This window comes from Eulemur rufifrons, chromosome 8 (genome assembly GCF_041146395.1).
Source record: "Eulemur rufifrons isolate Redbay chromosome 8, OSU_ERuf_1, whole genome shotgun sequence".
NCBI lineage: Eukaryota > Metazoa > Chordata > Mammalia > Primates > Lemuridae > Eulemur > Eulemur rufifrons.
The window spans coordinates 123,971,783-124,260,140 of record NC_090990.1 but is presented as its reverse complement, the minus strand read 5'-3'; the positions used below and the strand labels follow the sequence as shown (position 1 = coordinate 124,260,140).

General features: G+C 48.0%; 2 protein-coding genes across 2 annotated transcripts; both read right to left on the bottom strand.

The window, feature by feature from the left end:
* Positions 1-53,731: 53,731 nt before the first annotated feature.
* On the bottom strand, positions 53,732-202,222 carry LMX1A (LIM homeobox transcription factor 1 alpha). The gene is made up of 8 exons (XM_069479119.1): positions 202,147-202,222; positions 199,747-199,933; positions 96,367-96,599; positions 63,680-63,852; positions 60,734-60,811; positions 58,461-58,530; positions 55,759-55,932; positions 53,732-53,892 (listed from the first exon to the last, which is right to left on the bottom strand). Exons 1-8 carry the CDS (start codon positions 202,220-202,222, stop codon positions 53,732-53,734), a joined length of 1,152 nt encoding a protein of 383 aa, XP_069335220.1.
* A 41,763-nt stretch (positions 202,223-243,985) lies between these two features.
* RXRG (retinoid X receptor gamma) lies at positions 243,986-287,555 on the bottom strand. The gene is made up of 10 exons (XM_069479118.1): positions 287,280-287,555; positions 270,669-270,916; positions 262,372-262,516; positions 260,006-260,185; positions 253,308-253,468; positions 253,067-253,196; positions 251,846-251,978; positions 250,536-250,627; positions 249,214-249,319; positions 243,986-244,479 (listed from the first exon to the last, which is right to left on the bottom strand). Exons 1-10 carry the CDS (start codon positions 287,326-287,328, stop codon positions 244,332-244,334), a joined length of 1,392 nt encoding a protein of 463 aa, XP_069335219.1. The 5' UTR covers positions 287,329-287,555; the 3' UTR covers positions 243,986-244,331.
* Positions 287,556-288,358: the final 803 nt, after the last annotated feature.

Genomic DNA, 288,358 nt, shown 5'->3' with positions numbered 1-288,358 from the left:
GGAGGTCCACGACGCATTTTCTGGGCTGTCGCAGAGACCACGCACAGGGAACAGGTGATGAGGGCACAACTTCCAAAGGGAAAGTTATAACAAGAAGTTGCATTTCCTGAGCACCACTGTGTGCTCAGCACTGGACTGAGCACATGGAGAGGCTCTCCTATACACAGTGTCTACACCACAACTCCAGGAAAGGAAGAGCTTTGAGAATAATGACAACTGGGACAGGGACAGAGAGGAGGACGGTGGTGAAACGGCTTGTATTTAAGACAGAGGCTCAGGGAAGGCCTCCCTGGTAAGGCGACATTTGAGCAGAGACCTGGATGAAGGACAGGAGGGAACCGTTCAGATATCTTTGGAAAAAACATCCTGAACAGACAGAGCAACAAGTGAAAAAGGTGCTTGGCACCTGTGGTCTTCAGGAAGACCAAGAAGGCCACTGTTGCTGAAGCAGAGAACAGGAGGAGAATGGTGGGAGGTGAGGGTGGAGAAGTTGCCAGAGCACATGGGTACGGGGATTGGAAGCCACAGTGCGGCTCTTGGGTGGTAAGTGTGATGAGGATGTGTCTGGTTGCCGGGGAAAAGGAGACTGTAAGTGGACAATGGTGGGAGCAGTTGGTGGGGTTGGGAGGGCACACTGGTGTTTGGAATAAAAACCATGCACCAGGGGGTGATGACAGAGGTAACTGGTTTGATTCATGTTATATCTGACCGTACGACCAATAGGATTTGGCTTAGGACACAGTGAAGCCTAAATTTAAAACCAGGCAAGTTGACGGCAGCCGCATCCACCCAGCCTCTGGCCAACACCCTTGAGTAGGTCTAGACTCACTGCAGCGGCCCCCTGGATCCTCCTGCCCTGTGCTCTCTGCTGCCACCTGGTGCCCATATGCTGCCTCGGACTCTTCCCAGCCCCTACCCTGAGTGCCGGGCTCATCAAATATTTATGAAGAACATGTCTCCTCTCTGGGCCTCAGTTTCTTCATCTATAAAACCTCTTCCCTATAATGTGGGACGGGGGAGTAGGATTATGTCATGTATTTTTTTCCTGTAGAAATACATTTTTTTTAAATGTTGCCTTGAGAGTTCTTGAGCCCCCGGCTCTAGTGTTCAGAAAGAATGAAGGTGCTCTAGAACCATTAGGTCTTGTTGCAAAGTTGAGATGAAACAAATTAAAATTATATAAAATTAAAAATTGAGTTCCTTGGAAAACAGCTCGACAGTTCCTCAAAAAGCTAAATGCGGAATTTCCGTGTGAACTAGCAACTCCATTCCCAGGTGTGCATTCAAAAGAATGGAAAACAGGTGCTCAAACAGATCCTTGTGCACGAACGTTCATAGCAGCACTCTCTGGAATAGCCAAAAGTTGGAACAATCCAAATGTCCACCAACAGATGAATCGATAAACAAAATGTGGCATATCAGTATATCCATGTGACGAAACATGACTCAGCTATAAAAAGGAATAAAGTATTGACATGTTCTATAATGTGGATGAACCTCAAAACTTTATGCTAAATGAAGGCAGCCAGACACACAGGGCCACGTACTGAGTGGTTCCGTTTGTATGGATTACCCAGAATGACTAACCATAGAGATGGAAAGCAGGTCGGTGGCTGCCAGGAACTGAGGGAGGGTGGGGACGGGAAGTGGCTGCCTGACAGGTGTGGGATTTTCTCTGGGGGTAATGAAAAGGTTTGGGAACTTGATAGACAGCTAGCTGGTTGCACAGCAACGCAAATGTGCTAAATACCACTAAATCGCACAATTGAAATGGCTAATTTTATGTTATGTGAATTTCATTTCACTATAAAAAATTCACTTCCTCACTCTCCCTAGCCACATTTCCATGCTCAGTAGCTAGTGGCTAACACATTGGCCAGCACAAATGTGGGAATTTGCACCACTGTAGAAAGTTCTATTGCACAGTGCTGACTCAGTCAGTGCGTGGCCTCTGACACTACTGCGGGGAGGATGCCGGGTGAGCAGGAATGGAGAGGCTCGGATCCGTGTTCGCTGTGGTCCCGCTCTCCACAGAGGCTCCATGTGCCCGGTTGCATGTCCTGTCCTCCGTGCAAAGAGAGGGGCATCCTCAGCGCCACCTTTCCAACCAAATGTCCACCAGAGGGCACTCTCACACCCCAGAAAACAGAAAACCCAAAGGGAAGTCAGAGAGCAAAGACTCCTGATGTATTTTTAGCATCCAGAGCCGAACCAGTGGTAACAGAAGTACATGGAAAGCGAACAGTAATATGACAAGCTCCATGTAAACTCTCCCACTCTTACTTGTGAAATTGTTCATTATTTGGAGAAATTTTCCTTCTTGGCTATATTGGGTCTCAGCCCAAAGTGAATTTGATGAAGGTTTGAGCTAAAGTGGGACGATAGGTTGTATGTCAGCGAGAGGAAATAGAGGCACACTGTTTTCATAGACGCATGCCCTGCAGTGTACCCAGACACACACAGACAGCAGAATGACATGCACGTGTAGAGCCACACACAAGTGCGCAAGCTGATGGCCAAAGTCCTGTGGCCCAGGGACGAAGCTGTCCATCCCTGCCCTGACGCTTTCTTTGCACCTTTTCCCCAAAGCTGTTGTTGACAGCTTGGTGGCGGGTGGCCGTGCTACCATGAAATACCCAGGGGAAACTAAAAGTCTTCACAGGAGTTAGCATTTCCGAGTGCTAACCTTCTAACTGAGGCAGTAGGCCTTTACTAAAAAAGAATTGTCTGCTTCCAGGATAGGAAATATACCAAAAACAGAATGAAAACATTTGAAAACCATCGTCTCTTCTGGGACTTTAGCCAGGGTGAGCATTTACATTTCATTGCTTGAGTTTTTGCGTACATCACCTCACAAAGCTGTTGTCATCAGAAAGTTGGCCGGGATCACAATCTGGCTCTGACACTGCTGTCATTGTGCAAATCTAAGTGTGAAAAACCAACCTGTCGGTTTTACACTTGCAGAGTAACGTTGTGCAGGATTCAGTATCGCCTCTACCACTTGGCGCATGGGGAACTAAGATATTTTTCCTTCTTTTCTGAATTTGGAAATATTTGGGGTTAAAAAAAATATAAACTCACAGTCCCCTAGACCTGGAAGAGCCGTTTCTGCCAGCTCCTCAGGACAAGGTACCAATGTCGCCTGCCCTTAGAGTGGCAGTCGATCGCTCTCATGGACATGAATGATAGGTTTTCCTTCTTCCCTTTCTCCTATCGTCCCCCCTTCCCACTTTCTCTCCCTTATCTGAGATCGATTTACTACATTTGGAGCGTTCTTTCCCAATTCTCAGCTCCCTGGAAAAAGTGGACAAAGCCAGGCATTGGCCTTGGGTTAATGGCTGCCAGAGGTTTTACAAAGAGAGAAAATTACTAGACTGAATAGTTAGAAAGGCTATATCTTAAAATTGTCCTTTGTAAATTTTTGTAGATATAAAAAATTCATATTTACTTATTTTGTTGCTACACATGCTCTTTAGCTCCCTGAAATACAAAAGCGAAGTGCCATCCAGGTAACATCAAATATCTTCCACTCTCAAAAGCATTTCATCAAATCAGCCATATCCAGGCCAATCGGCTGGAATGTGCTGGAAATCAGGGAATTATTGGCCAACTCATACCCACTTATACAATTTTAATGTATGTCTTCTTAAAACACTTAAAACAAAATTTTCAAGAGAGAGCAAAATGTAAGCATCATTTACCAAAGAATGTTTCTCTCTCTCTCTCTTTCTCTCTCTCTCACGCGCGCGCGCACACACACACACACACACACACAGACAAAACAGCTGAGAAGTATTGAAGGAAAAAAATGTATTCAGTGGCCAAATAAATTTAGAGCACACTAAGTGTTTGCTTTTACTCTTGACCATTCCCGACTTACATCAGTGGAGTAAAGGCTTTGAGAAGCTGTCTGCAGCAGAAGTTAGAATGCTCTGTCCGGATCCTTAGAGTCTCTTTACAGTACCTTGTGCTCATCCCAAGCTTTTGCGTCCTTCCCAGATTTCTTCAGAGAACTGGTGGAGGCACAGAAAGCATGAGGTACCTCTAAGTTCAGGTTCCCCCAGGAAGTTCATGGCCAATGATGATGATGGGCTGGAATTTGGAAGCCTCACCCCTTGCCTGGAAGTGGGGTAAACTGTGAGATGCGTAAGCCCAGAGCTTCCTGGGACTGAGACTTCACCCGAAATTGAGTCCTGTCTTGGCTTCCCTTTCCTGTCCTATTTCACGTCTCCCTTACTGGCTTCTGCTGGGAGCTCTTCTTTCATAACCCCCTTGCCCGTAAGTTCTCACGCCAGGGTTTGCTTTTAGAGAACTTGACCCACCATTCAACAAAGAACCCCATGCAACTTTGTTTAACCTGGGGGTTTGTTTACTGATGCACTCATTCAACAAATGTTTACTGAGCTCCTATTATGTGCTAGCGTATCCTATGGATGGCTAATGGTTGGCTGGCTGGTCCCTCCCAGCATGAATGGGCGAGTTTTCTCTCCCATGTACGGCCTGTCAAATTTGGAGGAAACTAAAATGCCCAGGAACTTACTTTAGGAATTGCTGACATACAGAATTATATGTGGCACACAGAAGTCTCACTCCCAAACCGTGTCGTACATTCCTCAAGGCAGAACTGTAGGATGCATTTCTTTGTATCCACATTATTACTGCTCAACACTGCGTTGCACCCTGAATAGCAGCTCAAGCCGTCGTAGTGCAAAGTGCCCTAGACATGGATTCAGAAGCCCTGAGTTCTCGTTCACCCTCATGAAGGGAGGCGAAACTAGAAGAGTCAACCTGGTGATTAAGTTGTGACACTGGTAAACATGGGGGGGGGGGGGCTAAAGTCAATTATGTGAGATGAATACAATTTTGGCCACCTGGTAATTCTGGAAAAGATTTGCAAAAGAATATTGGGTAATAATGTCCCCAAGAAGCTCAAAGTTCATTCCCAGATGTGGTGCAATCCATCTCCAAACATCCCCATGAAGCAGAAAGCATTGTAGAAGCTCACAGTGTGGGTTTTAAAGGTATGTCTGCCCAGTATTAACACATTTAATCAACTCATTTAACTTGGCAGTCAGCTCCGATGTTTGGAATCCCCGCGAAAAATCATCCAGGTGTTTTGAGGCTGGACCGACTGGTGGAAAACAATCCGGAGGTGTGGAGGGGGATGCGGAGTCAGGGGGCATGCTGTCTGTCCCTGCGTTTTCTCACTTCCACAAGTGAGCAGACTTCCTACAGCGTGTTGCACGGACGTCTGATGTGATGGGATTACAGCTCGACCAGGGTCTCTCAAAAACCAAGCGTGGTCGGGGAGAGGCGTAAGAGAGAGGCATGCTGGCTGCTACCAAGGAGGGCACGGTGCACATGGTGCTTCCTGCTGCTGCCTGAAGTCAAGCATTTGGACGCTGTGCGTAGTCCAGTAGGATGGCTGAAGACAAAACCAAACCACACCAAAACAGAACAAAACACCTGCTCCTAATACTTTTAATCAAGAGGATTAAGAGAAAGGAGTGACTGAAATTGTAGGTAAAATGGTGTCTACGTGCATGTCTGCATTCTGGTCATACCCTCAGAGGTTAGAAATGCCTGCTCTAGCTTAATGGAGGAGGGAGAAGACTGAGAATAGGTCTTTGGAGTTGGTGGCCAATCGGAGGACAGTTCCAGCAAAGTAGAAGCCTACCTGCCAGGCTAAGGAGTGAGAGGGGGTGTGTGCAAAGCCCCGAACAGCTACAAACAGGACGCTGTGTGATCAGAATCAAACGAAGGGGGCACATGACCAGAGGGTTACGGATTCAGAGCAGGAAAAACATGGTGGAAATGGCAGGGCCACAAGAGTCTATAAAGAAACATGAAGGCTTGCCATGGGCCTGGAGGTAGATCTGAGGAGCTTTGCTTACAAATTTTAAGTCTCATCCCAGGAAATTCCCTGGCCATTGGCTCTGAGGAGAAGAAGGCCCCCTGGAATTCTAACCTTAAGTCTGCTCAGTCAAAGAGCTGGCGCTGTGAGCAGTTCTAAGACCTACACCGTAGACCAATCACGGTGGCCTGTTGTTGACTTTCCTATTACCTGATTTTTGCCTTATTTCCTGTCCATCCCATAACAGCTTTTCACTCGCCCATGACCCCTTCCTCAGTGGTGGACTTTCATTATCTGGGATTGAAAAATTTGAAGGCAAGGAGCTATAGAACTTAAGAGGCTGCATGTAGCCCAAGCCGACGGGCTTTTCCTTGATAAACATAGTCAAAAGTTGTGGGCATGTGCCTTGGTCTGTCTGGGCTGTTGTGACAAAATACCATGAACTGGGTAGTTTATAAACAACAGAAATTTATTTCTTGTCGTTCTAGAGGTTGGAAAGTCCAAGGTCAAGGTTTCCTGCTTCGCAGACGATGCCTTCTCACTGCATCCTTGCATGGTGGAAGGTGCGAGGCAGCTCTCTGGGGCCTCTATCATCAGGGCACTAATCCCATTCGCAAGGGCAGCGTCAGTCCTATAACCTAGTCACCACCCAAAGGCCCCACCTCCTAATACCATCACCTTGGGGGTAGGATTTCAACATAAAAATTTTGGGCAAACATAAACATGCAGATCATAGCAGCCTGTGTGAGGGAAAAGGGGTCTGAGTCTGCGTGTATAGTACTGTCTGGGCAGTGACGCTGGTGTGACCACCACCGCGAGACAAATACTAAACAGGGCAATGCCGATGACACTTTTCTAGAAGGCTACACTGCAGGAGGGTAGAATCCAAGACAGGCACGTGACAGAACATGTCAGCTGCACTCACAGAGCATGCAGACATCACCGCGCTCCAGTCAATGTCCTCAGCACCCGATGGTGGGGACACACAGGCTGCAGAGGTCCAAGACGTGACCTTGGTGCAAGGAGGGGAGCTGGGTACTAAAAGTGAGATGGCCCAGGTTGTGTTCTGACCTTATCACTTGTTAGGTCTGTGACTTTGAGAAAGGGGCTTAAGTTGTCTCACCTTGAGGTTCCAATAAAACACCCACCTTATTCACTTCAAAAAGCTATCATGAGAATTAAATGAGATGATGAATGTGAAAGTATGTTGCACTTTCTGAAACAGTATACAAATGAAAGTTCCTTTAACATAATTGATGTTTAATTCTTCCCAAAACAGGCCGGGCGCGGTGGCTCACGCCTGTAATCCTAGCACTCTGGGAGGCCGAGGTGGGCGGATCGTTTGAGCTCAGGAGTTCGAGACCAGCCTGAGCAAGAGCGAGACCCCACCTCTACTAAAAATAGAAAGAAATTATATGGACAGCTAAAAATATATATAGAAAAAATTAGCCGGGCATGGTGGCGCATGCCTGTAGTCCCAGCTACTTGGGAGGCTGAGACAGGAGGATCGCTTGAGCTCAGGAGTTTGAGGTTGCTGTGAGCTAGGCTGATGCCACGGCACTCACTCTAGCCTGGGCAACAGAGTGAGACTCTGTCTCAAAAAAAAAAAAAAAAAAAATTCTTCCCAAAACAGTACAAGAGGGGACAAGAATAATCATAATCATTAGCTATATTTTTCTCTCTTTTATCTTGTATTAATGACTTTTTAATTTGATATTATTTCAAACTATGGAAAAGATGTAAGAAAGTACCAAGAAAGCCTGTGGGTCCTTTATCCAGATGAATCAGATGCAGGAGTTGGCAACAATTTGCCCTGTTTCCTTAATCGTATTCCCTCTCTCTCTCTCTTTTTTTGATTGCACACATCATATTCCTTCATCCCTATATACCTTAGTATATATTTCCCAAGAACAAGAACATTTTCTTATATCATCCTAGTATGATTATCAAAATCTGCAAATTTAACATTGATATAATGCTATAATTTAACCCATAGTACATATTCAGGTTTTGTTAATACCTATCCTTTATAGCTATTTTTTCCCATTCCAGGATCCAATCTAGAATGATGCATTGCATTTATTATAATGATTTTTTTAGTCTTCTTTTACCTGGAACAGTTCTTTAGCCTTTCTTTGTCCTTCATGATTTTGGAATTTCTGAGGAGTATAGGCCAGATGCTTTACAGAACTTTCCTCATTTTGGGTTTGCCTGATGTTTCTTCATGATTAAATTCAGGTTGTGGAACTTTGAATGAAATACCACAGAAGAAATGCTACATCCTTCTCTGTGCTTTATGTGAGAGGCACATCACGTTGTGTAGCCTTGACATTGGCAAAGTTAACTCTGACCGCTTGGATAAGGTGATGCCCACCACATTTCTCCACTGCAGAGTTACTATTTCCCCCTTTGTAATTAATAAGGTATTTTGGGGGAGATCCTTTAAGATGATGTAAATATTCTGTCCTTCATAAAACTAGCACCCACTAATTTTAGTATTTGTTGGCAATTCTTGGCTGGATGAATTATTACTCTAACAGCTGCAAATGGTAATTTGTTAACTCCATCTTTTCTTCTACTTTTTTAAGCGGAATCCTATTCTAAGGTGTAACTATTACTTCTCCCCCATTTAGCTAGTTAGTTATACCATTATGGACTCATGGATTCTTATTTTACTCAGTAGGTTTTAATCCATTACTATCATTACTTGTTTAGATTCTCAAATGTCTCAGACTTGGCCAGTGAGCACCACTTCCATCCAGATCCTCATCATTTTGACGTGCTTCCCTCATTTTTACTTTTATCATTTTCTTACTTCCTGGCACAACAAGCTGGTCCAGGCTCCTCTTGTACCTTCTCTGCCCTGTAATTCTCCATTTCCCTAAAGAGCCCTGGTCAGGGGCTTGTTGTGCAGAAAGGCCTTTGGAAGTCAAGATCTGGGCCATGAGCTGTACTCATTGGTACTGGGATATCATTGTTCCTAGGCCCTCTAGTGAACAGATATCACTCTAAAAGGTTTTCCAACAATGATTGATGAATATATAGATAAACTCATTGTCCTATGACAGCTCCTACGTATTTAAACATACTATATACACATCATGTTAAACATACATATTAGACATACTATACACATAAAGAAAACATGAGTTTGTACTTTCGCTTCCATTTAAACCAATTCGACCAGCTCATCCCAGCCCTTCCCCTTTCCATATTTGCACCTCCCTTCTCTACCAGTGAAAACCCTGGCTCCCATATCCGACATACTAATCTGCGCAGTCCTAGAACACCCACACGGTAGATTCAGAATTGCTCACCCATAGCACTATGAAAAGCAAACCACTAAGTAGAGTCCAAAATCTGTTTAGAGTTCTTTTTCTCCTTAGATTTGAGGTTATATAGTGAAAATACGGGGTTCAGAAGTTACTGGGATTAGTTTCATTTCTTCCTTCAGTGAGATTATATTTTTCACATGAAACGCAAATGAATCCAATTGTTCCTGTTTATATTCCATTTTATGATTTTTTCCCATTTTATGGATTTGACTTTTGGTGAATAGTAAAACATCAACATGGTTCCAAAAGTTAAAATTATACAAAAAGGTATTTTTAAAGAAGTATCACTCTCCCTGCTCCCAATTCCTTGCACCCTCTTCCCATCATCCCCTATAAATAACCAACCTCACTAGATTTTGGTTTATGGCTCCTTTGTTTCTTTTGGCAAAAAATAAGTAGATGCATGTGTATTTCCTCCTAATAGTTAATATTGGGATAATTAGTGGCTTAGAGAAAAGGCACAACGTGTGCACACCACCTAAGTCCACCGGATCACGTTGCATCTCCTCCTGACCCGGAGGAGGCCGCAGGGGTAACCAGGGGACGCAGAGCCAGCTCTCAGGAGCTGAGTAGATATTACAAGTTCACTGCAGCCTGAACCCACATCCATCAGCTGGCTGCTAATCCTTCTTGACAGACATCCCAGAAGAAACTAGACGTGTTAACTAGTTCCAGAGTTTAACGAGTGTGAAAGCCAGGGTTTGTATTGTGGAGGCTGGAAGTAAAGTGACTTACTCCTGCGTTTGTCTGACCATGAGAAGGCACCAAGCAAGTGGCTGGACTCAGTTGCCTAAACCCTCTCTTTTCTCCCCAGAGGAAAAGCCTGCCTTTTTAAGATTTCTTCATTTCTTCCCTATAAGTCTGTTCTCAGGAGACCCAGGAGCCTCCAAGCCTCGAGTCCTTCTTAAGGTGCATTTGATACACCACCCCAGGCAGGGCGACAATAGCAGGTCTGTCTGCCCGCCTGTCAGTGGGGCCTCTCAGCCCCGCAGGTGAAGAGAAAGGATGGTGGCCCCACCCGAGCGCACCTGTGCTCACCTGAGCAGAGTCAAGAATGTGAACAATTCCAGTGTTCTCCAGCCGAGAAACTCAGCTGTGATGACTGAGAGAGGCTGGACGCACTTTTCTCTTTAGGTGTTTCTCCTTTGTCCCCACTGCTGTCTTGGCAGAAGGGTGCAGTCTGCACTGGATGGCAGACGGGAGCCTCAGATGGCGGCCTGGGCTCAGGCAGACAGGGCTACACAAAGGAGGCAGCTTCAGCTGTTCTGCACAGCCAGGCGCAAGAGGAGCCCACCTGGACGCACAGGAACACCCTGTCCTGACTCTGCCGAGTGTGGAGAGCAGTGAAGCTGTCTCTTCCAGCCCCAACTCCCAGTGCTTTTTCCTAAAGTCCATCTTACCTTCCCCCTTTTGTACAGTCAGTTGAGAAGTGTAAGGGGATACTCACCCTCAGGGCAAAGAAAAGATAAATTCTCCCCTTTCCTGATCCCAGCTTAAACCCTCTGCAGGTTGACAGCAGCCCCCTTTTGCCCCATGAGGCAGAGAACTGGGAGTACCGTGTTGATAGATGGTAATACATACGCCAGTACAATAACGTCCCACGACTGTGGCTCTTTTATGGGATCTTGAGTTTGGAAAGGTTTTAGAGGTCACCTACATTCCCAGTCTCCCACCTCCTCCGTAGTCCCTCTGCAACCCCTTTGTCGGGTGGCCATTCAGTCTGTGTCTGAACACTTCCAGTGATAAGGAACTCCACACCACTGAACAGCAGGCTCCTACTCATCCTTCAAGACCCTGATCAAATGTCACGCTCTGTGCAGATCAGTTACTTGATAATCTGTGGTCCCTCAGCACTTTACCCTCACTCCACAAGAGCACATCATATTGGAGTTTACCCTTTTACATCTATGTCTGTCTCTCCTATCGGTCTCTGAGCATTTCGAGGGAAAAAGCTACACATTACTCACCTTTGTATCCTCAACTCTTAATACAACACCTGGCACTTCGATGCTATTCCAGTCATGATTGTTGAATGTGCAGGTGAGTGCATTCTCCCAAGACAGTTCGTACCATATTTAAACAAATATAATTATTAGAAAAATCTATCCTTACATTGAGCATATGTTTTCTTTCCTGCAATTTTCACATAGTGGTCCTTATTCTGCCCTTGAGCAGAGAGACAAAAGGACACTGTAACATGTCACATGTCCACTATTTGCTAGACACTGTGCTTAACACATTTACATAAGGTCCATTTACTCTTCAGTTAATTGTTCTTCCGATAGTCGCCGTCCCCATGACCCCATGATCCTCTCCCGTGCAGGCTAACTTTCCCTGGTTCCGTCCACAATTTCTCAGTGGATACGGCTCCAGGACCTCAGTTTTCCATCCAGCCTGTTCTGGAGGGGGTTATCTTGGAGAATCTAAGGACACTCAGAACCATGTGCTCGGCTCCACTGTCTGCCCTTGGGGTGCAATGGTTTCTGGGCTCACCTGTGACAGCTGCTCGTTCTCAGAGAGGGCACACACTGAGGCTCAGGGAAACCGTGACCACGTCCCCTAAGCGCCAGGTGCAGCACTGGGGTTGGCCGGTGTCTCCTGGTTTACCTCCAGGCCAACGTTAACGGGAGCTCCTGTTCCGCATCCCAGCTACTAAACACTAAACCTGAGAGCAAAAGACGCCCCACGCACCCTCCCAAGGTTTTTGTAGTAGTGTCGAATCCTCAGGCCCAGCCTTTTATTTATAGCTCAATCAGCAACAGTTAACTTCTTGCCTGGACCTACGATCGGTCATAGTTTTAGTTATTTTCGAGCAGGAAATTTCTTTGCAAATGCTGCCAGAAGATGAATATATTTATGTATCTTAGCTTACCAGGTCTCTTTCCTCTGGAGAACACCAAGAGTACTCGGGGGAGAGAGGAAAAGGGGGAGAATGACCCAGAAGGCAAAGATACGGATGTCGAAATCACACTGCATTGCCAGGACCCGGCCCCTCCCCGCACACCCCCCAAAGCACACCCGTCCAGCCGAGCCTTCTCTTCCTCGTTATCTGCAAAGACAAATCCCTGATGATGATATATTCGATTTAATCACTCTCTCTTCACAGCTGAAAATCCTTCCTAGCGATTCCTTAATCATGTGACTTTCTTTCCAAAGTCCACCCCAGGACTTCTCTTTATCAGACGTCACATCAGGCTCTTGTTAGTTACACTGGCTTTCAAAACGGACCTGTTCACATCAGCTTAACCTCAGTGCCTTTCTGTACCCCAACTGGCTGCTTGTGCTTTGGTCCCCCCTGTATCTTATAGAGGCTTCCTTCCTAAAATTGACCGAAATTATTTATTTATACAAATGTCTCCCACAATAATAATCTATGAGTTTCTGAGAGCAGGAACTTTATTTTGTCTTGGTCTTTGCAGGCTCCAGTATAATTTCTGACGTGTAGGAAAAACGCAGTCAGCACTGATGAACTTCTTGTACTAATCCAGAAACTGCTGAGTCGATGTTTTTGACCTTACCCACTCCCGGCACAAGTGGCCTTGGTACACGTCGGACTCACCTGGAGAGCTTTTAGAAATGTATCCCACAGATCTATTGGCTCTACGGTATCGGGGGGACCTAGAAACTTGCACTTTGAAATAAGCGCCCCAGATGATTCTGATGTGGGTGTTCTTCACAGCACATTGCGGTAAACAGCGACTGACCCACAGCCTTCTTTCCCACTGTGCTCTGGGTTTAGGGTAATTTACCATGTCACACCCACAAAATGATTCACCTGGCAAATCAGTAACAAGTTGTAAATCTAGTATATCTGGTATTAAGCAAGGCAAGTGAGAAAGTCTCCCATGAAGTAGGTGCAATCAAGTAAATTAATCACTGCTTAGACACTATCAGTCAGAGTAGGAGAGGCTACACTGCAGTACAGTCAACCACAAAGTCCCAGTGGCTTCGTGGAGCAGAAGTGTACTTCTCACTCAGAGGACTCAGGGTATGTGTGGTCACGCGGGCAGCCGGGCTGATAGCAGCTCCATAGCAACGTGTGTTTCCAGAGCACACATCAGAGCAAAGAGAATGTGGCACGTCTCACACCAGTTCACACCGGTTCCCAGGCTTCAGCCTAGAGGTGACACATGCTCACATTCCATCAGCCGAAGCAAGTCCTGCCACCACACCCAAACTCCAAGGGGAAATATAATCCCAACGTGTGCCTGGACAGAGAGGACACACATGAACAGCAAGAATGACCACCAACACTCACACCCAATAGGTGTCAGAGAGCCTGGCACAGTAGGTGCTCAATAAATATTTATCAGATAACTGAAATGAGAAAACCTAGCACTCATGTCGGGAATCAGCTATCACTATCTTTCTGCTTGCAAAGCTGTTTATATTCTGTTTTAACGTGTGTTACAATGCATGTTCTTTGCTATACAGTGGAAACACAGATTACAGAACATCTGTTGCTATGATTAGGAACTCAATTAGGCAAAGTTATGGATGTACCCATACAAACAAGGCACAGTTATAGGTTATATGGAAAGAAAGAAATATCTGGAAGGGTGTTCCACCAACAGTTATTAGTGGATTATTTCAGCCTGGTGGGCTTTCATGTAACTTTTAAAATTTTGTTTTCCCATATTGTTTGATATACTTTCAGTAAGCATGATAATCAAAACAAACAATAAAGTAGCTTCTGTTTTCAAAAAAAGAATATACAGATCCCCATTATGAGAGCATGAAGTAGTCAGTGCTAATAAAAACATGCATGGCAGAAAAAAAAATAGTCAGCATATGTTCAGAAATAAAAGCAAGTTTAGAAAGTGACCTAAGATAAAAAACTGTCCATCTTCCCAAGGACAGTCTATGGGTCTTAATCTGTTTAGGTCCCTGATTTATTACAAAGGGCCACATAGTAAACATTCAATAAAATGTGTTGAATGAAATATTGACATTAAAAGTTATCCGTTATATATTGTTATGGGGAAAAGGCAATTACAAAACCATAAAAACAAAATGATGTTATTTTTTGGAAAAAAAAATAGTATCTATAGAAGAGAATATACACAATAGTATGGACGAACAAACAGCAAAATGTTTACCGTGGCTTTCTCTGGGTGATGGGTTCCTAAATAATTTCTGTTACCTGCTTTTAGTCTTTTGGATTTGCTTTTCAAAAAGCATAAATATTCTACATGTATTAATTTTACAGTCAAAAAAAAAAAAGAAATGCCTTTATCTTTCTTTTTACTGAAAAAACTATAAAAATAAAATGTCAGCCAGGAGCCTACAGAGATTAGCAAAGAAATCTAACGTACGCTTCTGACAAATTCCTACCAGGCAAGAGGTCAGTGAGGGTGCCATAGCATCATAGTTACAAATTTGGGGTTTGGAACAGACAGACCAAGGTATAACTTCTAGCTCTACCAGTCATTCTGGCCTTAAGTGGGTCCCTCATCTATAAAATCCGTAATTCACAATTTAAAATGACAAACCCATCTAAAGCATGTAGCCCAGTACCCAAATCAGTAGGATAAATGCTAGCTATTATTACTTATCTCTTTTACTCCTCCCAAGAAGATTGATAGGAAGACATCTTTATGCCCATTTTCCAGACGAGAAAGGCAAGTGTAAGGGATGTTAGGTTTCTTGTGCCCGACGAGAGGTGAATCTAAGACTTTTATCCGAGTCAGCCCGACACGAGAGCCCACGCTCGTGACACCGTGCCCACCTCAACTGCAGCTGGTGCAACCACCGTGAATGTCCTGGTCTGTCCGTGGGCATGGAAGAATGGCAAACATTAGGGCATTTCTGCCCTGCTTTTCTTTTTAAGAGAGAGGAAGAGGATGTCTAGAGCTGCAGAGACATGGAGCTGTGAGAGTGTGTAGAACCCTTAGGGAGAAGGAAATTGAGATCCGGGGAGGTGAATGGACTTGGCTAAAGCTGCACCACTGACCTAGCCCCTTGGTTCGGCGCTGATTCTACCGCACCCGCCCAGGCCAAGGCCTCTTCACGTCCTTCCCCGTGGGTCTGCGCACCCGGTCGGACCACCTCCTTTCAGCTACCCTTGCCCCAGGGCAAAGATTACCAATCCGTGCAGTTTTCTTCTAGGGCACTTGTCCAAGCCTTTAATCATTTCCACAGGCCTTTCTTCGTTTTTTTTTTTTTTTTTTAATCTTTAGTGTCTGAAGCCCAACTAAAAAGCACTTTCACATAAAGAATGGTGCTTGAAGTAGGAAAGAAAGAAACGCATTCGTGGGCAGCGGCGGTGATGTAAGAGGTACAGTACGATCACTGCCTCCCCCGGGCCGTCCCGTCTGGCCAGGGCCAGTGGGCACGAGGGCTGGACAGCCAGGGGGAGTGGAAGGAAAAATGAAATCTTAATTTCTACAGAGCCTGGGGAATAAAGCTGGTTGGGAAAAAATGTGATCTTTGCAAAGATAAGATGGACAGAGAGGATTCAATAAAACTACCAGTTCACTATGGAAACATGTGGTCTGTTTTCTGCAGTTTCCTCCCAACACATTTCGTACATGTCCCCGCACCTTGTGCACCCATGTGTGTGTGGGCACACACACGCACACACACACACACACATGCTATCAGCTGCTCTTGTTATCATCATAACAACACGTTCTAACTCAAGGTCTTTAAAATTGCTCCCTGTGCTCTGAGTTTAGCTGGGCATCTCTTCTCGTCGGATGAACACCTCCCTACATATTCCTCACGACCCCTCCAGCTTCCTTGTCTCACCCCAGTGGAAAATCCCTTGGTAGTGATGGTGTAGAGTTCAGTTCAACACTACACCTACACCAAAGAGAAACTGATGCAACCATCCAATGGTTGGTAGAAAGGTCCTTGAAATGGAAATCATGAGATTCAAGCTTCATTCGCTCACCTCCCCAAACACTGTGACTTCAGGCAATCACTCCACCTCCTTAGCTGTCACCTGCCTCTACTATAAAACTTTGCCTACCTGACGGCAGGTGGCCAGGTCAAATAAATGGTTTCGTGACTTCCCTTTCAGTGCCATGGTTCATTTACTTAGTCAAAAATATTTACCAAGCTCTACTAGGTGCCGGGGATGCTGGGAATGCATCAGTGAGCAATCCGGACAATGGCAGGGGGTGGGGTATTGGGAGGAAAAACTGAGTCAGGGAAGAGGGCGGAGAGCAGTAAGGGCGTGCTGTGCTCAGCAGGGTGGTCGGGAAAGGCTGCCCTGATACAGGTCACTCTTGAGCCATGGACATACTTGGAGGGAAAGCACTCCAAGGAGCAGAAAAAACAAGTACATTCTCTGAGTATATGAACTCCATTATGCGCAATTTCCAAGGACACAAGATGTCTCCCCAAAACCTGCTTCCTTTGGAGATGCTAGAAGTGCGAGGGCCTGGCCAGCTCTGTCATGAAAGGGCCAAGTGTTGAGAACGAGGAGGAAGGGACAGCATTTTCCTCCTCACTTCCTCCAGGACCAGCTGGGACGTGGCCGTCAGCCTGTGGGCAGGGATGTTCCCAGAGCCCAGCTTGCAGCGAGCGCTCTTGTTCCAGGAAGGAAACCTTCTCACTGGTTGCTCCCGTCTTGGTGCAGGGACCACGTCCCTGTACTGTCAGGCAGACTTGGAGCTCACCTCCCCGAGTGGCACTCGGAAGGCAGAGCACGAGGTGTGACTGGAAAGAAAATAAACAAGCAGAAAGTCCCGCTCCAATTCAGGGCCCGCCTACAAGGATGCCCTAGATTTCCACTATGGATTCTTCTTTGGAGTTAAAACTGAAGTTCCATTCTAAAAAATGCAAATATGGCACATTGTTGAGAACACATAGGAATGTTATCTGCTTTTAACACTCGTACTGGGTTGACTCACAGCCCCCCCAAAAGAACATGTTCACGTCCTATCCCCAAACCTGTGACTGTGTGACCAGTGCTCTTACAAGTGAGACAAGAGGAGAAAACACGCACACAATGGTTGAGGCCGGTGTAGACGGAGGCAGAGACCGGGGTTGGCAGCCGTGAACCGAGTATTGCCTGCAGCCACCGGAGGCAGGAAGAGCAAGAAAAGCTTCTCCCCAGGAGCCTTCAGAGCGTCCTCCAGCATCTTGATGTCCGACTCTTGCCCTCCAGCCCTGCGAGGGAATAAATGTCTGTTGTTTTAAGACATCGAGTTTGTGGGCGTTTGTTACGGCAGCCCCAGGAAAAACACAACACGTTAGTATTTACCGTATTATAATCATTTACTCTGTTAGCTACCGCTCTTCCCTGGACCCCAAAGCCCTGGGCCCTGGCACCGACCCGTGTCGTCAGGAGGGAAAGGAGCGGTAGGAAATGTTGGAGGAGGAAAGAGGAGAGCAGACCCAGGCGGGACACGTGACGTGGCAGAGAGGCCACACCGGAGCACTGCGGGGAGCAGGAGGATGTGGCACCGGGGCGAGTGGGCCCAGAGGGAGTGGCAGGACCAGCAACGGGGCACCGAGGGCTGAGAACACCAACCCCGCAGGCCGCACCCTGGCCTGACAGTCTGCGGTTTGATGTCACTTCGGGTTCCAGCCCAAGGCGCAGAGTCAGACTCTTCCCCAGCGTGGACTCCACCGTTCTCCGGGGGGCAGCTGAGGCAACACAGTCTCATCGGCAAAGGCTCTGGGCTGCGCAAAAAGACTGGTTCGAAGCCTGCTCCGCCTGCGTGTCTCGGAAGTGCAAGCCTGGAGAACCCGCTGACCGTGCTCCAAGGCGAAGTCACGGCGGTTGGCTGCAGATGGACAAGTGGCAGGAACCCAATCCAGCTTTGGAAGACGGTTCGCCTGTGATTTGTCACACACAGAACGCCCCGGGGACCGAGGAGAAGTGTCTGAACCAGCAGGCTGGCCCACGTCCAGCTGTGAGCAGGAACACACACACAGACCCAGGGCAGCTGACGGTGGAAACGTCCTGCCCGAATTCCTTTTCTTTGCCGAGTTTGATGGCAGTGATGGAGCAGCCTCCTTGGGAAGCACCTTGAGGATACAGGGGAAAAAGAAAGCTTCCTTTGGGGTTTCCAAAACACTCCCCTTTCATGCTTGTTTTTACTTAGTCATCGCCTCCCTCCTGGCCTCCGGCACCGGAGCCTGTGTCCCGCCTGCCCCAGGAAACCGGAGCCCTGAGTGCCCACAAAGCGCCACTGTGCTGCAGTGATGTTATCGGGCAGGTGAGGCCGCGGCCGAGCCAGGGTGGCCGGGCTCAGCGCCGAAACAGGACTCCCGTGCTGCCGGCCGAGGACAGAGTGGCCTTTGTGAGGGACAAATCATATTTAGGCTCGCTCCTTATTAACATTGGAGTCATCAGACCATTTTCTTTCCTGCCTTCCAGCTCCACAACCCCGGCTAGGCTTCTGCAGGCTGCGATCGGCCTTGGAGTTGACATTGGATGGAAAGGGCGATGGGGTTGCCTCGGCTTCAGACTGTGGGGTCCCCCGGGACCCTGAGTGTGCTGCGCCGTGCGAGCTCGTGGCCAAACCACAAAACCTGATTGGTAGCTTGACATAGAGCAGAAAAGATTCGGTCATCCGAGAGGGAAACAGTGTCTTTTATAGGAGAGACTGCAGATTTTTGCAACCCTATGACCTCGAATACATATTTGCACCCTACCACAAATAAGCTGTGTGGCTTTGGGAAAGTCTCTTGACCTGTCTGAGCCTTGGTGTTGTCATCTGTGAAATGCAGACAATAGTGCCTACTTGGTAGAGTTAGTGCGATGATTACAGAGAGTAATGCAGACAAAGTGGTACCTTGCAGATGCTCAACAAACAGCTTTAATATTAAATAGATTCTCCACACCCGCCCACCCACGCACCCCCCAAAATACTAGCATAAGTATCAAAAGCTCTATCACACAGGTAGATGCACATCTTAAGGTTTTAGCATGGTGCAGTGTAGAATTTGGCACAAATCAGGAGAAAATCAGCAAATAAAACAGGGTATTTATTTAAGTGTATTAAAAGCCAGAAGATGAATACCACAGCCCTTTCAATGAGGCGACCCAGTAAAACGTGGCCACACCCATGTTTCATGAGAGGGCCAGGCCTAGATAGATCGCTGCCGTGTAAAAGGGAGAAAATCTGGCCTTGGAGGTTTCCAGTCTCCCACCTGCAGCTGGAATGACGGCCCTATGGACTGTGCCCCCCCTTAGGCAATGCCTGGGGGGAGGGGCTGAAGGTGCAGCCATCAGGGAGCTCCGTGTGACGTGCAGTGCCGTGAGGCAGGACGGCACAGCGGTGAAGAGCTCAGCCTGGGAAACCAGCCCGCGTCAGCCCTGCCTTGCTCCACTCACCAGCCGTGTGATTTGGGGCATGTCGTGTCACCTCTCTAGACTTCAGAGTCCTTATCAATAAAGTGACAATAGCAAGAGAACCTCTCGCATGAATAGAGGTAAGTAGGCAAAAGCCTGGTGTGTAGAGCTCAATAAATATTTGCTGGATTAATGACTTACTGGTGAGAATGTTAGGCTAGAAAGGAGAGAGGCCAACGCAGGGCACAATTAGAGGCACGTCCGTGGCACCCTTTGGCCGTGCTGGGTGGGCGGGAGGCAGCCCCTAACCAGCCCTCTGTGCACTCTGGAGAGGAAGGAGGCGGCTCAAAGTCTGGGTGAGCAGTGGAAGCTCGTTACGCTGGAGAAAAGGAGATGGAACACAAGTAACATTTATGTATTGCCTGCTGTGATCCAGCAAGTGCTTGGAGCTCTACCTGTGCTGTAATGTTTAATTCTCACTACAACCCTACTTACCCCATTAAATCCCCATCAAAAGATAGAAAAAGTGAGTTGCAGAGATATTACATAATACTCACAAATCATTGCCGAGCATATTGTTGTGCACGCTATTGATTATGTTACAAGCATTATTTCTTTTATGGAGCCCAATGGTTTGATAAGTTAGATATTTTCATCCCCATTTTAGAAACAAAGACTTTCTTGGAGCACAAAAAAGTTAAGTAACCTACCCCGGATCATTCGGCTAATAAGAGAGAGCCAAGATGCAAACCCAGAGCTGCCCGGACGCGGTTTCCAATCCCTTCCAGCCCACACGCGTGAAACCACTGGTTCTCCATACTTGACACGCCCCAGAGTTACCTGCGGAGTGTTCTGGAAACTCAGGTGATCCCCCGTAACACTCACCGACTCAGAATCTCAGGCGTCTGGGCTCAAGCCAGTGTGTTTTGCAAAAGTTCCACAGGGCGTTTTGTACCTGGCAAGGATGGAGACTCACTTCACACACTGTGGAGTTTCCGTACACTCTCTGGTTTCCTTACGCTCTCCTGGGGCACTTCCTGAGGGAAACAGTTCCCACACCTGTGCTCACCAGGTGGGCTGCAGGCTTGACAGGGCAAGTCTGTCCCAGCTGAACCCTGGGGGAGGCCGGCTGGGCATCCGAACCTGCCCCCTGCTCCTTTCGTCACACCCGTGGCTTTCCTTGAAGAAATAACGTAGCAAGAAATAAATGGAGGTGGTAGTGGGGAAAGATCCACAGCTATTTTTATGTGTTCTCGTACAGTCTCTCTGCACGGGCTCTGTTGTTATGCAGTCAAAATCCCAGGGCAGATATCACTTTATGACAAGGTTTCCTGTATTTTAGCTTTTCCCCATGTCTTTTCATAAGCTTTATAATTATTTTCACTTGTAAAATATTCCTTTTAATGGAAGGGCCATAGTGTATTTAACCTTTTTTTTTTTTTCTTTTATTAGCCATGTAGGGTGTTTCTAATTTTTTAGTGTTACGGATAATATTGCTATGATTATCTACCCAGGCCATTTCAGTTTCCTGCTTCTTTCTTTCCTTCCTTTTTCCTTCCTCCCATTAACAACATCTATTTAACATCTACTAACAGATTCTACACTAGACATTGGAAAAAAGATGAAAAAAACCAACCCTAGCCTTAAAAAAAGGTTCATCGTCTAGAGGAAAATGTCTGGAGAAAACAGCTAAATATTAAGAGTTCTTAATGCCCACGCACACTAGAAGATGTTTGGCGAAACGACGATGGCCAGGCGAGAGGGACCACGCTAGCCGATCTGGGGTGCTGGGGGTGGCCCAGGATGAACTCCCAAAGGAGAGGGCTGTTGGCTGGGTCCTGGGCGAGCCTGTGGTCGGGGAAGGTGGACTAAGTGGTGGTTCGGGTTTGGTTTCGTTTCAGATGAGCCTTTAGGCCACTTTCCCGTCTGTGCTAGAGCTGGGCTCCCACTGGCCAAGACTGCGGGCAGGAGGCTCCACGCTCTCTGCTCAGAAATCCTCAGCTTTCCCATCACATCACACGCGGGTAAAACCCCCCCCACCATCCCCTCAGGGCTGTGTTGGACCCTTACAGCCGTGGGATCCCCTCCTTGCTGTGGAGGAGCCGCTTGTGCTTCTATAAAACTATCTCATGGCCGAAATTCACTGGTACGTCACGGGTTAGGACACTTAACAGAGAATCTCATCCTCTGCTAAAGCCCAGCTCAAATCAGACCTCCTCAGCCAAACCTTCTTCAACCCCACTGGACTATAAAAACGCAGTGTTTTACACGATGCACATGGCTGGAACAGACCTCAGTGGACTGAGATTAAGTTTATTCAATTTAGAGGAGGTGGAGGGGAGGAATTTTTAAAAGAAACACAAAAGTATAATTCAAATTTGATAGAAAAGCAAATATTTATTTATGATAAAAAAAATTATAAAATTTTAAAAGAAGGCAAGTACAATAAATATCACATAATGCAGAAAATTGTGTTTTTATGAATTAGCCACCTAATTATATTTTTAACATTTTTCTTTACACTTTTAGCTACCTACTATTTTGTATGCATACATGCTTTTGTAACATTTTCTACCAAAGAGAACAAAAGGATCTAGTCTTTATTTCAGCTTGGTAAGTTAAAATTTGTTTGTTCCTATTGATACTTGAGATGCCTTAAAACATGGAAACACACACAGATTGTTTTCACTTTACTACAGATTTGCTCCTACAAACACAGGGATCAAGCACTCTAATAATTCTCTGTCATGCAATTCCCACTACACATACCTACAAACACGTGCATATTCTACATGTGAATGTCCAGTTGGTGCAGATGTTTACATTGGATAATTTTATGTTAAGTATATTCCTGACCTGAGAAAAGTTCCATTTTCACTAGTCATCCGCAAGAGCCAAATCCTCCACATGCAATTTGATGTTTGAAAGAAGTTTCCAAAGACTAGCGTCTGGCTCCATTTATTTCAAAGCATTTTTCCTTCTCGTGACCTACACCTTTCTGGTGCCAAACATGATATGCCCTCTGGTCCTGTTGTGTCTTTGTTCCACTGATGAATTGGAATCCCAGTGGTGGGAGTATTCCCGGAGCCAATTCGTGCCCGCTTGGCTAGCAATAGCTTAGCTATACACAGAAATGACTGTGGAAAACACTAATTCCCTGAATAAGTGTAATCTCAACTGAACTGCCCCTTAACCAAATCTCAAAACTGCTCATAGCTCTTCCAGTTCTACCTAACACCAGAGGAAATGGGATAAAGAGAAAGTCACAGTGGAAAGAGAGGGTCTCAACTTATTGTCATATGAATATCTTACTTATGCAAATTTTACAAAAACCCACGACCAGACAAACACACGGCCAGGAACTCTCCAAAGGTCTTTGAAGGACCCGTGGAAATAAGTGTCCTGAGATTCAAGCTTTATTAGTAACTCTGCCTCTTTCTGGTTTTGATTCACCTATTACGTTGTTATATATCATTATCCTGCATTTATGTCCTATCTTTACCACGTGCTGCCTATGTGACTTGAGTCCAGTCTGTTAACCTTGCTGAGTTTGAAAACCTGTAAAATGGGGATAAACTAGAGAACAGCCTCTCTGTTCCTGGGGCTCTCGGGAGCAGGGTGTGAGGTTACGGAAGGTTCTCAGAAGCCAGCAGATGGTTCCCATGCCCATGGTGGATCTGGTGACGAAGGGGCGATGGAGGTGGCCTTCATACACCTGTGGGTTATGACACAGGGACACGGAATCGAGTGACGACTGGAACTGACTTTAGATCGCCCTTGGGATAATGATCAACTTTTTAACAACATTGCATGGCCTGGCTCTGCTAACTCCTCCCGCTCCTCCCATCTCTCAACCCCTTTCTCCAACGCACCCCGATCCCTTCTTGCTGCCAAGCTCCTAGGAATTTCTCCATCATGCGACTTTTCTCCAGGCTCTGGGCCTTTTCACAGGGTGGTTGCTATGTCTGGAGGACTCGTATCCCACACTCCTTCCTTTGCAGCACACGGCTGAGCTGACACCTCCTTCAGGAAGTTGTCTCTGACTCCCTTGCCCGGGTAAGTTACGCTGCCCCGCCTCCATGCGTCCCACAGCATCCTGCCCTTCCTCCCCCTCTGCACACAGCACACTAGATTATACTTGCCTGTCCACCCATCTGTCTCCCCCACTAGCCTGCGGGCTCCTTGTGGACCCCCGGTACTTAGTATAGTGACCGGCAAACACCAGTGTTCAATCATTATTTGTCAATGAATGCATAAGGGAAAATCGGAAAAAGCGTCGACACTCCAATCCCTCGGTGGCATCTAGAAGAGACAGCATAGAAGCGGGAAGCCTCCTGGGTTTATCTTCGGGGCAGCTGGTGGGCTCACGGGAGAAACAAACTTTCTCCTATCAGGTGACAGAGGGGGGAAGGCTCACTCCCTCAGGACGCCTCTTCAAGGAGCGTGGACACCGCGTGCTGGAGTCATTGACCCCAGACCTCAGAGGGCTTGCAGAGGTTGTTGAACTGAATGGAAGAAACTTGTACAGGTCAGGGCGGCGTCCCTGATAAGACAGGCCTCCCCCCTGCTGGGTGACCCCGCCCCACAAAGCAGCGGCAGGTGGCTGTTAGAGGTGCGGTGTTCACTCGGTGACCAGCCCTGGGGCCACTCTGCTCAGGAAGGGGACTCTGCCTGCTGGAAGGACGCAGGCATAGGAGTGAAGAGGAAAGAAGAGGTCATTAATCAGAAGACAATGGCCTGAGCTCTGCTCTCTTTCAACCTCAGAATACTTCTCTGAGGTTCAGGATGTGGCCCACAAATCAACCTGTCCCCTGGAAAACTGTCTAACCTATGAGTGGATAATGTCCTGCTCTCCTCTGTAGTAGGTGAGAGTAGGGAAGGAAGCCTCTTAGATCACGGGATTGTTTTCTTATTCTTTTTTTTTAATTAATTAATTTATTTATTTATTTATTTTTATTTCAGCTTATGATGGGGGTACAAAAGTTCAGGTTATGTATATTGCCCATGTTCCCCCCATCCCCCCGAGTCAGAGCTTCAAGCGTGTCCGTTCCCCAGACAGTGCACATCATACTCATCATGCAGGTATGCACCCATCCCCTCCCCCCACCACCCACCTCTGTCCGACACCCAGTTGGTGTGATTTCCAGATGTGCACTTAGGTGAGGACCAGGGAAAGCAATTTGCTGGTGAGTACATGTGTGCAATGGGGAGGCCACGTTAGCCGCTCCTAACTGTCAATTGTGGTCTGAAATTCCACATGCATTCCTTTAGCTTCGCGTTTTCTTCCCCGTTGGAGCACAAGCGTTCCTGGCAGCCTGTGCTTTGAACCGTATCTGTCATTTACACTTTATGTCAGTTGATACAATGCACCTCAGGATTTCCTATCTGAGTCAGAAGAGTTGAGAGTGCTCTGAAGAGAATTTCCAATCCTAAAATCAATCTCGTCTCCTCAGTTTTTCTACATGTGTTTGGCCCCGCCTAGAGTGGTATCTGTGTTAAATATCAGCAATCCTACGATACGCTTTGCCATGGATACTCCTTTGTTTTTTTTCTTTCCCTGCATTTTCTGCCTCTCCCCCTCCATTATTTCTCTTCTTTCGTCCAATTTCTTCGCTGTTTCTCTTTCTATTCCATCCTGCCCCAGCCTGCAGGAGCATCCATGCACACGCTCACAGGCGGCGTTTCACACAGAGGCACTGTGGCATCTCACAAACAGCAAGAAGGCTTTGAAGCCCAAAAGGTCTGGCTTCAAATCTTGCTTCTATCGTTCAGTAGCCGTGTGACCTTGGATAAGTCTCTAGTCTTATTTTCCTCCTTTGGAAAACTGGGGATACGTTATACTAACACAGCAGGGAGCTATGCAGATTAGAAATAGTTCCTCCAGTGTGTTTGGGTCCCACCAACCCCTTCCTCCTGTCTCCTCTATGTCCCCCTGACCCTGACAGGAGTGCCCGGGGAACCCTGTGAGCATCGTTTAGCTGTGGGGGCTGGAGATCATTGATCTCTCTCATGGGCCAATCTTATTTTTTTTTCCTTTTCCCTGGCTTTGATGTTCCCCCTATAATAGTGTTCTCAATTAAGCTGCAATAAGCCTGCAACATGGCAGCCCGATCTTGAAAATACAGATGGCTTTTCTGATCCATTTGCCAAAGTTGAATGGAAATCCTGCACCTTCTAAACAATGCTTCCAAAAGTGTGGTGTCCAGTTTAGCTACATCAGAATCTCTAGGAGTGTCTGTGAAACTGCAGATTCCTGGGCCCTGTCCCAGAGCTCCTAAACAGGGATCTCTGGGAATGTGGCCTGAAATCCAAATGTCTGCAAAGCATTCCAGGTGATTCTGATGTGCTGTAGAGTTTATCTGTTGCCCTACAGGTTAAGCTAATGACCAACACTGACTACTGAAATAACGGTTAGGAAAACATTCATCAGTCCTTACTGACCTCACAGTAAGGTGACTTTTTCCCATGGGCCATTGAGACCCAAGGAAAGGGCTTGCCTGAGTGCTCTTAGCTGGTTGGTTGCAGAGACAGAAGGAAACGCAAGAGCTTCCAGGTCCAGCCCTCTCTCCAACTTCCCTCCATCCTTCCCTTCGAAGAGTTCTCACTAGCTAACAAAGGACCCACAAGAGTCCTAGAATCTGCAGGCAAAAAAGTAAAATGTGTGTGTGTGAGAGAGAGAGAGAGAGAGAGAGGGGCACAGGGAGAGACAATGACGAGAGATCTATCTCTTTTCTTTCGTTTATTACATTTTCTCTTATTTTCAAATTCATCGTAGAGGTTAGATGCCTGATATGTTCTTTCTAAATTCCTGAAAACACAACTTCAGGTGAGTATAATCGTAATTAAATTCCATTGCAGGGATGGAATTTAGATGACTCATGGCATTATTTGTTTTTAATACTGAGATTCGATCTACATGTCCATTTGGGTATCTTACGTGCTTCCTTATAGCTGGGACCTGTTCTATCGAGTTTCATGCTTCTACCCGATAAGAGATTTTTGGATTGAGGTAATCATTTAAAACATTAGCTATCATCTGGCAGAGAAATGAATGTAATGCTGCCTCAGGAAGAGTGTTCTGAACGTCAGCAGACTTGAGGTTCCAGCCCAGAGAATGAGCTGCGGGACCGGGGGTCAACTGCTTTTCCTCTCCAGACCTCAGTTTCCTCACTGAAAAAATAACACAGAAAATTTGAGTGCTGCTCGGAGGGTGCAGCTGTGTTCCTTGGTATGCCAGGATTCCCTCGCGGGAAATGCTCAGTACAACACAGCTTCCTGGAGAGTATTGACACGTATTCTCATAATAAAGGCTCTGAGAGGTTCTGAAGGGAATAATCAAGTTTAATTTCTCTGAACACTTCTTTTCCCAAGCCCATGTCACTTTCTCATTTAAAAGGTATTTATTGAGCACGTACTTTGTTCCAAGCATTGTTCCAGGAGATGGGATTCAGCAGGGAGCAAAACACAGAGAATTCTATTCCTGTAAGGAACTCACTACTTCTTAGTGGGGAAGACATACCACAAGCAAAATAAAAAATTAAAATATACTGCATATAAAATGATGGTAAGGGGTATGGTATACAATTAATTAGGGAATGTTGTTGCACTAAAAGGGAGGTATGAGTGGCCCATATTCTTTAAGAATAATTTCCGTTAATATCTCTGGACCTGACATTGTGCAAAAATATGACCTCGGAAACCCTATAACGAAATATGTCTGAAAGCCTGTGTAAAAACATCTGCTTCCCTGGGAAGGATCACACCAGGTATCTTGCTGGTGACTAGGGGGAGGCAGAGATTGTCTTTGGCACCATAACTGGGCATAGTCAGATCACTCCCATAATGTCACAAGCCCACTCATCCTTTGTTTGCCCAGCACTACGCTGGGTGCTACTAGGGGCACTAAAGTAGGAGCATTGCCCTTGCCCCAAGCAGCTGGGAGTCTTGCTGCAAAGGTGACTAAGAAGATAATTCTAGGTCAATGTCTTCAGCACAGTGAGATGCAGTGAAAGATATTAGACAGAGAATCATGAGATTTGTCCTCCAGTGCTGTTCTGCTCCTAGTTGGTGACCTTGCTCTGTCGCCACCAAACTGGGACTCAATTTTGTTACACTTAAAAAAGCATGATGTTGACCTAGATGACTTCCAAAGTTGCATATCGTGGTGAAATGTTATGTTATCTATTTGTATGAGACAGATTTATTCATTCACTTAACAAACAAAATTTCCCAGTGGTACTTGGCTCTACAGCCAAGATAAATAATCTGAGAACTCTTCTCTGAAAAAAAAAAAAAAAAAAAAAAACCTCTACTGTGCCTTTGGCTGAAGTTTTCTGAACATGTGTTATGTGCAAAGAACTATTTTGAACCCTTGTCATGTATAATCACAGCCCTTTTTGTTAGCCCTATGTGGGAGGCTGAATTCTAAGATGACACCCAATGACTTTTATCCCCTCTGTTGAAAGTAGATTAAACCTGTGAATTTGATGAGACGTCGCTTCTGTGATTATGTTATGTTATATGGCAAAACGGGTTTTGCAGATGTAATCAAGGTCCCTAAACAGTTGGTCTTCAGAAAGGAAGATGGTCTAGGGTGAGCCTCACCTAGTCAGATGAGACCCTAAGGGGGACTGGGCTCCTCCTGAAGAGATTCAAAGCATGAGAGAGATTTGAGAGGGGGACAGTCCCCATTGCTGGCTTTGAAGATGGAGGGGACCACACAGTGAGGGGTGGCAAGCAGCGTCAACAACTCCTGGCCAGGGGCCAGGAGGAAGGCGAGGACCTCAGCCCGAGAGCCTCAAGGACTGGGACTCCACCAACAACCTGAACGAGTCTGGACGCAGATTCTTCTTTAGTTAAACCTCTAGAGGAGAACACAGCCTGTTGGCCACCTTGATTTCAGCCTCGTGAGACCCTGAGCAAAGAGCCCAGCCACACTGTGCCCAGACTTCTGACCTACAGAACCACTAGCTTATAAATAGGTGCTGTTTAAAGCTTCTAAGTTCCTGGTGATTTGTTGCACAGTAATAGAAAACTAATATGCTCATTTCCTAGATTGGAAAACAGGCACAGAGAGCTAGGGAGCTTGAGCAAGCTCACACAGCCAGCACGTGCCGGGACCGGGATTGTGAACCTAGGCTGTTGTGTTCCAGAGCCTGTGCTCTTACTTTAAGCTCTGTTCTTCAGCAGGGAACTAGACCAGAAATCACACACACACAGAGCAGTTTACTAAGCGCAATGATTAAAGTTAGTGGTTAAAAAGTGTAGTGATCAACTCCGTCCCGGCAATAAATCAGTGTCCTCTGCAGAGAGCCCACTGTCAAATATTCAGGGATTTTGCAAACCGGTTGTTAAACTGTTGCTTGAAATAGGCTGTGGTGGGAATATTTACCCCATGGAAAGTGGCGAATGGTACAAGTCAGGGTTTCCTTTTATAAATGGGAGAGCAGGTTTACCAGCACAACACCAGGATTAAAGATTCCTCAGATACAGTGTATGCAGACTTAGCACAGATCAAGTGTTGTTGCAATTCTGAGACGAGGAAGAATCATTGTGCAGCAGGATTGGTGTAGAACAGCACGAAAAGTAAGAGTTTGCAGGGATCCGTGAAATACAACGGCGTGTGGGAAGAGCATTTCGGGGGGGGGGGGGCCGGGCAGCCCTTTGTAGAGCGGCGCAGAGGTGGGAGGAACGTCATGTGTGTGAGCACCTGGGACAGAGGCGTGTGCTGGGCACATCATTCTCCATCATGAGATGCTGGCACAACGCCGTGTCGTGAGAGCTCAGTGTGCTCTGCGTGGGAGGGGTCTGGAGGGGTCCCAGCAACATACCAGATGGGGCGGGGAGGGGGGCGCTGGCAGCTGTCCGTCAAGTGCAGCCCAGAGGCCCAGGGCACACGGCACCGGAGTGGGCAGGTGGGGTCAGGGCGCCGTCAGAAACGCTAATACGAACCCAGCTTGAAACCCAGCTCGTGTCAGCTGATGCTGGACTGAGTGCAGCTGCTTAAGGTAACAGATGCTTTAACTGGGCAGCGGAGGTGAGAACTGCCTTAAGGAGTTTGCTTTAGCTTCAGCTCTAAGCTCACTAGTGGAAAAACTACAAAGTCATCAACATGTATTTGCGTGCTGCTTCTCGGAGCCCTGTCAAGCAGCATCAGAGCAACTGGTTAGAAAGAAAACCTTTCAACCTTTTGCCCAGGTATGTTGTGTACAAACGTTAACTGGTGCGTTTTTTGACGTCCTCTGTTGAAAATCCCTCGTGCACCTCTTCAGATCCTCCTGGCATAACCGCTGCAACAGCCTCGCACAGGTATGCGCGACAGAGCCTCAGCTCAGACCTTCTCTCCTCGTCTCCCGCCTCTGGCCTTCTCTGTTGACACTGTGGCTTCGGGGCACCTCAGACGCCCACCGGGGCCCTCACCGGCACAGCCCTGAAGTGCAAGGGAATTAATACCCCATGGGGCAAAACTCTGACCACTGGCAGACAGTAGTGAATAAACGCTTCCTTTTCAGACCCCCCTGGATGGTCTTGAGACACACTTCATAGGGCTTCTCTGCCAGTCCGTGGGATCGAGCAGTCCGTCACCTGCGGGACTGGCCAGCTCACTCCTCCCACGCTCCGTTCCACCTGTGCCTCCCTCCTGCTCCCGTGAGGCTGCTCGTCCCAGTTCTGCTTTCCGGGACAGCCACCGTGGACGCTGCTCACTGGATGTGTTATTTTCTTGTAGATGTAAATAAGAACAGAGACCTTAATGGCAAATCTTCTTACCAGGAACAGAGGTTGCCTAGATAGGAAAATCTTGGCAAACTTTCCAGGTGAAAAGCTAAATGTAGCCGGTTGTTCTTGATCCTCAGATTTTTCAATTCCCCTAACCCAGACGCATATGATAAAGTTTGGATAACATGCAGCGCACTCGCCAAACTTTTAATGTTTTGTGGGTTAATTAAACTGGATTTTCCTATTATATTAGTGGATATAAGAAATATCTTGTGTGGGATGTATTGGTAACCATGTGCTCAGAGCTGAGGTGCCAATACCATTGGAAAGAGAGAAATAGGTACTTTATCAATAATGCCTGGAAATCTCTGACATCGTGAGTCTAAGAATTACCTGTTCATTTCGAGTTGCTCTCTGTGGGTAATCTATTTTCCTCACTGCTTCAAAAGTATACACATTTAAAGCTTCGTAACTAGCTTTCTTGGAGGGTGCTTTTTAAGTTCCCTGCTCTATTCTAAGTTCTTTATATGCATTATCACTTCTAATATTCACAATAGCTCTGGGATGAGTATAGTAGTATTATTATTGCCCATCTCACACATAGGGAATGTGATCCCCAGAAAGTTCCTGAGAACCACGTAGCCCAGAAGCACTACAGACAGAGCTGGGATTTAGACCCAGCTGGGGCTGACTCCAAAGCCTGTACTGTTTAACCCAGACAACTGCCTGATGCTTTGATGCCCTGTCGTGTTCAGATAAAAAAGTGAGATTGGGCGAACATTTGGTGAATTGGGAATGTGATAAAACATCAATGAACAGAGCCCTATCAGAGTCAGGCAGACATGACATCTAATTAATAATCGAAAATGAGAAAGAAAATCAAAGTACTTCACTGTTCGATACCCAGATGTTTGATGGGCTTTTCACTGAGTTCACATGAATCAGTTCCACTTTGTTTTGTTTCTTATTGATCGAAATGTCTGGGGCTGTATCAATACCAACCAATTCAGTCTAAAAATGTGCTAGCCGAACTGATAAGTCCATTTATGAACGTTTCTGACCAACCTTTTGGCATTTTAACCAACTATTTGTCTTAAATAGGGCACAGGCATAGACCAGTTACGATGTATCATTTGTCTCAGTTTCCTCTCCAAACTGCTCTAAAATGATTGCTTAATGACATGAGCTACACGGAACTGAGAAAAAGAGTCCAACATCTTTTGCCTAAATCACATTAATTTCAGCTAGCTTACTTTTGGAAATTAATTTTTTTTCTTCTTTCAGAAACTACAGCCTTTAGAAAATTGGCTTCCTAGGCAAATCATGTTCTACTTCTGCAATTGTACTGCAACTACCTGGGACCACATACACGTGAAAAGGTCAAAGGTTAGCCTTGAGGTATTTATGGAAAATCCATCTCTTTTCTATATGTAAGAGCAGGAGAACTAAGGATTTCATAATCCCTTTTTCTTAATCTGCCCAAAGAGCAGAGAACCAAGAACCTGTCATTTTTCTTAGTTCTGAGCACCAGCAGTATTTGAGCACTGAGTTTGTCACACCATGGCTCTCGTGGGGGAAGGGTCCACTGGCTGCAAACCTGTTTGCTCACTGTAGGATAGAGGGGTGGGCCCTGGACTCAGCTACAAGATTCTTGACTTAATTGCACAATGAGCCAACCACTTAACGTCTCTAACTAAGCACTGCTTGGGTTGACAAGGGGCTGGGATGAGATGATACACGTGAACAGTGTGCAAGAGGGAGGTTTCATAATATCCTCCCATGCCCAGCAGAGGATAACACACCACGGTAAGAGACTTAATAATCGCCCCCAAAGGTACCCACGTCCTAACACCTGGAACCTGAGAGTGTTACCTTATCTGGCAAAAGGGACTGTGATTAAGTTCAGGATTTTGAGACGAGGAGATTATCCTGGATTATGCAGGTGAGCCCTAAATGCAATCACAAGTGTTCTCATAAGAGGAAGCCAAGGGAGATTTACCACAGCAGTGGAAGATATGACGACAGAGGTGAGGGAACGGAGTGCTGTGACGAGCCCAGGAAGGCCAAGGAACACAGCAGCCTCCAGAAGGCGGAATGAGGTAAGGAACAGATTCTCCCCTGGGGCCTCCAGAAGGAGCTATCCCCATTGACACCTTGATTTTAGCCCAGGGCGACTCATTTCAGACTTTTGATTTCCAGAACTGTAAGAGAACAAACTCGTGTCGTTTTTAAGCCACTGAGTTTTTGGTCGTGTATGACAACAGCTACAGGAAGCTCACACAGAGTGCTTGTGAGCTGGTTCCCTGTTCCCGATGTCACTTTCCTATACGCCTGCTAATGTCCTTCAAACGTGGATCTCACGTCGTGCTTCAAAGCAGGCCTTCTTTCTGGATATTGTACGGTTTTTCTAGTGAAAGTTGTGATTCCACTTAACACAGTGAATGCTAGAATCCAGTCCAGTTTCTCTCGGTCAAAAGGAATTTGCAACAGGAGTAAAGAGAAAAGACAGTTGAGAAAAACCCTAAAATGATGCCAGTAATTCAGTTAGCTGGACCCCAAAACCAACCAATTCATCGTCTGTTGGTCAACACATGTGAGCAGTTGGTGTATGTATAGCAGTCACGGTGCAGGCTGAGAAACGGGTACACAGCTTTTCTGAACAAGGAACCAGTGCAGGGATGTGTGAGCCAGCAGTAAGAATATAGGGGAAAAAAGTCTTGCTTCCCACCAACCACGTGGCTTTGGGCAAGTCACAACCTCTCTGGGTTTTGGTTTCCTCTTTTAAAAGTAGGAGTGATGCTGGCGATGATGTTTGCATTGATACTTTTGAAGTGTCTTGCTTGCTATGTGAATTCCCTTAATACCCACAACGATGCTACAAGTGATACTGTTATTTCCATTTGTTAAGTGAGGATCTGAGTCCCGAATCACTGAGCCCTGCCAAAGTCCCTTCTGCTCAGACTGCAGACTCCACGCTGCTCCTGCTGCGTCAGAGCACATAATGGCACCTTCCTCCAAGGCCCCTCCCACCTCTAGAGCCCCCCTGCATTTGTCTGGGCTGTCTGTTCCCTCTGCCTGGAAGGCACGTCCCTAACCTCCGCACGTCCATCGTTCAAGACCTAGTTGAAATACCAGCCTCTCAACGGAAGATAATCCCCCCACTGTGCCATCTCATAAAAACTTGCTTGAATCTTTTTTATGGTGCTTGTTTACGTCTATTTTGTGGAGAAACATTGCGCATGTGTTTAACTTCCCAAGCACACTATGAGATTGGAGGGGGATTCTCCTTCGACCCTCCCAGCACAAATGCAGTACTGCCCACACGGTGTACACTCACTATCCGTTTAACGAACGTGCAGCCTTTGGGAGCAGGAGTCTGAGCGCCTAATTGCTAGACCACCGTGTCGCATGACTGCGTATAGGGTGTTACGCCGCTCAGTGTATTCACGGACTTCTCCAATCCCTTCCCTGGCCCCAAAGCCCCCATTTTATTGATTTCCTTCGGAGAACGGTGTGTGTGTGTGTGGTGTGTGTGGTGTATGGGTGTGTGTACACACGTGTATGAGCTGAATGGGTCAGGGGAGAATCAAGGGCAGCATATGGCAAATAAGATGACTCTATGGGAATACAAGAGAATATCTAACTAAAGACTTATTTCTATAATGTTCCGGTTGTGAAGCTAAGAACTGGTTCTTTTCTTCTCTAAGAGCATTTTTACAGAGGGCCCATGGACTCACTGGAAATGAGTGAAGTAAGATCAAGCTTTATCAGTTCGCACATCCCCGTCATGTTAACAGTGCCAGGCACATCCACGGTGGGGACAGGTGCCAGGCACATCCACAGTGGGGACAGGTACCAGGCACATCCACGGTGGGGACAGGTGCCAGGCACATCCACGGTGGGGACAGGTACCAGGCACATCCACGGTGGGGACAGTGCCAGGCACATCCACGGTGGGGACAGGTACCAGGCACATCCACGGTGGGGACAGGTGCCAGGCACATCCACGGTGGGGACAGGTGCCAGGCACATCCACGGTGGGGACAGGTGCCAGGCACATCCACGGTGGGGACAGGTGCCAGGCACATCCACGGTGGGGACAGGTGCCGTGCACATCCACGGTGGGGACAGGTGCCAGGCACATCCATGGTGGGGACAGGTGCGCGGGAGGCAAGTGTCCTTCCAGGAGCCAGAGGATCCCAAGGAACTGGCACATCTCTTCCAGACAGATGAGGAAAAGTCCCTACCAGGGACTGCAGGTGATATGGCAGTAAGGACTGGGTACATGTCTTGTCACTCAGGGGTTCCCCGTGTGGACCTGGTAGCTCCATCTTTTATAGAGATCACCCGATATTCCGATGACCCTTACTGAGAATGGGCAGGGTGTATCCATTTCTGAGAGTGTGATGTACCCGGTAACTTGGACAACCTACTGTAATGCATTCAAGAACACAGTCGAAAGTGAGGATGGCCCAGAAGTCAGAACCTACGGGGCGAACGGGGAAAGAGACAAGCAAAGCCCTGAAGCTGGTATTCCTTCCGAGACCCTTCGCCTAAACCAGGTAATCATGAGTTTTAGTTTTTTTACTTCTCAGGACAGGCAGGACAGGAGACAGGCCAGGGAGTGCCCAAGTTGGGGAGACTAATAGAAGACTCTAAATAAAGTTGGAATTCCAAAGGGTTACAGCCTCAGCAAAGAATGAAATAGCAATCCCCCCACCTAGGAAGAGGAAGGAAAAGTAATGGTCTCAAACCTGGAAGGTGAGTAAAAGAAAACCACTCCTTTAGAAATTTGTAACCATTAGCCAGCCCTCGTAAATGAGGTTTAAATTTGTATTACCAGAGTTGGCTGAAAAGTCTTAAGTCAAAAATTTTTAGTGCAGGTGGCTCATGTCTGTAATCCCAGCACTTTGGGAGGCCAAAGTGGGAGGATCACCTAAGGCTAGGAGTTTGAGACTAGCCTAACATAGTGAGACCACGTCTCTAAAAAAAAAATAAAATAAAATTAGCTGGATGTGGTGGCACATGCCTGTTATCCCAGCTATTCAGGAGGCCGAGGTAGGAGGATCTCTTGAGCCTAGGAGTTGGAGGCTACAGTGACCTGTGAGCACATCACTATACTTCAGGCTAGACAGCAGAGCAAGATTCTGTCTCCAAAAGAAAAAAAAAATATTTCATGTACCCTATCACCTGGCAGAAGAATATTCATATCCTCTCTGAAGATACCCATCTTCAGCCTAGGCCGCAAATAATACCATAGATATGTTCCAAGGAGTATGAGCTCAGAGTGAAAATTAAAAAAAAAAAAATCACAAAATACCAAGAGAAAACAAGGCACTATGAGTGAGAGCCAATAGAAACAATAGATCAGTGAGACCTGTCAGGACTTCAGATGCTAGAATTATCAGTCACAGATTATTTTTATAGGTATGCTTTTTAGATATGCTAAATACGATTACAGAAATAAAAGTGAGAATTGAAAATGTGAGCTCGGTAATGAAAATTACCAAACAGACCTGAGAAAGAATAAAATAGAATTTCTAGAAATAAAATATAATTGATACTTTTAAATAGCTTTCATTTCCAGCAGCACGGTGGACTACAAACATACAGGAGTCTATCCTCCTATTAAATAAAATTTAAAATGCCAGATGAATTTTTCCAAGCCTCTTAAATGCATCCATGAACTGGTAAAAATTTAAAGAACAGTCAGGTCAATATCTAAGTGAAAGAGTGAACCCAGAAGAGTAAGTGGAGACCAAACCAGTTTTGTGAATTTGAGCGTCAGTTTTCTCAGCTTTTAGGATTGAGAAGCAGTTACAAGTTAAGTTGTCTAAAGAAGTCTTTCTGCATAGTGTCAGGACCCCAGAGAGCCATATGCTCGACATGAAATAAAGTCAATTGTATCAAACTTTGGACATGAGTGGAAGTGGGGGATCATCTCCACTAAACATCAGAGCTCAAGCAGGCTCGCATACTACCTGGATGGTTCAAAAACCTCAAGCCTAAAACTCAAAACGGTCCCACACTGGCAGAAGTAAATGCAAATCCACTCCAAAGAAGCCTACATCCATCCCAAGCATCAGATTTTCAAAGATAAAATGCCAAAGAGGAAAAACCTTTCAGTTAAAAACTATTAAATTAACATGGAAGCATGAACCATGAGCCAAATCCTGCATTGATAGCAGGCAGCAAGATACAATTTGCAAAGACGTTACAAATTAGAATTATCATATGAGAATATAAAATATAAGTAATAAGGTTTCAGTAACCAAAACCTGAAAACCCAAGGACAGATTGAAAAATGAACTAAGTAGAACTCCTAGAAGTAAAAAATACTTTCAAATGAATTATAGACTTAAATGTGAAAGGAAAACCTCTTTTTATAACCCCAGTGTTATAAAAATTTACTTAAACAGTTACAAAAAGTTTCAACCATAAAAAGGATAGATATATTTATGTTAAAATTAAAAATTTCTGTTTATTAGTAGCATTAAGAAAATGAAAAGAAAACCAAAATTAAGAAAAAATATTTGCAACATATATAAACAAAGGATTATATCCAGAATAGTTACACTACTCTACATAGCAATACAAAATAATAGAAAAATGATCAAAAACTCACCCAGGCACTTCACAGAAGAAATATGAATGACTGACACACGTATGAAAATTATGCTTAAGCGTGTTAGTAATCAGAGAAATGAAAATTAAAATCATAACAAGAAATGTTTTTATTATTGGCCAATTGGAAAAAAATTAGCCCACTGAATAAGATAAAAGCAAACTGTAACATGTCAATGTAAATGGCATGTATGACCACAGTGGAAAATAAGTTCACATTAGTAAAGCTGAAAATAAATTTCCTACGATTTTGCAATTCCATTCGCATGTAGTCAAGGATTTCAAAGTCTCTGCAGCTTCACCCACAGTGTAAAGAAAACCAAATGCATTGTACGGGACCCAGCACTCGTGCACTCTCACACACACTCGCTGGAGTATGCGGTGTTGCCACGCCACACAGCTGTGGGAGCTGCTATTCACATTGCAGCTACAGCTCGAAATGTATGTGATGCGAGGAGTGGGGTGTGGGTCTGCGTGTGCACTGCACACATACATGGGCACGAACATAGACCTACAGATAACTGAAACATTTCAGAAAACAATACTTGTCCATTTTTTAAAAAACATATTCTTTCCATATGAGGCACATTCTGACACATTCGACATTATTTAATTCCATTATTTTCAAATGCTAATTGGGAAGTGAGCCGCCATTCACAGTTTGCAAAACACTCTTGTACATGTGCACCAGAAAACACATACAGAAATGTTCACGGCGGCGGCACTGCTTCCTGAGGGCCCCAAATCAGAAACAACCTAAATGTCCATCAATAGAATGGATAAAAATACCAGGGTCTGCCTTTATTGTGCAACACTCTTCAGCAGTGGAAATGAATAAACTACAGCTACGTGTGGCCATAGGGATGAATCTCAGGAAGATAAATGTGGAGTGAAAACAAGTTTTAGAAAAACACATATACAGGATATCTACATACAGTGCAGTATCTCACCGTCTATGCTGAATTATTTTAAAGTGAGTTCTAAATGTCATGACGTGGTCTGTGCTTAATTTAAAGCCTATTGGCTGCAAATAATTTAGGGTCATAGGAAGGCCACTAAATGGAGACTGTTCTGTGTACACAGTAGCAGATGCATGAGGAACTAAGATCCCCAAAAGAAATTTTCCAGTGAAAGTTCTGCAGGATAAACGCCATAACAGGGATGTTTTTTTTTCCTCCCCATTATATCCTCAGCACCTACAATACCTGGCACTTCGCACATACTTACTATTAAATAAATATTGGAAGGAAGGGAGGGAGGGGCAGACCGAGAGAGCACAGATCACGTCCAGGTGCCTGCCTATCCGGGGCTTTTAAACCCCTGCGGGTAGCCTGTGGAGGTGCAAGCCTTAAGCATTATGACTTTAAGCTAGTCAATGAAGTGCTGGGAATCTGTTTTCGGGGGTCTGAAGGGGGCAGGCCCTGTAACTGCAGTCAAAGCTTGATAAGTGTCCGGTCACCTGTTAAAGCCTTATGCAAACGTCAGCTACCATCTAACTACCGTTGGCCCCAAGGTCTTAGCCTCCCTGTAAACAAGTTTCTGGATCAGTGGCCTCCAGAGGCCCCTAGGGCTCTAGAGCCCTCCCCCTCCTGCTGGCTGCCTGAAAGCCCTTGAGTGGCAGACAGTCTTTCTCCTGCAATTGGAGATAAGGACACAGACAGGGTGTTGACAATAAGTTTCACCTGCCTTGAGGAGCAGCCGGGTCGGTGCTGCTGAGTGAGTGTGAGTGAAGACTGGGATGGGGCCAAGACGACCTGCTTCCCTCAGGGGGCACGGCCGGGTCAGGAAGGGGCTCAGGTCAAGAAACTGAGAGGGCCCCAGGGGCGAGGGGGCAGGCTGAAATCCAAACCGCTTCGTCACCCTGGGAGAAAGGCCGTCCCTGTGCCACTCACCTGTTCCTGGCCAGCCTCTCCCACCTCCCAACCTTCCCACCAATCCCCCTCCCGCACCACCCCTGCCCCAAGAGGTTAGGGGTTTAGGAATAGGATCCAACCTGAGCCCAGCTCCGGTCAGCAGACAGGTGGACCACTGGGACACGGGGACTTAGAAGAGCCATCTGTGTGGCTCGAGTCCTTCCCTCCATACACCAGCGCCCAGGTCAGAAGCCTTGGAGCAGCCCTCCGAAGGCCACACCTGCAGGAGAAGCCCATGTGCCCCCCAGGGGTCCGGCCGAGACCAGCTCCTGGGCAGGAACACTGCTGGGGGCTCCAGCCCCGACACCCTCCCCCTGCCGGCCAGCACCCGCCCCAGGTCAGCACTGGCACTGCACACCCCAAGGGCCGGGAGTTGGGACACCACTGAGAGGCTGCTAGGACAGTGAGACTCCAGCTGCAGCTGTTGTCACTGCTGCCACCAGAAGTCCCCGGGAGTGTAGGTTCTAGGGCTATTCAGAGGGTAGAGGTAACACTGACCACGCTGAAGGGTCAAAGAGAGACAGTGGTGAGAGATAACAGTCACAGTATAAAATAATAAGAGCCATATTTTCTTCTACGATCATTAAGTGCCAGGTGCTTTACATGCAGGATGTCTTTCAATTCTTGTGACTGTTGTAGGTACAGGTATGGTATTATCTCCATTGTGCTGAGGCACAAGGAGCTCCACACAGAGAGTGAGGTGCAGAGCTGGCCTTGGGAACTCAGTGTGTCTGACTCTAGAACCTATTGTCCTAACCACTCTGCTCTTCTGCCCGCTGAGAGCAGCCGTCTGTGCTTTCTGTCCTGGCCCGAGACCACAGGGTGTCAGGCCTTGGGCTCTCAGGAAGCCAAGAGCAAAGCAGGGCCAGCACAGACGCGCCAAGCCTCTCACATTAGCAGCCATTAGTGCCTGTGCGAGCCTGGCGCTGGCTGGGAGCCGGGCATAGAAAAGACAGCAAGACAGACCCAGCCCCACCCTCCCGTAGCCCATGATGCTGTCGGTGGGAGCCCCGCAAGCCCCTAAGAAGGGCAGGCGCCCTGGACATGGGAGGGGGCCGGCAGACTTCTTGGAGGAAACGGTATCTTATCTGAAACAGGAAGGACGAGTACGTTGGTTAGAGGTGTGTCTGTGTGTGTGTGTGTGTGTGTGTGTGTGTATGGAAATGCCTGGAGGCAGGAGACAGGCTGGTAAGGCTGGAGGAAGTGGTGATCTGGGGACTGGAACTTGGACTGCAAGGGGAAGTGGGACAGGTGGCAGAAGACGAGGTGCGGCTCTTAAAGCCGGCAGTGACTCTACCAAATTTGCCTTCAGAAAGGTCACGGTGGCTTCAGGTGCACAGGAAACAAGAGTAGCTTTACCCCACCTTGCGGTGGACAATGGGGGAAATAGCACCATTATTGTGGATGCAGGGACAGGACTTCAAACACGTGTCCAGAGAAGGGTCCGGAGGGGGCTGGCAGAACCTCCCTGTCCTGCGCTAGGCGACCCGGCGAGGCCGCAGCGGCATGCCGTCAAGGAAAGGCGGACCGGGGGTTCGGCGGGAGACTCGCGAGGCGTTAACCCACTTCCTGCCTTGCACTGATCCATGGGCCCCAACAGAGGTATCCACGGTGGCATCCACCGGGTGCCAGGCGGGCCCCGCTCTGCCCTGGCCAAAGAGCAAGCCCAGGGCAGGTGGCCGCAGAGCGTCTGCCCGTCTTGGTGTTCACCATCCCTTCCGGGGACGACGGCAACCCATCCCTCTGCCCCCAGGCTCTTCCCCTCTGATCCATCCTCCCCATGGCTGCTGGCGGGCGGCTGGTGTAAGACACATCTTACCATGTCACTGCCTGCTTAACATTCTTCAGAGCGATGGCTGGTGAGCTCCTGGGGCCTTAAGCATGAACCAAGGCAGGAGCACAAAACCGTGCTGGCTGTCCTTGTGTTCCTCACTTCCACGTGCTCCCGTTAAAAAAAAAAAAAGCCATTTTCACTTAAGAATGTAATAGATGAACCAGTACAAATTATTCATTGTAGTAAATCTCAACCCGTGAGTACACATCTTTTTAATATTCAACGTGATAATACGGACAGCACTTTTTAATATTCAGCATGCTGATACGGGCGATATGCACACAGCACCAAGGTCTGACAGTTGTGTTCAAAGCACCTATGTGATCTTTCAAGTTCAGAGCTGAACTAGCTGCCCTTTTCATGGAACACCACTTGGAAAAAAAAACACCTGCCAAGCTGTGGTTATGCACACTTACATTCTTGGTAGACGTTTTCCCAAAAATGAGCAAACTGGGCCTGTCAATTCAAGGGAAGAAAACTGTTTCCTTTGCCAGTGACAAAATTTGAACATTCAAAAGAAATTAGAATTTTGCAGCACTTGTATTTGTTTGTGAGCTTGACAACTCCTCAATACTTAAAGACTTTTCTGATGAGATCAATGGTGATATTAACACATTTTTTAAAATACGGTGTAATGAAATGTGTCAACCCTGGGCAGGGCTGCCTAAGGCAGTGAACTGTATTTTCCAGAAGACCAATGAACGCTGTTACAAAGTCAAGCATGGTTTGACCAGTGGGTTTTTAAAAATAAACTTTATTTTGTAGAACAGTTTTAGATCTGGAGAAAAATTGCAAAGATAGTACAGAGAGTTTCCATATAACCCACACCCAGTTTCCGCTACTGTTAACATATTACATTGGTATGGTACCTTTGTTACAATTAATGAACCAATATCGATACATTGTTATTAACTACAATTCATATTTTTTCATATTTCCCTGGTTTTTATCTCATTTCCTTTTTCTGCTCCAGGAAACAACCTTATACATAGTCTTCACATCTCCCTCAGGCTCCTTTTCATCTGACAATTCCTCAGACTCTCTTTATTTTGACAGTTTTGAGGAGTCCTGGTCAGGTATTTTGCAGAACGTCCCTTCATTGGGATTTGTCTGGTGTTTTTCTCATGATTAGACCGGGGTTGTGGTTTTTGTGCTGAAGATCACAGAAGTAAAGGGCCATTTCCTCACCCCGCATCAAAGGTACGTGCTGTCTGCCTGAGTTATGACTGCTGATACAGGTTCCAGCCACCTGGCCGGGGTAGCCTTGGTTAGTTGCCTCCACTGTAAGTGACTTTTCCCTCCATGTTTTGTACTGTGCTCTTTGGAAGGAAGTCACTATCGACAGTGGACACTTAAAGAGCAAGGAGTTAAGCTACGCCTATTGAGGGTGGAGTATGCATATAAATTATTTGAAATTCTTCACACAGGAGATTTCTCTCTTTTCTCCCATTTATTTATTCCATCATTCATTTATGCCAATATGGATTTACAGATATTTATTGTATACTTTGGGTTATAATCCAGTACAACTTTACTAACTTTGTCACGTAAATTGTTCAAGCTTTGACCATTGGCAGCTCATTCAGTTGATTCCTGTGTCCCTCAGACATACCCCCAAGGAGATAAAAAGAAGAAAAGAGAGAAAGAGACGATGCAAGAAAGAGAATTCAATTTATGGTGCGCTTGGCCAGTAAAAGGCACGTAAAATGCTAATAAATTGTAGTTGCCATTGTTCACAAATTTGTTCAGATATTTCAAGCTAAAACTACAACAAATTACTTTTTGCCCCTGACCCAGTGTTTGAAATTCTTTTTTGGCCCAAATTGTCTAAATGTGCCCTGTGCAACACGGTAGCCACTACCCACACGTGGCTATTGAGCACTTGAAATGTGGCTAGTGGTACATGTTGAAAAATGGTATTTGGGACATATTGGATTTAATAAAATATATTATTAAAATTAATGTCACCCATTTCTTTTTAACACAGCTATTGGAAAATTATAAATTACATAGTGTCTGATGTCTTATTCATGCTGGACAGTGCAGGGCTAGACCACGGCCTCAGTTCACCTTCCAGCATCCAGGTTAGCAGAGTGACTGGCTGCAGCCATCCCCCTGCCCCCCTCTCCTGTTCACTTGGGCAGAAATCCCTCTACTTAATGCCAAGCTGTGGGTCTCTGCCTGCCTTTGCAAAGCGAAGTAATTAACGTAAGCTCACTCAGAGCAAGCTCTTTCCCTCTCCTGATAACATCACGTGGAGCTCCTCACCTGAAAGGCAATCTCCCAGCAAATCTCAGGCTGGCCTTCAGGCCAGATCTGAGGACAAAGGAGGGGTTGTTCATGGAGGGTCCCAATCCCTACAGGAAGGTCAATCCCCATCCAGCCTTTCTCCTCTCCTCGCCCTCCTGTACTCGAGCAGACCTTCAATCGCCCTGCAAAGCTCTTCACAAAAAAGACCGGCATCTCCGAGCCTCCCGGCTTCCCGCTTTGCCAGAGTTCTCCTCGGCAGCCCCGGAATAACGGCAGGTGTGGAGCCGCCTCCCTGGGAAACGCTCTCTGAGGGGCTCACTCCTCCAGGCTGAATTCCAGACGCATCCTGGCATCCCGCAAGGGCTGGTCCAAACCCGCTTCCATGTTCTGTGTTCCTATTTGTCCAAGGAGGACAGGATGCAGCAGGATTTACTCAGTTTTGCCTATTTTTAAAGGCACCGCGGTAGGCCCAGTTACTCAGGCTCAAAAGGTCTTTTAACTAACTCTCCTCTCTCTCTTCCTCCCTCATCTGACCAGTGATCAAGTCCTGTGACTTTCACCACTAAGTGATTCCGGAAATTAGTGCCCTTTTGTCTCCACTTTCATTCCCATGCCCTACGCCGGGCCACGGCTTCGCATCCAGGGTGACCACAGTAACTGCCGCCACAGTGCAGGCAGCTACTGATCTTGCACTTGTACTCATACCAGCCTGGCAAGGAGGCATCTTTACCCACATTCACCGATAAGCAAACAAGGATTTGAGGGGGAAAAGAACGTGTGGCCTTAACTGGCAGGGTTATACCTCAAGCATGTCTGAGTCCAGAGCTTGTGTCTTTCCACGCTGGTTTCCTATCCTGATGTCATGAGAAGAACAACCGAAGCCCTTTCTGTCTAAGCGGTGTCAGTTTACTCCCTGGCCAATGTCTGAATGCAGAGCCGTCCAGACATCTGACTGCTGGGGTTGTACCACCCCGCCGGCTCCCACGTTAGAGTCCCGACCTGTTGGGATTTATTCTTAGGTCTTTGTTCCACTGCTGACTATATTTTGTTTTATATTTATTGTGTCTTATATAGATTGTTAAATAAATTGTTTTGTACATTTTGTTAAATAAATATGCTATAAGTATTTAATAGTATGCCTCTTCTCCTTACTGACCTTTCAGCAGCTTTATAGGGGTAGAAGCTGTGTCTTTGTCTTACTGCATCCCATGGTAGGGTAGGGCCTACGTCTGGCACATGCTCAGTAAAGGTTTGTTGAATTGAGTAACCTCGGATGCCCAGTAGGTAAAGTCCAATCTGTCAGGCAGTCATCTGAGTTCCTGCCCAATCAACGTGGCCCTAATTTCACAGCTTGCACCCGCCACTTCTCAACCCTGCCTCCCCAGGCCTCCAGTGTTCCAGCCACAATGGCTGTCTTCCCCCAAACGGGATATTTTGCCCAAGCTCTAATTTCCTCTTTCTGGATTGTCCTTCTCCATCCTGTATTCCCGGTGTTCCCCTCATCTGTCAAGGCTCGGGTTAAATACCACCCCCACCATGACATCACTCCTAACCCTCCTTCTCCACCTACCTCTTTGCAACTCTGCGTAAATCTTTGTTAAAAGCCCAATTCTATCCTAATGATCTGTTTAGAAATCTTTTCTCACCAGCTAGAATTATAGTCGGTAAGATTTATTATTTCCAGAACCTAGTGTGGCAGGCAAACATACGCCTCTAAAATATTACTTTATAACAGGAGAATTAAACAAAGATAAAAGAGTAAGGATTCAGGATAGGGACAGAATGTCTCGATCAGGAATATAATGAGGAAAAGCTTTCCCCAGACTAAAAAGGGATTCCTGGACTGATTAGGGGAGAAGGAGAGAGGGCGGGAGACGGCTCAGGCTTCCTCGTAAGGCTCTCAGAAGGCCCAGGAGAAATTACTCCAAGGTGTGCCGAGGTCGGTGGCGGGACCACGGCAGCTGTGTAGAAAGATTTCGCTGGCACTGCCTACTGTGGTGGGCACCGCAGGGTGAGGGCAGAGCGCGGGCACCAGACGGGACCCTCCTCTCACTCCTTTGCCACCTGGGCCCTGCACAGACCCAAGACTGCAAAGTGGCCATGGAGGTGCAGAGGGAAACCCAGCCTGGTGGGGAAAGGATTAAAATCAGACACACTAGGTTGCCATAAAGAAAATAAACAGAGATATATTTTTCATATATGCATTTTTTATAAAGTTGAGTTTTCAAGCTGAAATCCATACTCCTAGTGATTGGCACACAGAGAGCTCCTAAAAAGTTTGTCTTGGATGTTGATTGGTTGAATGAAAAAACATAGACTTGCTACATCATTGCTGAACTTTTTATGGTAGGCCTAGTGGGTATTTATGGTTTAGGGGAACAGAAATAACGTCTTTGTCTTTGCTTCTCAAGATTGCGACTAACTGGCAAATATTACAAAGGAATCAGCCAAATCAGTATTTTTTTTTTAAATCAGCTTTATTGGTAATTCTTAAGGATGAAGCTCAGATCTACAGCCACAGTCAGGATCCCTGACGCAACCCCCTGAAATGGAACTCACCCCCAAACTGCACTTGTGCCTCATAACCTTCCACACGGATGGAGCAGGACGCCCACACGTGGAGTCTGGGTCACAGAGTGACACCAGTGACCCACACACCCAGCAGGGCCGAGCCACGCCTGCTCCTTTTCCCAAACCGTCAGTCAGATACTTCGTCCTCTTCCCATGAGGGGAAGCAAGTCAGGGGTGAGGAGAAAGTCCAGGAGTGTTTCTCCAGTAGAATTTTCCTCATAGAAACGTGAGACCCGAAGAATGAAGCCTCCTCTCTAAAATCACTAAACAGCTGGTTATTGGCACGACGTAGGAGTCTGTGATGACTTCAACTCCACCTGGCTTCCCAATGCCTTACCCCTTCCCTAACTCTATTCAATTGGTCCCAGGCCCATCTGTCCAAGGTGGAACGGGGTAGGCCAGGTGCTTTTGGTGTCTTGAAGTCCTTGTCCCTACTTCAGAATAAGAGCAAACTTCCTTAGGGTAATATTTAACATTTCAGTCTCCTTTCTGCTCTCATTCCCAAATTATAGCAGATGTTGGAAGAAGCATTCTTCATTCTACAGGAGACAGAAAGCATTTGGAGTCTCTTTAACTCCATCTCTTCGGGGTCCCCAACACAAACATACAACAAACCATTCTCAGGCTTCATTCAAATTACAATTTATAGCTGGGATTAAGGAAAAATAACTGGCCAGCCATGGCAGTGTGACTTCTAGCGAAACCTCCTTTTAAGTATGCGAGGATGTATGCATACAAAGGTATATACAAACATATGTGTGCATACATATACATATGTGTGTATGAATATTTTGGTTTTTAAAGTTGCACTGGTGGCTAGAAGTTGGGTATGTGGGAAACAGTGTATAGAATTGCCTGTTCATTCTCCTGCAGGAGGCTACCTACGTAATCTGATGAAATTCCGCATTAGTTGTAGATTCCCTAAGACGGGTATTTAGAGAAGTTTGTTGAGATGGGTGGGCAAGAAAACAAACCGCCTTGACCTCCCTTTCTTTAGGGGCTAAGAGGACCCAGCTCTAAAGTCTGTGCTTTTCAGATCATCTCTGTACTCTAAAGTCACAAGATAATCAATCATCCCATCCTCTATCTGCCCTGCCTCAGTTGACTCCCACTACCCAAGAATCTATTGTCTGAACCTTTCACTCTTTATCTCAGTAGCATAAGGCAAAATGGGCTTAGATTTCTTCTTAACTGGGTTTGGCTTTGTGTATCAGTTAGGATTAGGTTCGACAGTAAGTCAAAGAAGCATTAGAAACAATAACTTAAAAAAAGAAAGAAATTTATCTCTTAGAATCAATAGAGATTGGTTCCAAGACTGCCCACCAACACCAAAACCTGTGGATGCTCAAGTCCCTTATATAACATGGTGTTGTATTTGCATATAGCCTATGCACATCCTCCTGCATACTTTAAATCATCTCTAAATTACTTATAATACCTAACACAATGTAAATGCTATGTAAATAGTTGTATTGTTTAGGGAATAATGACAAGAAAGAGAGTCTGCACATGTTCAGTACAGATGCTTTTTTCCCCAAATATTTTCAATCTGCAGTTAGTGAATCCATGAATGCAGGACTCGTGGATACAGAGGGCCAATTGTACATATAAGTCAAAACATAGATAGTCCAGGGCTGGACTAGCAGCTTGGCCTCCAGGAGTCCTCAGGAGCCCAAGCTCCGTCTACCTTGTTGTTTCACCACGTGTGACCTTCATTCACAAGATTAACTCACGGCCTAATATAGTTGTTCCAGCTCCAGTCATCACATCTGCATTCCATCAAGGAAAACAGAAGTGACATAGAAGAAAAGGACACAAGCCAGTTGTCTTTTAACGAAGGTAGCTAAGAGATGATATATGACACCTTTTCTTATTTCACTAGTCAGAACACATTTAGCTGCAATGGAGATGGAGAAATGTAGGCTTTATTCCAAGTAACCATGTGCCAGCTAAAAATGGAGGGTACTATTTCAAAGGAGAATAGGTTATGATGAATGGTTAGCAGCCTTGGCCACACCCTGAAACAGGGTACCTTTGCTCTGTGTTAGGAATTACTAGTAACACGCTCCTGTTACCAACACCTCCCCTATCAACCTCACTCAATGCCTCAAATTCCACCATTAGCCAACCCACCACTCCAACCAGAATGGTTTCTATGCATTCACACAGGAACATGCCTTGTAACCTTTCTTCCATACGTTCACCCACTCTGGCCGTTTTGTTTAGAACACCCTCCCTCCTGCTCTCTAGCTATGGAAACTCTACTCACCTTTGAAGGCTTGGTTCAAGCTCCACCTTCTTGGACAAGCCTCTTCTTCCCTTCCTTTCCCTTCCCTTGTCCCAGTAACCTCCCTCTTTTCTGAACTCCCACAGCACACATTATCTATACTAGTAATCTGACCGTTGGTGCATACATATATATATATGCAGACACATATAAAGTTCATATGCTTGCCTTTCATCTTCAGCTAGATCTTAAGTTACTTTCAGACAGGAAAGATATGACTTCTTTGTACGTTTTACAGTACCTGGGCATGCATGTGCTCCTAAGATTTGTATGTACCTTGCCCCTTAGAGATCAGGGTTAACGGAATAAGCATAAGACATAGAGCCATTAAATGAATCAGAATCTCAGCTCTGACCCTAACTAGTTCTATAACCTTGGGCAAGGAACTTAACTAATCTGAGCTTCAGGTTTCTCAACCACAAAATAAAGGAATACCTGCCTACCCTAATCCAGAGGGTTGTCATAAGGAACACACACACACACCCTTTGTACAATGCTAAACACCACAAACATTGTAAGTATACAGCTTCTGTCAGGGTTTTCTTTGACTGCAAGCAACAGAAACCAACAACTCTGGCTGGTTTGAGCAAAAGGAGGTCTTTACTGGAATAGCAGAGCAGATCGCTCACAGAATTAAAAGGTGTCTGGAGACAAGTCTTGGAAACAGATGGGGTGCAGGGCAGCTCCGGGGTCCGGGCAGCAGGAACTGTTTGACCAGCTCATCAGGTGCATCTCCAGAAATAAACTAGCTCTAACCTAGTCTCCAAATTTGTACCCCTCCATCAGATTCACGTCCTGGGAGAGAGTGGTTGGCTGAGCTTTGAGTATGTGCCCCTTGGTTCTAGCAGGGCAGGTCACCTTGGTTTGCAGTTTCACAAGGACTACGCACAATGGAGGAAGGTCATGTCCCCAAAGGAAATCGGGGTGATGTTATCAGAACTAAGGTGAATGGACGCTGGGTAGCCAGAAAGCAGCAAATGTCCACCACAAGGCTTAATAAACACGTGTTGATTGAGTGATTGTGGCCCATTCCTTTGATTCTGAAGACACCTTGCACTAAAAGAAACTATAAGCTACTTCTTTCAGCCTTATCAGTGAACACCTTGGAGAGCACCAGTTTATCAGCTTCTTCCTACCCCTGGCAGCCGGAACAGGACCTTATAGGAAGGAAAACAGAATTGCTACTGGCTGCAGGGAGGGCGCCAGGAGAGAGAAATAAACTCTCAGCTCGGGCACCACTTGCTCAGAGAAACCTTCCCTGACCTCCCTGACTAGGTGGAGCCCCCCCACCTTCTACTCTCTTCCAGCTCCACGTCTTTTCCTTTGTGGCACTTAATACGGTGCAAGTTACATTTACCAGGGTTTTGATGAGTGACCACTTCTCCCATAAGTTGTCACCTCTATGAGGGCAGCCACAAGGTCTTTCTGCCAGCCCTGCACTCCTATTACCAGTCCCAGAACCTGGCATGTTCCAGGTGTTTAGCAAATACTTACTGGATGAATGAAATGAGTGAATAAATGAAGGAATAAGGTGCTATTTTAGGCCAAGTAAATCGACCAGCTGCGGAACTGGCCGGGGTTGGTCCTCCCCACCACAAGGCAGGGCAGGTGCTACCTTTCCCTTCCCAGGCACGTGGGGTGGCGGGAGGGAGGTTAAAAGTAGCGCCAAGGTAGCTCATGCACCATCCAGTAGGGGCTGGGCCACTCTGGTCTCTTTTCCAGAATCTTCTCTTGGAGGGGAGAAGGCCCATCAGGTAGGGGCAGCAGTAATCCCCAGCTGCTGGGGTGGGAGGTGAGTTATTCGCACCATGATGTGCGGTGCACCCTCCTTGCTGTGGGCCCCCATCCACACAAGAGCATCACGTATGTGGATGTTATGGGCCCCCAGAGGCCAGTCTGCATGGGCCTCCCGAGACAAAATGCTAGAAAGCCCTCCAATCTGTATTGCACTTCACAGGCTACAATTATTTCCTTTGATGCTTGCAACAACCAACCTGGAAAACAGGCACATGACATTGGCCCCATTTTACAGATGAGGAAATGAAGGCTCAGAGTCTCACTCAAGGTCATACATCTAGGGAACTTCAGGCCCAGATAATCTCCAATTCTCCATACCATCCACGTGTAGAGGGACTATCTTTTAGCATAAAAGAAAATCTCAAGACCTTCTTTCGAGCCCTAAAGGCAGCTCTCACCTTCTTGCCGTTGAACGTAAGGTTGCAACGTGGTAAACAAAGGGATTCAGGAAAACGATGTATTAATTTGGCTCTGATTCAGCTGCAATTCTTGATGGGACAGTTTTATTCTAGTTAAATCACATTAGCTTTCATCCCAGTTTGGATTGATTTAGAGGGAGAAAGAAAGAGACAGACAGTCAAACTTTGATTTCATTTGCAGTTCAGGTAAAAATTTATTTTGTCTTTGAGTTCGGAATTGACAAAACAACTTCATTCTCTTCCAGTTTTTGATTCACGTTAGGTTAACTCAAGTTTCTCCGAGGCAGTGGAGGCTCAGCTTAGGGCCCCAGTCTCCCTCTCTGATCCCAGCCCTAACTCTTCTTCCTCCCTGACACAGGTCATGAAAAGCAGGTGACAGTGGCTGGAGGGAGAAATCTCCTGCGACCTGATGGCTCCTCCTTGGGACCAAAGTTCTGAATGTGTCTCTACAATTGGAGTTTTAGCTGCATGTTTTAAAACAAAACAAAGCACAAATCACACACACCCCCACCCGCCCCATTCTGGCCCAGGCTGTATACGGTCCACACTGGGATTTAAGGAAGTTATGGTGAGAAGCCATGGGGAGCCCCCCCAGCTCAGGTGAATGAGGCTGCATTCTTTCCCCTCCCACAAGCCCTCCAGCCATGACCAAGCCCCGGGAGCAGGGCTGGCCCCCAGCACAGCAGCCAGCACGCCTCTCTGCCCCTGCCACTCGCCCAGTGCAGGGCGGAGTGGCTCCCACGCACTCTCGCCTGTCCTCGCGACCCTCTGAGGTGATGACAAGCACCACCCCTGCACTACACATGAGCAGTCAGCTCCCCGGAGTGCAGCAACCGTCCCGAGGCCGCGCAGCTGGTGAGTAGGGAGCTGGGTCTGCAGTCCAGATGTAGCCACTTCCAGCTGGAAGGGGAAAAGAAGAACCAAGACAGCAATCCCCAGAGAAAGCCCGGAAGCCATGAGCACGGCCTTCAATTTGCATGGAAGAGAAGTGTCTTCTAACCCAAACTCCCCCCCAGGTCTTTTACGTTTACTTGAGTGAAAACCAGAACTTTCTCTCGTGTTTGAGTCATTATAAAATTTGGGGAGTTATTTGTTGCAGCAGGTAGCATTAGCCTGTGCTCCACATGGGCACCCAACCCACCTTTGCAGGCTTTGTCAAGAAGGCCTAGTACCCTGATTCTGATGCATGAGTCGCTGCCAGCCAGGCAGACATACAGGGTGGAGGTCCTGTGCCCAGGCTGTCTTTGGAAGCTGGAGTTGGAACCAAGGCCAGCCCAGTGAAAGCCAGTGTGACATAAGGCTTCCTTGCTGGGCTCCCCCTGCCAGCGTGGCATTAGACATCTCCCTCCCTCCAGGCCCTCAGCACGAGGCAGAGCCAGCTTCCAGCACGGGGCGGGTAAGCCAGAGCTGGGTGTCGCAGGGTTCAAATAATTGCAGGTGGGGGAGAAGACAGACAAACAATGACGCCACCCTTTGAGTATGTCTCCTGGTCTTACATTCATTCCTTTCTCCTTTCTCCATGGTCATAACTGCCTAGCCACATATCGCACTAAAATTGCTGAGGACTTGGGGAGAGTGTCAGGGAGCAAATGTCTACCGCTCTGCTCTCCCTCCCGGACAGCCACCTGCCTGCAGCCCCGCGTGAGGAGTCTCCCTCCTGCCCCGTGACTCTGCTCGGGTTTCCAGGCAAACATTCACCCAACGGATATCACAGACCGCTCTGCCATGAGTGGCCTTGGTGGAAGGTTCCCAGTGCCTCCTTCCGTGAGGGTTTTTGTACAGACTGAGGTCTTCATCCACTTTGACCGGAGGTGGACGACACTTCTCTCTGGATGTCTTGCTGTAGTTACTCCTCTCATGCACGCAAAGCTCCGCCACACACTCACCCTACGGCTCTGTGCACAACACCCCCAGGCGCCCTCCATCCCTGCCCCCCATCCCACCCCTGAATAAACAACAGCTGATTTGTAAGAGGTTTTTAATTGCATCTTGGTCTGCCATGAAGGAGTGGAATAAGGATCTCTGTTTGTTTTCACTCACATAGGATCTGCCACATTCTCCAACCGGTCTTTACCACACAGCATCTGCATAATTTTCACGCCCCAGACTTGTTTGGGTTTCCTGGCCGTTTGCATAAATTATAAACAAGAGCACAAAAATCACACGACATAGACTCTACCATAAGAGGACGTGCTCCCTCCGGTTCTGCAGAGAGCGATGGGGACATGTCGCTGTGTTCCAGTCTCTGGTGGCGTCCCCAGGAGTGAGGCCGGCCCGTCGCGGCCCCTCCCAGAGCCCTCCTGGCACAGAAGGACCCATCCTAGCACCACAACTGGGGACCAGGGTGTGGAACTGTCCCCATGCACAATGGCTGCTGGGTCCTCTGTGCTGAGGGTCAGAAAAGTGAGCCGGAAGGAAGAGTCCTGGGTTTTCACCCAGACTTTCTGCCTCAACAAGCTCCAAGAGGCTCCTTAGAAACAGACCCTCTGAAATGGGGGGCCCCGACTTTTTCTATAGAGAGCCAGACAATACAGATAGCAAATATTTTAGGCTTTCTGGGCCACATACAGCCTGTCATATAGTCTTCTTCTTTTTTTAATGACCTTTAAAAATGTAAAAACCATTCTTAGCTGGCAAGCCATAAAAATATAGGCCTGCAGGCAGTAGTTGGCCCATTCCTGCTCAGAACACCACCATGGCCTCCTTCGTCCTCTCAGCCTTAGCCTCCCCCACACTGAAGGACTCTGGCTTCCTTCTGAGCCACCCTGAGCTGGTATCTCTCCCGTCCGGGTTTTGCAGAGGGAGCTGGGCAGGCAGCGTGGCCCCAGGAATCCAAGTGCCGAGCCCTCCTGCGGCAGCCCTGGGTGCCCTCCTCCGCCACATGAGGGGTCTGGTTGCATTTGAAACAAATGTCAGATATTAGTCTCAGCCCTGCTCATGTGTCCCGGGGGCGGATTAGCCTTGGTGTTTCCCAGTGAGGTAGGTGCACGCGATCAGCCTCATCCACACGTGCAGATGCCAAAGCTTCCGAGCAGAACCGACCTTCCTAGCGCTGCCCGACAACCACATGTCGGAATTTAAAAGAAAGCCCCAAAGTCTGGGCTTTACGTTTTCTAAGAACATGTCCCACCCGAGCCCAGTGATTCAACCCCGAAGAGAGCAAGAATCCACGAGAGAACACTGTCAGCCACACAGAGTTGCTTTCCAGACCTCGGGGACACTCTGAAAACAGAATGAACTCAAGCACTCGAGGCCACAGGGCCAGGTGGGGCGGCCCTCTCTGCCCTGCCGACAAGTCTCTTCAAACTAAAAATAAAGTTTATAAAAGTAAATTATCTCATTTTATAACTTAAGTGCATCAAGCATTTCCTTAAATATAGTTCACACTGAAAATAAAGTTACTTTTGCTGTACAGTGGTGTCTGTTATAATTAGGAATAAACTTTGATGATAAAGTATGAAAGGTTACACACTCACACACGCACATCTATCTGTCTGTCTGTCTGTCTATGGTGTACAGGTGGAAAGACATATGCACCTCTTGAACAAAAGCTTCCCCAAAACGGTGGGAAGTTGTTGGGGGTCCCTAGGTATCTAGTTTGCATGAGAATGTCTAGATTAGAAGTCCCTGTCCTTAATGATAAACACATCTTCACGTCTAACGCTAAGACTCTTATTAGAAACATTAAACTATGCAATCCGTAATGTATTCAGTCTTTGGAAATGCCCAGCTACACTGTATCGTTATACAACAGCATCCCCAACAAAAGTCCCTCCCCAGCCCACCTCTTCCCTGGCCTCCCCGTCCTAAAGCCAGCGACCCCTCACATAACGTGGTTGTTCTGCATGGGAGCCCAGCCACAGAGCACCAGGGGAAGACTCAAGAGGTGAAGTACGAATTCTGCATGGAGTACAGGTGGTCAATGGGGTTTCCCACTCTGGACTGCAGGGGCCCGGCTTCTGAGGTTGCTAGGAAACAGTCACCCAGGTTACTGAGGGAGGTGTCGTCGCTATCCAGGTCATGGAAAAGGGGCTCTGCACCTGAAATGGAGAAGAAACACTGGCATAAGGGTCTGGAAAAAAGGACTGATTTCAGCCTGCGAAAATTTAGCTGAATTCAACAAGTATTGTCTGAGCACCCCTCCCCCCACCCATGAACCTTTCTACTGGGTGCTGGGAAAAGAGTGGGGGTGGGGTTGAACAGCACAGAAAAGTAGGAGGGGGTGTAGTCCCTGCCCACAAAACGTCTATAGTCTCTGTAGGGGTCTCATGTCCAAAGTGCAACAAGTTAACACAATATGAACTAGGATATGACAAAGCGCTGCGTTGAGTGCAGCGTAAGCAAATGTCAGAGTGTCTGGACAGGGAGTGTGAGGAGCAGGCAGGACATGTCGCCAGAGGCTAGAGGGACAGAGGCAGGGCTGCTATGGGACTTGGGCCTCAAAAATGGTGCTTGAAGGAGGGAAAGTGAAAAAACAAACATCAGCTCTTGGAGTGAGGAAGAAACCTCCCATGTAACATTTGTCTTTTCAAACAGCAGGCAGACACTCGGTGTACGCTGTTCCCCAAATCTGCACTGCAAAGAGAAGGAGGGTTAGGAGGCTGCCCTCAGCTGATTTACAGGCTAGACGGGGAAGTCGGCAAGGCACACTGGGGCAGCTGAGGGACGGCTGTAACCAGCACGCTTTGCCTCCCCTGCAAGTCAAAACTGGGAGACGTGAAAACTGGAGTTTATGGAACTTGTCATGGGCTTTAACTAAAGGACTCGTCACAGGCATCCTTTATGTAACAAGACCCCCGAGACTCCGAACATTTAGGAATCTGCAAAACATTCATTTGCTCTGTTTTCCCATAGCTCTGGAGGAAAGAATGATACGGACGTGACCCGTGTCTTATTTATATATGTGTGCGTGTATATATACACATATATATCTACAAATGCATCCGTGAATGACGTTGGCCACTGAAGGGCCAGATCTTAGTAAACGCTTGCTGAATATGTGACATGGGAAGGTAGGGGTGATTTTAGCAACTGAATTCTTTTAATGAAGGCAAAAAGAAGTTGTTTGACAAAACCTGTGAGCTCAGGCATGTCTCTCTGATGCCGGTGTTTGGAAGGCTTGCTGAATAAAACTCCGTTTTTTCACTATCAGGATAAATTTGTCACACATTACACATAGATCAATGCATTACATACACCACTGGCCTTCTCTGTTTACAAAGGGAGTAGCCTGTATTTGGCCCTGAGGGTGAACTTGAGATTCGCTCCAGAGCTCACCCCATCCCACCAGGATCCCCGGCCCCCAGCTTGTCCATTGACTTAAGCAGCAGGCTGGGCAGGTGGGGAGGCTCAGCCATCCAGATCACCCCCAGTTTGGGTGAGGTGGGTAGAAGGGAGATACTACAAGTCAGTTTATGTTTTATGGAATAAATTAGAGCACCTACTAGTATCCACAGGAGGATAGTCCAATTAGAAAATTAGTTTTCTGTGCTTTTTATGCATTTTCTTTCTTTACATAAATGTTTGCTTACTTAAGGCCTTCTGCTTGGATAAGCACTGATAGTGTTTGCAAATATGTCAGTGTGGTATCTGGCATGAAACGCAAGACTGTGGAATCCAGTCACAACAAACAGGTCCACAAGGAAAGTGCAATATTCCATTTAAAAGTGACAAACGAGAAGCTTTGAAAACAAGAATAAATGGAAGCATCACTAATGGATATGCCACGTGGGCCTTTCTTCTGCAGGCATTGGCCAGGTCTGCTAGGTGATTCAGGTGGTATTTTGTGGGCACTTATTCTGCTTTGGAGCCTCAGCGAGCATCTAGGGACTGCGCAGGTGTGCTTGGGAGCGAATGAGAAACCCACACGGTCTGTGAGGAGCCTGGGGGGCTTGAGCCCCTCTTACCATAGGGGTGCATGTGGTCTCCGGGCATCTGGGGTGGGGTGAGGCCCTGCCGGAAGGGATCCGAGCTGTAGACACTCTGCTCGATGGCCAGGAGCTGCTGCGGGGTGGGCAGGGCTGTGTAGGGGTTCATGATGCCTTCCAACCCCCCACTCCCGCCGCCGCCGCTCGACTGAGCTGTGGGACGGAGAGCAAGGCAGGTCATTCTCAATGTACAGCCCCGAGTGTTACTTCCCTGGGTCCTGGTTTCCTCACTTATGAAATGGAAGGGGGTGAGGGGACACGAGTGGGTGCCAGCCTGGGCCCACCGAAGGCCGCAGGGATCACCTTGGAGGAAAGGAGGGGGGTGGGGACCGAGCAGGTGAACTCTGAGAACATCTTTGAAAGGTATCATTTAAGCAAAGGGCTGTGACACCGTGCCCAGGTTTGGCAGCCCCTGGGGGGGATGAATCTGAAGATCCTTCCTGCAATAACCCCCTAGGAGCCCCCCAGTCAATCGTGGAAATCATGACGCCGGTCCCGCTGACCTCAACGGCTGATCTGAAGATTCCATGAGAGTGTGTGGACGTGCTTTGGAACTACACCTTGCTGCACGTGTGCACAGAGGGCTATTAGAAAAGGAGCACTCAGCTGTTGCCTCCACATCTTTCTCTGGGTCTCTAAACATGGGGAGAACAGAGACTCTGTCTCCCACCAGCCTCTGCTTCCTTAAGTCCACCTTAGGAGCTGCCCTTAGAGTTCTCCTCGATGGCTGAGTTCGGGGGCATATCTTTTTAAGAATGGCATTGTTCTAATGTAGTTATTTGTTTGTTTTTTCTTGTAACTTCCTTAAAGACTCCCACAACCTGTCCTTCTTCACCCCCTCCCCAGTCTTCACACTACCCCTATTTATTTACTTATTTTTTTAAAAAGGGTCCGTCTGGGTAGAGGTGAGTTAAGGGAGCGCAGCCTAGTGGAACGCAGAGTCGGAGTTCTGGTCCCGGCTCCGTCCTTACTGATACAGGAAGGTACTGGGTCTTGCGGAGCCTTTGTTTGCCCCTCTGTGTGGTGGGGGTGATAATACTTCTCCACTCGCCTCAGAAGGTGGGTGCTGTCCGAGTCGAGTGAGCATGTGTGATAACACTGTGTGAGCTATAATCATGCTCCACAAAGGAGAGGATTATTATTTTACTATCATCATTTTTGCTATTTTATATTATTTTGGAAAGGGGTAAGTCACAGAGCAATCTCTCTTTTTTTTTTGGTAATTCTTTTTAGAGACAGAGTCTCACTCTGCGTTGGAGTGCAGTGGTGTGATCATAGCTCACTGCAGCCTTGAACTTCTGGGCTCAAAGGATCCTCTTGTCTCCACCTCCCCAGTAGCTGGGACTACAGGTGCACACCACCACGCCTGGCTAATTTTTTATTTTCTGTGGAGACAGGGTCCTGCTTTGTTCCCCAGGCTGGCTTTGAACTCCCGGCCTCAAGCAGTCCTCCTATCTCGGCCTCCCAAAGTGCTAGGATTATAGGCGTGAGCCACTGTGCCCGGCCAAGTGGTGTCTTCTATTAAACTGATAAGCCTTCAAGTAGGACTGAGCAGGGTGAGAAATCGGACATGTCTATGGCCGCACATAGTCTTGACACCTGACCCATCCCCTGACACTGTGGGGGGATCCAGGCACGGGGGCTCCCTCAATCGGCAGCCCAGGTGCCCCCACCCTCCCACGAGTTTCTCACGGCTCAGTCCCCACGTGAAGGCCTCATCCCTCCAGTGGGAGTGAACGGGACCTCCAGACATGTCATTCAAAGAGCTGGCTGCTCTGTGGCCGGAGCGGCCTGGACCCCCGCAAGGCCCAGCGGGGGGAGTAGCGGGGGGGAGCAGGGGGAGGAGCAGCAGGGGGAGCAGCAGGGGGAGCAGCGGGAGGAGCAGGGGGAGGAGCAGGGGGAGGCCCAGCGGGGGGAGCAGGGGGAGGAGCAGGGGGAGGAGCAGCAGGGGGAGCAGCAGGGGGAGCAGGGGGAGGAGCAGGGGGAGGAGCAGGGGGAGGAGCAGCGGGGGGAGCAGCGGGGGGAGCAGGGGGAGGAGCAGCGGGAGGAGCAGCGGGAGGAGCAGCGGGGTGAGCAGGGGGAGGAGCAGCGGGAGGAGCAAGGGGGGAGCAGTGAGGGGAGCAGCGGGAGGAGCAGGGGGAGGCGCAGCGGGAGGAGCAGGGGGAGGAGCAGGGGGAGGCCCAGCGGGAGGAGCAGGGGGAGGAGCAGAGGGAGGAGCAGCGGGAGGAGCAGGGGGAGCAGCGGGGGGGGGAGCAGGGGGAGGAGCAGCGGGAGGAGCAGCGGGAGGGGGGGGAGCAGGGGGAGGAGCAGCGGGAGGAGCAGGGGGAGCAGGGGGGGGAGCAGGGGGAGGCCCAGCGGGAGGAGCAGGGGGAGGAGCGGGGGGAGGAGCAGCAGGGGGAGCAGCGGGAGGAGCACAGGGAGGAGCAGCGGGAGGAGCAAGTGGGGGAGCAGTGAGGGGAGCAGCGGGAGGAGCAGGGGGAGGAGCAGCAGGGGGAGCAGGGGGAGGAGCAGGGGGAGGCCCAGCGAGGAGCAGGGGGAGGAGCAGAGGGAGGAGCAGCGGGAGGAGCAGGGGGAGCAGCGGGGGGGGGGGAGCAGGGGGAGGCCCAGCGGGAGGAGCAGGGGGAGGAGCAGGGGGGGAGCAGCGGGAGGCCCAGCGGCGGGGGCGGGGAGCTGCCGCTCACCAGAGCTCAGCCTCTGCGTGTTCTGCTGGTCCTGCTGCTGCTGCTGCTGCCGCCGGGCCAGCTTCTTCATCTGGCGAGGAGAGGACCACAGAGTTAGAAGTCAGATGACCTGTGGCAGGTGCACCTGGGAACGGGGAAGCCGGGAGTGACATCTCCCCGTGAGGGGGCTTGTGTGTAAAGCAGGGGGACCATGTCCCGGCTCTTGCTCAGTCAGGGAGCCGCAGCTGCGCGGGGCCGGTGTGCAGCATCTCAGCTGACGGCTCCTCCGCTGCGGTGGGGCAGCGCATCTTAGCAGCAACAGGGAGTTCCTTCCCCCAGCAGGTAAAACTTGCTGCTTGTGGGGGGCAATTCTACGTGAGGGGATAAGTGTGCGACTGTGGGGTCTGCAGCCCGGCCCAGACACAGGGAGCTGCCAGCAGGGTGTGATGTAGGATAAGCCAGGAGGCCGTGCCCTGCCCCTCCCCTGTCTGCCTCTGGGTGGGGAGCTCGCCTCCCAGGCCACCCTGCTAACACACAAACCTCCTTGAAGGAACGTTTTAACCCAACGTTTCTCAAACTGTGTTCTGTGGAACACTGGGGTTCCATGAGCTGTTAACATATATTTTGAGTGCATGTGTGTGTAGGAGATTTTTTCTTAAATTTCTTTATGGCAAGATATCTCAGAGCTATAGATGTGCTCCTCTACTGTATGATTCCACAGGCCAAAAGGTCTCTCAAACTTATTGTACCACGGAGTCTTTTTCTGATGGAATAACACATCAGTAGCCCTATTCTGAGGAATTCAGTTAGGGAAACGCTACCTTAGCCAATCATGATCAAACAATGAGATAGTAATTTGTCACCTGTACTATTATAAAATATATATTTGGTCTTTAACCCTGTTTCCTGGCATTCAACTCCTAAAATTTTTGGAATCTCCAAAGTGATGTTTTCTTGTATGCTAATGATCAACTGGTGGCTGGCAGCCCCTGGATAGCTTAAGGATGGGGGCCGGTCACCAGAAAGACCAAGGCAGGATTAGAGGACTGGAACTTTCAGCCCCACCCCCCAACCTCCGGGGAGGGGAGAGAGGCCGAAGGTTAAGTTGATCACCGATGGCCAATGGTTTAATTAATCATGCCTGTGTAACAGAGTCTCCATAAAAACCCGAAAGGACGGGGGTCAGAGAGCTTCCGGGTAGCGGAACACATGGAGGTTCCTGGAGGATTGTTCACGGAGGGAGGGCGTGGAAGCTCTGCACCCCTCCCCCGACTTCTCACCTAATGCACCTCTTCATCCCAGTCCTTTGTCATGTCCCTTATAACAACCCAGCAAGTGTAAGTGTTTCCTGAGTTCTGGGAGCAGCTCTATCAAATTAATGGAACCTTAGGAGCGGGTTGTAGGATCCGGATTTATAGCTGGTCTGTGAGCAGCACAGGCCACAGCCTGGGTCTTGCGAGTGCCAGTTGGGGTTGGGGGGAAAGTCTTGGGGACTGAGCCCTCAACCTGTGGGATGTGACGCTGTCCCAGGTAGACGGTGTCAGAATTGAACTGAGTTAGACAAAAGCCGGCTGGTGTCCAGGGCAAAACTGACCGCTTGCTTGGCGTGTGGGGAAAGACACCCCATTTGGTCACAGAAGTGTTCTGTGTTGATTGCTGTGCTATGAAAACAGAGGAAAAATACTGTTTGTCTTTCCCCTCATCATCCACTAAAGAGCAGGGCCCTAGAGAAACAGGCCACAGGACACATGTATTTTTAGAGGGAGGAAGAAAAATGGGTAAAAATTCTAAAACAAAGACTGTGCTGCAGGAATACAGCCCGGGGTAGGGGCCAGAGGGCAATACAACAGCGGGCCCAGGTCGGAGGGGGCTGGCCTGGGAGACACGAGGGAGGCTTTCACTGCACCGTGTCATGATGCTGTCTGAGACCAGTCCTGCTTGGGTTTCTCTTTGAAACTTTAAAAAAACTTTGGTATCTGGATTAAAGAAATGTATGTTACAGAACATGCTTTAACCAAAAGACACAGAAAGACATTTATTCATACAGATGGCTGGCCAGATTCACAGCCATGGCCACTGGGGGGGAAAAAAAGCCATTTCATTAAAACAAATGCCTGGTGTCTCCCCTTCTGCAGGGCGGCTGTGGCTGAAATGATTGTTGATAACAGAATTTTTGAATCAAGAGAACTATTCTATGTAAAGGGTTCAGGTTAGAAAACCTAGCAACGAGTACAATGTCCTGCTGCAATATCCTCAGCAGCAAAGGGACAGACAGAAAAGTAATAAGCGGTTACCTTAGCTCTCTGGTTCTGGAACCACACCTGGACGACACGGACGCTCAGCCCTGTCTCTGCAGCCAGCGTCTCCCTCACCTTGAAAACATCGAACGTTAGAAATTCGGAAACGTTGCCAGCCCAGGGCAGGGGGCAGAACATTTTCTGTACAGGGCATGGGGAGGCCGACAGGCTGTGTCTTACGTAGGAGCTGGCAAGTGTTTAACGTCCAGCATAAACTCAAACACAAGAACGTGCTTCCCTTCCAGTAGAGAGTCTTTCACCAGGTAAACAAAGAAAAGAAACGCTCATTAATTTAGATGCTCATGACCAAAAGGTATTTATTTCTAGATTTCTCTTACTCTGGAAATTAGGCTTTCGAGCAGTTCTTAGACCTCAGGGAAGTCTATGGCTGTGCTTTAGCTGTAGGCCATGCATAACCAGTAACCTGCTCAAGGAGAAATGAGAATGAAAATGATGTCGCAAAAAACAAATGGTTCCCTCTTGCTCTCTTCTCTTGCCTAATTGCATTGACCTGCAGTTTTGGTTTTGTCTCTAGGTGACTTTGGGCGTTTCAGGAGTATTCATATTCACTGCTATCCTGAGGAAGCCCTGCCCAAGGAGAATAAGACGAGAGCAATCGGGAACGTGGCAGAGCCGGGCAGGCAGGTCTGACGCAGGCAGGTGCGCCGGGGCGGGCGGAGACGGGACAAGTGAGAGCCAGCTAGTAAAGAGATGTGCTCAAACGCCTGCCCACCACACTGGCCCTAGTGAGGGGCTGGCAAGGTGTCAAGAAGAGACAGTGCAAGAAGCACAGATTTTCAGAGTGGGCCTAAGAGACTCTGCCCCCTTTTGATTAGATTCTGGGGAGAAGACGGGATTGAAAGAGCGCCTTGAATAAACACGTGGGCAGAGCAAACTGGAGGCCTTGGGAAATATGTCACCTTTATCATGACACTTGGGCTGAGGCTTAGGAGAAGTAGGATGATTAGAGCAGGTTTTGAAAGCACATCCCTCTGCTAAGCCAACGAAAACAGGAGGGCGCACAGGCCCGCCTCCACCTGCTGAAACCCTATCTGGGCCTCAGAGGCCCGGCTCAAAAGCCACCTGCTCCACAAAGCCTGGCCTGATTCCCCAGACCAAAGTGACCTTTCCCTTCCCCATGGCTCCCAGCTGTCCCTCTGCTGTGGTCCCCAGAGCTCTCTCTCTGGTGTCACAGTAAGCGTATGCCTGCGTCTCCTCCTTGCTGGCGGCCTGGAAGCTGCCTGGAGACGAGCCCCCAGCACAAGCCCATGCGGGGGCTGGGAGTTCAGAACACATGGAATAAGGAAGCGAATGAGGAAGGTTATAATTTGTCCCGCGGCAAGGCCACCTTGGAGTATTTCATTTCACTTTCTACCAGTACCTCCCTTGGAGCACAGAGAGCTGCAAGGGCAGGGAAGGAAAGAGTTTACAGGTGAATCTTTCCAAAGGTCAGAAGTTGTAGCAGACTGTACTATTGTTCAACAGGTATCTACCCTTCCCTCCTCTGCTCCACGGAGGGTGCATGCTTCGCCACTGCACCCACGGTGGGCTAAGCCCACGCCTTGCTCTGGCCCATGGAACGCGATGTGTGTGGTATCCAGCGAAGGTTTCCAGTGGGCTTCCTGCTTTGGCCTGGCCTCTCGCCTCTGCCGTCCCCAGGGGAGCAGCAGGCACCAGGAGGGCGCTGCTCTCTCAGCCTGGGCCTTTGACAGAGAGGCCGGTGGGGCAGGCCTGAACCGGAGCCCTGCTGGGCCAGGGCCAAGGCACAGTCCCAGGGAAGGGAATAAATGTTTGTTGGGAGCCACTAAGACCTTGGGTTGTTTTTTAATCACAGCCAAAGCTGACTAATACAAATAGGGACGCAGGCAATGCTAAAAAAATTTTACAATGTATTTCCTTTATGAATTTCAATAAAGAATATTCTTTCTTTTCTTTTTACTGTGTAAAAGGTAGTACCCAGCACATGGCAGGCAGTCAATAAATGGCAAGTACTCAATAAATGGGCACAGCTATGTGTGGCAGAGATGGCTAATTGTCCCCAATATCCATTCTCTCCTTCCTCCAATCAGCAAGTGAATCCCTAAGTATTAGCAGGGCATGTGGTCACCCAGACAGACTCATTTCCCAGCTTCCCTTGCAGGGAGTGTGTCTGCAGGACTAACTTTTGGCCAACACATATGAGTAGAAGTGATTTGAGCAACCCCTGGGTATGCCTCTAAAAAAGCCGCTGCCCTCCACTTCCTCTTTTTACACCCTGGTGACAACTGGAGCAGTCCTTTGGACCCATGTGAGGGATAACAGAGCCACCCCACCAGTCTTGGCTTGCTCACCTCTGGACTATGACATCAGAGAAGAATAAACTCCCATCTAATTGAGCCACTGTATTTTTTTTTTACACAAATGTTCATAGCAGCCCTATTTTGAACAGCCCCAAATGGATGCAACCCAAACGCCCATCAACAGGTGAGGGGAGAAGCCAACCACGGCATGTCCCTACAGCGCAATACCCTTCAACAACAAAAAGGAATGAACCACAGCTTGGATGAATCCCAAAATCACTCCACCAAGTGGAACAAGCCAGACCAAAAAAAGAGTACATACTGCAAGCCACTGTACTTTTATACTCTTTGGTACAGCGTCTTGGTCTGCAGCACGACTGGTACCTATTATTATCATTATGATTGTTCCCACTGCTCTCCAGGAAATGAAAGGTGCAAGCCGGGGCCATTTGGAGTTGGGATTCATGCATGGAAAACATGAGGAGACTCCAGTACATCCCCGGCCATAGATTAACGATCCCCGAGTCTCCAAAGGGCTCAAGGCCACATGCACAGGGTCCATCTGAACGGCCTTCCTTACTGCTCTGACCCCCCAACTCCGTGCCCCCCGAGATCCCAGAGGAGAAGTGGGCCCAGTCCCTCCCTCCCCTCCTCCCTCCTGTACCTTCCTGCAGGGCTTGGAGGATACTTCAAACGAGGCCTTGAAAGCTCTCCTCTGCTGGGTTGTCAAGATGGTCCTAGGACGTTTGGGGCGTTTATGGTCCTTGCCGTCCTCAGCAGCTCCTTTCCCCGCCCCGTGGGCCGACTTGCAAAGACTTTCTTCATCGTCACTTTTCCCTAGAAGGAGCAAAAAGCGATGCTGTGAGTCCCCAGGAGCCACTTCCTAGAGCTACATTTTATTCCGCAACAAGGCCCTTGGGTCCACATTCCCGGGGTGGCTTTAGGTATGAGCGCATCAACCTACATGCATTGGTTTGGAAGCTTCCAGGAAGGCACTTAGAACAGGCTCCTAAAACCCAAAGGCAGGAACCAGAACACCCACATTACACCTCAGGGCTTCATCACAGTGTGACATCCCGGCTCGACATTTACTAGCTGTGTGGCCTTGTGCAAGTTACTTACCTCTCTGATTCAGTTTACTCATCTGCAGAATAGCGATACAGGAGAACCCACTGCATTGGGGTTGCGGTGAGGACTGAATGAGTTTATACCAATAAGACACTCAGAGTGCTGCTTGGCATATAGTAAGTGCTCAGTAATTATCGGTTATCAATATCATTTCTTAGATTATCATTTTTCAGGACTAGACCTGGAGAAGTTACTTATAACTTCCTAGCTACTGTGTCTGAAATTCTGGCCACTGCCAGGTGGTAGAAAATACTGCTGTTTAAAAGGCCACAGAGAACCAGCATTAGAGTCCCTACGGGTGCAGACAACTGAGTATGGACAGGTAACTCTAATAATCAGTCAAAATTTCTTATCTATAAAGTAAATAACGCTCTATGAAAGTAACTACAACTATGTGAATTACTTCAACTCTATAAGCAGTGTCGGGGTAACATCTAAGGAAACAAAGCCTCCAATGGGCATCACGTTCTTTTCCAGGGTATCTCGTGCATCCGCAGACGTCACGCCCCTGAGGAGGAGCTTTTGGGGTCTGGGAAATACCCCAGTGAGAGAGACTTCTTTTTCCCTTTGGCATTAAAAGCCGTAGGTAGCTGTATGCCCAAGTGATCCTAAGAAGAACCTCGTTTATCTCTGGGTCCTCACAGAGCTCAGCTGTCCTTCCTGCAGTGAAAACCTTTGCCCCAGGCCTTGCCCCCGTGCCAGCCCCTCCTGGCCACTCTGCGAAAGCCCAGAGGAGGGACCCAGAGCGTGCGAGCCACACATCCTCTTCCTTGGCTCCCACCTCCTCTGGAAAGGCTGCTCCTTCGCATATGCTCTTTTAGTTTTGACATTAGCTGAGTTCTGATTTTTGGCTCCGCCAGAGCCCGAAAGCTTATTTTATCTGAAAGGACAATGGTTTCTTCTTTCTAGGAACATGTAAACATGCAAGTTTGAAGGTGAAGGGAACACCACATTGTGAGTTCTTGACGACACGACCCTTTTAATGTAACTGAAAAGGGACTGCGGTCGGCAGACCGAGGTTTCCATCCCGGTTCTGCCCCCTCGTTGTAAGTACAGCCCTATGCGAGTCACGGCATGTCACTCTGACCCTCGGTTTCCTCATCTGCACGAAGAAGACAGGGACACCCGGCCCGCGGGTGTCACAGAAGTAGCGCTGTCACGTGCAAAAGCAGCTAGCACGGTCCTGGCACGCAGGCGGCTTGCAATCGAGGTTGGGAAAAGGGTGTCTTTTCCCTCTGCCCCATCCTTCTCAATAGTACAAATGAAAAACCCCAAAAGATTAAAGAAGAGAGTTAAACAAGAGTCCCCTTGATGAGGCCTGGCTGCTCAGGCATCTTCCTGAGGGTGGTCTTCCCCAGGGGTGATGCAGTACGAGGATCTCAGTCTCACCTGGGTATCAAGGCCTGTAAAATCTTTCTAGAAGGAGGTTTCCAGAATGGCCAGGAAAAAGCAAGCACTTCAGAACTAAAAGCCTCAGGAAAATAAGAAGATCCCACAGGAGGATAAAATGTAGAAAAAAGAAAGCCCCAGCTAGGCCCTTGGTAGGCCCACTCACCCCACTGCTGGGAGACCCCCCAAATCCCGGTGTGAGACCAAGGATTCTCAACAAGGGGGACTCCCCAGAGTCAAAAGCATGTTCCTCTGGCCCTGGTGATGCCTTCAGGGACATTTCTGAGGAAATGGGGCTACACCCCACCGGAGGATCACGCAGGTCTCGGGCGAGGCAGGCCGTACACAGGGACTGAGTCCGCGGGCCAGGCCTGCAAGGGCTGAGCAATGCACAGTACAGAACACTCTTGCAATGCAAATGTAAAATGCAATTTTATTATCTTCAAAAACCTCATGTCTTATGCCAGTTTTGTCAATAAAATGGTACTTGCAAATGTCTTACGGAGCCAGTCTGATTCTCTGACAGTCATTCCTCCAATAGTTTGATGCAAATGTATAGGCACGAGTGGGATAATGTAACTGACGAAAAGGTAAAGTCTGAAAGGATGATCATGGTTCGGACGTGCTGACACTATCCAGGAAAGCCATGTCACATGGTACTTACAAGCGTGAGCTTTGGAGTCATACAAACTCAAGTTTAAATTCTGGTTCCAGCAGTTATGATGTGTGATTTGGAACACATTCTCAAAACTCAATCTTCTCATCAGGGAAAATAGCAGTGTTATTGGAATTATCAAATGAGATGATGTATATAAAGGGTTTAGCACCATCCAGAAGGGACTGGTGCTGAATCAATAACAATAATCGTCATTAATATTCTTCCAACATAAGAGATGAATACATGTTTTAGTTAACAGCAACCTCCCATCAGTGGGGATCTGAGTTAAGGTTTAACACTACAAGTGCTCATTTCTCTCTCTTTGCAGACATGACCCCAGCTGATACAGACAGCCAGTGGCATGTGAGCATGTGAGTGCTTGTGAGAAGGGAGAGAAAGAGAGGGAGCTAGGGCTTGTTCTAGAAGGAAGCTGCGATTTCTGAAGTTTGTTCAGAGCCCCAGAGGAGGATGGCTGAGGGCCACCTGGGGCCCTCCTGCGCTGTCACTGTACTCAGCCTTGCCTGGGACACGTGCGCATCCCCAAAGAGCTGCTGTCCCATCATGAACCGATGGAGAAGGGGGGGAAGAGACCACCTCCGAGGCCGCCATTGGTGCGCATTTTTGGAGGACACAGCCAGCTGCTCATTCATCCTCTCCAAACCCTTGTAAGAAGAGAGAGAGGAAAGTGTGTTTGTTTTTAGAAGGAGGCAGAGGAGGAGGAGGAGGCAGAGAGGGAAAGAAGAAGGGGAAGGAGGAAGAAAAGAAGGAGAAGGAGAAGTGGTAGCAGTCGTGGTTTGTTTAGGAGAGTTTCTGTCATTTTCGTGGTGCATTTTCTCCCTCTGATTCCTCCTTTCTGCGGTTCGATATCTCACGCTCTCTTCTTTCCTCAGGTCCCCCATTTTGCCTTCTAGGAAGCACTTCATGCTCTACAGCAGGAGCCTACAAGCTTGCTCTGTAAAATGCCAGAGAGTTAACGGTTTAGTGTTCGCAGGGCTTTAGGTCTGCAGCGCAGCTACTCAACTCTGCCACTCCTTGTAGCACAAAAGCAGCCGCAGACAAAATGAATGGGCATGGCCGTGTTCCAAAAAAACTGTATTTCAAAAACAGGCACCGAGCCAGATTTGGCCTGCATACCGTAGTTTGCTCACCCCTGCCCTGGACCTCCCCTGACCTCCTGTTCTCCATCAAAACTTACACGTCCCAAGTCCCCCTCTTCCCGGCCCTGACCGCAGGCAGGAAGCTCTGCTCATCTGATACACCGTGGAGTCCGTGGTGAGCACGGTTTGATGTGTTCTCCCCCACGGTCAATAGCATATAAATATTTAATAAGAAATGCATCTGCCCTCACAGTCACCAGTGTGGAATTTGGGGTGTCCCGGCCCATCTGAGCGAGAGAGATTCTGAAGAGAGAGGGGCAGGGGGCCTCTTGACACCTCTCAAAGTGCAGACAGGGGCCCCCAGCCAGCTGCCACCAGGCATGCGGACCATCACTATCACCCAGCTTCCGACCTCTGCGTTGTCAACATCGTGGGCAGAATGGTGTCCTCGGACTCTCTCGGGAGTTTCCAAGCTGTTCCCGGAACGTTCCCTGAGGCTCCCATCCTCTCCCTCGGAGACGGCAGACCTGCCTGACTGGGATCCCGGCTTCTGCATGAAAACACGCAGCGCCTAAGACAGGCACGTATCAGTTTGCCCAAGGGGAAGGAACATTCTAAAAGAGCTGGGAGATTTCTCTCAGAATCAGCAGAACTGGAGGGAAGAGGAAAAACCCTGAAAGAGCAGAGATGCACAGCGGAGGGAGAGGCGGCCCCGCTGCTGCAGAGACTCCCACACCCAGAGGCAGGCCCAGCGATCCCTCATAATTTAAGCTGACACCCCTCAGCGGAGATGAAAGGAACGCGGCTCGCTGCTCTCTGACAACAAATGTCGGCATCCCTGGGGGCCACTTAGGCACAGACTCGGCATCCATCTGACCGTAGCGGGGAAGTCCAGTGATTGAGCCTCCACACACAGCCTACCAGAGTGGGATGAATCCGCTCGGTGCAAAGTTCGGACATGTTTCTTAGGGCCTTTTTTTCCCCCTTTCTTGTAAAAAAGAAAAAATCTGGAATGGTTCAGGGCCGTTCCTCCCACTCGTGTATGACATAAGCAACGCCAGATGAAAGACCCAGCCGTGGTTTATGGCCTCGGGACGGAGCGGCACTACCTGTGGGGCCTTGGAGATTCGTCTCAGGTTGTTGGAAACATCCCAGCAGCCCATAAACGGGGCAAGAGATATCTGCGCTCGGCCCAGGAGGCCAGGGCGAGGGAGGGGGACGAGAGACCCTCATGCTAGGGGAGGGAGGGGCGGGAATGGGCCTCAGATGCTTCCCCAGTGACGAGCCTCATAAATGCCTTTCAGATTCGGAGAGGAGAGGAAGGGTCTGGGGTTTGTTGTGGGTGGAGGGAGGAGGCAAAGATAGAAGGGAGGAATTTGTGAAGACGGGATGCAGAGGAAGCTGTTTCAGCCACTGCCCTGCACTACAGGCCTGGAATCCATGCTCCCCGAGAACAGCAGTGGCCAGCTCTGGACGCAGTGAACTCAAAGCAGCACCGAAAATCCCAGAGGCAGTAAGTGCAGCTCTTCAGAGAAGCAAAGTCCATGCAGCCACTGTTTTGCAACTGCCGTACACATAGTTCTTCGAGGAGATCCCAACTCAGAACAAAAACTGTTTCCAGTAAAAGATGGGACTTGGAACTTGTTCCCCTCATCTTGCGCTCAATAAGTATTTACTGCAGGCTCTTGCGTGGGGCTCTGCACAAGGACGATGCTGGGATCCGGAGATGATGACGACGCAGCCTCTGCTCTCCCAGAGATCTCGGATTCGCAGAGGAGAAAGACCCAGCACCAAAATAATGATAGCTCGGAACAGAGGAGTCAGGGGAGGGGACTAAGGACGGGCACACGGCGCCAGATGTCCCCTGGGCTAAAACGGAATAACACAAAAGATGAGCAGAAGTTGCTGGGTAGACAAGGAGAGAAAGGGCATTTTACGGCACGGGAGCCAGCCGCTGATCCGGGAAGGGAGGCTCACGATGCAAACTCTCCCCGCCTGCCACTGTACGCCCGGCACTGCCCTGCGTACCGCCAGGGATCATAAAGATCATAATGAAGGATAGAAGAATAAACCCCTTGCTCTTAAGGAACAGAAAACAGAGTCAGAGTTAGCATTTAGGAGCAATAAAGAATATAAAATAGTTAAGTTCTTCAGGCATAGTAAAAACTGGAAATAAAAATGCGAGCATTTAGGAAAGAGGAGCGTCAATTAGCCAGAGAAGTTAGTGAACGAAGGGGGCTCACAGGTCAGGGAAGAGTGGGCTTGGAAAGCCCGGGGGGAGGAGGCAGGTGTTCAGACCTGTGGCCTGGAGGGAGGGCCAGAGAGTGAGTGCGTCAGCAAACCACAGTCACCCGTGCACGCCTCGGCCCAAGCATGGGGAAAATCAGATGCTCTGCCTCTCACCAACCACTGGGAGATCATTCTTCATACGGGAAGGGCACGCGGAGTGGTGGAAAGTAACTCTGAGCACAAAGTGGGAGACCTGGATTCTAGTCCCAATTTTGCTACTAAACTGTGTATCCTTGAATAAAACTCCTCACATCTCTAAAACTCAGTTTCTTTATCTACAAGATGATATAAAAATTCCTTCTACTTACCTGATACGTGGCATGGCATTGTTTTACAGTTGCATTGTTTCACTGTTTCTACTACCACCCTAGAAGGCAGGAAATGCATTGCTATCATTTTTTTTTTTTACAGACGAGTAAACTGAGGCCCAGGAAGAAAGTGAGGAGACCTTTTGCCCAAAGGCACACAGCTGGGAAGCTCTTTCTCCTACCCCCACTCCGCCTCTGCCTGCCTGGCCTGCCTGGCAGGGCTGTTGTGAAGATCCAGGGATGCCTGGTTGTTGCAGAAGAGCAGGTGCTATCCACTGCGGTGTGGCTGTTATTAAAGAGTGAGGAAAGAAAGGGAGGGAGGCGGGGTATAAACACGGAACCTGAGCGCCGGCTGGAAAAGCCATTCTTTTCAGTCCAGTAGGGACAGAGCTTATTTTAAATCCCCATGTCTCCCCAGACCCTCTCTTCTCCCTCCCTGCCCACACTGCCCAGGCTCCAGCAGGGCAAGCTCAGGGAAGGTCCCCATCGATCACAGTGTGCTAAGCATTTCAAGAGAGGAGCAGACAGAAGCCAAGCTGCACCCCTGAGTCAGGCCGTAGGTGAAGTGTCCCAAGAAAGACACCTGTGTTGGGAGATGTCCACTGCAGAGGGGGGTTTCTGCGCCATGCAGAGGGAGGGGCCGGGCAGGTCAGGGGCAGGGCATTCCAGCTCAGACGGCCAGGCAGGCCCCGAAGGGCAGCCGGGTGTCTCCACTCTGTGAGCGCTGGCAGCCGGCCACGGCCTGGGTGCCTCTCCTTTCGCTTTCCCCAGCTGGCTGGTGCCCGTGAAGGGGGACCTTTGCGTGGGAGGCGTGCAGGGAAACAGCACAGGACCGGTGCTGACTGGTGGAGTTGCTGTTGCGTTGCATCGGTTTCAGGCCTCTTCACTTTGAATAGATCTTAAGCTAACACTACCCTGCCTCTCCCCCTCCCCCTACACACACACACACACACACACACACACACACACTTCCTCTCCATCTTTCCCTCTCTGAATTTTCCCATCCCTCTCTCCTTCCTGTCCAATAAAAGCACAGCCACATGCAGGCCAACTGATGAGCACAGGTGTAAATGCGGAGTGTGCCTATGCGGAGAGGGTCAGGCACTGCAAATACTGACAGTCGGAATAGCGGGAGATTCCTCTATGGCCACGTCACCGCTCTCCAATCCAGCACGGCTAAATATACTAAATGAGAAGCCTAACGTGTTCTGCTTTGCTTTGGCTGGCCTCTGAGAGGGAGCCCGTGAAGCTCGTAACAAGCCGATTCAGATATTTGGGGCTCGGAGCCCAGTCTAGATAAAAGCTCATTAATCCAGCTGCCCTGTGGTTCACCAGGCCTGGAGTATTACGTGCATGGCATTGCATTAGGTTTATATTAATAAGGTTTGACTGTGTGTGCTCCCATTTAGGAAGTGACTTAAGTGGGTTGAATACCATCTCTCTTCAGAGTAGTCCAATTTGGCTGTATTAATTACTAGTCTTTTGGAGGTTAAATTATCTGAGAAAATTAAATTGTTTCTAGGCAGAATTGGAAGACAAAGGGTTAATTATCCCTCAATATTGAAAAATACCAGGATAACAATCCTCTAGGTGGCTGGGGAGTTGGGGTGACTGACTAACACTCTAAATGTTCTCATTGTAAAGTGAATCCTCCCTGGTCACATTCACTGTGGCCATAAGGACAGAGAGAGGTGGCCTGGATGCCCACAGCTGATCAGACTGCTTGAGCTTTTGGCCTAGACACCCCCGCTCTAATCAGGCCTTCTGCTGGTCTGGAGAGGTAAACTGAGGCCAATACCCAGCCGGGTCTGTTCCTTCACACTCCACCCAGTCCGTTCCACAAACCACTGACAGGCAATCTGAAAAGAGCAGGGAGAAGCGGGGTCAGACACCTAGCCTTTGTTCTTACCTCCACTACTCACCAGCTGTGTGACCTAAGGTAAATGACCTACCCTCTCTGAGCCCTACCTTCCTCATTTGTAAAACCAGGGGAATAAAGACCTGCCAAGCTACCCTGATAGGACTGTTATGAATTCAATACAAATAGAGTAGTTAAAAACACTTTGAAAAAAATTGTAATGGAAATGTAATATATTTTATACATTTTTATCATGCTTCTTGGCGGTCCATGAACTTACCACATCTCCTCACTGTCTATAAAACTCAAACTCCTCATAGGGAAATTTTCATCATTCAGCAACTCCATCCAGAGTGTGCCTAGTGTGTGCAGCTACTCTTCTAGACACAGGATAAGGAGAGGCCAAGATCGGTGAAGGCTCTGCCTTCCTACATCTAGTAGGAGAAGACAGTGAATAAATAAAGAAAAACATAGTCTAGTCTTTGGCAACGTTAAATGCCAGGAAGAAACGAAAATAGAGCAATGGGCTAAAGAATGACTGGGGGAGCGAGGAAGCCCCTTTGGTGGGTTCATAACTCTGTGCCAACTCAAACGTCCAACTCTACCTTCTCCTTGAAGCCTCCCTCAGTTCCCTTTCTGAATATCCACAGCACACGTTTGTCTAATGTTTGTCTATCTCAAATACTTTATTCAAGTACATTAAAATTAGAAGACAATCGGATATGTTGTCCTACCTTATTCTCCAACCATTTCAGAAGAAAACAATATTATAAGCTCCAAGGCACATTTTTCAAAACAAACAATAGTGCACGAGACTAATATACAGATTCTGTTATGACATACCACTAGAGAATGGCAGAGTGATCACAAGCAGTGGTTTGGACTCAAATATTTGGCTCCATCATTTACTAACTAATGGTCTTGACCAAGTTCCCTCTGCATTGAGTCTTGATGTTCCCATCTTTACAATGGGGTTGAAAGCACCTACCCAACAAGATGATGATAAGAATTAAATGAGACAATTTGTGTACAGTGTTTATGGCACCTATGGCTCATGGTAAGAACTTCAATGCTGGCTAACTATCATCGTCATTATAATTTTATGGATCTTTCATATAAATAGAATAAGCTTCTAGAAAACAGAAATCAAATCTAAGTGATCTTTTTATCCTCCACAACACAGCACCACACGGAGCACTCAGGAGATTACTAATTAGCTATTAAATAGTTTATGTTCAATTAATACAGAACGAACAGAAATAAGCCAAAGGTCACGCTGACTATGCAAGCACACTGCAAAGTCCTGTCTTTCCATTTTTTCACAAATGTGTTCACCAACATCAACCAACTTATTGCAACTATAGAAATTACTGAAGAATTATTGGCTACCCCCATAGCTGAGGCTCAGCTGGAGTGAAATTTATTTCCCTTGAACTCCAATCTGAATTTCCCTTTTCACGTGGATATTGATCCTACCGACGGTCCACTGCTTCATTGGTCCCTACCCAGTTACGTTTCCACAGGAAGATAGAGGAGCAGGTCATGAAAATAGAGAAACCCAAAATTACGATAATTAGGGTTAGAGAGAGGAAGGAGGAAGACTGGAGAGAAAATGGAAACTGGGCCCAGAGGGAGGACAGCCCCGTGCGTGGAGCACGTGCAATGGACAATTTGTTGTCCAGCCAGTCCTCCCGCGACTGGAACACGTGGTCTCCAAGGTCGGCCTGCAGGAAGGAAGGAGGGGAGTGCTTGGCCAGGGGGCCTGAGCCCTGGCAGGCTGGGCTGCCCCCATCACTGAGAGATCTTCAGTAGACTTTCCCACAGCCACGGTTCTTCACGGGTGAGAACACAAGATTAGGCAAGGAAAGCATAAATGTCTTTTGTGAGGGGAGCTTGCTCTAAATTAACTGTAAACTGAGTATACTTGTGTGCGGTGAACTCCATTACAACCATTTGGAAAGTACTTATGGTTATTACCCTTAATTGAAACTGGGTGTCCCAAGATGCTCTTGATGTTGATGAAATCATTGCTAACGGTGCCATCTCAAACATTTCATGTACTATGTTAGCCTTGAATTTCTAACAGTAAAGACTCTTTTTCCCAATCCTGTCATTACTTGTATAGAGTTTATTGTTGAAATAGGAGTTGGAAGAAAAATACTATTACCCCGAACATAAGACCACCGTAATTATAGTCTAGACCCTAAAGCAGTGGTTCTTAAATTAAGCATGCCCCCAAATCACCTGGAGGGCTAGTTAAAACACAGATTGCTGGGCCCACCCCAGAGCTTCTGATTCCGTGGGTCCAGGAGGGGGTCTGTTGCTCCCCATTTCTAATAATCTCCCAGATGATGCTGATGCTGCTAGTCCAGAAACCACACTTTGAGATAAGCGGTCCAGAATGTTCCTCCCTCCCTCTTTCCCCACCCCAGCCCTGCAGGCACACACAAGGAGGTCTGCAGGAGCTTCTGGAGAGGGGTGAACAACCGCAGCACATTCTTACTTTCAGTGAACAGAGAATTTCATACCTTTTCAACTATTTCAACCAACTCTTCAGATTGATTCCTGCTAGTTTTGACAATTAGGGGAGAATGGAAACTATGTTTTAAAAAGCATGTTTTCCTCTTTAAAAATTATGGCATAGGCTGGGTGCAGTGGCTCATGCTTATAATCCCAGCACTTTGGGAGGCTGAAGTGGGAGGACTGCTTGAGGCCAGGAGTTCAAGATGACCCTGAGCAAGAGCGAGACCCCACCTCTACCAAAAACAGAAAAAATTAGCCAAGCATGGTGGTGTGCACCTGTAGTCCCAGCTACTTGGGAGGCTGAGGCAGGAGGATCCCTTGAGCCCAGGAGTTTGGGGTTGCTGTGAGCTGTGATGATGCCACTGCATTCTAGCCTGGGTGACAGCACAAGACCGTGTCTCAAAAAAAGAAAATAAAATCATGGTATGCCTGGAGGAAAAGGTGAGGATAAGTTCATGGTAACCTAAGACGGTCATGAACAGGGCTGGCCCTCGGTGTGCAAGGTGGTGAAGTACACTGCCAAGCTCTAGAGTTCTCCCCTCCTTTGTCAGGTGGAACAGCTACTAGGCACTGGAGCCAGGGGTACCCCAGCTGGTAAGTGAGCCCCCCTGAAAGGACTCTGCATCCTAATTCATCCCTCCTATACCCTCACACTCAAGTTGCTCTCTTCCACCTCTATTCATTATCGCCTCCTCCAGGATTGAGGCAAAGTGCTGAGCAGTCCTTCTGTTGCAAGACTCAGATGACTGCAAAGCCATGCATCTTTCACAAAGCACAAATGTCATCAAATGCACCTGCTTAGCTTAGCGTCCTAGATCAAGTCTTTAAACGAGTCCTCCCTCCTGGTCAGCTGTTTCATTTCCACCTACGCCAGTAAGAGCTGGAGCAAAAGATTATCAGGAACCTTGGCAAAGGAGAAAGAACTTGCCATCGCAGGTGCCACAGAGCTTTGGGAGGTGTAGGTGGCTGAGGTGCTAGGACAGCAGCTGCTCAAGAGGGGTTGGGTGTGGCCTTGCTGTCGGGTTCTAAGTCGACACAGCTCCCCTTGGCATCAGATGCCTTGCTCCATATAACAGATGTGCGTCTGAGAAGTTGTACATGGACCAAACTTCTGTGAAGCTGAATTTTATTTTCCCATTGAAGGAATTCTTAGTTTTACAGATGCTTTATTTTTAGGGATAAATAAATATTTTGCAGTACATAGAAGGTCCTCATACTTCCATCATTCTCATATTCATCTAAAAATATTTATTTTGCAAAGTGTTTAATATACATCCATGAACAAGACAGAGTCCCTGCCTCAGAGAATTTACAGTCTAGTGGAGGAGATGACAGGCTAGCAGGCCTTTATAAACCAGGCTGAGAAGTGTTTTGATGAAGGACAGGATGCTGGGGGAATGCCATGGAGGAGCAGCTAGCGTGCTCACAGACAGGGGATCAGGGCAGGCCTCCTCAAGAAGACGTGTAGCAAGAATAGAGTGGATTTAAGAAAAATAAATTTAAAGGATGAAGCAAAAACATTCTAGCACAAGATAGCAGACAGGAGTGTGGATGGTGGAGGAGGGGTGAGCAGAGACAATAAGCAAGAGTCTTGCATTTCAGTTTTCTAAAACCCAGAGCCAACAGAATGAAATGGTTAAGAGCAGGCTAGGGTTTGGGAGCCAAAGAGACCTGGGGTCAGTGCTGGCTCTTTGGGGAACAGATTGCTTAATTTCCCCAAATGTGTTTCCTGGGCACATAGTAAACACTCAAGAAATTCACACCATTAGTATTCTTAGTCACAACTAAACAATGTCACATACCCTATCAAAGAGGGTCTTATTAGCATGAGAAATTACCAAACATTTTTGTTTCTATTTTTTAAAAGAGGAAGAAATGAAAGGGGGGGAAATGGCCACAAGCAAGGGAGATAGTCACACAGGCAGATGCCGATAATACCATTTAAAGGTGTTCTTTCAGCGGTGCCTTCAGCAAACATTTACTGACCCTATGTAATGTCGCAGCAATCGTCGTTCTAGGTACTGGGAATACCGCGGTCAACAAGACAGAAAAGACCCCTTAGTCTTGTGGAACGTACCTTTCTTTGGGGAAGATTAGTAAATAAAGAATGATCTTGGTCATTTTAGACTCTACACAAAACTGCAACAGTGAAAAGCAGTAAGCAGAGATTGGAAACAGTGCGAGTGACGGGGAAATCGGTAGTGAGGATGTTGCTTCAGGTAGAACGGTGCTGTGGTTTGGATATGGTTTGCTTGTATCCACCCAAGCTCTGCTGAGATCTGGCCCCCAGTGTGGCGGTGTCGGGAGGTGGGGCCTGGTGGGAGGTGTGCGAGTCACGGGTGTGGATTCCGCACGAATGGCTTGGTGCCATTCTCGTGGTCGTGAGTGAGTCCTCCAGGATTAGTTCTCTCAAGAATGGACTAGTTCCCTCAAGAGTGGGTTGTTACACAGACAGGATGCTCCTCAGGTTTCCCTCTCTTCAAACATGCCTGCCTCCCCATTGACCTTGACCTTCACCACCACCTTGAAGCCAAGGCCATGCCCTTGAACACCTCATCCTGCAGAACTGCATGCTAAATAAATTTTTTCTCTATAAATTACCCAGCCTCAAGTATTCTTTTATAGCAACACGAAACGGACTAAGACAAGTGGCCAGGCCTCTTGGGGATCCAGACCCTGTGGAGAAGGTGACATTTGAAGGTGACAAGAAAGAGCAAGCCGAGTGAAGGGCTCAGGGCAGAGTGTCCTGGGCAGAGGGACAGGAATGTGTTCGGTGTGCTCAGCCATTACAGCAGGTCACAGACCATGAAGGGGAGAAAGGTACGAGGGGAGGGGAGGAGGCAGATGCCAGATCATGGCAGGGCACACGGGCCAAGACAGGGACTTCACATTTATTCTAAGTACAAGGGGAGGCCACAGCCAGTGAGTGGCAGAGATCAGAGTAGAAGCCCAGTCCCTGCCTGGGTCAGGGCTTTCTTACACACTTTGCGCCCTCCCACTCTGGAAGTCCTTCTCTCTATGCAAAAAAGAGGCTCCAACTTTTCTGAACAAATGTTGATTTTTAATTCTCTTTCCACTATCTTAGATGCCTCTAATTTTCTTCCTCGTCTATTGTACGGGTTTCCTGGGTTAGGTGCCATCCTCTCAGGTGCATTCCTTGCCTTCCGTTGGTCTCCTTGCGCTGCCCAGGAGCTGACCCTTGCAGGCTGCTGCATCCGCCTGGGTTCAGCCAATGAGAGGATTTACAAAGAAGTCAGAGAAAAGGGAGGAACCACAGTACGTCCGTGTCTCTGCCTTGTGAGATGTCTCTGGCAGCGTTTGTATCTCCTCCGTGGCAGCAACTCACGCCTGAAAGAGCCACCACAGCTTCAGCTGGGGACCAGATGTCCCCAGAAGTTATATCACCTCCTCACTCTGTCCCTCAGCTTAGGGGTAGTAGCAGCTTCCCTTTGTTGCCTAATGCATAGATTGTCTTACCTGCTCTGTTTGCATCTCAACGATCCCAACAGCTGTGTAGCCAATGTTCTGTATTAAATTCATTCTGTTTTAAATGTTGACAGTTGTTTCTTCTCTCCAGGTTGTCCCCTGGATGATTAAGTTCTTGAGAGGGACAACAAATTTCACAGGTTTGGCAATCGTCCCTTCATTTGCCAGGTAAGCATGTCCACATACTCCATTTCACTAGCCATGCTGAAAACTAAGTTAGCTCAACTAAGTTAGTTCCCTTTGCTACCGTCCTTGGAACTAGCTTATACCAGAGCAGTAGTTAGGTGACGAGACGTGGCAAACATTTTCCCCAGGATTTAGACGTTAGGTCCAGAGTTCGCTGGAAATTAGTCCTAACGTTCTATGAGCGGTCAGCACCATGGCCAGATCCTAGAGGCCACAGACAGACAGGACTTTAAAGGAAACTTATTCCAGAGACCACAGAGAGAAACCGGACAGCTTATCATTTTGCTTATAGAGCTTCTCTTGAATTTGTCTCCAATATCCGTACTGCTGTGACATATACAGACCAAACAATTAAAAAGACAGATTGTACCACATGCAACATCACCTCTAGGAATAGTTAAAATCAGAATGAACCCTGCAGCCTTTCCTGGATATGATCTATCAGATTTCATCAAATATAAACTACCTTTAATTGCAAAACCTGTCATTATTTTATGGACCACCAAGAAAGAAAGAAATGCGGCCAATTAAACTTTGATGCCATGCTTTCTCATCACGTCAACTGTGAGTCAGACCCCAATTATGGATATATTACAATACAACCCCCAAAAAAGTGTCTTAGAATATGAAATATGGCATCAGCTCTGCTTTAGGCACCCAAATCCTCTTAAACCACATAAACTGTTTAAGGAGCCGCTCATTCTAGAAAACACCAAGGTTTGGGACCTTGGGGAGGGCATCCATTAATAGGCATCATAGGTGGCCCCCCACATTTCCATTATGAGTCCCAACTCCTTCACATGTTCCCAAATATCTCTTTGGTCGTGTTTATATGACACTAAAGGAGGTAGCACAAGAGTCCTACGTGGGTGGGAGAAAGCCTGATACTACCACGAACTATAACGTGGCCTCGGACAAGGCACTTAACCTCAATTTCCTCCACTAGGCACAAGGGAGTTGGGATAGATGATGTCCTAGATAACTTTCAACATTATCTTCTATATCTGGAAATGAAAATATTAACAAATCCACTGTCTGGATTTGTTGACTATTGATTCTCAATTGGGAACGTTCTGCCTCTCAGGGGCATTTGCAAAGGGATGAAGGCTCTTTTTCTAGTTGTTAGTGGATGGGGCCATAAATGCAAAATAGCAAATTGCCCCACCAAAAAAGTTAATAGTGCTCATTTTGAGAAATGTTGATTGAGACTATTACAGACTAAATATTTGTATCCCCTCCAAATCCATATGTTGAAATCCTAAGCCCCATAGTGATGGTCTTAACAGGTGGGACTTTGTGAGGGGTCATTAGATCATTAGGGGACAGGCATTAGGAATGGAATCAGCACCCTTTGAAAGGGACTGCAGAGAGCTCTCTCACTCTCTTTACACCATGTGAGGATACAATGAAAAGTCAGCAGTCTGCAACCCAGAAGAGAGCCCTCACCAGAACCCAACCAAGATGGTACCCTGAGCTCAGACTTCCAGCCACCAGAACTCTGAGAAATAAATGTCTGTTATTTATAGGCCACCCTGTTTGTGGTAATGTGTTATGGCTGCCTGAGGAGACTAAGACAGGAATCTTCTGAGACGGTGTTTATGGTAGTGAACCAAAATCTCTAAGCTTACGCTCTGAGTCCATAATGATTTTTTCTAATTTAATTTTGATTATAACGATTTAATGTGAATAGCTTGAGAAGCTATTACTTAGACAAATGCCTAAGGAAATCCCCAAATATGCCGTCTAGGTGGTAATCTGAGTCCTAACATTCTCCCATGAACTTCTCAAGTTTCTTTTTTCCTGATGGCAGGACCAGCCCTACATATAAGTAAGTAATAACTTTCTCTACGGTCTGAGATAAGTGAAATCGACAGATTTCCACTGCTCTGCCCCATGGCTCACAAACCATCACATGAATGTAGACTTATGACTTACCCTCCAGCTTCCCCTTGGTGGAACATGCTGGGGAAAAGTGCAGCATCCAAGAATAAAGAAACTTGGAGAACATCTAGACAAACAACTTAATTCACCTTTCCTCAGAGGAGGAAACTGAGTCCCAGATGGGTAAAGGAGCTTACTCAAGACCATACCCCAGCCTAGTAGCTCCAAGTCTAGGCTCCAAGTCTCTTGGCTCAGATCCAGTGCTCTTGTACCACGTCAAGTGTCCTATGACGACAGGTGGCAGGAGATGAGCAGAATGGTGAACACCTGCCCGCCGCCCAGGGAACGTGCTGTCCTCATGAACTCCACACACTCAGTCCAAGAGGTTGAGCACCAACACTTAACATTTGCTGAAAAAAGGTTTTCTAGAGTAAATTACTCCATCTTCCTGGCTCACTAGCCAGAACTCGTAGACATAAGTAGTCCTTTTGTGTGTGTGATGGTTCTTGATCGTTTGACCAGTCCTGAGGGGCACTGTCTGAAACGTAAGCAATTGCTTTGTACAACTGCACATGTAGAAAGTATAGGAGATTGGGCCGAGGGGACTAACTCTGGAAAACACTTCCTCAAGGTTGTTATTTGATACCAGCTTAGTTTCTGATTAATTCCTTCTTTATAAAGTTGGCCCTTGAACAACATGAGTTTGAACTTGGCTGGTCCACTTATATGGGACTTTTTTCAACCAAATGAAGATGGAAAACACAGTATTCACCGGATGCAAACCACGCTTGTACAGAGGGCTGAGTTTTTGAATAGGCAGGCTTCTCGAGGCCGCAGTACTTGAGTATGACCGGATTTTGGAACCAATCCCCCGAGCATACTGAGGGACAACTGTACTAAAGAAGGGTTCCTCTGATTCATTGCAAGTTCTAGTTAACTGGTTAATTGGGTTCCCATGAAGCTGTCTTTGGTGCAAAATCACAGGTGTTGTTATATCTGAATTATCCTTTTTCCCCTCCTCAAACAGTTTTAAACAGGCTTTTTTACGTGTTCTGGAAAAAAAAAAAAAAGTCCCAAGCTTATAATTTGAGACTTCTAACCCTTGAGATGCTCTGAGACAAGTTTTTTCCAACTTTCTGGAACCTTAATGATTACAAACCTGTTATTACTAGAAATTTTCCTACACAGACTATCCAAACGCACAGAGGGCACAACAGTGACTAAAACTAGTATGTTTTATGTGTCTGACAAAGCACACTCAAAGGGGTTCTCTCAGACACAGAGAAGGAAAAAACCGCTTTCCGCTGTCCCACAAGAATGCACCATGTTCCTTGGGTGCACCCAAGGTCAAAGAAAATGAATTGGGATTGAGACACCCAGGTCCATGAGTGGGGAGTGCCAGGGATACACCCCTGTGCTGCAGCAGCAAATGGCCCCGGACGAAGGCATAGAGGCCCAAGGGTGCCATGCCACCTTGGGGGAGATCTGCAGCCCTGTCCTGAGGCCTTCTCATTCACTGCGAGTTACTACGTCTGGGCTCAGAGACCCAGAGTTCACCAAAGAGAGGGAGGCATTTCCCATTGCTTTTCTCAAAATTTGGAAAAGCATCAGAAATGCCAGCACATGGTTCTACCAGCCTCTCGAAGGGAAAACTAAGTCTCCGTGGATCTCCCTTACAGGCAATGGGGAGTAAGTAGGTGCACAGGGTCCTGGAGAGCCATGAGACACTAGGAAGGGAAGGAGTGGCGGAGGGTGGACATTTTCTGTACTTTTTTTTTCATTGCCTGGTCTGTTTTTAGGAAAGATGAAGCGCTTCCCAAGTTGCAGGTGGTTGTTTAAGAAGAAAATAAACACAACTCAAACTAAACTGACTGCTTCATATTCCCAATCCAAACTAATTCTTGGGGAAAGTGCTAGAGCTAATGTCACATTCCCCTCGGCACATTCCACTTTGCAGACATTGTGTCTGGTGTCCTTTGTCCCTCCTTCAAGAACCCAAATTCCCTCTGGTCACACCCCAGCTATTAGATTAGGTAATGCCAGCTGTGGCTCCCTGCGTCACTGTCAAGCAGCCTAATATGCAGCTTCCCAACCATATGAAAAGGGCACTTTGGTGAGTCAGGAAGATGTCCTTGGAGTGTCACCACTTCTCGGATTTCCTCACTCTCCCTTCCCAGTGTGTGATAGGGTGCCTGAAGGACCAGCAGAAGTACCCCACACTTATGTAGAATAATGAATTCCCTTCGCTGAGCATTTACTTTGCACCCGGTACCATGACAAACACTTTATATATACTGCCTTACACAAGCCTCACACGTTCGTTTGTTTTCCCATAGCCAGAAGACTCAGACAACTGCATCAGTAGAGACACTGGTTGAAAACTACACAGTTTTTGAAAGCTTCAGGTTTTCTGTGATTCTCAAATCCACCTCTGACCTCTCTCCTGAACCCCAGATCCTTGTGTTCCACTGCCCACCAGACGTCCACATCCACATGGTCTCCAAAATTTACCTTCAAACTCACCATACCATGCCCACCTGAATTCACTGTCTACATCCATCTTTCTTTCCCGAGCTTTCTATCTCTTCTGTGACATCACTATTCATACAATTTAGAAACCTCAAGGTCTCCCTCAATTTCAACCTCTCTTCCTATATTTCACAGCCATTTAAATTCTAGAATTTAAGCTCTCTGAGGGCAGGTGCTGGCCTGTTTTGTTCACCGCTGTATCCCCAGCACTCAGAATGACGCCTGCCACATAGTAGGGGGACACTAAGTACTGAAGGAATACGATGAATGGATGCATTCTCTGAGACCTCTAACTCGTGAAGGTCCAAACTTCACCTCTCACTTGGAAGGAACACGGCAGTAGCTTCCGGCTCACCTTCCCAGCCTGCGATGTTACCCAACTCCTATCCATCTCCCTACTTCACTTTTGGGGGAAAAAAAAGAACAGATTGAGTAACATCACAGCCCCGTTTACACATTTCTGATCAGACTTTCCACAACCATCAGAATATATTCAAATAAGATATACAAAACCCTTCACATTTTGGCATAAATCTCACCACTCCCTAACACCAGGATCTCGGTGCCCCAGAAGAACACTACAATCCAGCCCTCTCTCCCATGCCTGGATACAATCCCACTCTGCAGCTCAGCACAGGCTAAGCTATACCATCTTTCTAACAACATACTCATCTGCCTCTCATTGCCTACAAATTACCCACTCTGTCCAGTCCTAGCTTCAGTGTCATCCATTGATAAGCATTTTCCAGATAGTTTCGGGTTCTCTGCCCTAATACACATATGCAAACCCTAAGGGAAATCATTGCTCCTATCTCTATGATCCCATAGCACTTTGTATCTCTGCTATAACAATCGTGTATCTTATATTTTATCACAATTACTTTGTTATGGGAGTTTCTCACCCACTGAGGAACCTGAGTGCCTAGAACACAGAGGTAGTTCCCCTTCCCCTTGTAACCATCAGTATCTAACCCAGCGTCTGACAGATACAGATAGGCCTTCACCATGTTTGCCGAACCGGCCTCAATTTAATTTAGTTAACATCAATCAGAGAGTAAGGAATAAACAAACAGTCATGGACTTAGTGAGACTAATTCTCTGAGGTCTTCACCGCCAAGGCCAAACTAAAAACTAAAGTAATTACTTGGGTAGATAATTCATGAAAGAAGGAAAACCATTTGCATTTGAATGATCTAGCCAGGATTTTCTGCTTATTGATGTTTCTGGAATTTTTCAGATAATGGCTTCAATCCTTTGATTCTTTCATGGCATGGAGAGCAGGCCAGGAAGTTAATCTAACAATCACGCTCCCATCTGAAACCGGGCAACTTTCAACCGGTTCTGCTGAACAGAAAACATCCATAGAAACTTCGTTTTCAGAATGCCATAATGCAGGGGTCGAAGGGCCTGCAGTGCTCAGATTCAGCACTCTTCAGCACTCCAAAAAGCTCCTAAAGAATGCCAGGAGGTGTTGCTCTCCTGATAGTTAAATAACCTCACATCTGGCCACCATTTATTTGTGCCCTTACAATTCTCAAGGCCAGGGCATGCAGGAGAGAGAGCGAGCAGCGTGGGGAGACCATGCAGGAAGTGGCATCCGTGGCCCGGGGAGCTAAAAGCAAGCCAGGACTTAGCTCAGGCTCTGGGAACCAAAGGGCAGGCACGGTTCAGGTGGCACGTCTGTCCGTGCGTCCGTCTCTGCGAAGGCCTGCGACAGGGTGGAGGCTCGGACGAGACGGGGGAAGGTGATCTCGGGCTCCAAACATCGACGTGCCCACCCTTTCCGCGCGCGCACCCGGACGCACCCAGGCACCCACACGCGCGCGCGCACCCGGACACACCCAGGCACCCGCGCGCTCGCGCACCCAGGCACCCACACGCGCGCGCGCACCCGGACGCACCCAGGCACCCACACGCACGCGCGCGCGCACCCGGACGCACCCAGGCACCCACGCGCGCGCGCACCCAGGCACCCACGTGCGCGCGCACCCAGACGCACCCAGGCACCCGCGCGCGCGCGCGCGCACCCGGACGCACCCAGGCACCCGCGTGCGCGCGCGCACCGAGCCCCAGCACCCGCCTCGCGAAGCCACCCCCCGCGGGCCGGTCCGCAGGCGCGGCTCCGCGCGGAGAGCCGGCGGATTTACCGTGGCATTACTTTTAATTAACTCCGCGGCGCGGCGCGGGGAGCGCAGGGACGGCCTAATCCCGGCCGCCTGACGTCACCTGGGAACGCGCGGCGGCGCGGGCGGCGCGGACCGGCGACGACCTCCCCGCGACCCGGCCGCGCCTCCGCCCGCGCGGGGCTGTGCTCGGCGGGAATTAAGGCAAGCGGCGATGTTAGGACACTTTTAATTGGAAACCGAGTCCTTCTTTCAGGGCGGCTTGTTTACTCAGGATCGGGCATTAGAACTCGGGGGAGGCTCTAATTGAAGTGACGGCTTTGGAGATTATGGGGAACATATGGCCCTACCGCCGGGCTCTTTATCTGCATTTTCTCATAAAACTGCCGTCCGTGTGTGGCTCTGCGCCGGCCCCTTGCGTTTCTGAGGGGCCTTTGAAGAGCGGGCCGGGTGCGCGCGGGGGACAGGGCGCCCCGGCTCTGGGGCCCAAACTTCGCGCCCGGCCGCGCGGCCCCGAGCCCGGCCCGGGCCAGACTGGCACCGGCCCTGCTCCGGTCCGAGCGCGGGGAGGGAAAATGGGGCTAGAAAGGGGAAAATCGGACCGCCTGGCAGGGGTGTGATTCACACGGTTGTGAGCAGGCGGCAGGAGGGAGTTGCCACGGTAACGGGAGACTCCCTCCCCTAAGGCCCGGGAGAGGGAAGCCGCCGCGCGCTGTGTGGGGCCAGGCCCGCGCACGCAGGGAAGTGCTGGCGCGGGTGTCCTGCACAGAATTCCATGTCCCCGGCAGTCAGTCCATCCGTCAGCCGTCCAGCCATGCACGCCTGCAGGCTCCAGCACCCACCGCCGCCCTGGGGGTTCTCGCACCCCTTCCCCTGCCAGAGTGTCTCTGTGCCTAGAGCGGCCGGATCAAACACCGGCACCTAGTTAAACCTGAATTTCCGATAAACAATAATTTTTACATGGCCTGAGACACACACACGAAAATTACTCACTGTTGACCCGAAATTCAAATTCATCCGCACCCCATGGGTGTGTGTTTGCTACATCCCACAACCCTAACTGCATCTGCTCCCTCTAAGGAAACACCACTTTCTGTTTTAGTTCCAGAATCTCCTCGGTTCAGCACCAAAGCTCTACAACTGAAAGAACAGCCGATTGAGGTGCCCAGACGCCATCCCGCTGAGCTTCGCTTTCTGGGGCGACGGTTCTCACCTGGGCTGTACATTAACTCACCTAAGCAGCTTTCTCAGCCCAAATCCCAGGCCGTGCCCCAGACCGACTAAATCCCCAAGGGCCATTCCACAGGAGTCCAAAGTATTTTTAACAATATGTAAGTAGAATAAGTCTGATAGGGTGGCTTGTGACTACTTTGAAGGGTAACCCTCATTTGAGCATATAATCTTGCTTATTTATTGGGTTTTTGACCGCCTCCCTCCACTATCACCCACCTACAACTGGCCTGTTACATAGCCTGTGCTCAAAAATATTTGCTCACCAGTCAAACCTCATGTACTTCTCTGTGTTCCACACCCCAAACTCAATCCCTGCGAGATGCACATGCTCAGGAAATTCCTGTGGATGGAACAGATGCTAAGTTGGCTCAGTCACTGCTTTCCCACCTCACCAATTCCTAAGAAGGAATACTTGGACCCTTCACCTCGAATACCATCGGGAACCACTGATCCCACCTAGTGCAACGCCCGCCCCTCCAACACACACACAATACTCAAATCCCTGATCAGAACCACCAAAAAAACCCAAGAATGCCTTCCCAGCGTGCAACCCTGGATTTGGACCACTAAGAATCCAAATGGTTCCTAAATTACCCAGTTTTCATATACTTTCATGGCACCAAATAACAAAGTACCTACAAGAAGCTATAACCTAGTCTGCAACCAACCCTTAGTAAACCGGACCTTGAGGTTTTTCCTTGGTTACAGGGAAATATTGGAGGTGATTCTTCTGTTTGCTCAGTAAACTGTCTAAAGCATTTTCAGATCCGTCTTGGAACCTCTTGGCTAGAAATCTAAAAGTTAATGGGCTTGGCTGGAATGTCAGTGCAAGAAAACCAGTGTCTTTCCTGTACTTCCTGCCCTACTTTTATGACCAGAGTGAGTCTCTGGTCATTTATTAGTAGCTCAGATAATGAAAGATTGAAGTCATGGGTTGGCTCTGCACCCCTAAAATTCACCAGTCATACTGCAAAGCCCCAAAGAGGACCCAATGTCAGGGTGGATAGATAGAGGCACAATGTCATCGCTGCCACTTGAGAAACAAACCTGAGTTCATTTCTCTTGAGAGTGGGATTATAGCAGATGGTAAGACACCACAGGTCAGCTTGTAGAAGAAGACTGTTAGAAGTTCTGATGTTTACCAATTTATTACATTGTCATACTTTTGTTCATTTAACTAATGAGGGCCATGGGTTGCATAGCTGATACCTCTCATCTGGACAAAAAGGTCAACAATTTTTCCTGCTACCATCAAATAAGCCACAGTAGCAGAAGAACCAGAAGTGTGTTGAGTAATTGCAAAACAACAAAACAGACCAAACCAAAAAACCAGTAATAGTACCTTATGTGCACTTTTAAAGTACTTCCTCCTTCACACACCATGTCGTCTTTGGATCCTTCAAAGCCTCCCACTGCCCTATAAGAGGTACCCACGAGAAGTATAGTGATGGTGATTAATGTTTAAGGGGGAACTGGAGGTTAGAACAGAAGGTGAACTTGTGACTGATTTTGAAAGGGAGTGTAAACTCAGTTCAAATCGCTTTGTTTTCATTGCTTTAATTATTTATGAGAAGTTTCTCCAGTTGGGGTCTCTCAGGTAGTAAGTCCTCCTGAGTACCTGGAGCGCTGCCGTAGCCAGCTAGGAAGAGCTGTCAGTGAAACATGAGAACAAAATGCAAGGTCCATTTTCATATACATGCAGATTTTAACGACCAGGCAACACAGCATAATGCTTAAATGATATAGGTTCTGGAGCTAGACAGGGTTCGAATTCTGGCCTTTCAATTACTAGCTGTAGGACCTTAAGCCAATTACCAATTTTTCCATGTTCAGCTTCCTCAGCTGTAGAATGGGAATAATCATAGCATTGTCTTGTGGCTCAATAATTGTTCACATCATTAGCAGCAGCAGCATGCAAAAATCACAATGATTAACGGCCCATTTGGCCAATTTTAGTTTTTACAAAGGTTGTGCAGGAGAAATGAATGCATACAGGCAGCACACTATGATAGATTAAATATGCTAAGAAGCAACTGCAGTCATTTTAAATTATGTTTTTTATTATTAATTTTAATCACAATGTTTGTGTGAACACATTTCCAAAATTAAATTACAGTCAATGGAAAAGAGATAATGTATTTTCTGAATCTGTATATTGCTTGTAACTTTTTAAGCACCAAAGATAAACTTTTCCCAAACTCACAATCACAGTGGGGGCTGAGCGCCTCTGCTTCAGTATCAAGTGTCCGGACTTGGTAATTGGTAGAATTAAGTTCTTATTCTGGCTTATCCCTGACTCGAGTATCCTGTGTCTTTATTTCTCCATCTACATTATGAAGACAAAACAAATACACTAGAAGGCAGAGGTTCAGTACAGAAAAGAAGTGCTGGGCCTCAGACTGAGGGCAACAAATAATTCTGGTAGCCAATTTTATGGCTGTGATATCATGTTAGAGACAAAATTGTTGATTTTGAAAACAACCCGAAAGACTCAGGCAATCATAACTGCCTCTTGCCAACCATCCAGAGATGCCAGATTAATAAATCAGAAAACATCCATGAAGGCCCTTGTGCTAGTCACGATACAAATAATACGTGTGCTCTTTGTGTCTCCTTGATGAGAATAACAGCAATAAAAAGAGATAAGTTACTACATGTTTAACTGTGTGCAGGATACTACACCGAGACTTTGGGCCCAGAGATGATATCTTTTGTCTTATTCTCAGCATCTGACACAGCACGTACAATTAAGACCTAGTTATTGGCTTGAAGTTTAAGTTCTTTATGCCAATTCCAAAACCTGGGCTTAGGTTTGTAATCGTACTTTGAAGCTGTACTTTAAAATTCAGGCCATGATCCATCAGTAGCTTATGAAATTAATACAGTGGGCTAAGACTAGAATTTAAAAAAATAAATAGAATAGAAAATATCAACACATAGGGAAAGCAGTGAATTATTCTAAGTGTTGAAATTAATTTCATACACACACATAGAAATGTGTATCTAGGTCATGATAAAAAAATGTATTTTTTATCAAGCTGCAGTTAAACTTTTCTCAAAAGTGCTGCCTTAGAGGAGAGTCTTTTGAAAGCACTGCTTTAGGGGGAAATATAAAATATGATTTAAATACATTTATAAATGTATTTAAACACAAATATAATGTTTATCAGAGTACTTCTAATACCTACTCAAGGTGTTTTTTTTTTTTTTTTTTAAGTGACTCACCTCTTTGCTTCTTAAAGGGAAGAATGGCAAGATTGATTTCCAAGTTATGTCCTTTTTTCATCTTTCAGGCCCTTTATATCGCAAAGTTGTCCTACTATTCCCCTGACATTAGGATGTTGGCTTACAGATGTTTTTCTCAATTGTACTGCTGAGTATTCACCAACTCCTTTGCCTTTCTTTTTCTGCAACTAAAACACAGCGTCTACCACAGAGCCCGACACCGTGGAGGTGTCTGTAAGAAATATTTGTTGAATTAAAGGTTGGTAAGGTGGTTTATGGCATGTAACAGAGCAATGCCAGCAGGCCTATTCAGGAATAGAAAGCGTGACCTTGGCCTTAGCTGTACAGTGCATTCACTAACGGGGGACGGCCAGGTCCAGTGTCCCTTCTGCTCTCAAAGACTAGTGTCTCAGAAGAGGAGTCTAATCCACTCCAAAGGCAACTCATTCGAAGATGGGAGACAAACCACCACCTTCAGACCAAGAGGCACAGAAAGCCCCACGCCCAGGATAACTATATGCCAGGAAATGTTATGTTCAGGAATGAGAAGGTACTTGGGCATTCAAAACAGCTCAAGTCATGATCTTATTATAGGCATCAGTTTCCTGGTCTATAAAGGAAGGGCAAATCCTTCCCATTCTTGCTTAAAATTCCTACTAGGTCCCAGAAACAACCACAAGACTATTTCCTCCTGGTCTTCTGCATAGACTGTGCAGGATGCCATGCTAGCGAGACTAGTCAGAAACTGGAAAACACATCTGAGACACACAGGCCCCTGGTGTGAATCAGCTCATCTCCAGTTCATGCCTTCTAGGCACCCAAAATGACAGGCCCTCTCTCTGTACCCCGAGATGCCGCAGGTCAGCTATCCAGAGGCATCTAAAACAAAAGAGCGAAGACAGAAGAGGAGATGTTTGTGAAATGATGGATCTTTGCTGAAATAAGCTGATGAGCCATGAGCTACCCAGGGGTAGACCATCCCCTGCACGATGAGATAATAATGATAACTGTCATGTACTGGGAACCAACCAGGTTTCACACCTTTGATTTATATTATCTCTTTTCATTCTTATAGAAACCCACAGAGAAGGTATTATAACCCCTTTTTTACCGATTAGGAAAAAGAGTCCTGGAGAGGGGAAGGGGTTTACCCAAGGTCACTCTGCTTGTGAGTGTAGGGCCAGAATCAAACTCAGACCTGTCTAACTTTAGATCCCAAGCACCACAATATGGAGAATGCGACTTCCTCGTAACTCCTGATGACTTTTTTTTATACCTTGTGTTGTAATATTCAGGACGATGAACTGACAAGGATAATCCCAAAGTACAGTCAGGCATTTTCCAGAATTCATGAGCTAACCACTGCCTCTCTAGTCTAATTTATTGGAGAACAAGAAGAGTTCCAAGATAGGTTGAAAGGAGTACTTCCATAATGAATCAAAAAAAAAAAAAAATCAGTTCCAAGGTTGTGGAAGGAAACTAAGACTAGTGTCTAAATGCCAGTGATGATGAGTGTGACTCGGGAGAGGAGAAAGAGACGTATATATTAAACACTGAGAGCGGCAAGAGAGGCATCTGGATCTTCCAAAGCAGCAACATCCCATATCCCAAAGAAAATCAGAAGGACAAAGAAAGGAGGATTCACAGACTCCAGTATGTTTGAAGAATCTTCTTTTTGGCTCCAGTGAGAGGAAAAGTCATACTGGAGGTTGGTGCTTCTTTGCCAAGGACCTCAGAGGCTAATATGAACAGGACAAAGTTACTTTATTCACACAATAAGCAAACATTTACTAAGCGCCTATTGTATGCCAAACACCATGCTAGGCCAGGTGAGTGCAGAACACAAGGAAAGAAGCAGCCTAAGCCCCACAGTGCAGCTCAGACCACCCCATAAACAGAGGCCAAGGCATTACTGCCTTGATCCAAATAATAAAACATTCTTTGCAGAAAGAGGCCTTCATGATGGGGACTTCGCAACCCAGACTTCCTCTGGGAAAATCCCTCTACAAAAGCCTTGCACCTAAAGGAGCTCTGCCTTAGCCAAGAAATAAATCCTAGGCATAATCTATTTTTTTCTTTTTCTTTTTTTAAATTTTTAAACGTAGCCAGGTACTAAAGCAGGCATAATCTAAAATACAAACTGGTTTTTGGGAAGAAAAAGTTTTTAATGATAAACAAACAAATCCCAATAAACAAGCAAAAAACACAGCTCGATCCCATGGTGAGAGATGCTAAAAGGAAATAAAATGCAAAAGATATTGTTGGGGAGAGGAACAGAAAATGAAATTCTGACTAAACATTCTTCAGTGATCCCAAAAATGAAGAAAAAAGGAAGGCAATTTTTAACATAAAAATAACATAAAACTTTATAAATGCAGCATGATATACTGGATTAGATCCTGGAATGGACAAAGACATTAGTGGGAAATCTCATGAAAATGAATAAAGTCTATAGTAATAGTGCTATGCCAATGTTAATTTCTTAGTTTTGATAAATGTACCACGGTTATATAAAATGTTAGCATTAGGGAGAGCTGGATGTAGGTATATAGGAACTTGTGTACTATTTTGCAACTGTTCTGTAAATCTAAAATTTTATTTCAAAATTTAAAAAACATTTTATTTTAAAAAGTTTTTTAAGACTGCTGCACCAGACACTCTCAGGTACCTCTGATTTTAAAAGAACAATGTGACGATAAGAAGGGTAGATAATTAAGAAATGCAACAATGCAACATGGACCAGCCAGAAACCATAAGTGACTTCCTCATCCAGGTCAAAAAAGCTAATGAAATCATGGACTGCATGAATAGAATAAATATCTGGGACAAACAGTAATAGCGACACTGCTAGTTCAGACCACATATGGAAAACTGTATCCCCTGCTTGACGGTACCTCTTAAAGAGACTGTAGTATTTTCACAGATAGAGCAGAAAGTCTCTTACAAGGGTTAGTTTGAAGAATGGGAAAGAACTAGAAAGGTAAAAAAGAAGACTTAGAAAGTCTCTTAGATCTTAGGAAGGATTTCTGTCCCCAACTTGAAGGGCTGCCACGTGTAGAGGAGACTGGCTTCTTCTTTGAGTTCCTGCAAGTAGGGCTACGACCAAGGTCTGAGGTTACACATGGAGACAGCCGTTGGAGCTTGACACAGCAATTCTGACAATTTACACTCAGGATTCAGGTCACGAGCTCCTGTGATATTGTGAAATATATATGTGGTCTTCATTTGGTTTCCTGGCAAAAAGCTCCTAAAACCCTTGGAAAATCCACAGTAGTAAGAATGTCTTTTGTATGCTAATGAGATGATTGGTAGCTGGGCCACTTTTCAGGGGGCCGGTCACCAGAAAGACCAAGGCATGATTAGAGGGCTGGGACTTTCAGCCCCACCCCCCAAATCTCCAAGGAGGAGAGAGGAGCTGAAGGTTAAGTTGATGACCAGTGGCCAATGATGTAATCAATCATGCCTATGCAATGAAGCCTCCATGAAAACCCAGAAGAGCAGGGTTCAGGGAGCTCCCAGATAGCTGAACTCATGGAGGTTCCTAAAGGGCGAGAGCACCCAGAGAGGGCATGGAAGCTCCACGCCCCTCCCCACATACCTTGCCCCATGCATCTCTTCACCTGGCTGTTCATTTCTATTCATTAAAGTATGCTTTGTAATAGATGCGTAAATGTAAGTAAAGTGGTTCCCTGAGTTCTGTGAGTTGCTCCAGCAAATTAATTGAGAGGGTTTCAGGAACCTCAATTTATAGCCAGTAGGTCAGAAGTACAGGTGCCAACCTACTCCTTACATCTGAAGAGGGGCTGGGGCAGTCCTGTAGGACTGAGTCCTTCACCTGTGGATCTGACGTTATCTCCAGGGAGATAGTGTCAGAATTGAATAGAATTAGAGGACACCCAGCTGGTGCCCACTGGGGAACTGCTTGGAGTGTGGGGGAAAACCCACACACCTCTAGTGTCAGCAGTGCTTGCTGAGTGGAGAGCAGAGAGCAGGAAAAGCACTTTGGCATTCTGCCCCACCGCCATATCTCTTTCCCTCCCCACAATGGAACATCTCGAGCGGAAGCTGCGTGGGCATCTGCTGGGAGTCTGGACCGGAGGAGCTCCGACGTGCCTGCCCATCGCAAGCACCCGATTCTCTGGGGAAGGAGACAGCGCGGGTGTGAATGTTGCGGGGTCTCTCCCGGAGACCGTGGGCATCCGGGTTGCCCAGTGGGCCCCAAGAAAACTGTCTGACTCTGGCTGCAAATCCCATCCATCTGCTTGGGAGGCTGCCTCAGGGCCACTAGCAAAGCAGGGATCAGGACAAAGAAGTTGAGCCACATCAGAAAAGAGCCTCCAACAGCCGAAGATCTCCTGAGTTTGGTGTCCCAGGTGGTTGTGAACATGTCACGTGCTTTTGCATGAGTCAGCTCGGTCAGCATCATGAAACCATAGATTCTAGAATCCTAGATTTAAGCAGCCCTGGAGGTCACCGGCGCAGTCTTCTACCAACTGTGATTAGCATTTGAAGGGACAAGCAAGTTCACTTCCCACAAGGGTAGTTCAGTCTGCGCCCTTGTTGGACACAGTGCTACCCTCTATGGAACCAAAATCTGTCATTTCTGCCCTAGGACGTGGGTCTGTAACCTTGGGTGTGACTCTCATATATTCCTTAGCCTTATTTTTACAAAGCTAAATATCCTGAGTTTCTTTAGTTGTTTATCATTAACAAGCTGATCACTCTTCTCAAGACTCTCTAGGTACTCAATGACCTCCTAAAAATGCATCATTTAAAATTAGCCCAAATATTCTAAATGTGCTCTAATGCAAAACAATAAATAAATAACAGAACTATAATTACATGTTAGGGACACTATAGTTCTATTAATGCAACATGTGTCTTCTTAGCCCTTATTGGCTTTGTCAACGGCAACCCCCCATGGAACTCCACCAAAACAGGCCCCATTTCATAGAATTACAATTGAATTTTGGAGCCTGATGGTTAGATTTCATCTCGCCAATGTTGTGCTGATCTGTTAGCTCGTCAAAATCGTTTTGAACCTTGAGAGTATCAGCTGCCGCACCGGCAGTCCCTGCCAGGTTTGTGTCATCTGCAAAGTGAATAAACCTGCCTTGTGTGTCTTCATCCGAATCATTGATAAAAACATTAAAGATGACAGGTCAATCATTCATTCAACAAATATTTATCAAACATCTACAATATATACGTATGTTGCTCAAGACAGAAACCAGGGGGGAAACTGTATTTGTGCTGGGACAGAAACTAACAGCGTTTGCTTTCTGTAAACCTCTAATAGGAGGTGGGCTTCACTCCTTGAAGATTTAATTCAACTCATTAGGTACTTATTGATCACTTACTCTCCTCCTGGCCTCATGCTAAGCTTTGTGAAGGGAACAAAGGAATTAAAAGCTGCAACCCTGTTCTCTGGAAGTTTGTCTTCTCGTTAGTGAAGGAAGCTTTGATACATAAAACATTTTACAATGCAATAGAGACAACATTCATATAATTGACAAAATCGGTGATCCACATGAGATATTTGATTCCAGTTGACACTTGAAGATCATTTCATTTAGAACCACAAAAATAATTATTGATTTTTAGAGTCGAGGGGGATAACAGAGATCTTCTAGAACCATTGTCCCCTCCCCCACCACCAATATTCCTTTCAACAGATGGGGGTAATATCTCTTGAATAGTCTTACTCTTTGTTAGACCTAATAATTATAATGACATCCCAGCATTCTCTGTGCTGAGCTGAAAAGTGTTTCCCTGTACACCTTTCTATCTACAGTGAAAGCACTCAATGATTGTGTTGAATAATTAAATAAATGAATTTTAATTCTGCTTTCGAAACTTAGGGAAAAAATCGGTCTGATCCAACCATTTGAAGGCGACGATTATGTCCTTATTTAGCCTTTACTTTTCTAGCCTAGACCATTGCTTCATTGGACCTGCTTTTGAGACCTCCCTGTACCCCACCGTTCTTACCATGCATATGGTGAGACTGTGCCTGGTGTGAAGTGAGCACTCAAGATACGCCTACTGAATACATGAATGAACTGGAAAGCTCCAATTTGTCTCTATCAGCCTCAAAGAGAAATTCCTAGAACTGAACATATTGCTGAAAATGTGGCCAGAAAAGTGAACCTGTTGTGGTTCCTTCACTCTGAACATTGTAATTGTATCAATCTGTCCACGCTGCTCAGATCCAGATTTCTCTTATTGCCCTTTTGTGCAGGGGCAGGGGGATGGGGACAACACACTAATGCCTCGTGTTGACTTTGCAGTCAAGAAATACCTGTAAACTTTTAACACAGAGGCCAACTGGATAACTTCATGATCAAGCTCCCCACACAATTGTGTACCAGGAAAAGCTACACCACAGCATGTGTGTCCATGTGACAAAGAATGGCATGTGCCCCTGGGTGTGCACGTCCTTCTGTGGTCATGCTGATCTACTGATGTACTATAGCACCTAAGCCCTTTGGGAATTTGGAAATTTTGCAATATTCTGGGGAGGAGACCTGAGGGGGGAGGGCACAGCAAGACACCTGGGGGGAAATGACAGGGTGAGCTGACCTTGTGACACCAACTGGAGCCCATTAGAACAGGCCCAACTACCCCTGAAAGAGACATTCCACATGTCAACCCCAGTGTTCCTGACAAGGAGAAATTTCTCTCAAATTAAGACAAATCCAGGAAAGCTTAAAACCAACAAGCCCAGTAGGCATTGGAATTGTCCTAGTGTCACCTGTCTTAAGGCTGCAAGCAGGGTCAGACAAGAAGGACCAACTAACTGGGAGGTAAAGGAAGCAAAACGCAATGCTGTGAAGATGCTAACACCAGCTAGCAGCTGTTAAGCACCCGTGTTTATTGAACACCAGGCTTTTATGTGCATTATCTTTTTTATTTCCCTATTATGTAGGCATGATTATCGCTATTTTGCAGTTGTAGAAATGGAGGCTTAGAGAGGTTCAGAATCTTGCCCAAAGTCGCACAGATATACGTGGTACAGCCTGGATAAAGCACCCACCTGTCCATCTCCAGAGCTTCTGTACTGTGGCACCAAGCCATGATGCCTTCGTCTCGTGGGTTTATTCATTCTTTAGCAAAGAGTTTACGGAGCACCCTCAGTGCCCCAGGCCTGTGCTAAGCCCTGGGGGTGCCGTGGTAAATAAGACACATACTGCCCCTCATGGAGTCTGGCGTTCTGAACAGCTGTACACCATGGAGTTTGGGGGTAATCTGTTACACACCGTTGTCGTGGCAGTAGCTGACTGATAAGAGATTTCTCTGAGTTTATAAAGAAAGTTCCTGTAGTACACAGAACGGCCTTGCCATGGAGCTAGGCTGCCCTAGGGGCTGGCCCTCTAGGCAGGAGCAACGGGACGGCCACCCCACCCCACTGCAGCCCTGCCCCCCACCGGGCACTCACCCGAGTCTGAGGCTGCCGGGCTCACCAGGCTGAGCAGCTCCCGCTCCTTCTCGTAGTCCCCTTTGCAGAGCAGCTGCCCCTCCTTCAGGACAAACTCGTCGCCCTTCTGAAGTTGCCGCTCGCAGACACAGCAGCAGAAGCAGCTCAGGTGGTACACGCTCTTCTGGGCCCGCATCACGAACTCGTTGGGCGCGATGGCTTCGAAGCAGCCCCCACATTTGACAGCAAACAGCCTGGCAGCAGGGGAGAAAGGGAGTGAGTACGGTCCGGCTTGGGCCTCGGTCTCCCCTGAAGTCCACGGCAAAAGGGACTTCAAGAACTGGGATGAGGATGCTCAGAACCGAACATACTTCAAATCCAGGTTATTTATTTCCCTGAGGAGGCTGAACTAGAGCATTCAGTTGAGTCATTCTTTCAAAGGCTTAAGAAAAGAAGGGCTAAAGACGCTGGAGGAAGGATGTCTGAGCTGATGCCCAGGGAGCAGTTAGTGTGGTCCATGACACGGTGTCCCCAGGGGTTGGTCTCCAGACTGGTGCCAGGCTGTCCCAGAATCCCTGAGGGAGCTTGTTATTTAAATCAACAACAACAATAACAAAAATGTCCAGGCCCACGCCCAGCAGCATGTAAAGGGTATGCCCCAGAGTGCAGATGTTTAACAAGCTCCCCAGATGTGCTCAGCTCCTAGACGTGTCATCTAATTTTTAAACGATAAACTGCATCCCAGCTTCCCAGCCTGATATTCAACGTATTCGGCCCATCTCTCAGTACTTAAGCCTTATTTCATTTATTTTCAACAAAACACTTAGAGAGCGTCTATTTCATATGCGAAGCCAAACGCAGTAAGTGCTAGTGATGTGGAGGTGAATAAAAGAAAATCCCTTCCAGAAATGAGTTCAGCCTAACGGAAGAGACAGACGATAGCCAAATAATTAAAGCAGAGGGCTACAGGAGTACGGAGCAGGAAACAACTAACTGGCAGGGAGTGAGGAGGGGGATTTGCATTTTATTATGTGTTTTACAAATCTTGAGCAAACGATAGCCAGGAAGCAGGGCAGGCTGGCAGGCATGAAGCGGGGGAGGAGGGGCATCCCAGCCCAGGGAACAGCCTGTGCCCAGGCCTGAGGCTGTGAACCTGAGGTTCTGGGTGTGCCCCACCAGGTTGGAGGCAGGTGCCTCAGGAGGGGTGGCAGGTGAGCTAAGCCATGACCCCATCACACACCAAGGGGCTGGACATTATCTGGCAAGCATTGGAAGTCAGTGAATGATTTTTTAACACGGTAAGAGCCACGCTTTGGAAAAGGAACTCTTGGCAGCAGGAAAGGTGGTGTGGAAATGGGGGTAGAGAGATGAGGGAGCAGCAGAGAAATGCTCGGGGTTAGCACTGGTGCAGCGGCAGGGACGGCAGAGAGGAGGGGGCAGAAGCCACAGCAGGGAGACGGGACAGCGAAGGGGACAGCGCCCGGGCTCCCGCGATTGGAGCTGGCAGGTGATGATAACGCCGAGGCTCTTGTATACAGCGTTGCTCATCTCTGACCTCTGGGCCTTTTACACCATTCCGCCCTCCTGGGAAGCCCGTCCTACTCTGTTTAATCTGCTGAATCCAAACCACCCTTCAGCTCCCACCTTCTCCCGGAATCCTGCCCTGATCTGCCCTCCCTCAGCCTGAAGCCACTGCCCCTCCCTGGAAAGCCTGTACCCCAAACTGTCTGTGCTGGTCATTCAGCGGTTATCTGGAGGTGTCTCAGGACTTTGATACAAACAGTAGTGGATCTGGAGGCCCGGGTTCTGCTGCCAGCTCCGCAGACAGCTGTGAAAAACCTCCAGCTGCCTGTTTCTCCCCTTTGCGCCTCCTTTTCTCTGGCTGTTGTCAAAGAAGTTAGGCCAGGCCATCTCTTCTAGCTCCCAAAGTCCTACAGTCATTGCTTCCTATCGCTGGCTCACAGTGTTATCTTAATCTTGCCTTATGATCTAACTTTTTCCAAGTTTATAACTTATCTTGTCAACAGCTAGTATTTCAAGAAAAAGGACTATGGAATCTTTATGTACACCCCAACCTCTTGTGCATGGCGGGTTCTCAGTGTAAGTTGATTTGATTTGACTCATGGATCTCATTTGTTCTCCCTCTTCCTGAAATAACACGTGTAAGGAGCCTAGCATGGCAGCTGGCACAAGTAGGTGAAGCTGTCTCTTCTCTTCCTTGTCGCTCCAGTTAAATAACAGCTCCGGGTAGCCTACGAAAGACCCCAAATTTAAAGCAGATCTCTGTTTCTTTTTTCCTTTTTTAAAATTGCTTGATAATACCATAATTGCATTTGTCAAAGCTTTGGCATAAGCACAGAGATCGTATACCCTAAAAATGTCTCTGGGATTCATTCACTGTAGCACACATTTTACTATTTCCAAAATAAAGAGTTGTTTTCTTTTTTAAAGTAGTAGCACAACTGGGGGGTGGACAATGTCACAAACACTCTCTCTGTTTGTCCCCACGTACCAGCGGAGTCAGTGGATGTGGGACAGTCAGACGGTATAAGGGAGAGAGCGGCAAGGAGAGGTAGGATGGCCGGAGGGGACAGAGGAGCTGCACACCCACTCCCTGCTTCGCCAGGACAGGCGTGCGCTGGCGCGGAGGCCCAGGGAGCCAAGGCCAGCGTGCCCTGCCAATGAGCTCCACCTTGACGGCAGCTGAGAAAATGTGAGCAGCTGAAAAGCGTTTTCCTATAGACAGGCCGACTACCATGATGGCCTACGGGTGGCCAATTCCGTCTCAAAAGCTCAATCACACATTCATTCAATTATATATTCTTTTCATTCCTTCTTTCTTTATTCGGAAGCGTCCCCCGTGCACCCCGCAATGCACCACACTGTCTGTGTCTTACCAGGGGGAAGGGGAAAGAAACCACCGCCCCGACAGCATCCACGTACACAGACAAGCGTGTGTTGCGTGTGTGTTGTGAGTCAGGCATTGCTGCAGGCCCAGGAGGACACACAACACCCCCCTGGCCTCACGGAGCTCGCACGCTGTGGAAGAGACAGCAAACTAACAAACGAACAGATAAACTAATAGCTACCCTTAGGGATTACCTTTAGGAAACGGAATATATTTATTAATAATAAGAATGGTCCAAAGCAATGTCCCATGAATACAAAATAGAATGACATAAAGCTACAGTATATATGTCATTATAATATTTAATGACCTCCCAACTCTAAAAGTGTACTAGTTTATGACTCTAAATTAATACATGTGCACTGGGCATTTATCTTGGAAGCTTCCTAGAAGGAGGGAAGAGTTTTGGGGGGTGGAGAGAAGAGGAAGCCTCGGAGGAGCTCCCACAGAGGCATCACAGCCAGACCGGCACGAGGACGAGGGAGCCGTTCAAAACTCCGAGTGGAGGAGGCCCAGGCTGAAGGCAGAGGCTGACGCCACCTCCCAGGGATCCCCAAGGGAACAGCCTCCCAGGAGAGGCCGTTCTGCAGATTGGAAGTGCAAATGCTGTCTCCGTTTCTGCGCACACCCTTAGCACCACCCAGATCCTCCCTGCCCTTGGCCATCAGGACCAGCTCAGAAATATCTTCCCTGATATGCCTCCCCTCTGCCTCTCAGCTTCAGGGAGAGGGGAGAAATTGGGTACGCTAGAGCCCACAAACCAGGACTCCCAGTGCCGGCAACCCTTCCCCTGCCCTGTCCCTTCCTCTGGCTGCCCAGGATGGTTTATTCTCTCTGTGCCTGAACCTCTGCATATCCCAGTCCCTTGAATATTTGTCTTTGCTCCGTCCCCCCATGCTAGACGCTGTGTGCTCGGCAGAAAATCCACCCGCTTCATCCTTGGGCCCCAAGTCCCCAGTCACTGTTTGCCGACCTGAGCAAACTAATCAGTGCTTTTCCAGGAGCTGGTCAAAGGCCCTTTGTCCCCAAGCCCTCCCTCTCCTCCCCGTCCCCTGGAATGAACTGTTAGACAGACTCAAGGCAAACGCTTCCAGGCAGTCAACAGGCACTTGAGAATCTGCCGCAGCAGGTGGTAGCATCTGCGCTCGTCTGACTTCCACCCTGTTAATCTCCTCCTCTTTTTCTTCCCTTCTTAATTTCATCCCCCCAGTCCAAAAATTTCCCCCAAGTTGGAGAAGGGAGGGCTGGGGTGAGCTTGACAAAGAAAGCCCACCATGTTGACCCAGGGGTGGCTGGAGGACGTGGCGGGAGTGGTCTGGAATGGCCATGCTCATTGGAGATTGCGGACAAGAAAGAGCCGGCCGGTCCTGTTTCCCTCCCTCTCTCCGTCCGCCCTCCCCCCTTGGGCCCAAACCAGGTCAACCTCACCGTACCACCGTGCCCCTTGGTACCTTCACTAACCCCAGAGCAGTTCAAGGAGAAAAGGCACATGCTGCCCACCACCTGTGTGCCAGATGTGTGCACAGCTGTACGGGCACCGTGTGGGCCCAGCTGCCGCCCGTACACCTCCCACATGTTGTTTTCTCTAAGGCTCAGACAAGCAGAGAAAAGGATTTGTTCAAAAGTCTAGGTCATAATTAAAGCACAGCCTGTCTCTTCCTAATGCTCTGGACGGCATCCCCCATGGCTCTTCCCCTCTGAATGCTAATGAGACCTCACTCCGGGTTCAGAGCCCGGCAGCCTGGCCGTGTCCTGGACATGCCCCGCTCGTCTGCGCGCACGTACCCACGCTCAACTTTCCTCACTGCTGTCTACTCTCCTGCCCCGGAAGGCTCTGCGAACCATTCCTCATCTCCTCTTGGCGTCTCATTCCCTCGCCTACAGAGTGGGAATGGTAGTGTCTGCCTCCTGGAAAAGCATCCAGTGCAGTACCTGCCCCAGAGAGTCAGCACCCAGCACCCTCTGTGTCCTACTGATGGCTCTCTGGGGGCAGGCGCTGGGGAATGCCGTGACACATAAAGCTGCCCCTGTCCTTAGGGAGTTCACATTCTCCAGCACGCAGCAGGCTCCAAACGAATGAGCAGAGTAGCGTGTATCTGGGGTATGCAGAGAGACACAGCCGGGAAAGGCACGAAGGAGAGACCCATCCGCTTGGCTTAGTCTCGGGTCACAGAATCTTCTGTTTGCTCCTTTCTCTTCCTTTCCTCTCTCCCCCACCTCTTCTCCTGCTCCCTTTCCCACTCGCTCTGCCGGGCAGGGAAGTGGAGGCTGGCTGAAGTGCCAGCCACGCCTTGCTCACACCTCCTCTTGTACAGCCACAAGCTACAGGATGCACAACTGCCAGTCTTGGTGAGAGAGCCTGGGTCCGCAGGCTCTGGCACTTCTGAGTGCTGTGACTTGGAGCACGTCACTTCCTCTCTTGTAGCCTCCGCTTGCCTGCATGTGAAAGGCAATGATGATGCCTGCGTTCCTGGATCAGTGAGGACGAAATGAGAACACGTGTGCGGATGCTCTGTGACCTAGAAGGTGTAGCACAACCTTTAGTCATTTTGATTTGCCCTGCTTCTGTCTTTTAACCCTCGTGGATTTTTCTTTTTTTCCCCAGACATGGTTCTGGTTCTTGGTGCTTAAGGGTTTTGTGAGCCCCATCCTAAGAGAACACGTCCTCCTTAGCACATGAACCCTTGCGCTGACTCCCGCCCGCTCTGACTAGGGCATGACTTCACGTCCAGCGCACACCCGCCGGGAGATGGCGCGGGAGACTCGGCGCTCTGCGTGCTGCAGGCACAGTGCTCTGCTCACACCAAGCTCTGCACCCCGACCCCCCAGGGGCCAGGACCATCTGAGTGGAGCAGTACTTCCTGCAACCAACCCTGGCCACCCTGCCCTGTGCACAGAGAACAGGGAAAAGCGAAAGAGCCTGGGACTTGGAGTGGGAAGATCTGGGTTCAAGCGTTCTGCCGTTTGCAAGGGGCCTCACAAAAGCCACCACCTTTCCCTGGGCCTCCTTCTTCTTCTATTCCCTTTCCTGATGGACAAGTACTGCCCTAGATCAGGGCCATCACGAGCTTAGAGGCGGGGAGGCAGTATCTCTGTTCCCTCGGTCTCCCCGTCCCACACTCTCAACCAGAGAAACCCACCCAGCCCACACCCAAATCCGGGTCCCCAGATAATGTTTTGGTATGACACTGCCTTGCTTTGGTAATTCTTGAACACAATCCTTTCCAGAAGCATATCATTCAAATACACACAAATGTAAAACAGCTAAGGCCAAAAGATATTGTTGGAAGATAACATTTTGCTCCCAGGCATGTTTAAAACCCACCAGGCTGAATAATTTCTTAATTCACTCCCATTTTTACATTTCATGCTTTTATTACAGGGGTTGGGAAGCCTCCTCTGTAACCAAGGAGACATGAATGTTTCAAAAGCAGATATGAGGGCTGGACGCTGAGAAACTACTAGGAAACGAGTCTAAGGCAATCAACAAAGAGGCACAGGACTTCAGGAAGCAACAGCCCCCACCCCGTATGCAGGAATTATAGTAGCAAGATGATGACGTGCCAAGACACCATATGGACACCCCGATTTGGGTGCCTGTTGTGTGATCTTAGGAAAATCAGTCCACCATTCTGAATGCCGGGGACCTCATAGTTAGAATATGTTTCAGCTCCCAAAATTGTATTCCTGCGAAGGAAAAGAAGCTTGTGGAGATGGTGAACTAGCACCTTTTATATTATCCTGGGTGGAGCTAGAGTCCATCCTCGAAGTGAAGAATCACAAGAACGGAAAAACAAGCACCACATGTACTCGCCATCAAGTTGGCACTAACTGATCGACACTTAGGTGTTCACATGGAAGTAACATTCCTCGGGTGCCGGGCAGGTGGCGGGCGTGGGGTGGGGATGGGTAAACTCACAACTGATGGGCGAGGAGCACACTGTCTGGGGGATGGGCACGCTTGTAGCTCTGGCTTGGGTGAAGCAAAGGCATTACATGTAACCAAAATGTTTGCACCCCCATAATATTCTGAAATTTAAAAAAAGAAAGAAAATAAATAAATAAATTGGAAAAAAGAGAAGATTGTGGCGGACAGGAAAAGGAGAATTAATCTTTAGGGAATACCCACTTGGTGCTAGGAATTGTGGTATTTCCATTTTCCATTATCTCATTAAACTTGTGGAGCAGGAGTAAATAGAACTATTTTATGAACTCAAAGAGACTCGCCATATTGAATTCAACTCAGCTTGGTTCATGATGCCTCATCTCCATAAAAGAGAGACACTCTGGGATGGCTAAGTCATAGGTCCTGTTTTCCATGTCTCCCCATAGCCTCTCTAGCACTGTCTTCGTAGGAGAAACTACCAGAAAGACCAAGAAGTTAGGATGGCAGCCTCAGCTCAGCAGAGGGGCTCGGGTAGGCCTGTGGCTTTGTAGGAGGCATGTAGGTAGGTCAAAGGCAGGAGTTAAAAAAACAAGTTGACCCCTTTAAGCTACGCAGCTCAAATACCTGAGGGGATCCCTAAAAAAGGTTTATTCTCTATGAATTTGGGTTAGGAATAAATAGTGGGTGGGCACCTCCTTTGACCCAACACCACCATCCAAGGGTCTACTCTGACTCCGAAACAATTGAGAAACAAGGCAATTCTTGCTGAAACCCCACTCACTGGGTGACCTGGTAGATCACTGTTTTCAAGGTATAAGCACTAGGGACAGGACTGGATCTAGAAAGAACAAAGGAAGCCCATCCCGAAAGAGGCTGAGTTGTAGAAATTGTAGCACAAGGAGACAATATGATGAAATCTAATAAACTTAGGTCCAAGTCCCTGATCTCCCACTTACTAGCTATGTGACCTTGGTCAGGCTATGTCAGCCTTAGTTTACTCATCTATAAAATGGGAATAATAAAAGGACCTACTTCATAGAGTCCAATGAGAATGAACTGCACTAATGAGACTGCTTAGCATAGTGCTTGGCACATGGTAAATCCTTAATAAAATGGTAACTATTACAATGATGGTGATGACGGTGTAGAAAAAGATCTGAAATATGAGAGAGGAAAGATGAGGAATGATAATGTCAGCAGCTAAGACAATAAGGATCAGAGAAGGGGCATGGGAAGAGAAGCACTGGGGCGAGGAGTTCAGGATCGAGGCCACGAACAATGCAAGAATGTCAGAGGCCAACTGTCAGGTGGTGCTGGCCTGGGTTTGGAAGCCAGACCTGCCAGTGTGAAGGAGCCAAGAAGACCTGCCAGGTCTGAGTTCCCGCCTGCTGTGATGGACTCAGGGCGGGGTTGGCATGCAGCCTATCTGCACAGAATTTATCTGGAGTTACCCAACTGGTGATGGTTAATCTTAGGTGTCAACTGGACTAAGTTAGGGGATACCCAGAAAGCTGGAAAAGCATTACTTCTGGGCATGTATGTGAGGATGTTTCTGGAAGAGAGTGGCACTGGAACCAGGGGGCTGACGAAGGAAGATTCACCCTCACCCAGTATGGGCAGGCACCAGCCAATCAGTTGAGGGCCCCAACAGAACAAAAAGAAGGCAGAGGAAAGGCAAATTTGCCCTCTTTTCTGGAGTTGGTATGTCCTTCTACTCCTGCCTTTGGACATCAGAACTCCAGGTTCTCAGGCCTTCGGCCTGGGACTGAAAGTGACACCATTGGCTTTCCTGGTTCTCCAGCTCACAGACAGCATATCCTGGGATTCTCAACCTCCATAATCCAATCACATGGGCCAATTCCCATAAAAAATCCCCTTTCGTAGAACTATATCTGTATCTATATACATCCTATTGGTTCTGTTTCTCTGGAACCCTATGGACAGTTCTGGTGTAGTTAGATGAAATGCCTTCTTGCTCTGTGTATCAAAGTGAAAACCAAGCAGTGAACTGAGGCTTCATTTTCTTGGTATCGATACGCCTGAGCTTTTCACCCATGAATTTCCAGGGCTCCCTCCACCTTCCACCAGACACCAGACACCAGCTGCTTTGCCATCCCCCACCTGCCCTCCGGGCTGATGACACAAGTGCCCACACACAGGAACACTGCAGACTGTGGCAGCCTCGTGCACACTCGGGGCTCTCCCAGGGCCAGGGCTTTGTGACCCATGAGGACTGAGCAGGAATACAAGGACAGCCCCATCCAGACAGTTCCTGAACCAGGGGTAGGTTTGGAAAGACCAAGGTCTACATTAGTCTTGACCCAGAGTCCTGCAGACCTCAAAAAGAGCTTCTCAAAGCCTCCATCCCAAAGATAAACAAGTAGAGAAGGATGGAGGACAAAACAAACACGTGGAAAACCCTGATTCCAATTTCAGCCAATTGTCCCTTTAACCTTGAACAGTGGGCGACTACAGATCATGCTGCCTTTCCACAGGTACCGCTCACTGAAACTAGTTTTGATCAAAGGGTGTATGAACCCCTTGGTTTAGAAAGTAGCTGAGGGTCTCGGGCAGCTCTGTAACAAGGCAGGAGTCTGGGCACGCTGGGTTTCCACCCTCTCCACCAGGGGGCAGCATGGCAGCATTCATGCGGTGCCATGTTGACTTGGTAACTGAGGTCATCCAGGCAGAGACAGGGGTTGGCCACAAGCCAAAACTGTCTGCCGGAAAATCTGCTGCTGGGAGTCTGGGAGACCATGTGGCTAAACTGAAGGAGAGATGATGAGAGAAGAGTATTCAAAAGTATTGGGAACCAAAAGCATGGCTTGTGGCCTTAGAAGTAGTGACACAAGCAACCTTGTCAGCTGGCTCAAGGTCTCTGTCCTTGAGGCTGAGCCAACACCACCACAATAAGCCACTGAGCACGTGGTCCCGGGGCGGTGGGAAAGTCTGCAGGGACAATAGAAGTGGCAGGATCGTCTATAGGAGACAGTCTCAAGACTCTGCAGTGGTGAGAAAATGGGAAACAATGAGTGGCTGGCAGAGCCAATCAGGGTCTCCGTCTGCCGGCAGCTCCTGGGGAGCTGCACGGAGGACCGTACAATGGGATGGACCAGTGGGACAGAGAAGCGCTAAGTGTGATGTCTGCATGTCCCAGAGGCTCTGGCCTCACCCAGAAGAGCGGAGTAACACACACCTATCACAAATGTTGCCGGCAATGGCTTCTTCTACCTGGAAAGTAGACTAAGCACTTTTCTTGTTCCCACAAAGCATCTGTTCCAGAGTTGGCAAGACACTGTGGGAAGGGCATGGCTTTTGAGGTCTGATAAAACCTGGATTCAAATCTTGGTCCTACCTTTAAGAACATGAGCAAGGTACAGACTCCCTTGGAGCCTCCATTTCTTTATCTCTAAAAATGAGATCATAACTACCTTAGGAGATATTTTAGATACTAAATAAGATAATGTATGTGAAGTATCTGCCACTTACTAGCTGCTCACAATAAGTAGTAGCTATTAACTCCCTTTATTGAAATCAATTTAACATATCTGCCCACGTAAATATTTGTGTAAGGTAATTTATTTCAAGGCAGCTGACTGAGCCAAAAATAGAACTTCATATGTATCTCGAGGCTCTGTTTTCATCATTATAACAAATTAAATTAAGCTTCAACAAGTCTTTCGTATGTTACTGGAGAAGAGACCAACAAACAAATATGAAAGGCCAAACACTTGAGGGAAAACTGAAGGTCTACCCCACTCCGGCAACTATGGCTATGGTCTACCCTGACCCAAGGTCAATATTGACATTAGCCACCCAGTGTTAACCAAGACCACATTCATTGCCTGACCCCCAGCATATGTTCAGGAAGTCGGCAGCTCCGCGTGCAGCCAGCCGGAGCCAGCAGTTGCTATTTGGTTAATGCTGACATTATCTGGCAAATATTTGGAACAGACCCTCTCCCCCTATCATTTCAGTTCTCAGGCGACCGCCTCTTTCTGAGGCTTCTGACCACCGTGTGGACCTGCACTGAAACATCCACGTTCTTGCCTTGCTCCTCTAGCTGTCTTCCCCCGCCCCCAAGAGGTCAGTCAACCTCTTCTATCATCCTACAAATGGAGAGAGACCAAGGAAGGAGCCCAGGAAGGAGCAGTGACCCACCCCAGACCACAAAGAAAGCTAAGATTACTGTGAGGGCCAGCCAGAGCCTGGGGCTCCGAGTGATGGAACTATGTCCCTCCAGGCTCCCAAGCAGTGCTCTGACCAGCTCCGTGAGTGGATGGGGTCTGACGAGATGAATGAGCTCACAGGGTGTGGGACGGTGAGTCTCTCCTACTTGGAAGCTTTCTCTTCCCTCTCCCTCTTCTCCATTGCTGAAACCTGAAAAGCTGCCTGTGAGTCAAGCCCCAGAGCAAAAGGCTGTGGGGAAAGTGTGGATTGGAATAACTCAAGCCACGGTGGCATGATTTACATTATAGACTTTCCGTATTGTTACACGTATATGCAAAAATGGCAAGAAACATAAAGCAGACATACAGAAAATATATGTTTCCTTTTTAGGGAGTTAAGGGTTTGGTTTCCTTTGAAAATGTCAGTTTTACTTTCCCTTCATCCTCATTAGCCTCCTGGGACGCTCTTAAACATACCCAGCAAACAACAGAGCAGGAGGAATGAGGTATTTTGAGCTGCTATTCTGGGCACAGATTCCTATTGTTCCACAATTTTTGGCTTGGCTGGATGGCACGTGGCCAACACAATGTATACTCTTACAAAGAATGTATGTTTCCCGGGCTCTGTGAGTGTGTGTGTGCAATAACAGGAGGGACAAGGGCATTATTGATGGCGTTTTGATGGGAAAGATTCTGGGCTCCCAGCGGGGGCAACATCGAGCGCTCCACGGATCCTATCTGCCTTGGTCACCGTCACTTTTCATTCTTTATTACCATTGTGCTATACGTCCAAAAAAAGAAAAAAGAAAAAAAAAATGGCCATATTGTCACATCCAAGCGCTCCTCATAGAATCCACTGATTCCAACAGCACTATATTAGGAACTAGTTGTATTATTTTGAAGACCAATGATTATGTTCCTAAATCATCTGGTGCACTGCCTGGCACATGACAATGTTCAAAACAGTGACCATTCCTGCTGTCTTCCTCCTCCTTGCACATAACACCCCTCTCAAAGGACACCCGGTCTTCTAGGGGAGACAAGCAAGAAAAGAGAAACCTCCATTGACAATCTGAGAAAAAAATCTCCCGCCATGGCATAAAAACACAGGGAGCTGCTGCAGGACTTTCCCTTTCTAAGTGAGGAGTGGAAAATGTCTCCAGATTATTTGAATTTCCAGAATGCCTTTAGTTCAAGGATCTCAGGACATGTGCGTTCTTGTACAACCTCTCAGCTTTGAAGTACATGAGCAAGGAGATCAGATTCTGTTATCAGATTCTATTATCTTTATCACACAGAGGGCGGGATCGGCATCACAGCAGGGTAACTCTCGATACACACCCCCAAATGCAGCCGTGGTGGAGACTGTACAGAATCCAGGGCCCTGCGTCTCCAGAGCAGCCTCTTTCCCACGAGACTGTACTGCTTCCTTTCCAGTTAGACTTCAGGTGTCTTGAGGACTCCACAGAGCAGGGGTGGGGAACCTTCTCATGGTGGAAGGCCGCATTAATTTAGCCATAATCAAATAAGGCCACATTCAAGACACTTCCATTAGATATACTTAAAGATGTACATCATTTTGTAAAAATCTAACTACTATATACTTCATAATTTCAAAAAATAAAAACTATTTGTTGATTTTAGAGTTAACTAACCTTTTAATGACTTCGTTGTGTCTGCTTTTTGTTGGAAAGCATTTGAATATTTGGTTGCAGCATGGAGGTCTGCAGTTTCCGCTGATCCTCTAGATGGATATCAGTCATTTGTGACCTTAAGGGCATCTTGGTTTGGATTAGGAAGGAGAATGCAGATTCACAGTAATGAATGGTTGAAAAGCAAGAAAGCATTTTTCTGGCATGTTGCCCAAGACATGGGTATTCTACTGCATTTTTCCATATTTCAATTGGATCTTTCTTGGCATCAAACAATGACTTTAAAATGTCATCTACTGAAAGCTCAATCAATTCCATCTGTAGTTCTTTAGAGGCCTTGGTGACATCCACTAGGTGAGGCTGAAATGCTAAATTGAGTGTGATGTCATGGTTCTCAAAGTCAGTGAAACTTTCATCAATTGTATTCTTCAATTAATAGGTCCAGAACAGCTGAGTATTCTTCAAATAATTCACATATATCATCCTGCTCATCAATGACCTTTGCTAACTGGGGAAAATGCTCATCTGAAATTTCCTTTTGAAGCAGTGTCTTGAAAAAAGATAGCTTTTTTTAAAATGCTTGGATTTTTTTGCCACATATTATACATAGACTTACTTTTACCTTGGGAAGAAATAATCAAGTCATTTTGGTTTGACATGATATCACACAGAAATGCTCCATTCCTATAGAAATCTTTCAATACTTCACATTGCTGATTCTGTTCTTTATAAAAATTTAACTATCTGTTCTTACAGAGATAAAATTTTGGCTAACACCTATCCCTGCAATAGCCAACATACTTTAGAATGATACTGCAAATCCACACTGAATACGTCATTTTTCAACTTTAGCTTGTTATGAAATTGATGATGCCATGTTGCATTTGCTCAGATATATTAAATAGTTAATAATACTTATAACTTGTTGCAAAGTGTCACTTAAAATAGTAGCTTTAGCACAGAGATTTTGCTGATGCAAGATATAATGAAGAGAAATGAGAGCATCTGGATCTGTTAATACTTTTTTTTATTTGTGCAATAAACCCTTCATGTTTTCCTGTCATGGAAGGTGCACTGTCTGTACATACACTCACTAAATTTGCCAAATTCAGTCCAACTTCACATTTATCTTGAAAGTTGTTAGAGATGTCTATTCCCTGTGTTCTGTTGGCAATAGTGCCTAAAAGCGAGTAACTCTTAGTAGCAAAGAAAATCTTCTGTTATGACCCAAATGAAATATAAAACCTGTGCCAAGTCAATAGTATCAGTTGATTCATCCAAAGCAATTGAATAACATATATTTCCCTTTTGAAGTACTTCATGAAGTTGTTCTGTTAAGTTGAAAGCTAATTCATGCTGCCAGTTATGGTTCCCTTTAAAAAGAACTTATTAACATTAGTGTCACTAAATTTGGTATACAACCCCCCACTGCTAAATTTGACAGGCTTAAAAAAACAAGAAGCAGTTGCTTGTGCTTCAAAATGTTATCAGGGTCTAAGCATCCTACGGCTTCAACAATGCATTCTTTCACAATTCCTACGTCACTGAATGGCTTCCCTTATTTCCCCGAGTATATAAGCTACTTTGTAAGTTACTTCAGTGGTATTACTTCCAGGTCTTATTTCTGCTTGAAAGAACCGTCTTTGCTTTTCACCTTTTAATTTCTGCAATACAACCTTTCACTCCTCTCCCTCTAATTGAAAGTATTTGTTGTCCTTATGAGTGTTATAATGCTGATGAGCACTGAATTTCTTTAATGTTGATACTGCAGTATCACAAAGCAAGCAAATCATCTTATCTTTAGCAGAAACAAGACAATATTGCAATTCCCAGTCCTCATTAAAAAATCTGTTTTCTCCCTTCGGCGTTCTCTTGGTCTCTTTGACACTATGGGCTGTTAAGCAGACAGGAATTCAAAAATACTGATGAGCTGCGCAACTATTCACAAATTCCACCTCAAACAGAAACACAGTGCACCGTTGTCAAAAGCTGATAACAGACTGGCATACTCCACCCCTATGAACTCTTGCCAACCAGCCTCGTGTGGCAGTGGCACAACTCACATGGGTTAGAACTAAATCATGAGCGTAGCAGCCGTCAATTTAGCCCTCATGGCTACTAATGTTCTAATTGTACCGGTCAATCTGGGAGGATTATTTCATTGAAACTTATTTTAGTCTTTGGCAATTTAAATACATTCATTTCAAAAATAAAATACAAATGTAAATGATAAACAAAAATGTATTAATAAAAATAAAAGTAGGCCGGGCGCGGTGGCTCACGCCTGTAATCGTAGCACTCTGGGAGGCCGAGGTGGGTGGATCGTTTGAGCTCAGGAGTTCGAGACCAGCCTGAGCAAGAGCGAGACCCCATCTCTACTAAAAATAGAAAGAAATTATATGGACAGCTAAAAATATATATAGAAAAAATTAGCCGGGCATGGTGGTGCATGCCTGTAGTCCCAGCTACTCGGGAGGCTAAGACAGGAGGATCGCTTGAGCTCAGGAGTTTGAGGTTGCTGTGAGCTAGGCTGACGCCACGGCACTCACTCTAGCCTGGGCAACAGAGTGAGACTCTGTCTCAAAAATAAAAAATAAAAAAAAATAAAAGTATTTGTTCTGTAAAATTTGGATTCAGTCAAAAGGCCACACTTAAGGACCTAGAAGGCCACGTGAGGCCTTACGGCTGCACCCCACCCCGGCCATAGATGTTTCAGGGAAGCCCTACCCAATGACAATTCTTGGTCCTTGATTTTTAAAAATTTTTACCCTTCATTTTTTTTCTTACCCTTTTTAATCCTTCAACTCTCTCCTCACCCATCCATTTCAATTCTCCCTCTACCCATTAAAAACCAGAAGACACCACACTACTTAGGATGGCTACTACCAAAAAGATAGAAAATAGCAAGTGTCGGGTATTGAGAAAATGGAACTCTATGCACTGTTAGAGGGAAAGTAAAATGGTGCAGTGCTGTGGAATACTGTATGGAGGCTCCTCGAAAAAATGAAAATAAAATTGCCATGTGATCCAGCAATCTACTTCTGCATATGTACCCGAAATAATTGAAAGCAGAAGCTCGGTCATAGCAGCATTATTCACAACAGCCAAAAGGTGAAAGCAACTCAAGTGTCATCGGCAGATGAACAGATAAACAACATGTGGTATAAATCTACCCTGGAATATTATTCAGCCTTAAAAAGGAAGGAAATTCTGACACATGCTACAACATAATGGGGATATTATACTAAGTGAAAATAAGCCCGTTGCAAAGAACAAATACTGTATGATTCCACTTATGTGAGGTTCCTGGAGTAATCAAATTCTTATAGATGAAAGTAGAATGGTTGTTGCCAGGAGAAGGGAAGAAAGAGTTATTATTCAGGGTACAGGGTTTCAATTTTGCAAAATGAAGAAAGAGTTCTATGGGTGGATGATGGTGATGGTAGCACAACACTGTGAAAACACTTAATGCCAATGAACTGTGCATTTAATAATGGTTGAGAAGGCAAATTTTACATTATATATTTTACCACAATTTTTTTAAATAATTTTTTTTTTAAAAAACTGGAAGATACAATGATCATTCATGTCTACATTCTATAACCAAAATCTAGGTGATTATGTTCCCAGTTGAAAATCTCACCTGCCCAACCCCCCCCCCCCCCCCCCCCGAAGCTAGGAGTAGCCATGCGAGGAAGCACATGGGATTCTATTGGGTGGGGGATGTTCTGGAAAAGCTATGGTTCTCTTGATAAAATGAGACAGTCTGAGCTGGTGCATACATTTTGTTCTTCACCTTTTCTCTTTTTTCTGCCTGGAATTAAAATGCAATACCTAGAGATGAAACAGCAATCTTGTGACTAAGAGAATGCAAGCTACCTGTTAAGCATACAGAGAAAGAAGAAAGAAGCCTGAATTCTTGAAAACTTTCCCGAGCAGTTGCACCATCCTTGGACTTCCTACTTCTTGACTGCCTTTGAGTGAGAAAAATAAAAGCTCTCTTCGATTAACCCACTGTAGTCGGGATACAGTTCCATGAAGCCAAATGCAGCCCTGCTCTAGGCTCTTAGATGCTGACTTGCTAAAGGGACTTCCCGTCCTAGTCAATGTCTGGTGTGTCCTGCACTCCTGTCTTAGGAGGAGGAGGAGGCAAACTCTCCCACTTGGGCACTAGACTTTATCACTTCACGCTTACTTAGCACCTATACCATATATTCTACCTCTTTGCAAATATGTTTTTACATTATATGTTTTTTATATGTGTTATATACTTTTTCTTATTTCTCTCATTTGGAAAAATAATACCCTTCTTTTGATTCTATTTCCTCTACTTCCTCATTTATCTGACAGCCCTTGTAGAAAAAATATTTTTAAAAATTACTTCTATTTTTTTTTTTCAAGGCTTTAAATATTACTGTATTTCACTCAACTTTTCTATATAACATAATTAAAATAATATACATATGCTATAGCTGTATTTCATCTTCCTGGAGGCAAATTCCTTAAACCTTGGCTGTATTTTTATAATGACTTTCAAATAAATTGAAATCTTTTTTTTTTTTTTTTGATTGTTCCAAATCTTTTTTATTTTTTTTTTTTTATCTTTTATGGGAACTTTATTTTTATTTTTATTTTTTTTTGCAAGTTAAAAACAATAGTTTCATATTTTTTTCCCCACCCCCCCTTTCCCGAGTCAGCACCTTCAAGTGTTACCACTCCCCAAACGGTGCGCAATGCACTCATTGTTTAGGCATACCCCCATCCCCTCCCCCACCCCCCACCTCAGTCTGATGTCCAATTGGTGTCATTTCCAGATTTGTATTTAGGTGATGATCAAGGAAACCAATTTTCTGGTGAGTACATGTGATGCTTGTTTTTCCATTCTTGGGATACTTCACTTAATATAATGGGTTCCAACTCTCTCCAGGAGAACCATAGAGATGTTGTATCTTCATCATTCCTTATAGCTGAGTAGTATTCCATGGTATACATATACCACAGTTTACTAATCCAATCATGTATTGATGGGCATTTGGGTTGTTTCCACATCTTTGCTATTGTGAATTGTGCTGCTATAAACATTTGGGTACACGTGCCTTTGTTACAGAATGACCTTTTTTCCTTTGGGTATATGCCCAGTAATGGGATTGCTGGGTCAAATGGCAGGTCTACTTGAATCTGTTTAAGATACCTCCATAATGCTTTCCACAGAGGTTGCACTAGTTTGCAGTCCCACCAGCAGTGTATTAGTGTTCCTGTCTCTCCACACCCACGCCAACATGTGTTGTTTTGGGTTTTTTTGATAAAGGCCATTCTCACTGGGGTTAAGTGATATCTCATTGTGGTTTTGATTTGCATTTCCCTGATGATTAGAGATGTTGAACACTTTTTCATATGTTTGTTAGCCATTTTTATATCTTCTTTTGAAAAATTTCTATTCATGTCCTTTGCCCATTTTTTGATAGGGTTGCTTGATTTTTTCTTGCTGATTTTCCTGAGTTCTAAATAGATTCTTGTTATCAGTCCTTTATCTGATGTGTAGTATGCAAAAATTTTTTCCCATTCTGTAGGTGGTCTGTTTATTCTCTGGACTGTTTCTTTGGCTGTGCAGAAGCTAAAAATTACTTCTATTTAGCATCTCCAGGTTCTCTCTTGTAAGACCAATGCAACCAGGCACTCGTCCCACCCTTTCCAACAAAGCCATCCCATGAAGGTCACTAAGGACACCTGCATATTGTTCCGTCCTCATCGCACTGGGCCCATCAGCAGGATTGGATGTAACGAGATTTGGCTTCTAGGACCACTCGCTCCTGGTTGTCCTCCTGCCTCACTGGGCACTCCTGCTTGCTCCCCACTCCTAGTTCCTTCTCACCCCCCAGACAGCGATCTGTTTAGTCCTCCTCTCTATCTACGCTCACTCCCCGTGGTGATCTTTCCCAGTCTCGTGACTCTGAAGGGCATGCACAGGCCGAACGATTTTGACATTTCTATCCCCGCCCCAACATGCTCTTTTAAATTTAACGTGTATGTCCAAGGACCTACTCAGTATCGTCCCTTGTATTTCTAAGCAAAGTCTCAAACTTAATAAAACCAAGATGAATTCCTGATCTTTTCCCACCCACCTTTCCTGGCTCAACCACAACCTCCCCCTTTCTGCTGGTGGGTGGCACCTACATCTTTCCTGTTGCTCAGGACAAGCATCTCAGAAGCATTCTCGACTCCTCTCTCCCCCACACCTCACATCCAATTGACAATAGGCCATTTCTGTTCTACCTTCAAAGCATAACCAGGATCTGCTCATTTCTCATCTCACTCTCTCACTACAGGCCCTGCCTCCATCATATCTTCCCTGGGTCACCCCCACGGCCTCCTCATGGGCCACCTGCTTCCTTGAGCCACATGCCACGTTGATTTTCAACACAGCAGTCAGGATGATCCCTCTAAGAACTAAATCAGATCATGTCACTCATCTGCTCAAAATTCATTCCCATTTTACAGATGAGAAATAAAGACTCATGAAGGTTTAAGTACAATAATTTACTCAGCTTTGGTCTGCCATTACATCACTGCCTGACCTGGCTCTGAGGGTCTTCCTCATCAAACGGTAGCTTGGCACTTTGCAAATTAAAAGCTCTGTGTGACTACAAGGTAACACAACCACCATTCTCAACCCAAGCTGCTGATAACGTGGAGGTGAATGAATGAGGTTATCAACGAAATTAAAATATTTTACCTAGAAAAGAAAGGCCAGAGGCCGCCCTCCACTTCTTGAAAGAGAGCCCAGACTGAGATTAACAACCCAGGTTGGGTCTAACCCAGGAGAGCACCAACCTTGGAACTTGTGCTGAAACACGCAAGCGGAGACTGGGTGAAAATGGAAAACCCAGGCAGAATGGTGACAAGTGTGCGGTGGCGGCCAGCACACAGCCCCACCTGCCCAGCCACAACAGTCACTGTCTGCGATATAATTTTCGTGCAAGTCTCGATATAATTTTCGTCTTGATGCCTTTCACATCGCTCTGCTCCCCATACTCAGCTCCATTCAGAGGATTAGAGAACAGGGACAGACACGAGGAGCTACAGAACCACAAAAATCTCTGTGAAACAGGATTCCTGGTTTGGAATCACAGTGACAAGTGATGTGTACAGACGTGCATACAAGCATGTGCACGCCCACACATGCACAAACTCACACACACTGCCTTAGATTGGGGATACAGTTTGGTTTCATAGCATGCCACAGCCAAAAGTTTAGGGAAAAAAATTTATAACAATCCCGTCCCATCATGGAAATCAGTAATGACAAGCTAGGGTACCCTCAACCAGGGGAAGTCATGAAGAGAGTACGAGCTTTTAGGGATGTCTGCATTCTGCTTAGGGCAATGGGCTCCCAGATTCTGTAAGGCGAGACCAGAGGGAGGATGCTGACACAGGCTGACACAGGAAAAGCATCCCTAGGGCTCTGCCACTTCCCGGTTTGGACCTCCAGGTTCCAGTTTCAAGAACAATTAGGAAATTGCAGACCTGTTCTTCCAAGTCAAAACATAAGGCCAGAGGCTCCTCTTGCTGATTCCAGTAGAAATGTTTGCCTTCATCCCTCAGGGGCTGGCGGACTACTCACAGCCAGAAACAAAGGCAGGGAGCCGTTTCCCTTTTGGCCTAGGAGGAGGCAGAAGAGCTTTTGTGGAGCTCTCAAAAGGCCTGTAGACACTGCGCCAGTCAGCCCTGAAAAAGAGACTTCTCTGGCACTCAAACATGAGTGCCTCTCTGCGCCCTGCACGTGCTTCCACGGTGAAAAAGGAGCTGTGTGTGCTGATACCCCAGATGAGCCAGTAAGAGCCACACTGGAGGAACATCTGGCCATTGCTGTTGCCACTGAAACATGCTGCTGTCTCGCCTACAGAAGTGGACTGAATCCCCCCAACAGCAGGTCAGTACCTTCCCTGCATGAAGAAAAATATTTTTCCCCAAAATGTCAGTCACGAGGGGCAGAGAGAAAAAGGGTAGATAAATTCCACAACACATCTTCACCCACCTCACAACAACTTAAAGACCATGACCAACTAATTTATGGGCATATTTGGGAGGAAAATATGAATTTCATAGCATCTTTCACAAAGGGACATGAAGATTCTTAAAACCAGCAAATACTGAAAAGGAATTTGGGAAACCCAAATTATAGATTTTTATGGAAAGGGTTTTATTCCTACATATGGCAAATATTTATTGGATGCCTACTAGTCTAGCTTCTAATCTTGAGGCACTGTTCTGGGTTTTAAGAACCTACCAGTGAATCAACCAGGCAGAAATCCCTGCCCTTGGAGTTTATGTTTGATTGAAAACAAACAGGTACCAACACAACGTCAGATGAGTACAATGGATAAAAATGAAGGAGCCAAGGAGGATAAGAAGTGCCGGGGGTGGGGAGTCATAATTTTCACAGAACGGCTCTTGTGTGAGCACAGACTGCAGGAGCCGGTGAGGAGTGAGCTCCCCAGCATCCGAGGCAGGAGCATCCCAGGCAGAGAACACAGCAGGAGCAGAGGCGCTGCGGGAGGAGCAGGGCCAGCATGCTGGAGAAAGAGCACGGAGCCCAGTGTGGCTGCAACAGTCGGGGCAAAGGGGGGAGAGGTAAGAGCTGAGATCAGAGCATGCACAGGGCAACGGCTGGAGAGGCCACAGGGCACCCGCAGAACACAGGGCGGACTTCGGCTTTCCCTCTGGAAGCCAAGGGCGGGCGCGGGGAGCATTTTGCAGGGAGTGACATGCTGGATGAACTTACTTTCTTTCTTTTTCTAATGTTTGAGGTGAAAGTCACAGAACGTATTTTACAGGGAACGATTATGTGCCATTCAGCACATTCGCAATGTTGTACAACTACCATCTCTCCCGTCCCCAGTTCTAAAACATTTTCACCGTTCCAAAATAAAACCCCTTGCTCCCGTTTCCCCACTGTCCTCACATTTGAGTCCTATGTATATGAAAAGTCCAGAATAGGTCCCTATTGATATACCTATAATCATATGATATGTGACCTTCTGTGTCCAGCTTCTTTCACCTAGGGTGATGTTTTCTAGGTTCTTTGCATTCAGCAGCATGTATCTAGGTACATGTATCCAGTAGCGTATGTAAGGACTCCAGTACTTATGGCTAAATAGTACTACCTTGTGCGATATACCATGTTTTGTTTACCCATTCATCCACATTTGTGCTGTTTCCACCTGTTGTCTGTCATGAATAGTGCTGCTTTGACCACGTGTGTACATGTACTTCTCTGAGCACCTGTTTCAATTTAGCGGGGTATATACATAGGATGAAGTTTTCATGGGATTCCCATCACTGCTGCTGTGTTAAGAGATATCTGTGCGAGGACAAGGACGAAGGAGGAAAACCAGTTAGGAGGTGACTGGCATACACCGGGTAAGAGGTGACAGGGACTGAGAAGAGACCAGGGAGACAGGAGAAAGAACAGGAAGGTGGAGTGAAAACCAAGGGAAGTGAGTATTTCCAGGGAACGGGAATGACGAACCCACCAAATGCTGCTGACAGGTCAAGGAAGACGAGGCTGAGCGCTGACCACTGGACTCAGCCACGTGGAGGCCGGCGAGGGTGACACAGCTGGGGAGACAGTCTCAGCGGAGCGACAGGACGTGGAAGCACAAGTATAATCATCTCTTTCCAAGAGTTTTATGAAAGGGCACAGAGAAACGGAGTGATAGGCGGGAGGGAATCTGGGGTCAAAAGACTTGTTTTCACGGGAGTAACTATAGGAGGTTTGCTGATAAAGGATGATTTGGTGTAAGAGAAATCTTCGGGGTAGGAGAGAGGTGAGGGGGAAACGCTGGGGAGAGATCCACGAGTAAACGAGAGGGGGTCAGAGGGAAACTGGGCACACGTGGAGTGTCAGCCCCAGCTTGGAGCAAGGAACGCCTCCCGGATGTTCTAGGTAAATTCCCAGAAACTCATACTGCAGGGAGCCTAAGTCTGCACCGCTCCGGATTATTTGATCTAATAACAATGGAGGTCAAGCTTAAGCCAAAATATTGCATACACTAAAGTGCTAATATTTGGCTGTGTTATGTGCCGAATAATTTTGCTATGCCTCAGATTCACCCATCTCGTGATGTTCTTGGCCCCATGCTAAAGCCGTGACTACGAGCTGTGAAGCAGCTGGTTCAGGAGAAAGCAGACTGACTGGACAAACCAAGCCCTGCACCCTGAACAGCAAGCACAACGGTGAGGCCTTAAGAATGGCATGGAGAGATGTTGTCACTGTCTTGGTAGGATCACTAGTAAATATTTTCATATCTACTGCCAAAACGTACAGATAGAAAGTAAGGTAGACAATATGTTAAAAATGTCTTTTTCTAATATCATTTAAGGGGCAGCTATGGTATAGCAGAAAGAACACAGGAAGTTCTGGGTTCGAGTCCCCACTCTTCCACTTATTAGCTGTGTGACCTCAGTCAAGCTAATTAACCTCTCTGAGCCTAGAACCGCTTCAACTGTCAGATGGGGTTCAGCAGCAAATGAGGAGATATCTCTAAAAACAGTTTATAGAATAGTCCATGGTAGATAACTAGGCTCTAGCAATCTAGATGTGCTTCACATTTTGGGGGCAGTTTTTGAAAGCCATTGCAAGGCTATATTCAGGCAACGTAAGAATCCCAGCAAGGGGAGTTATACTTTTATACACTGGATCCAAAGCCGTGGAACAGGACAGACAGGAATCCCCAGCAGCCCAGGTGCGTGGCCCCTTCTAGAGTCAAGACTCATTGCCTTGTCCCCAGATAAGCCTCCACGGCTCGTCAAGAGCTACCCAGAGATGGATTTCCTGTTTCATCACTTACCCCATCGTCTGGCCAAGCACACTTCAGTCCCTTGGAGGTTCTGGGACAAAAGAGGGTAAGATAATGAGTCTAGAAGATTCTCCACTTGGAGATGGCCTCCAGGGGGTGTCTTTCTCCCAGTGCTGGGAGCAGAGCTGCCTAGAATCTCCTGCTGAGAACCAGCATCCCTGAGGCCGTTTGCATTGTCTGAGTTTCCATTCCATAATAGACATCCCTGAGTCAGACTTCAGTGAACTAACAGAATAAACGAGGAATTGCCCCTGCACCAAAGGATGCCAGGATTTCAGCCCCACTAGACACCTCCCTGGTGATCCTCTAGATCAGCCCTGTCCACCAGAACTTTCCGCGATGATGGAAACGTCCTCTGTCTGTGCTGTCCAGTCTGGTCGCTACGAGCCCAGGTTACACGCTCCTGGAGAAAGGGCGCCGAGAGGCTGAAGGTGCAGCACAAGTCGGAAAGCGCAGACCCTGGTGCATCCTCACAGACAGTCTCATCCCGCCCCAGCTACCTGGCATGGTTCTGTCCTCCCCACCAATCCAAGTCCTTCAAGGGTCAGCTCAAGCCTCGTACCCCCAATACGGCCTATGCTCGTCCAGCCCTCTCTGCGGCTCACCTGGGAACACTGACAACAAGGGCCATGGAAATTCGAAAGTGACTCGGGGAAACTTCCTGCTGGGGCAATCGAGGAAGTATTCTCCAGTGAAGTGCTGACTTAAATGAGAGCCTTGAGTAATAAGAATCTGAACAGGCTGAGTTACAGGGTCAGACATGCCCAAATAGACTAGTTTGACTGATACCTGCTTTGCCCCGGGAGCCCCGGGAGATAAAACAGGAAATGCGTGTTTCCGGCCAGACTCGAGATCAGAGATCGGCTTGAGCAGGATGGAGGAGAGCCTGGAGCCCTGGGCTGACTCCAGTCTCTCTTCATAGGAAACGGAGGGTCTTGACACGTTTTTGAGCAGCGGGGTCACTTGAGGAAAGAGCAGGGTAGGAAGAATACTCCTTTAGGGACAGAACCCGGGACAGATGTGACAGTTGCCTGCATAAGTGTGGGCCACGGGGATTCCGTAACCCACCCCTTCTGCCTCCCAGGGGCGGCTTCTCCCCTCCAGCGGTTTTGAGCATCCAGTGAGCACCGCCTGTTCCGGCAGTGGGGGACCACCGCAGCGGACACGGCTGGCCGCCTTCCCAACTGCCACGCCCCAGGCACCCCTTCCTGCCTTGCTCAGAGAACCCTGGCTTTGCTGGGCAGCCACGGGCCCCATCCCAGGGATGAGTCGTGATGTATCTAAGCCAGGCCAACTAATCTCCTTCCCCTTTGCCAGTGACCAGCCTTGGGGCAGACATGTGGCCCAGGTATGGCCAAAGAGAGACAAGGGGAAGTCGGCTGAGAAAGATGTTTCCTCTGTGAGTCAGAAGTGAACAATGGAGAAACCCCGGTCCTACCTCTTTCCTTCACACTTTGGACCTTGCTGTCTGAGGACGGGGTGCCATCCTGCAGGTACTGGGTGGCAGGCCGCACGGTGAAGCCAACACGCTGAAGACAGGGTGGGGACCGAGAGAGGCGGGATCCTGGATGACAGTGTCGAACTGCCAAACCAAGGCAGCAACACATACTCCAGACTTCGGGTTTAGTAAAACAGTTCTCCTGTTCCTGCAGTTTTGTGTCAGTTGCAGCCCAATACCTATGGAACTCATGTAGTTCACCTGGAATTTGGTCATTATAGAGCTGATCTATATTCCTATTGATACCACCAGTCAAAGCATGTGGATCCTACAGGACGTCCCCATGGTGGCAGGTGCAGGGTACCAAGAGCACAGGATGTGGGCAGTGGCCAAGACTGGGAAGCAAGAGTCACCAAGGCCAGAGGCCACCGACCTCCACCTTACAGGGAAGAGAGCCACATTCCACCCCTGCTGCTGGGCAGGTAGAAACACCTGGCAGGGAGAGGATGTGCCAAGCCCGACTGTGGGCTCGAGCCCCAGTGACTCATCTGCGGCCACTTCGTTCCCCAAGAGCCTCAGTGCTCCAGCTGGGTGGAAAGGTCCTTCCACCAGCCAGGCCCGGGGCGTGACGAGCTAGATGCAGTCCCTGCCAGAGCCTCACTGCCTATCATGCTTTACGGACACAGAAACAAATTCCACCATATGTTAAAGTTAATCGCAAACATTTGCTGCTGAAGAGAGCTCCATTTTTCGAGGGCCCACAGAGATCTGGTTACACTGGTGGCTGAAGCATCAACCACCCTCCTTCACTCATTGGAAGCAGCAGAGCCAACCTGAGGGTGGCGACCACGCTGTAGGAGGGACCCTCGCTCACTGCTCCCTTCCCTCCTGTCCCCTCCAGTCTGTCCCCACCTCCACTGGGTCCAAACAAGCACACACCCCTGGCCCAAGAGTGTGCAACCCTCTCCAGCAGCACAGAACAGGGAACCATCGTGGAGGAACTGGGAGGACGAGGAGGTGCGGGTGGGGAGAGATGATGGCAGGGAAGGGTGGAAGGGGGAGGACGGACTGGGAATCAGCCGGCTGTGTTCCACGTCTGGTGAACGCTGAGAAACCCAGCAGCCCCAGGGGACGCAGAGCAGACAGGCTGGTTTCCTGGGGGTCTGCTTGGGGTCTCTGAGCAATAGTTATTGATAGTGCCATTTAGGAAGAGGCCAGTGCGGGTGAACTTGGGGCCGGCAAGGCCCTCGGCTTAGAAGGCAGCCTGGTGAAGTCCCCAAACAGCATGGATGGCTGGGAGGAAGACAGGACTTAGAACTCCAGTGAACATTCTTCCAGGGGCCACAGGGAGGAATTTATAAGCACATCCCTGGCAGCATGAAAGGGAAGTAGGAGCCTACGCATTGCACCCACATTCCCACCCGTCCCAGGAGAAGCTCTTTGTGGTTCGAATTTGCACTGACCCAGCGGGAGACCCGAGCTGGGAGGAGCCGCAGCACTAAGGGCTCCAGCTCAGGTAGGAGCCCCCCTGCGGCTGTCTCCAGAGCAATTCCTTGCACCCGCTATTTGGGCAAGGCCAGATGTATGGCGTCTTACTGACAGAGAACTCTTTCTGAGCAAGCTCTTAGAGGAGGGATGTGGGAAGCCAGCATGGTCACTGAGCCACCTGTCACGCCTCAAGACTCAGTCCCCAGGCCTTTCCAAAAAGTAAGTAGTTTGTGGTCTATAACAGGGGTCCCCAACCTTTTTGGCACCAGGGATTGGCTTCATGGAAGATGATATTTGCACGGACAGCTGGGGGTGGGGGGAGAGAGGCAGAGCTCAGGCGGTGATGCGAGCAATGGGGAGCAGCTGTGAATAAAGATGAAGCTTCAATGGCTGGACCACCGCTCACCTCCTGCTGTGCACCCCCCTTCCTAAGTTTCATGGAAGACAGTTTTTCCACCCACCGGGGGCCAGGGAGGGGGATACAGCAGAGCTCTGCAGCCCAGTGTCCCTAACAGGCCGTGGGCTGGGGCACTGGGGGCTGGAGATTGCAGGTCTATAGGGCTCGTTTGGCCAGTTTCACAGAGAACCCAGTACCACCAGTGGGTGTCACCTAACGGCAAGTCCAGAGACACCAAGCCTGCATCCATACGAAGCCCATTCATCCAGGCAATTCAAATATACAGTCAACTCAAAGGAGAAAAAAAGGTCAAGAAAGCCAGGTCAACCAATCAGGGGCCTGTCCACAGACCACACCTTCCCACCTGGGCTCCTGTGCTTTGAGCATTTACCTACCTAACCCTCTTGTTTGGTTTCTTGTGCTATGAATGTTGCCCCCCTTCCAAATAAACACATTCAGCACTTTGTTACATACTATCTTATTTGTAGTAAACAAATATTTATGAAGCGCCCACCGTATTAAGTCCTCTCGTGCTATGGGTATCACAAAAGCACATAATGGCACTTACCAAGAGAAGTCCAACATCTAGTTGGAGTTTCAGAGCATATACGTGAAAAAAGCTAAGTGACAATACGAGAGGTAAGTGAGAGTTCAGTACACTGTCATCCCTGCTTGACCGTGACGTATGTGCCTGGGGTCCTGGGCAGGGCACACCTGCCGGGGTTCCTGCAATAACTTCTTCTCCCTTCTCTCCCTTTCGGGCCCAAGTATGGCTTTCCGTGGCCATCCCCCACTCTCATCCTCAGCACCTCTGCACACAAATGTGTTTGTGCTTTCATCTTTGTGTTCCAGGAATATTTTACACATCTTCTCTGGGTTGTGTCCCACTATTTACAGATACTGGTTTACATCTGTTGCCCTCACTACACTGTGTCTCTAGGGGAACACATTCATGTCTGTATGCCCAGAACATAGCATAGTACCTCTCATGGAGTAGGTACTTCGTAAATGTTGGTCAGACTGAATTAAATTGAATTGCATTGAACCGATCTGGGGTTTAGGTTTTGGGACACAGAAGTCAGGACTCACTGCTGAGTCTAAGAACTGAGGAGTGACCAAACTGCCCTTAGCTAATGTGCCTTCCCAGGGGTGAGTGTGCGCTGCAGAAATCAGCAGTGGCAGCGGGACTGATGGATGGCCACCACCCTCATAAAGAACTGTGGGACGCAGGCTCCAGCCACAGCCTCAGGGCTGCTAAGTCCCTTGAAACTTTACGCCACTGTTGCCATGGCAGTCACGGATGTAACACACCACGAAGGCGAAACACGAAATCCCCCTAAAGGTGAAACACTGGTGGGAACCCATTCTCAGGCAACAGTGAGCTACCTAACCTCCCTGAGCCTCAGTTTCCCCATCTGCAAAATGGAGAGAATAACACCCCATAAGGTAGTTGGGAGGATTAAACACAGTCATAGATGTAAAGCACAGTGGCCGGCACATAGTAGGCCCGCCATCATTGATAGCAATTCCTGTTTCCTTACCTGTTTGGGGGAATACTAGTTCTAGCATGATTCTATTTTGCCAGTGACTTTTTTTTTTTTTTTGTCTTGCTTCAATGTTTAATTTAAATACAGGATCTGTAGGAGCTCTGGGGTTAACGGTGGAAGGAACCCTATGGTTTCCAATAAGTGCAGCTCCCCATTGATCAAACACGGCCAGACAGACATCTGAGATGGCACTGAAGAACTCAGAACTCAGCTCCTCCCAACTTCAGGGCACCCACGGCCCTGAGTCCTTCGCTGGCTGGACCTTTATCGGGCAAGTAATTTGCTTCTGGGTCCCTCCAGTCACCTGTTTGACTTTGCTGATTGATACATGAATGGCAGTTACTCATTAGCAAGTGTGAATAACACCCCCCAATAAGCAGCGGTCTTGCTTTGCTAGAGAGCCCAGTGCAAGAGCTCATTAGCATTTGTGAGAAACACCCCAATAAAAATGCCAAAGTGTGTCACGCTAAATCTGACTGGGGTGACAGAGGCTTTCTCACTTCCAGGTAACTTCCAGTAGCCGCCCAGTGTCTTCCTTCCGACAGATGCCCACGGGGCGCCCCCCACCACACTTTGTACGGCCCCCATCGTGTCCAGCTCCTCAGCAAGGGCCCCTCCTTTCCTTTCTCTGACAAATCCAGACATCAAACACCAAGTAATCCTTCTCCAGGGAAAGAAGAGCTGAGACGCAGGCTGCAGGCGGCAAAGTCAAACACTCTTGGGACGGGAGGAGGCCCGTGGTGGGGAGGGGCCGGGGAAAGTACGGGGATGAAAATGCACAGCATCCAGGAGAGACATCTGGGGGGACCGTGCTCCCACGCCTCTGGCTTGCAGCACTTCTATGGCGCTGGTGTGTGTGTGTGTGTGTGTGTGTGTGTGTGTGTGTCTTCCTCCCTGTGAGTCTGAACATCAGCCAACTCGGAGACCGAGGGCAGACCGGAGCTAGGCAAGGAGACAGCCGCAACTGCTTTTGGGACGTCGCTGAGTCTCACAAAGGGAAGCGGAGCGTGAGTGACGGCTGCTGCACACACCAGAGCGGCTGGGGGAGGGGAGGGCCGGGGATGTCCTGAGAGACAGGAAGACTGGTGTGCCCCTTCAGACGCTGTCCCTGCCTGCAGTCCTGGCAGTGCATTCGCTGACTCTCCGTGCCAAACTTACACTCCTGGCTCACCACTGTGTTGGAGAGGCCCTCTCTGCCTTTTCCTGTCGATCGATCCGTCGATAGATAGGTCTTGAACGTGGAGGAAAGCCCCTCATGTTCTGATACTGAGAGCCTGCTGGGATTTTTTAAAACAGACCCTTGAGGATGAAAAGCCGTCTGAACGTAAAAAGACTGCAGCCAGAGAGCCCTGCCCGAGAAACTGCTGCCCCTCCACCCTTACCCTTCCTGGCTTTGGCGAAGCCCAGGCCCACGCGTGCAGCTGTGGGTCTCAGGAAGACTCAGCACGTGCAGCCCCAGTAACGAGCAGCAACTCCCATTTCTCAGCCTCATGAGGATGAACAACCAGTGGCCCCACAAGCTTAACCTCCTACCCAGGGTGAACACAAGACTCAAAACTTGAGGTCATAACCACCCTGTCCTGATGACACGGCCAGTAAAATCACCTTGGACAACCTTATAGTACATCGTGCAATATTTGCAATGAAAAGCAAAATTTCCTTAAAAGTGTGACTGATGGCAATCTTTCCTGGTTGAAATAAACTCCTCAGCTCTTCAGACAGTGGGTGGGGAAAAAAGCATACACGCATGAAGTTAAGAAGGAGGGTAATATTAGTAAGATAATGCACATGGACATACTTTAAAAAGTACACAGAAACCCCATACATGTAACTTGATATTGTTATCGTTATTGTTGATAATTCCAACTTACAGGAGGAGAAAGGAGTTCTGAGCAGGAAAGAGATTCAGTGAGGTGAAGGGAGGGCCTCAGTCGAGCCCAAGATCTGGGCTGTAAAATCCACAATCAGCCGAATGCAAGGCATGCCACAACTGTGTTAATAAGTATCAGCAACCTCCGGAGGGGGTGTGAGAGAGCGTTACAAGCTGCACGCAGGGTGCACTAATGCAACAGCTCTGAAGACTTGCATTTGACCCTTTGGGACAGAAGTGGAGAGTGGCCGAGGATGGGATCTGTATGGGTTCTTTGCTGAAAGCTGCAGGTGGGGAGAGTCTGGCAAGTTTGCTGGGCTGGTGGAGTTTTGGATGCTAGGAAAACACCAGCCCCAGGACACGGGGTCAGAAAGGCTCTGTGGGTGGCATGTCCACTCGATGAAGTTGTCTTGGCATCGACCCACCTCCCCACTCTCTGCCAGGGCTCACTACCAGGAGCACCGGCTTCCAGAAGACGTCTCTGCCAAATCCTCCCCTGGGGAAGGGGCATTCCAGGGCCGTGCAAACAGCTAGGAGACTGTCCAGGGGCCACGAGCAGAATATTCACCCCTACGATAATGTCACTCATTGAGTCTTCCCTCACCTCACATTCCCTCTCATCGTGGGCGAATGTATGTTAGTATCAGAGATGTGTTTGTCCCTCATTGTCACTGTTCCACGTGGGTCCTGCAGAGCCCCTGGCTTCTAGGAAAACCCACGTCATCCTGTGCTCCACCATCCCTCTCTCGGCTTCAGATTCCCGGGATCCCCAGGCAAGCCTGTCCCTTCTGTGGGACACACTCCTCCCTCAGCCCCACGGCACCCCACAGCACCTAGAAGGCTGCTGCTAAAACAGCGGAGAAAGCAAGTGACGATCTGCTGTCCTTTGGGGCAAGAATCCAGCTCCTTTTATTCTGCTGGGTGACATAAATGAAGAAGTACAGTGGGGTCCTTATCCAAGAGGGTCTATGGTTAGGTGTCACCAGGTCTGTGAACCCCCAGAAATTATATTGCTTTGTGTGTGCTTATGTGAATTTCTGGGAATAACTGACATAACTAACAATGTCACCTACTGTGTGTTAGTCACCTTCATAAGGGTTTAACACATATCAGCTAATTTAATCCATACACAGGAAATATAAACTGCTTTAACCTCCATTTAAAGTTGAGGACGTGGAGGTACAAAGAGGTCAGATGGCGTCCCCAAGGTCACAAAGCTAATAAGCGGTGGAGTCAGGGTTCAAACCCAGGCCGCCTGACTCCAGAGCCCATTCTGACCTGGTTCACTGCATGTTCTTGGAGAGTCCATGGCCTCACACACCTGAACCGTCTTGAAGGCATCTTGGTGTCAATCAACAGCCAACGCACAGCCATGACTTCCCCGTCTTTGTACGCCGAGGATCGAGAACCGTGCCTGGCACACACTCCCATAGCCCAGCAGCTTCTCTATGAAACAATCGAGGGTTTCCAGAATCCAGCCTCCCTCTTCACCTTCTTTCTTTTGGAGTAAGCTCTTTCTCACATTCTCTCACTTCTTCGCCACCTATGTGACACCAAGTCCCTAATCAAACACTGGATATTTGGTGCCACAGGTTTTATTTTTCTTTCTCTCCCTGCCTGCCTCTGCATTCTCCTTCCTCTGTCATCTCTCTCCTCCTCCTCCTTCTCCACCCGAAGTCTCTCCAAACTCACTTGCTCCGTACACCCCGGGGGCGGCCCACACCACCCGCTTCTGGACTGCCTCCTGGTTTGGTGGCAGCCGGATGGGAGGTGGCAGGACCGGATGAAGCTCAGCATACCCCCTCCTGCAGGGGACAGCAAGGCCTTGGGCACAGCGTAACAGAAGCCTGGTTCTCACTCGGAGAAAACTCAACTCTGGGGAGCCGCTCCAAGAGGAAGAAAGGGTGGCATTAGAGCACGCACCCTGTACCCTTGCTGGGGTCCCTGAGGGCTGAGAGCGAGCACCAGGCACTGCCCCACAGCAGCCAGGGCCCGAGGGTGAGCCTTGCCCTACACACCCTGAGGGAAGCTCAGCCCAGGAGGGCACAGGTGAGTGCTACCCTGCATCCAAGAAGGCAGGCTCCCTCTGTTTGCCAGGGCCTTTTCTGGAATTGTGGCTTGAGGAGCCTAGAAATTAAACTTCCGCTACCAACTGTATATCCTGTGGGCGTTCAACATGTTTTCATTTGCCAATGAGTTCCAGAAAAGAATTAGGAGCCTTTTAACTTTGGGTTGCAAACTCACCACGCTTGTCTAATAAAGTCTGACATCTGTTATCCTCTGACAGGGACGCTGTGGTTTGGGAGAAATAAGTGGGTGGAGACTCCAACCAGTGGGAAGAGGCCTTGTCCCCCCAAACCGCCACTGTGGTCAGCAAGTGCTGGCCCAGGTTTGCTTGGACCGTGGAGGAAGCCCCCAGCGTGCCTAGTTCAGGGCCCTATTCAAAATAACAGACACGGTTAGGCACGTCCAGAGCTGAAGGGCTTGTTAATTTTCTCTCCCGCAGGCTTTTCTACCCCAAGGGAACTTGATCCGAGCGAGAAGCTGGCATTAGCTCCATCTGCAATGCCGTCCTCCCTTGGGAGAGCAGGGTGGTGCTGGCCCTTGGCGCGTCGGTTCTCTCAGTGCAAGAAGCCCAGCTTTCTTATGCCTCAGTTTCCCCTTCAGTTAAGCGGGGCCGACGCTGCCCGTCCAGAACAACACTATTCAAATGAGTACATCTAACACCCTGCAGACATGGCGTAGGGCAAACTTATCCTACCATTAGCGTCTCTAGAATAATAAAAATAATTTGTATTATTAGTTCCGACAAATGACCGCAGTTTGGGCCTGTGTGCAGTATCTCTCCACATCAATAAACATATCAACCGCCCCAAAGATTCGCAAGTGGAGATCTGGGGGGAGGCTTGAGCGAGTCGTTTTCGTGACCCTTTTCCACCTCGCAGTCCCCCCGCCCCGGGGCGGGCAAGTGCTCGTTTTACTGCCTGGCAACCAGACCGGGCCTAAGCCTGCTAAAATATGAGTGTTTTTCTGGCTGGAGTGCCCGAGAGCCCGCAGCCCTATGGAGAGAGAAAAATTGAACACACCAGGCCGTGGCTCCAGAAAGGGGAAGAATTAGGCTTCACACCGAGCAGGCTGAACCATGGCATTCTTTAGATAATGCTTAACAAACCCCCAAACAAAGGCAGCCAACTTAGCTGCATGTTCGTAAAATGTATTCTCAGCAGATTCGGGCTTATTGAAGCACCGAGTTGCTTTGCAGCCAGGGTCCCCGTCCTAAGCTTCCCGTTTTTCCGTACTGTTCCCCTTGTCTAAATTCCTACAGATTCTGCCAATCAGAATTCCTCACCTCGGGCTCAGGGGGGCTTAGCAACCAAGGTAAATGGTGGTGCTTTTAAATCCCATCCTAACCCTTAAAAACAACTGTCCCCCACCCCAAGGCACCCCACCTGATGAGCCATCACTGGGGCCAGCCCTCGTCAGTGGGCTGAGGGCTGACTTCTCAAAGACGAAGGGGTGTGGGGTTCAGGGGTTCCCCTGCACCTCTCGTGTTGATTCAGCGCTGTGTTGTGCTGTTTACAGCCATGGTCCTGAAAGTTCAACTTGAGATTACTTATTTACTTATTTTTTTGGCTTTGCCACTGTCACTGTTATTTTTAAAACCATGGTTACCATTAGCATTATTAGTAGTCAGGCACCCACACAGGGAGCCAGCGTGATAAACTAGTAGGCATGCTTTTGCGGTCTAGCCTGGTTTACTACTGCAGAACTTTACAGGGCTAGGGAGAAATGGCAAAAGGTACGGAGGCAGGCTGTCACACCTGGGACCAAACACTGGCATTGCTGAATTTTATTATTATTAAATACAGCCTCACTCTTCTTTACTGCCCCCGTGGTATCCCGAAGACCCCTTACCCCAAACGCCCAGGATCTGTGCATTGGACGGGCCCTTTGCAACTGTGACTGAGGGGAAGGAACTTAAGGCCTGGAGACCAGACTGTGATCCTTTTGAATACACTATCTGCACATTTAATGAGATCAACTCTTCCTGCAGAAGAAGGCACCACTCCACTCCAGAACTTGAAGGATTAGCCCTGGTGGTTAGAGTCCCACCAGCACTACTTGCTAATTCTGTAACCTCCGGCAGGATTTTCTGTCAGGGACTTTTTCCCCCATAAAATGAAAATAACGATTCCTCCCGTTCAGGAGTGAATAGGAAAAGGAGCAGAAAGCACTTTTCGTGCCGCTGAGAAAAAAGATACAGAAATGCAAGATGGTAAGCTTTCTGAAAAAGGTCCAGGATTCTAGTTCTTGGAATTCCTGCACGTGGCCACCTTGAATCCTGCCTCCGTTGCAAAGTGTCAGCTGAGAAGGCACAGCTAAGTCTGCTTGGACTGGTGACCTAAATGTTCGTGGATTCTGGTCAGGCCGATGCAAACGGTCATTGCTGCAAACATGGAGGCCAGGAGACACGTCACGCGTGGAGTCTGGCAATCAAGTGCAACCCCATCCCCAGGAGAAGACACTCCCAGATTTCTGGAGGTGAAGACAACGGAATTTGCATTGCAGGGAAGGTTTCAAGCTGACCAGACAGAAAGGGACGCAGGCTTTGACCGTATGAGGGAGACCAGTGTGTGCATTTATGTGTAAACAGGGACTGTTTGCTAAGGACCACCCACTCAGCCACAGCACACAGAGGTAGTATGTGGGTGGGTGTGAAGCCACAATGCGCTGTCGTTTAAAAATGAAGCTATATTGCTTAGCATATCACCTACCAAATAGTAAATGTTCAGCAAGTTACCTGTTGACTGATCGGCAATTCTGCTGACTTTTAGATTATCCACAGGATTTCCCCCCCAGAGATGGCAAGAGGATTTCACTTGTAAATCAACCTCTTATTCAGCCCCCTTGTGATGAGCGGCCCCCAGGTTGAAACGGCTGGCTGGGGTTAGGAGCGCAGACGCCTCGGGCAGCCGGTAGCAGGAAGCACACTGGTGTGTCCCAGGCCCAGCCTCTCTGCTTCTGCTTCCTGCTGGACACCGAGCCCTGGGCACGGGGCCTCTGCCTCTTCCCCTCCACACACTCTGCCCCGGGAATCCATTCAACCCCATGGTTTTCAGTACCACCTACAGCCCGAAGCCCAAATCCCTATCTCTTGTTGCTCTTCGGAACTCCAAACTCACAGCCAATTGCCTATTTGACATCTCCACTTGGATGTACAGTCGCCCCTCAGGATCTGCAGGGGGTTGGTTCCAGCGCACCCCCAGATATCAAAATCCTCAGATGCTCAAGTCCATGATGTAAAATGGTATGGTGTTTGCATATAACCTATACACACCTTCCTGTACACTTTAAATCATCTCTGCATGACTTATAACGCCTAAGACAATGTAAATGCTATGTAAATAGTTGTTGTATTGTTTTTTAATTTCTATTACTTTTATTGTTGTAGTATTTTTTTAAAAAATATTTTCAATCCACACTTGGTTGAATCCTCTAATGCAAAACCCACAGATACGGAGGCTGACTGTGCAACACACATCTCAAACTTCGCAGGCCCACACAGAATTTTTTGCCATATCTGTTCACTCCTCCCATCAACCGGTCCTGTTAGGCCCCCAGATCACATCCAGAGTTCTTCCGTTTCTGTCTCCACTGCTACCTGCATCTCTTGCCTGTGTAAATTGGCAGTCAGAGCGATCTTCTGAAAAGTAAATCAGATATCACTCCCCCATCCAGCCTTCCAGTGGCTTCCCAATGGATTTAGAATAAAAGCCAGAATCTTCACTCTGATTTGCAAAGCACTGCAGTTAGATTCTTGCTGCCGTGTCCAGCCCCAAGTCACAGAACCCTCCCTTCCTTCATCCAGCTCCAGCACGCTGACTTCCTTCTGTGCTTCAGCTGCAGTCGCCGGCCAAATAAAGACATTCCTGTCAATGATGGACCGCATATACAATGGAGGTCCCTTAAGATTATAATGCCGTATTTTTACTGTAACTTTTCTGTTTAGATATGGTTCGATACACAAATACTTGCAATTGTGTTACAACTGCCCACGGCGTTCGGTACAGGTTTGTAGCCTGGGAGCAGCGGGCTATGCGGTACAGCCCAGGTGTGTAGTAGACTGTACCATCTCGGTCTGAGTTAGTGCACTGTAAGATGTTTGCACAATGATGAAATTGCATAACAACACATTTCTCAGAATATAGCCCTTTCATTAGGCTACACATGACTACATATAAAGCTTGTTTCCAACACAGGGCTTTTCACCAGTCATATTTCCAGCCTGGAACCCTCCTCTGCCTTCTTCCTCTCCTCCTCTGTCCCAGCCTCCACATGAATGGCTCCTGGCATGCAGCTCTTAGCTCAAACAGGTCTTCCTCGATCCCCCAACCTAACATGCCCAACTAGTCGCTTTGCCACGTACCATACACGGCACCACTTTTCTTACTTGCTTGTCTATTTCTGGTTTGTTTCCTCCAACTTCAATCGAAGTCCGTGAGCAGAGAAACCACGTCTGAGTGACTAGAACAGAACCTGGAATAGCAGGTTCTCAAAACATTTTTCAAATGTACGGCTGTCCTAACCAATAAGATACACACAAACACGTACAGTCACAAGCATTCAGTTCTTAACACATTAGGTGGATCGTCCTCATCATTCTCATTAACCACAATGTGTCATGTAACACAAGCCGATGTGTGTTACTTTATATCTAATACCCCTTTGTAGGAGGCAGAAGAAAGAAATTGCTGAATGCTCATCCCCTTGTGTGGCAGGAAATAAAGATCAAACTCATTCCTCCCACCCCAACCTTCATCATTACAATCTAGATCTACGGTCCGCCCAGACCCTGGTATTTAAGAAACAGTGTTGAAGTCCGAAGACCAAAGTTTGAATCCGGACTCAGCCACGTATGACACAGAGGATGCCCAACAAGCCACATCCCCTCTGTGAGCTTTGCTTTTTCGCATCTGTTCGATAAATGTAACATCAGCCCTGCCCACCTGACAGGGCTGAGATGAGGAACGAGTAAGTATATGCAAGCGCTTTGCACATGTAAAGCATGAGCTGTAAACGTAAGGATTGTTAGCACATGAGGCGAGTGGAATTTCCCAGGACTGCAGCATCTACCCAAGCGTGGATTTCATTTGATACATCTGATTGCTCGGCTCAGGGTGTTTGGGGCTGGAATAGAAGCTGAGGAAGGGCTGGAGAAGAATTTGAAAGAACACATCCTAACAACAAACAGGGCAGGCTCATTCTGGGAGTCAAAGCTAATATTAGGAGCGAGCGCGCAGGCAGGCTGCGGAGGTCAGAGTTAATTACAGCCAGCGGCGTTTTACACGGTGCCTACCCAGGCCCCCTCCCCTGGGAACAGCCACATTCTAAATCTGAGCTGGCTGATATTAGTGAGCAGTGATTAGAATATGCCCACAGGGCCTTTTAAACTTTCCTCCTCTAGTTAAAGCATTTGTTTCCAGCAAGATTTATAGGCCCGTCTGCGGAGCGCAGGCAGGTTTGCCAACACGGAAGTCCTTGCGTCTACAAAGCCTTGGCCGCCTAGCACCCGCCTCAGCACCCTCGTGGGAAGAAAGGCAGCTTCTGTCTGGGTGTTCTTTCCTGCAGGGAAGAACGTGTGGAGAGACGGTGGGAGGTTTTCAGGTTTCTGACGAGCCTGCAACAGCCACCGCAACCAGCAGCCGCAGCCAAAGGGAAAACACGTATAGCTGTTGCCTGTGAAAGAGACAGAGCACCTCAGTCTCTCCACCTGTGAAATGGGTCGACCTTGCCAGGCTCTGACAGATGAGACGTGCTTGACGTTTGGAGTAATGTCATTTATACGGTAGCCATACGACCATAGTGCTGTTCTGACAAAGACTAAATGTTTAGTTTCCCTGATTTAAATATTAATCTAGAACAGGCATAACCATCTCTCAGTCTGGATGCAAGGATCCAGTGAGGAAAAGAAAAGAATTCTTGCCTCCACTTCACAGCTATGGCCCATAGCACACCTGGAAGGAAATCTGCCAGAACTCTAGACTCCATTTCCCCATCCGTGCTGGAGAGCGTGGGCCCTGCGGGATGAGTTTTATCTACAAAGCAAGAGGGTTGGATCAGACCACGTTTCGGAATTCTTCCCGCTCTAAACACTATCATTCTCTAATTAATTCTTCTTGTTCCTTTCCATGACACCCACAAAGTCAGAGACCATTCTGCAAAGCAATCAGGGACAGCTCAGCGACGCTGCAGACCCCCTCTGGTGTAAGAGCTGCTCCGAGGCTCCAGGCTGCCTGGCAGCACAGCCTTCCTGCACAGGAGAGAAGAGAAGGCTTCGGTGTCCACGGAGAAGGCGTGCTACCCAGCTTGCTCACGGAGGGCCGCTGCAGGGCCCGTGAGGACCAACTGTTTGCCACCACCGCCGAGGAGCAAACAAAAAGGAATGGGCTTGATCAGGGCACAGACTAGTTAATTAGGAAAATCATAGCCGCTCTCCTTGTCCAGTAAAGAAAGCCCAGCCCAAGACTTATCCAGACTCGAAGGCTGAAATCCAAGGCGAGGCAAGACCCCTGAGCAGTTGCTGTGTGCCGTGGAATTACCTTGCGGACCTGTGTCTGGAGCCCAGGGCCGGGTGGACTCTCACCTCCACTGCCTGCACAGTCTCTGTGAGGACGGACAACTTGCTACTCAAAACTCCAGAATCTCAACTACCTTATCTGTAAAATGGGCTCAAAAATTCCCATCTTGGAGGCTTCTTGTTTCAGATAACTTACTATAAAGGCACCTGATAGATATGTGGACACTGAATAAATGTCAGTTTCTTGACTTCCTGGAAGGTTCTAGAACTGTGCAGGAAGTGCCCTGATAGACTGTAGAAATCCCCCCGGGAAGACAGGAGCCAGGGAAGAGCCAGGGTGGGTCTGATATGGCAGTTCCTTTGATTTGCATCGTGATGGACCCTCTATTGAATACCTGGACCGTGAGAGACCACAGCTTCTAAAACAAGAAACTGAGGTTTTGACACTTGGCTTTGCCTTGGGAAAGTTACTTTAACTTTCTATGCCTCAGTTTCCTCTGAGTCAGTAAAGATAAAATAAGACTATCCAGAGTGGAAAAGAGATTGCCCACCAGGTACCAGTCACTAAACTTAGTACTTTCCACACTTTCTCTCATCTAATCCTCACAAAAATCCTGCAAGGTGGGGAAATTGAGGTTCAAAAAAGTAAAATTACCTGAGACTACTCAGATCATGTTTGGCACCGGCATTCAAACCCGGCCTGCTCAGCCCTGAAAACAAGCCCCTTTCCAATCTTTAAACATTCCACAGAGGCGTTCTGAGCATTTACGAGATTGTGTCTGGAAATACAGAGAAGTAAATGATAACATCGCACTAGAAATGATGTCTGGGGCTGGAGGAGAACCAGCAATTCTTCAGTATCACAGGATCCAAGGTGAATCTAACTTCAGTTCTCCATCTCCCTGCCTCTTCCCATCACCCAGCTAAAATTCAGGAGGCAAATGCAATGGAAATTAGGAATGTGTTAATAGAAAGAATAGATCAGGGCAGTCCCGTACTATGCTTGACAATAGGAAGCATGAGAGCTGTCAACAGCAAAGTATTAATTGTCTGAGCTACTTGCCACGTCACAGGCTAGTCAGATGGCTCAGGTAGGACAGGAGGGCTGCCTTCCAGAAAGTCCATCCCACCCAGCCCAATTCACCAGACCCTGACGCTGGTTCTGGGCGCAAAATCTGATCAGTGACTTTAGAAATGCTCTCCCCACATGAGATGGTCCATTACCCTAGGAAACTCAAAAAACTGAACTCTCTCTCTCTCTGTTCCTGGTAGGGAAACTGGAGTACAGCTACGCCTCTCCCTAAAGAGAGAAGCCCAAATTCAGAAAGCAATTTGCCAAAAGGGAGGCCGTGACAAGACTTGGCTGGAATTGGGCCCTCGGGTGAGTTACAGATGTGAGTTCTTTTGTTCCTTTGTGTCCCAGGGCACCGGTGTGCCCCAGTTATTCATCTGGGAGGGGTGAAGGTGGGTCCCTCTGCCGGGACTCCCAGCCGGAACATTCCAGGACCCGGCAGCATTGCCCCCCTCGACACCGAGGCAACACCTCCCACAGGGGCCACACCCACCCCCGGAGCCTCCCCCAGGCTCAGTACTGTCTTGCCAGGAATGCTGTATCCCAGCAAATCTATAAAAAGTCAATTAGGAGAAAATTGTTCATGTTCCAGATGGATCTTGGCTTTGCAGAAAAAACAAACACCACAAACAAACAAACAATAATAACAAATCAGTTTATCGACTAACTTACTATTTTCCTCTAAATACTCTTTTATTTCAAAAATCTGATTTACAGACAATGTCCCAGGAATGCTGCCATTGTGTAAATCGAGGTCCACTCGTCCTGAGAGCGAGCCTCCCAGCCAGGGTCCCTTGTTTGGTTGTATAGCCCCAGAGCCAGACTGTGTTATTCATTAACTCCCTGTATGAAAACCGAATAATAAACCTGAAGTGTGTTAAACAAATCCAGATGAGGAGTTTTAAATCACCTCCAAGTCACTAGGCTGAAAACTGCTGTCATTTCCCCTGGAACAAACACGGTCTACCTTGCTCCGGCACCACGTGAGTAAATGGAGATAACAATATTTACTCCCAGCCCAGGGGGTCGCTGGGACGGACAGCTCTCCTGGGCCCGGCCAGCTTGGATGAGGAAGTGACAAGCAGCGGGGAAACGGGCAGGGCCCCCCGCGTCCCCTTCCAGCCCTGCGACTCCAAGACACGCAGAGCTTAGGGGCAGAAAGGCGTCTCGGGATGAGAAGTGTGGTCTGGAGGAGGCAGCAGTGTTTCTGTGAGCAGCCGTGGGAGTCAGACCCATCGTCCCACCGTAACAACCACTTAGCTCTTATTTCTCCCCGGGGGTTTATGTGCGAGCGAACAGCTGTCTCCTCAGCCACGGCCGCCACCGGGAGCCACAAGGCAACGTGACGCCTGTGCTGGAAAAGCCCCTCGTGGGCTGGTCCTGCAGGCAGCCGAGATGCGGCTAAAGACTCCAATTCTGGGGGGATCCCATGTCTCCTAGGTTACAGCGGAGGACTGTGTTTTCCTTTATTACAACAGAAAATGTGTGTTCCCCGGGGACTGTTCAAACATCTGTACGAGGTACACCGTGTGTGCGTGCATGTGTGTGCATGTTTGCACGCCTGCGCGCTCTCTCTCTCTGTCTCTCTCACACACACACACACACACACACGCACACGCACACACACGCACGCACACGCACCCAGGCGGCAGCAGCTATCATGACCCAGCTCTTCAAATAACCGTCTCCAGATAGTTAAAATTCATGCTGCCTTATTGCTGCTGCAGAAGCCAGTCCGCTACAGATGCGCGGTGGTGCCGTTGCGTTTGAGGCAAACAGTCTCCAAACTCTAATTAAAATAGAGGAAGTGATCTCCTCGTCAAATTTCCTTTAGATTTAACTCCATAAAAATCACCAGGTGATATCCAATTGGCACAGTGAGTCATTAGAGCTGGCATCTGGGCCGAGCGGGCAGAGCAAACAGACTTCTGGCCCCCACTGGGGCTGTCTTAAAATACACCCGTGCCAGAGACTCCAGCCTCCTCCCCCGCTGCCCTCATGTAATCTTTTGTGGCCACATTTATGAAGTTATGGCCATGTGTCCATCTGGAGTTGGAAGGGGGAAGCGTACTGCTGATTCACCTTAAAAACCACAGACCCAAAGTCACTGAAATGTGTACTCAACTGCTTTTCTCTGATTATTGATGAAAAGTGAGAGCCAGTTGTCCTGATAGTCACCCAAGCCAAGTGGCACTGCAGATCTAGCTCTCTCCCCAGGGAGATCCTCTCTCATGTGTCTGGGGCCATTTGTCACCCAAGCCTGGCCAAGGAGTCAGATGCAAAATGCCCCAGGAACTGGTCTGGGGAAGAGTTCGAAACTCCCTCTGAAGAAACATTGCCAAGGCTCTCTGGCCTCAAATCTTACCTACCTCTTCTCCCATCATAAGTTTAAAGTAATTCGAGATATAAAACGTTCGTGTTTCCAGTGTCCAAAATCTCAGGCCGGACAATGAATCCATGTGAACAGTCTGTAGGTACACACGACCCTGCTGAGGGTCGTGCCTGTGTCGTGTAGCCCGAGGAGCACTAGACACAGAGCCAGGGGCTCAGTCTGGGTCGAGGATCAGCCACTCCAAGATACCTAATTCTTCCTAGGACTCGCTATTCATCAGGAAAAGGAAGATGGCGGCCACGCTGCCTGGCTCAGAGGGCTGCTGTGCGGGTCACATTTGACAGGCGGACTCTGCACACTCCCCAGCCCCTCGCTCGCTGACGCTGTCAGTTGTCACCGTGAGGATCAGCCAGCCCAGCCTGGTCCGGGCAGTTTTCAGCCCTGGCTGATGAACATTTTAAACAATAACAAAGCACAGGCCCCACCACGAGGGAGTCTGATTTCATTGTTCTAATGTGCAGTTGGGCTAGGAGAAAGAAAACTTAAGGAGGCAACAGGCTTGGGCGTCTCTCTCAGTAAACACATACCGTACATTTAGATCAGACACACCAAGCCCTCAGTTTATGCATCAGTTAAATGGGCATCATGATACCTACATCTGGCTCCCCTATTCATTTCACTGATGCTTACTGACTGTCTATGATACTCAATTCCTATGGCCACTGCAACAAATTACCACACACCTGCGGGATGAAAACAGCAGAACTTATTCTCTCACAGTTCTGGAGGCCAGAAGTCCGAAATCAGCTTCACTAGGCTGAAATGAAGGTACAGTAAGGGCCATGCTCCCTCTAGAGGCTCCGGGGAAAAATCTGTTCCTCGCTCCTTCCAGCTTCTGATGGCTGCCAATGCCAACATTCCTTGGCTTATGGCCACATCACACCCATCTCTGCCTCTGCCTTCATATTGCTGTGTGTGTGTGTGTGTGTGTGTGTGTGTATCTCTGCCTTTCTCTTACACAGACACTTGTGATGGCATTTAGAGCCCACCCAGATAACTCAGGATTATGTCCTCATCTCAAGATCCTTAATTTAATCACATCTGCAAAGACCCTTTTTCCGCATAAGATAATATTTACAAGTTGCAGGGATTAGGAACTGATATCTTTGGGGGACCGTTTCAGTCTAGGACACCTACCATGGGTCAGGCATTGTGCTAAGTGCTGAGGCCACAGCAGACAACAAGAGCCTACTGGGCTCTCAAGGAGTCCTGAGAATTACAGGCTCACAACTGGAAAGCACATGAGAGTGGAGGTTCTCCAAGTGTGGTCCCTGAAGGGGACCTCGGGACCCTGTTAGAAAGGTAAATTCTTGCCCCCAACTCCTTCTGAATCAGAAACTCAGTGGCAGAGCCCAGCAATCTGGTTTTTAACATCCTCCCACACGATTCCGATGCACACTCATGTTTGAGAACCACTGGTCTAGAGGTCACAGTAGTGACGATGCCTGAGACTGAGTGACTTGTGGCAAGTGCTGTTTTCATACACTGTGATTCGTTTACTCCTCAATTCAACCCTGTGAGGTTCTGACATCATCTCCATTTTTCAGATAAGAAACTGAGGCACAGAGAAACTTTAAATACCTTTCTTATGCTCACACAGCTAGTAAGTAGCAGAGCTGGGATTTGAACCTGTGCTATCATCCCTGTGCTGCATGTCACTCCCCATGGACCAGGACGGGCAGGGAGGTCTCAGGAAGCCCGGCGCACTGACTCTTGGCTTCAGAGACAGCTGACGTGAAGCAGCCGTAAAGAGCAGAATGTGGTACTGTATTTCAGCAGGATGCAGGGGGTTTTTCTTTTGGTGACAAATAGATCAGCATGACTGTGGCTCCTGGGAAATTCTCTTTCATAGCAGCTCAAGACTCACAGCTTCCCATGCTGAAAACATTTGTTTTTATTTTTAAAGCTCAGAGAACCGCACAGAGAAAGGCTGGAAGCAAGGCTCAGGAAAGTGAGTCAGGGGGAGGAGTTGTTGTTATGTATCAAAAGGCACAGAGAGAACAAAAAGATATGAGAGACACAGGAGTGGCTATCAGGCTCGTATAGAGAGAGGGGAGTGGCCTCCCGCCAGGAGGGCCGCCTGCCCACCAGGAGGGCCACCTGCCCAGCAGGAGCACTGCCTGTCCACCAGGAGCCCTACCTGTCCACCAGGAGCACTGCCTGTCCACCAGGAGGGCTGCCTGTCCACCAGGAGGGCTGCCTGTCCACCAGGAGGGCTGCCTGCCCAGCAGGAGGGCTACCTGCCCACCAGGAGCGCTGCCTGTCCACCAGGAGGGCCGCCTGCCCAGTAGGAGCACTTCCTGCCCACCAGGAGCCCTACCTGCCCACCAGGAGCCCTACCTGCCCACCAGGAGCCCTACCTGCCCACCAGAAGCACTGCCTGCCCACCAGGAGGGCCGCCTGCCCACCAGGAGGGCCGCCTGCCCACCAGGAGGGCCGCCTGCCCACCAGGAGCCCTACCTGCCCACCAGGAGCACTGCCTGCCCACCAGGAGGGCTGCCTGCCCACCAGGAGCCCTACCTGCCCACCAGGAGCACTGCCTGCCCACCAGGAGGGCTGCCTGCCCACCAGGAGCACTACCTGCCCACCAGGAGCACTGCCTGCCCACCAGGAGGGCTGCCTGTCCACCAGGAGGGCCGCCTGCCCAGCAAGAGGGCTCAGGCTGCAGCATCCATCTGTGCACCTACCAGCGAACAGGCCTGATTGGTTTATACTTTAAAACACCTGATGGTGAAAATCATTTCCCCTTAGTTCTCCCAGGTAGAGATCGTTCATTTTCTCATTCTCTGAAAATGTGCGCTAGGTGTTGGGGCTCAGGGATGAATGAGATCCAGGAAAATGGGGCAAACAAATACAACCCAGGGCTCCAGACAACCCTCTAACCCCAGTCTGGTGGCTCATGGGGATCTGCCCCTCGTCACACTCACTGTCACCATCAAAAACAAGCACCCCTCAGCTCCTGCTGGTGGTGGTGTAGACGACCACACCCTGCCGGGACAGCAATCTGGCAACACCTTCAAAAGCCTCAAAAACGTACAGATCATTTAGACCCAGCAATTCCTCTTCTAAGAATTTAACTTAAGAAAATTTCCGCTTAAGTTGGCCCCATTTTTGACCCTTCGGCAGTTAAGCCTTTGAGTATCTGATAAAAAGCTATGGTCCTTCTCCCTATAAAAATCAAATGCGCATGACATTTGCATGCAATTACAGAGGATTCGTGAATGTCAGTCTGAAGCCCATCTATGAGTTTCAGCTATAAATAACTTAAAAAAATCATCGATGTCCAACACTTAGATAATACGGTACATCAGTTCAATTTAATATTACATAGCCATTTAAACTGATGTTGGAAATACGAAAGAACTTTTAATGACATGGGAAAGTGTTCATGATAAATTGTTAAATCAAGAAGTAGATCATAAAATAAGATGTATAATATGATCTCCATAAAAATATATGTGCAGGAAAAAAGAAAAAAAAAAACCATAGGAGGCTAGGTACCAAAACATTAACAGTGACTGTTTCTAGATAGTAAGATGATGGATGATTTTTTATTTCTTCTTTATGAATTTGCTGCAATAAATAGGCAGACCTTTTATAATCAGATATAATTATTTTTTAAAGAGAAACAACCTAATGACATCGCCCTGACATTCATTTTTTTTCCCAGCTCCTGGATATAAGCTCCCAGCCCTCCCAAGGGAAGGGCATCCGTGTCAAAGCCTCCTCACTGAAATCCAAGCGCATCACCAGCGGATGCTACTAAATTCTACGTACATTTGGGTAAGTAGAATTTTCTGTTGGTGATACTTTTCTTTTCAAGAGATAGGGTGAAGCAGTGGATTTCAAGTCCATCAGCAGAAAGGTGCGGTTGTCCCTGCTGTTGAAGGAGAGGATCCCCAAGAGTCAGGTCTTAGCCACATGCCCAGGAGAAGAAGGAAGAGAACTGAGATAAACATAAACTTCTCGTCACCGTTAGACACAAGTCGAACAGATGGGCAGGAATCTGTGTGCCGGGTCCGGAGTGCCATCCTGAAGTACAGGAGAGGATACTGCACATTTATTCGTCTCTTGCTCCAAAAATCTCTTTAGCCAAAAAATGTTTGTTGGAAAGAGCTGTAACCTTCATAGAACTGATCAAATATCTGGCTTAGTAATCCCACTCAAAATATATACATAAATAGAAACTGATAAATTGATAGAACTTGCTGTTTTATTTTCCAATATATCTCTCCCTCTTCTCCCTGTCAAATTCTGTCCATCCTTAATGCATTTTTCTCTTCCAAAGACACGGTGAAACAGTGAGTACCAAACATACGTGTTTCTTGGAGTGCAAGTCTCAGATATAGCAAAACCTTCCTGTCAGAGAAGGGGCCTGGCCTGAGTTTGGACAGCGAAGGGGAGTTAATCCTTTGAGGGAAGGTGGGAAGGGTGTTGCAGACAGGGGAAGAGCACCCGCGAGGCGCAGAGACACACACTGGAGCGGGAAGAGTGAGGGGCGGAAGCTGGGCAGGCCTTGCACCTTCTCCAAGGAGACGCACCAACATGCCCTGCCAAACGGTCTGTGTGCCACGCACAAGGAGAAGGGCCAGTCCCAGATACCACCTCGGCTGCATAGCCTGCTTCAATGTCTCCATTCAGAATTAACTGCTTCTTCCCGGAGCCCCCCAGAGCACTCTCTCTGCACCCCTGGTGTGGTATGATCGGCAGGTGCCTGGGCCCCACCACAAGACGCCTAAACCAGATCTCATACAATGGGGTTCGGGCCTCGGCCCCTTATCCCTCTCACACCCGCTCTTTCTTGCATGAATGAGGAGAAACCTCAAAGAACAGGGCTTCCTCAACCAGCTGGTGCTGCAAGCAACTAAACCACATATCTTTACGTTTTTGTTTTAAAGAATGTACATTTCCTTTCCATTATTGTGTGGATTACAAGAAAGGCCTGGGGTTTGGTTTTGCTTGATTTAGCAGGAAGGTAGCCCCACATTTAGTAAGTGTGTTAGCCAAGTGGCTTCTGCGTGTGTCACAAGCTCCTGGGGTGATTTAGAGGCACAGGGAGGTCTGCAGACCACCAACAGGTACCGAGGTCTGAGCTCAGCCACAGCGCATTCTCCGTGTGTCTGTCTCCCCGTCAGACTGTGGAGGGGGTGTCTTGGCGTCCCTAGAGCCCCATAGCCAGCACAGTGTCTGGAGCACACCTGGTCCTGAGTCAGTGAACACGTAAGACTCCCCGTCTCTGCCTCTGCTCATTCAGCCCCTTCCCACATCTGCTTCTGTGTCCACCCGGGTGCTGGGAATCTCTTTCCTTCAGAGATTGAAACAAAGGCTCTCCATCCCAGCTGCACGGTAGAATCGCCAGGCGGGTTTTTCAAAAAGTCAGATGCTGAGGCCACACTCCTATGCTAGAAACCCTGGTGTCATTGGTCTGGGCGGGGCCTTGGCATCAGTATTTTCTAAAGCTTCGCCAGGAAGGAACATTGGACCCTTTATCCGAGCTGGCAAACCTGGGGCTGAAAGCAGCCTTGGAAGTCTAGACTCCCGGTGAGGCTAGAACATTCTGACATACAGTCTCTGGATGGCCCCAGTTCGTACTTAAGGAGCAGAACACTCAACACTGAAAAGTAGAGAAAGGTCCTGTGACCGTCACACTCTGGATGGAGCAGTCAGGATCGGGACGGGCTAGCGGCTAGACACTGGCGGGAACAAAAAGGGGTTCCCAAGAGACTCCAGGCCCCAACTTCAGGCTCTCATTGTGACCTCCAGGACTGGGTCCCAAATGACCTCTTGCAAGACCCTCAGCTAGCCGTCTCCTTGCCCCCGAAGCCCAGGGACAAGGCTCCCCCCACTCTGCCACCCCCAAGCCTTGGAGTTAGCGGAACTGAGCCCTACCATCAGCATCGGTGCTTCACCGCGGTGGGAACTCAGGCAAATCATTCAGCCTCTCAGAGCCGGATTCCTCGTCTGTAAAATGGGAGTAACAAAACCCAGCCCGCTGCCTCCAGCCGGGAGAAGGCTTCCATGTGGCAATGTCTGCCCAGCGTCTACCGCGCTGAAAGCTAATCCTCGTTTCCTAAGCCAGGAAAGCAGATATACGGCAGAAAGGCCATGCAAGGTGTTCCTTGAAGAAGGAGCCTAACAGAATTTGAAATAAATAAACTGAGATAAGAGTTAAAACTTAAAATGTTCCAGAGAGGCACCTCCTGGGGTGCAAATACCAAAGCTGGTGTCTGATCTTTCTGTTCATCCCGGCGTGCCTGCGTCCCAGCGCAGTGCGCCTTTCTTGGGTAAGACTGGTTCTTACGCAGCTATTGGGGGAGACGAGAGCTGATCTACTGCCAGTGAGCACCTCCCTGCCTTGGAGATTGAGCTGACTCTGGGGGCTCAAGTGCAACTTTCAGCTGAAAGGCTGGTGGCCCTGCCGCGGAAAGCACAGCCCGGGGCCGAGGCAGCCGTCGGTGGTCGGAGGGAGGAGCTCAGCGCCGACAGCCAGACGCCCCTACACAGAGCGCAGGCCCTGCTCCTGCAGGCCGGACTCAGACACGCACAGCTGCGTGGTCCAGGTGCAAAAACACGCAATAGACACAGGACACGAGGGGCGGAGAACGACATTTTACATGCCGTTCTGGACTCTGGCGGCTGCCCCTGTCCAGGCCAGGGCACTGGCCCCTGTGAAATGCATCTGAGATCATCTCTCGCTGCAGTGTTCCAAAAGAAACTAAAGCGGCGTTTGCTGTTATGAACCCACAGAAGGTCTAATTTCCCCCTAAATGGAGCCTCCAAGACCCCTAGAAAGGACTGTAGCTTTTGGAGACAACCAATATAACTAACAATCATAAATGTAGCCATTTACCATACCTGCTATGGGGCCGCCACTAACAGTGATGAAAAGAGAGACTGCAGATTCCAGGAAGGTGCTTATTTTATAACGTTAACATATTAAAATAATATAAACACTACGATTTCAGCTATCTGAAGTGTGTCTGCCTGTAGAAGGGAATAAATATTGAGCATCTATTATATACCGAGCTCTTTACAAGAATAATTGTATTTAATCTTTATAACTCCAAGAGTTATTTTTATTTTTTTTTTATTTTGTAGATGAAAATAATGAAACTCAAAGAGGCTAAAAACCTTGTTCCAAGGGCAGTATGTTCCAGACCCATGATTTTAACAGAGCCAGTGTCCTGGTGAGCTCAGCCCCAGACACCCCATCCTCCTCCTCACCTTCGAGATCTGCTCTTGAAGAATGGGTCTCTCGAAGAATGTGGTACTGGACATTTACACTTAAGTACGAACTTAAGCCATCACTTCTCCCTGGGTGTTTATGAGTAAAACGAAATGGCAAGTTCCCTTGTTGATGGATCTGAGGTTTCGATAAGCAGCTAAAGGAGGCATTTGCCAAAACGTGGAGTCCAGCGTCCTTCATTCTGGCCGCCAGTCCCATGGCTATTTGGGGATCAGGGAGGGAGTGAACCAAAGTTCTCTGATTTCCTGCCTAGACACTGGCCGCGAGGCCACGCTCTCTATCATGGAAAGCCCTTAATACCACAGGACGGAAGGTATTTTCTGCCTGAAAGATATCATTATTGAATAAAAGGGGAGGGAAAACAGAAAAAGGGCATCAAAGCCTAAACAAATAACATCAGCATGAAATCTTTAATGAATGGCTCATCCAATGCGATCTGCTAAAATCCAGAAGGTTTAGTAAAAGATGCCTTAAACCCAGTTTATACTGCAAATCAGCCATGAAGAAGAGTCAACACCAAGTTAATCCCCATTTAATAATTCAGTTTCAGGATGTTAAAACATATTTCTCTCTTGGAGTTCCTGCATGTATGGCTGATAACAGGGCAACCAAGAAACACACTCAAAGAAGGAGAAAGCATTCTTTTAGGAACTATATTGTACTATTAGCATCTTCCAGGAGTTGGCAGTTAGTTCTTCCTGACTACTGACTCCATCTCCCAAATCCCTTCTTTTCCCCCTGACCTTCGCCTAGTCAGGGAACTTTTAAGCCCTGCTTTGGAGCCTGGCCTGATTCGGACCCCTAGGACTGGCTGCCCGAGAATCTTTTGTAGAATGTGAGCCACTGAGTCAGAAGACTTTTCTCACGCCTTTCTGGGAAGTGTCAGTCAGACGGTGATTCTAATCTCAGCAGGGGCCTCGCTGAGCACGATCCCAGCAGGTGGTCCCAGGTGAGCACCCTCACCTGTCTCATCCTCAGAACCCATACCGTTCCCAGCTGGCACCCTGAGCTTTCACCGGATCATGTTAAGTTTGGACTGACCAGAGCCTGCCATCCACTAAAGTGTGCTCACAACCCCAGACCTGATGTGTGATCTGTTTACTTAACTCTCCACTTGATTTTCTGGAAAGGGCTTTCTCCTCTCTTCTGTTCTCTGGATTGGGGCAGCTTCCAAGGCCTTTTTGAACAGAGCTGCTCAGACTCAAAAGAAAGTGCCTAACTCATCTTCCTTCCCCATCACGACCTTGAGCTGACCCAGGTTCGCGCTCTTCTCCTTTCTCCCAAGCCTCCCTTGTTTCTAAGTGCAGAGAAAACTCCAGAGTGGACGTGCTTCTCGTCAGCTGTTCTCAGAAGAGCAGCACTTTATGCATAAGCATCAAGCAGGAAGACCCAGTGGTCAAGTCCATAATGGACCACAAAGTGGCCTCAGCTTCTCCCCCAGGCTCCCTGCTTCCTCCGCACACAGATCCCTGGATGCCTCGGCAGCTCTCGCAACTGCACAGAAGAGAAATTAAAAGCAAATTTGCATCACCTTTGCTCAGTGCTACAGCGTTCAGTTTTAATTTGCATTTTATTTGCAGAGCACTTGCATATAATATCATAGAAATGCCGAGAACTCTCCCTTCCCCCTTCCCACCTGCCTGCGCCTCCTCTTCCAGATTCCCAGGATGCCTGTGAACCCAGGTATGCTACAGAGGGACTCAGCACCCCAGGGAGAGAGACTGGAGAAACTGTTGGTGGTATCTAAAGGCCAGAGAATCTGAGGGGCAGGGGCTGGATGGCAGTGGGTTCGGTCTATAATGAAATAGATCGCAGATATCTGCTTTCCTTATTCATGAAATCGGAGGAAAACTCTCCTCACTGCCCGCTGTGCAGATTTGCACGGTGCTGACTCAAAACCACCGACTCTCAGGACCGGCTTAACACAATTCCAAACCTGGGGAGCAGCCGTGGGGCAGCCACACTGCGCCATCTGTGGAAACCCCTGATGGTCCATTTTAATATCTCTCCCCCTTTAACCACGGCCCTGGGTCTGTTGGGTGTTACACCCACCTGCCTGTCATCCCACCTGGCACCCGTATGGCTGAATACCCAACTCCAGAACCCCCCGCCCCTGCAAAACATTTGCTCACCCCAAAACTAGCCTGAGTCCAAGATAACACCTCCTCAGCACACACACTCTTCTGCCAGTGCAATGCTAGAGCATACTGTGATTTCTGCAAGAACTAAAGTTTACTTACGACACACTCGCAGAGGACAAGGAGGAGCTAGGCAATGCTCCGCATCATACCAAGCTAATGTTCCTGCTTACTCAGTGCCCATTCTAAGAAGTTCCCTCCTCCCTGTTTACCCAGACAAGCAGCTTCCAACCTGAGGGAATTCAGTGTTTAAAAAAAAAAAAAAAGGTGAGAACACTCTACTCTGCTAAATACGCTCCTCCAGTGTCAAAAATGACAGCCAGGTTCCAAGATGTACTTTAAAAAGAAAACAAAATCAGGGCAAGAGCAATGGGATAGTGAACACAGAAAGGACCAAAAAAAAAAACAACCCAGATTAAATTGGTTCTTTGCTTTTTCTTTTGTTTTCAACTGTTGCCAAGTTATTTATCCCTGAAAAGCCACTTACTTTTTCAAGGTGAAGTATTTCTTTGTGAGATGACTTATCTCCCTTGGTTCCACTTAAGTTTATGGCTCTGAAGGGGGGGAATATCCAGTCACAGAACGCTGGAGTACAAAGGATCTTCAAAACGTCACTCGGTTTCTCATTTTATAGAGGATGAAACTGTAAAGCCTGAATGTTGCTCAACCACAATTAAGTGACTTTCCCAATGTCACGCAGACAGACATTCAAACGGCAGGGACAATATGAAACCGGATCCCAACCCGGCTTTCTGCTTTCCTGCCCTCTGTACTACTGGACGAGGAGAATGTTCCGGTGACGCTGATGTCGCTTCTGTTCAAACCCTCCCTCCGCACTCGCTGACTACCCTCGACGATGATGTGCCACGTCCTTGCCCTCAGTTTCCTCTTCTGTCCACCAAAAATATCTGGGCCCAAACAATCACTTTTTGCATCATCTGGGCATAGTGAGGACGAATGACACAGCAGTGTCACTGAATTTTTGGTAAGTCATTTTTACAAAATCACTGTCTACTAAGTTAGGAGAATCATCCCTATGATTCCTCCTCCTTAGAGAAAAAGGCCAGGGTTAGGTTTCTCTCCAGATGCACGAGGAGGCTACCGGTTGCTAGAAATCGAGACCCTTGTAACTCAGCATAGGTGCTTTTCCCCTTGGCTTCTAGGAAGCTCAGCACTTGGGTTTCATACGCTCAACCAAAATAATTCCCTTAGCCTGTGTTTTCTGGAACACTTCTGCTCCACCCCACCCCCTTCATCACTTTGCTCTCATTCTTTTCTACTTGTTTCGATCATTTTATTGCATCTTTGTCTTTATTGTAAATTGCCTCAAATCTTCTTTGGAAGGGTAAAGTATAAATAATCATAAATGAAACCCTCAAGACTTTTCGAGCTTTGAGGAGAAAGATAATGTATAATTTTCATGCATCTTGGTCCAAAACCAGGAATGCTGAGCTAGTGAGAACACTTCTTTTGTGCCAAGATTACGACACAAAACAGACAGAGAACTCCAAGATGCTCATGAACGTGAAGGTGAATCTGAGACCAGCTCCCTGTGCTTCTGCCGTTCCGTAGCCCACGGCGTTTCTGCTACATTTATCTACGAACGTGATCATCTCCTTTATGGCTCACAAGTGGCATCTGACTTATTCCAAATGTGCTGGGGGCTGGGAATGCTTTGTGGTTGGCTGACCTTGTACCCACTCTGGTGCTTTGGGTTGTTCATTGATCCTCGTCAAAATTTACAAAAGCACAAGACAGATGAGAAGGGGGAAGCACATTCCTCAGCTGGAAGAGTGGCCAAGTAACCACAAACTGCCGGCCCTCCTGGGATCGTGCTGGTCACGGACTTGGCTTCGGCAGCCCAATGACTTGTTCCTCCAGACATCGCCTACGCCTGCAGTCAGTTACTCTTCACTCAGACCACCAGCCCTGGGGGGTCCCGGGGAGGCAAAGCATGCTGGGAAGTGGGCGGGTACTGGACCGGGAATGTCAGGGGCCAAGGTAGGACCAAGAAGGAAGCCACGTCCCCCATATTCAGTCCCTTGCTGGATTCTGAGACCCCTTTGCTCTGACAATTATCTTTCTAAATGGCCTTGGTCCAAGCTGTGGAGCCTGGGATGGACTTCAAGGCAGTAGCCCCACGGGATACAGCTTTCTCTATCTTCTACCCAGGATGCTCTGTGCAGTGCAGGGATGGGATTATGCCAGGCCAGAGGTGGCTTTTTTCTTAAAATGTAAAAGTTCATCACACCGTCCACCCAAGGTTCACAGACCCTGGGCCTGAAGGGAGGGAGGGGTGACAGGTGGTCACTGCGTCACACACTGGTTTAAAGGGCAGTTCTGGAGGTGGTCAGAACTGAGGTGGTGAAGCCAGGCTCTATTCTGCACTAACAGAGTCACCCTGGGAAAGCTACTTAATCTCTCTGGGCCTCAGTTTCCTCATCTGTAAAACAGGAATGGTAATGGCTCCCACCTCATGGGATCAGGAAGCCCATGGTGTGTGCCAGGCTCAGGGCAAGTGCCATATAAACCTTAGCCTCTTCTTCCCCCAAAAAATCTTGTCCTTCAAGATTATAGTCCAGTCTCAGAAGGAAAAGAGAACTCAACAGTCATGAGGGTTAGTGCAGCCTTCTCTCAATTATTTGCAAAAACAACCTATTTCCTGTTTAGGGACCATCTCACCCAGGATATGCCTTCTCTAAACTTGGCCATCAGGGGTATGTGGGACTGGCTTGGATGCACAACCAAAGATGGAAATTATTGATTACGGAGTCTGTGTCTTATTTCTATTCCCTCAACTGAGATAGTTAAGAATTAACTGTACATGGTTAATGCTCTTAGATAAACACAGTGCAAATCTTACCATGTCAAAGCTTCCAAAGATCCCTAAATCCAAGCTGCTTACATGATATCCAGGGACCTCCATGACCTGACCCACTTCACCTTCCCTGCCTCACCACCTGCCAGTCCCCATCTCGGCCTCCGTAGTCCAGCGTAGTCCAGCAATACAAAACTGCTTCTTCCCGCTAGTTCACGGCACACTCCTCCTTGCCTGGCGCTGTTACTCAGACGCCCACCAGCCTGGAAAGCTTCTCCTCTCCCTGTCTGCCAATTCCACTCAGGCATCACCTCCTTCTGGATGCCTCCCATGCTCCTCCCCCCACCTCCATGCACGCAGGCTGGGGTGCAACTGCCTCGTGTTCCAGTTATAATCTTTACGTGGTCTTATCACTGCGCTTACCATTTTGCATTATAATGATCCCTATTCCTTGTCTCCTGGGCCCTCCAGAGTGTGGCCCCCCGAGAGCAAGGAGTGTGTCTTTCCATTGTGTGTGTGCGTGTGTCTCCCAGGTGCCTAGCACATACTAGGTGTTTGTGGAAGGACAGGCAGGAAGGAAGGAGAGATGGTCTACAGGTAGGGATGATTTAGCTAATAGCACACTGCCCAGGTAGCGTCTGATGGGTCTGATGGAGGCACTGACACATTCTGCCACCTGGCAGCAACAGGACCCTGGAGAAAGGGCCTCTCCATGAAAAGTTCAGTCCTGAGCAAAGGGAAGAGAAAAAAGAGAGAAGATGAAGAACAAACTTCCTACATATAACACTATATGGGCTGGAATGTTCTAGGAAACTAGCATAAGGGGGGGGAAGGCATCAAGAGAAAAATCTTGAAGCTTAAGTTTGAAAGACCCAGTAGGCCATGTGTCACATCTAAATAAACCTCTCCATTCAGGGCGGAGGCCAGAACAGGACTGTACAACTGTCAGGAGGCAGAGGGGTCCCTACAACCGCTGTCCTTCCTGACAAGGCTCCTGGGCAGAGCTCGGCCAACAACACATTCCAGAGTGAAAAAGTCAAATTGGATATCTAGCGGTTGCTCAAGAGAAACACAAAGATACAGGAATATGACCCAAGCACTAGCAGTGTTTAACTGAAACCTGGCTTGCTTTACCTTTATGACCGGCTCACTGGTAGGCATAAAGCCTGCATTCACAGCTCCCGGAACCCCGTGGCAGGGGAAGACGTTGGTCCACTCACTCTAGAGTTAAGGCCCGTGAAATACGCTATGGTGAGTGGGCCAAAGTCTGACCAACCAAGAGCCCAGGCACATGGAAAACTGGCGCAGCCTTTCCCCCCCAGGTGTGCGCACAGAAGAAGCCAGTTTTCTCACTGCCCAACTCCTGCCTGGATCCGCACCCCTACCCTACCCCCAGCTAAACCCACACCCACCCGTCAGATTCCCTTCACTCCTCCAACCTCCCTCTTCCCCCTACCTGTTCATTCCATCTTTGGACTTCCATTAATGGAACCTGTAGATGTATAACTTTGACACTTTAGATCAGGGGTCCCCAGCCTTTTTGGCACCAGGGACCAGTTTCATGGAAGACAACCTTTCCATGGACGGGGGTGGTGGCAGAGCTCTGCAGCCTGCAGCTTGGTCCCTAACAGGCCATGGACCGGTCCCAGGTCACAGCCCAGGGGCTGGGGACCGCAGCTTTAGGTTATCACGCAATAAACATCCACTCCCCTCTGACATAGCGTCCTTTCCCTCCTCCACTTATGCTGGGCTTCAACATAGACTTGTTTGGTCGATGGAATGTGAGTAAACCTAAGTGTGTGGTTTGGCTCCTGTCGTCTTCCATGAGAACATGTCTAAGTGGCTGCTGATCCAAAGAGAATGCAGAACAGACCTGAATGCAACCTGAAGCCTGGAGCCAAGTCCAGGTGACCCACGGCCTAACACAGAGTTGTCCCTGCCAGCCCAGAGACCCGTGCGAGGGAAAACTAAATGCTTGGTCTCTTAAGCCCCTGAGTTTGAGGATGCTTTGTTAGGCGACATTCCTGTGGCAATAGCTAACCAATACACTCTGGTAAAAGCTGAACTTGATCTAGCGCTGGCTTGCTCTTTCTCCGTATTTCTGTATCACACGGCCGTGGCTCCTTCCCAAGTGCACTCAGCACAGGATGGTCTCTGTGTCTCACCAACAGCCTATTGGTGGCTCTCCCCCACCACACACGCAGCACACAGTGCCGGACACCTCCCTGAGATGAGCTGGCCGGTGGTTTGGCTGCCTCTGCCTGACTTCCCACCACCAGCAGGATTTCCACTCCGGTCCTTGTTGGAAGCAGTGTGTGCCGTGCCACCTTCCTCCTCCTCCTCTTCCTCCTCCTCCTCCTCCTCCTCTTCCTCCTCCTCCTCCTCCTCCCCCTGCCCAGGCAGCACACAGAGGGAAGCAGTCAGCAGGAGGTGGGCTCAGCCCTGAGCTGCTGGCAGCAGCTCTCCCTGCGTCCCCTCGGGCAGAAGACAGATGCTGCGTCTGTGCATATGGGCGGTGGTAATGAGAACTCCCCGTGGCTCCGTGCAAGGGAATCAGGCGGTACAGGCAACGCAGGCCAAACTTCCCTTCTTGTTCCAGAAATGACAGTGAAACAAATGGCAGCAAACTCATCCTGCTGACCACCACGGGAAGGCCTGCCAGGGCACAGCTCTGGAGGTGGGAAGACAGTAGAGGAACTATAACAGGGAGCAAGAGACAAAGAAAGTGAGAGCACGACTATTAACATAACTTTCGTGTGAATCGATCTATATTGCATCATTAGCCTTCATAACTCTGTCCATCCGAACCTCTCCAAACCCAGTTCCACAAAGGCTTATACATATCTGCTGGCCATAAAATGTGGCTGACATTCCACAGGAATTCTGGGTAGCCAAGGTGCCAGACTGGGGGAGCGGGGGAATGGGCTGGTTTGAGCAAGCCCAAGGCCCTAGCACAACAGAGCTAGTTCTTAGCCAAAAATGGGCCTGTGCCACAGGCAGAATGAGGAAGAGCATGAAGACTCCTCTTTAAGATCACACCATGCCCAGAGGGAGTCGGGGCGGTGTGCATACACCGTACACATATGCTGCTGACATGCTGGTTGAGTCCAAACCTCAATACCCACATAACAGATCCTCCTGAGTTTGCAACTAAGCAGCCACCCTGACCCGTGTCAGCTGGTCCCAGCATTCTGCACACACGCCCAGCAATCTCCACCACGGGAGCCTGGCCCACAGGTAGAAGGACTGAGAAGAAGTACAATGAGCGATTAGCACAAACGTGCCGTCTGTATTTGAACTGGCATTTGGACTCAGGATTCACATGAAAAATATCAATAGTCCCTGAGCAATAACACGTTTCAAATTTTAACTTGAAAAAAACAAAAAGACTGTGAGGGTCACTACCCGTGTTTACAAATGCCACTCCCCTCTTCCTCCTTGGTTCCATAACGGTTGAGGCGCAGAACCACCGCAGGAAGTCAGGCAGCCAAGGAAGGCCTTCTGGAACCTTCTTACCAGCATAAGGGGGGAAAAGAAGGAAGGAATCACACATAGAAGAAATAGTTTTGAGGAAAAAACCAGTCCACATTTTCGTAAGGAAATTATTAGTCCAAGTCTGAAATGGATACATTGTTGCTGCAGTATTCGCCAAATGCACAGGACAGGAGGCCACTCCACGCCCACGGACCACTGCTCAACACCTGCCGGACCCCGAGGACTCCACAGTCGGCCCTCTGAGAACAAGACGCCAGAGAGGACAGCGAGTACACCCTGGCCTAGGAGTGGGGACACCCTCCGTACGGGCTGTGTGGCCAGGTCACATCAGCCGAACCAGTCTCAGCTTCCTCAGCTGCAAATGGAAGTGACAAGAGCTGCGGCAAGAAACAGATAAAGTAGTTCTGACTTCAACAAAGCTCTGTAAAAATGTTAGATATGATCTGCATGTGTGATTCTGCAGAACGTCTGGTAAGAACTGAAGAAAGCAAGGTCTCTACGGTAAAATGATAGCAAAGACACTAAATCTCTTTAACACAATTTTTTAAAGCTATACTGAGCATCCACTTGGTGATTCACATTTTCTAGAGTTGTATCATGTAGTCCTCATGATAATTCTCTAAAATAGTCATGATAATCCCCATTTTACAGGTAAGAAAGTTGAGGCTCAGAAAGATTAAGTGACTTGATTGGTCCCCTGGACTTGTGACTTTTTATTTCCTTGCACTGTGCTTCTCCGCAGCCTGGCTCTGTGTGCGTGATGAGTGACTTCCACTGCGCCTGTCTATCCACGTCCAGACTGAGTCTGTGCACACAATCCTCCATCTCCGACCCAGAAGACACCCGAGAAGTAATGTGGCATTTCTGGAGGGGGGATCCGCCCATTCCAAAAGCACCTCCTGGGTCAGCCGATGAGACCTGACACCACCCTGGATTATTGTTGCTGCCCCCTCTGTTTTGTCGACATGAATATTATTATAGATGATGCTAAGAAAGGCTCACGGGCGTCTCATATTCTATCGCTGGTCCCCTTTGGAAAGGAGAGATGCTTATGGAAAACCTCCCTTTCCGTCCCGAGTCAAGACATTCCTTGGGTGATTGCAGGGGAGCCCCCTCCCCGGCCCGCCACCATTTGGAAGTGATTACCACCGAGATACCCTGACAGAGTGAAGGATGCCGAGGGCTCCCGGATGCCGGGCGGAGAGCTCACTGCACGCTCCCCACCCCCAGCCCTTGGCACACGCTGCTGCAGAGAGCTGGAATCCCACTTGGATGCCGATTTCCAAGGCTTGCTTTCCACTCTCTGATACACGGGATCAACTTTAATAACAAAAACCTGGCAGGGAAGGCACCTCTGCCTAGCAAGAGCCCCCAGTGGCAAAACCGAGGAAGTCCTGGTGGGGGGCTGGAGGGCAGACTGTCAGCTCATTTGTCACCTCCCCCCCCCCACCCACAAGATGCAAGGGCACCCTGGGACCTCCCCCCAGGCCTCTCCCTCCCCGTCCAACAACAGCAGCAACTGTCTGTGTGCGTAGTGGCTTCTGCCCCTTTTCCCTGAGGAAGCCTCCCCCACCACCCCCAGCCAAGTCCCACCCAGTCCTTCCTGGAGGTTCAGCCTGTGCCGTAGATTCTTGAGGTAGTGTGCACTCCCCACATGGCTCTCGGCAGCCTCTCCAGGCAGGAATGCAAACCCCACTGGGGACCTAACATCCCTGGATGCTCATGAGAACCAGTGAACCCCTGCCCTCCCCATGACCCTTGTGTGTCCAGCTAGAAGCTTGCTGGCAGGCTGGTCCTGGCAAGCCACATCACAGCATCCAAACCTCTCCACGAAGCACCACATTGTAAGGTCTCAGAGAGAAGACACAGCCCATCCCTGTGCTTCCATCAGAAAAAATTAAAAGGAGAAAAATGTTCACCTACCCCGCACTGTCATTTCCTCAAAGCCGCTTCATTAGATATTCATAACAATCTCATGGCACAAATTATTCCCCCCATTTTACAGGTGAACAAAAGTCCCAGGAGTATGAGATGTTGCCTATGCTCTAAAGCCAGTAAGTGGCCGTCACAATCTGAATCCAGGTCTTGTAACTAAAGGCTGTTGCTCTCTCTTCATTTCACAGTCTCCAACTACCTGAATTCTTGTCCCCTGCGGTGGCCTGAAGTTCTTCAAGGGCAGGGACACTTGACATCCCACAAACATTCATCCTGGTACTACACAGTATAAATTTGAATTCCTCGCCAGTGATGGGTGACAATGATACCTCCTCTCTAACCCAGATTTGGTCTCTTTCCACCTTCCTAACTTTCTGCACCTCCCCCCCAAGCTCTTGCCAGATAGGGCTATTTGACAGGCTTCAAATTATGAAAGAAATGAGTATGGAGAGGTGCTAACAAGCGACGTCTTTGCCTGTTCTCTTTGTGTTCTCAATAGAAAGTCATCAGATGCAGCACTCTGAACTCAAAGCTGCCTCAATCACAGCCCACAGGGCACCCAAGATGGGACGATAAGTAAAAGTGAGTTCTCATGCATAGCTAGACATCGTCATACCCTCAGACAAAACCGGAAGCAAAGCAGACCTGTCTCTGCGTACTCAGTGGGCAATTAACAGAGGGGTCCCGCACCCAGGTGGGTGGAGACACAGGTGATGCCCATGCACCTTCATCCTTCTCCCCCCTGCTGTATCTGTGGTCTCATTTTATCTTGGCGAATGATTTGGGAAGATATGCAGGTACCCCAGTCAGAAGTCCCAGGGACATGTGGGGTGTGGGTCCCTGAGACCTGCTGGAGAGTAATCGTACCAGAAGGCCAGAACCACGAGTTTGGAGAGTCAGCTCTCCTTTCACCTGCATCCCGCAGGTGCCTGCAGCAGGCGGGAATACTGGGTGGAGGAGGCCTGAGAAAGCACAGTGTGTGTGATTATGAGGCCTGGCGTAATCTTGGATAGACATGATCATCCACAGGACAGCGAAAGAACTTTATATACAAAAGCTGCCGTTATGACAATATTTGCTATAATGTCCCCCAAATCTGGGCATCTATTTCTATTCTGACTTTCCCACTTCTTTTAGTTCTAACATTGAAGGAGTTTAAGATTTATCTGGAGTCTCACCCACAGATGTAATGGAATCCCAAGAACCAAGCATTTTAATCAACAGGATTCACATTTTTTTCCTTCCCCAGGGCCCCCTGCCCCTCCCTAGGAATGCCTGCCTGGAACCAGAGTGGTCGGAATAAACGCATCTACGCCTCAGAGGTTTTCAAAATGATGCGCACAAAGACCTCTAGTGATGAATACTTTATCAGAGGTTCACAATTACGTGAAAAATGATCTCCCATGTGTAAAAAGGATCTCAGGCCAGCTGTCCTTGTAGCACATTCCCAGCCCTGTATAGGCTGTGTGTCAAGAAACCACCACTCAGCTGGACTCTGAAATCATCAGCAGTTCCAAGCCCGTTCTCCTTCCACCTAAGAAATGGCAGGACAGGAGAACCCTGCCCCTCAGGGACCCAGGTACAGATATAGAGGCCACTGGCTGGCTCGTAATAGCTGCATGTCCCTGAAGTGACCGCATAGACCTGCCTGAAGGGAGGAGTACCATGGACTCCAAACTTTGAGGATCGTCAACCTCTTTCCCAGAATTGTCATCAAAGATTAAGGGCTGTCATCCTGGGTCAGGCAAGTTACAATCTGCAGACCCTGCACGAGGGAGAAAGAGAGGTGTGCTTGCCCCAGAGACCTGGGGCTCCCTTTGAACAACAGCATTCAAACTCTTTGAAAGAGGATGGGGCCAATTTTTGCTATAAGGCCCATTTCCCCTTAGAGACTCTCAGAGGGCCGTGGTGTGTGATGAGCCCTTCATGAGGGCTGAGAGCTCCTGAAAAGCCTTCAGTCTTAACTCACAGCTTCGAAGTGACCCAGAAAAGAACTCCTAGTACCATCATGACCATGCAAGCAGGTGGTCCTGAGCTATCCGCTCTGCCTCTAGAAACGCAAGAGGTAACCGTATACTGTTACATCCTCATTTCTCCTACTCAAACCAGACAGATGAGAATTTCTTCTGTTTTTAATGGTTAGGATGTTTTCTAAATGCCCCTAGACTCTATTGCACCAGTTAGAAAAAGTACTAGAATATCTCCCTTATTGCTATTCTAATGTGTTTTGAGGTTGAAAACCGGGGCCAAGAGGACAGAGAAGAGTTATTGCTGTGCATGAGATTAGCAAAGTAGCAGTATGGCGTGCTACACAGAGCACAGTCTGGGAATTTAGGAGCTTGTAGACGCTGAGTTCAGCTCTGCCCCATAGTTGCTTTGATGTTTCCCTTAATGTTTTCATGTATAAAACAGGTATGCTTATCGTGGCAGATTAAAGATATCTGGTCGTAAATTATTTCACTCTCTTTTCATCAAGAGTTGTGACCACGTCTCCTCACCATGAATCTGGGTAGGCTCTGTGACAGTGGAAGTGACAATGGAAGTCACACAGTGCCAGTTTCCCAAACCAGGTTTTAAGAGACTGGCAGCTTCCACTCCCTGTCTCTTAGACCATTCATGCTTGCAATCTAGCCACCATGCTGTAAGGAAGCCCAAGCAGCCCTGTGTAGAGGCTCACACAGAGAGGAAAGGAACCTCCTCCACCCCAGCCAATGTCCCCAGCTGAGCTCCCAGGCAAGAGCCAGGACCAACTTACAAGCCACGTGTGAGCCATCTTAGAAATAGATGCTCCGTCCCCAGCTGAGCCACCCCAGCTGACGCTGCACTAAACAGCTGACAAACCATTCTTGCTGAGCCCTACCCACATTGCAGATTCATTAGCAAAATAAGTGGCTGTTGTTGTTTCAAGCCACTAACTTTTGGGTTGGTTTGTTATGTGGTAAAAAAAAAAAAATTGGGAATTTAATATTCAGACTTTTGGGAGATGAAAAGGAAGCTAAAGTAAATATAGAAAAATTATCTTTTTCAACTAAACTCTCTAGCTCACACAAAGAGGCTGAAAACCAGGGGGGAAAAAGTTTCCTGAAGAAGTAGCATTCTAGTCTAACGGTCTTGTATCTCTATCACTGGCAGAGGGTTAGTCATGCTCAAGTTAGCCCAGTCGGAAACAACAGAGAGTCCGTAGGCAAGTTCATCCCAGCAGGGCCAGTGTAATTTATGGAGCCCAGTGGCAAAGGGAAAATGCAGGGTCCCTTGTTCAAAAATTAAGAATTATAATTTTAATTTATATAAAATTATTAAGAATTTCAAGAGGGGACAGCAGAGAATGACACCAAGAAGCTTTCCCCTGCATCCCAGCGTAATGGCCTAGCTGACTCACACCATAGCACACATACCCTAAACCCATCTCCTCTGCTGCTTATCCCAACCCATCCTGATACGTGCATTTGCAACAAGCCAGACAAAATCTGCCTTGTGTCATGAAACACTATTAGAAATGACCAACCAACTTGATATTTAGTCACACACACCCAGTCTTCCTCTTTTTTCTTTTGTTGCTGTTGTGGTAATAGAGAAGAGTTTTTGAAGGTGTGGGCAGGGTTTAAGGAAAGCCACAAAAGATGATATGGTACCAGGCTGGCACTTCGGGGAGCATTTAGCACCCCCAGCCTGAGGGGAGCAGCCAGCAGAGCCCGGAGGGAGCTGTAGGAACAGAGGCTATGGCTTCTGATGCAAGGACAAAACCCAGCGCGCAGGGACTGCACAGGAAAGGAGCCAGGAGTACCCAGGCTCATCTCCCTCCTGCCCCAAGCTCTCCTGCTAGGGCCTCTTACTGGTCAAACCGAGAGAAACCAGAGAACAGGTGAGTTCACGGAGGCAGGATGTGCAAGCCAGTCGCACAGGACCACATCTGAAAGTTAAGCCTATTTTTAAGGATTCTGGAACAGCCCTATTTAGAAAAATCTCAACATTTTTCTAGCAGTCCCTGAAGATTAAAAACTCAGCATCACAGGCATAACCCTGGGCTGCCGATTCCCAGGTTGCTCTCAGAAATCACGGCTGAAATGGGCAGCCGGGTGATAACGCAGCCTGTGGTCACCCTAGAGACGCGGGGGGCTGCCCTTCCCCCGCAGCCACGGGAAGGAGTGTTAACAGCAAACAGAGAGAGGCCACCAAGCCAGCTCCTAAGCCAGCAGCAAACATCTCCACAAGCTGACACCTCCTTGAGAAATAACTGCTGTCTCGGCCATGTGTGTGGGAGATGCAGGGGCCTGGGAGGACAGTCACCACACGAGAGATATCTGAGCTCCACAGCAGAGCGGGGGGCAGGGCAAAGGGGGTTCGGGCATCTTCTTCCAGTCAGCCTCTTACAAACCCACCTTCCCAGGGGGCTTCAGAAGGGCTCAAGCAACTTTGCTTCTACACTTGCATCTGAAGTGCAGGCTGCCTGCAGGTCTGTGGCAGGGGCTGCATACGTCACTCTTTTCTGGTGTGAAGACCCGCCAGAGACGGGGTGGGAGCGCTAATGTCAGAGGCCCCGTTCCAGCTGAGCTCCCAACTTCTGGACAGTTTTCCTTCCCCGGGTCTTAGCTTCTCTCTCTCTCTCTCTTCCTTTTATTTCTTCTAGCTTTTCTTCTACCTCTTAAAAACTATATTGTCTTCCAATATCCTTATTTTTTCTTTTTTACCTTTCATTCTGCAGATTCACTCACTTGTCTCTCTCTCTCTTTTTTTCTTTTTGTCTCTCGGTGCTTGAACAGAAAGAGAACCCAGATTTCAGGGTCTCCACACCCACAAGACTTCTAGGGCTCAGCCCTTTCTCCCTTTCAGCAAAACTGGCAGCTTCCCTTTCCTGTAGCAGCCAAGCATGCTGTCTTTACTCACGATGAGCAGCCAGCGATCGTCAGAGTTAACTGACTAAGCAGGTAATGGTCGAGGGCACCCACTGTCCATGTCAGCACCCCGCGTTTCCCGCTGGGCCGGCCGCACGGTTCCTTGTCTGCTGCCAGCCCCCAGCTTAGGCGGCTGATCCCACACCCTGCCCAGGGAAGGCAGTCTGGAGTCCCACCGTGTGTCTATCCTGACATGTCCAGCAAGACATGCCTTGTCAAAGAATTCTCTTATTAGGCCTGTTCCCTTTCTTCATCTTCCGTTTCATTCTGTCCTCTACCCCTCCCCGTGGAGACAAAACCATTCTAGTAAGTCACAGCTTTCATGTTTTTGCAGGGGATGTCCCCACACACCACACGCACAACGCCCGACTGGTCCGCCCCTCTGGCCATGCCCGTCTTTGGACTGGCCCCACCCCCCTTCCCTACACTCCCCTCTCCCAACATGCACAAGAACCAAAGAATATTCCAGAAAAGCTCCATTTCCTTTCATCTCCACCCACTCCAACCTTGGTTTAAAGCCCCCTGGGCCCAGAACATCGGCACGGGGAACTTCAGAAATCCTAACCATAGCTTTGTGTTTTGACTACTGGCTTTGAAGTGCGAGCTAACAGCTGTAATTGGCATTATGGGAGAAGGTTAGAATAAATTGCTTGTAGCTAAGGAGCCAGCAAAGTGAAAATTATCCAAGTCATCTTGCATTTGGTCCTTAATCCAACACTGTAAAACTAAATCCTTGTCACCCTGACTCCTTGCTAGGCTGAAGCACGGCACAGGGTTTCACAGTTCTGCATGTCGTCTCAGTACTTTGAGATCCGGCCCTCTCTAGCCAGCAGGGAAGACCTCGACACCATTACGGGGACACCACGAGGCTTTGGAGAGTCCCATCCACTCCTGACACATGTGACCCACCCCGTTCCTCTACGCCTCTCCTAGAACCTTGTCTCTGGCCACTGAGAGTTTATCCTCCCCAAGGTGCTGCCCAAGATGTAAGGAGCACCCCTCTCAGAACCCTGGTTTGAAATCAAGGATGCTGAAAATTGGAAACCTTAAAGACCCACAGGGCTTATTCTCTATGGTAGTATTTCCGATACCGTCACGGGAGGCAGATGAGTGCTGGTCACATAAGGACCTACTGTCCATCTCTCACAGCAGAGAGCCAGAGTCAGGCTGTTAGTGAACAGACTCCCCCTCGCCCACGTCTATCTGTGGGACATGGTGGCATAGGGACACTTCATTTCCTGATAAAAGGAGGAAGGTTCATCTTTAGTGAGATGGCTTACTTGTGGCATTCTGTCTTGCGTATGTACAGCGTGCATGTGTATGTGTGTGGGAGAGAGAACACAGGTCTGAAAGAGAGACAGGTGACACTGGGCAATGGAGGGGGTTGCCCAGTGTCTGTCCCCTCCCCAGCCCCAGGGACAGAGCACAACACCCAGCTGCACGTGGAACCAGTGCAAGGTCACCTTGAGGACTGGTGGTTCTGGGGGCAGTGGCACCGCCCCTTGGTCCCTACACTGGCAGCCTCGTGGTGGGCACCCTGGGCAGTCAGACCCATGACTCCCTCAAGCCGCCTGAAGAGCAGAGAATAGGGCAGGGAGCAGCTGGGCAGGAGAGAAAGGCCGGGAGGCCCCTTGGAGACCGGAGCTGCCAGGCTGGTGCCCGGCCACATGCACCAGTACTTGGTGGGGGAGGGGTGGTCCTTCCGGGGGTGCTGAGGGTGGAGGAACCAGAGGCGGAATCTTCAATGTTAACATGCCCCATGCATGTGCACAGTGGGGGCGGGGTGCCCAGGGACATCTGAGTTATACACACAAAGCTGGCCGTGGAGCCAGATGTACGTTCACAGCACAGGAAAAGAATGGAAGGGCAGAGAAGAGGAGGGTCTGAGGGTCCAGTAGCCGCCATTCTGGCAAGTCAGCACCTTCCCACCGGGGTCCGCCGGCGCACCCAGGCCGGGGCAAAGCTCCTACTCTCTCCTGCTTTCCTTGACAGGACTGAGGTTTCCCTTCCTTTCGAGACAGATGCACTTCTGATCAGGATCTGTCTATGTGAGAATGAGTTTACAAAAACTAGAAGGGAGAAAAGTCCTTCAGAAAAAAACTGCCCTGATGATAGGATTATGTATGGAATTGATATTTGTAAATGGCCCCAGAAGACAGCGAGCGCTCCCTGATGTGTTTCTGAACCCACCCCAACACCCTCACAATGCTGGCATAGGCACCATGCACAGGGGGCCTCAACCAGGGCCAACTATTCTGTCCATCTGAGGGGTGCGCTGGATTTGTGGAACCCAGGCAGAGAGAGGAGAGTGGAGAGAGGAAACCCCAATAGTTCCAATTCTAGCTTTTTTCTAAAGCCCATAGAAATGTAACTATCCACAAATACAGTTAATACACACACATACATACTCCAATTATTCCAACTTTGGGATACCTGGGGAACGACACCTGGATGTTTTTAGAGGAGAAAGTTACAAAGGAGGCAGCAGGATAGGTAAGACTGTATTCTGAATTTACCCTTCCTTTTGTATTAGTTAGGATCTTAGACTTCAGAATGAGGTGAAACTGGAATTTGCTTATTAATACAAAATAACGACAGTATTAAAAAGTACAGACACAGAGCATGCCTCACGCCAGAGCATTTCAGATGTGTCAGCTCAGGCTTCTACCCTGTGGGGAAAATATAAAGCCGTTCTGGGAACCACTGGGACGCAGGTACCGCCCGAAAATGTGAAGCGTGATAATACAAGAGGACAAAATCCTTCTGAGTGGGGCTCCAGGCCCAGAAGATTTCTGCAAACTATTATCTAATTTGATTCCCCTCATTGTGTTACAGGGGGATTTAAAACACATCACCCCCAGCTGAAACGGGTTCTGGTAAATTTCTCGAGCGCTCTCACAGATCTCACGTCATCCTCTGGGTTCAGGGTCAACGCTACATTAATGACCTGCCATTTATCCACCGGGTAATTTATTCCCTGGCAACCTATTTTATTTATGCTGTATAAATTCAGGAAGCAATTAATAGTTGCCACAAAAGCAACATGACTCAGGGTGCTTTTCTCAATAAAACTTCTAAGCAGGACACTTCTTTTGCCCCAAGGCAGAGAAGGGGAAGCAAAGCAGACTGGGGAAAAGCACTAAATCACTTCGTTACAGATTCTATCTTCCTCCTTCTCCTGGTTGGAGAGAAGCTGAGACAATGTTCTCAAAGGAATCGTCCCCGTGGCTGACAGCTGTCCCTGCTATCTCTCTGACATCCTGTTCACCTTAGGTTCTGTTCAGGCAAAAGTAATTTAATAATAACACCATAAAAATCATGGGGAAAGAGCAGTTTACTCATTAACCAAACACAAATTATCCCAATGCAAAAAAGGAATGAAAATAGGAGTTCTTTCAGGATTTGACTTCATCTGCACTTCACAAGCATCTTCCTGGGTAGCCAAGATGGATATCCCCCTATGGACAGAGAGGTGACTTGCTCATGCTGGCGCAGAGGATTAAAAGAGAAGTCAGAATTCAAACAAAATCTGCTGGCTTCAGAGCGTTTGCTGAGGCATTATATCATCTTCCTTCTCTGGGGGCTCCAGGCCATTCGCTTGCAAGCTGTGGTAGATGCTGTTGGTTGGCCAACACAACCCACATCTGCAGGCCCTTCTCCCAGACAATGTCCACTGTGAAGAGTTGCCCCTTTGACTCACTGAGGCTAAGTGGAAGCCCCTGGGTGGCTTCCAAGAGAACTTTGTAAAGGAGACAAGACTCAGCTAATGTGACTCTTTGACCTTTTACCCTTCACCTTTTGGCCCTACCCTCTTCTTCCTGCCTGGAATGTGATTCTGAGGCTGGAGCTGCAGAGTCTTCCTGTGGCCATGGAGATAAAGGCCTAACGATGGGAAGAAGAAGTATAGAGACAGCCCGGATCACTGATGACATGATGAACCTCCATTCCATCTCTGTACTGCCCGTCCCCGGACTTCTTGGAACATGGAAAAATAAACTCCCTTTCCAGTTAAGCCAGGGTTAATTGGGTTTCTGTTATTTGAAGCTGAAAGTATTTCAGCTGAGATCTCTCTCTCTCTCTCTCTCTTACACACACACACACACACACACACACACATACACACACACACACACACACACACACACCCCAAGAGCTACCAACCTCTTAGTAGGAAATAGAGAGATTCCTTAACATGATAAAGAATGTCAACCACCAACCTATAGCCAACATAATACCTTAAAAAATCAAAAGGCATTCATTTTCCCTTAAAATCCAGGGAAAAGATAAGAGTGCTTTCTATTACCTCTACTGTTTAAATACTTAAGAAGTTCTGTCTTAAAATATATGTATAAAACAAACACATAGAGATACAACTGCTGGAAAGAATGAGATACAGTCGCCGTTATTTGCAAATGAATAAAACCAAGAAAATCAAGGAAGGACCCTTAAAATTAATAGATTCAGTAAAGTATAGAGACAGAAGATAATATGTAAAAATTAATAAGTTTTTCTGTATTTCTAGTAACAAATAAAATTAGAGAGAAAGGGGGATTTCACTCATGGAGCAACAAAACATACAATATCTGGGAATAATGCTAAAAAGTAGTATGTGGGGCCATTCTGATGAAAATGCCAAACTTCACGGAGAGATATAAAAGCAGATTTGAATACATGGAGAGACATGACATTTTTCTGAAGAGGCGTACTAAAGCAAACCTTTCCCAAAGCTTAAAATAATTCCAGTCCAAATTTGACTCATTTTTTTGCTCTAAATTGACAAAATGAATAAGAAGTACAACACAAAGACTGACTTGAGGAGACAAAAAGAAGTCTTCGTTAAGAAAAACTATGGTGATGAGGCCTTGCTTTATCAAGATATTAAAACATATTATAAAACTACAAAAGTTAAAATCGTATGGCACTGGCAGCCCTAGAATTGACAGACAAATCGATGAAACAATTTAAGTAGCCCTGAAAAATTCCCTCTTGTACATGAGAGTTTAGTATACGATAAGAAAAGCATTATATATAAGGGATAAGCTATTCTACAAAAGATGTCAGAAAAATGGATATTAGAGAAAAATTATTTCCTCACTTGAAAATATACAGTAATATATTTCTGGATGAATGGAAGAATTAAGTATAAAAAATGAAAACTTAACAACAAGAATAACCTGTAGGTGATCTCAGGAAGTCCCAGTTCCACGCAGACAGGGACCATGTCTAGACCCCACTATTATTTCTCCAGTGTCTGGCACAGTTACTGGCACAAACAAGGACTTCAATACACATGAGTACATGTTTACTGACTGACATAAATGCCATGGAAGAAAAGAAAGGTAACATTCAATTATAAAATAAAATATATGTACATAGATGATAAAAATTCTAAAGGAAATGGGAAACTGGAAAAGCATATCCAATAAATATGATGAAGGGTTAACACATATTTACAAATGAGAGAACAGTTTAAAATGTGTTATAAAGGAGGAAAGATACATAAAAGAAGGAAAAATACAAAGGAGACAAGTACAAATGGCCAATAAACATTTGAAAAATTATTCAAATTCATATGTAATCGAGAAATGCAATTTAATAGTATTAAATTAGCAAATGTTCATAAATTAAAAATGTTGATGAAAAACAGCAATAAGAATACCTCTAGACACCTATTAGAATGGCCAAAATCCAGAAGACTGACACCACCAAATGCTGACAAGGATGTAGAGCAAAAGGAACACTCATTTATTGCTGGTGGGCATGCAACATAGTAGGGCCATTTTGGAAGGCAGTTTGACAATTTCTTACAAAGCTAAACATACTCTCACCATATGATCCAGCAACTGTGCTCCTTGATATTTACCCAAAGAATATGTCCAAACAACCTATACATGGATGTTTATGGCAGCTTTATTTACAGTTGCCCAAACTTGGAAGCAACCAAGATGTCCTTCAGGAGGTGGATGGACAAATAAACTGTGGTACATCCAGACAATGGAATGTTATTCTGCAATAAAAAGAAATGAGCTCATCAAGCCACGAAAAGGCATGGAGGAACCGTAAGTGCCTATTACTAAGTGGAGAAGCCAATCTGAAAAGGCTCCATACGTATGATTCCAACTATATGACATTCTGGAAAAGGCAAAAGTACGGAGACTGTGAAAGGTCAGTGGTTACCAGGGGTTACTGGAGAGGCGGGGATGACTAGGCAGAGCACAGGGGAGTTTTAGAGCAGCAAAACTATGCCCTATCCGTATGCTACTACAGGGGTGGATACAGGTCATTATACATTTGTTGAAACTCATAGAATGTACAGCACCAAGTGTGAACCCTAATGTAAACCACAGACTCTGGGTGATGATACGTCAGTGCAGGTTCATCACTTGGAACAAAGGCACCACTCTGGTGAGGGATGTTGACAATGGGGGAGGCTGTTCGTGTGGGGGGACGGGGTGTATGTGGGAAATTTACGCACTTTCATCTCAATATTGGTACGAACCTAAAACTGCTCTACACGATAAGTCTATTTTTGATGAAGGACAGATGATAAAAGCCTGACACTTCCATATACTTCTGAGACGAGTACAAGCTCATAGAATCTTCTGGAAAGTAACTTAGAAACAGATATCAAGATTCTGATAAAATGTTAATATGCTTTATGCCATAATCCTCCCTCCAGTAATCTAAAGAAATAATCCAATATATAATAAAATACATATAATTCAGGAAGGCCACCTAAGTGTTAGTGATAACACAAATGGGTAAACAAATTATGCTATGACTAAGTTTCATAACCATTAGAACCATATTTTCAAAGGTTAATGACATGGAAAAACGTTCACAATATGATGTTAAATGAAAAGATACGGTTATAAGAATGTACATACAGTGTAAATAAATAGACAAAAGGCAGACAAACAGGCAAACAAATAAAAACACAGATGAATAAAGGGAGGAAAAAAGACTGGAAAGAAAGATGCAAAAATACTAAAAGGGTAATCTGTGAATAGTGCGAGTGTAGGTGATTTTCATTTTCTTTATATTTTTAATATTTTCCAAATGTTCCCTAATAAGCATTAAGTTACCTTATAATTCAGTGTCTCTGATTATTACAACATTGTAACACTCAACCACACGGACCACCAACTTTACTGGGGTTATAGTTCTGCATAACAGCCACTAGGATCGTATAACACAATCTCTAATTCCACCTAGATTTTTTCTTTCTTTTTCAGGTCATAAGACATATATGTTTTCTCCCTGTAAAGGGATAAAAATACTTCTTTCACAAACACTAAACAGCTGAAGAAAATATGGTTTTCTACATGTTAACATTGTTTAAAGGCAGTACTGTTGATGGATATCTTGGAACCCGAACCACCCAACCTCAGAACCGTTGAATACAGCGAGGATGACGAATGCCTACGCTATACATAACCTGCCACAAAGAAGCTGATGTCTTTGGTATGCTGAGGTCTTGAGCAGAACTCAATGTCATTGTTAGCTAAGACACTGAACATAAATTAAGTGCAGGGACTGCAACTTAGTTTTTTCCCCTAAAAATCAAGGGGCAGGATGGGAGTCTTGAAAGATATTCTGTAACGGAGAAGGAAGAATGAGAGAAAGGAGGAGACTGTGTGTGCATGAGGCTTTGGTGCCTAGAGTGCTGGGCACCTGGGCTCTAGGCTTGGCAGCTCGGCACTGGCCACTGGCCATACAGGTCTTTTCAAGGCCAGGGCAACAGTGGGGTCGACCACACAGTCATTCTCAAACCTAAAAGAGACATTCACATGTTCAGCAAAAACTTAAAAGGAATCTCTAAGGTGAAATGCTACACCCTTCAAAGTGTTAACAATTCTCACAAAATGCTTTGCCTGCTCTCACTGTTTGCATGGGTTTCAAAATAAGGCCTCATCACAAGTAACCCAGTTTTCCTGGGATGTTAGGAGTGTTGCCTAGCAATAAGGCCATCCACCTAAAAGACAAACCAGTAATTTTAGGTGCCTGAATAATAAATCCACGGGATAAGTCCAAGAGATCATAAGAAAAGATAAAGATAGAGAACAATGACAAAATACTATATGAATATTATATTTCTTTGGGGGAGTGATGAAAATGTTCTAAAATGAGAACGAAAATGGGGGTGACAGTCACACAACTCTGTGACTATACTAAAAACCACTGAATTGTATACTTCAAATGGGTAAATTTTATATGTGAATTATATCTCAATAAAACTGTTATTTAAAAAATAAACCATATTGTTTTTATCCCACTCTCCTCTATAATAGCTTCCTTGTTTTTCTCCCAGTTTTTCTATTTCATTCTAAAGATAACTGCCAAAATAATCTCCCTAACGGTGCCATCACATAACTTCTATGGCCAAGAATCCACCATGCCGTAGCTTACACTATATAAAAAATTAACTCAAAATGGACCAAAGACCTAATCGTAATAGCCAAAACTATAAAGCTCTTACCAGAAAACATAGGGATAAATTTTCATGATCTTTGACTTGGCAATGGACTATTGGAGACGACACCAAAGCATAATCAACAAAATAAAAAATAGACAAGGGGACTTCACTAAAATTAAAGACTTTTGTGCATGAAAAGACATAATCAAGAAAGTGAAAGACAACCCACAGAATAGGAGAAAATATTTTCAAATCATATGACTTATAAGGATCTAGTATCCAGAATATATAAAGAGCTCTAACAATTCAACAACAAAAAGATAAACACAATTTTAAAATGGACAAAAGACTTGAATAATTTTACAAAAATGACATACAAATGGCTAACAAACATGAAAAGATGCTCAGCATTATTAATCATTAAAGAAATGTGAACCAAAACCACAATGAGATACCACCTCACCACTACTAGGATGACGATAATCAAAAAAAAAAAAATGAAAAATAACAAGTGTTGGTGGGGATATGAAGAAACTGGAACCTTCATACATTGCTGGTAGGAAAGAGAAATGGTTGCAGCTGCTGTGGAAAACAGTTTGATGGTTCCTGAAAAAGTTAGACACAGAATTACCATATGACCAAGCAATTCCAATCCTAGATATATACCCAAGAGAATTGAAAACAGGTGTTCAAACAAAACTTGAACCCAGTGTTCACGGCAGCATTATTCATAATAGACAAAAGGTGGAAACAACCCAAATGTCCACCATACGATGAGTGTTAAACAAAATGTGGTCTATACATACAGTGGAATATTATTCACCCATAAAAAGGAATGAAGGGCTGATACATGCTACAGCATGGATGAACCTTGAAAAGATTATTCAATGTCAGAGAAGTCAGACATAAAAGGCCACATATTGTATGATTTCTTTTACATGAAATATCCAGAATAGACAAATTTATAGAAATAGAAAACAGACTAGAGGCTGAGGGCAAAGGAGAAAGGGGATATCTGCTTAATGGGTACAGAGTTTCTTTCAGGCATGAAGGAATGTTCTGGAATTAGACAGTGGTGATAGTTGCACAAAACTGCATGTACTAAAAGACATTGCTTTGTACACTTCAAAATGGCTAAAATGGTGAATTTATGTTATATGACTGTTACCTTACTAATTTAAAAAAAAGAACCCCTCATGGTTCCTTAACACCTAGACTTTGAAACCCCTTTTTCAATTATTCCTGTCCTTGTCTCTCCTGACTTTTCAATTCATTTTTAATCATATCCTGATTCAGTACACCAGGCTCTTGCTGTATCCCTTAGATCAGAACACGATTTGCTAATTCCAAACTCCATTTCTTCAAATGCCATTCCCTTGACCTGAAACACCTCCCTTGCTTCTCTACTGTGGAATAAATGTCTCAGAATCAAAAGTGCAGGATCTAATTCCAGGCTCCTACTTACTAGGTCTTGTGCCTTGGGTAACTCAACTTGTCCAAGCCTCATTTCTTTACGTGTACCATGGGGTAGTCAAAATTCAATTAACATACATGTTAAAATTCTAGCTTGTGCCAGAGTAGCGATATCTTCCAGGTCCACCACATAGGGCAGTTAACCACAAAAAGTATGTGAAGATGCTTTGTGTGAACTACAAAGCACCAAGCCTATGGAGGGTGATAACGCCATCTATGCCTGTGTGTCCTAAGCTTCAGGAATTTTCACGTGTCCTAAGCTTCAGGAATTTTCACGTCACAGACATGCTATATACCAAGTGTCTCACCTGTTGATTACACTTACTATTTGTAATCAACTCATTCATTTTACTTCAACAGATTTATTTTAAAACAGAAACTTTACATCCCTACCATGACGTCACTGGTTTGAGGCTGTAATTTTTCCTTACATCTGTGAAAAATAAAGACACTGCTACTACAACACAAAATGTGCACCCAGATTCCACGTAAAGCCAAGTCACCTTCTGTACCACCATTGGTGACACACATGGGAAACTGCTCTCTGCCAACTGCCTTCTTAAAGACCTGAATCCAAATTTACTCACTCTGGAAAACCTTCCCCGATCTACTTTTCAGCCCATTTTAGAGACTTCTCTGGTCTTGCATGATCAGTCCTTGCGTGTTTAATTGACACCCCATCACTTCTGCACGTGTTGATTTGACTGTTCTCAATCCTCTCACATCTGTGCTTTCGACTGCTGCACCAGATGGTAAAATACCAAAAGGCAAGGACCTTGTCTTGTTACTTCACTCTCTCCCGTGGGCCCAACTATTAATAGAATACAGCAAACATTTGCTGAATGGATAAAAGTTTGAATGGATGAAAAGTGCTTACTAAAGGCTTGTAGTTCTCCATCATCTCATTTCTAAAGATAGAGTAAAATTCACCTACACCATTTCCTAGTCTATATATTTGGCCACATTAACAGCTTAATGCAGATACCAATTGGTGAGAAAGATGGTTTATTACAGTAAGACAAATGCCTGGCATATTGCAGGCATTCAGTAGATTTTGTGAAACAGATGTTGAATGCGTGCCTTCTCAGACAGACCACCTGGAGAAAGAAGGTAATGAGCACACACTAGTGAGCATGAGAAGACTTACCGCCCACCTAGGGCTGAATACCCAAGCGTTGTCAAGGCCTGGACCACAAAACCCAACCCGGGACTCTGATCAAAGCCTCTTTCCACCAGCCCCAAAGCAGCTCTACCCTAATGAGGGACCCGGTCCTCAACTTGATACTCTCCTAATTAGAAGTAAATCCCTATAATACAGGAGAGCTTTTGCGTGTCCACAGTGCATTTTGGCCATGAGTCTCAAAGCACTGACAAAAGAAGCTGCAAGTGAAATTACTGATTGAATACATCCAGACCCAGAGCAATCCTTGTGTCAATGTTGACAGACCAGCTCTTTATCGTCCGGCTCCAGGAGGGCAAACGTAAAGCAAAACCACCAGAGATGTGAGGAGAAAAAGAATGTTTGCAACTACAGGACCGTGGAGCCTCGGATTCATAAAATAACAATAAATATTAATAATAACAATAATTGTTTTTAATCCTAGAGGTGTATAGCTCTTTACAGTCTACAAAGTGTTGCTCAAATTTCATTATCCTGTATGATCCTTATACAAACCCCTTCAGAGGCATATTTGCCCCATTTTTACAAAGGAAGAAACTGAGGTTCAAAGGGCATCTTAAACCCAGATTTTCTGACTCAAAATCCAGTGCTCTGTTGATACCAAAGTCATTTCATTAAGCCAGTTTTCTTCTTTGTACTGAAACATAGTAGCTAGTAGATAAATGCTTCATGTAAGAAGGATTCTTGAACGCCTTCTGTACCAACATCGTAACAAAGGACTCACTTATTTGGAGTTTAAACGCAGTGTGACAAAGTCTTAAGTGAGCTGACACCTCTCAGTGGGACCCCTACCCACTCCTCAGGCCCAGATGACCATCACATCTTCATCTCGTGACTGCACAGCCCCCAAAAGGAATCCATGCTGACTCAACCCACTAGATTCTTAACCCCAAGAGCGTGATGTCAGTTTCAAAACAGTGAAACTCACCCCAAGATCCTGCTCCTCACCATAATTCTCATCAAAAGATATCCCCAACCTGAATAATCATTTTTTCTCCTTACTTACACGTGGATTATCTGTGCTGGCAAATAACTTCAGGGACAGAACTGGAATTCCTAATTGAACCATTCAATCTTTTTAATTTGTTTCCTTTTTTGTATGTTTTACCAATGATAAACTGGATGGGGATAGGGATGCTTCTCTCCCTGCGCTGTGCAATTCAGATCTCCATTTAAAATACACACACACACACACACACACACACACACAAATATATATACATTTTCTTTCCCTCACTGCCTTTTCACAAGCCATCCAGTGCCCCAAGATGAGGATTATCTAAGACAGCCTCACGGCCCTCGGATGGGAGAGGACGGAGCATCCTCTTCTCTAAGTTAATTACCATTTCTTGCCTGTGCATTTGATTTCAATAAAGTCTCTCTAATTACTTCAAATATCACCGCGCCTCCCTCCTTCCCTCTCTCCTGTGCCCCTCTTTCTCTTTGAGAGCCTGAGACTGATGAACTCAAACACCAGCCAGCCTCAGGCATGTGCCGTGACGAGCAAAGACTTCTCAAAGTTAATAAGCCGGGAGAGTTAATAAACCAGACTTCCCAAAGTTAATAAACCTGGAAAACACAATTATTACTACTTTTATTATTATTAAAATATTGCCATTATTGTTGTTGTTATTCTCAGCCTCATCGGCAGCGATCCTAGGACCCTCCCCCGCGCTGCCTGCCTCCCCGTCCCCCCCCCCCACACCCTCACCGGTGGCAGCAATATTGTGTGAGTAATCCCAGAGGGGCTCCCCGGCACTGCCCTGCTGGAGGAAGCAATATTGGAGCTCGTGCAGCCCCCGGTCCCTTCAGGCCCAGCTCTGCCCTTTTATATTACACACTGTTCAGTCAAATCCATCACCGGCCTCCCAGATCCTTCTAATAGGCTGGAGGAGGCTGGGTGGAAATGATGATTAAAGGAGCTGCAGAGAGGGAGGAGGGGCAGCGGGCAGATGAGATGGGGGGAAGTATTTGGGTTTGGACATGCCCGAGCTGTCAGAGAGCCCGATTTCCCTGCGATGGCTTCTAAGGCTGGATGCTTCTGTGCTCCCTCTAGGCGAGGCGCAGCGCTCTCAGGATCAGCGAAGAGTATCTGCAGAGCAGTCCGATATTAACCATAGCTGCTTTCCAGGCTTCTGGCAAATGTGTTCCTCCCTCACCTGCGTCCTTTCCCTTTGAAGGAATCACGCCAGCCATGGAGGCTTTCAGAATTGGCCAGTGGATTAAACAAGCGGGGAAAGAATCACAGGGCAGCAGGGCCTTACGTTTCATCTTGGCCAACTTCTCGTTTTATTCATGAAGAAATTGAGGGGTTGCTCACGCCTGTAATCCTAGCACTCTGGGAGCCCGAGGTGGGTGGATCGTTTGAGCTCAGGAGTTCGAGACCAGCCTGAGCAAGAGCGAGACCCCATCTCTACTAAAAATAGAAAGAAATTATATGGACAGCTAAAAACATATATAGAAAAAATTAGCCGGGCATGGTGGTGCATGCCTGTAGTCCCAGCTACTCGGGAGGCTGAGGCAGGAGGATCGCTTGAGCCCAGGAGTTTGAGGTTGCTGTGAGCTAGGCTGACGCCACGGCACTCACTCTAGCCTGGGCAACAGAGTGAGACTTTGTCTCAAAAAAAATAAATAAATAAAAATAAAAAATAAAAAAAAAAGAAATTGAGGCCCGACAAAGTCGAGTGGCTGGGCCAGCTGGTTAAGAAGGGATCCCAGGCTGGACCCCTGGCCTGTTGCTCCTCCAACACAACTTCTTTCTGCAAGTGACCACACCCGTTTCTGCCCCAGCTCTTCCCAGGCCCTTCTTATCCTGTTTTCTATCAACAATCCTGGTATCAAACCTCTAAAACTGGACTCATCCAGTTCTCCAAAACTTGCTTAGTTCCCTGTGGTTTCTGTTTCAGTTACCAGTATCACTATCACCCAGTGGTTCCCAACAGGGAGAGATTTCGCCCCCCAGAGGAGATCTGGCAATGTCTACAGACATTCTTGATTGTCATGACTGAGGTCATGACTGGCGTCAAGTGGGTAGAAGCCAGGGATGCTGCTGAGCATCCTACAATGCATGGGGCAGCACTCCCTGCCGGTAAAGAACGATCTGGCTTAAAATGGCAACGGTGCTGAGATAGAGAAATCCTACTATACCCACACTGGTTCAACAACTCAGTTACCTTAAAATGTCCTTGATGGGCAACTGAAAACATGGGTCTAGAGACTAGGATAGAGGTAGGCTTGGTAGCTTTGGGATCCAAACGTCACTCTCCTGGATGCCAGCTGAAACTGCCAGTGGACAAGCTCGCTGGCTGGGAGAAGGCAGACAAAAGAGAGATAAGAAGAGGACCATGGGAGAGGACCACAGAGGGATCAAAGGGAGCACTCCAAGGACAGACGAAATCCTAGTGCAACACAAACCACGGACTAACTCTACCTTTGCACATCATGCAGGGCCAACTACAGGCCCATGTTTCAAAGGGCTACTGCAGTATATATGGACACCCAGTTATAGAAGCCCCAGGTCATCCTGTCCCCAGGGAGGGAAGCCTGACTTCAGAAGAGTCATCATGGCCCTCTGGTACAGAGACCTGCCAGGAGGCAAGGGCAGGGCTGCTGCCAAATCCTGGAGCTGAGCCCTGAACTCCAAATCCTAGCCCAGAACCCACCCAAAAAAGACACCAAACACAAGGGCAGCTATTCCTCCATTGCTCTGAACACTGCACTTAGGAATCACCTGCTCACTGACAGTCTCAGGTCTCGGGCCCTCCTGCACTCTATCACCAAGGACAGATGCTGAAACGGGGCTGTAGGAGCCACTCGGGGTCTGGACACACCGACCAGGAAGGGACAGCCTCCCACACCGCTCTCAGCCCAAATCCAGTCCCTTTTCAAGAAGGTGGCTACTGCCAGCAGGAAGCTTCAGAAGGAGTCAAGTGTAATTAAAAGCTGTGAAAGCAGCATTGTCTCAGTTGTAAATCCTTCTCACTAAGAGGCCTTTACTGGGGAATTCTCAATGGTGGGAGAGGCCAAAGCTACTGCAGCCACCGCCTCCATTTAGAGGGTCCAACGAGGTGCTTTAAAGGAAAAATATTTCCAACTAATATGGAAACCAAGAAATTGCATGGCTTCATTCTGCCTTTAGGGTTGAGACTGGGGGGAAAAGGAAGAGTGATGAGAGTAGGAGGAGAGAGGAGGAAGAGAACGTGAGACACAAACTGGAAGAAAGAAAAACTCATTAACAAAAACACCAGGCTACGCCCTTGTTTAGCTCTCTCTCCCTGTCTCCCACAGAAACCTCTGTATTCTGATGTGTTGTCTACAGGCCAGGTCTCCGCACTGTGATCAGTGTTGGGGACAGAGTGTTCACTCATCTAGATTTTAGTCCAGCAACAACCTGTCAGCGTGTGACGTCAACAGGTCACAGAGAGGTGTGTGCGTTTCTCCTTCTGTTGCTGGGCATGAAGGCTGTCCCATAGGGCTCCATCCCCAGGAGGCAAAGGTAACAAGCAGGTGCAAGTGAGCCTCATACAAGCCCTACAGGTCTGGAAGTGACCTCCCAGTTACACCTCTGCAGCTCTCCCACCTACCTGCCAGGCTGTCCTGGTACCTGGCCAGAAAGCCAGCAAAGACTGAGACAGGTGACTCACCAGCCAGGGGCACCTTGGCAGCTCTGCACCTGCGCCCATGATGGCTGCCACCCCGCTGGAGGCACAGCAGCAGGATGAGACTTGGGGAAGCGGCCAACAGAGAGACGCAGGCCTACCCAATTCAGCCATCTTCACAGAGGCACAGCTGGAATAAAACGCGAAGAAGACCTTAATTTCCCAGTGAGCTCTAGGTTTCCTCCCGAATAACAAAGGGAAATGCAGGCACTTTGCATACCTCACTCTTTGGGGGTCTCTTGTCTTATCTCAAGATCTTATCCCACATGGACAGAACATGGCTTCCAGAGACAATCTCGGCTCACGCTGTAATTGTCAGGCAAAAGGAAGCAATTGTCTCTCTGGGGCAGGAATCTCAAAATACAAAATGATGCTTATGGCTGTACAGCGGGCACCCGGGCACACCTCACCCCACAGCGAGAGAGAGCCCCCAGCCGGGAGCTGCAGGGTGTCCCTCGCAGACGGGGCTTGCAAAGAGCTGAAAGACCTGGCTCTATCTCGAAGCAAGACTGGGCCTCTCTGTCCCCAAAACATGTCAACAACCGGAAGGACACTCCACAAAGGGCAGCCAGCATGACGCGGCCTGGGAAGGCTAATTCATGCACAGAGTAAAGAGAGTGAGATTGAATATTCCTTACAGTGATGCAGGTGAATAAAGAATTTAAAAAAAAATGGAGGAAACAAAAAATTTTGGTGGAATCTGACAGAAAAGGCTATTATTAGTAAAACTCGTCAGACTGCCCTCTCATCCATCTCATGCACCTCTCAAAAAAACAGCACATGAAATAATCAAAAATGTTACTGATAACCAATGGCTGTCTCCAAGACTGACACATTGTTTCCACATGTGTATGGGGTATCTATGTGACCCAGCTGGGGATGAGGGTTTCAGTGCCGACTCTGCCATCAATCAATCAGCAATGTGACTTCCATTTATGCAAAATGAGAAGACTGAACCCATAATAATATTAACAACAGCTAACATGGGGCAATTACTCCATGCAAGAAATAACTCTAAGTGCTTGACATCACTGAACTTATTTCATCTTCCCAACAATCTTGTAAGGTAGCTATAATTATTCCCATTTTATAGATGAGAAAGCTAAAGCATAAGAGGTTAGCAACAAGGTGACATAGTAAATGGCTGAGTCAAAATCTGAAACAAGTTTTCTCTTCCAGTAATGAATGAGTAGCTCCTATGAAACCAACCCTCTCCCAGGTAATTATAAACTCTAGACAAAATATAAAAAACAACTATTTGAAGATACTAGACAGTGGACCAAAAAGTAGGCAGATATTGAAGGGGAGTCACGATATGGAAGAAGAGACTAGAATTTGGAGATTTTCCTGTTTTTGCAGCCTTTAGACACACAGGGTGTCTAAGAAACTCAGAGGGAAAATCCCCGGCTTACTGACTAAAAGAACCAGAGAACAGAATTTGGGGCAACCCTATCAGCTAGAAAGCGAGGGAAGAAACTGGAAAGACCCAGAGAGCAGGAGCCACAGATTCTACATATAGGCTTTGTCCAAATGTCCAGCTGACTTTCAACCTCACATATGCTGGGTTGACTCCAAGTAGCCCAATTACAGATCAAAGAAATGAGCTGAGATTCTAGCTGAAGCCCACCACAGGGAAGACAGAGTTTGCAGTTTGCATTCAGCCAACTTAACTGCCTACTGGACATTTTTTACAAATAAGATACAACTACTCTTGGAAGGAACATAACAATTCAGGTTATTTATAATACATCATGTCCAAGATACCATTTAATCATTAACATGACCCACCGTACTCAGGAGAAAAGATAATGAGCAGAGGCTAACCCCTAAATGTTGTTGGAATCAGCTGAAAAGGATTTCAAAGCATCTATTGTAACTATGCTCAAGCATGTAAAGAAAAATATGCTCAAAAAGAACAAAAAGATAGGAAATATTATCAGAGAGATACGAACTATCAAAAATCAAATGGAAATTCTGTAACAACACTGTCCAATACAACTTTCTGCAATGATCGAAATGTTTTCTATCTTGGCTATTCATTCAGTGTCACTAGTCACATGTAGCCATTGAGCACTTGCAACGTGACTAGTGCAGCTGAGGAACTTAATTTTTGTATTCAATTTTAATTAATTTAGATTTAAATAGTCACATATTGCTAGTGGATACTATATTGGGCTATGCAATTCTAGAACTAAAAAGTATGACACCCAAAAAATTCACCAGATTAGCTTAACAGTAGATTGGAGATTACAAAATAAAAGTGTTTGTGAACTTAAAGATAGATCATTAGAAATTATCTAATTTGAAAAACAGAGGGGAAAAAAGATTGACAACCATATCAAAAGGAACAGAGGGAGATATTAAATGGATGTATACAGTTTGGAGGTTCTTACATGTTATGTGTAGTGGTAAAATGTTAACTCTAAGTATACTGTGAATAATTAAGGATGTATATTGTAATCTTGGGAACAGCCACTAAAAAAAATTAACAATAATGTAAAGCAGTGTACTTAAAAAGCCACTACATAAATTAAGATAAAATTCTAAAACAAAAATCCCATTAGCCAAAATAAGGTATGAGAGAAGGAACAGAGAACAAAACACTAACTACGTAAATAGAAAGTAAATAGCAAAATGGTAGACCTTACTCCAACTATATCAATAATTACATTAAATGTTAATGAACTAGATACTCAAATTAAAAGACAGTGATTATTGGAATGGGTAAAAAAGCAAGACTCAGCTATCTACCTTCTGCAGGAGATGCACTTTAAAAAATAAAGATTAGAAATCAGGTAATCTGTTTCCAGTTTTAATGATTATATCTAAGAAGTACCTTTCATTTCTAAAACCCAATGATTCCACATGTATATGAGTATATGCATATATATACAATACATATTTTTATGCTCAGGACACAATTACAATAATTAATGGTCAACTTTATGTGTGCCCAAACCCAGAAGAAATTGTGGAAGGGACAATTTATCAAGCAAACATATCCATCATGGCTTATTTTGTTTCTCAATCAACATTCATCCTGTCAAGTAATAAAATGGAGTTTTGGGGTAATTGTGTCCAGAAAAATCACTTCACTAATTCTTGAAGGGTGACTTAAGCCTATCTTCTTAGCAACAGAACTGTCCCAGAACTGCTTGGATTTAAATTTTCATGGAAGGGATTGGCTAACCTTTCTACATAGCCTGGTGACTAGAGTAGACAGCATCTCCAGGGCTTCGTCTCACAGAGCAGCTGTGACACAGCAACAAGCACTGGACTTGACATTGGAAAACCCGAGACCGATTCCCACCTATACCACTTAGAAACCATGCAACAACAGGACTGTCTCTTGGCCTCTTTGAACCTCAGTTTCCTCATCTTGAATAAGACTGTGGTGATGATCACATAATACCAAGTCTGTTTTCATAGACTCCCCAGGCCTTTGTTCGCACCCCCTTGCCTGGACTTCCCTGGTCGTCTTCTCTGCTTTTACTCTTTATCCTTCAAGGCTCCACTCAAGTCCACCTTTCTCATGGCGATACTCCTTCAAATTTCAGATGGCGTCAATCCCTCTGTTAAATTTTAATTTTATTTTTTTTTTTATTTTTTTTTTTTTTTTGAGACAGAGTCTCACTCTGTTGCCCAGGCTAGATTGAGTGCCGTGGCGTCAGCCTAGCTCACAGCAACCTCAAACTCCTGAGCTCAAGGGATCCTCCTGTCTCAGCCTCCCGAGTAGCTGGGACTACAGGCATGCGCCACCATGCCCGGCTAATTTTTTCTATATATATTTTTAGCTGTCCATATAATTTCTTTCTATTTTTAGTAGAGATGGGGTCTCGCTCTTGCTCAGGCTGGTCTCGAACTCCTGAGCTCAAACGATCCGCTCACCTCGGCCTCCCAGAGTGCTAGGATTACAGGCGTGAGCCACCGCGCCCGGCCTAAATTTTAATTTTAAATTAAAAAAAAAAATTTCTCTTTGCATTCACTGTCTCTTCTACATAGTTTTTCTCTAAATGATATAGTCATTTGTTCTCTACATATTTCTTTTTTATACATGTTCACCCTCACACACTGTAGAATATAGGAAAGATTGCTAAATGGCTCACGTAGACAGAGCTGGGTCCAGGCACACAAAGCAGTTGCAACAGCAAACCTAGATGAGTTAGTATGATGCAGGAGACTGTCATGAAACATGAGACTGCCAACTGACCCACAACTGACATGAATAAGGTAATCAATGGATGGCTGGATAGACCAACTAACCAGGGCACGACACAGTTCAACAGGCACAAGCAAAAGTGAACAGACACAGAAAATTATAGTGATTACAATCACAACTGTCTTCAATTCCATGATGATGATGATGATGACATTTAACATGTACTATTTTAAGTTATTTACATTCATCATCTCATTTATTAAATAAAACTCATAACATTCCTATGAGGTTGGTACTATATCACCCTAACTTTATGTGTGAAGCAATGGAGGTGTACAGGCATCAAATACCCAACCAAGGTTACACAACTAATAAACGACAAGTCCAGGATTCAAACCCAGATCTGACTCTCACACACTCTGCCGTTATTTCAAAACTTAACGTGCATAATCACATGCCTCATTTTGGGGAACACTAACTACTATGCAGTGATGCTTACGTTAAATTCCCTTTATGCTGAAGTTGTCCTGGCCATGACAGGAGTTGAGAGGAAGAGGAAGTTCGCTCTTCTTTGTACCCAACATGTCTATAACAGCTGAAAGAGCAACAGTGCAACAAGCTGGGACACGAGGTCTTTCAGGGGCCTAGGCCCAGCCTCTCCATCTGCCAAGAGAGGCAGAAGCTTTCCAAGAAAGGCCACTCTCTGGCCACTGTTCCTGGGAGACACAGCCCACCTCGGGCAGTCCCAGAATGTCCAGAGTCACCCTCCAACGCTGGCCAGGGAGGGAATCCCCCTTCTAAAGCACGCCCTGATGCAATAATTGTTCCCACGAATCCTGAATTTCTTTTTGACCTTGAATCATGTCACTAAAACATCATCCTTTGTGTTAAGAGATGTACTGTATGTTCAAGTTTGTATTGGTTTTTATGTAAATTAGTTTGGGTTCTGAAATGGGAAGACAGAAAACAGGACTATAAGTCAGGTACAATTTGTATTATTCATTTAAAATATGACCTTCCTCTTTTAGGCTTTCAATGCCCACTGCCCACAGTTTTGCATGGTACCTTCAAAGTGAGTATTAGAAGGGTTGAGAGAAACCGTATGTGATTTTAAAAAGAAAATACAAATTTAAAGACTTTGAACTCTCATTAAAGTGAAAATGCTCATACAACGTATGGATGAATCAATGCAGGTCATAGATACATTTGAAAATTTGAGTGTATATCCATTCACTAAAGTAATATTAGCAAAGTGATTAATTAGGGCCTCTTGGGTGGGCTTGTTTATGAAGGATAATCAATAATTTAATAAGTCTTAACATTATGTGTACTTTCTAAGAGAGCCTGGGCCCTTCTTAAATATGAGACCTGAAAAATTCACACGTTTGTGAAATTCAAGTGTATCATTTCCCCCTGACAAACATAACCAAGTCAGTGGAACTCAGTTCAACATGCAGTTACCAACAAATGATCACAATTAGGAAAAAAGGGTAAATACAGCCTACTTAACAAACTTGTGGATTATCTTTCAGTTTAGTATTAATGTAACAAATACTGGATGATACAGCTTAACTCCATCAGTCAGTTCATATAAATCAACACTGGTTAAGTGTATTTTTTATCTGTTTTATCTAAAGCTCCTGTTCTGAAACCATTTCTTGCTCTTGATTTTTCTTTCTTGAATCTGATGTGTGTTTTTACTTTACAAGGTAATCTGTCTGCTTTTATATCCTTTTAAAATATTAGGCACATCCACTGAGAATTCTTAGAAGTGTAAGGCTGAGGTTTAAAGGTAATGAAAGAAACAAACCACTGGTATGAGAATAAAATTGCCCAAATGGGCATAATCGACAATTGGCTGGCATTGCTGAACATTACCAAGTAAACTGTTAGTATAATTAAGCTACCATTTATTGAGGATCTTTACTAGATGCTTTAGAAACATGCATAATCTTTACTCCCTAAAACAGATGTAAAGAGATAGTGCCTGCCTTTTGGAAATAAGGAAACAGATCCCTCAGAGGTTAACAGAGCTGGGATTTGAACCTATGTCCCTGCTGTGGGAAGGGGTGTCTATGTATCTTCCTGTTCTCCATTCTCGCAATGTTGTTACCTTCATGTGAGAATGTGCCTAACACGCAATACTCTCCGTTTCTTCCAGATCACTAACTTTTAACCATTTGGGGATCACAGGCAACTTCGAAGATCTGATAAAATCTATGGGCACTCTGCCCGAGAAACACACACACACACGCACACACACACACAAACACACTTCTGGGAAATCGCTCCAAGGGACTCATGAATATCCTAAAACCTGCATTTCGGAGAGTCCCCAGATATCAACACTGCTGGATTTTTCACTCGCCTGCCTCCTGTACACTCCTCTCTCCTTTTTGGCTTCTGAGGGAGCTTTTAAGGAGCAAAATGGTGGAACATCCAAGAAAAGCTTTGCTGCCCACGTCCTCCACTTTGGCCCCTCCCCACGTCCTTGCCATCTAAGCACGGGGCGCCACCGCACACCCGATCGGGTGGAACATCTTGGAACCATCCCTCCATCCTCCTTTTCCTTCACTCCTGCATTCGGCAGGATCGCCTCCCACGGCAATCACCAAGTGCGTATCACGTTCCAGGTATCAGACTAGTGAACAAAGTAACAATTCCTGCGCTCGTGGAGCTTACGGTCTGATGAGGGGAGTAAGCAACGCATTTGCATAGCGAAGAAGTAAATTATAGCATGTGCTAGAAGATGGTTAGTGGTCTGGGAAAAAGAGAAACTAGGAGTTACGGGGAAATGGGGAGTGAGGAGTAGGCTGCAATATTAAATAGGTGGTCATGGTAGGAGAAGATGGACATTTGAGTACACACACGAAGAAGGAGTCCAACTTGTGGATATCTGGGGAAAAATACATTTTGTTTATTTTCTTTCTTCCCCTCTAGAATGTAAACTCCACAAAGTCAGGGATTCTCTTTTTGTTGTTATTCACTGCTGAATCCCAAGTACCTACATTAATGCCTAACACATAGTAGATGCTCAATAAATATTAATAGAATAAATGAATGAATGAAAATTTATCCTTCAGGCTGGCTAAAACTGAGGGTCAGGGCCACAATTCTAAATTGTACTCTAAACATACGACAATATCTTTAGTTGAATGATACTTTCAGAGCATAGAGAAAAGAAACTGAGTCAAGATGGGTTCGCCTTTTAAAAGGGAAAATCGAAAGGTAACTATATGTGGAAAATGGTAATAATCAGAATAACCAAATAAGAAGTGGGTTTTCCAAAACAACCAAACAAATAATAGATCCTATACCAAATAAGGTTTTAAAATTAAAAACGACCCTTGAAATCTAGGGCTTCTAAATGCTAAATGATTCACTAATAACGCTGCCCATGAGGTGTGCCATCTCTTACCACGGAGACTTGGTGAGTAAGACAGATGCCACCAATGTGGAAGAGCCAGCCACTGTGCCATTGTCACCCCTTGCTGCACTCCCTGCTGTAGACCTGCGTTTCCAGAGCACTCACTGTGCGCTGATGTCCTTGGCTTTCAAGCCTGCCTGTGGCTGCTTAGATCAGTCGTGTATCCCTTGGTGCTGGTAAGTCTAAGCATATGGGTTGGGTCCCCATGGAAACCAAGAGGAGTTGTCTCAGCTCTCTGGCCACAAGCTACACCTCTGACCTTGACCACGGATCCCACGAATGCATATCCTCAGTTATACAGGGGACAGAGTGTGTCCATATGTGTGTGTGTGCACATGTGTGCCTGTACTACCAAATAAAGGGAAACTGGAGGAACATGCTTCATGTTTAAGAGGGCTGCACGTGACCACTGAGAACTGACTTACCCCCTTAGGCACAATTATATCAAACCAGGGCCCAGGACACACCTCTTTCCGTTAGCTTCTCCTAAAATGATTACCCAGTTCTAAGAAAGAATGACAACTATCTGGACAGATGCCACCCTGATTGGAAGGCCACAGGTAGGACATATTCTCCCTCCATTTTGTCCCCAGAGATTAGCATAATCTAGTAAAAGTCAGGAAGGTGAGCTTCCTGGAGTCCACGGCAGGTGACTTTATTGACAGTGGGTCTCACCACATTACAGGCAATGTGAGCTTCAGAGACTTCTTTCCTCTCTGATTAACCAGCAAGGTCAGGGCAAAGCTGAAATCACTTCATCGTAACAGTTTGAACTCTGCAGTACTACACATCATTAAATTTTTAAGGGAGTTCACTGGGGAAGTCCTTTAATCCTTTAATAATGGAGTTGGGGAAAGGGGCCAGTGGTGGAGCCCATTTACCTGGGCTGACATTACCTAGGTTTGGCCACTAATGGCTCTCCAGCAATCCCACTGCGCCTGTGCTGCCATTTAGAAGAGTGCATTTCATTTGGCCCTTGCTCCGTAACTGTCAAGAGGGAGACTGAAAAATAATACGTCATTAAGTATCACAATTTGTATTGCAGTTCTCTACCCAAGTCTCCCTTCTAGCACTATTGAGCTCAGTCTAAACTAAACTCTAACAACCAGTTGACAAGTAGAAAATTTCATTCCATGAATCAGTTGGAGGTCGATGATACCAAATAACCCATCACTAATATATGTCCCACTGAATTTACCGGCCACAGAGGTAGAGCCATTGGAAAATACTCAGCTTCTTTGGCAGCACCAAGTTCAGTTTGATTCTCTTCTAAGCTAAGAGGTCTGGCCCCATGACCTTGTCACCATTCCTTTCCTAGGGTCGTACAGAGATGACAGCCTCAGAGCTAAGGAAGGATTCCCACCCAGCCACACACAGTTCTCCCGCTCCCTGTCTGTCAGAGCAATTAACTCTCCACCACTGCACACATCAGGCAGTGCGTGATCACGTTCCACACCTCAGAGAGCTCAAGGTAAAGGCACTGCGGTAAATGGGATCATCTCAAAGAGGTCAAATGATTTGCCCAGACCCAGCCAGCCCAAGCAAGGCAAAGAGCAAAGACAGAATTAAAGCTCAAGGATTCCGAAAACCCACGGTTATCCACAAGGTCACACCAGCCTCCAGTCTGGGGACGTAAGCGTGTGAACCAACCAAGTCGACCAGACTATAAAACAGAGATGGCCGGGTAAAGAGACCACGCCACCGCAGTCTGGTCAGCAAGGAGATGGTACCCGCACGCTGAACTCCCTCCTCTTGAGACTTCTCCCATGTATCACAGAAAGCAAAAGCTCTTCAATGGACAGGCTTGCAGAGAAGCACAGCTGACTGGTTCCTGGCCCGGGGAGGCTTGCCGACTGTCTCGGGGAATCGGCCATGCAGTGGTGCACCTTGGCCCAAGCCGTAAACTGAGAGAGCTCTGCTCGGATCAGGAGCAAAACCAGTAAGACGACAGGCTACGCTGAGACGATGGTATTTGAAGAAGGAGGAAACAGGCCGGAGCCTCACTCAGCTGCCGTTCCCAGGCCGTGACCCGGGGAGGCCTTGGCAGAGATGCTCTGTGGGAGCCACGGGGGCCACTTCAGAAGAGGCCCTGAGGAGTGAAATGAGCAGACCCGCCTTTGCCAGCCCCTGTCCCGTGGTGGTCACTCCGGCTAATGCACAGGGAGATGCACAGACGGACAAAGGAAGGAATGGCTGGGAAAGAGCCCCAGAATGTCCCTGCCCCTCCCTAGGCTTCTCCTGGATCTTCCTCCTCCCCCCTTTCCTGGCTAAACTCACATCAGCCACCAAGCAGGTGCAAAACTACCTTATCCTAAAACATCCTCCCTTCGTTCTATCTCCCAAGTACTATCTTTTTTCCTCCCATCTTTCTTTCCCACTCTTTCTCCTCGAAAGAGTGGCCACATCGCTCCCTCTACTTCTTCAGCTTCTTTTTACTGTAGATCCCTATTAAAATGCCATCCTGTCCCCACCAGGCCCCTAACAAAACTACCCTTGATGAGGTTGCCAATGACTAACTGCCAATTTCAAGGGTAAACAGGCAGCCTTCCTTCTTGAAATTCCCTACCACGTCCCTGACCTCCAGAACGCTGCTCACACTGGCGTCCTCCCCTGCCTCTGTGTCATCTGGCTACAGCCTCCCTCAAGGCCCCCTGAATGCTGGCGGTCCCCGAGCTCCATCCTTGGCTCCCTTCTCATTCTATGTAGCGTCCCCCGGGGCATTCTCCTCTTCTCATACTTACATAGTAACGCACCCTAAAGCTTTGTGTCCAGGCTGGTTTCCAGATCTTCTTTGACAACTGCCTCCTGGACGTCTCCACCCGAATGTCTCCCCAGTAATCTGGCAAGTCCACAATTATTCCCATTACCCACCTCTGCCTGTCGCAAACTCCCGCTCACCCCGTGAATCTCCTATGTGGGGTATTGACGTGACTGTCCACCTTGCCCCTTCTGGATCATCTTCAAACCTTCCCTCTCTGTCACCTCTTCCTTCAATCAAACGTCACTAAGTTCAGCTCATCCTATGTCAGGAATATATTCAAGATCATGTTTGTCCTCTCCTTTCCCGAGGCCTCCGCCTTCACTCACGTCCTTATTATCTCTCGTCTAGACCACAGCAACAGCTGTGTAACCGGCCTCCCTGCCCAGACTCTGCTCAGCCTCCTACTCGTGCCCCACGTTGCCATCAGAATTACCTTCCCGGAAAATAAACATGGCCACATCATCCCACTGCTTAGAAATCCCTGCTGGCCGCCTGCTAACCCCAGGATGAAGCTGAAAGTCCTTTATGCGTTATGCAATGCGTGTCACTGCTTGGCGTGTTTCTGCGGTCCACACCCAGCCCCGCCCCTAATGCACTTGACACTGTGGTCACCACCACGTCCACAGTCAGTGATTACAGAGACTCACACACTTCCTTCCCGAAACTCCATCCACCGGCACATGCTTCTTCCTCCACTTGGAATTCTCCCGCCTTCTCCCCTTTTCCTACACTCCAGGAGCCAGTTAATATGTCACCTCTTCCATGAAGCTTTTTCAACAATCCCAAACAAGTCACTTGTTGATTAATTTATCTATTCAGCCAACATGTTCCTGTCAAATGCGTGCTGTGTAAGGACTCTGCAAGATGCCGGAGGTTCAGGGGTTAAAAGACAAAATGAAACAAAAACAGGACGGTGCTTTCCCTCATGGAGCTTGCGATCTAGTGTCACAGACAGACAATAAACCAATAAATATATATATTTCAAATTGTGATAAGCACTTTGAAGATAATGAACAGCACATGGTAACACAGAACCAAGGAATTTAGATAGGCTGGTTCTCTGACCCTCTGGCTGTGCCTTTCTTAAAGTAATTTTACTCTTTTTTCGAGCATCTGTTTAATCTATGTCTCTAAACAGTCTCTGCTACACCGCTCATACATCGGTGCTTTGTTTTATTCATTTTCAGAATTTAATAAGTCTGTTTGATTTTGAATGAATGAGTGATTTAATTAATGAGCCAACTGTTATAAGAGTCCATTTAATTCGAAATTAGAGAAAGCCGCCTACCACCAGGTAAAGTGCATTCCAGTTGCTCGTGTATTACCTGAAATCTCTTGTTTCATTAAACACCAGTTTACAAAGATTAAATTCAGACATATATTTCATCTCTCTAAAATTGATTGGAACTAGTTTTAAGAGAACAAAATGTCAGCAGTGGTGAGAGAAATAATAAATACAATACAGGAATACTTCGTTGCCTTAAAAACTGAGATTCCATTATCACTTTCTAATCCAGCCAAGGCAAGTAACAAACAAGAAGGATGTCAGCAGTTCTGGAAATGAGCCTCACGTGGGAGCACAGTGGGATCTTTTCTAGCTAAGGCTGGGAGTTGTTTGAAAATACAACACAGTTCAGAAGAAAACTTGGAAACGGGTTATGCGAGGAATGGACAGACAGCTGCCGGCTAGTCCCAGCGGAAGTTATACTGGAAGCTTCGGATCAGATATTTAACAGTTCTGCTGCCAAATGTGCGCACAGGCTCCCAGGACAAAAGTCACCGATAGCAAACCCTGGGAGCTGGAAAGAAGGAAAATGGATGCTGTCTGCCTTTTTGTGGTCCTTTGGTGGGAAAGAACAGCTACGCTAGAGGGCAATGAAGGCCAGTATGGATGATGCGGGCCAGGAAAGGATGGGCTAGAACGGCTCTGCACGTGTGGAGGAGTTTGACAGACAGGAGCTATAGGCAGACACAGCCTTCCCATACACAGACGCACACCCAGGCAATCCCCAAATCCTAAAGCTTCCTTCAAAACCACGGAATACTACAAACAGCTGACCATCAGAAGGCTGGCCCGAAAGCTCGAGTATCTAGCAGGTGGGGACTTGTTTTCCAAGAGCTGGTTCAACAGGACAAACTGAGAATTGTGATCTCACTGGGGTGTGAACACCAGAATTCAAGCAGCAGATGGTGTGATTTAGTGGAAAGGCCATTGGACCAGGAGCTGGAGGCTGGGGACAGAGAGCATCCCAGCTTCTCTCCTCACCAACAGCGTGACATCGGGCAAGTTCTCAACCTCTTGGAGCTTTAAAATGCAAGGGGAGAAAGCCAAAAACCTCTGCTTATCTAACTTTCAAAATGGTTGTGAGGGTCTGTAGAGATAATATATGTGAAGGCTCTTTGAAAATTAAAAAGAATACTTTTTTCCCAACAAATCCCTTCATAGCATTTCCTATGAGCCAAGCATTGATCTGCATGCTTTACAAATATGAGCCAAAAATGATGCTTTGAGGCTGATACCATCATTATCCGCATTCTAGAGGGAAGAAACAGGCATAGGGCAAGTTAGACCCTTGCCCAAGGTAACACAGCTACTGAGTGGCGGAGCAAGGATTCGATCCCAGACACTCTGGCTCCTGAGTCTACGCTGTTAACAACCACACTATATCGGGTTATCATACACAGCTCCTAAAAATACATGTAAGCTTTTACTCATATATTTTTTAAAAAACAATAATAGCATCCAATCCTGTGGAATACTCTTTGTTTTACCAAAAGGTTTTTCAGGCCGGGCGCGGTGGCTCACGCCTGTAATCCTAGCACTCTGGGAGGCCGAGGTGGGCGGATCGTTTGAGCTCAGGAGTTCGAGACCAGCCTGAGCAAGAGCGAGACCCCATCTCTACTAAAAATAGAAAGAAATTATATGGACAGCTAAAAATATATAGAGAAAAAATTAGCCTGGCATGGTGGTGCATGCCTGTAGTCCCAGCTACTCGGGAGGCTGAGACAGGAGGATCCCTTGATCCCAGGAGTTTGAGGTTGCTGTGAGCTGGGCTGACGCCACAGCACTCACTCTAGCCTGGGCAACAGAGTGAGACTCTGTCTCAAAAAAAAAAAAAAAAAAGTTTTTTCATGTTCATTATCTTATTTAATTCTCACCATAACCTTTTGAGGTCATTATCATTACATTCCTTTGTGCAAATGAGAAAACTGTGGCTTGGGCATCTCTTAACAACCGCACATGCATTTCAAACTATTTCTTCAGTAACGGAGAGAGCTATGCATTGCCCAAATCATTCACCTGTCTATTCCCTTCCACCTACGAACATGGACTTTTGGAAAGGAAGATCCCAACCAATAACATAGCATAAAGAAAATAAAACCCAGAAGAAGAGGAGTGGTTGCTAATACTGGCCAGCCTTCATATAGACAAACAGGGAAGCCCCCTACAAAGTGTTATATTCATTCTGCCCAAAATTATCTCCTCCACTACCTGTCCCATTCTAGGGCCTAAAATTCTACCACAAGATAGCCATTTCTTTGGCTGAACACCCTTCCAGTTAAAAAGTACCTTCAGAAGAATAGAACATTGTCATGTACATCCCAATGTGAATTATTTCATCACATTCTCTCCAATTGGACAGCTAGCTAAGAGAAGGCTCTAGCCTGCCCACAGAGTAATCTGAAGTTTAAAAGGCCATGAGATGAGTTCAGGGCATCAGACAAGCAAGCGGCAAAGCTGAGCTGAGATTCTGAGGCTAGAAAACAAGTGCTGTGGTCACATCCAGGGATCCGAGGTGCACAGAGCTCCTGGGGAGAGAGAGGTGCAGGGACCAAGCAAAACTCCAGCCAAAGAGAGGCAGGAAGGGTGCCCTGGGATGCTCTTCCCTTCTGGATCTCCAAAGTCTACCTCATGGCACTGCCAACTGAATTTCGTCTCTGAAGAGCCGTGCCCACACCCCTTTGAAGATGGTGGCTGTCATTACTGGGGAACACACGCACAACTGGAATCCTTGCTGCAATGTGAGGAGGAGCAAGAGGAGAAAGGGTGAGGGGGAGCCAGCAGCAGGGGGGGAAACTCTAGATGGGTATGTTAAAAAGGATTTGTTCCACTGTCAAAACCAGAAAGCTCTCCCCAAGAGCCAGCTTTAGGGGAGGAAGCCTGAAGTGACAGAGAGGGGGCGGGATGCTATTAAGGAGGTTCCTGGGAAAGGAGCTGAAATAAGGGAAGGAGGACCAGGCAAACAGCAGGTGTGTCTGTAAAAATCCACCTCTGGACTGTGACGGAACATGAACGCCTGGGGGATGCACAGAAACTGGGCACTGTGTCTCCAGACAAAGGCTCCTATCGCCAATCTGATTCTCCAGGGCAAGGGCAGCTCTTCCAATCCAGGCCATTGGAGCACTTGCCCATTCCTGGTCTCTCCAGCAAATGTGATAGGACCCAATGACTGCCAAGCTCCTGAAAACTGTAAAAGTCACACCTTCTCCACTCAACTGCCCACTCCCTTTCCTGTGCCCCATGCTCAGGAGAGACACCAACCTCTTCTCCCCCTCGGAGGTGGGGGCCCCAGGCCAAGCTGGCATCAGCTCCCGCTCAGGCTCAGGCTGTCCGGGTGCTCAAACAAAGACATATTCGGGCCCTCCTGCGGAGAGAGGGGGACTGTTTCTGGGCCCAGAGGGAGCTGGCCTTAATCTGCTGCACAGTGAATGACAACAATGTTAAGAATGAAAATATGGTTTGGGGGGATAGTCCCCAGGAGCCCAACATTTTGGTATTTAAAGGAACTTTAATGAGCTTAAGAGGCTAATCTGGAGTTCAGGAGGGGGTGTTTTGTTTTGTTTTGAAAAAAAAAAAAAATCCTTTTAAAGGCTCCTGAGGCTGGATAGGGAGGGGCGACAGAACTGTGAGTGGAGGAGCAGGGCAGAGCAACTGCAGGGCGGGGTGGAATCAGGAGAGGAAGCTGCTCCTAAGAGCTCTTCTTACTGCAGCAGTAGAACCCGGCGCTCAGGAGGTAAGGGACGGTTCTCTCCAGGCTGGAGGAGCGCAGTGTCCACAGAAGCAGCAAAGGGTCGAACATGAGTGATGTGTTTGCATCCTGTTAGAATGCTAACCGCCTTCTCAGCAAATGACTCCTCCCGGTTTACTGGCTACAGCATGAGACTCAGGCACTTCTCTGGCCCACCGAAACACACCCATTTGCAGCGGTAGATGTAACCTGCATCCACTAAGGTGCCAGGCACACTAAGAAAGGTTTTCAGGGGCCTCTAAATGGTCACCCAAAGAGTTCTTGTCATGAGGTCATGCAAGCCTGAGAGTTATGCCTCCGCCATCTTCCTACCTGAGCCCCACCCAACAGCTGGGTGGTCATGTGGCTATAAATTGGTGCATCTAAAAGGCTAATTGGGTTCTTCCACATGAGAAAATCAAAAGAACACTAAGGAAAATGGCCTGGGATAAAAATGAGACAGTTGATGAGCTGGAGTTTAAGTAATTTCTGGTGCTTGCAAGAGTCAAATTATTAATAACAGAATTCCACAGGGCATAGAGGGGTGAGAAGGAGACAAGGCCAGACGTGGAGTCTCGATGCAGCGTGTGGTCCATTCCCAGCAAGGCTGGATGCGTAAGGCATTTTTCATATAGACGGAGCTTAATCAGACCTGTCACACAAGACAGCCCAACCATAGTGGCCAGATATCTACCAGGCCTTGTTCGTTGTATGACAATGATGATAAAATGCAAATCGATTGGTGTGGAGAGACACTGGAGGCCCAGAGAGTCAGAAACACCAGACATATTTACTGTTATCCAAAAATAGGATCCCCAAACTGGAATCTTGAAAGGCTGGAAGAGACCAAACTCTTTCATGTGACTTCAGTTACAGGACTGGGAAAAGCACGGTCCATTTTGTATTTTTAGTTGTTATGACATTATAGTGCAATAATGGGGAATCTGGCGATGGTTTCATTAAATTCTAGCTAATCTGTGCACAGCAGCAAGGCGGCAAGCTCTACAGATGACCTGCTTGCCTTGGTTCGCCACTGAGAAGAACGGCACAGAGTTAGGCTTCCGAAATCCTTTTTTAACTACCCAGATGGGGCTGTTTGTGATGGGACCAAGTATACCCACAGGGTGGAAAACTGATATAGGGCCACAGTTTTATTCCTTACATAATGTCTTCGCTAATACTTCAGTATTGCTGCTGCATTCCAATTGCTTCTGCTGTCTAATGCCAAAAGAAACTTAATCCCTATCCTAAGTCTCATTTTATTTATTTTCAGTAGTGTGAAAACAAACATGTAGCAAGATTACAGTGTTTACACCTCCTTTTTAGCCGATATAGCTCTAATCCTCCTGTTAATTAATGCCAGGGCCATAGCAATTTTATTAATTTTGTCTTGTTTAAAAATATAGAGACAGATAATTGTGCTTTACTAAAATAACTATTTGACATTTGGGAGGCATTCGCTTCATTTTAGCAAGATGGTTGGCTAGGTTTCGTTTAGTAAATGACAAAGAGACACAAAGCTGCAGTCGACGTTGGTCAATGATAACATAACTAATTCTAACTGTGATAAATTGACTAAAACGCCCCATATCATGCTAGTCAAAAGAGACGAAGGAGAAAATGTAAATCCTGAGAAGCACCAAGCCAGAGTCTTTCTTGGTTCCAGAAAACAGGCCATTCTAACGAGCACAAGGGAGAAAAGGGTATCTTCTTTCTGTCCTCTCTGACATTTGCTCCAGAGCTCTTCAACACTTTGCTTACCAACTTCCCCACACCACGTCTGACAGGGCTGCTGGCAACAGCACTGTTTTAATGTTCCCAAAAGACTTTCGGAAAAACATAGAGGGTATTCCTAAGGGACAGTCTCAGGCACGTTGGAAGTAGGACAGAGCCCTCTCCCACCTGGGAATCTTTCTGCTCCAAGCAGAGGATAAGAGAGGCACACCTCGCCCCCCAGCCCCCAACCCTCTTTATCTCAACCTGCAAGTGGCTTATCTGAGGACCTTTCTCTCTCCAAAGATGTGAAAGAACATTTAAAAATCCATGTCAGAAAAATGAAAAAAAAAAAAAAAGAAGAAGAAGAAGAAAGAAAGAAAATATTGAAAGATACTGAAATAGAACTAAGATTTCACAGTTAGGGCAGAAATTATTTTTAAATCTTTCTATCGTGGATATGATTGCACTTTTTTTCCCATAATTCATTTCCCAGTGTTGTACAACTGTACTTAATAATCAAGGTAACATGATTCAATATTGGTTATTTTGAACTTGATAAAATTCAACAATATTTTGTAAGATGCACTTACTCTACAAAGCTTTATTAAATTTTGTATAATATCATGAGTATCTTAAAGCCTTGTCTATTTTCTCACTTCTAAACATTACAACCCAAATAATTTGTTTAACTATAAAAAATAATTAGCTGATGATTTATTAAATGGACTTGTTCTCATTAGAGAAACAGTACCTGCTCATTAGCTCCAAAAACCTTCCCAGATTTAAATAGCAACAATGAAGAGGCCTCCTGAAATTAGTAACAGTTTGTTGGTTACTACAAAGGTTATAAATAAGAAAAATGAAACTAAAAAGCAAGAAAGCAATGAAGAATCAGAAAAGCTCTTGTCCCTGGAATCTAAATATCAAAAGCTACTTCCTACCCAGGTAGATGACAAAAGTCCCAGGACTCTACAGTATGTAAAACCAGACTGGATAAATAACTGTTTTAAATGTGTTCCGTTTACGTCAGGATCAAAAGAATCCCATAAGCCTACTCTAAAAAGGAATGTTCATATCTAGTATTTTAATTCCCAGGATACTATTAATATCTACTTCTGCTATCTAATTTTATTTTCAAAATTTTAAGTCTTAGATTCCAAGAAAGTCTTACCCAGGGACCAATACATATAAAAAGAGAAAACACCTCTGAGCAAGGAATGTTTCCAATCACCCTCTAAAATTAAAAAGAGAGAGAGAGAGAGAGAGCGCGCGCTAAGCTGCCAGCACAAACATGGCCACAACCCGTGGACTGTGCTCATGCCGAGCTAAGCCCCCTGCACTTTAGCACAGACATCAGTTTATTACCTAGCTGCGTTTGATTCTCATATCCCTTACATTTCATTGTGCCCGGAGCAGTGCCAACAAAAGATAAAGCAAAAATCTAACAATTGCCTCCGTCATTTCATCTGTGGGCTACTCTTATGAGTAACCGCATGCCCAATTTTGATCTCCAAGTTAATGTCACAGGAACAAAACCAAACTAATTGCTCCTTACACACACACCTCCTACACCACCTTGATGAAACGCAGAATTAGTTCATTACTGATCCTGATAGATACCATCACCTAGGTGGTTTTCACTGTGGAGTCAAAAGAAAACTCTTCAGTGTGCTATCCACTCCAGCCCTCCCCACACACTTTTCCCCTTTCTTTGGAAAATTGGTCTGCTCCAAAAGAGAGGGGAGGAAATATCAACCGGCTCTCTGAGGAAAGGTTTCCCAAGGCCCGTGATTTGCTGACATGTGGGGAATTACGACGTTCTGAGGACAGCCCTGATGACAGCAGTACTATCCCACATTGCTCCTAGGATGTCCAGAACAATCCAAGGGATCATGATAAACTTCATATGTGAGGGGAGAGGGCTCCTCCTGGCCCAAGGAGCGCCAGGCACATGAAAGAAACGATCTAAACTTGATCTAAGTGTGGGATCCCTGCCAGAAGGCTTAATTATCTATTGTATTACCACATTCCCGTTATTCAGCAGTCTCTTCTGTCTCAGACTGAAGTCCAACTGCAGTTATTTGTTTGGAACACATTCAGGGAAAACTCCAAACGAAGCAGATCATAGAGGACTCAGTTAAATAGGGAACAACAGTTATATAAATAGAAGTCCCCTAGGCTGGAAAATATTTTGGTTGTCTGCTAACTTTCAGGAACATTGAAGAGAGTTGAACGCAGTTTTTAAGCAGTCACACCTATAGCACCCTGGCGTTTTATATGACATGTACAACTTCATCAACTGTGTAAATGTCACTCCGGTTCTTAATTTCCGGGCATTCATAAATCAGTGTTCTATACTCTTGCCTTAAATGCTTATTTGTTTGGGGTAATCAAAAGATAAATTATTCCTAAGGGTGTCACAGTATATGAGACAAATAATAAAACATCCTGAAGTCTTCAAATGAATGGTTGTATGTCTAAGATGCCACTGTCAATTCAATTATTTTTAATTAGAAAAATGTAGTGCCTGACATCATGAAGGTGTAACAATTAATTGACAGAATGAAATTTTCACTTTTTAACTGGCCGACACCATGGATGCATAGCTAATCATTCCAATGCAAAACTGCCCAACAGCCAGAAATGCACACACACACACACACACACACACAGAGCTAAAATAAATGTGATAAATCTGCTCTGTTAATATTATGTTTATGACTGTCATTGACAACTGCACATTAGCTATATATTCTTTCATTTAAATGTATAGAAATAGTATTTGAACTTCGTGAATTTTGGAGGCCAGGGTACTGCCTGTCTCTTCATTTTTTATTAAGTGTTCCATAAGTTACCACTAACATTGTCCTACCACTTAACTTCCGTCTCATTTTCTCTCCCTTTGCCCTTGTCCGAGCCTCAATTTTTTAAAAAAGCCACCAAAAAAAGGCAAAGCTATTTTTCATAAATGTAGCTTTTAAAGAGGAAAAAAAATGATTTCTGTGACTGTTTGATGACTATTGTTTAAAACCGAGTTGTATCCCTCTGGAGGATAAATATCTAGCCACGCCAGACAGTCTGTGTGCAATACCTAGTCCTGCACTCTCAGTGGAGGAAGCTGTTGAGAAATACTTGATAGTTAGGACAACACAAGTGGAAAAGTGCTCAGCTGTAAGCCTCCTGAAGGCAGGCTCTGAGACTTTTTCTCACTATCCTCTCCTCACCTAGCCCAGTGTCTTGCATATGAAAGAAAGCTTGTTGAATAAAGGAATTTGCCCTGAGCCTAATTTTCTACAAAAAAAAAAAAAAACCCCAAAACAGAACAAAACCACTCTTCCTTTCTCTCCTACAGCAGGGCCATGCAGACTAACACCATTTACATGATTGAATATGTCCAGACCCTATTTTGTTGGAAAAAGAATGGGATTTAAATGGGGCGTAGAGGAGGAAAAACAGGAATTTTTAAAAGAAATAAATTAACCTAACAAGGCATTGATAGGCTGGGCACAGACCAGGACTGCTAAAATGCCATTTGCTAAAAAAAGGACACGCAATTCGATTTTGGACATCGGTGTTTCAAAAAATATTTTTAAATTAAAATTAAAATTCTTCACTGTAACCTCAACACCTCTCTGAACAATGTAGCTTATATCCCTCTATAAAATCTTCTTGGTTCTGGCCAACAGCTGGCGAGTTGATCCCTCCAATTTTCCCTTCGCAGAAATAGCTTTGTGAGGAGAGAACTGACCCTTTCGGGCTAATAAGCCCAAACCGCCAAACCTGGAGGGATGAAATGGAAGGGACATTGTTGTGTTAAGTACTTTACAACAACTGTTTCTTCTCCTCTTGACACAGCCTGACTTCCTTAAAGAAGATTTGACTGGCCAGACAGCTGTGTTGACCCTTAAGCCTTCTTTGATTCGTGATTTTTTTTTTTTTTTAACAAACAGAATAGAAATTCACAACCCAAATCCTTTCCTAAGCTCCAATACTTGTGAATTTGCTAGTGTTGTGCCTGAAGGATGTGGACACTTCAGTAATCTATAAGCAGAAAGTTAAAGATTGGGTGCACACAATACCCAAACCTTTGGATGAAAAGCAAGGGGAGGGGGCCGTGAGCCATCCACCAGAAGCTTTATTCAAAGGTGATACTTGAAGTTGTGTGGGCAAAATCTGCTTAGTTACCTAAAAATCGCACTTTTCTCTCAGACACTGTGGCAATAAACAGACAATCAAGAACAGAGACAGGCATATCTTCTTTCAAAAATGTTAAGCATAATTATCACTTCATGAAGTGGTCATAAGGAGTGTTCACTTCTTTATATATTTCTGTATTATCCCACTCATCCAAAATCAAGCACATATTTTTAGTCCTGAAAAACAGTTATTAATCTTTTCAAAACAACAACAAAAAAAATGTCTAGTACCCTCTCCACCTGGGAGAAAAATTCAAGCATTTTAAGCAAAGGACCACTGAGTGGCAGAAGTAATTTTTTTCCTGTGGCCACACAGCACTTTGTCAGTTTTTAGAGAACCTCATAACCGAGACAACACGGAAAAGAAAATATTTCTGCTCTTTCTCAGCGCTTTTTGCTACATTGAGACTTCTCTCGCATATCCCCGTTCCATTGTGTGTTTTTAATAACAGGATGGGAACTGCTTTTCACTCACACTAACCCCCCTTTGATTATCCTCATACAGCTCCCTTTTATTCGCCAGGGACATGTAGAATGATCCTGCGCGTGCACACGCGCGCCCACACGGCCGGAATATACCAGTCCTCATGTGCAAAGACACAGGCCTCCGATCCTTCGGTGACCTCCGCAGCCCTGTCAGAGCAATGCCCTATTCACCAGCCATTTTCGCAAGGAAAAGCGTTTCCCTCTCTTACCTTCTCTGAGCTCCTCTGGGCCTGCCCGTGGAGAATAAGGAAATCCTTCTACCTCCCACTCCCTGGCCTCATCCAGGCTTTAGGCATCACAGAAATCTAGATGCGAAATATCCACTTTCTTAAATACCTGCGTCCCAGTTCTCCTCAAAACACATCAGAACGGTCGTGTCAACAGGAGGGAACTGAACCTGCTTCGTGGCAGAGGACTATCCCCCAACCAGACCCGGGTGAAGGCATAGGCTGGAGGAGAGGGCTTCAGGTCAGGCCTCAACTACTGGTCCAACAGCCCCTGGCCCGAGGGCTTTGGAGACACCCGGGACGGAAACAGGGAGAGGAAAGGCGAACAGACTGCGCGCTTAGCTTCGAGCGGCAGCAGCGCCATTTCGGAGTCCAATCTGTCCGGACTCCGGTGGACAAACCCAAACCGGAAACGAGGACAGGGGACAGAAGCCGTGGGGTCAATACAGCCCCATCGCCAGGCACCGCCAGGCACAAGCGCGAGGATGGCGCAGGCGCCAGGGTAAGACCGGGTGGGAACGAGCAAGAAGACACTGGTCACTGGCAGCCCGCAGAGCACCCCGATGAACAAGGGGACCAAGCTTGAAGGGGTCCGAGGCCCCTGACAAAGAGTGGCCTCTGGGAATGGCCAAGTCGGGAGAAGGGGTCCCGGAGAACTAAAAACTAGACAGGCAGTCAGGGGAGGAGAGCAATCGCGCGCACTTCTGCGGGACGCGGGCGGTGGCTGCGCCCACAGATCTCCGTCACTCCTCGCCCCCGCGGGGAGCGTGCAGGACTGGGATGAAGGGGATTCTACGTCTCTGGGGGTGCGGGTGACTCTTGAGCCTTCCAGAAGCGGGGGGAGGGAGGACAAAGTCGCTGGAGCGCACCGATGCTAGTGCGCGGGGAGCGCCCCCGCGGCGCGGACACTTACTTTTCATAGTCGTACTTGCAGTAGAGCTTCTTGTCCCGGTAGAAGCAGGTGGTCTCCAGGGGCTCCTTGCAGGAGGCGCACTGCACGCACTGCTCGTGCCAGAAGCTGTCGTTAAGCCGCAGCAGAAACCTGTCCAAGATGACCCGCTGACAGCCCTCGCAGACAGACTTGGGGCTCACCGCTCTGCCTGCAGCCACAACAGACGTCCGCGGGTGAGCCGCCCCGGCCGGTCGACCCTGCCAGACCCCGCCGGACCCGCTCCCGATCCCTTCGCACCCACGGATTCCCCGCGCGGCCCCCGCCCCAGGGAGCCCTCTGCTAATCAACCAAGCCGGGACTTGGAAAAATAAAATCAAGTGGCATTTCTAATAAACAGGGACAACGTGAGAAGGTTTAAATCCTAGCCGGGGAAGGGGGCGGAAATCAATAAATGCCCTTTAATTATCAATCATACCCAGGTATGCGCACAAACGTGTGCGCATCAGTAAAATTAGATAAATAAGTTTGTGCTCCCAGGTTTATAGCATCGTAATCGATTATTAAATCACGCACTGTTGACTATTTTTTAAACTGAGAATGAGTAAAAATAATTTGTGTGGTTTTGTCTTTTGTTAAAATGCAATTCTGTTCCATTTTTTGACGGAAACTTTAACATGTCTCTCTTTTCTTCCTAAAAAGTCCTGTGGCTACCGTAAAATACCGACTTGCCCCCAGGCAAACCCTGTATTGTTCAAACCAGTGAACCCTAAACTGCAGCGTCTTAGCTGGCGTGCAAGTTACAGATGAATTCTTTTTCTAATAATTGAGAAGCGTCAAAATAGAGGGAAGAAAAAAACAGGGGGAAGAAGCAGGCCGCGGAGACGCCGCTTAGTGTCCCGGCCCGGACTCTCGAAATCAAGCAAGCTCCGCCGCAGTGCGTGGGGGCGAAACGGTCCCCAACCCCACTCGGTGCGGGCAGGGACTACACTCCAGGCCACCTCTTGGACTTTTTATGTTTTGTTCCCTTAGTTTGCGGGGTGGGGATGATTGCTTTTTTTTTTTAAAGGAGGACTCTTGGCCGCATTAGTCTGCACCTTTCACTGAAAGGTTTAAAGAAGTCCTTGTCCCCCAGTCGGAACATTCGCGCGTGGTGTCCCCAAGGGCCCGACCCTTCCCCTGCCACTGCCACACTCATCTCGCTTCCCCTTTCAGAGCCCGGCCACCGGCTCGTGAGCTGTGCGGGCCCCTTTAGGGAGCGGGCAAAGCGGGAAAGCAGCGAGGTAGTTCTCAGTTTTAAAATTCTTTCTTTCTGTGGGGTCTTGGTGTCCTGGGCCACGACCCAGGCGTTAGGAGCGGACACCGGTCCGGCCGAGGACACAGGGCGAAAGGCGACGCTCGCTGTGTACCCAAGTCCGCACGCGCCGCCCGCCGGGGCAGCGCTGACTCTGGCCTCCCCGAGGCTGGACAGAGTCCGAACGTTCTCGAAAGGGGGGTTGAAAGAGGGGAGCGCAGTGTACGTGATTTCGTGTCATCTGGGGTCCTGCGGGGTGGGGAGATTCCCCTGTGGATGAGGTTTCTTCAGCCGAACTGTCTCAGCCTCCACATTCATCCCACCCTAGCGGTTCCGAGTGACGGAAAGAGGCAAGAGGTTTAAATGACAAAACGAAAAATGCCTCCAGCTAAAAAATAAAATAAAACGCCCACTCCACAAACTTGAAAATCACTAAGGACGGGGCGGAGGAGCGGGGCGGAACCGGAATCCCTGGCCTCGGCTCCTCAAGACCCGCGTGTGGACGCTCTGGAGGGGCCCTCGACTCGCTGCTCCTCTGCAGTCGCCGGGAAGGAGCTGGGGAGGGGGACCCACCGGACCCGGGATCCAGCTCCGGTTAATTAAAGCCGAGCGAGGCGAGGGCCCTGCCGCGCAGGCTAATCCCCGCGCTGCGCTGCCCACCGGCCCGGAAAAGTCTCCCGGCTGTGCCCAAGGTTGAAATTGGGGCTGGAATTGGTGGCGGCGAGAAGCCGCCTCGAACTTGGACGCTCCCGGCCTCGGGTCTCGGATGCTCGCCCCTAGGCCGCGGAGAAGAGGGCGGCATTTATGAGACGTCGATCAGCTCAGCGATTAAAAATCCAGCCCTGGATATTTTTAATCACTTTGCCACTCACACGCCTATGAACAAGCTCGCCCTCCCCTCGCCGCTTTGGGGAATTCGGTGCCCTGCGCATGGGGCCTGGGGCGGCTTGTTGATTTTATTTGGGTAGGGAAGACCCACAAGGACTGACGCACAGTGAGTGGGCTCAACTGACTGCATGAAGAGGGGCGCTAGCTCCCCCATCGCCGATCCGGTCCCAGCCAGCTGGCCTCCAGAGCTCGGGGCTTGGCGGAAAGAGGGTGCGCCCCGTACGCATGGCCTGACCACTCACCCAGCAGCGAGGAGAAGGAGGCCGAGGTCTCGATCGCGCTTTGGAAGTTCTCCTCCATCTTCAGGCCGTCCAGCATGTTCAGGCAGAGCTGGAAAGACCTGCAGGGGAGAGGAAAGGATGCGTCTGGCGTCGGTGCCCGCTGGGACTCGGCGCCCGCAGCCGCCGCACTCCTGGGAAAGGACGGAGGGAGTGACCAGGGCGACCAGAGTGAGCGGGGAGAGTAGAGTCCAGCCAAGAGAAGTGCAGGGTGGGAGGAGAGACAGTCACAGCGAACTGCCCTGACTGATCTGATTTCACTTGAAGTCTACGCGTTATGTACTTAGGCCTCCGCCCCCCAACTGCGTTTCTCCTTCTCCTGCCCCCCCCCCACCTCTGTCCCCAGCCCAGGTTTTCCATCCCGAGTCCGACTCCGCCCCAACCTATACGAAAGTGGGCCTTAGGGACGTCTCTGCAGGAATTCAGCTACTGGGGTATGATGGGGATGAAAGGAGTGGGTGCCCTCCCTCGCGCAGCGAGCGAGTCTAGGCACGCGGGAAACCGGGGTCAGTGACTTGCGTCCCGACCGCCCGGTTGCAACCCTCACCTGCCCGGGGTCGGGAAGGGGCAGAGTAAGGGACCAGGAGAGGGTCCCGCCTGCTTCCGGGCTCCCGGCTCTGCGCTCTAGCGGGGGGCGCGCTGGAGCAAGCGCGGGGGGCGCGCGGGGAGGTCCTCCCGCCGGTCGGCCAGTGCCGGGAATGTCTGCAGGAGCAAAGGAGTCGCCTCAGGGAGGAGCCGCGGCTGGCCCGGCTCACTCTTGGATGCATTTCAAATCAACTTTCAGAAACACGCCCGCCGGAGCCTGAGCGGGAGCCTAGGATCCCGCAGCCTTCCTTACCTGATAGGCGCGTTCTCTCTCCCAGCGGCTGGAGCGGAGTGAAGTTGGGGAGCCCAGCAGGAAGCTACGGCCGGGAAGGCGTCGCCCGGAGACTCCAGCCGAAGCGGCCGCCCTCGGCTCCGGCGCGCCCGGGAGGGAGCCCGAGCGAACTCCGGCCCCTGGCTCTGCTCTTCGGCGCGCCCGGGCCGAGCCGGGACGTGGTTGCGAGCGGCTGGCCTTCTCGGGACGTCCTGCCAGCCCGCGTCGCTCCTCGGGGGGAGGGAAGGGCCGGATGCTTCTCGGAGGCCGGGAGGGAAGGCGGAGGCCCAGGGTCCTGGGTGCGAGTCGGCCCTGCCTCGCTGGCGCGGATCTCGCCGCTTCTGACAGCGGCCGCGGCGCTGCGTGCGCGGTGGAGGGAAGGGGGTGGGGTGCGCGGGGCGGGGGGCTGGCAGCGCGTCCAGTAGCCGGGCCTCGATGCTCCCTTTCCCAGCCTGGCCGCGCGGTCCTCCTCGAGGCCGCTACCGGTGCGCTCCTCCGCCGCTGCGACCTCCCGTGCACGGAAAGTTTCCTTCCCTCCACCGGCAGCTGTTAACTCGGGGCGCTCTGGCCCTGTCGCTACCCACGACCCCGCGCCCCGGCTGGGCCTTAGTGGAGATCTCCGCGCCACTTGGACCGCGGCGTGGGTCCGCAGGTTTGCCTGCCGCTCTCCAACCACTGCGCGTGATAAAAGCACGACAATCCTCACCCGGGCGGCGAGAAGCGCCAAGAAGCTGTTTGTCGCCTGTGATTGCAGGCCCCAGCGGCTCTGACCTCTTCAAACCCTTCTTCCTTACCCGGGGGTTCTCACAACTTCCCGGCTTCCCCTGGGCTGGAAACTAGCTCACTGGTGGGGTGTGCTGAAGCCATAGGACCCACGGCCAGGGCTGGAATTGGGCTCCTGGGAGAAACTAGGTGGGATCTGACCTCCAGATGACGAACCTGCATTGCCACTGAGCAGGAAGTCAGCTAAGGGAACATTCTTAGGAGAGCTAAGTACCTGGGGGGCGGGGATGTTAAAATTCCCTGTACCTCCTAACTTTAGCTCACAGTGACAGACCCTTAGCCCCTCTAGGGGCAGGGACAAGGTCTCCTCTGTGTATCCCGGGAGGTCAGCATGGAGTGGACGTTCAACAAATAAACCATAACACTGGCTGAGGTTCATCTAACATTTATTTTGTGCCAGCCTTGGTTACATAGTCAGTTCATGTGATCTTCCCAACAACCCTATGAGGTGGAGACAATCACTATCCCAGTTATTACAGGCCGGAGAAATGGAGCAGAGATTGTGGAGTCTCTGTCCCATCATCTGAATACCTGGAAAGGCTCGGTGCAGTGGATTATCTGGGGCACCCTCAGTTCCTAAACCGAAATCAACTGACGTGAAATTGGTAGGCGCTTGGGCAAGCTGAACCGTAGCAGAGGAGATGCCACATATCAAGGGTTTTCTAGTACCTTCTCCAGGGACAGAACCACTTCCTAATTTTTAAAGAAAAAGTGCTGGCAGCAAGTCGCTCACAATGTGCTTAGGAGTAGCGACCCCACTCGCCATTATAAGTTCTTTCTGCCAGCAGGCGCAAGCCAAACACTGAACATGACTTCAGAGCAGCAAGGGAAAATGGCAAAGAGCTTACTACTTTATATTTGAATGCTGCTTTTTACTTTTTAGCGTACTTTCACATACACGATTTTGCTTGATCTTTACAACAAACTTGTGAGGTAGGCAGAACAAATAGTTTTATCCATTGTTTCAGATGAATCTTTGGAGCTTAGTACAGCTGGGAGATTTCTCTGATGTTACCCAGATGGGTAGTGGCATGTCTCCTAATACCTGGCCTTTGTCCTTTCTGTCTCCCCAAGTAGACCAGGGTATTAATATATACACGTGTGTGTGCGTGTGTACACACACATATGTAATGAATATTCTTAGCATAAAAGTAAGATATAAAATAGAGGTTAGGCAAGAAAAACAGAAGTAAGGCAAAAACAACCATAAGGAATATTTTTAAATACCCAGCAGAGTTTTGGTTTCATTAAAGGTCTTGAATTTATGAAATACGTTTAACTAGTGGTAAGACTGTTCCTTTTAGTGCATATCCTGAAAGTGGATAAATTCTCCCGGGATATGAGTCCCAAATCTTTCAAATGATTCTTACATCTCAAAGGCAGCCTGATTGATTAGTGTAGATCACTCAAGTTTTTGGTGAGCATGTCTTTCCCCACCTGGCCATTGGGCACTTCAGGATGGGGGCTGTATCTCATAATTACACTTATAAGCCCCACCATGTTAGCCAGATACATATATGTGATTAACAAACACCATGTGCTTGGCTGGGGGGTGAGTGGTGTTCTCACTGTGGTCCGGGAGCACTGCAGTGAAGTGTCAGGAATCACAGGACCTCAGCTCCACTCCCAGTTCTGCCAGAGTCCAGAGGGCCCTGGGTGCCCCTCTCCAGGCACCAATTCCTCTCTCTGGAATGAAGGGGCCATTCTGTGTGGTCTGCAAGGTCCTCGCAGTCTAAAGTTTGTGGAATCAGACTGGCTTTGGCCAGTGGGGCTGGCTGTAGAACCAACGGATCCTTATGGTATGCTGGGCAGTGGTTGTCTAGGTGTAGACCAGCCTGATGTATCTAACGATGTGTCTAAACCAACCAGGATACAACTTGTTTATCTAACCTCTTCCGCTGAAGTGGGAATCGTGGATCCCACTCCTACCCCAGGATGGTTTTAATTTGGCCTTAGCCAACTCGGTGACCTGGATGGGTGGGCAGGTGGACAGTGAGTCCCCATGACCCATCTGTGAAAGCTTCTCCTGACCATACCTCATGGGTTTCCTGTGGTTTAAACCCAAATTTTACCTGTTTAATGAATGAAGATGCCACAGAGCCACTGGCCAGAGCCCTACATGAAGAATAAGCCACATCCTCCGTTTTATCAGAAAGAAGTATTTCCTTCTGAGAATTCATGGAAGTGAGGTAAATAGACTTCTGAGGGGACCCAAAAAAATTACATTTTTTAGAGTTGGAAGTGATCGTAAAGCTCATCTCGTCCAACTATCCTGTTTGTAATGGGTCAAAATGCATGTCTCTGGAGTTTCCACCCTCTGGCCCCCTGATTCCTCAGGGCTGGCCATTCAGAAAGTCAAACCCTCCTCTAGTAATAAACCCTTCAGCACTGCTCTCGCCCCCGGCCACTTTCCTCTGAACCTGAGCCAGTTTTTCTGTCTCTCGTAAATTGTGGCACCCGACTTGCTGCGACTTTCCACGATAGTGTGTTCAGGACCTTTCTCAGCACTGTCGCACCCAGGAACGGGGCCCGAGTTTGCACCTGCAGTCAGTGGCTGCCGTGGGACTCACGTGGGGTGTGTCACTAACAAAACCTCTTCAGTCCTGTCCCACGTGGGTGGCTGCCAGGGCACAGGTCTGCCACGTTGCATTTGCACCACTGGTGTCTGGATCCAAGTGTGGAAACTTGCATTTATCCCTGCTAAGGGATGGGTGGCTGTTCCCAGCATCAGAAACCTTGCAACTTCAAGCAGGTTCCAAGAGATCCAGGAACTATGTCTCCAGCCTAGCGCTTTGCTCTGAGGAGAAAATGTGGGGCCTGTGCCAGGTTGCTCTGGAAGCTGCCGTCACTGGAGGCAGACAGGCCTGGGCCAATAAACGGGAGTATCTACGGGGCCCGGAGAGTGTGCGGGGTCCTTGTAAGCTGGGGGTACCTCTCCAGGTGGGAGGTCCTCCTGACCCTGTGCTGGTTCTCCCCATCGTCTGTCTTCAGTCCGACAGCAATTTGTAGGAGACAGGGGTGAGACGTGCAGACCGGCTGTGGGGCTTACCCTTCTATGGCAGGAACAGAGACGCAAAAACATCAGACTCGTGAATCTTTGTGGCTGAGATTTGGGGAGAGGAGTGCGGCTTGAGGAGCCAGAGACCAAGGCTTGGTGGGAGGGAAGAGGAGAGGGAGGGCGCGGACACCCTGCTGTAGAGTGGAGATGACAGGAACACGTTTTTTTACTTTCCTTTTCTTGCACTCATTTCTGTGTTTTATTAAGGGAAACACAAAGGGAAAATTGTGTTATTTGTTAAAAAATGTCAAAGTGCATTTCAAGCGAGAGGAAAAGAAGCAGAAACATTACTGCCTAGACAGAGACGGCAATATTCTAACAGGGTGGCCAGCGCCTGGCGTGGCGGGGCATACACTTGAACTACACACGCCCCTGACCCCTGGGTTACTCACCCAGGAACCCCCGGTCCTGTGATGACATTCAGATCTTTCAACAGAGCTAGAGGACCAGGTGCCTCTGTGCTTTCTGGGGCGAAAGGGGGCATCCCACACCAGCTGCTGGAATCGGAGGGGAGTCAGGCAATGCAAATGTGGATCACTCCCTAAGCACAAGCCAGATTCTCCCAACAGCCTGGCAAGGACAGCCCTAGGCAAAGAGGAGACCTGGCCAGGCGAACAAAGGTACCATTTAAAGCACCACATTCTCTGGACCTCGCAGTGGAATTTCTGCATGCCCACTTTATCTTCCAGTTGGACAGTGAGCACCTTAAGGAAATGATCCACGTCAGCCTCACCTGTGATTCTCCTGGGCACAGCACAATGCTTCACATACCGAAGAGACCCAGGAAAGTTTACTGACCAAACAGACAGTGCCCTAAAGTTGCAGTCTACTCCGTGGCATGACTGGAATGGAATGCACAGGCTTTGGAAATGGGGAGCCCTGAGTTCAAATCCCAGCTCTGACATCTGTAAGCTGTTCAGTCTTCAATCATTCAACCTGTCCGTGTTTCAGTTTCCTTACTGGTACAAGAAAAAGATTAAGATATTCCTCAAGAGTTACTGTGACAGTCAATAGAGATGATGGCTTCGAGACATCTAATGATCTACCTGGTGAACTTAATGTTCAAACACCCTATGAGTCTTTCTCTAACTCCCCATGACTGAGTGCATACAGCCTCTGAAGGCAGATCACCAGCCTGGCTCTGCTCTGTTCCCCTGAAGGAACAGGAACCGCACCAGCATTCAGATAGAGTCCCTGTGTCTGACAATAGCAGTTGTCACCATGCAATTGAGGCGCTTCTGTGCCTGGGGTGGGCTGTGACTGCAACTGGGAGGTGGCATTGCGGGGCAGCTAAGGACATGGGCTCTGGGGTCAGATAGACCTGTGATTATCTGCCATTGGGATGACCTTGGGCAAGTTCTTTAATCTCGCCAAGCCTCAGTTTCCCCAGCTGGTGAATTGAGGAAATTAGTGGGGTGTTCTTCTGTGTGTTAAATGAAATAATCAATACATAATACCCAGCAAAGTGATAGGCACATAGTGAGGGTTCAGTGAATTTCAGCTGCTGTGATTATCATCATCATCATTAGACAATAAGCCCCTCGAGGACCACGTTTTATTTAAATCTGGAGTACGTAGCACTTGGACATGGGCATGTGGAGAATGTGACTTGAATTAAACTAAACTGGATTGAGTTGAAGATGGCGTTGGCACTGAGCGAGGTCCATGTAGCGTCTGGCTCTTGGTTCCACAATCCCAGGTGGCATTTCTTTTGGAGCAATTCCACATGTTCCATAGCAAGTCCCCAGACTGCAGGCTTCCTGCATGGACCCCCCCCCCCACTCTTGGGCTCTGACAAACCCTATCTTTGACATCTACATGTGACACTTCACGCCAAATACCCGAAACCTGGAGATAATGATGGGGGATGGGACGAGGGGCACCAGGAGTGAACTGACGCAGGCACCGCAACAGGGAGGTCTGTGAGCTCCTGGGCCTCATCCAAGGGCCACCCCACTTCGGTTTCCAGGCGGTGAGTGTGGGGGTGGGTTAGGCCGAGGTCCCTGGACGCAATGGCCTGGGAGCAGCTGGGAGCCCGGCTGAAGCCTTTTGCAGCATCGGGGTGTCCAGTGCTGGGTGCGGCAGCTGTGAACAGGCCCACGGGCAGGCAATGCCCACGGCAGAGGCAGCTGGCCCGAATGAGCTCTGTGCTGAAACAGGTGTGGAGGCCACCTCTCTCAGCCCAGCGGCCAGACTCCAGCTTCCTACAGGTGTTTTCAGGAAGGGAGGGACCCCATCTTGTATCTCCACCCACCAAGGACATTAAACCACAGTGACGACAGAAAAACACTAGGGACACCCCTACCCCTGAACGTATATCTACCCTCATTATTCTGATGGGTACGCCCTGTTTATTCAGTTGTTAATTCCTTTGTATATCTCACCTAATTTCCAAACAGGAGTTGAGGTGACATACAAATACTATTGATATCGAAAAGAATGTTTTAATTAAAATTATATACTGGGAGCAGAAAACCAAATCACCCCCCCAAAATAATAAACTTGGGCTAATAATTTGAATTGTGATAGAATATTAAACATCATTCTATGTTTACAAGGTGAAATAGAAAAAAGTAAAGCATTCCAAAATTGTTATGATTGGATCAAACTGTGTACCAGTTATATTTACTTGTCTAGTTGGCTTTAGGAGAGAGTCTATAATAAAAGAACAAACATATATAACTCATGACAATGGAGATCAAATCTGTGATCTCTTTAACAGTGTTTGAACATTTATACTCTTATATTGACTGTATCTCACCTCTCCTCAAAAGAATTTTAGTGAACGTAAAACTAATGATATATACAACAAATTAATAAGATAGAATTACAAAACCAGGAATAGAGAAAATAGATAATGTAGATATGCTAAATATAAGAGCTAATAGTTGTTTCTTTGAGGGGAGGAACTATGATGACATGGTTGGAACTAACATAATTCTGAGTACATACTTGGTACCTATTATGTGTGAACATTTGAAGAAGCACGTGAATCCTGCGACTGAGAGTCAATTTTGCCTTTGAGCTTCCTGGTAGGTAGGGCAAAAAGGGAAATAACCAGTCTACAGATATTTTTGTCCCAATATTAGAATTGTGATTATGGATTTGTTTTACTAAACAAAAACGTGTACCCTTGATCCTCACAGCTCTAGATTCTTACACCCAAGTGGGCAAATAGTGAGCCTTTCCACCCTGATCCTCTGCATAATGCCTTTCATAAATATTTTCTGCAGGAATATATTAATAAGATCCTTAAAAAGAAAGGTTCTTTGATGCATCTAAAATATGATTCCATTTCCTCTTTCCTTATCTTGTCAATAATATATCCATAACGCTTTTTGAACCTTGAAGTTTAAAAGGAAAAAAAAAAATTGTCGGGAGGATACCGAAGGGAAGTCATTCCAGGCGGATGGCATGACTTGGACGAGGGCACAAGGGGCAGAAAGTCAAGGTGAGTTGGAGGATCTCTGTGATCAGAAGGAGGTGGGGCAGCCCAGGAGGTCTGAATACCAGACTTTAGAGTTCATTACTCGGCAGGCCACGGAGAGTCTTTGAAAGTTTGGGATTGGAGGAATAAAATAATCAGGAGTGTGGTCTAAGAGTATTAAATCTGACATCAGTGTGGCTGATGAATTCAAAGGGAGAAAAAAAGGGAAGTAGAACAGATAAACTGAGTTCCCCCCTAGCATAAGTAAGAAATCCAGGGCCTGGACCAGGGCAGGGGCAGCGGAAATGAAATTGAGGGGTTGAATGAAAGAGACATCTCAGAAACGGAGTCAACAAAGGTCAGCGTCTGTTTAGTTGGGAGGTGGGGAAAACAGTGGGAAAGGCTGGGGAATCGTGGCGCAGCAACAGAAGGCGGAAATGCAGGAGGCCCCGCAGGATGGGGTGCAAGGAGTTGGTGACTATTCAGAATGTTTTCACATCCATTATCTCATTGATTTCATGTTCAAGTGGAGTGAGATCCACCCTGGATGTCAGCTGAAAGCCGCGCTGCCCCTGTTTACAGCTGCCAAGTTTCAACGGCCAAACCTTTGCTTCCGTCCTTCCAGTGGCACCAGGGCACCCGCTGCTCGGGGCCCTGTCCTCTCCAGGCAGCCCCGAGCTCTCACCGGAGCTCGGCCACCCCCTCCTGGTGCTGCGCCAGCAGCAGCTAATAGCCGGGTAGCGCACACACTGCGGCCTGCCATGCTTGCCAGGAACACGGATGGGTGTGCCCCAGAGTTCAGCCAGAGTCTCCCAGAACATCTGGGCAGGGCGGGGAGGGAGGAACACAGCCCTCGGGGTCTCTGTAGCGTCTCGTCTTTCTTCCCGCTGGGTAGCAGCTCCGGTTTCACAGCTGACTCACTCCCAGGCACAGGCCAGTGGCTTCACCCCAGGCTGCATCTTCTCCCCGAGCAGTGGGGCAGATAACATTTCCTCACCTCCTAGAGAGCAGGGCGTCAACGAGAGGGCTCTGCGTGCGCCTGGCCGGGCCTCAGCTGGATGGCACGAGCGGGAAACATTGACCTCGTCTTGAGGTCCTTCCTGGCTGAACCCCCAGAGCTCAGCTGGTCCTGACTCTCAACTCACAGATGAGGGGCCCCCGATCTGTAGCTGCCTCTGCTTCACACTGTCCTCTGCTGGTTTTCGGACACACATGTTAGCTAGGGCTTCTGATGGACCCCCACGTCCCAAGGAAAGTACAGATTTCTCTGCACAAACTGCCCCCGCAAACATTTCCAGCCTCATCTCAACTCCCCTTCTCTTCTCCCCGCTGCACTCAACTCCAGGCGCTCCACGCTCGACCCCCCCACCCAGTGACTCAGACACGACCGGGCCGTCATCTGGCACAGGCCTGTGCTGTGGTACGGGCCGTATCCTCAGCCCAAGTCCCCTTGCCTCTCTTTTCTGCCCGTTGAAAACCCACTTCTCATGCTCTCAGACAGGTAATTAACACCTCCTCTGCGCTCCCTTCCCAGGCTGCTTGGCATTTATCACAACGTATTACCAGTTTTTCCTTAGCTGCCCACCGGCTTTACCAGAAAACACACAGATGTGTGTCCTCAGAGCCTGGCAGTGTCTGGCCCTGGTGACAGAGGTCAGGGGAAGAAGGGAAAAGGCGGACTTCGATGGCTGTAAAAATCAGGAGTGCAAAAAAGGGGAGCAATGAAGTCTCCCCCAGCCCCTCCCCGCCCAGCTCTTCGTGATATATAACACGCCGGGTATTACACATCCTCAGGTGTCCTTCCAGGGTTCCTTATGCACATCCAAGAAAACACAAATATAGGTCCTTCACTTCCCCTTTTACTTGCCCCAAAAGTAGCACTGTTCTAGACGTTTTTTCTTCACAAAAGGCCCCTTTTTTAAAACCTTCAAAGTTCTCCATATTCATCCTCTCTCCATTTAGATCTCTAACTTGTAGGTTTAACTATCCATGAAACAAGCCACTGTTTAACATAAATCATGGTACAGTTTGCTTTTAAAAATGATTGAGTTCTGAAAAATCATGTACAAATCACATTTTTATTAAAGCAGTCATGTTTTTGGTGCATTCAGGGGGCATGTTGTTAAAAGGTATCCAGGAACGACAGTTCTTCTCAGTGAGGAAATGGTACACTGTGCCATTCCCCAAACTATTGATTAGGTTCAGATTTGTGAACACTTCATTTTCTTAGAACCCAGCAACACAAACTTAAATGAGAACAGGTTTCTCTCTCTAGTGAGAAAAAAGGTAAAATTCAGAGCCAGACTTTCTCCCACAGAAACCTCCTTACACTGGACACGCAGAGGACTGAGAGCTCAGGCTTCTGGATCTACGGGGTCAGATCCTGGGGGTACATCTGCCACTTCCGGGGACTTGGCAAGGTAGTGCAGAAGCTGCTTGGATGATTTTAGCTCGCAGTGGCATCGCCTAACGACTTTAACTAATGACTGTAAAGCAGTGGTCCACCAACTGCAGCCATGGGTCAAACCCGAAAGGAAAATAATATTTTGTGACATGTGAACATCATATGAAATTTAAATTTCAGTGTCCATAATGAGGTTTTATTGCAACACAATGACACTCTTGCGTTTAGTTACCGTCTTTGGCTACTCTCACACTACGAGGGCACAGGGGAGCCGTCGAAACTGTGTGGTTGAAAACCTAAAATATTTACTATCTGGCCCTTTGTGGATAAAGCTTGCTAAGCCCTGTTCTAAAAGATACTGCAAGACCCAAAGCAGACAGACGTCTAGATGAAATACTAGGCTTATCTCGTTCAGCTTTCGCTGTCTGTACTTGGGCAAAGAGAATCTCTGTGATGAGACTTTTATTCTTTTTGAAGAAAAGCATTATCAGCGCGAGTTAGTGCTGAGATCTCCCTCATCTGCATCAGAGGATCAAATTGACCTTTCTCCGCTGGTGGTTCCTGGAGTTCGGCGTGGGCAGGGTCTGCAGCCAAGCACCACGTCTGCAGGGCAGGTCAGATTACCCTTCTGCAGAGCCGCAGGTGTCCACGGGAGGGCAGCAGCTCCCCTGTTTGCCGTCCCCGCTCTGGGGGGCCGCGCAGACCTCAGGGTTGTGCGAGTCTCCCACGGAACTTTCTCTAGTCTGATGGCAAGACCATCTTCCTCCGCAGGAACCCACATAAGCCTGCCGGTCCCAGGCAACCAGTCTGACATCTTGGTGGTTTCTCATCAAATCTGTTATTCTTGAGGTGCCAGCAATAAAAATGAAAAGAAAATACTGGGCAAGTTCCTCCCACTTCTGAACCCCCTCTAGCTATTTCAGTCAAGCACGCGATGCCAGTTTTTAGGGTGTTGTCTCTGAGCTCAAAACCCACTCTTCTATACTCTCCCTTGCGATGCTGAAGCCGGGTCTCTGCAAAGCACATCTCTGTTTTGCCAGGTAATTCCAGAGCAGGCTCTGCTAGGTTAGGGTGGAGGAGGAAGGGGTTTACCTCTCTATTTCTTCCCAGAAGTTGGCTTCCTTGGGCTTCCTAACGTCTACCTGTTGCTGTGAGTGGCACCCAGCGATGCTTCTGCCCCCCGGGAACAGCAGTGCCTTCCCTGGTAGCAGCTGGGTCCAGCCCGCCTCTTCCCAGCCCTGGCGGCGGGGGCTCCACGGCGCCCCCCTCGGAGACAGCCGCACCAGCTGGCTATGCTCCACCAGGCCTCTTCTCCAAGGTTCCCACGTTTTTCTAATTCCAGACTCTTCCTTTTGTCCCTTCAGCCCTACCCACTACTCCAGGTGGTAAGGCCTCCTGCAATCGCTCCATTTATGGTAACCTGGTATTCTCTTCCTGCCTCGTCAGTTACCTGTTGAACGACGTTATGCCTAGTTAACTATTGTTTACGCTAAATTTTCTCCGACCAAGTAACCGGGGGTGGCAGGTGGGTGGCAGGGCAGCTCGGGGCGCGCCTCTCCGGGGCGGCGGAGAACGCGGGCCGAGTGGCCGCCCCCTCCCCGACGTGCGTCCTTCCTTGTTCCCCGGGCGGCCTCTCTCCAGCCCAGCCAACCCCACCATCCCTGCAAAGGAGCGCAGCCAAATGCCAGCGACGCGCGCCCCACCGCGGCCTGGTGACAACGTCCAACTCTCGCAGGCCCTTCTGCAACCGCACACGCCCCGGTTCTCAAACAGGATCCTCCCAGGCAGCGCCCCGCCTGGGGGGACACAAAGGAGCCACCTCGGGCACAAGACAAGTGAGCACAGAACTCATCTCCCTGACCAACCTGGCTGACAACACCCAGCAGCAGCTTTGGACCCGAGCTGGGGACAGAGCGGGAAGGGACGGCCATCAGGACCGGGGCTGGAGAAAGGCAGGCGACTCAGAACAAGGCTGGACGCCACAGACCAGCCCCTCCAGGCAAAGCGCTCTCTTCGGAGCCACTGAAGTGACAGATGGCGCTGGTTATGGCGTCAAAACAAGGAGCCCCTCGGCTGTCCTTACTGGGACACACAGACCCAACCAGACCGTTGCCCTGGGATTCCTTCCGCTGGGGTTGGGCCCCGCCTTTCCCAGAATGCCCCGCGGCCCCGGCGCTGCCGGGCACTCGGGCGCGCCCTGGTGGCCAAGGGCTGCCAGTGCACCGCCCTCTGCGCCCGCGCCCACGTGGCGCGCAGCAGCTTCAGAGGGGACGGTGCCCCTTTCCCCGGATCTTCCTGTTCCCGCTCCACACTCCTCGGCTCCCTCTTGTTTCTGACTTTGCCACCCAGCTCTTTCTCCGCGTGGCCCCTGCCTTGCTCAACCCCGCCGCAGACTCTTGTTTTAAGCCTCCTGCTCAACCCAGCCTGGGGCGAAGCTCTAGATCGCTCCTGCAGGTGGCTGCATTTACTGGAGGGGTGGGGGCAAGGAAGGATCCTCTCCCACCTCCCACACTCTCTGCTTTTGGAGGCCTGGAACTAGAGAGCCAAGCCTAGGGAATCCAGCAGAGAAACCACATTGAGGGCACCACCCCAGGGCCCCCTCCCGGCTGACCCCGGGCGAGGATACCCCTGGGCCGGGACAGTAACTGATCAGCCACTTCCGCCTCCCCTGGGCGCTGTGGACTCCTGCTCTGAAGAGGTGCGTGCCTGGGTAAGCACAGCCCACCCCTGACCCTCTTAGGAGTGGATTCCCTTTTTCAAGAATTCATCTCCTAATAAACAGTAGGAATGCAAATCCCTTTCATTAGTCCCTTCCCAAGAAATTTTGAGGGGCTGCAAATGGTTCTCGAGCGCCCCTCCTCACTCTGGCTGTCAGGGTGTGCAGTGCAGGTGTATGAGGGGGCTGGATGGACGTGGGGTGGACACGGTCGGGCTGAGAGGGCAGGAATTACTGCGGGAGCTCCTCTCTCCCAGCTCCTGTTCCACCGCCAGCCAACAAGGAGATCTCTGGGAAGTCTGAATGTAAAACAAATACTTTCTCTTGAGACTGTCCTATTTCCAGGATGGCAAATATGAGGCTTCCATGCCACCCCCATCCCTGTCCCCATCCTACCTCTACCCCTGCCTCACCCTCGCCACACACACACACACACACACACACACACACAGTCTCATGGAAGATACAGCTAACTGATCACAGCAGCGTGCTAAGATGCAGTTCAAATTTCTGCTTCACGGTCAACCAAATGACCACTTCAAATTTGGATTTGACAAACAAGATATAACCTTCCTCCTGGTTCTGGCCTATTTTAAAGTTAAAATCTTCAAAATACAAATATGTGATTTATTGTCATCTGGAACTTCTGGTCTTCCAAATCTGAGCTCTAAATCGGCTCAACTGTAGCCTCATACCTATCTCAAATTCTTGTCCCTCCTCCCTTTCTTTAAGATTTGGGTATCTGTGCTCCTTCGATATGGTTGTTTGTTGTTGTTGTTGTTGTTTTTTGAGACAGAGTCTCACTCTGTTGCCCGGGCTAGAGTGCCATGGCATCAGCCTGGCTCACAGCAACCTCAAACTCCTGGGCTCAAGCAATCCTCCTGTCTCAGCCTCCCGAGTAGCTGGGACTACAGGCATGTGCCACCATGCCCGGCTAATTTTTTTCTGTATGTATTTTTAGCTGTCCATATTTCTTTCTATTTTTAGTAGAGACGGGGTCTCACTCTTGCTCAGGCTGGTTTCAAACTCCTGAGCTCAAACGATCCTCCTGCCTTGGCCTCCCAGAGTGCAGGGATTACAGGCGTGAGCCACCGCGCCCGGCCTCAATATGTTCTTGAACATAGTCCCACCTCAGGGTCTTCGCACTTGCTTCCCTTCAGCCTGTCCCACCCTTCCTCCCCCAGATAGCTGAGTGCCTCGTGCCTTCACTTCTTTAGGGCTCATTCAATTACTGCCCTATCAGAGAAGGTGGCCCAGGGCTTCTCTAGATAAACCCATACCCTCCACCTGCATCTTCACTCTGGCTTCTTGCTCAGTGTTTTCTTCATAACATTAACAACCATCAAATTTATTATTTGGTTATTTAAGACTTGAGTTTCTGTTTCCCCTGCTAGAAGAAAGGTCTACGAGAACAGGAACTGTTTCACTTGTCACTGCTTCCACAATGCCCATAGTGGGTTATCAATAAATACCTGCCTAATGAATGAATAAATGCATAAATAAATAAACAAATGAGGAAGTTTGTAAAGGGAAAACTTTTGCCTCACTCTGCAAGGAAACCGTCTGTTCTCTGCATGGCGTGACTTGCAGCAGAAGCAAGATACAAAAAGTGGACAACCTTCATTTGAGGTCTACCTCACACAGTGTTACTATTTACTTTGAACAAAGTTCACAGCAATAATTTAATTGTAAACATAAGCATTCGTATTCTCTTTTACCAACCTAAACACAAATCTGTACAGCATGTACAAACTGACAAAACATACCTTCCCAACACATATAAAATGCCCCACTAACTCAGACTAATCGGAAATAAAGCAAAAATGAATCACTGGAAAGTTCAGACTATTAACATGTTCAGTGGAATACACTTTGATTAGTTTCAAATTCAGGCGCACTCTCCTTCCTCAGCACTCAGACACTCAACATCTCAATTCAACTTAATTCAGTTCAACTGCCAAGAAAAGCCACAAACCCAAAAATAATCAAAGAGTCCTTCAGGCATAAGCAGCAATGAAAATGGCCAAAAATAGCCAAAAGCAGGAAATTTGCTCAGATTCAGTTATTTTGCTAGCCAAAAGAAAGTGCTGCTCTCATAGACTATCAATGCCCTTAAAAGTGAAACTCTGCCAGCACCCAAGTCAAGCAGAACAGGAGGAAACAGATATAATAGCAATAATGACAACAAGCACAACATTAACAACTAATATTTATTGAGCACTTACTATATGGGGTGCAGGCCCTACTCCAATTGCTTTACATGTGTTATTTATATAACCTACATAACAATGACATTAGGCATGTTCCATTATTATCCCCATTTTACAGATGAGGCCACTGAGGTACAGAGACTATAACAACAAAGAGGAAAGTTAAAACAGAGAATAAGGAATAAAAGGGTAGACAGCTATGCCCACAGAAGTAGAAATGATAATTCAGATCAGAAATACATTGTCAATTGAAAAAGATGATGGGAGCAGAGATGGCCAAGAGGGAAGAGAAATCGAATATACTGACTACAGAAAGCCCATTGCAGGGGTGTTCAGTGGCACTTCTCCAAGACTCTGACAGTATCACTGTTCTGTTGTCAGTTCAATAACTGGGGTGTCTCTAAGTCGCCCCTCCCCCATAAAACCTCCAGAGTGATTGCTAAGGCTAGAGAGTCCTCAGTTGGCTTGACTTGTCGTGAACAAGATATTCAGAATATCACTTGTCTAGAATTTCTTGTCCAGATGCATTGACAATTCAAGTGATTGCAGGACTGCATTAAATTGTTGGATTGTTTTAACTGGCACATTTATGTTATGCAAAGAGTACCTTTAAAGTGCCTTGAATGTTACTTGTCCTCAGTAGTTTAAGCAATCCTCCTGTAAACTGGGTCTTGCAATTCACCTGCATTTTTTCTTTTTTCAGTGTAAAGGTAGATTTCAAATTGGAACATTGCTGTATGATCATTTCTGAATGCAGTAGGCCCTGGGCTGGTATATGTGCATATTTCTCCTTCAGTTCTTCATCTATAATCCTTTGACAATAGCTGCAATCTGGTCTGCGAGCAGGAACCACACAGAAAAGCGAGTTTCTCCACTGCTCTGGGGCAGCCTGGCATTTGGGAGGTTTAGAGCATGAAAATGTGGACCTTTTCTACTCACTCATAAAATCTATCAGCTCTCAGCCTGGAATTGAAAGCAGGACAAGTGAAGCTCCCTAGGCTGCCAGGGTTCTTTCCAATGTGTTTATACACAGCAGGATGGGACGCACTGGCTACAATTCCTGGGAAATGTCCTAAAAACAACCCCTGAAAAAAATCCCTCTTAGCTCTTCTGTCTGTTCTATGGCATGTTGAACATTCTTGTCTGACACTGATTTTTTCCTCCAGGTTTCATTGAGTAACTGGTAAGGCAGCTCTCAGCAATGATTTCCATTCACAAATTGGTCTCCGCTGTTCCTCTAATTGATAGCGTGGCCCCAAGGTACCCCACATACGCCAAGCCTCTCACTCGCGCATGCCACAGGTCTCGGCAGCACCTCAACCTCACGGCAGATCCGAAGCCTAACATGTACCCACGCGATCTTGGAGACACATTTCTCTGGTAAGAATATATCTCTAACCGCCGCAGGAACCCAGCTCTGCCTTGTCTATTTCCCAGGGTGCTGGAGGGAGCCCCTTCTCCAATCACAAGCCAGGACTTCAGATTTATCCTCCCATCTCTGCCCCAGTGAAACTAAATCCGGTCATGGATACTCAAAAGTCTTGGTTGCCTCATGATGCCCATGTGCACCTAAATATGGGAACTGGTGTTTTCCAGAAGTTTTTATTTCCTTTTCAAATGCCAGTCCCCTTAAGGAGCAGAACTCAAGATGTCACTGCCCCTTCCAGGGGCAGATGGCCTTTGCTCTCACACCTGCTTTTCCTGCGCTGGTGGCCTAACAAAGCCTGGAAAATCCATCCTGCTGCTAACTCCACAGTGGACACCCAAATCATTACAACCTCTAAAAGGCAGAGCCAGATGAAGTCTTGTATTCAGCCTTCCTTTAAGATCATGTTCATGAGATTTTACATATCATTCAAACACTTCTGCCTATCATGTAGGCCACACAAAATTAGCAATGGTTAAACTTTGGTAGTACAACTTACGGTGAATTTTTTTCCCTTCCGCTGACTTTTCTGTGAACACAAACTTTTTATGTACCTGCATTACCGTTAGAAATGAAAACATCTTTCTTTAATAAAAAGAAATATATAGATTTCAGGTTTGATAGAAACTGATCCCCTGTGCGTTTTAAAGTCTGGGCAACATAGTGAGACCCAAGGTCTCTACCAAAAATAAAAAATTAACTGGGCATGGCAGTGTGTGCCTGTAGTCCTAGCTCCTCGGGAGGCTAAGGCAGGAGGATCGCTTGAGCCCAGGAGTTAGAGGTTACAGTGAGGCTATGATTATGATCGCACCACTGCACGCCAGCCTGTGTGACAGAGCAAGACCTTGTCTCAAAAAAAATTTTTTTAATGGTTTATTCCAAGTTTGTGTTATGTTTATATTTAGCAAACTGACCGACTTGCTATAAGCCAGCTTTGTGCATGTCCGTCATAGGACTTGTCCCCTGGGAGGGAGGGGCGGCCCCACCTCCCCCCTCCTGGCTGGCTGGCAGGGCCCAGGCACGCAGACTGCAGACTCGGCACGTTCCCTTGGCAAAGCTCTCTGCGGGAAATGGTAGAAGTTCCTACTGTCCCTCACCCTAAGAGATGCTCAAAGGCTGGCCACGATAGTTTTGGTCTTTGCAGGTGAGAAAACCCAGCTACTGGGAGTTAAATCCCAGTGGGTTTTCCAGCCACGTGAAGTACTGACAGCAGGTTTCATGGTCCGTCTCTTAAAACTAATCCGCTGGGCTGAAATCATCTGACGGACTTCCCGAACTGCCTTTAGAGTCTTCGCGGGTGACTTCCACCAGCCCCACCCGAGAGGAATTAAAAACACATTCCACAAATTCTCACAAGTTAATCACCTTCCAAAATGAAGTCACTCAAATCCATCACAAGATAAGCCTGACAACACTCAGAGCTTGTTTCCTTTTGAGTCAGCTGTGCTAGCAAAATTCTCACCATCACAGTACCCAGCTGAAGTTGCCACCACCCTGTTGTTAAAGAGAGAGGAGGAATGCCCTCCACCTCCACGGGATGCGCTGGACACGCCCACCGGCCATTCCGTAATCAAATGGTCATCGGAATGAAGGGTCCTGCCCCATGCAAGGTTGCTTAGTGCCAGCCCTGCCCTGGGGCAGCCCCTGGCTGCAGGAGGGCAGGGGGAGCAGGGAGATGGCCAAGGAAAGCAGAGTTTCAGGTCAGCGCCCTTGGTGCTTCCAGGCAGACATGGGCCTGGTGGGGCATAGGGCAACCCACCTGAGTGAGACCTAACTAGGTGCGCTTGCCAATCATTCCCAAGTGGCATAGAAATGAGGCTCTCAGGCTGGGCGCGGTGGCTCACGCCTGTAATCCTAGCACTCTGGGAGGCCGAGGCGGGTGGATCGCTCAAGGTCAGGAGTTCGAGACCAGCCTGAGTAAGAGCGAGACCCCGTCTCTACTAAAAATAGAAAGAAATTATATGGACAACTAAAAATATATATATAGAAAAATTAGCCGGGCATGGTGGCACATGTCTGTAGTCCCAGCTACTCGGGAGGCTGAGGCAGGAGGATCGCTTGAGCCCAGGAGTTTGAGGTTGCTGTGAGCTAGGCTGACGCCACGGCACTCTAGCCCAGGGAACAGAGTGAGACTCTGTCTCAACAAAAAAAAAAAAAAGAAATGAGCCCCTCAGAGAAAGTGTTCATGGTGTCCTCGAAATGTGGCTCTGCCTTCTGGCACCCTACCTTGAACCCTTCTCCTTGGTATTACGTTTCCATTGTTTCATCTGTTGCACATGTTAAAATTGAGCTAAATGTTACAAGTCTGTTAGGTAAGGATTTCTGATTTTGGCTTTCTTTTTATCGTGCTTTGTATGGGACTGCTTTTTAAACCATGAAACATTATTTGTGTAGGCCCGTAAGACTGCACAAGTACCCGGTGGAAAACACCATCATAAAACAATTAAAGACATGGGAACATACACGACCATTGCCCGGATGAGCTAGTGCTGTATTACAAGAAATAAGAAGAAAATCGCCCAGTGGGATTCCTCACATTACCCTTAAGAGCAGCACTTGAGCACACTTATACTAATAATTAATAATATTAAATGCAAGTACTTGTTTAATGGATGTTAAATGCAGTCTTACAAGGCTTACGATTGCTCTTGCATTGGAGTGTGTCAACACAGCAGTGAGTGGAGTGGGTTCTACCGCTCCTGGTTTACAGTTGGGGAAACTGAGGCCTGGCTGAGCTGCCGCCCCACGTTGGGGGTTTGCAAGGGGCCGGAGCGCCGCGCCCAGGCTCTCCGAGCGCGTCCAGCGCCCGCCCGCCGGCCCCAGGCGCGGGTTAGGTAATCTCGGGGCCTGCCCGGGCCTTTCTCTGCCAAACCGCAGGGAGGGACCGGGCCGAGGAGGGAGGGGTCTGGGAACCGTTTGTTGTTGCTTTTTCAGAATTAAAAGAAAACAGGGGACTAGAGCAAGGAAGAGAGCAAAGTTCAAGGGAGACTCTGGCAAGTCACCTTGGGCAGACCCTGGACTGCGGCCAGAGCCCTTGGACAGGGTGGGCCGCCGAGTGTGCGATGAGTGTTTAGTGAGTGTTCACTGTGGATGATGGGTGACTGGCCTGGAATCCTTCCACACCACAAATTTGTTCCTCTGTACACCCAGGCAGCCAAGAAGCCAAAAGAGATGGGGGATTGGGGAGGGGGCTCTTCGGCTTCAGGGTCACTGGCTGCTGGCACCGGAGCCGCCGAGCTCTCGGCCCCGCCCCCCATTGTCTTGGACTCTGCGCGCTCCTTCGCCTCCCTTGGACGCCGGCCCTGCAAGCAGAGCGGCCTGTCCCCCTCTTCTGTCACTGTGCGCACTCGCAGCGCCCGGCCAAGCCCGGCCTCCCCGGGCAGGGACTCCTTGCCAGCGTCTTTTGGCTGGGCCCAGCGAGGGCAGCCTCCCCACCTCCCTGCCTTCAGCCCTTCCCCTCTGCTGCTCCCCAACCCAGCCCTCCACCGCACAGCTGCCAGAATCGCGTTTCCGTTCCACGGTTTTGATCTTGTAACATCCCCACTTGGAAGGCCGGAGTGAGTCCCGGCGGCCTCATATGTCAAGTCTCAATTCCAACCATGACCATTAAGGTCCTCCCACGGCCCCCCATCTTGCCTGCCCCGTCTCCAAAATCTTCCAGTGCAAAACTTCTGCTCAGATTATACAAAACTTTATAGCCTCTGCCTCCTCTCTACCCCACCACTCAGTCTTTGCACAAATATTTTATTGAGCATCTATAATGTGCCACGCACTGAACTGTGGGCTACAGACACAATAATGAACAAGGAGAAATCATCCTGCCCTTACAGAATTTACAGTCAAGTGAAGAAAACAGCTAAGCAAGAATGCAATTTTCTTGCTCTTATTTGACACTAAAACAACATAGCTCACATTTAAGCCTGAGCACAACTATGTAAAATAAACTAATAAGCAGATCAAGCACAGATAAAAGACTGAAAGGAAATATACCAAAATAGTTATCCTTGGGCAGCTGAGTAGCAAAATTAGGATGACTATTTCCTTACTTCTCTTTTTAGGGAGTTTCCAAAATTTCTGCCCAGGTATTAAGTTTTATGATTAAGAGCAAACTGTTTTGTAACATTTCTTATTTTTTCTGATTAAAAAAAGCATAGTCATTTCTTTTAAGAAAATTTTGAAACTACAGAATGCATTAATAAGAAAATAACAACACCTACAATCCCAAGATAGCACATAATAAATATCAATATTTCATTTTATTAGCCACTATCTTATCTTTCTATAAAATTGGGCTCACATTGTGCACAATATTCTATAACCTATTTCTACTTAGCATAACATATTATAAATAATTTTTCATGGCATTAAAGTGCTCTATAACATCATTTTTTATGTTTTGGTAATATTCAACATGAATGAACTGTAATTGGTTTAATCAATCCTTATGCATAAATCATTACTCATGTACCTAAAAAGGAAGAAAATTGTGGACATTGGGAATAGGCTTTTGAATCACTCAGACCTGGATTCAAATCCTGGCTTTACCACTTGCTGGATATGACTTTAGGCCAATTTATTAAACTTTTCTAGGTCTCATTTTTCTTACACATAGATAAGGGGATAATATCTTCCTTACAGGTTATTGTGAGAACAAAATAAAATAGCATGTATAAATCACTTTGATCATGCCTGGCACATGGAGCTCAATTAATAGTGATTCTTAGCCCTGATTATTTCTTGAGTCTGCATTTCTAGATGTAGAACTTTTGGACGAAAAGATCTCCCCCATTTTGAAGTTTTTTGAGGAATATTGCCCAGTTTGCACTATAAAGAGTATATAGATTGCATTTAAAAGAAGGAGGAGTCAGAGAGAAGTTTTTAAAAAATAAACTTCTTCTGAGCTCTGTGTGCCCAACGCTATAATGGGCTCATTGAGTAATGGACAATGGACACGGACAATACCCTCCATAGCTTCCAATTATTATGCTCTGACTGTTCACCGGCCTTCTTCCCACCAGCGCTAGTGCCTCCCTCTTCTAAAAATTTCTTCCTCCGTGGATCCTCCACAGCTTCCTCCAGGGAACCCTCTTTGAGAACCCTTCTCCACTGCAGACTTGTGCGCCTCTTGACTTTGTGCTGCTGAGACTTTTGTCATCTCTGCCACATGCTCACACTAACTCCTCCAGCAGACTGCAAACTTCTGAAGTCCAAGGACCAAGGCTAAGTTACAAAAATGACATGGCTTTTGATTCTTTGGCTAACGAATTGTTTTGGGGGAATAGAATAAATGGTCCCCACATCAGAAGTCTTCGGGAAGATCTGAGACCTGGAAGAGTCCTCCTCACAGATGCCACTTTAGAGGTGAGAACATCTGGGCTCCAGGAGGGGACATGCCCTCCCTAGGGGCACACAGCAAGCAGCAGGGCCTCGTTCTGTCTCTCCACATTCCTCCTATCACCTCCGCCGGCTCCCACCGGTTTGCATGTTTTATTGCTCAGTCTGAGCCCTGTGTTATCCGCCACACTATCTCAATTTGAAAAATCTTGCCCTTGACTCTTGCTTTTGTGCGGCCGGCTGCCCCGCTATCAGTCCAGATCGTTTCTGCGTTTGGACCCCACACTCCCACCCGCCACCCTTCCTTGAACTGGGGGAGATAAGAGAATGTGTGCCCACCCCGGCATTCCTGCACATCCTGGACATGAAAGCAGTTGAGAAACATGCGGAATCCTCCCCGATTTATTTCTTCTTACCTTACATCCCTTCCACTTTGATGTCAGTAGACTATTTGAAAGAAAAGAACCTAACGTGACCTACTGCCCTGGAATGCCAAGAAAAACAATCACCAGGGTGATGGGGCGCAGGGAGCAGAGGGTGGACGGATGCGCTGGGCAGACACGGGGCTGTTTTCTGAACTCCTGTTCTGCCCCGGGGCTGACCGGCAGGTCCTTTTGCTGCTGGCTGCTCAGAACTCCCCACTCACCAGACTTCAGTTCCCGCAATCCATCCCCAAATGGGAGAGCGTCTTCCTTTATCATGAACTCTGCCTAGAGTAGAATTCTTTACCAGTGAGTTTCTCTGTTTTTCTGTTTCTTCCCCAGAATGTAAACCCCACGAGAGCAGGGAATTGTTTTACTCACTGCCAAATCCCAAAGCCTGGAACAAAACCTGTGGTTATAGCAGGAGCTGAACATAATATGCATATATAATCAGTCATTGAAAGAACTTCCAGGTGTGTTTTTGGTTCATAAAGAAGAATTTTATGTAAGCTGGGAGAGGTCGGCTGGCTGAATCTCTCCCCCCTTCCCCTTTCATTTTCATGGGTCAGAGTTGTAGCTTCTGCCGAGCTGGGGCACCCCCAAAGCCAGGGCTCCCCCAGTGAGAATGGTAAGGATGCTTCCAGAGGAGGTTGGCTGAAAGAGGAGCTCTTTCCAAATAACTGCTCAGTGACACAGGATGTAAACTCACCCCCCAACCCCCAAGTCAAAAGCATGCATTGAAGAGTGATATATCTTTTGTAAGTCATACCTCAAATTCCATTGTTTACAGAGAAAGTACAATTGCTGACAAGTGTAAGCCATTCAGAGTTATAAACCCTGAAAGAAGAAACAATCCTTGAACTAGCTTGGCAATGGAGTTTCATTCTATTTGCACAGACCTTTTTGTAACCCATTGGAAATGTTTCTTTCCAGGCTTTGACCACAAGAGAGGCAAATGACTCAGAAGAGGGAAGAGTTCATGCAACAGAAAACAGTCCGTTGGTAGCTGCACGCCGTGGGAGGTGCTCCAGTCTTGGTGTGGCAATATCTCTTTCTGCCACCTGGGCAGTAGTCAGTCCTGACCCACAGTGTGGGCTCACCCAGTGCTCACCACCATCTCTGACTCTCTTCTCCTGAGCTCACGTCCTTCAAAGTTAGACGCGCCCTTGTGACCTGCTTTGGCCACTGCAATGTGGATGGGATGATGTATGTTAATTCCAGGGGAGAATATTTCAGAGCCGATGTGTGATTCTCCATGTTCCTTTCCTGTCACCGTGAACCCGAAGCCTGACGTTGAGCTGGCAGTGAGATCGTGCAGCTTGGGTCTGAGTGCCTCCTGCCAACACAGCCCTCGTTCCAGCTCCTCCTTGAACAGGAAGTGTGTGGGACAAATAAAGCTTCATTTTATGGACTGAGATTTGGGGGTGGTTTGTTACAGCAGCAAACCTAGCCTGCCCTGACTACATCATCCATGTAATAAAGCAGGTGCTTTCCTATACATTCACTCACGTGATCACCACCGAATCCCTGTGAGCCTGATTGCACAGGGAAGGAAACAGAAGCTCAGCAAGGCCAGGATTCAAAACTCAGGTTCAAAAGCTGATTTGCCTGATTCCGAAGCTGACTCCTTTTCCACTATACTATGTTGTCTTCTACTCAGGAAGAGATTCAACTTCTATGTTCCTCCAGACCCGGTGGGCCACAGCCTTTGCTCTGGAACTATGGCCTAGAGTTTGATTTGTTGTAATCTACAGCCTCATTAGTCTTACGATTTAATGATGGAATCAGAGAGATAAGTAAATAACTTTTTTTCCCCTAAAAAGCAGGTTACAGCGCAGACACACCAGGAACACATAGAAGAGTGGAGCATGTGCGTCCCAGTCAGGTCAGGAGGGCGCGAGGGAGCCGTGGGCGTGAGCAGGGCAGGCCTCGTCCAGGGAGGCCTGACAGTCCTCGGGGTGATAGAACCTTGGACTGGGTCCTGGAAGACTTGGGTTCCAGGCCAGGCTCGGCCAGTCTTGGTGAGTCACCTTTCTGGGCCCCCCTCCCAGCTGTGGAATAAGCATTTTGGATTTCAACCCTGCCTGCACAATAGCATTACCTGGGGAGCTTTAAAAAGATGAATATCCACTCGGCCTCAGAGATTCTGATTCAGCGGATCAGAGGCAGAGCACCGGCCGCTGTAGGTTTAAGCAGCTTTAAAAAGACACGGTGCACAGATGTGAGTGTCCCTGGACTAGATCCTTCTAGGACACCTTTCTGTTATTTAGGCACCAGGGTGTGCCCTCGCTGTAGGTGTGTTTTTGTTAAGGGTGTTTTAGCCTTTCCCGGAGCCCAGCTCTGAGCTCTGGGAGAGCCGTGCCTGAGGCCTTTGCCGGGACTCCAGGAGCTGCTCGAAGTCAGAGGCTGCAGAGGGACAGCGTGATTCCAAGGGCTCCAAACCCACTTCCCCAGCTATGCCTTTGTGAAGAAGGCCTCTCTCTTTGGATACAACGAGTTGGAGGGGCTGGGAAGGTTAGTGAGCAGGAGGCTTCCTAGAGACAGCACCTAACTTTCGTGGACGGTGGCACGTCTAGGCCAGAGAAGTTTCCTCGCGAACAGGATCCTCGTGCTCCTGCCTTGGGCATTGCTCTCTCCCGGTCTTGAATTCCATCCGCCAGGCAATGCTTCCCTGGCCTACACAGAACTAGCCAGACGACTTTCAAAGCTTCTTCAGATCTGCCTCTCGATAGACCGCTGGTCTAGGACCTCCCTGCCCTTGGGATCTGTCATCCTGACACCGGTGGCATTAGCTGTGGGCGTGGCTGGAGGAGAAACTGTAGCACTGCCAGGGAACCAGCAGGAAGTCCTCCAGCTTCTCAGCAGCCTCTTGGCAGAACTCGGGGTGGCCGCCCAGCTGGCCTGCTGCAGTCAGACTGCTGGGGACTTGCCCGGCCCTGGTGCCAGGCTGCACGGCAGAGGCCAGGGCGTGTGGCCACCTTGGTTGGTGAGTACATTTCAGTTCCTGGGGGTCTAATGGAATCATGCTGCAAATTAGCCATCCAACTGAGGCAACCAAAGTCTGACACACGCTCCATCATCAACACAGGAGGGGCTGCTTAACAGAATAGAGAAAAAGGCTCACCTGGCTCCCACACCCCTCTCTGGGGACCCTGAGCCACACAAGGAACATCCAGGGCAGGGGTGCAGTGTGGTCTTTCTGCACAAGGCCGATCTCTCTCGCCCAAAGGTCCTTAGGATATTCACGGCTGCCCCTGCTCTCCTGGATGGCATACAAGCTCATGCCACCTCCATCTGCCCATGCTACACAATGTCAGGGAGGTTTAGGTTTTGCACACAATCCTGGTCCCACAAGTGACACTTATATTTTGGCCACTGCCTCTGTGATACGACTTGAGAAGGATCAATGAAGCCCATGTTCCCAGCTGGCTCACTCGTCTGCCCATCACGGAACCAGAGTCTATCTTCATCATCCCACTTACTTGGTTTCTACATCTTGCCAACTTTCAAAAAAGATTTGAAAAGACTTACAATAAATGACACTGTTACCCATCAGGCCATTAAGAGAAAGAAGTGGGCCAAGGGACAGGTGATGAAGAAGGCTTGGGTAAAGGTGAGAATAGGAGGAGCGGTTACATCAGAAAACCAAACACAAGGTGTTCCTGCAATCTGGTGTGGAACTTGGCCGCGAGCATCCTGACTGCCAACGTAAGGAAAGAAACTAGGATCCATTACAAGGCCCTTAGCTGCCTGTAAGAGAACTTACATCAGATGGAATAGAAAGCCACTCATTTTCCAGCTCTGAAAGGAAAAGACATTTTGTTTTAATGATCTTTATACTTAACAATAAAATAGACAATGTCTCTAAAAGTGGCTTTATCAAAATGGCCCTGTCTAGAAAGAATAATGATAAAGTGTCATTTTTGGGTAATATTCCTATGGGAAGTTAGAGTAATCTATATTAGGACTCTAATTTATTGTGACTGGGCTGGAATTTATTTTTATAAATATATTTGTGGCTTATATGGAACCTGAAATAGCCCCTATGGGGTCAACCCAAGGAAGGTAATCTGGGTTTCAAATTGCACAAATGCCCAGGAGCTGGGGCACAGGTGGGTGGGGCGTAGGAGAGAGTGACTGAGAGTGGTGAAGGGATAAGAGTTCAAGGGCCTGGTTCCACCCTCACCAGACGTGCGCCATCTTTGTCCTGTTTGGGAAAAATTGCCGGCACCTCAGTACATACATAAACACGAATGCAGCCTTCCTGGTTGTCACTGCAGCGCTTTGACACTCTTGTCCAGCTCCTCGGTTGGCTTCCCTGGTAGGTTCTCTCCTTCTTTGCCTCCTTACTGGCATCTTCCCTTCGAAGTGGACATTCCCCAGAGCTCTGCCCTGATCCTTCCTTCTCATCCTGGACAAACTCTGCTGCAAGGTGGCCTATCCTCGTCCTGTATCAGGACACGCACCAGCGTCTCAAACCCACCCTCCTCCCACTGGAACCCTCGTCCAGCCCCGCATGCCCACGTCAGTCAAAACCACCACTGCCAGTGGCCCGGGCTGGGAATCTCCAAGTCACCTTACAGCCTCTGTCCAGCTGAATGCCCTCACCTGCCAATTCGAGCTCGGATTCTTCTGAATGCCATTACACCTGTTCTAACAAAACAGAGGGAGAGGGAGACTAGACGGACACACACGAGGAGAAGGCAATGAGAAGTCAGAGGCAGAGACGGAAGTGATGCAGCCACGAGCTAAGCAACACCAAGGATTGTGGGCAGCCACCAGAAGCTAGAAGAGGCAAGAAAAGGATTCTTCCCTGGAGCTTCTGGAGGGAGCAGGGCCCTGCCAACACCTTGAGACTTCTGCTCTCCAGAACTGTAAGAGAATAAATTTCTGTTGTTTTAAGCCACCAAGGTTGTGGTGATTTGTCACAGTAGCCCTGAGAAACTAATACAACATCCTTCCAAGTCTTGCTCAGACACCACCTCCTCCATGCAGCCTGCCCTGATGACTTCTGATGGCGACTGTAGCTCCCTTTTCTGAGCCCCTTCACTCTTTGCTTAGGCCTCTTTATGAGACTTTTCATAATCTGTTTTGTAACATGGTTACAGGTGCAGATGTCTGGATTGTAAAAGCTCTAAGAGCCGGCCAGCATGCAGTCTTATGCACCAAAGTATTTAATTTAAATTCACACATTAAATACTTAGCATAAGCCGGGCTCTGTTCCAGAGACTAAGCCCTCAGTTTGGAGTATGTACATTTTCCAATTTTTTTATTTTGTAAATAATTCATTCACTTCATCAACAAATATTTACTGAACACTTAATATGTGCTGAACACTTTTAGGTTCTGGGGATACAATGTAAACAAAATAGACATCCCCTAGTCCTTGACAGCCCCTAAATAGTCCTTGTCCTCATGAGGGAGACAAAAAGTAAACAAATATATATATATATTTATATGGATTTCATGACAAGAAATGATAAATATTATAAAGAATTTTAGAAGTGATATATGAATACAGACCCATTATGAAAAAGAAACAGAAAAGATAAAATGAAAAGTGAAAGTATACTTTAGCATGCCACTAATTCCACTCTGCCCCTGGAAGGAATCATTGTTAACCAGGTGCACCCTTCCTATCTGTTTTCTTTGCAGTTCTGTATACCTTATAAATCCCCTACACAATTATTTTTTGCATAAATAGAATCATACTTTATGCATCGGCCTTCAACTTGGCATAGACTTCCACAGAGTAAACGTTTGCTCTCTGTATTAATATATTTGATGACTACTAAGTTTCTTAAGCTTCTCAAAAGGCCTACCTAATGCGGAGCATCAGGGTCAGGTCCAGGGTCTGCAGCTGGTCCTTCTGTCTCCCTCTGGTAGTGTGTTTTGGTGGGCTCTGCAGGTGCAGAGAAGAGGTGTGAGCAAGGCACAGTTTTCCAGCCACGTGGGGGAGGTTGGGGTGGCACCTCCCCAGGGCACTGGAGTTGGACATGTAGACAGCATTGCCTCATTCAGTTCCTCCTGGAGAAGCCAAAGAGCCTGTTAGTGTTCACAGTCTGTATTGAAGACGGGCGACAGCCTCAGGCCAGATCCCTTAATGCTGATCCGTAAATGTCTCAGCAGACATTTACAGAGTAGACTTACGTGCCAGTGTGCCAGGCCCCAACCGTGTCTACTTCCAGAATAATCCCAGGAATGGAGCAGAGTGGCATATGAAGGTGCAGGCGTCTGAATCCCACGTGCCACCCGGCTTTGCCTGAGCTGGATGGACGCAGGAAAGGAGACGGTGGCTACGTTGTCTGCAGCTGCTGTGACGGATGCACTCACAGGTGAGTGGAAAACCTTTCTATTCTTCCACCAGGTCCAGGCCTGTTCCATGCTCTGAGACAACGTCCCATTTCCACCTATGCCTTCTGTCCTCTCTTCTGCTGTATGCCACAGAAGCCTTCCTGTCTAAACGTGAACATTCTGTGTGCGTGTGTGTGTGTGTGCGCGCGTGTGCAGGCTCTCCATGTGTTCCACGTTATCACACTCATTGTACGATGGAAAGACAAAGGCCTTGAGAAATCACTGAGTAGAAAGGGACACTCCAAAAAGTGTTTCTCTGTCTCCAGGAAGCCCGTCTCTAAGTCATGGACAATAGCTGGGCGTCTTCCAGCTTTTAAATCTCTTTGAGGAAATTGGAACACGACTGATCCCATCCTGGACCAGATTTCAAAATACATTTTTGCAGACAAATTAGCTTCCTCGTTGTGTCACCTGACTCAGTACTAAACCACACTGTCTCTTTCTATTGGCTGCCTGTCCCCAAATAAGAGATCTTGCCTTCTCGTCATTACTGAAAATCTTTCAACTTTTCTTCCAGTCCAGTCCTCAAGTGGGAGTTATTTATGTTAGACATCCAACAATGCAATGTTTGAAGGAGAAATATAAGTCACTTTTAAAACATATGGCATATTTATTGATTTTTGTTCAATTTTTATTTGTACAAGTTGGCAACATTTTTTTTTCCTCTTTTTCTCTGTGAAGGGGCCGTTCGTTCTGCAGCCCAACTGACGGGCTCCCGAGTCAGCGTCGCTGTTTCTAATTACGGAACATCTAGAAGCGGTTCCAGACAATTGTGCAGCGTTACTTTCCCACCACCAAAACCTAGGAGACGGGATTCTTGGTTACAAAACGCTGGCGTTAAGGGCTGAAAGACAACTTCCATTATAACCTCCTGTTTTCACTCACTTATAATTGTCCAAAAATTGTCCTTTTGCTCCGAATCATTCCATGCTCCGTTTCCACCCCAGGGATGAAATTGTTTGGAAAGTTTGAACAAAAGTGGTTTAGCCAGTTTGGAATCCGGCAACGTGGGGAAGAAGATCCTTCTTCGACTGAAAAACAAATACTGTGTACCACTGGCTACAGACAAGCCCCAAACAGCTGTCCCTTTATAACTTGAGTTCTCTCATGTGGGTGGCCAGCTTTATCCAAGAGAGGAAGTGTCTGTGAGTGGAGTGGAAAGCCGGGGTTTCAAGAAAGAAATGAGAGGCAATGACAATATGGATTTGTGCTTTCTGTGCCACAATTTGGTGGCTGGGGGAAGGAAGGGGAGGGGACTTGCGTGACGTTATCTGCAGAATAAAGGCCGTCCTCTTTCCCTGGGATTAGCTGTTTTATTTGCAACAGAGTGCAGTGGTTTACAGTGTGTGATTTAAGTTAGGGCATTTCTGAGCTTGAGTTTGGATTCTGCCCATGGCCACTTACGTGACATTGAATTAGTTATGAAACCTCCCCGTGCTTTGAAATCCTCACCATTAGAATGTGGATCATGGTAGTGCACTGAGGATAAATCGAGGTGCTGTATGTAAAGTGTTTGGCCCGGAGATGTCTAGGGCACCACGTGTGTGCTGTGTAGGCTGCCTGGTAGCAGCGTAGTGGTAGGCATAGAGAAATACACAGATGTGACTGCACGTTGGATTTTGCCAGTTGTGTTGACATCTGGCTTTGCTGCCTTCTGGGATCCATTCCCAGCCCTTCTGGTGACTACACCCCACCCTTCTCCTCAGGAAACCATTTCCTCCTAGTCTCAGCCACTTGACTCAGGTGCTGCTGGTTCTACCACCGTTCCCACGGGTGTATTTGGGACCCAGTTTCAACCAATTAAAGCTTGTGACTGTCTGCTCTAGGATTTCTGCTGGAACATGGGCAAAAAGAAGCTCCCCTCTCTTTCATCTAGGGTCTTTGGCCTGCAAGGATGACGACTCAGAGCTCCCAAAGGTCACTTTTGGTCAAACTTGCCGAGAACGACTCCAACGGAGAGAAAAGCAGACCCAAGATGTGACCAGTCCTGAAGGTATCATCTGAGCACCTGGGAGCTGGTCCTACCTTTAAACTTTTCAGTTTTGTGAGATAATTCTTTCTTTCTTTCTTTTTCTTTCTTTCTTTCTTTTTAATTTAAACCAGGTTGAGTTGAATCTCTACTATTTACATTAGTTTTCTTCGAAACAGAAACTCAAGGCTAAAGGCACCCAGCAATGGACAGAACTCTTCATGACATGTTTGGAAAACACTATTTCTCTGCCTCTAACTTGCGGGCACCTTTGCTCTCTGCGTCTCTAGGACCTCCGCCATTAGAGCAGACAGACGTAAGAAGTGGCCACTGAAGCTCCAGCATCCTGGCAGTCTATGATTTGGAGGAAATAGAGCATGGGGGATCAGTATCATAGGCTGGGTGGCTTACAAACAACAGAAATTTCTCACAGTTCTGAAGGCTGAGAAGTCCAAGATCAAAGTGCTAGCAGATCTGGTGTCTGATGAGGGACCTCTTCCTAGCTCATAGACCACCATCTTCTCATTGTATCCTCACATGGTGGAAGGACCCAGGGATCTCTCTGGAGTCTCTTTTATAAGGGCACTAATCCCATTCACAAGGTCTCTGCCCTCATGATCTAATCACCTACCAAAGCCCACCTTCTAATACCATCACGTTGGGGGTTAGGATTTCAACATGTGAGTTTGGGGATGACATAAACATTCAGTGTATTTCAATATATATTAGGCACTTGTCCCCCAAAAGGGTAACATCCCCTTCTAGGTCAGGCCAAAATTTTAATTCTTTTAAGGTAAGCTACAAATCAGAAATAGGAAAGCTGAATGGCTAATAAAGACACAGAGAGAAGCTCAACACTTCTAGCAAGAGAAAGACAGGCAGCTGCAGTGGCTCACACCTGTAGTTTCAGGTACTCAGGAGGCACAAGTGGGAGGATCACTTGAAGCCATGAGGTTGAGATCACCCTGGCCAACATAGCAAGACCCCATCTCTAAAACAATTTTTAAAAAGAGAAAGACACAGCTTTGCAATTGTGATTTATGCTGCTATAAACATTCGAGTGCAGATGTCTTTTTTATAGAGTGTCTTTTGTTCTTTTGGGTAGATGCCCAGTAATGGGATTGCTGGATCAAATGGTAGATCTACTTGTATCTCTCTAAGGTATCTGGAGATACCTTTCCACAGAGGTTGCACTAGTTTGCAGTCCCACCAGCAGTGTATTAGTGTTCCTGCCTCTCCACATCCATGCCAACATTTGTTGTTATGGGACTTTTTAATAAAGGCCATTCTCAGTGGAGATAAGTGGTATCTCATTGTGGTTTTGCTTTGCATTTCCCTGATGATTAGAGATGTTGAGCATTTTTTCATATGTTTGTTGGCCATTATTCTGTCCTCTTTTGAAAAGTTTCTGTTCATGTCCTTTGCCCACTTTTTGATAGGGTTGTTTGATTTTTTCTTGCTGATTTTCCTGAGTTCTAAATAGATTCTAGTTATCAGCCCTTTATCGGATGTGTAGCATGTGAATATTTTCTCCCATTCTGTAGGTTGTTTGTTTGCTCTTGTGATAGTTTCTTTGGCTATGCAGAAGCTTTTTAATTTGATCAAGTCACATTTATTTATTTTTGTTGTTGCCGTGATTGCCTTTGGGGTCTTGTTCATAAATTCTTTGCGTAGGTCAGTGTCTAGAAGATTATTTCCAATGTTTTCATCTAGAATTCTTATAGTTTCACGCCTTACGTTTAAGTCTGTTATCCACTGTGAGTTGATTTTTGTGAAAGGTGAAAGGTGTGGATCCTGTTTCAGTCTTCTACATGTGGCTATCCAGTTTTCCAGCACCATTTATTGAATAAGGATTCTTTTCCGCAGTGTATGTTTTTGTCTGCTTTGTCAAAGATTAGATGGGTGTATGAGGCTGGTTTTATATCTGAGTTCTCAGTTCTGTTCCATAGGTCTATGTCTCTGTTCTTGTGCCAGTACCATACTGTTTTAATTATTATAGCCTAAGTGCCCATCAATACATGAGTGGATTAATAAAATGTGGTATATGTATACCATGGAGTACTATTCAGCTATAAGAAACAATGGTGATATAGCACCTTTTGTATTTTCCTGGATAGGGCTGGAACCCATTCTACTAAGTGAAGTATCCCAAGAATGGAAAAATAAGCACCACATGTACTCACCATCAAATTGGTTTCACTGATCAATACCTAAGTGCACATACAGGAATAACATTTATCGGGCATTGGGCATACGGGAGGGGGGAGGAGGGGATGGGTGTATACATACATAATGAGTGTGATGCGCACTGTCTGGGGGATGGGCATGCTTGAAGCTCTGATTCGGGGGTGGGGGGGGCAAGGGCAATATACGTAACCTAAACATTTATACCCCCATAATATGCTGAAATAAAAAAAGAGAAAGACAAATCAGAGAAAGATATTTTATATGAAGCACACTGACAAACTTAGAAATTTGAACTATACCAAATTCTAAGAAGGATGTGTGAAACTGGGACCCCTGTGCACTGGTGGTAGTGTGTGTGTGTGTATATATGTATATACACACACACACACACATATATATGTGCAAATGTTTGGAAAACAACATGAACGTATTAGTGAAATTGAATTTGTGAACACCCTACAATTATGCAAGCTCTACTTCTGGGCGTATACCCCAGAGAAACTCCCAGACAGTTAAACAAAGAACATATGCAGAAATGCCTATCCAGGTAAAGAACCGTAGGCCACCTACAGGTTTACTGAAACACTGTGCGACAATCCAAAGGAATTGGCTAGAGTCACACAGAATGTCACTGACAGATCTCAAAGCATAGTACCAAGTAAAACAAAGAAGAATGAATCAAAATGAGACTGATAGCAAAAAAAAAAAATCATTCATGTACATTTTTAAAACACACAAAATAATACATACAATTTCCATGGGTGTCATATGTAGAACTAAACATGTGCAAAGTGGATTTTTTAAGGATCTACTAGGAAAAAAATAAGAAGTCGGTACCTCTTGGGGGGATTTGCAGATGAGATAGCAGATGACGGGCGTAAAAGAAGACAAAAGAAGGACCTTGAATGTTCCGTTTCACTATCAACTGAGAAGGATAAACTCAATCCTATCCGCTTGGGGTTAGAAACCGTGTTAATAAGTCTATCATTTAACAGAGCACTAACCTCATAGCAGGTGCTCAATTAATAATTTAATAATTTTTAAATCTGTATTTTAGCCTCCAGATTCTGGGCTTTCGAAGGAATAAGATTATGCAGAGTTTTCTCTGAAACCAGTGCCCAGAGCTCAGGGTGACCCCTGCTTTCATGTACCGTCGTGGATCGTTTCAATCAACCTACAGACAGCATTGATTCCACGAGGTAGAAGGAACCTTAGGGATTGTCTAGTTAGAATCTTTGGTTTTGCTGAGGAGGAAGCTGCAGCCCTGAGGGGTCCACAGACCCTCCCCATGTCACCTGCTGCATGACGGACGGGGACCACAGGCCTTCTATCCCCCCATCCCCTACCTCTTCCACCAGGTGACCTGCCATCTGCATTGCTGCTTCTAGCGCTGCCCCCTCAGCCGGCTTTGAATGCCCCTGTCTGGCTCTGCAGTACGGGTAGGGCCGGTCTGGCATTTTCAACTCTGCGCGACACTCAGAAAATAGGAACAACAGAGATTTTCCCTAGAACACAGTCCCATTAAAAGCTCACACTTAGCCACTCTCAAGAATCCCAAATTCCGCCTCTGAGAAGGAGGTCAGATTGTCAGGGTTGCTATCGTCACACAGCGCGGGAACCGGCTTTCACAAGCCAGTCCTGATGTGGCATTAGCCTTGGGCGTCTTGTGCGACATTGGTGACCTGGCAGCTCAGGTCCGTCCCCTTTAGCTAGGGAGGCGGCCGGCGGGGCCCGCTTGGGTCTCTGTGCATTCTCCCCAGAGTCCGGAGCAAACTCTTTACTGAGTGATGTTTTCTCGGGAGTGAATATCCGCCCGGGAGGACCAGCCCTTCTGAGTCTATGTGACTTTCATTTTCCAAACTATTCGTTTTGTTCTCAATTTTTGCAAATCCCATCTTTCCTGGGCCTCCTGGAAGCCGCTTCCCGGGACGGCGCGTGTGATGCCTCGAGGTGACAGCAGAGGGCGCGCGTGCCTAACACTCCTCGGCACCGGGAGTCCCGCTGGGGACCCGCTGGGGACCGCCTGGGGACCCGCAGGTTGCACGCGCGCCCCGCAGCTGCGCGGCGCGGGGCCTCCCCGGGGAGCCTGGGCCGGGCCGGTTCCTCTGCGGTCGGAGCCGGCTGTGCGCTCCAACGCTGTCCCGGGAGCTTTCCTCGGGGACGGTGAAACTGCCTTCCTGGCCGGGAAGGAGTTTGGGTCTCGGATCGTCCTCTTCGCGAGCCAGCAGAGGCTCTTTTTCCAGACGGGCCTTCTCTGCTGCCCGCCTTCGGGGAGGGGGTGGACTGCGCTGTCCGTTCCACTCCCCCCGAACCCCTGTCTTTGCTGGATCCTGTAACGGGGCCCAGTCTTTCTCCCAGCCGGAAGGCATTGTTGGTTTATTGCCTGAAGCCTTGAGATCATTCGGCTGCGATGATCCGGCTTCTCCAGAGCCCAAGCCAGGTTTTTGGATTACAGAGGTGGTGGCGGATTAGTGTTCGTAGAGGGTAGATTTTGATTTTTGGAAACAGTCAAATATCATGCAGCTCCCAATGTATTCAATAATGTAGGAAATAAAGCTGGAATATGAAAGTACCAGCCCAGGGCCTGGCGTATGGTGGATCTGGGTGGATGGGGGTGGTACGTGAATCTGGGGCATGTGGTAGTTTTCATAGCTGTTGTTATTGATTTGAAGAATTCTTAGTATAGAGTCATGAGATCTTGTTCCTTAGCTGGCCTTAAACCAGCTCTGAAGACAAATCTGAAATGAACTATCCAAAGAAAGTATCATTGTAGCAAAACTTCTGAAGGAGATGTTAGCTAAATGTCAATGTGCTCATCCAGGTTCCACATTTAGTAAAAAACACCCCTTCTTATTATTTTATATTTGCTCCTTGTATATACCAATCCCTCAATCTGCAGATATTTTTTGGGCATGGAATATAAGAAGTTATCCAGGGGTAGAGGACCAGAGGTCTTGCAGTTTGGTGGCACTTGCTCTGCCTCTGTGCTGAGAGTCGCTGAGTTCCTCAGACTGACCCCCACGTGGGTCCTGGGGCAAGTCATTGAGTCTCTAGGGCCTTCGTTTCCTCATCTGTAAACGGAGATCAGAATAGCTGCCCCGCCACCTTCTCCAAGGCCGGATCGCAATCACAGATCCTGATGTGCTTTGTAAACTTCACAGTGCTGTAGCTGTACCATCCCTTACTATGCCTTGATCCTTGTGCTTTCTGCTCTTCTCCATTGTAAGCTCCCTGAAGGCAAAGGCTATGCCTCAACTTCTTTGGCCACAGCCCACTGCGCCCATGAAGGGTAACATGGCAGGCAGTGGAGGCCTTACACCTTCTGTTAACAGCCCACCTGAGGCTGGTTTTCTGACTTGTGGCTCCGGTGGGGGCCTCCCTACTGTGGGGCTGCACTGCTTGCAGGGGGCTGCCGTCTATCGGGAATGCAAGCAGAGGTACCAGCTGCTCTAACCGCTATGGCATGCCAGCCTTGGGCTGGACACTGCTCAGAGCTGTTCTGGACACACAGTGGAATCAGACGTATCTCTGCTCTCAAGGAGGTTACGAGCAAAGGTGATAGCATATGCAACTAGTCAGTAACGCAGCCTGCAGTGTTGAATGTATTCAAAAGAGAGACACAGAATAACAATATTACAAAGACCGAGAGATCAGGAGGGCCTCCCAGAGATGTGGCATCTGAGCTGGCCTTAAAAGACAGGTAGGACTTGGATAGGCACAGCTGGTAAAGCAGCCATGCTGGGCAAAGAGGAGGGAGGAAGGAGGGGAAGATGGTGGAGGAAGAGAGAGAGAAATGACCACTGAATTTGGCTGCGACGAGACTTTTTAGCTGCCAGAATGAGATCTTCTGAGCTCTGCGTGAGGTGCTGCTCATAGGCAAGGAGTGGGAGCACACGGCGCTGGCTTGGAGAAAATAAAGCTTTTCCTGTTTGTGTCGCACTGACTGTAGTCGTCTCACAGCACCGGTTGCCCTGGTAACAGCTGGGGCCCAGGCACGCACCGCCTAGACCCGGCTGTCTTTGGTTACCAGCCTCTCAGCCTTGGCAGCATCTTTTCCACATTCCCGCCTTGCAGTGAGCCAAGGTGGCCCGTCCGAGCCCATCAGCCCAGTGCACCAGCTACAGTGATCTGGCTCTCCCTCTCCCCTCCCCCCCCCCTCTACCAGGGAATTAGGCCTGGAGGAAGGATGAGAAGAGGAAGAAATGTTCGCAAGAGCGCGGTGCCATTGATGCCTTCCATGTGGCAAGTCCCCTGCGGGTGGCTTTTCTCAGGACACGTGGGGATTTCCTGAGGAGGCCCCCGGGGACTCTGTGCTGCACGGTAACCGGTTTTGACCCGATGTCACCCTCTGCCCACAATAGTCCACCCACAGCCTCTTGCTGCCCGAGTCTGCTTGACTTAAGAGACCGTTCTCTCAGGCTTGGTACCTTCAGGATGCTCTAAACACGACTTCTGTCCAAGGCATTCACTCGGCGCACAGACAGTGCCGCATCTTGGCCAAACCAAGTGCAGGGCAGGGGAGGGGCAGGCCTGCCGCCCTCTTTCCGTGCCCCGCTAGGACCCTCCCGATGGGCCCTGTCTTGAGAGGTCTCTAGTCAAGAAGAGACATCAGTCTCCATGTTCCCCGGGGCCCCAGGCCGGCCCAGGCTCACCCCCTCGCTGCCCTCCGAGTCAGGGTGGGTCTGTGGGTTCCTGCTGCCCAGCAAGCGTCCAGCCTGGGTGCTGGATTGGGTCCCCCCATTCTGTAGGCACCCACACACGCCCTGGGGGAGGCTCTTTCATGCCCCCTTGCGTGGCTTGGGGATGGGGCTTCTCCCTGTCCCTGTACACCCCAGGGTGGGGGGGTAAGCCACAGCCCTACTCCCCAGCACTCCTAATTCTGAGGAACTCTCTTCAATCTTCTATAAACATAGGCTCAGGAAGAGTAATAAGGGGAAAGTCACAGAACCAGCTTGCTGCCTTAGCAAGTCCCATGTGGAAACTTCTAGTAGCTCCTCTTTAGAATATGAGAGACCCTCCTGACCCCACCTTGGGGCCTTAACCAAAATTACAGAACAACAGGAAAATGCTATTTGATATTTTATCCCACTAATGATGCTTTATGGCAGAGTTTCTCAGTCTCGGCACTGTTGACATTTCGGGCCATCCCTGGCCTCTGCGCAGGACAGCTCCCCAGTCATGACAGTCACAAACGTCTTCAGATGCTGCGTTGCCAGATGCCCCCGTGGAAGGGGGAGAAACTCGCTCCCTGGAGAGATGGCTTAATAGACAGAAGGAAGTCATTGAGAGTTTTTGAACAAGCAAACAGTACAAAACATAAGCAAATATTGGGATGATTGCACTAAATGTTATGAAAAGGAGTGGCCAAGACCAAGAAATGTTTATTATGCAAATGACGTTTGACAGCGTACAAAGTGCTGCCATGAAATTACGTCTGTTATTCCACACCAACCACGGGAGGAAGGCGGGGACGCACTTCCCTGGTGATGTGTCACTGTGGACAGTGGAGCCATCGGGTTAAACCGGCTGCAGAGGAGCAGTCAGGGGCAGGGAGGGGCTTTTCCAGGGAGTCTGACTTTCTTTTCAGAACAGGAGTCCCGTAGAGGGCATCGGGATCCATAACACTGGGGAGTGTCGCAAAATGCACCGAGAGTTCACCAGGTGCTGGACACAGGCCCGTGTGTCTTTCACAGATCATCACATTCATTCTCTCCACAAGCCCCTGTGAACAGGTACTGCGATTACTCCCAGGTCACCGGTAGAAGACGAAGATCTCAGAGGTTAAGTCACTTGCCCGGGTTACTCGGCGATCAGATGGGATTTTAACTGAGGCCAGCTGGGCTGCCTCCGAACTCTTGCTCGTAACCACGGCACCTTCCTGCACCCGTTTCCTCCGGTCTGACTCATACGGTCTCTGCTGTTACAAAACTCCTTCCCTTGCTCCGTCCTCACAGCACACGCAGGCTGTCCCGTTATCAGCCCTGTTAGGAAAATGGGGGCTTTATTCCCATTTGATGGATGAAGATACAACCTAGAATAAAACTCGAAATCAGAAATTTTTTTTTTTTTTTTTTTTTTTTGAGACAGAGTCTCACTCTGTTGCCCAGGCTAGAGTGCCGTGGCATCAGCCTAGCTCACAGCAACCTCCAACTCCTGAGCTCAAGGGATCCTCCTGCCTCAGCCTCCTGAGTAGCTGGGACTACAGGCATGCACCACCGTGCCCAGCTAATTTTTTCTATTTTTAGTAGAGATGGGGTCTTGCTCTTGCTCAGGCTGGTCTCAAACTCCTGACCTCAAGCGATCCTCCCACCTCAGCCTCCCAGAGTGCTAGGATTACAGACGTGAGCCACCTCGCCCAGCCAAAACCAGAAATTCTTGATTCCTTGTACAGGACATTGAATGACCCAGGCCAGGCTGTGGAATAGAATGTTCTGGTAGTCTCCTGAAAAACTCAAGATTAAGTTTTAACTACAATCTATCTCACTCTTCAGCAGAAAATCGATTAATATTTTTGCCCATCTTCCATGCCGGTCACTGTGCTGAGAGCTTTCTGCACGTGAGCTCACATAACCCGCACAAGAATCCTTCAGTGCAGAGGGTACAACCATCCCGTTTTACAGACCAGGGGACTGGGGCTCGGTGAGGTTCAAGTCCTCCATGAACGGCAAAGCCGGGACTCAAACGCAAGGATGCCTTATGCCAAAGCACGTGCTCTCCCACTGGGCTTGCTGCATCTTCCATCTTTTTATCCTTATAAAGTGGGTATTGACACCTGGCTTTCACAGTAAGGGAAGGACACGAGAGCCAGAGGGTAAGCAGCTCTCCTCCCAGTACAAGCCCAGCAGCTGGCGGACGCAGGAGCCAGGCTCTCGCTGCCTAAGTCCAGAATCCAGAAGCTTTTCACCCCAGAGCCATGGGCCCAGGCTGTGCGAGAACCCCATGAAAAACAAGGCCGAATCCCTCTATTTTGTTATTGGTGTAAGTCAGGCTGGGCAGCATAGGGCTGTGGGACTCAGGAGATGCTAGTTAGCGTGGACCGCCCTTCCCTCCCACGGAGCTGATCCTGCTTGTCGGGGAGCCGTGCTGAATGGGGAGGGCTCTCTCTGCAGAGACGCGGGCCCTGGGAGCTTCCCTGGGCTGCTCTGGGGCTAAGGCTTAAGGAGGAAGGAACCTCGCTCCTCTCAGATGGTCATCCCGGGGTGTGGAAGGAGGTCAGGAAGGAGGTAGCCTGTGAGGCCCCGGAGGCCACGGGACCAGGTGTGACGCGAGGCCAACCTGGCTTCTGCCACTGCAATTCCGAGCGACACCTCCCCGGGTGGACGTGCAGATGCCCTGCGAGGCCTTGACCCGCCTGCATCGTGCCGCAGGCCAGAGCCAGGGCTGCATGAGGAAGGGGCCAAAGACTGGAATGGGACTCAGGCTACCACCAGGGACTGAGGTGGGGCAGTGAATTCTCCCGGAAGGCGCGTGTCGCCCGGAAGACGCTGACTGTGTTCAGGGAGGTACGCTGGTGGGGGGAAGAGCTGTGGAGCTGACAGTTGCATTTCAGTCCCCCCCACCCAGCCATTTTCATCATGGTCCACAATACATGCAGATAAAAAAGAAAACGAAAAAAACAGCAGGATTAAGATTTTCATTCCATCATTTAATGTCCAAGGCTAAGAGATCCCCCAACTTTTCCCAGTAATAAAGCAACTTCAGTTTCTCCACAATTGTATGATCACTGATGGGTGTTTCTGAACTGGAGCATTAGCCCTGGGGTTTTCTGAGGGGACGGGGGGAATGAGGCAGATGGCATCCACGTTGCCCTTTAAGGGAATTCTTGCCAGCTGTATGGAACCCATGTCAACAATGCAAATTACTGTGTGTCTGCTATGTGCCAGGCCTGGGGTCAGGTGGCGGTGGTACGAAGGTGAGCAGTACTACCGTGTACAGTTGTTCAGGTTGCACACTTGCAGCCTTGGGGGCACCACATAAATCATAGCATACATAGATTTGTGCATCTGTTAAGCCCTATTCCTGCTGACGGCAAAAAGGTGACTTGAAGACTAAGGGCTGGATATGCGGCTGTGGCGTCTACTAGACACAGTCCCTACGTTCAAGGAGATCACTGTTCAGCAAACAGCAGGGCCCCAAGACCACTGGGTAAACCTGGAGATCCTAGGCCAGAAGCTGGGAGAGCCAGTCTCTCTTTCCCTTTTAAGAACAGGCTATGCAGGGTTAGATAACGGTGGAAAATAAACTTGGGTTTTTTTTGCTGTTGTTGTCGCTTAATGACAGAAAATCCATCGTTTGTTACCACCTCCCACCAGTTCCCAGGACCTGAGAATCTTCCTTTGTCAAGAGAACATCTTCTTTTGGCTTTATACTCCATTGCCCCCCACCCAGAACAAGGTTTTTCTGCTCAATATTCTTAGAAGAAGAAACGAAAACAAAAAACCCCAGCTGACTCTGAAAGACGGTCTCTTCCCAGTCTCCGCAGGGGCTGCCCAGGGGCGAAGCTGGCTCCGTGGTGCCCACCGGCTCAGACTCAGGCGTCGCCCTGGGATTTACTGTCTCAGGACCCCGGCCCCGGCCCCACCCCCGGCCTGCAGTCCCCTTGCCCACAGCGGAGACAACGTCCCTGCAGTACAATAACACGCCCCACGCGCCAGCAGTGCCGATGGCACGTATATTATTTTATTGTTTGTTTGTTTGCTTTCCATGGCAAGTGAAAAAATAATTTAAACCAGTTGTATGTACAGAGGCTTGGTTAGTTTTCCCAAGAACTTCCAGAAAATCCCCCAGCCCCGTAGATAGCAAAGAAGGGTTACCTTTAACATCTATACAAAACTCCACCTATAAAAGTCTCATGTGTAGAAGGTTTTCTTTATTATAAGCATCACATTTTGGGGACGGGAAGGGGGTCAGGGTGGGAGGTGGGGGGAAGTGTGCAGGGTGGGGGTCCACACACACCTGCCCAGGGGCGGTCCTGGGTGGGGGGGAGGCTGTGGCCGCTGGGGCTCAGGTGATCTGCAGCGGGGTCTCCAACATCTCCATGAGGAAGGTGTCGATGGGGGTGTCCCCAATGAGCTTGAAGAAGAAGAGGTGCTCCAGGCATTTCAGGCCGATGGAGCGCAGAGCCGGGAGGCGCAGCAGCAGCTTGGCAAACCTGCGGGGAAGCCAAGGAGGCGTCAGGGACGGCGGGAGGGGGTGCACGGCACACCTGCCGGCGGGAGGCAGCACAGGTGGTCTTCCCGACCCACCTGTGATGGAAGAGCTGGAAGGGGCGAGGAGGGTCTGGGAGAAGCTCTAATCCTAGGGAGCTGCAGAAACAGGCTAGACGGCTAACCAGTTCTAAAGGCAGAGCTGGAGCACATGACCCCCTGGGAATCTTGATTTCTGCTGCCAAGTCCCGGAATTGCCCTTGGCCCTGCTCCTTCATGGTGGCAAAAGGAAGCACTGGACCACTGCAGGGGCCTCGCGTCACCAACCTTATCAGCTGCTGTCCCTTACAATTGTCTTGAAGGGTTCCTGGGAGGACCTACTGAAGCACTCGGAACAGAGCATGGGGCGGGCATCAGACGCACAGAAGCTATTACCATGTGGCTGTCACCATTAGATGAACAGGTTTGAATACCTGCTCCGTGCCAGGCACTGTGATAGGTTCCGGGACAGGAAAACGAGCAAGAGCCGAGGTAGTTCCTGCCCTCAGAAGGCTGCGCTGTCCCTCACAGTACAGTCATGCTAGGCACTGTGACCACAGTTGCTCCAGCTACCAAGGTTTTTGGGGGGAGAGGGGACAGGGTCTGCCTGTTGCCCAGGCTGGACTCAAACTCCTGGGCTCAAGCGATCCTCCCAACTTTGCCTCTAGAGTAGCTGGGACTACAGGTGTGGCTCACTATGGCTGGCAGTCACCAAAGTTTTGCTGCCAATTTGTAACCAATTGCTACTAATTTTTATGACCGGCTTCTTAGTCGGTGCTCACCTGTAAGTTGGGAAAAGAAAGAAATAGAAAACAGTAGTCTCTGCCCCTGAGGAGCCCAGGGTCTGGACGCATACACGCCGACTCACGCATTCTCACACACACACACGTGCTTCACACACATGTGTGCACACACTCCACCACTCACACATACACACACGCACACACACTTTCACAAGCCCTCACACATGCTTCACATGCGTTTACAGGCTCATTCACACACTCACACGCTCTCACACATGTGCACACACGTCACACACTCTCATACACACTCTCATACAATTGCACACACATTCTCACACACCTCATGCACACGGTCTCACATACATTTACATGCACACACACTGGTGCACACTCACGCACAAGCTCACAGACACACACGTGCAAATTCACACTCTCACGTGTCCTTACATGTGCGTGCACACACACATTCACACGCTGTCACACACGCACACCCCCAAACACACTTTTCCATAACGGAGGATGTTCGCTGTGAGATTCACCCAAGGCAGAGAGCCCCGCGTGTGGAAGAATTCACCTCACATCTGCGTGTCCGTTTGGGACCCTCGTTCTGTGGCGTTCTTCACTCTGCCCGTGTGGCCTCTGCATCTCTCAGCACCCTCTTGCACCAGGGCCATGGCAGTTCGTTTTTAATGTCACGAACGCTACCAAAAACTCAGTCACTCTACTCACAACTTCCAATAAAAAAGCACAAGGCCCGAAACCACGTAAGTCACTGTAGCCCTAAGTGAGAGATTTCTGGTTCTAGTTGGATCTTTATAAGCATCACATTATTTCATGAAAAAGTTACAAATCAGAATTCCAACATTCCTTGATAATGTGTGTATTTCCACATTCATGCCACATGGTGTTTTAAGGAAATGTAACACTGTAAGAAAATAAAGTAACAGCATCTAAAAAAAATAGAAATCGCTTCTCTACCTGGAAAAGTTAAAGACCTACGCCACTGTCATCACAAAGCTTCAAACGCCTCCAAGGACAAAGCACCTGGAGGGCGTGCACCGCGTCCCGCGCAGCGAGGAGGGGGATGCAGAGTAGGAGCGAGGGGCTGCGCTCGGGTTCTGCCGTATTAAAGTTTTATGGAAGTAGGAAAAGGAAATGACTTCTCTGTAAGGTGCAAAGTGAGACTGAGATTAACTCTGAAAATGGGTTTTTTACTCCGAAAATGCCAACGTTTTACGATCTGCAAAACGCTAACTACGCCGTAACATTGCAGTCTTTGCGGCGCGCCCTGGGTCTGGAACCGCGGCCAGGGCTAACAGAAACCGGCGCACCCATTAGTGGGCGCCGCCGCGGACCCCCCGCTGCGTTCCCCGCGCGCGTGCTGGAGGCGACGGGGATGCACGACCCGGAGGGCGCCTGCCGTGTGTGCCCGGGGACGTGCGTGTGGGTTCCGCGCGTTCCCGAGTTCGAGCTCCGCTGTCCGACTCCAGAAAGCAGAAGCCGGGCCCCGCGACGTGCACTTCTGAAGGGTGACCACGGGGTGGCAGCACCCCACCACTGAGAAAACCGCCTCGCCCCGCCCGTGCCGGGTCCCTTTCAACCGTTTTCTGCACGACAGAGGGGCCCGGCCTTCAGCACCCTTCCCTGCGTGGTCAGTGACACCCTGGTGCCCCTGTCGAACCTCCCGTGAGCACTTGGTCAGGGCAGTCACCCTCGGTCCAAGCTGGGCTGGACGAGCCAGGCAACATGCAAGGGACCAGCCTCTGCCACCTCTGAAGTTCCGGGCTCTGCCCTAGTCTGTGAAGTGCTGGCACCTCTCCCCGGGGTCTAGGGGCAGCCCAGGCCCCTGGCAGCCCTTTCCCGGATAAGGGTCGAGCTCCAAGTTTTAAAAGGAATACTCATTAGAAACAACTTAAATGTCAACCAGCGGACAAGGACCAACCAAATACATTAGGATATATCCACACTGTGAAATTTTACAAAACCGTTAAAAATGATAATTCTGTACTTTTCAATAATCTGATAAAATTCCTAGAATGGTTAAGGGAAGAAAAAACCCAAACTGTATCATTTCATATCTATAAATGCATATCTGTATGTGTATATACATACATAGATACACAAGGATCCTGGAAAGAAATATATCAAAATATTTCGTTTTTATTACCTGCTTTATTTTAAAAGTATTTTTCTTATTTCCTACCAAAGCATGCATTGCTTATATAATTAAGAAAAAAGAGAGTTGGGTTTTTTGTTTGTTTGTTTGTTTGTTTGTTTTTTAAGATAAGCAACAGGCCCTAGAGCCAGTTCCAGGAAAAGAATGAATATGAGACTCGTTATTCATAGTGCCCCACACACAACATGTGCTCAGAAACCCATCTAATGTTGCTTTAGGGGTGGAAGAATCCGTAGAAAGCATCCAACTCAGGGCTTTCTGTTAACATGACTTGCCCAGGGCTCCCTCCTGCCAGTGGCCAAGCTAATGCTGGCAGACAGGTCCTGGCCCCCAGGAAAGGGCTTTCTCAATCTCACCCATTGCAGATGAAGAAGACACTTCCAGGTGTTCACCAAACTCCATTCTCTGCTTCTTCCTTGGCATATAGCTGGATACAGTCTCCAGGCTTCTATGCAGCTAGCTGGGCCGTGAGACTAAGCTGCAGCCAATGGAAGTGAGAGAGAGAAAGGGCCTCTCCAGACCTAGGCCTCACCCGTGTAGCCTCACCTCTCTGCTCCTTCCCTTTCTTCCCTTCCATCATCTGGATGCAAAACACACGGTAACTCTGGGGCATGGTGGAGCCGCAAGAAGGAAGGAGGCCGGGTCCCTGAATGACCGCATGGAAGAGAGCCACCTCTCCGAACTGACTGCTCACCCGGATTTGTGAGCAACAAATACACTCCTATTGTGTCAAATTCCTGACATTTGACAGGTTACTATTACAGCTTGGTAAAGCTCCAACTCGTGCTCTGGGCCTGCTAGTCGCTGCACCAAAGGGCTGGGACCCACCCACTCGGATTTGGCCTCAGCCTCCAACAACAAACACAGCTCAGCCTCCTCTGGACGATGATAGATACTGACTTATGATCCAGGATAAGCAGCTTAATGGAAATCAAACTTCACAGGGAAATAAAAGTCATCAGTGAGAATCAGGAGCATGTAAAATCAGCCCTAGAGACAAAACTAATACGTCCTTAAGTCAGTCTTTACAGTTTCCGTTCCAGTTTTCTATGAGATTTGAAGATCATATTTTCTCATTTTAACTGGAATTAGCAGAGAGGCAAAACTCTTTTGTTTAGCTGTATTTGGGGGAAGCTCATAAGAAGAATATTTTTTTAAATAACTCATGAATACCTGCACTGCCACATGGCCTCAGAGATCCTGTAGAACAACATCCCTTTCTCCAAATGAGGAGCCCAGACCCAGATCCAGCACCTTGTCAGAGGCCACACGGACGGCACCCTGGGGACGGGAGCCGCATCTCCCGGCTGCCCAAGCCCGTCCTTTCTACGGCCTGGAAGCTTCCGTGGGGTGGACCAGGAAGCAACACAGTCACACCTCACACACAGGCTCTGTGCCATCAGAACCACCGGGTTCGCCTCTCACCTCCCCCAGCTTCATGGTCTCCTGCCAGTTAGTTTACCTGTCTGAGCTTCTGTCCCTTGACAGAAATTGGAGACAATGATTCCCACATGTATTCGTCCATTTTCTTGCTCATCCAACATGGCAGGACGTAGACTATGGGTTGGGCACTGCTTGGGGAGCTGGTGCTAGGGTGACGACCAGGGAAAAGACAGGCAAGACCTCTGGCTTCGTGGAGTTAACATTTTAGGGGCTTTTGCTTGTTGTGGAGATTTAATAGCATTTGGAAACATCTAAACAGCGCCGGCTGCACACCGGGTGCTCGGTAAACCGGGGGGTGGGTAGTTGCTGTTATTACCGTTCTTCCAGCTCGCTCTCACCTGCCTGGTTGCTCCGGATACTTCTGCTTGGTGTAGGCCTCGAGGGTGGCATAAACCTTCTCTCGCAGAGTCTCCACCTCGGAGGGGTTGGACAGGCCCTTGGCATCTAAAAAACACGGCCGATCTAGCCTCTGGTTACACGCCCTCCCACCAACGCCGTCCCCGATTCCCCGGGCCACTTCTCCTGGTGTTATCAGAGACGCCCTGGCTGGGGGCAGCTGTGAAATAAACAAAGCCGGGCATCCGTGCCCGATCTACCCAACAAACTCTGGAGCCAAAGGGTTTACACTTCATTAATAGCCAAATGTACCCACCACTGGCTCCAGGGAGGAGAGTTTTATCTCATCCAGGCCATTCTAGAAATATCACCTTCATGCATTTATTGAGTGTCTACTGCACACACCGACTGAGTGAAGAGAGGAGGCACCGAACCTGAGTTGACACTGCCCTGCATCAGCGGACCGATCGCTCGATTCAGGAGATAAAGCACGTGCCTGACTCACTACGTAATTCTGAAGGCTCATCTTTCTTGGCTCACAGCAGCGTTTGATGCGGCTGATCACGTCCTCCTGGAAATACTCTTCCCCTGGGCCTGACTGCTGGCGGGCCCTGGGGCTCAGTCCCCAGCCCTTGTTTCTGCTCTATCTCCATCTGCTCCCTGGACGCTCTCACCCTGCCTCTCGGCCGCCATGTCAGGTAGAGGCTGAGGCTCTCGGATGTTAATCTCGGGTCCCGGCTTCTCCCCTGAAGTCCAGACACAGGTAGGCAGTTGCTTCCTGGACAGCTACTCTCCGGGGTCTGCTATCTGTCTCCAGTTTTAACGTCCAAAGACCAAATCCTGCTCCCTGCCCACCCACCCTCGGAACTTGCTGCCCCTTGGAGTGTTTCCCGCCTCGATAAATGAGAACCTCATCTTGCCAATTATTCAGGAAAACCAAAAAACCCTGAGAGTTATTTTGAACTCCTCTCTTTCTTCTGCATCCGATACCAGTCTAGCAGCAAATCTCAGTGGCTTTGACTAGAAATACCCCCAGGCCCTGACCACTTTTCACCACCTCCTTCGCTGCCACCCTAGGCCACTGTCATCTCTCAGCCTCCCTACTTGCCCCCAAACACGTGCATCCCGCAAGCATTCAAAACGCTTTTCGAGATGGCTCTAGGGACAGAGGCCACGGATACGTGACTCTCTGTGCTCTCCTGGACCCCTGGCCCTGCCTTCTCTGTCTCAGCTGAGCTGGAGGACCAAACACTGCTGGAGCGCCGGAGGCCGGCCATGGAGGAGGGCTGAGCACCACGCAGCCCCTGAGGTCAAACGCAGTCACCTGGGTTAAACAGCACAATGGCCCGCAGGCAGCCCAGCTCTGACTTGTCCATCTGCATGTCCTTCATCTTGGAAACCAGCTCGGTTAGAACTCTGTTCACAGGAAACAAGGGCAGGTAATGAGAAAAGCGTGAGTCCTAGGCCAAAGAACAACAAAATGGATTCAACCAATACTTTTGAGGTGCCCACTCTGTTTTCCAGACGATGCACCAGGTATAGGGGTACAGAAATGAACAAGATGCAGTCCCTCGTCGCAAGGAACTTACAGTTTAATTAAAGAAACAGACACAGAAACAGCAGGCAGTGACGCAAAGCCCAGGGAAGTCGATGGCATGAACAAGCCCAAGGGTGCACCAAGGAGGAAGCAGCGGACTCTGAGCAGGGGCGGGACAGGCACCGTGGTTAATGGGAATTAGAAATGCAGCCAGCAACACCCGGCGAGAGCATTGCTTATGCAGAACAACACAGCAGAGGGCACCAGTCGGCGACAGGGAGAACCTCCAGGCACCGTGAAGGGGACCGAGTCATCCCAAAGCCCGCACTGGCCTCTACATGGAGCATGCTGTGGGAAAGGCAGGGGAGGAGTAGAGGCATCTCAGGTGGATGGGCACATGGCCCAAGAAGACCATTTACGATGGAGGCAGGAAGGAGCCCCAGAGCCCTGCACTGGAGAGACTGTTTTCAACTTTCCTTTCCTCCCTATCAGCTCTCCATCCTCTCACCCACAAGTCAGTAATCTATTCATCTGCCTGCTTAAATCAGATGGCTTAATTTCCTTTAGCACCATTTTAGGCATAAATGGGTGCCACTGCCTGTTCGAGATCAGTCTCCTCCCACTGCAAGCCTGTCCCTGATTACACAGAGTCCCGCAGAAACCTCATAAACCTCGGCCCATCCTGCCTGGCCTCCCAAGGACAGATCTCGAACCCCTCCCCAACCCCTGGCCCCTGGGATAGGCAGTTTGCCCTCCCCACCTCCAGCTCCCTGGTGAATGGCAATGACCCAGTCTCCTCTTTGGAAACCCGTAGGGATAACAGGGTCTCCCATCTGCCCAGCAGCCATGCGAGTCGTCTCTGACTGGTTCTAGCCTGTTGTGATCTCAACCTTTCTTTTATTCCCCCTCTCAACCCCCAGGTTTATATTTTCATGTGCTTAATGGTCTCTGTGTAGTCACGTGCAACTGTTTGGACTGCCCATCCTACATCCCAGCACTGCCCAGAGATTCATGCCTACATGTGAATTCATGTATACACACATGTACACACACACACACACGCACACACACACACGCAGGAAGCAGAAGGGAGACACCTGTCAAAGATGGAGCCGACCCCAGCACTGTGGGCACTGCTCCGGTGGACGTGTAAACCCGTGGCCAGAAGGATGCCGTCCTGCACGGAAACCGAGCGGTGGGAGAAAGAGGCAATCAGCAATTCATTCCACCCTGCAAGGATAAGGAGGAAGCCTTGAGGGAAAACAGACCACATTCTTGCTTCCTTGATAATCATCCAGTGCATGTATCATTATCCCGTGTAGTACAAGCAGCACTGAAAGTCTAGGGAGGTTAGGAATTAGCTCAAGACGACACAGCTAATTAGTGGAGAAACAAAGGATAAGACTGGGGTCTCCTGACTTATGGCTGTGCACATCCCCCACTGTCTCTCAGGGGCAGCCCAGAATGACAGCTTGAGGACAAGGGCTCTTTTTTCTTTTTTTAAATCAGTCAACAAATATGGATTGAACATTTAGCAGATAGTAGTCACTGTGTTAGCTGCCATGGTAGATAAAGCCAATATACCTTGCAGTCTCTGCCCCCAGGACCTGACAACCTAGTTTTATTTCTTTGGCATTGTCTAGTAACACCCAACACAGTATGTATCCTTCAGTCGACACTCAGTGATTGCTCATTATCTAACAAGGATGAATGAGTGGACTGCTTCCCAATGCTCAGCCGATCTTCATGAAATTTCCCTGCTGGCTCAGTGACAAAGAGGAGATATGGCATATGTCAACAGACTGCACAGTGTCCCAGAAATAGGAGGCAAGGGAGAATATAGCACACAGGATCTTAAAATAGAAAGAGACCTTGGAATCCTTCTAGTATAAGCTTGTGCAAAAATCTTTGGTTTCTTTATCTCACCTGTGAAATGGGAATATCTGTATTTGCCAATTTCATTACCTTAATGAAGCACTGCTTCGAATTGTCCTCAATAAAAGTGATTTAACAGTCTTTGAAAATTAAATGCAAATTATAAAGCCATAGTAAAATCTGCATGGAAAAAGAGTCCTGGTCCACCATTAGCAATGTTTCATTTGGGAATGAAAGTGTTTGGGGACGGGTATCCAAATTTAAGAGCCTACAAATAAACATAACAAAGAACAACTCTGGGCAGGGTTATCTTATCATCAGCGTGGTACCCAGCTGGGATGGGGCACAGCTCCATCGGATCACTCTTTTTAGGGTCCCAACAGTAATTGCAAAATGGCAGCCCAGATTATTGTCCCAAGAAAAAGGAAGCCAATATGCTTTACCTGCCCGGAGCAGGATGACCTGGTCTTCCAAGGTGAGATCAGAGAAGTGGGGAATGCGCTTGGCCCATTCCACAAGGGTGAAAAGCTGCTTATCGGCAGCATGACATATGTTAGTAACGGGGTCATTCGTCTGAAAAAGGAACAAAGTACAGTGAGTGGCAGGTTCTGGGACGCTACCATACACCCCATCTCCAGCCCCACCCAAGAATTGGAAGGTGGATGGAGATCTAAGACCACGTACCGAGTTCTCCATGTTCATGTCACCGTAGGATTCTGTCTTTGGTTCAACCGCAAGTTCGGCTTCTAGAATCCTCTCCACGGGCATGTCCTCATGGCCACCACTGGCACATTCCACCTCACTCTCGGCTCGCTCCCGGCTCCTCTGCCTTTCTTCTTGCACAGCTGACATGCGGCAGGACATGCGGAGGTTACCACAGTGCCCGGGAAAACTGCAGGAAACTCAGGTACCTGCCTACGCCTCAACTTCCTCATCCGTATAATGAGGATCGCTGTGGTCCTGAATCAGGGATACTGTAGTGTTGACAGATGCAACAAGCAAAGCAAAGCTATTTGTACATGGCTGTGCAGAACTAGGGGTTCTTAGTCCATATTCTTTCCAATGTATTATGGTGACCACGCTAAGAAGTTTGCATCTGAAGTTTTAATAAACGCCAATTCTACCCGCTTTTCTAATAGGCCACTATCTGCTTGCTGTCCCCGCAGTCTCCTACACATCTTCCTTTACCTGCTGCCTCTAAACAACTGTGAGCATGAAATAGTTAAGCAGCAAGCCTCTTCCTTCGAAAACTCCCTCTGTCAGATCCTGTGCCTCATCCCTGGCATTCACGTCCCGTTAGGTCTGCCCCTCGTGCCCCAGCCTGCACGCAGCATCACCTGATCCGACTTGTCAGGGAAGATCTTCAGGGAGCCAGCTGTGGGTATTTAGTAAGTGAAGGGGTGGAGGGATGTCACCGAAATGACATTTCAGAATCAGCGGCTGATTTTGGAGGTGGGGGAGGGTACCCGGGCAAAGGCGTAGGCTGGAATTATCTCAGCCTCCCCCAAACTTAGAGTTGCCATCAAGGCTCACTGCCAACTCTCGGAACACTCTGGGTCTGCACTTCAGGACGTAAGACAGACTCCCACCCCGGCCTTCCCAATACTGCCCTCTTCATTGGGAGAATAGTCTCTGTTGGGTTAGTTTCCATCCTCCAGAAGGCCGGGGGTTCCATCTTATTCCCAGTAGAAATAAGCTGAATTCAGTATTAGAACACATTTGTTTTTATATCCCAGGAGGGAAGAAAATTGCCCCGTAAGCAGATGACTGGCCCGAGACGCAGTGACGGTCACTCCACTGGCAAGTCCCACTGCTCAGCTCCTCTGCTTTCCTCCCCAGAGTCCACTGGCAAACGCGCCTCCTACTCTCCAAGGTGGCAGTGAGCCACGCGCTGCAGAAGGGACCGAGCCAGGGGCTGGACACCTCGCTCACCTGCGAGCAACGTTACGGGTCTCGCCAGGTGGGGCGGAGAAGGGCAGGACTGCGGAAACACAGCTTCTACTGCAAAGCCTGGCAGCGCTGTGCCGAAAAGCCTCGAGATGAGAATGGTATTGCGTGGTTGGGAGAGCAGCCGAGAAGGTAGGAAGGAAGGAGAAAGGAAGAAAGGAAAGAGATAACAAGGCAGGCGGGGTGAGGAAGAGAAGAAACAGAAGGGGGAGAAAACAGAGAGGAGAAAATAGGAGAGAGAAGAGCAAAACACATGTAACTTGGAATCAAAGAAATCGTTTTCAAAATGTAGCTGTACCACTGACCTGCTAAATGACACTGGACGGATTCCTTAGCCTATTAAGCCTCAGTTTCCTTATCTGTCAAGCAGGGATTGTAGTACTTAACCTAAGTGCTTTTGTGGGGATTAATGAAATAATTATTAAAAATTAAAAAAAAATAGCTCTTTTCTCTGCCTCTTTTTATCCCCTTGGGCTTGTCTCTCCTTCTCTGGCTTCTTCCCTGCTCTCCTTGTTTCCCTTCCTCTCTCTGTCTCATCCTTACTTTGTGTTCACACTGGAATTCTTCATTTACAGGCAACCTATAGAAACTGTAATAGTATTTTCATTGGAACTAACCAATGAGCACACATGTGCACAGAGGGAAGTAAAACCCAGTGGAAATCAAGCAGGAGGAAGGGGAGGAGGGGATAGGCAAAAACCTACCCAAGGGGCACAATGAACACTGTCTGGGTAATGGGCACACTTCTAACCCTGACTCAAGCCTAACAAAATTGATACATGCAACCAAAAACATTTGTACTCCCGTAATATTTTGAAATTAAAAAAAAAATTTTTTTAAATATTTATTTTTATGTAGTTAGATTTACTGGCTAAAGTTGAATACTTCTTATATCACTCTTTTTATAGATAGGTTAATGGGCTTCCATTTGTCTTAATTTTAAAAGTTGAGGGAGGCTGGGCACGGTGGCTCACACCTGTAATCCCAGTGCTTTGGGAGGCAGAGGTGGGAGGATTGCTTGAGGCCAGGAGTTCAACACCCACCTGGGCAATATAGCGAGACCCCGTCTTAACAAAAAATAAAAGAAATTAGCCGGGCATGGTGGCACCTGCCTGTAGTTTTAGCTACTCAGGAGAATTGTTTGAGCTCAAGAGTTTGAAGCTGCAGTGAGCTGTGATCATGCTACTGTACTCCAGCCTGGGCAAGACCCTGTCTCAAAAGAAAGAGGAGAGAGAGAAATAAAGAGAGAGAGAGAAAGAAAAAAAGAAAGAAAGAAAGAGAGAGAGAGAGAAAGAGAAAAGAAAGAGAGAGAGGGAGGGAGGAAAGAAGGAAGAAGGGAAGGAAGGAAGGAAGTTGGTCTGAGGGAAAGCAAACGAAGTTAAGTTTTGTTTGTGGTCCTCAATCAATTTCTTCTACAGACTAGTAACAAGGAAAATAACCTTCAAGCTCCAAAGGAAATAACCTTGGCTTCAGGGAATTAGATTCTAATTTCAACTTTGCCATTAATTGAGCAACCTTCTGCGATTCACGTTTCCTCTTTGTGCCATAAATCCTACTGTCATAACTGAGGAGTCATCCACCTGCTATTGGAGGACACCGTCTATCTGGCAGGCGTTCTGAGCCACTCTGCGCATACATCAGGGTACAGCTAAGGACTCTCGGTTGATCTAAAATAGCAGCAAACTCCTGCCTTATAACAGGATTTTATCCATTCATCCAACATATGTTTACCGTGAATTTATGACAACAGCCAAAATTTACAGAGCTCTTTCTCTGTGTCCTGTATTATATGCTAAACGACTTATATAGGTTATATGTCGTTTAACCTTCACGATAACCCTGTGAGTGCTCTCAGCCACAGAGAAGCTAGGTAACCTGCCTGTGGCCACGGAGGTAGGCAGGGGTGGAGTGTGAAGCCCCAGTGGCTGCCTCCCAAGCCCATCTCTAACCCCGCTGTGCCGCCTCCAAGTGCTGGGCTGGTTGTACAATAAGGACCACCCAGGGCCCATAAGGATGCCAATGCTCCCCACAAACCGGCTCAGAGAGACTCCATTCTCTAGCCTTGAAACCACATGTCTGTGACCAGAAATCATGGAAATAGACTTCTCAGAATTCCCGAGGTGGCCTGGGAGTCAGAGGGTGCTGGTCCTACAGGAGGGCTGCCATTTGCTTGCTGTGTGAGCTTGAGCAGGTAGGTCCCTGCCTCTTTGAACCTCTGTTTCTTCTTTCAGGAAATGGATGTGTTACATCGTAGCACAGCAAACGTCCACTCCAGCTTTAACGTTATGGATCCTAAAAGGGCAACGGGTCCTGGCCCCTGGTTGCAGGCAGGTGAATTCTGGGCCCAGCTCCCTTCCATCTCTTTCTACCTGTGTGATTCCTGTAGTCTCTCTCAGTTCTTTGCTCCAGGATATCATTATTCTTGTCTTCAAAACAGAGTCCAAACTGAGCCCCAAATTCTGGAAATCATGGCTAGAAATGAGGGTGGTGAAGGAAAGTCTGTCCGGTGGCCTTTTGAAGGGGGCCCCCCCGGCAGTGGGAGGGGGAACTGATTCACTTTTTTGCCTTCTCTCTGGCAGGGCAAACGGTGCAACCTCTTCAGAAATTTCTCCAAGAGCTCTCTCCCCCTCCTTACTTTTACTCCTCAGCTTTTCATCACTCCTGTTTCTCCACATTCTTTTTAAGAACGTAGGAGCAAAAACTGGGTCCAATGCTCTATTAAAGTACCAGAACAATGTTAGATTTAAAAGAAGAGCTGCCCAGTCTCTTAAAATTCACATTCTCCTGTTTTACTTACTCTTCCTTCCTTCCCTCCTCTCTTTCTTTCTTCTTTCTTTCTTTCTTTCTTTCATGAAAGAGCCACGCTGCCCACCATCTGGTCTATGGACCACACTGATCCTAACTGAGTCGGGATATTCAGCTTAAGTTGTGAGAAGTAAATTAGACTAACTATAAAGAAGCAGAAATGACGGCTCCTCTAACTGAGACCATTCATCTTCCTTTAACTCAATATCCTGTGCTTAATGAAAATTGTTATTTTTCTAAGTCAACTTGAAACTTATCTATTCCGGGGGGAAAAATGACCCCTGAAGCCATTTCGCCCTAGCTGCTGGGAGACATAGTAGGTGGTCATTAATTTCATATTTTGACAGTCGTGGTGTGGGAAACTACGAGGAGTATCAATTCTATCCTGATCGAAAGGAGACAGTCTTCACTAGCAGATACTTCACATCATACGATCCAATCTCTAACATCATCGATCCCCCTGCCATGGCAACCATGACATGAGCACGAAGTAGGTACTCAGTTAATACTCGATGAATCAATGAGTCATTTTTAGGAGCACCTGCATTTCTAAGGCTTCCGATTTCAGCATTCAGTTTAAACCATTCCTTCAACAATTCATTAAATGGCTACAATGTACTACTCAGTGGTGATACGGCAGTGAGAAGAAAGCAGACAAAACCCCTGCCTTTATGGATTCAGACAGTAAATAAGATAAATAAATGTGAAAACCCTTGCCTTCATGGATACAGACAGTAAACAAGATAAGTAAGTGTGTTAGATAGTGATAAATGCTGTAGAAAAGAGACAAGGAAAGGTTGGGTGCAGCTGATTCAATTTTACACAGTGTAGCCAGGCAAGACGTTACTGAGAAGGGGACAGCTGAGTAGAGATCTGCAGGAAGAAAAGAAGTGAGCCGTGCAGATACCTGGGAAGAAAGCATTCTAGACACACAGACAGCGAGTGCAAAGGCCCTGAGGTAGGAACATGCCTGGTGTGTTTGAGGACCAGCGAAGAGGCCAGGAAGGCCAAAGCAGAGAGACGACGGGACACCCAGACCATGTACAACTTTGAAGTCCTAACAAAGATTTTGCCTCCTTTCTGGGCGAGACGGGCAGACGTTGAAGGATTTGGGTGAAGGAACGGCTTTACCTGACCCCCTTGTTCAAAGCCTCGCTCGGCTGCTCTGCCAAGAAGACACTAGAAAGACCATGATGTAAGCAGGGAGGTGTCTCGGGATGCCGTCTGGAGTATTGCAAAAGACACAGGTGGCTCGGACTAGAGTGGTAGAAGTAAAAGTAGTGAAACATGGACAGACTCTGCACCTGTCCTGAAGAAGAAACAAGATCTCCTCGCCACTGCATGTGGTGTGTGAGAGAAAGGGGGGATTCCAAGGTCTTTGGTCTGAGCCACTGAAAAACGGAACAGCCACTCCCTGAGCAGCGGGAGGCTGGGCTGCGGGCAGCCTGTCAGGAGCTCAGATTCGAGTCCGCGGATTCTAGATTGATGTTAGATGTTGGAGCAGGGGCCATCTTGCTTGTTCCACACCCTGGCGAGAGCGGAGACGCGAGACCTGGGTCTGTCTACCCCTCACCTGCCTTTGGCACCTTGGAAAACTCACCTCACCTCTCTGAGCCTGTGCCTCATCTGCAGGATGGTGACAGTTAATTAGGTGATTCCTAAAGGCCACCTCTGTCTCGACCTGCTGAGATTCCAAGAATACCTCTTTTTCCTGTTGGTGGCATTCCCTCTTAGCAGGGGCACAAAGAACTTGTTCCTTCGTGGGTCCTTTCAGCCTGACCTCCCCTCCTCACAGAAAGGAAATTCCTCAAGAATGAGGAGGCCCCTGGAACTGACGGAACTCCTCGTTCCTGTCTCCGAGAGAGCGCAGGACCTCCTCACTCTAAAGCTATTAAGATTCACCACCAACCCCATGTACCTGCTTGAGTTCCCTCGTTAATTAACTGCCCACTTCAATTTATTTGTGTTACTTAATGGAAAGACTTTTCCATCTTCTAAAGGAACAGAAAGTATTTTCAGATTTTTTTTCTCTGACACTAGACTAGCCCAGCTAACCCACACTAGGAAGTATGCACCTGTTTAAATGTGCAGTGGTCGTCTCTCTGAGCGAGAAGGCTAGATCTGTGGGACCGCGTGCATAATCCCAATGATACCAAAAGACGGTGGAATATAACAACAGGAAAGAATTTACAGCACACCAAGGTTATAAAAGCCCGGCAAGTGAAATCAAATCTGCAGTTTTCCCCAGAGTGAGTTCTAGGATTGGAGGGGAGAAGTCAGCTCTATCTGAAGGTCAGTCTGACGTTCTGTTGCTGGAGCGGAACACCGGACTCTAAAACCTTGGCCCTGAGGCTTGCTGCCTGGCCACTGGAAGAAAAGGGAGAGGGACCAGTCTGAGGACCAGCATCCGGGCTCCAGGAGAGGATGGGTGAACATGGAAGGGGAAGATGCCTTTTGCCCCCTTTGCTCTGGAGATACACATTGCTGATGGCGAGGGGACATTCCGTTGCCACACCTAAGAAATCACGGTACCCAAAGTCATCCTGACCTCTGCTTCAAACTTCTCCTTCCCACACATCCAACCCAGCAGCGTTCTTCCCTGTGCGCCTGTCTCCCGTGGGGGGCCTCACCTTCCCGCTTCATGCCCATGACCAGGCACTTCTGATAGCGGCAGTACTGGCAGCGGTTGCGCTGACGCTTGTCGATGAGGCAGTCTTTATTGTCCCGACACGTGTAGATGAGGTCTTTCCTTATGGTCCTCTTGAAGAACCCTTTGCAGCCTTCACAACTGTAGACCCCGTAGTGCTTTCCTGGTTGTAAGAAAAGAACATGCCATAGATTGGTCCTGTGTTTATTTGGATCTTTCATTGAAAAGAACCCCTTGGCTCTCCCCCAGGGAAACAGGCACGTCACCTGGGCACTGGGCTAGAAAGCAAATAATGACCAGCAGAGAGTGCAGGCTTGATCACAGGAACCAAACTAAGACAGAGTAAACACACTTTTCCTTGTGTCTTCCCGCTATATTACTAATCCCACATAGCATTATCAGAAAATTCCTGACCTAAGATTTTGCTTACATTTTTTTTCAAGGCAACTCTTGGGTTTGGGAAAGCAAATGCTCTGCCTCACTTCAAGATATTTGTGTCCACAATAAATAAAAAATGGGCATGCTGGTCATGTATTACTTAGCAGGAAAAGAATCTCAGCTGAACTAATATTTCTCCATAACCGAGGCCCAAGGTCATAGGAAAACCACTTAAAATTATTATCCTTTACCATAAACTATGAACAGAATCCAGAGTTGTAAAATTTTAAGTGTTATTGTTTGTTCAGGAAATAAATCAGTATATGATCTTTATATCGTAATATGACACTCAATCTTGAGAGACGACACAAAGATCGGATGGGAGGTGATTTTGCTTGATCATGAATAATCTAGTGCTCGTTTCACTGTCCTTCTTACCTGCTCCACACGCCCGGCTTTCAATGACCCCAGGTAGGGGTGGCTAGTTTGTGTCAGGAGAGCCACCAGGTCCATCCCTCAGAGACGTAACTAAATCACAATACTCTTTCTAAGTAAAAATCTCAATAGTGCACACCAGGCAGCTATGCTTGATGAATTGAAATTGTGGAACTTGAAAAATATAAGTAAACAAATCATCCAAAACATATACATGTCTGATTCTCTAATGTCATATGGGATGCCGCTGACGTACACACCTGACGTGCTTTATTTAGGTTCCCAGCATCGCAGGAGTTCGCATTTCAGAGGAAGCCACCCTCAGATGAGATGGTACTGGAGACGGCCTGCCCCAAGAAAAGCCTCTGCCTAATTAACTGACCCCGCTAATTTACTGAACTCACAGCAATGATAAATACGGGATTTTATCCTGGGCCCAAAATCCTAACGCTCTCAGCTCTGAAATATTTGTCTCAGGGAAACATGGCAACAATCTGTCAACTGTGTGACACAGTCATTTCTGTGGCTTTTCAATACATGAATGAGCCTCCCAGACTTTCAACTAAAACAACCAGAGCAGAGAGAACGCTCTGTGGGCCCGTGGCCAGCATTCCACTGTGGCAAGGGCCAAGTCTGCGTGATTTGGAGAGGATTTTTTGAGAGCAAACAAACCTCAGTCATATAGCTAAATAAGTTCCAGGCACCTGGGACTTTCAATGGCATGACATTGTGTAGTGGCTTTGGTGACAATAAGAGGATGAGGAAATAGTCTTCAGCCGTCGTGGACAGCTGTAGAAAAGAAAAGAACCTCCCCATCTTCTTGTCCTTCAAATCATCAGATCAGAGATTCGGACGTGTTCAACAATGGTGGGCAGGGAACCAGAGGGCGGGAGGGAAGGTTGGAGAAGGGAGAAGAAGGGAAAGAAGTCAGGAAAGAAATAATTTTGGCAAAAGCAAAAAAAGATTTAAGATGAGTTGGTGAAAACCCATTTGTTTCCACCCACAAAAACATGTCATAAACCTAGAATGTTGTGGAAAGAAATATGCTAAACCGTTAAAGGGTTTATCTTTCTTAAGGACATTAGGGTCATTTCTTACTTTTTCTTTGTAGTTTTCTAGTTCTTCCAAATCTTTTGCATTTGGATGTTATTTTTATAATTATTTATTTGGAAATTTTTATAATTAAAAAATAATGTTTTATAAAAGCTCAAGGAAAATCTAGCGTGAGATACTTGATAATTACAACAGCTTCTCTAACCCAGATACACATGCACTGGTGCGGCTCCAGACCGGGGCTTCTGAAAAGTTGCCTGTAAATCTAATCCTCAAAACTAAAAACACACTTTCAGTTCATCGAGACTGCAGGCTACGAACCCAGTGGCGGAAATGTACAGGCTGGGCGCCCAGCTGGACCATCCTAACAGGGCCATTTTTCTTTCACTGGGTACGAAGCATCCAGGTGGGCAGGGGAACAGCCCCTTCCCTGGGACCCTGTCCCCTGAGGCAGCTGGCAGGGCTGCCAGCTTCTGCATGTACCTGAGGATCTGTCCCCACAGATGGCACAGATGTGTTTAACCAGAGATCCGGGGCTGGTGGATGGGTAGTTCATGTTTCCAATCCCGGGAAGCCCTGGTAAGGGTTTGATGTCCTCTGAACTGCTGACGCTGTTGACCACATTTAGCTGCAAGAGAAAAAAAAGAATACTATAAAGCACAGAGCCAGAGTAAACCCAATCCTGAGGCCTAAGGCAATGAGCGCATACTTCAGAAAAAAAAAAAAAAAAACAAAACAAGTCCTATTTCAAGAAGTAGTTTCCAAGCACAGAGTATCTGAAACTGCCTACCTGTGATAGGAATTTAAGGGAGGGAGAAAAGTGGCTCAAGAGGAACAAAATCATTTCTAGAAGCCAGGACCGAAACCAAAATCACAATATACCTCCATTCTCTCTGCTTTTATTCATTTTATTCACGTGTTCTATTTGAGCTAGAAATCCACGCCGAACTACACACCTAGGACAATGTCAGCTGTGCATTTTAAAATTTTTATCACCTACCTCCTGCCTCTTCAGCAGTGCTCCACAAGGAGCTAAGGACCTCAGGCAAAAGACTTACACCCTGAGACAGCCAAGCAAAAACTGCAAATCCATTCATTAGTCAATCAACAGATATTCCCCGAGGGCTCAAAGTGCCAGGCACTGTGCCAGGCTCTGGGGTATAAAGGCAAAGCAAAACGCACACCCAGAAAGAGTTCACAGTGAAATGGAAGAGAAGGAGATGTGTAATGTTCAGCTCTAGGAGCCCACTGAAGACGCGAACCCAAATGCCTACATCATTGCAGTAGCACCAAAAACTGGGTAAAAATCCCCAGATCATGTTTGGAGCTTGATTGTAACGAACAGGTTACCTTCCCGTGAAACTTCAACACCTACAGAGCCAGAGAGTGTCTGGGCCTTGTCTTCACAGTGCCCTTCCAGCGGGAGCACATAGCAGGGAGCTGGTGGATTTGAGCGGCTGTACGAGAGAATCTCGTGTTGTCCCTGTCCTCATCCATCGTCACACGCTAACATCAGCTCCCCGTCACCACCCCGTGTCTCTCCGTGTTCTTGGGATGATGACGAAGAAGCTGCTGCTAAGAGTTTTGTATTCACCAAATAAAACCAGTTGGATAAATATAAACCAGTCATCCCATCAGTAATGTTTCTGAGTGTCCGTGGGTATAGAGCAACTTTCTAGGCCCTGGGGAGGGAGACATAAAACCTAGAAGGTATGTCTCTCATTCCTCAAAAGTGTACAATCTCATCGAGGCAGCAGAACATGCACAAAAATTAAGAACGCTTACAAGCAAGTGCAAATAAAGATGGGGCAGTGTATTCATGCATTAAGCATCCCGTAGAGACACCTGCTAACTCTCCGGGGGCTGAAGGAGGGCCCGCTGACTTCCTCCAGTCTATCCGAATTTTGAATCACATTGCCTAAACCAAGGGACCGTAATTCTCAAATGGAGCCAAAGGTAGGATTTTCCTCTTTACCCGAGGCCTTTGGGACAGAAGGAATGATCAATAAAACATAAACTACAACAGAGTCTGAGTCAGGTTTCTTCTAAATTCACTAGCTTTTCAATTCACTAAGCAAATATTTATTGAGCACAGGAGGTGGACAGAGACTGTGGGTTAAAATGCTGGGAGACATTAATAAAAAGAAAAAAAAAAAAAAAAAAGACACAGCCTTCAGTGCCTTGCCTTGAAATCAGAGTTACCAGGAATTTTAAAAAAATAATCTGCATATTGGACGAAGGTGTACGTGTGATAGGAGAATTCTCTCCCCCATCCCCTTTTTTGAACAAGACTAAGATAAGACATCTGGAACTTGTATCCAGTATTTTGTTTTCGTGCAGTAAAGTGTCTCTGAACCCTGGGGGCCGTGCAAAACGCCGCTGCCTGGGCCCCATGCCCAGAGACTGGTTCGGTGGGTCCGAGGTGGTGCCTTGGCTCTGTCATTGCTCTGAGTTTACGAGATCTGACGTGCAGCCAGGGTTAGGAGCCGCCGACTGGGGCAGTGTGAGTCCTGTCAGTGTGAGTTCTAGGCAACAGCTTTCCCGAGCGCCTCAAGGAAACAGAGATTAGCACTCAGATCCGCCCCATGAAACGGAAGAATTTTAGGTCAGACAACCCCACAGAGAGAACCTTCTAGCTGACAGGGCTCTGCCCCCAAATCCCCAGATGGACAAGAAAGCTCATGGGATAAGGAAGAGACCACCACCCCTGGAGCTCAAGAGGACCCCACCCCTCCTTCCCCTCCAGCAGGACCGATTCCACTGCCACCAGCCTGCAGCGATAACCAAAGAGTTGCTGTCATTGCTACCCTCTATGGAAAGCCTGCTCACTGCTAATTAATCCTGTTAATCCTTACAACAACCCGAAGAGGTCTTCCTATTTTTCAGGTGAGGACGTTGAGCCTTAAAGTGATTTATTCATTTGCTCATTCAGAACTACTACGGAGATGCAAAAAGGAAGAAGATGCAGGTACCACCTCAAGGAACTGGCCATTATGAGATTAAAAATCAGTTGGGATAGTTTAGGAAGGAAAGATCACGTGCTGTTGAGATCAGAGAAGACTTCCTGAAGGAGGTGGCATTTGAGCTGGGGCTTGACAGCCTTCAGAAATGGGTAGGATTTGCATGGGCTAGTGGTGGGCAGAAGGCTTTGGGAGCAAAGACCTAGAGGGAAGCCCCAGTGTGTGTGGAGCGAACACGCCCACGGATGGATGGGGGAGAAGGCTGAGAAGCGGGCTGTGGCAGAGCCCGGAAGCTAGAATGCCTGGCCAGGAGAATGGTTTTAGCTTGGGAGGCAGCAAGGAGCCGCTAGAGGTCTGGAGCAGAGGGGTATCGCCCTGAAACTCTGCCCAGTGAGGTCAAGGTGGCAGCAGCATGAGGAAAGACTGGAGGAGACACTCAAGGCTTCTGCGCCTACGAGGTACCAGGTTAGGGAACTTGCCAGGTCTAACTGGTTGGAGCTGGAACTCCAGACTCCTGGATCCTACGTCATCATTCCTCCTTCTCCACATCATCTGCCCCGAGTGACAGGAGAGCCTCAGTCCTCACCTGCCCTAGCAGCTCCCCACCCCACCTCCTCGGCCAGGAACCCCTGGAAGAGCAGACTTGCCCTGGGGCACTTTCTCCCCGTGGGAGCCAGCAGCCCTCTCCAGCACTCCTCCTCCTCACGAGCCCGGATGGCAGTGGGAGAGAGTGGCCGGGACAGGTGGGTTGACGTTCTCTTCCCTGTCCATCTCTCTGGCTGGCTTGGGGTCTGGGCGCAGAGCAACGGCAGATGAGATCAAAGGCAGCCATCAGAGCATAAACCCATTAGCTGTCTGGTCCCCAAGTCCCCCAGCCCCAGATGTCTTGTTCCATTAGACGCAGCTCTCCTGAAATAAGCACTTAGAGGCGAGATTCATCAGGCAGCTCCTGTCCACCGCTGCACGCAAGCCGGCCGCTCCCCGAGAACACGATAGAAACGTACTCGCCTGCTGGCTTCTCTTTCCTTTGCAGCCTCAGCCGGGGACCGAATGCTTTCTGGATGCTTCTGGAGTCATCATAGAATATCGAGTCCTGCATTTCTAAGCTGTTTTCAGCCCAAATCATTCACCAAAGGCCAGACTGCTGATAGGTGCTCCTATTCCAGGGTGCGGACCCCTTACGGTAGCACTTCTGGAATCTGGTTACGTTCTGTTTTTATTTGACGTGTATATTGGGCTTCCAAGTATGTTTTCATTTGAAGAAGAGAATTTATGGCTTGATGTTTTTTTAAACATCAGACTAGATAAACCTTAAGGTCTAGTCTACCTCTAACATTTGCAATTTTTATTAACTAAGTATTCTCTATAAAAATGCAAACAGGTTTAAGAGGATAATAATTCCGTTATCGATAAATACCTAAGCAGCAATTAGCAGGGATAGAACCCAGGCCAGGCAGCGGGTTCATGTCGGGAGAAAGAGGTGGGAGATTCCAAAGACGTTACAGCCTGTTTCGGAGTCCAGCCGACAGGCATCACGCTGACAAACACACAGCATCTCTCTCTCTTTCTCTCTCTCACACACACACACACACATTCATAAAAATGATTTCACAAAAATGCATTTGACATTCATAAAAATCCCTGTAATCAGGGCAAGTATTTGTAACCCCACAGTAGAGAAAAAGAAACTGAAAAAAAAACAAGTTAAAGTGATTTGCACAAGGTGACACAGTCCCTGTCTCCATAGCACCGACTCAGTTCTCTTTACTCCTCAAGATCAAAAATTCCGCTAGTGCAAAAAGAGAAGCTCAAGCAGCCGAACAACAGAGCGTGGAGTAGAGACCCCGCCTACTGCTCCTGTCCCCCACACTCCATGCTCCATGTCATACTTATCCACGGCCCAGGTCACGAAGGAGCATGTGTCCGTCACGGGTCCCCTCACACCAAGTCCTGGGCAAGGAAGGCAGGATGCATGGGCATGATCTGCCCAGATGATTCAGGGTCCAACTCACCGTGGCCTTTTGTCCGGTGTCATCTTGTTAATTGGGCGAAGTTTTGCCACCATGTGGTTCCAGAGCCCGAGTCCAGAAGGCCGCTCAGAGGCTGAGGCTGCAGAGCTCCACCAGCTTGGCAAGCTTAATATAGCTCCCCAAGCCAAACCTGGCCTCAGCCTCTGCACACAGCCCAGTTGGCCGGGACCGAAGCTCCCAGCTGACCTTTCAACCCCAATCCCTCTGTACAGACATACGGTCCAGGAATAGCGGCCCTGCTACCCGCACGGCCGTACAGATGAATTGACTGGCCGGCTCTGGCTCGGGCAGACTCAGGTGTGGTTGCTAAAAGCGGGCTCAGAGGGAGGGTGCCTTGCCCAATTCCTACCCTCGAGCCCTGCCACTCTATCAGCTCACCCTGTTTTATTTCCTCGTAGATAAAGTGATTGCTATTTGAAATTATCTTGTTTATTTCTTAAGTTTTTTTTCTGTCTTGCCTGCTACAGTGGAATTGCCCCAAGAATAAGACTTGGGCCACCTTACTCAGTGCTCATCCCTAAAACCTAGGACAGTATCATGTAGCCCTGTTGCATGGCAGGTCCTCAAAAATAGCTGTGGGAATGAATGTCGATGCCCTTTGCAAAACTGTGCTTTCACCCCAGAACTTCAGCGAATCTTTCTGCTCTCACTACTGGCCTTCACTCACCCCCTGGAATCTGTCCACAGGAGAGAAAGGGCCTGGACCAGCCCCGTACGTTACGCAGGGCAGCTTTTCAGCACCTCTGCTGAGTCCAGCAGGGGGGCGTGGCATAAATGCATGCCCGTCACCCAGCCTGTCCCCACTGCTCCGAGCAGTTTGACACTCTCACTGGGGCCAAGGAATATATTACTGGGCAGTTCATAGGTCCCCTCTCTCTGCTCCCTTCAGGGTCTTCCCCTACCTCTACGACAGCGCATACAACACTGCATTGCAGTTTGTCTGTGTGATGTGGCCACCTCCCCTACAAGATTCCTGGGGAGCATTGATCACCCATCCTTTAGTCCTTGGCAGCCAAGCGGCTGGGGTCGCTGGGGTCACTGTTGAAGTCAGCACACGTCACAGCACTCGGTGCACACAGGGCTGGAGATCAGGAGACCAGGGTGCTGATGCCGTGGGGCCCGACCGTGCTCTGTGGGGCCTGGCTGTGTGAGGCCGGACAAATTATTTGGGCTCGCCGAGTCTTGTCCCTTCATCTGTGGCAGAAGGGTCGGACAGGACAAATGGGCAGGGCTGGGGCAGTTAGAGTCCCCTGTGGGGCTCCGGCAGCCTGCACCAGGGCCAAAATACGGGATGGGGAGAAATGTGTACTCGGAAAAAGATCCTACAGGTGAGGACCGCTAGACTAGAAACGGGGGTGGAAATGTGTGGCCAAAGAGGACCCACAGAAGTGCTTCAGTTGGCCCAGGGAGTGCTTTAAAAGTCTGTGAATCAGGCCGGGTGCGTTGGCTCACGCCTGTAATCCTAGCACTCTGGGAGGCCGAAGTGGGCGGATCGTTTGAGCTCAGGAGTTCGAGACCAGCCTGAGCAAGAGCGAGACCCCGTCTCTACTAAAAATAGAGAGAAATTATATGGACAGCTAAAAAATATATATATATAGAAAAAATTAGCCGGGCATGGTGGTGCATGCCTGTAGTCCCAACTACTTGGGAGGCTGAGACAGGAGGATCGCTTGAGCTCAGGAGTTTGAGGTTGCTGTGAGCTAGGCTGACGCCACGGCACTCACTCTAGCCCGGGCAACAGAGTGAGACTCTGTCTCAAAAAAAATAAAAAAATAAAAAAATAAAAAAGTCTGTGAATCTGAATGGCTTCAAGGGAGCAGGACAGCCCCCCGGTCCTCACCTGCCCTGTTGACTTACACGCACCCTTATTCGCTCACCTGTGCCCTCCCTGTGCTAGGGGACCCCTAAGGCTGTCTCCACACCATCTAACCCCTGGGGCAATCCATTTGTGAAGTCCTTACTGTAGGCTCTGATATTCTGTGGCTCCACAGACCCCTGGCACGTGAGGTTTCTCAGAAGGGACTCCAGGCACGGTCTCTGAAGGTCTCTCTGTAGTAGCTTAAAATGCTGACACGAGGGGACTCCTGCCTCTTCTTCAAAACCAAACTCAAAGGAGGCTTCAAGACTGTACTAGTCAGTGTTCTCCAGAGAAGCAGAACCGGTAGGAGATATGTGTGCGTGTGCGCTTGCGTGTGTATTTGTTAAGAGAATTATCACAGGGAGCTGTGTCCCGTGATTATGGAGGCTGCCAAGTCCCCAGACCCACTGGGACAGGCGGCAAGCTGCAGACCAGGGACAGCCGACGGCACGGCCCGCAGGCTGGCAGCCTCAAGCCCCAGGAGGAGCCAACATTTCAGTTCAAGGTGGAAGGCAGGAAAAAATGAAGCCCTAATTCGAAGGCTGGGAACGTTCTCTTACTCGGGGGAGGGTCGGCCTTTTTGCTCTGCTCAGACCTTCCACTGATTGGATGAGGCCCCCACATTGGGGAGGGCACCTTGCTTTACTCAGTCTGCATGTTTACGTGTTAATCTCATCCAGAAACACTCAGAATAATGGTTAACCAAATATATGGGCACCCTCTGGCCCAGTCAAGTTCACATATAAAATTAACCACGATAAGGACCTACCAATTCTGCCGCTAGGTGTGCTGGTGGTCAGAGCTGTGGGGGCCCTGGCTGTTACGTAAGGAGAGAGGAAGGTACAGTAGATGCGATTATTGTTCCTGATTCTTCCCTCTGCCTAGTTCTTCACATCCTTTGCATTGAGTCTTTGTAGTACTTCCCACTGGGATAAACACAGCCTATTCCCTTGACCCCTCAATGTTCGGATCGGCCATATGGCTTTCTTAGGCTGATGGAATATTTGTGGGCATGACGTGAGCGGAGGCTTCACTGTGCTTTCCAGAGTTGGTTTGGCCTTTTGCACTGCTGTGAGACACCATGAGAAAAGCACGCCCCGGGTAGCTGCTGCTCCTTTAGGCTGGGCCATAAGGCGTCCGCCGCCAAGTCCAGCTCACCCACCATCTAAAGCAGAGCTATCCTGTCCTAACGCAAACTTGGGAGTGAGATGACAAGTGTTTGTTTTTGCAGATCCTGGTGATTTGGGGATTGTTTGTTATGCAGCATTATTGCAGCAGCAGCCAACCTACAAGAGAGGAAGGATGATGATCTTGGGGTGGCATTGCTGGGGGAAGTAACGGCATCTGGCCGTCCTGTAGGCTTGACGGAACAGCAGCCTGGTGTCTGCCACGCGTGCATCTTCTCCATTACAGTGAAGGCACTTGGAATTATGGCAAATTTTCTTCCTGACGTCCACAGTCTCAGAGACAGCATGTATGTAGCATAGTCTGCCTTGTTCCAGACTTACCCATACGCGGTACCTGCCTCTTTCTCCTCTCAGTTGTCAGCTCCTGATAATTTCTACAAGAGCACGTGGCACTTCAGTGACTCAGTAAATACTCATTATTGAATTTAGAAGAATAAAGAGGGCTGGCCCCACTGATGACACAAGTAGCCCTGAAAGATGTCGAAACCACAGCCGGAGCTGAACCATCAAAACCATAAGAGAGGCTGCCTTGTGGTCACAGTTTCCTGTACCGTCAGTTCCCCGGGACCGCTCAGCCCGAGGACACACGTAACGAAGGCCCCACAGGAGGGACGTCTGCAGGGACAGTCCCATCCCTCCAGCAAGCACACGCTAAGCACCTGCTGAGTGCCAGGTCTGCGCCAGGAGCAGCCCGGGTGAAACCACTTAAGGAGGCTGGCGAGGCCCGGAGAGGAAGGACACCTACCTGCGAGCTGGGTGGGGCCACCAAGTTAATTCCCGGAGGGGCTGCCAGCGCTCCCGAGGGTGGGCCCATGGCAGAGGTGATGACTCGATATGGAGACCCCAGGGCGTTGAGGGGGGTCCCCACTGCACTCAGAGTCCGTGGGGCACTCACTGGGGTGTCCGTGTAGCTGGGGTGGCTGTCCATTGGCTTCCCTGTGGACAAGGCTGCCGATGGGCTCATGGACGTGGAGCCAGCGTGGCTGGGGGAGCCTGCAAGGAGAAGAAGAGTACAGGAGGTTGGGGAACACAAAATGGGGACCTGTGGGGACAGAGGCCCAGCCCTGCCCCTGTTTTTGTTTCCTGCATGCTCCTTTTAGCTGGCACCTGCACACCCATGAACCTAGGTGCTCACACCTACACCGAGCTGTAGTATGAAGTCACGAAAGGGACGGAGAGAAGAGAGGACCTGCTCTAGGACAGAAATCCCCACTGATGTTTTCGTTCTCTCTCTGCCTGGAGGCCGCTCTGGGCTGAGCTGGATCCACAGCAAGTGCAGCGAGGGGCACAGCCCACAGACCCCCGAGGCCTGGGCAACCGTGGCCTGGGCCAGCCAGACAGGGAAGGCGAGTCAGTACCAAACCCCGGCATGGGGCGTGGAGCGAGGGGTGCCCAGGCTGCCCGGAATTCCCTGCCTCTAACTCACATTGCTCGGAGAACTGGAGCAGGGCTGAAATCCATTCCCTCACGTGCAATGAACATTTATTAAGGTGCTGGGTGCCGGGGATTCGGAGCCAAGGACAACACGGTTCCTGCTGTCGGGGGCCCCATACCGTGATGATGACAACGGGGAAGGCAGTGGCTGTTGTCGCACACCTGGCTTCCCGTATCTGTTAAAACTTCATGCCACAAGCTTCCTTTCTGCCCGTTTCTACAGCACAGGGATAGCTAGTACTCAGAGAAGGGCTGGGAGGGCTGGACGTGGCTCTAAGTGCAGGAAGGCCAGCGCAGACAGGCCTGCCAGAGACTGTTTCTGCCTCTGAGGACAAAACATTGCAGCCTCAAGTGTCTGTGCAACAAGTTCTGGGAGGACGGACACAACGGCAAGCTCGGCCAGGTGGTCATCTGGTGCCACTGTCCTCGGATAAATTGAGCCCACGTTCCCCTGCAGCCAGTAGCAAAGTCAAGTTGAAACAGAAGGAGGGGACCCTCCTGTCATCTTGGGAGCCCAGCGTGGAACATTCTCTCCAGAAGCGAGGACCTATAACTCCATGACCTGCGGCAGCGAAGCGGAGACTAGAGAACACGGTCGGGCAGCCCAGCCTGGATCTCCGCGCTGGATCCCGGCACAGCCGGCTTGCACGGACAGATGCAGAGAGACCGTGTGCATGAGAGCCGCACTGGCTCAGCCACGGCACCCGCGCTGTCCACGTGGGCAGAGAGTGAGAGGCTTAAGTGGTCAGCAAGCACGGCCTGCTGCAGAAGCTACCCGATTCTCAAATGCCTACCGGGAGTCAGACACCGGGCCACGCAGATACGATACTGAGCGGAGCTAAGTCATGTGCCTGACTTTTTATGGCTCACTATTCATGCGACAAATATTTCTTGGGTGCCTACTACATGCAGGGCACTGTCCCAAGCCTTGGGGAGACACCAGTGGGTGCTGAGTGTAGCGTTCAGAGTAGGGTCATGTAATTATCATCACAAGTAAGATATAGAATAGTTTCATCATCACAAATTTCCCCCTTCCTTTTCCTCTTAGCCCACCATCGATCTGTTTCTGTTCCTACAGTTTTTTCAGCTGCTTTAAAACTGAAAAAGCAGTTGAAAATCTAAAGGCCTCTTTTCATATTTATTTGTTGAATATAACTAAACTAGGGAGGATGAACCAGAGGCAAGCTCAATATTTAAGAAGTATTTCCTGGCCGGGCGCGGTGGCTCACGCCTGTAATCCTAGCACTCTGGGAGGCCGAGGCGGGTGGATCACTCGAGCTCAGGAGTTCAAGACCAGCCTGAGCAAGAGAGAGACCCCGTCTCTACTAAAAATAGAAAGAAATTTTATCTGGCCAACTAAAGATATATATAGAAAAAATTAGCCAGGCATGGTGGCACATGCCTGTAGTCCCAGCTACTCAGGAGGCTGAGGCAGGAGGATCGCTTAGGTCCAGGAGTTTGAGGTTGCTGTGAGCTAGGCTGACGCCACGGCACTCACTCTAGCCTGGGCAACAGAGTGAGACTCTGTCTCAAAAAAAAAAAGAAGAAGTATTTCCTTATTTTTTTGGAGTTCTATGCTTTATTAATGTGAGAATTATATATATAGTTGCAAATGTAACTTATTTTCATTATGTTATTTTTAAAAATTATATTGAAAAACTGAAATCTTTTTATTTTCTTAGATATAAAGCAACATTTCATCAATGTGATGTTTGCAAGAAAATTTTTAAAGGCAAATCAAGTCTGGAAATGCATTTTCGGACGCATTCAGGTAAAACTTAATGGGTGGTTTATATCTTTTTGTGTATATAATTGTTCATGAGTAAAATACAAACATTTAAACTTTGTTGTTTTTCGTTAAATTTGGGGGATTTTCCCCATTTAGGTTTCCATTCATTTTATTGAAGTTCATATCATAAATGCACACAGGGAGGAACAAGGGAGGAACTTGCTTCCTTCAAATTCTGGAGGAGAACAGGGAGTGTCAGAAACGTAACTGGAAACTATCCCTTAAACATAAATATCCCACTGGGAAAATGTCACCGTGGGGTTTCTCTCGGAGCTTTTGCAGCCTTGGTTAAGGGCTACTTGTGGAGAGAGGCCACTCCCATATCCAAGGAAGCCGGGACCTTCTTGTCATTCTACCTACAGAGCTCCAGTCTACCAGGGACAACTGCCTCATAAACAGATAAACCCCAAGACCCCACATCCTAAGCACCACAACTGAGGAGGACCCACAGGCTGTGGGCCCGCAGAGGAGTGCAAAGGGGTTAAAATGAACAAGTCAGACATTGATGTTTTTGTCCTCAGTAGCATCAGACAATTTCCATACATTGGCTCTTCATCGTGACAATAAGCTATTTCAGCCTTTTGCAGATGAGAAACCTTAGGCTCCATCTCACCCCACGCTGCTCCCCGTTCCAGGATGACTTGCCCCCACCCCCATTGCCTAGGAAGCTCTTATTCATCCTTCCAGGTCTAACTCAAGTGTCACCTCCTCCAGGAAGCCTTCCCTGGCATTCCTGGTCTGCTCTGATGCCCTTTTCTGTTTTCTCATAGCTGTCTGTCCTTACTCACATCTTAGCACTTATTATACTGTATTACCACATTTGTTTATTTCCCCGTCTTTCCCACTAAACGGAGAGGGAAAAACCATGTCCACTTTTGTGTCCCCATCCCTCGCAGGGGACCTGGCACTGCCTGGGTAGTTAGTGGCAGAGCCGAGATTCCAATGTCCATCTGAAGCCCACGCTCTCGCCTGTGTTTGCTGTCAAGGACAGCGAAGATGATTTGGAGAACCATCCGCATCAAAAGAACAAGATGACTCAATTACGAAGTGCTCTCAAGCTGAAAGTTCATCTGAAGGAGAGGAAAGACGGCAGCACTCAAGAACTCAAGCCAAGGAAGTCAAAACCTTTCCAGACGGCCACTGATTGGAAAGAACCATTTTAGACTCTTCTGAGGCCCTGGAGGGGGTGACATTTAGAGAGGCCAATGTACACCTTGAGTCTATTACCGAGATAAAGTGTGACAGGTGAGTCCGGAGCCAGCCCTGATTTGAGGGTGAGGAGCCGTGAATGCCACTGGGCCGGCAGCTGTCCCTCCCCCACGGCCGAGCCCCCTGAAGGAGATCGACCTCCCCTTCCAGCTTCCGATTTCCAAAAACAGACCGAAGGGTCCTGCAACACTCCTTTGCATTCTGCTCCAGACGGATCTCGGAGAGACTGTGCCTTTTAACCCTGTATCCCCAGGGCCTGGCCCAGTGCCTGACACCAGGCCTAGACCAATGGGACAGGCAGGAATAAGAGTTTGTTCACACATTCATCAGCCCAAGAGTTCCCAGGGTGTGGAACCTGTGCCACCAGGGACAAGGGACGTTTTAGGTGGTATGTAGGCAAACTCTATAAAAAAAACTTAGTGGTTTTATATTTATGTTTTCTGTTTCCTTATGCTTATAGCGAGTGACAAGGCTCTCGTTTTTTTGTGTAAAATTATCTTCCTCAAGATAGCTCTCTAAGACTTTTATAAAAGTAAATAAAAAGTCTAAGGACAGAGGCTACTGGATATATAAAATATCACGAAAATAGCATGCAAAGGAATGATGTTTAGGGAACATCAACCTGCACAAAAATATACACCATATGGACTTTGAAGAACTCACAAGTTGTTTCAAAAATAAAAAGAGATGACATGCAAGTGGTTTGAAATTTAAAGTGCGTCGTTATTATTACTAATAATAATAAAAAGTAAGAGGCCGGGCGCGGTGGCTCACGCCTGTAATCCTAGCACTCTGGGAGGCCGAGGTGGGCGGATCGTTTGAGCTCAGGAGTTCGAGACCAGCCTGAGCAAGAGCGAGACCCCATCTCTACTAAAAATAGAAAGAAATGATATGGACAGCTAAAAATATATATAGAAAAAATTAGCCGGGCATGGTGGCACATGCCTGTAGTCCCAGCTACTCGGGAGGCTGAGACAGGAGGATCCCTTGAGCCCAGGAGTTTGAGGTTGCTGTGAGCTAGGCTGACGCCACGGCACTCACTCTAGCCTGGGCAACAAAGCAAGACTCTGTCTCAAAAAAAAAAAAAAAAAAAGTAAGGCAATTCCGCTACTCAGTGCAGTGGTGACAACAGTATGTTGTTGAGCTAGAATGAAGTAGGGAGCGAAAGTCTGGTTTTCAGTAGCCTTGAAAAGGTGATTTGTTTCTGTTGAGTTAATAACCCAGAAGTGGGGGGCTATTTTATAACCACATTTTATACAATAAAATAGAATTCAAGAAGACAAATAACATCTTCCCTAAATGCATTTGGGTTCTTCATCTCACACAATGACCCAGTGGTTCTTAGAAATAAATAGCTTTGCTTTTAGACAAGTTGGAAAACAATGACTTTTATAACAAAAGTGTTTCCCGTGGGAAAATGAATTCGTTCTCCCCCATAGACAGTAATGCCTACCTGTCCGTGAGACTTTTGTCAGCCTCTCCCGCTCTTTTTTCTTGTAGCCCCGTGGAAACCATAGCCAGTACCAAAAGGCACCACAAGTTTTCCAGAAACCTGGTTATACCTTATTCGTTTCCCTTCCTCACCAAGCCTCCGGTTAACCTATGAACCGGGACAGAAAGATTGACAGGTTCCCTCCAACCCAGGCGGAGAGGGCAGGCTCCTGTCTGAGGTTGAGTGGCATTCGCTGCAACTGATCCGGGGTCGACTCTGTCTGGCCCTCAGCCCAGGGTAAGCCTGGTCCTAATCCGAAGTCTAGTCTTTCTCAAATGCTCCCCCTTGGTCCCTGCGGTAGTTTGAACGCATGTGTCCCTCCAAAATTCAGGTTGGAATTAAACCCCCTGGTAGTAAGGAGCAGGGCCTTTGGGAGGTGAGCAGGCCACGAGGGCTCCAGCCTTATGAACGGGACTGACGCTCTTATAAAGGAGGCCTCGGAGAACTGCCTGGCCCTGCCATCTTCTTGCACGTGAGGACACAGCACTCGTCCCTTCTTTGCCCCTTCTGTCATGCAAGGACTTAGTAAGCAGCACCATCCCAGATGCAGAGAGCAGCCCTCACCAGACACCGAATCTCTTGGCGCCTTGATCCTGGACCTCCCAGCTTCCAGGGCTGCGAGAAATAAATTCCCATTATGTATACGTCACCCAGCTGAGGTACGACCGCAGCAGGAATGGGCTGAGACGGTTTCCCGGCCCCGTCGCCGTGTGGAGGGACGTGGCCTCTGCAGCCCAACCACCTCGCCCGCTCCCGGGCCTGCACTCTCCTCCCTGACCCTGCACCCTCTCCATCTTCTAGCCACGCAAACCATGCCCGCTGCCCGGATGCACAGAAAATGCACAGATTCTGTACTCTGCGGCGTTCGTTCTCTTTGCTCAGGCAACGATTTTATTAAAAATAATATATTTAATGGGAAAGGCCTAGTGGAGTTTCTCAGGAGGGTCTCCTCTTTCCTGGCAACGTACCCAAGAGCAGCGTATCATAGTCCTGGGCCTCATTCCCCCAGGAAGGAGTTGGCACTTGGTGACCTCCAAGCTCCCTCCCGGCTCTCCCGTTTCATGGGCATTGGGTAGGACGTGGCTCCCTGGCATTGAAAAGAAAGAAGTGCAGGTGGTGGTGGTCTAGAACAGTCCGGGTCTGGACCACTTGCTGAGGGGACCCTGTCATCATCGACTGGACCATTTTAGACCGTGAAGGTGTTTGCTATTCTGAACTGTAATTTCAGAAGCTCAGAGTGTCACCAGGAGCTAAAACTGTGAAGGGAATCCGTAGAGGGCATAACTCTGAGTTCTCAAGTCCCTGTGGGTGCCATGGCTCCAGGGCTTCAGGGGCACAGTGCTCTGGAGAAGACAAGAACTCTGAAGCCACAAAGTCCTAGAATAGGCTGAAGTTTCCACCACCTTCCGGCCATGTAAACTTGAGCAAGGAACACGACCTCTCTAAACTGCAGTTTCCTCGGCCATAAATTGAGACAAACACACCCATCTCAGAGGACTGCCAAGGGTGCCTGAGACCAGGAGGTCCATTAATTTTTTGTTAATTAATGTATATAACTAGATGTAGAGTTTATCAACAGAAATCATTTGCATGAGAAATCAGTGTCACCGATGTTTACCAGAACCAAAATCTCTAAACAACAAATCGCGTGTGTGAGTGTGTACTTGTGCACGTGTGTGCCTGCGTGACAGAGAGAGGGAGAGAGAAAGAGGACAGAAAAGCCTGGGTACTTAGAACTACAGAATTCTTACCAAGGTAAGGAAGTTGCTTAGCAACCTCATCCTCAGCCAATAAAAGTGAAATGTCAAGGATGCCGTTTTTCTGACTGGCCAGACAAGGGAGCGAATGGCTTGGCGTCTCCACCCCTTTGCTGCCGTGCCAGGCAGGGCGGAGAGTTTGCGCTCCCATTAGCAACCTCTTCAGGATGGAATGGAAGCTCCTAATGAATCATTGATAATGGCTCATGCCCACCCAGGGGGAAGGGGACAGAGCTAAAGACTTGCTATTTCTCAGAGTCGGGAGTCTCCATTTGGAGTCAAGGGCGCACCATGGGGCCCTGTCCCACTCTGATCTCTCCCACGGTGGACAGTCACCACCAAAGCAGCCTCCTTGTCTCCAGTGGAGGGATACGGTGCATAAGCCTAACAGTCACAGAATGTTCAGACACTTGGCTTGTTCCTCTTTGTCTAAGGGAAACCCACTCACCGCCCTTTCCCTGCTTGGCTCCCAACGCACAGACAGGCTGCTGAGCCAGGGCAGCAGGAGATGCCCTACAAAGGCACTTTAATTGACACTAATGTCATCTCCTCTGCTGAGGGACAACAATAACAATAGCTAATGTTTATCGAGCAGTTGCCAGGAGCCAGACATGGTTCTAAACATTTTACATAGACAGGTTGAACATCCCTAAAGCCGAAAATCCCAAATCTAAAATGCTCCAAAATCCAAAACTTTTTGAGCACCGACAGAACTCTCAAAAGAAATGTTCATTGGAGCATTTCGGATTTTTGGATTAGGGATGCTCAACCAGTAAACACATAATGCAAACATTCCAAAATTGAAAAGATTCGAAATCTGAAACACTTCTGGTCCCAAGCATTTGGGATAAGGGATACTCAACCTGTATGGAATAGCCAACGTTTATTACACACCTACTGTTTGCCAAGCACTCTTCCAAGATTACGTGCAGCATCTCATTTAATAATCTCAGGGACCCGTGGAGGTAAGGGACTATTCCCATCACCATCCTCATCCTGCTGACGGGCAAGAGAAGCCCCAGGGAAGCCGAGCAAACTGCCTGAGATCACCTGGCTGGTCAAGAGCGGGGCCAGGCCCCAGGTCCAAGCAGCGCTGTGCCAGGGCTGCTGTGCTCAACCCTGACACAACGCTCGCCACTTGCTGGGGTAGGAGGTGGGGGATCCCAGATAAGCCCCAAACGGGGGATTATGTGTAAGAAAAACTAAGATATTCAATTGTTACCCTATGCTCTTCACAGCTTCCTTATGGATCGTGATGCATTTGTTTAAGCACATTTAATTATGGCAAATGAATAAAATGACTAAGGGACCAGGCCCTCGAAGGCGCTAATAAAAGAAAGGTTAACATCTTTTGCCAGGTGTACACCACTTGATCTTTTCTTTTCTTTTCTTTCTTTCTTTCTTTCTTTTTTTTTTTTTTTGAGACACAGTCTCAGTCTGTTGCCTGGACTAGAATGCCGTGGCATTAGCCTAGCTCACAGCAACCTCAAACTCCTGGGCTCAAGCGATCCTCCTGCTTCAGCCTCCCGAGTAGCTGGGACTGCAGGCATGCGCCACCATGCCCAGCTAGTTTTTTCTATATATCTTTAGCTGTCCAGCTAATTTCTTTCTATTTTTTTTTTTTTTTAGTAGAGACGGGGTCTCGCTCTTGCTCAGGCTGGTCTCAAACTCCTGACCTCGAGCGATCCTCCCGCCTCGGCCTCCCAGAGTGCTGGGATTACAGGCGTGAGCCACCGCACCGGTCCCCCCACCCCCGCCTTGATTTAGATACGTGGAACCCGATTTTACACTCTGGGGAAGGGGCTGGCAAACTTTTCTCTAAAGGGCCAGACAGTAAACATTTTAGTCTCTGCTAGCTCTACGGTCGCTGTGACAACGACACACAATACCCTCCGTAGTGTGAAAGCAGACACGGCCAACGCGTAGACTAAGGCGCACGGATGTGGCTGTGTGCCAGCAGGCTTGCCGCCCCCCGGGGATCATTCTGGAGAAGTTCTATGACCATTTCTGATGGCTTTACAGTGAGCGGTGGTTCCCAGCACTGCAGCTCCACACGGCTCTTCCTCTGGCTTCCCTGTCACCGAGCTGAATTGTCACAGCCGGACAGAGGGGCCTGCAGATCTTCTGGTCTCCCCGCTCAGTTACAGGGGAGGACACTTGGAGAGTAGGTGTGGCCGGCCCAGGACCCATGGCTGTTTGTGGTCTTCATACTGGGTTCCCCTTGGAGCCCCCGGGGGTGGCAGGAAGAGGAGTGGAGGGAGCTAAGCCAGAGAGTCCGCCCCCACCCTTGGTAAAATAGCTCAATGCTGCCGGCCACATGGGGCGAAGGCTAACCTTCCACAGTGTAAGGGTGAAATAAAATAAAGCCTGGAATATTGTCAACACAATAAAATTCCCTTTTCCCATAGAAAACTTGGAAAGTATGGTACTAAATTCAGCTAGAATTCTGCACGCACGTGTTTCTTAGAGGAGGTATGCCTGTTCTTAACGTGTCAGACTGCACGCCACGAGATGCTGATGGAGTGAAGCAAGGGAGATACGGATTCTGCCTCAGAAACAGCCCAGTTTCAGAAAATGACGTTTTAGCAAATCCTTCCAGGGTAGGCTCTCGTGATGTCAGGCAGAAAGGGAGCCATGACTTCTCTATCATCTTCAGGAGACCCTTGAGGGAGTCCCTGACATTGAGGAGTCCTGACCCCCTCAGTATCCTCAGCGGCAAACCGAACAGCCCGGAGTCCCTTCCCCCTCTTCTCAGCCATAGTTAGAGTCGGGGAGAGCCTCTCTGAACAAGAAGTCCAGAGAGATAGAGAAGGGGACAGAGGTCACGGATTCAAGAGCTGGGAGGGAGTGAACAAAATTGGGGTTCAAGGACTTCAGGAACAAGAGGTAAACTGGGGGCGTCCTCAGCAAGTGCTTCAAACACTGGCATTTATCTCGGTAGAATAACCAGTATGTAGTGTTCTAGCGTGAGGAACTGGCTTAAAGGGACAGACAGCCGTTCCTTGTTAGTGGGATCCCCTGGCGCCTCTCATTTGTTAGGGACGGCATAATGTCCATCTGTACCAGCGAGGTTTGTAACTTGGCTGGGTGGGAGAGGTGGAGTGCAAGCAAAATGCCATTAATTACATGCAGAAAGGTTGACAGAAATTGTTTTAGACTAGACTCAGATTCTAGATCTATCATAACACTTCATAGCAAGTCCTTGAAAGGGTGACTTTGCCATTCTGAACCTCAGTTTCCTAATCTGTCTAATGGGAAACTTCCTGCCTTACAGACTACTCTGAGTCAGTTTGGAGCTTGACTGAAATAGACAGTGCCCTCCGGGAAGGACCACTGTATTCTAGTGCCCAGTGCAGGGCCTGGCACATAACAGGTGCTCAACAAATGTTTTCTTACTGAACCCATAATTGCTATGGGGATAATAGCATATATTTGTAAAGAATTTTATGAATATGAGGCATTATGAAGTGAACGGAAAAAGTTTGGACCCAGGAGCCAGAAGACCTGCTACTTCAGTCCTGTGTGGCCTTAAGAAAGTCTCTCAACCTCTCTGAGATTATTCCCTCTTCTATAAAATGAGGTGGTTCTTCAAGTCCTAAAAGTCTGATTTCTAAACAAAAATAGTGTGGTCTTATTAATCTGTGACATAATTAATTTGGACTGGCTAAATCAGTCATAGTATGAACTAATTTGTATTTGCTCATTCACAAAATAATAGCACAAAAAGGGTTTGTTAAGCAAATAAGATGGTAGGAGAAGTGTTGAGCCTATTAAAGATACATCTGTTTTCAAGCAATTTAAAAAGCATAGTAGGAACATCATTAGCATATTAACGGGGTGTTAATTACAAAGAGTCTTTTAAAGCAGGTTTTATAAAATCCCCACTTAGTAACCATTAGCGTGTGGTACTTGAAACACAAACTATTCACGTGTGTTACTTAGAAGTAATGAAATTGTAATTTAAAAGTAATCTGCCAACTTGTCATGAATTTAGACTGATTTTTCTCTCAATTGATCCAAATGAGTGAGGTTTTGCTATAATTATACATAATGCTGGTGATAATGAGGCTGATTATCAATCTTTCCCTGCTTTTCACTACCTCCATCGTTACAGATTTTAGGGGGGGGCGGGGGTGGAGGGAGAGGGGAAGAAGGGGGAGGGGAGGGAGGAGAGGGAGAGAGATGAGGGGATGCCACTCTCCCCTCCCCCTCCTCCAGGCAGTAGACGAACAATCCCCAGCCCCCAGCCTGAACAGCCCGTCAGATCCTGCTTTGGGGGCTGCACGAAACCAGGTGGAACCCCGGGTGGGCTCAGAAGGCCGGCCCAGCCCGCTGCAGGGGACCCAGGCTGCTCCCGGTGGCCGCCCACCAGCTGATGCGTCTTTTCATCCTCACGTTCTCGCTGAGAGGGGTGGGGGCTGAGCCCCGGGGGGTGGTGGCCGGAGGAGGGTCTCTTCTAAATGCTCTCTGCTCTTCACTCTCCACGGGTTCCTAGGTTTTCCCCATTGGGAAAGCCAGACAGGGCTTTGGGAGTAGAGGAGGCTTCTACTTCTGCCCCTCCACTCACCAGGAATTGAATGTCTACCATCTTATTTTCCACATCTGTTAAAATGCAGAGCTTTGCACCAGTAAGACAAGTATAAATTACCTTCCCGTTTGATCTCAGGGTGCTTGCGAAGCCCAGAGGTTTATGTGAAAGTGCTTTTGAAAATGCTGAGAATAATTCAAATACAAGCGATGCCTATTAGCTAAACCCTGGTGTCTGAGTGGCTCCCGTGTGGAAGGAGGAGAGGGAAGATGGGGCTGGGTGCCCCGAGGAAGGGACCCAGAGCTGGGGTTCGAATTGTGAGGGGCCAGAGTAGGAAGAGGTGTCCTAGTCAGAAAGGCCCTCAGTCAAAATCCTGAGAGAAGCCAAGAGGTGGGTCTGGAAGGGGCAGGAAGGGCCATCCTAGGTACCTGCTGGAAGAATTTGCAGGGTTGTACAGTATGGCGCACGGTGGGGCTGGAATTAAAATCCAGAACTGCTACTTTTCCCTGGCTTCAAATGCCACTGGTACTGTTTACTAGCCCTGTTCCCTTCGGCAAATTATTTAATTTCTCCAGTTTTTGCATCTGTAGGATTATATAATAGGACCTTCAAGTGGTGGTGTAGGTATGAAATGAATTAATACAGATTAAATATCTCTTATCCAAAATGCTTGAGACCAGAAGTGTTTCAGATTTTGGATTTTTTCAGATTTTGGAATATTGGGCATCTCTTGTCTGGAAATCCAAAATCCGAAATGCTCTCATGAGCATTTCCTTAGAGCAACATGTCCGCACTCAAGAAGTTCTGGATTTTGGAGCATTTCAGATTTCAGGCTCTCAGAGTACGGATGCTCGGCCTGTATTTTCACTCTTTTGTGAGGATCACTAAGCCAGGGCCGAGTCCATCTCATGAGAGCCACCCAAACCCAGGCATTCTAGAAAATAAAGTTCCATTCCTTGGGCCTCTGTGTCTCCTGCTTTCAAGTAAGAGGAGAAAATACCAGCTTCCTCCGGGAGCCCCTCGCGCGCCGGCCACCCAGTGCTGGTGCCTAAATTCCCCGCAGATGCAGAAGCTACATAATGAGGGGAAGGAAAAGGTGGAGCATTTGGATTCCTCTTTGCACAATTTCTTCCCCCAGTTGCTATTCAGCTCTCTATCTCTTGGTGAGATTGTAAATGTTTCAGAACATAGTTTATACTAATTATGTTCCTTCCTAAATCTCATAAACAGTTACTCCTTCCTACATGAAGCCAAACCGCTTACAACCGTGGTAGGTTCCAGTTCGCCACCCACACGTCTGTGGAGGGAAAAATATGCTCTAGCATATGCACACATGTGCTCACACACATACGCAAGCACCTCCAACTCAGCCAATCCTCTGTGGCCCTCCTCGGGTGGAAAAGGGAATATTCTACACGAATGGTCAGGGTCAACTAGGCAGGACTCTTACAGACCAGTAGGTCCCCGGGAGAAGCCACCGATTAATTCTCCAGAGGTCACTGTTGCTCCTCAGTGGCTCCTAAACCATCCTGCGGGGTATTCCTCAGTGGCTCGCCGTTGTGTTTGCAGCCACCCCTCAGTGCTGGGCCTGGATTCTAAGGCTGGCTTGGGCCTCCAGAAACCCCTCCAGGGGCTGAGCTGCTCACCCCAGCTCCACGGAGAAAGTGTGCCACTCACAGAAGCCAGGAGAGGCAGCTCAGCAGAGCATGAACTCGGGAGCCAGACCGCCTGGGTTCAAGTCCTCGGCTGTGCCATTTTCTAGCCCTGAGACCTTAAACAAGTTGTTTCACCTCTCTGTGCCTCAGTTTCTGCATCTATAAAGGGAGTGTGATAACGACGATAATAGCACTTACTCAGAGGGCTGTTACGAGGATCAAGTGAGTCGAGGCTGGTAAAGTGCTTACAGTGGTAGCCGGCATTAGTGTCAGTGTGCTCGTTAAGTGAGATGAGAGAAGTGCTCTCCTCCCTGATCTCCCCTCACCCTGAGGATTACCGCACAATTGGATGAGGGGATTACAGGCTTTGTTTTGCTATCTTCTAAGAGGCAGCAACTGTCTCATCCCAGGAAAACAAATCTCTTACTGAGCAGCTGGCAAAGCCAGGACTCGGCAGAGAAGGAGAAGAGAAGGATCCTCTCGTTGTTGCAGGGCAGGGCCTGGAGCCAGGGGAGTGGGCACCTTGGCGTGGCCGCTGCCACCCAGGTGGTCACCCTTTGTCCAGTTGGACCAGTCTTGTGTTCGCTGATCGGGTGAGGCTCTGATGTCTGGTAAGCACAGCCCCAGACACAAATCCCAGGAGGTATTTCCCAGGGGTGACATTGCTTCCCTAGAGATTCTCACACAAACCACAGCAGCCCTCTGTGGCTCCATTTGCCGACATGTAAAAGGGCAGGGGGTTACACACCAAATCATTTAGTAAGTGCAACACAGCTTGCTGCCTTGGGACAAAGGCAGTTCGAGGCTGCAGGTGACGTCCACTCTAATCCTCCCATTGCCCCTGTGCCTGCCCTGGGTCCTCCTGCGTCCCTCTCTCCCTCCTCACTGCAAGTTCTCAGGCAGACCTCCCTGCAGAGGGCTGGAACCCTTTGGCTCACGGTTAGGCCTCCCAACTGGCACATGCAAGCAAAATGGAAATCATTAGCAGAACCAAACACGATGATTGTTCTCCTCCCTCAGAAATGCAAGAAGTGGCATGAGAGGGCGATGTTTAAACAACCTCGGTGACGCTTTCCCCTCCAGTTCCCCATGTTATACCGAACTATTTCCTTCCAGGGCTGGCAGGAAACCATTGTGTTCCCTTCCATCTGAAACCTACTTGCACTCAATACCAGAGCCCCCACCACGGTGAAAGTCTAAGCCAGCAAAATACGTGAGTCTTTGCGGATTTGATTTTACCCATCCAGATTTCTAATTCATTATTACCCAGAAATATCTGATTTTTTAATTAATTTGCATGTTAGTACCTGAGCAAAAGGGAGGGAATGTAAATATTAACTTGTATCAGGCACCATGTACATGGACTACACTATAGCCGCTGTTTTTTCATGTGCTAGCTCGTTTATTTCTCACACTTCAAGGATGAGGTGAGATCATAAATCCCATTTTAGAGAGAAAGATGATGAGGCTCAGAGAGGTTCACTGGCTTGCCTAAGGTCACACAGCTAGTAAGTAAAAATCTGGGACGCAAACTCAGCACACTGTCTCTCCCTGCCCCCTCCCCACCCACACCGTTTTCACTATATCAGATTAAAGCAATACTATTATAATCCCGAGTCAGAGACTTTTCTGGAAGTGCTCTGCAATTCAGCCCAACGTAAACTTGGACTAGTCCTTGTCCCGCTTTAGGCCTCAGTTTATACATCTGTAAAATGGGAGGTCTAAGATGCTCTGTAAGGTCATTAGGCTGCTAACATTCCAAGATTCCAGCAAGCAGCCCCGGGTGAATTTTAGACTAGACCTTCTTTCTCCAGTTTCTACTTTAGCTCTCTCCTTAAATCTCTCTACCTTCAACCCTTTTATTCACCCCAACTGTCTCCAAGGGTCTCTTTGGCATTAACGAAGCCATAATGTCACAGACCTTGGGGGTCCCGAGAATCTGGTTGAGGCTGAGCGTGTTTCCCTAACAACTGAACTCAGATATTAAGGAAAAAGCAATTCTCAGCTCTGAATGGGACTGAGATGGGAGTTGAGGATTTTCACACCCAGGGCCCAACCATGAACTGCCAGGTCACGGCATCGGCCACCACTCTCACTGGGTCATCAGCCTGGCCCAAATAACTTGAATATTATCTCTGGAATATTTCCATGGCCCCCTACCCGGGGGTGCAAGTTCAACCTCCTCCTGCCTTCCATATTACACACCTCGCGCAGTACGATAACGTGTCCGTGTACCAAGCCTGCCCCCCGTCCAAAAGGCAGAGGCTGTGTCTCATTCGCATTTGTGCTCCCAGTGCCTAACACCGTGCTTGACTCACATAAACTGCCCAGCGGACCCAGAGTGCGTGAGCGGCTCCCGGGTCTGACGCCGCCTGGGCAGGCACCCCTTCCGCTCTGCAGCTCCACCGTGCCCCACAGAGCCCCCGCCCGGCCCGGGAGCCTCGCTTCACTCCCAAGCCTTGGGGTGAATTGGCTCGCTGTCCACAGAGGAGGTCAGGAGAGCAGGGGCTTTTCGGTTCTCAAGACCTTACAAGAATTTCTGCTTTGTCTCGCCTGCCAGAATACCCGCTTGGCTCCCAAGAACATAAGCTACGTGCCACCAACTGACGAGCCAGAGGCCAGCTGGTCAGCTGTTAGTTCCATTTACTAGAGCTGGGCGGCTGTGCTGCTCTGTCACTGAACAGAGGGACCCCTGGGAGGGATGTGCCCGGGGGTTAAGGCAGCCCGTGGCCCCAGCGTTGGGAAGCCGCTGTGAAGTGCCACTGGGCTGCCCTGCCTGTCGTGGCAGCTGGGTCTTCAGTTCCCCCATTCTCCAAGCCCCCAGACCCCCCACCGCCAGACCTCGACCCCCCGGAGTGGAAGTGACAGCGACCCTTGCGAGAGAACGGGGGCAGCCGCAGGGGAGGAGAGAAGAGGCTATTAGCAAATCAAAGGGGAAGAAAACAGAGAAAGCAAAACGCTGTAGCAAATTAAAGCACTATGTTTTCTTTTCAAAAACCCAATTATAGGGAAATCTGCTTTTGAGTAAAACAGCCATGCCCTTGTTGCAAAGTATCCCAGGAACACTTACCATAGGCAAAACCTTTTTAATCACATTTTTTTTTCTCATTCCAAGTTGGATAATGGGAATATCATAGTAATTTCCCTTTAACTCTTCCACTTCGCACACCCACGCAAACACACTGCGTTGTAGCAACGCTCTTATTCTAGCTTTGTCTCAGACACGTTCTCAAGCGTGTTGGTTTAGGAAGACACTCTCCCTGGCATATCCCCGTGTCCCCTTTCTGACATGCAGGCGTGCCCGCACCCACGGACCCCTCTCCCTCTCCCTCACGCGCACTAATGCACACACGCGCTCACAGGGAAACACGCCGTGTGTGCACACAAACGCATGTTCTCCTAATTCGACACCAGTCCGGTTATCGGCGACCCCGGTTTCCCCCCGGTCTCTCCGTGCAGGTCCACACCGCGAAGCCCGAGCGAGCTACTCACCGCCAAAGCCTGCGGGAAACTTCATGAAGTGCGAATAATTTCCATACATGTTTACTCTTTCAGTTCATGTTCCCGTGCGTCCTCCAAAGGATTCGTCCCCTCCCGGCTCCCAGGCAGCGCGGGGCTTCCTTCAACTTGGGCTGGCGACAGCGGTCATCGCTGCCTAGCAGCCGGGGGGCGCGGGCTGGGCCAGCCCTCCGGGATTAGTCAGGAATCTGCCTGCGGAGCGGAGCGTCCACATAGCGCGCTGGAGACGGCGGTGGCGGCGGCAGCTGGCGCCTGTCAGTAATCGCGCGTAATGCCGCCGCCGCTGCTGCCACCGCCGCCGCCGCTGCCGCTGCTCCGGGTCCTGTTGCTGGTGTGAGCGACTCGGGGCTGGGCTGCTGCGTGCGACTCTTCCACCTCCCGGCTGGTCCCCAGAGGTCCCCACCGGGTGGCACGATCTGTTATCTAGTAAGCCAATCGATGGATGACAGCCCCGAGTAGCTCAGGAGCCGGGGAGGTGGCAGGGGTGGGAAGACTCTTCAGGTGCCTCTTCCTCGACTCGCACCCCTCTAAATCAGTGGGGTTTTCTAACACGCGCTTTCTCACTCCGGCGCCCACCTGTCCCGTGCGCTCGGTGTTTGATCTGTGAAAGCGGCTGGGGCAGGGGCCACGGGAGAGCAGAGCCGTTTGCTAAGCACGAGGTTAGAAAAGGGTGAGGCCGGCTCCGGCTTCGGGAAACCGAAATTGAGCAGCCCTCGGGTGTGGGCCGGGCCTCTCCTGCTCTGGTGGCCAGAAGCGAGTGTCTGCGCCAACAGTGGGAGCCAGAGCTCGGGCACACGGGAAACTCAGGGGGAGGGAGGGAGACATGGAAGTCATTCTCTGATGTTTTGCTGGAGGGATGCGTTCATTTTAGGTACCACTGTCACCATGCCACCTGTTCAAAATCACCACTGGGGCCTCACTGACGCAGAGACCCCCTGGTGTAGAACTGACCTACAGATCAAAGAGTCTAAGTCCCCATGGGATGCTTGGGTCTGTTGTACAGCTTTCCTGACAAGTCACTGCTCGGCCTATACTTGAATACCTCCAATAAC

What these genes read in the sequence shown, in the direction of transcription:
- LMX1A (XM_069479119.1), bottom strand. Translation starts at nt 202,222, where the DNA reads ATGCTGGACGGCCTGAAGATGGAGGAGAACTTCCAAAGCGCGATCGAG. An exon ending in TGCAAGTACGACTATGAAAA is followed by an intron (nt 96,600 to 199,746) that starts GTAAGTGTCCGC and finishes CCCTGCTGCCAG; the next exon opens with GCTGTTTGCTGTCAAATGTG. An exon ending in TCCAGAACCAGAGAGCTAAG is followed by an intron (nt 58,531 to 60,733) that starts GTAACCGCTTAT and finishes TCTCCTCGCCAG; the next exon opens with ATGAAGAAGCTGGCCCGGCG.
- RXRG (XM_069479118.1), bottom strand. Translation starts at nt 287,328, where the DNA reads ATGTATGGAAATTATTCGCACTTCATGAAGTTTCCCGCAGGCTTTGGC. An exon ending in GGTCATCCTGCTCCGGGCAG is followed by an intron (nt 251,979 to 253,066) that starts GTAAAGCATATT and finishes TTATCCTTGCAG; the next exon opens with GGTGGAATGAATTGCTGATT. An exon ending in CATTGTGCTGTTTAACCCAG is followed by an intron (nt 249,320 to 250,535) that starts GTGACTGCGTTT and finishes CGTGTTTTTTAG; the next exon opens with ATGCCAAGGGCCTGTCCAAC.